Genomic DNA, 278,624 nt, shown 5'->3' on the forward strand with positions numbered 1-278,624 from the left:
CCTATTGGTAAAGAGGCCTGTTCCCACTGGTCCGAATTGAGGGACACATTTAAAAGACACTCAGCAGATTCTTTCAGCGCCAGGTCAAAGGAATCCATAAAAATATTTTATTTAAAGTACGTAATCAATCATCGAGGTTAAGAAACGGTATGCGCGGTCATACACATAATTGTATAAGTGAAATATTTGTAGATTTTTTAATTTTTTTACTAATTTGTACAGAAGGGAAAAATCTGAAAGCCTTATATTTTTATGTACGGAACCCGCACTTGTCCGGTTTTATTTATTTAATTATAGATTGTTGTACATGGAGCACCTGGTATAATTGACAAAGTATAACTTGCACCGATCTTTAAATCAACTTGTAGGTATGGCCGAAATCATTACAAATTAATTGTTAACCATGTTAATGTTAGGGTACCTATAATAATTTTTAAAAGTTAGGAGTTACATTGTGTAAAACGGACCTCAATAGAGTTTGACTCTACTTATCGACCGAATCGATTCCGCTCGCGTAAAATTGTGAAGGTATATTTACAAAAATCGGCCAAGAGCATATCGGGCCATGCTCAGAGTAGGGTTCCGTAGTTACTTTTCCGTCATAATAAGCTAAACTGGAGCTTAAAGTATAGGAAATTATTAACCAAGAGATGAACTGTGGATATTACGTCAAGTCAATATATTCTTTATTCAAATAGGCCTAGCAACAAGCACCTTTAAATCGTCAAATTTTACAAATATCATCTTAATCTAAATATCAGAGCAATTTATTGATGCAGTTATTATTATTCTAAAAAACAACATTGAATTATTATAGATATGGTAAACTTAATAATAAGAATTTCACAAAAGGATCGTCAAACACCAAAATTGTATAAAAATACTAGTCTAGAAACTTTCTAGAATAAAATCTAAATGTCAAAAAATACGGTCTGATATACGGTACGATATACGGTATGATAATGTGAGTACATTGAATTATCAATTTCATCATTATTAACATAACAATAAATAATTCATTATTTACAATCACACTTAATCCCGTCTTCTTACTATGAAGGGGAAACTTTTTTCGATAACTCATAAACAGCTAAACTGATCATGTCCGCTATTTTTTTTGCCACGATTTTTTTCATATTTTTTTGGCCTATGGTTCAAAAGTTATTTTTTTTTCTTTCGGAGCGATTATCTCCGAATATATTCTTTTTATCAAAAAATGTTTGTTGAAGACCCCTATTAGTTTTGAAAGACCTTTCACACGATATCCCACACTGTAGGGTTGAAGCAAAAAAAAATCACCCCCACTTTACGTGTAGGGGAGGTACCCTAAAAAAAATAAAAATATGACCCATATACCCTGATTATGATATACCATGTTAAAAAAGGATTGGTAAAAATTTTAATGTCACCCTACCACTCGCGTTTAAAAAATAAAATCGGGACTGTCGAATGATCCACAGAACATGGCGGATCGTGAATAGGCGGGTCCACACAGAGCGAGCATTAGCGCGAGGCAATCTCCTCGCGCACAAAACGGCCTGTGTGGACCCGCCTAATGGGTCGTAATCCAGACATTATTTTTTATGTTTTGTAGTCTGCTGTTGTAATATATCATTTTAATAGGATATTATGCAGTTAATAGTAAACATGACGGGTGTAATTAATAAACAATTCTTCTGGAAATGCGGATAACCGCTATTATGTTTTACTGCTGCTCCAGCTGTCCTCCAGTGCATCGTGAAGCCCTCTCATGCATTAATACTTTGTATCGTGAAGTGTTTTAACTGTAGTAAGTGTTTTAAGTGTTTTGTGCAAAGGCGCGGCAGGCTGCCACTTCATCCAATAAATAACATTAAAACGCCTTCATCACTTTTCAAGATTCTTGTGTAGATGAAAATCTTTTGTTGATGTTAGTAAGTTGGAACGTGTATTTTTATACTTTAGCTAAAAATAAAACTGCAAGCAAAAAGGAATATAATTCTAGCCCCTTTGATTGTGCACTATAGTGTATGATATCTATCAACCAAGTACCATTACGGTCTACCTAGCAAGTCAGTTTAATAATTATGATAATGTGAGTACCTACCTACAGTACCCACCTACTGCTACCTACCTACTTAATTACATACCTGCTACGGCTACTACTATAACACATAGTTTTATAATGCTGACCGGTGCTTCACGCCGCTACATATTTGTGGCCGCCTGCCTTATTCAACGTGACGATGCATAATTAATTAAAAGCCTTCCATTGAATTGCTAAGTCGTCGACTCCGTGACCTTGACGAATCAGTTAGCGAGTGTTATTCCTGAATGAACGTCCAAACGCGTCCGCGTGTCTTAATTCGCCAACACAATAGGACACGCTGTCCAACATGCTGATAGCTATATTCCTGCGCACCACAAATGGTCGCGAAATTGAATCATCCGGCTCATTACACTAATCAAGCAGTTGGTAGTTATGAGTCAAAATGTGATCGTCGTTCCAACTATATAGCCTCGTGTATCTATAATGTCATGTGCATATTATGAGAACAGGGCAGTCCTGTGGTGAGATCACCATCGTTCGCCTCCAACAATTCTGAACCTTTTGATCCTAATTAAGGACTGTATTACCGAGCAGTAAAAATAATAAGTTACCTACTGAAAAAAAAAAAAAAACAGGGTGCTTATCCAACATGCCAATCGTTAACGCACCGTAGCATAGCGTCGTCATCTATGTCGATCACTCTTCTATATTAGTGCGACAGTGACAGTTGCGTTTCGGCGCTACGGCACGATAGCTGCGCGCCCTGGATTGAATTAGGTACATTCTGGATTTAATCTTGATTTTAAGGCGTGATGTATAGTAAAATGCGCTATTTTGAAACCGGTACTACACACTTGTACAAGGATTTCATAGATTACTCGTATTTTCTAGTATATATAACTTCAGTCCATGAACTAGGTTTCTGCTTGTTAGAAACACGATGGTGCATCTTTGTTTTTTAGATTATTTTTTGATAATATGCTAATAATTGTGTTTGTTTTCATATTTTAGCAGTAAACAAATAAATCATACTATCATAGATGTATTGGGAAGGTACCTACGGTTAAAATAAGTTTTTGGCAAAAATTAATTTTTGATACAAGGTTTTATCGCTGACTGTATTTTTCTTTCCACAAGCAACTATTAATACTCTTCGAGACACTTCTAAAAACCCAAAACACAATTAGGTTGCGTTGTTTTATCACAGAGTTCCTAATAGAATAGTTACCTCCTATCTCCATCATCAGATCAGCTCTATGGTACCATAATATTGCATTGTCACCCGACTTACATATGTAAGTATGCAAATTTTCATCTTCATCGGTAACCGAGAAGTGGGTCAAATTTAACTTCCAAGATTTGACCCGTACATTGCAAGTTAAATAAAAGCTTGTAATAATACCGGGTGTTTCCTGTAACAGGAGCAATAAATTAAACTGCAGGCTGTACTCCTCAAACTGACCAACATTTGTTCAACAACTTTGAAAAATAACTTATATTTTGATTTTTATTACACATTGAAGTTAATTCTAAGACGCAATGTATTGCGAATTTTGTTATGTTTAAAGCGTGACAAGCAACGTCAAACACACTGATGACAGCGTACATTGAAAATAATATTACATTTGTATGAAAAAGTTAAAATCTAAAGATTTCATAATTTTTAAAAGTTGTTAATCAAAAGTTATATCGTTTTAGGAGTACAATATATGGTTTAATTATTTGCTCGTGTTACAGGAAACACCCGGTATAAATTCACGTTGCTACTAGATTAGTATTATGGTTGCGGAGTGATTGTTTTAAGTTTATAAAATGCATATAGGTATATATATCTGTAAGGTAATATGGCCTTGTTGTCTGATTTAAATATGAAATAAAAGAAATTAAATAACTCTGAAACGCATCACCTTTAACTCGCTTCATATAGATCGATCGGTCTAGCCTCGTGGGTGAAGTCGATGGTCCCGGGTTCGAATCCTAGTAAGGGCATTTATTCGTGTGATGAGCATGGATATTTGTTTCTGAGTCATGTTTTCTATGTATTTCAGTATTTATAAATGTTTATATATTATTAATTATTATATATCTTTGTCTAAGAGTGTCTAAGTACCCCCAACACAAGCCTTATTGAGCTTACTGTGGGACTAATTGGGTCAATTTATGTAATAATGTAATATTTAGTTATTTATATAGGTATAAATAAACAATGAGATACTTTAAGGCATGGCAAATAAATAATAAATATATGAAGCTTCATAGATAATTAAATGTATTGTTGTACAAATAGTATTTTCGAATTCCATTTGCGTTGTGATCTTAAAATAAATAATATCGCTCGAATATGCAAGAGTGATAAAAAGGCAGATGAATTTCGATTTTCGCGATAGGCCCTCTGGTTTTGGATTGGACATTATTACTGTCAGTCAATTTAGTATCCCGGACATCAATGGTTTATCGTTTACGGACAGAATTTACGTCGTTTGCACGTACCAGGGCAGTCATCCTTTAGCAACAAGGTAATAATAATAATTAGTTCATTACCAAAAATTTTATTATAGCAATCGGTTCTAGAGTCTGTGCGGAAAGAGAAGAGTTGTGGAATGTATGGAGCCCAACACATTCCACGACTCTTCTCTTTCCGAACAGACTGTACCCAAGACGCCCCCTAATTGTGTAGCGCCTATTTCTCTGCTCAAATAGTACACATAATTACGGTGACGATGAACATAGTGTAGTAAATCTAGCAAGTTGTTGTATGGAGACCCATGCAATAATTTCTCAGTCCATGAAATTCTGCTTGGTTATTGTATAGTATGAGCCGAAACTAACATATAAATATCCAAAAAAAAAAAAAAAACTAAGTTAGGTATTTATACGTAAAAATATAAATCTGTTTATATGTTTAACCGAGTAATTCCTCTGTCCAAAATTATTTTACCAAATAAGTTATTTGTATCAGTATGTAATACTAGAAAAAAATCTAAACATTTTGTCAAACATGAGATTTTTTTTTTAATGATAATTCCTTTTTTGACGCTCATTTTCATCGGAAAATTGCTCTGTCATTTTTTTCTTCTTATATGATCTTAGAATATAATTTGGCGTAGTGGGTAAGAATATCCAAAAAAAATACATAACCAAATGTATGTATTTTACAACTATTAAAAACTGAGAGTGGAAAATTTCTCAGCCTGTATTCTTTTAAATATATACTAAATATATACGTATACACTTAAATTCAAAATATCCAAAAGAAATATCATCCAGAACACCGAAATTTTTGAAGCGAAGATAAATCCATCCCGCGGTTACGCAATAATGTACCGTCTTCCTTTAGCAGTTAAGTGCAGATTAGTGTCCTTGTGCTACTTGTACGACCCGACCGCGTGACCCGCAGTCCACACTTAAGAAGGGAGTTGTCGTTGTCACTGATGTGTGAGTCTTTACACTACATTTAGTTATTTTTGCGTTTTCTTTGTACCGAATAATATATACTTACGCAGTTTTATATAACATTGACTAGATTTTGCTTGGTGCGCGGGGCCCGTGGGCCCCGCGGTGTGCATGGTGCTGTAGTTGGTATTGTTGTTTTTGTAGTTGGTGCTGTTGTTGATGTTGTTGTTGATGAGTTATTGTTGTAGGTGCCGTTGTTTGAGTGAAAAAGTTTGTTTTCCAAAGGGAAGAAGTGTTGCAGTTGTACTTTTGTTGCGCGTGCGAGCATGCACTCGGCCTTGCGTATGTTGTTATTAATATTGTTGTTTATGTGTTGTTGTTGTAGTGTTTGTTGTTGTTGCTGTTGTTTAGGTGTAAAAGTTTGTGTTTTCCAAAGGGAAAAGGTAAAGCAGTTGTACTTTTGCTTGCAAGGAATGGTCCGCGTGCGAGCACGCACTCCCGCAGCTCGGCCTTCGGCCTCGCGTGCTTGGGCGATCCAATGGGACGCTCCGGGCCTTCGGCCCTACGCGGAGCTCGGCCTTCGGCCTTCGCAATATAGTTACTTTGGGGGTTGAAGGGAAGTTGGAGCGTAAACACGACCCAATAGTAAAAGTGTCTTGACAAGCTCACGTCGGGCCTACGGCCTTCGGCCTCCGGCCCGCCGTTTCGCTTGTCTAAGACACTTTTACTATTGGGTCGTGTTTAAGCTCCAACTTCCCCGCTGGCGAACTTCGAAGGGGACGCTTCGGGCCTTCGGCCCTACGCGGAGCTCGGCCTTCGGCCTTCGCTAGCCTCGACGCTTCGCCGTCGGGCCTTCGGCCCGCCGGCTCCGCTTATTAAGACAGTTGACTTGTTGCCGGTTCGCTTTATAACTTTTCCCGTTATTTTTGTTGTTATTAATATAAAGAAGATTTGTTTTCCAAAGGGGAAAGTTAATGCGGTTGTACTTCCGCTTTGGGCCGCACTCTCGCAGCTCGGCCTTCGGCCTCGCGTGCTTGGGCGATCCAATGGGACGCTCCGTGCCTTCGGCCCTACGCGGAGCTCGGCCTTCGGCCTTCGCTGGGTTTCGAAGCTCAGCGTCGGGCCTTCGGCCCGCCGCTTCGCTTATTAAAACAGTTAACTTGTAACCGGTTCGCTCTATAAATGCATTTTTCCCGTTATTTTTAGTATAAAGAATATTTGTTTTCCAAAGGTGAAATGTAATGCGGTTGTACTTCCGCTTTGGGCCGCACTCTCGCAGCTCGGCCTTCGGCCTCGCGTGCTTGGCCGAACCAGTGGGACGCTCCGGGCCTTCGGCCCTACGCGGAGCTCGGCCTTCGGCCTTCGCTGGGTTTCGAAGCTCAGCGTCGGGCCATCGGCCCGCCGCTTCGCTTATTAAGACACTCGGGGAGGGTTGGTTTCGCTTCGGGATTAGTGCGGGAAGTTGGAGCTTAAACACGACCCAATAGTAAAAGTGTCTTGACAAGCTCACGTCGGGCCTACGGCCTTTGGCCTTCGGCCCGCCGTTTCGCTTGTCTAAGACACTTTTCCTATTGGGTCGTGTTTAAGCTCCAACTTCCCCCTCTCAGGTGACGCTTCGGGCCTTCGGCCCTACGCGGAGCTCGGCCTTCGGCCTTCGCTGGCCTCGACGCGTCGCCATCGGGCCTTCGGCCCGCCGGCTCCGCTTATCAAGACAGTCGACTTGGTAGAACGCTTGGGAGCACCGTACGCACGCAGCTCGGCCTTCGGCCTCGCTTTTAGTTACTGGGGGTTGCACGCTTGGGGGTCGGGGCGAAGGCTCCGGGCCTTCGGCCCTCCGCCGGGGTCGGCCTTTGGCCTCCCAGCCTGAAGCTCGCCCTTCGGGCTCGCTTAACCTACTTGGAAATTTTACTTTGCCCCTGTCCACCGCCATTTTGGATTTTTCCAAAAAACTTTTTTTCATATGGTAATCTTGGCCCCCCAGGCTCGCCGCATGCAAAATCTCAGCGCGCTCGGACCAAGATTAAAAAAAGAAAAAAAAAAGTCGGCCATTTTGAATTTTTTTTTGATACAGTTTTATTTGTCTCGGGGCCCTCTATGACATTTGGTCGAGCACCCCCCACCTATCACGCACCGTTTGAGAGTTGCCATACAAAAGTAAACTGGCCATTTTTCCGCCATCTTGGATTTTTTTCCAAAATTTTTTTTTTCCGTACGAGTCATTGGGGCTCCGAGATACCGCGACCAAAATTTCAGAGCGCTCGGACCTTTTTGAAGTTTTAGAAAAAAAAAAGTCGGCCATTTTGAATTTTTTTTTTCTTATTCAGATTCCACTCGGAGCCCTCTATGACATTTGGTCGAGCTCCCCCGACCTATCTCTCACCGTTTAGCATGTGGGGGATTCGAAAAAAAATCCCATACAAATTTTTTTTCGAGCTAAAAAAAAATAAAAAATTTTTTTCGAATGCGGGGTCCCATATGTACCCACATACCGGTTCTCGGCGCTCTCGGACCGTTTTGAAATTTCGGCGCCATTTTGAGTCGGCCATTTTGAATTTTTTTAAATGCCATTACATTCGTCTCGGGGCCCTCTATGACATTTGGTCGAGCACCCCCCACCTATCTGTCAACGTTTAAAAGTTGCCATACAAAATAAAAGTGGCCATGGTGTCCGCCATCTTGGATTTTTACCAAATTTTTTTTTTCCATACCGATCTAGAGGGCCCCGAGATTCCGTGACCGAAATTTGAGCGCGCCGGGACCGACTTGAAAATCGGCCGCCATTTTGAATCCGCCATTTTGAAAAAAAAATGGCGGCCTCCGAAACTGCCCAGGGTCCTCTGTGACATTTGGTCGAGCACCCCCCCACTATCTCCCACCGTTTGGCCGGGCCGTCAAACATTTTTCTGTCCCGATCCGGTAGACCGAATGTTGGATTTTTCCGGAGGTCACCGGACCGCCCTCTGTACGACCGTACCAAACTCGAATCCCCCCCGCGCCTCCTTCCGGGAGATCAATTCGCGTCAATTCACGTTCGGGCTGCAGCTTTATATAATATAGATTAGAATAATATCACGCTAAAGACGTTAATAACAACCGACGTCAAAAACAACTAGGTTCTAGAATTTTTGCCACGTAATAAAGATTACCTACTTATTGTATGCTTATCGTTAATAAATTGCGATATCTTAAAACTTAACCATCGAGATCTTTAAAACTACTGAACCAGTTTTGATGAAACTTGTACTATAAGCTGAAAGATACTTCATCATCATCATCGTCAGCCTGTTGCAGTCCACTGCTGGACATAGGTCTCCCCCAGATGCGCCACAAAGCACGTTTTCCCGTTTTCTGCATCCAGTCCCTGCCAGCTACCTTCTTTAGACGCCCACATAGACTGACTGAGTTTAAAGGTCCCTTTTTTCAGTTTTTCTTAAATAACTCGTAAACGGTGGCCCATAGCAAAAAATGTTCTTTAACGTAAATAATATATGTAAAATTGCCGAATCGAAAGATTCAGTGCACTTTTTCGCTAGGATCAACATTTAAGAAATATTAAAGCGGGAAAGTTAATTAAAATCAATTTTATGGTCCATTTTACTATATTTTCGTGAATAACCCGTAAATAGCAAAAACCTTGTTAAACGTAAATAATTTACACATTTTTTTTTCAAAAAAGATTCAGTAAACTTTTTGAGAGTATCAATATTTAAAAAGATATTAAAGGGGGAAAGTCAATTAAAATCAATTCTAAGGTTCCTTTTCTTTCGTTTTTCGTAAATAATTTGTAAAGTATGATCCATAGCAAAAAATCTCTCATACATAAATATTAACCATAATTTTTACTACAAGAAAGATATATAAAACTTTTCGCTAGGATCAACATTTAAAAAGATACTAAAGCGGGAATATTAATACTAATCAATTTTAAAGTCACTTCTTAATTTTTCGTAAATAACTCTTAAACGGCAGCTCATAACAAAACAGGTTCTTATACATAAATAATTAACATAATATTTCCTACAAAAAACATACAGACCACTTTTCTCCAGGATCAATATTTAAAACAATATTAAAGGGGGAAAGTAAATCACAAACAATTTACAAGTCCCTAATTTTTTTGTTTTTCGTAAATAACTCGTAAACAGTGGCCCAATGCAAAAAGTTCTTTATACATTAATAATAGAAATGTAATTTTGTACAACAAAAGTTCCGTAATTTTTTTCGCTAGGATCAATATTTAATGAGATTTTAAAATTCATTATAATCAGTTTCCAGGTCCTTTTTAGGGTTCCGTACCCAAAGGCTAAAACGGGACCCTATTAATAATACTCCGCTGTCCGTCCGTCCGTCTGTCACCAGGCTGTATCTCATGAACCGTGATATACAGTTGAAATTTTCAAAGATGATGTATTTCTATTGCCGCTATAACAACAAATACTAAAAAGTACGGAACCCTCGGTGGGCGAGTCTGACTCGCACTTGTTGGGTTTTTTTTAGTCAGAGGGGCAAAGTTACTTACAATGAATCCTCAGATCTCTTTTTTAGTTTTTCGTAAATAATTTGTAAAGTATTATGACCTATAGCAAAAAAATAATAATATAAATATATATATAAACAATTATAATAAAATTTTCTACAAAAGACATGTGGAACATTTTTCCCTAAGATCAATATTTTTATTAAGGTTTTAAAGCGAAAAACACAAATAATGTGCAGAATTGATTAAAATTAACTTTCGCGGTTTAATATCTCAATAATATTGATCCTAAAGAAAAATAATAGAAATCTTTTTTGTAGAAAATTTTATGTTAAGTATTTATGTTTGAACGTGTTTTGCTACGGGCTACCGTTTACGAGTTACTTACGAAAACTAAAAAGGGTTTTTAAAATTGATTATTATTAACATTCCCGCTTTAGTATCTTTTTAAATATTCATCCTAGCGAAAAGTATGCTACATATTTCTTATAGAAAATTTTATGTTACTTATTTATGTATGAGACATTTTTTTGCTATGGGTAATACTTTAGAAATTATTTACGAAAACTAAAGAAAAGGAACCTTAGAATTGGTTTTATTAACTTTCCCTCTTTAATATCTTTTTAAATATTGATCCTTTCACAAAGGGTACTGAATCTTTTTTGTAGAAAGTTTTATGTAGATCATTTACATTTTACAGCGTTTTTTTGCTAATTGCCACCGTTTACGAAAATATAGAAAAATGGACCATAAAATTGATTTTATTTAACTTTCCCGCCTAATCTTTAAATAACAAAGTGGACTAAATTTTTCTTATTCGAAATTTTATTTAGATGATTTGTGTGAAAGAACATTTTTTGATATGGGCTACCGTTTAAGAGTTATTTAAGATAAACTAAAAAAGGGCCATTTAGAGCTAGCAGCCGCGTCGATGCAATTGTCTCACGTGCGCTCCGAGCGATATCATTGGCGCTGGTTACGTTTAGAATTATAGTTTGGCATGCTATGACAGAAATATTTATATTTATATGTATTTCTGTTGCCGCTATAACAACAAATACTAAAAAGTACGGAACCCTCAGTGGGCGAGTCCGACTCGCACTTGTCCGGTTTTTTAGTCAAAGAGGAGCAAAGTTACTTACAATGAATCCTCAGGTCTCTTTTTTTAGTTTTTCGTAAATAATTTGTAAAGTATCATCTATAGCAAAAAATATTATAAAAGTGTATATAAACAATTATAATAATTTTTTTACAAAAGACATGCGGAACACTTTTCCCTAAGATCAATATTTATTAAGCTTTTAAAGCGAGAAACACAAATAATGTGCAGAATTGATTAAAATTAACTTTCGCCGTTTAATATCTCAATAATATTGATCCTAAAGAAAAAGTGTAATAAATATTTTTTCCAGAAAATTTTATGTTAAGTATTTATGTTTAACATTCTTATTGCACTGGAGCACCGTTTAAAAGTTATTTACGAACAACTAAAAAAAGTACCTATGAATTGATTTACCCCCTATAATATCTTCTTAAATATTGATCCTAGAGAAAAGTGATCGAATTATTTTTTGTAGGAAATATTATGTGCATTCTTTATGTATAAGAACGTGTTTTTCTACGGGCTACCGTTTACGAGTTACTTATGAAAACTAAAAAGGGTTTTTAAAATTGATTATTATTAACATTCCCGCTTTAGTATATTTTTAAATATTCATCCTAGCGAAAAGTGTGCTAGATATTTCTTATAGAAAATTTTATGTATAAGACATTTTTTTTTGCTATGGGTCATACTTTACAAATTATTTACGAAAATAAAGAAAATGAACCTTAGAATTGGTTTTATTAACTTTCCCTCTTTAATATCTTTTTAAATATTGATCCTTTCACAAAGGGTACTGAATCTTTTTTGTAGAAGTTTTGTGTAGATTATTTACATTTTACAGCGTTTTTTGCTAATTGCCACCGTTTACGAAAATATAGAAAAATGGACCAGAAAATTGATTTTAATTAATTTTCCCGCTTTAATATCTTTTTAAATATTGATCCTAGTAAAAAGTGTACTGAATTTTTCTTGTAGGAAATGTTACATAGATGATTTGCGTGATAGATCATTTTTTGATATGGGCCACCGTTCACGAGTTATTTAAGATAAACTAAAAAAGGGACATTTAAACCCTCCCTCCCCCGTACACAATAGCGCCACCCCCCTCTATCAGTACTTTCAGTATGTTATGTAAGGTACCTTTATCTACAACTATGCCAAAATTCGCTTATACACGAATTATTTCCCCGTTTTTTCCTTCGTTTGATGGCCTAATACGTACGACTCGAATTTAAGAATATAAATATTTAAATTAGACACATCGCATAACCTACCTACTTCATTTGTAGGTACGGTAGAGACTATACTTACGGTAGGTACTACACAGACAGGTAGGCATTAGGCAGGTCAAAAAAGAAACAAGTAGAAATATTTTTAACAACAGTAACCTATGCACCTTGGCGATACGCGAATGAATAGAGAAGTAGCAAGCTGCCACCGCCGGGCAGGCGCGGCGCGCGCGCTTGCGGCGGCCGGTACCGCTCCCGCACCCCGCTTGTACACCCCGCTCCCTACACACTGCTCCCGATATGTTAAGTTTTTAATACGCTCGTTATTTTTTTGGATGTTTTTATAGTTGGATGGAAATAAAACTGTGATCTTAATTCAATAAATAAAATGGATAGAGAAATTTTTCACAGCGAGTAAAAAGGCAATTTCTGAAAATAGTATAGTTATATGGATTTTTTTTTTAGATTTTCATTTTGTAGCTATAAAACGGCAATAAAATGGCATTCCAGTGAAAAAATTAGACGGAGTAATTTTCCGGTCCAAGACACGTCCAAAAATTATATTTTATTAATATTGGTATTTCTACTGGGATATTTTTTTGGATATTTCATATATTGTTGTAATACGTTACATGAATATGTCTGGTAAAGAAAGTTTGAACGGAGCATTTTTCCGTAAAAAGATATTAACGATTTAATACTTTAGGTATTTACTTAAATCCTATTATTATTATTCTTTTGAAATTAAGACAATACTTTTTATTTATTGATACTTTATCATACTGTAAAGTTTTTTCTGGCAGAGGAATTACTGCGGGGTCCACTACCTTTATTTCCTACACTAACATCGACACGCTCGTCACCGATTAACGCACACCGACGCAGTGTGAGTTGTCAATTACTTTAGCTGTCCTCCTACGTCTAATGCTTGAACCCGGCGCTTTGTGCTGGCTTTATTACACTGAGGCCCACGTAATATTCTAGCACGATACGAAATTTGATTTAGGTAATCATCGAATTTCTTTTTTTAAATGACAAAATACACTTTATTTCCATTTGGTAAATATACTAAAAACTAAACTACAAAACTTAAAACCTAGATCTAAAAATAAATATAAATAGACTTAAAATAAAATAAAACTATCCCCCTGTGGCATGGTGCCGTAGATGCTAGCAGCATTTCCTCGCTGTATCGCAAGACTAATTCTTTGAGCGAGAAAGCTGCCAGCTCTGCGGTCACCGGTGACCTCTCTAATGACAAAATATAATTCTTTTATTCTAATAAAGCTCTTAAACAATCTATATTGACTAACAAAACTAAAATATAATATTACAAAATTAAAACTAAAATTAAACCTAGAAATAAAATAAAATCATCTACTATAAAATATACTTACCTACAAAAAAAAGAACCAATTACAATGAGAATACCCCTTCTAACAGGTCGGTTTGCGGCATGGACCCCATGATACTGGCGGCATTACCTCTCTCTATGGCAAGGGTAATACGTTGAGAGAGGTACGCGCCAGCCCTGGGGTCCCCTGTGGTGTCGACCAGCCGCGCCGACAGTGCTGCCATGAATATTTTCATGTCGGCTGACCAGGGACCCAAAGTCTCAACCGCGAGCGCCGCAAACTCATAGTCGTCGAGCAACGTCGAGTATTTGCGGTGCTTGAGTACTTGGGCCAGGTCAGCGGCAGCGCCGGCTCGAATCCTTTATTTATTACTTCATAAACTAGAAAAAAGTAATAGATTAATGTAAAAAACAAAAAGTACATTTTAAATTTGCAGAAATCGGCTCCAAGTGCCAATTCCAACTTTAACCATTATTTTTTGTTATAATAAATCTATTTATTGACAATAACAATATACATAATGGATATATACAGATGAATACTATAACTAGCTTATATCTAAAAGAGGCCCTTGATAGATTAATTAAATTTACTATAGTATACATATACGTCATTTCTTCCCAGAATTACTGGTTTATCCTATTGCAATTGAACGTCCGTTTTGAGTGTTTTGACCAAAGCTTTCGAGCAAACACCGAAGTAAATTCTAACTTCGGTCTTTAACTGAAGTAATTTTAGCCAAACCTAGAAGTTCCCAATTATTCAGTCAAACTTCGAAGCGAAGGTAAAACAATCTGTTTCGGGCTTTGCCTAGGCGGTCGGGCAAACGTCGATCAGTACACTAGGGGTTCTGTACTCGGAAAATCTATCCGAGGGTAAAGTTCCAGTATAATGCTTTGACGGTAGTCACACTAAACCAATAGATAGGTAGGATAGGTTCTTTAGGTTGCTTCAGATGCCCTAAGGGCAAATAGCAGAAAAAGGAGATTCTAATGCCTAATTAAAGTTGGTCTGGTCAAACCTCGATTTCATGAAATTGAGCTTAGACCAAATTAGTCTCTCCAAGTTTTGACGAAAATTCTTTAGTCTGAAGGTTTGGGTTTTGGGGGTGATTCTCAGAAAGCAAAATTTTCTATCACGGTTCATGCCGTACACCTGGTAACAGAGGGATGGACGGACGGACGGACGGACAACGAATTCTTAGCAATAGGGTTTACCCTTTTGACCCTTTGGGTACGGAACCCTAAAAATTAAATAATAATGAAGTGTTGAATTTTTCAGAAGCTCAGCCACCATTGAAGGACTTCAATTGTTATTGTTTCTCCCAACCATTAATCGTAAATAGTGCAAAAGTAGGTAAGTACCTAACTCTCATTAGTGACTCCACAGCCTCCACTGGTACGCTATCGGGTAAGCAGGTAGCAATATTGCAAAACTTGGACTTGGTTTTCATATTTATAAATAGGTATGTGCGATATCGATACCGAGACTCCGCGACAGATAAACGTCCTTTGGAAGCAATCTTCAAACAGGTTTGCAGACTAATAAGTGATCTCGAGCCGTCATTATATATATATCCCCATTCATTCAACCCGTTTCGAATATTTTGCATAGTGTGTCGTTTTTGTGGACTTGAGACAAATCCTTTTTAAACACTTTTAAAACCTAGATGTACCGGTTATTGTCAAAATTACTTAGGTACCTACAGGTAAAGTGCGAATGCTTGTACTTAGTACGACGACCGACGAAGCGCTTTTTTCTTACAGAAATAAATAAGTTGTTTTGTTTTAGAATATATTTTATGCTATTAGTGCACTATGTAAATAATGTATATTATGATTGCTTGTATTTCTCTATGTAAGTGAACTGTAATATTCTTTTGGAGAAATAAATTATAATCTATAATTATAATTTTATCCAAACGTTAATTTCTCTCTAAATATTTTTTAAATCACTTTTAAGGCAGTTTACTGAAACACTAATCGACTTATAATTAAACTAATAATTAATGAAATTATAATTAATTGAACTTTTAATTAAAAGGGAAACAAATTCTCAGTAGTTACCACAAAACCGAGTTGGTAACAACTTGGTGGTAACTAGTGGGAATAACCCGTGAAAACGCTCTTAAAATGATAAATAGACTACGGGTAAGAATAAACGGAGAATCTTACCACACATCCTTAATATATTTTGATGCTTTTAACGGGTTTTCCTTTTACTGAGAACTTGCAGGTATACAAAGTGATTTTAAACACAGAATGCGCGCACAACTCGAGCTCACCAGAACAGGGTGCGTAGCCAACATGCCAATCGTTTACGCTCCGTAGCGGACGAACCGAAACGCTACTGTTACTGACCCACTAATATGGAAGAGTGATAGAGACAGTGCGCTAACTACTGGCACATTGGCTAAGCAACGAGCAGGTCACCATCGAAAACTAATGGACAATGTTCATTTCTCATTTACACTGAAAATAATAACTAGCCGAACTCAATGAGTCAGACAATAACTGAACTTAAGTAATAAATAAATAAATTGTGGTCAATATCCTAAAACCGATTTTGTTGTTAAAAACCGACGTGTTTTTTAGGTTTAACACATAGTGTGCAAGTTCCAAATTTTGTGTAAGTATTAACAAAATATTTTGTTGCTGTTATGCAAACATTTTTTTCGAGGTACAACTCTATGACTATCAAATCATAATTAACATTAACTAAGCATGACAAAGGGTTTGTGTATATAACTATACACAAACACACCCGCTTTGTCAGTAAAAAAAAGAGGTACCTTTGCGCCTACATTTTTAAAATTTGGCGGCTCTACCTACTGGCAAAGTGGTCTTGTATATAACTAAAGAGTGTATAAGATACTAACTGTTGCCCGCGACTTCGTACGCGTGGATTTGTATGTTGGTGGTTATAGACATGAGCAAGAACATTATGCAGCAAAAAGTAGCAGTAGGGAAGGTTAATCACTTGTTAATAATTATACAACGCATGAGATTTGTCTGACACAACCTACGAAGTTTCAAGCCCCTAAGTGAAAAAAATGGTTCTCGATATAATCCCTCTCAATCCCTTACGAAGATTTTCAAGTCCACTATTCTATTCGAATGCAAACTTTAAACCCTTTTTTCACCAATTTAGGGGATAAATACAAACTTTCAATGAACGCCATTTTAACTCCCTTGGGGAATTAATTTCTAAAAACGCTGAAATCATTTTTCTTGTATCCTATTATTGTGTATTTTTACGACATTTTAACCAGTTTACCAAGTTTCAAGTTCCTAGCTTAAAAGAAAACTCGTACCACATATAAACTTCTATCCCCTTTTTAACCCCCTTTTGAATAAGTATACAGGTAATGCCCGTTTACCAAGTTTTAAGTTACTAGCTTAAAAGAAAACTCGTACCACATATAAACTTCTATCCACTTTTTGAATTAATTGAATTATCAAGGACGTTAAAATAATTTTATAATCTTACATTATGTTTTTCTATGAAGTTTTAAAGCATTTGTAATGGATTTAAACTTTCAAACCCTATCCCTAATCCTTTTAGCAGAAATAATGTTGGTTGGAGGTTGAAATAATTTTTGTTTTATTCTAATAATATGCCCATATAGTAAGTTTTAAGTCCCGCACACAAAAAAATGTTTGACCTCCATACAAACTTTCAACCCCTTTTTCATTACCTTGGGGGGTGAATTTTCAAAAATGCTTTAAATTGTTTTCCTCTCTTTTAATGAAGTACCAATTTACGTGGTTTCAAGATCCTAGCTTAAGTTTAATTTTAAATCCTATACAAATTATCAACCCCTTTTTAACCCATTCCGGGGATGAATAATTAAAAACGCTGCAATAACTTTACTTGAATTCTACTAATATGCCATGATACAACGATTCAAGTCCCGCACTCACAAAAATGTTTGATCTCCATACAAACTTTCAACCCCTTTTTCACCACCTTGAAGAATGAAATATCAAAAACGCTGAAATTAGTTTTCTTTTTTTCAACCAAATATTTGTTTACGAAGTTTGAAGTTCCTAGGTTAAACTAAATTTTGAACCCATACAAACTGTCAACCACTATTTAACCCTTTTAGGAGATGATTTTTTAAAAAAGCTGAAATAAGTATTCTTTAATTCTATCAATATGCCCTTATACAAAGTTACAAGTCCCGCACTCAAAAAAATATTTGATCTCCATGCTATCTTACAACCCCTTTTGCACCGCTTTAGGGGATGAATTTTCAAAAACGCTGAAATCATTTTGTCCCTTTAACTAAAATACCTTTTTACAAAGTATCAAGTTCCTAGCTTAAAATAAAACTTGAACCCCATATTTTTTATTTTAATTTTTATCTTAATTTATATTGTATTTTAATGTATTAGCATATGGAATTTATTTTCTGAATTAAAATTATTGAATAGAATAGAATTGAATTGAATATAAATTTTCATCCCCTTTTTAACCCCCTTAGGGGTCGAGTTTTTCAAAATCGCTTCTTAGCTCTTCTACCGTTTATAAATGTAACCTAGTGTCTAAATTCTAACTTTCTAGCATTTGTAGTTTCGGCTCTGCGTTGATGAGTCAGTCAGGACACGTGCATTTATATATAGACTAGCTGTTGCCCGCGACTTCGTACGCGTGAATTTGTATTTTGGTGGTTATATACATGAGCATAGAACGTTATGCAGCAAAAAGTAGCAGTAGGGACGGTTAATCACTTATTAATAATTATACAATGCATGAGATTTGTCTGACACAACCTACGGAGTTTCAAGCCCCTAAGTGAAAAAAAATGTTCTTAATATAATCCCTCTCAATCCCTTAAAAAGATTTGCAAGTCCACTATTCCAATCGAATGCAAACTTTTTTTTCACCAATTTAGGGGATTAATACAAACTTTCAATGAACGCCACTTTATCTCCCCTGCGGAATTATTTTCTAAAAACGCTGAAATCACTTTTCTTGTATCCTATTATTGTGTATTTTTACAACATTTTAACCAGTTTACCAAGTTTCAAGTTCCTAGCTTAAAAGAAAACTCGTACCACATATAAACTTCTATCCCCTTTTAATCCCCTTAGGGGTTGAATTATCAAGAACGTTAAAATAACTTATTTTAATCTTACATTATGTTTTCCTATGAAGTCGTCCATAAAAACTTTCAACCCCTTTTTCACTACCTTGGGGGATGAATTTTCAAAAACTCTTAAAATTCTTTTCTTCTCTTTTAATGAAATAATATTTACGAAGTTTCAAGTTCCTAGCTTAAGTTAAATTTTAAACTTCATACAAATTATCAACCCCCTTTTAACCCATTTCGGGGATGAATTATTAAAAACGCTGAAATATTATTTTTGCATTCTAATAATATGCCGTGATACAACGATTCAAGTCCCACGCTCACAAATCTGTTCGACGCCATACAAATGTTCAACCCCTTTTTCACCATCTTGAAGGATAAATTTTCAAAAACGCTGAAATTAGGTTTGTTTTTTTTTAAATCAAATAATTGTTTACGAAGTTTCTAGTTCCTACGTTAAACTAATTTTTGAACCCAATATAAACTTTAAACCCCTTTTTCACTACCTTGAAGAATGAAATTTCAAAAACGCTGAAATTAGTTTTCTTTTTTTTTCAACCAAATATTTGTTAACGAACTTTGAAGTTCCAAGGTTAAACTAAATTTTGAACCCATACAAACTGTCAACCACTATTTAACCCTTTTAGGGGATGAATTTATAAAAACGCTGAAATTACTTTTCTTGAATTCTAATAATATGCCTTTATACCAAGTTTCAAGTCCCACACTCATAAAAATGTTTGATCTCTATACAAACTTTCAACCCCTTTTTCACCGCCTGGAGGCATGAATTTTCAAAAACGGTGTAATTATTTTTCTTCTATTTTAATAAAATACTTTTTTACAAAGTTTCAAGTTCCTAGCTCAAAATAAAACTTGAACCCCATACAAATCTTCATCCCCTTTTTACCCCCTTAAGGGTTGAATTTTCAAAAACGATGAAATAAATTTGATTTGTAATCGGCTATTATGCCTTTATAAGAAGTTTCAAAGCATTGGTAACGGATTCAAACTGTCAACTCCTTTTAACCCCTTTAGGGGATGAATTTTTAAAAACGCCGTAATCACTTTTTCTGGTCTTTTAATATGTAACACATTGCTTCTAGTTTTATTGTGAAGTAGATAACAATTTTTTCTCCGGCTTTAACAGACTTTTATTGTGCTCAGATTATTAAATACTTGCAAAACGCATTATCTCCCTTAATACCACCTATGTATCATATCCCAAAAGATCGTAAAAGGTGACATTACTGGAGTTAATTAAATGCGACGATCCTAAGTCATCATAAACCAAATTAGGTGTGGTCGGTTTGGGTGGACATTCAGAACTTGCCATTTGAAATAAACATAAGATATATCCGGAAATAATATTTTCAGGTAAGCATTATAAGCATCATTGCGCCCTATCATAGTTTTTAACGGAATTAGTTGTTATAAATAGGTTGTTGGAATATTCTACACAAACATTGTGCAGGAAAAAAAGCGAGCAAAGCGAAGTTCTTACATTCAACTTGGAACACGGCTGGTTAGGGGGCACGGCCGGCGTTTCGATGTTATTTGACTGAACTGAACTTTCAAAGGATAGTATTTTGTACTTTAGTAAATTGGTTCTAATTTACTGAAATTAGGTAAACGTGTTGTTGAGGGCATTAAGTATATATTTTTTAATTCTAACATGAGCAGGATCGATCAAGGGATTATGGAGTTAGAAGAGCGTAGAAAGCCCAAAAGCTATTTGTGAGGGGTCTTGCTATACTGGTCATGTCCTTTGCAAGAAAGTATGTGTGGTCATAGTGTATGTACATAGGTAGACTGTTGCCTGGTCAATTGTGGTGGGTAAGTACGCGGGAAACTGGGCGTTTTACAAGGCATAACATAATACCTACTGATAAGTAGGTATAACTGGTCTGTGTGAGTTGGAAATCGAGATCTGAGGGTATGCGAAAGGATCAGAAGTCTATAATGGACAAAGTTCGCTCTCTTTTATTTTATCCTTTTTAGGGTTCTGTACCAAAAAGGTACAAAATTATTATGAAATATTTACACAATATTATAAATAATAATCTACTATTAATTATACAGGAAAAATATAATTAGATCTCTATCTTGAAAATTTTATTTTTTTCATTAACAAAAAACTTTTTCGTTTTTAAAGCCCGACCAGAGCGCCTACCGCGAACCACGTTCGACGTGTTACCTCTCTGTCGCACTTGAAATTCGTACGTAAGTGTGACAGGGTGGCAACACGTCGAACGTGGTTCGCGGTAAGCCCTCAGAAATATATGATCAATGTCAAGAGGGCGCTGTTATTTGCATGTAAAGAGTGATGGTTCAGTTTAGTACGAAATTTATAGTTCCAATGAAATCCGCAATATTGCGCGTGATCATATATTATTACTGGTCAGGCTGTAGTTTGCAATTTAATAATACCCGTGGAACGGCACAATTTAAATGTGATTTCGTAGCGGATTGCAGAAATTGCAACACGTCGTCGTCTAGCCCACTCGCTACGCTTCACATTATTGTATTTATAGGGTTAACGGAAATCGAAGACCGAGTAGTAATGAAAAGGGACTTGCCGTGACTGCTAGGAAATGAGAAGGAAATGAAATTTCACAAGCCGAACTTAGCACGTTTACTCGTACAACGGCGTGACATTCTAAACTTACTCGCTAACCCTTTAAAGTGGCGTCGCGGATTTACGCAAAACTAGTCAAGTGGCCGGGCCCCGATGGGTGTTAAGCACGGGTATAGAGGATAAAATTGATGATTTAAGGCTGAAAGCGGTGTTATCCATACCATTATTATGATACATGTAGGTACGATTTTCCAAGCCCCCGTATCATGTAAAATTTGAAGGGTGTCCGTACACGTACCATAATTTTACACAGTCAATTTTGGACGTTTGTATGGGTATTATATTTTTTTCCCAGCATATTGAGTATCATATTTTTTTGCGAATTTGTATCATACATTTGATGTTGGCATCTAACATAACTGAGGATGACTCACGTTAGATCGGGCCGGGGGATCTCACATCATCATCATTATCATCATCAGCGTCATGACAGGTGATGTTTTCTATAAAAAAACCGGCCAAGAGCATGTCGGGCCATGCTCAGAGTAGGGTTCCGTAATAAGCTAAAATGGAGCTTAAAGTATAGTAGATTGTTAACCAAGGGATAAACTGTGGATGTACGTTTTGTCACTATGAAGGGTAAACTTTTTGTTATAACTCAAAAACAGCTAAACAGATCATGTCCGCTATAGTTTTCGTATAATGTCTTTCTTAAGCTCTACTTCCACGATATTTTTCATATTTTTTGGACCTATGGTTCAAAAGTTAGAGGGGGAGGACACATTTTTTTTTCTTTCGGAGCGATTATCTCCGAACATATTCATTTTATAAAAAAATATTTGTTGAAGACCCCTATTAGTTTTGAAAGACCTTTCCAACGATACCCCACACTGTAATGCTGAAGCAAAAAAAATTCACCCTCACTTTACGTAAAGGGGAGGTACCCTAAAAAAAATGTTTTTTTAGATTTTATTGTACGACTTAGTCGGCTTTATTGATGTATATATCCATGCCAAATTTCAGCTTTCTAGCACTAACGACCACTGAGCAATGCCTCGGACAGACAGACAGACAGAATTAAATTACAATAAAGTGGTCAGTTAACCTCTTACCTACTTATATTTTTAAGTTCAACTATACACCACATAGGGTAAAGGCACCAGAAGTCAGACTTTTTACAAAATTTCTATGTTCAAGATCGTCTCATTTGCTTACTAATTGACCAATAAGAATTATATATTTTTTTCTCTGCAATAATTTAATAAAGTATAATCTTTATAAAGAACAAAACGAAATTTAATTTAGCTTTTGGAAATATTTCATTAAATATAATGAAAGGGCCTTTTTGCCAGTAATCCCTGTGTACCAGTAGACAGCCTTTAAGTATCCAGTGTCCAGCCATCCCATTTTAACGGGTGACTATTGGGTTCTGAGTTCCGTGATCTTAGTATCCAGTGGTCAGCCATAGGTTGACTACTGGGTATATGATATATTTCAATCAAATAAAGTCATAATCATTTAAATATTTAAAGGTGCTTTATTCAACAACTAACATTGCATTTGAAAATTAAAAATATCTTGAAACCTAAGGTCAGCCTCCCTCGGCTGACTTCTGGGTTTATGACCTTTTTAAAATTACTGCCTCAAACCCAGTAGTCGCGGCCAGGGGAGGCTGACTATTACATTTTGTACAAAAAAGTAATTCCCAATAGGCAGCCCCCTTAAAAATGTTACTTTAATATGGATTTATATTCATTTATTACGTTTTCCAGATAGATTAAGTATTAATTATGTGAAGCAGTGCACATTCTTTTAACAAAATATCACAATTCAGCTGCTAAAGTCTGATCAAAATATCATGTGACGTTCCAAAAAAATGGCGCATGTCATATATCCCTTCATGTCAGAAGAGAAGATAGCACTTCTTTGAAGTAGTGTTGTGGCTCATGCTAGACAATTCTTTTAAAATTTAAGTTATTTTTCAATTCATAGTTTATCAGTCTATAATATCACCTACTTTTGACATGAAAATCTGAAAAACTTTGATAATTACAACCAAAAATATGCAAGAAAGGCTGACCACAGGTGCATGGCTGAGCACTGGTGCCTTTACCCTACATAGGGGTGTTCAGGGTGTTCTGTCCTGGGTAGGACAAATGTAGGCACAAGGCTTAACCTTTCCCAGTTATTGAGTTATCGCTGAAAATCTTCCCTTCTTATTTTATTTAAAGTTAAAGGCACAACTTATTCTGCCATTCAGTACCATTCAATATTCGTTCATTCAATATAATTGTGCAATATAAGCTGTATGTGCACGCAAAGAGCATATAATCACTACGTTCTAAGAGACGGAACTCCATAATTCATAGGTACAGGCATGAGATCCTTAAAAAAAGCGGCCAAGTGCGAGTCGGACTCGCGTTCCAACACACGATTCACACACACACACGATTCACACGATTTTTAAATAGTGGCTATGCAAACTTTAAACCTCACTATTATTTATTTACTATAGACTTATTTAATAACTAAAAACCGACGACATTAAAAAATCCGCGCCACATATCTATATTACGCGTCACCCCTATCATATTAGGTACCTACTACGAGGGCATCGGATCACGCGCTGTGCCCCCTGTAAGTAGCCCCGTTTATATGAGGACGCCTTTGGTGCCCAGGAATTTACGTCGGCCTTCGCCTGCGTCGCTTTTTTGAGTATGAGAACGCCGTAGGCGTGCGCCTCGTAGTCTCGTACGGCTTATCAGTCTGACGATCAAGGACTCTTCAACCATACTGAAGCGCGCGCACCACGTCAAATATACGTCAGATTTTTCCCGAATTTTTCGTGTAAGGGCGTCGAAAGCGTGCACTGTTTATTACAGTTAGCCCGACTCTTTTTGTACGAGTGCAACGAAGGAGCCTGATACCACAGAACCCGCAGCGCTGCCCCACGATATCAGTACGAGGGCGCCCCGGGAAAGGACTGGAGCGCTCGCAGCGGGCTTCGTTCATCTTCGTAACATGTTGACGCTGCACAGTAAGCCGAGAAGTAGCTGTATTCAGCTGTAGCCAGCGGTCCCGTGGTTGGAAGATAATACCTAGGTACCATAATTAAACATGCTACGTATAACTTATATAGCTGTAAACAAAAATCGTAAAACGTATGGTATAGGAATTCGAACGTGTTTCGGTTTGACACTGGGCTATAACCACGAAAATCGAAGTTCGTCATTGCGGACATTTTTCTCTGTCATTCTAAATACGTCTTAGTAAGAGTAAAAGAGAAAGATCCCCACAACATGCGATTTTCGGTTTTTACGGTAGGCCCCCCGTTGTCGGTTCTCAGTACAAAATTTAATAATCAAGTGGTAGCCATTTTGGTGGTGCGCAGTTAATTGAAGTTTCAATATCTGCACTAAAAATTAACATCATAAGCCCCCTCCAAACTATGCGCGTGAATCACGGCGCGACTTCGCGGAGCGAACATATCGCGACGTTGACCTAGACTCCACACTCGCACAACTTCACGGCGATTTCGCAGTTTGGTTTGCGGCAAGATGGCGCCGAAGCGTCAGCTGATCGGATTTAGTTTGCGGCAAGGCACTGATTCAAACTGGAAACTGTCAAATTGATTTTTGGTTGATCAAGTTCGCACCCAATATAACCAAGTAGCCGCCATAGAAGGTTATAACATTTCAGATTAACCAACTCGTGAGCGAATCGCGGCGCGAAGCGATCGTGAGATTCGTGAGTGTGGCGTCTTGCAAGTTCGCGCTTCGCGTCTCCTTTGACGCGGGCCGGGCGGGGAAATCGACGCGAGGGCCTTCCACACTCGCGTTCGCGGCGTTGCGCCTCGATTCGCGCACGAGTGTCGAGGGCTCTATAGAAATACTTATGGATAATGGATACTTTATGAATTTTATGATATATAATAACTCAATTATTACAGAAAACATATTTTATTAGTTAGTTAAAAACCCACACGCACGTATATACAGCTTGCCCACCACCTAAATGGCTACGGCTTGAGTATTAAATTTTGTACTGAAAATAGACAACGGGGGGCCTTGGTGTTACGTGAATATGTACCTATATTCTTACTTTACTCTTTGGTATGTACATAGTTATGTGTCAAACCGTAAACTGTGACTTCATACAATTTTTAAAGAGCGTTTTGGGCGCGAAAGCATGGGTCAAAATATATTATTATTGTTAATTTAACATATTTAAAGCCGTTTTTAGGGTAAAAGTTAAATTTTAGTGCAACTATTGGTTAATGTAGAACGTAAAACAAGCGTTTCAAAAAAATTGAATCAACCCTATTATCTTCCGTATACACACACACTGAATAATATATTTATGAAAAAACATTTGACAAAATTTGCACTTAATATAATTAAAATTAAAAAACAAAGTGTTTCATTCTTATTTGCCCATCCTACATATAGCGCTACTCTGGAGAGATTTGGAATTATTATTTATAGCTATTATAGCTGACAGCTGGGGGCTTACCGCGAAAACCGAAATTCGCAAATTGCGGGGATCTTTCTCTTTTACTCTTACTAAGAGGTAATTAGAGTGACAGAGAAAAATACCCGCAATTGACGAACTTCGATTTTCGGCCCTGGGCACTTTTGCAACAGTTCTGTCTAAGGAGTCTGTTCCTTGCCTCTACCTTCCATAATTCAGTTACTATAAGCGCCACAACGCCATCAGTAAGGGTTATCGACCCATAGAAAATTTGAAATTCACGCTTTTTTCTACTGACAAACTTGTTTAACCGAAGCATGTCGAAGCTTGGTTGGCAAGCGTGTAGTACAGGCTTTATGGGCCAATTATATCCACACTTCCCAATATCGAGCCCGACGTCAGAGGGCCTACCGCGAACCACGTTCGACGTGTTGCCTCTCTGTCGCACTTGTAAATTCGTACGTAAGCGTGACAGGGAGGCAACACGTCGAACGTGGTTCGCGGTAGGCCCTTCCGGGGGGCTACCGGGAAAATCGTAATTCGTCAATTGAAGGCATTTTTCTCTATCACTCTAATGACGTCTTAGTGAGAGTAAAAGAGAAAGATCCCCGCAATTTGAGAATTTCGGTTTTCGCGGTAGGCCCCCAGATTATGATGGATTGTGATAGTGGCGCCCCCTTCTTGCTCGGACTCGAAGTCGGGCTTGACGTCGGGCGATAGCGATTGTGAATGTAATTTGCACTTATCCATACTTGCTCCGTTTCAACAAAAAAAAGAATCGGAGTCTATGACATAAAGCTCTGACGAGTTGACGACTGTCGAACAGTGTTTTTACGCCTACTGTTTTTTGTAATTTTTTACGTATTTTAAATTAAATTCTGTAAGGTAATGAAATCATCCCACGAAAGTTAGGTGGTAAATTGATGTGAGTTTTTACGCTTTTAACAAGGTACTTGAAATCGTATTCCAGATAAAACACCCTATCTTATAAAGTTGAAGGCCTTCGTAGTTCAAACTTTGTCAACATGAAGAAAAAGGTACGTCTTAAAAATATTTTTTGCTTTTTTATTTTTACATACTAATTGTTCTAGTCCTGACTAATGACGATTTCTATATCTAAAAGGTACTGTTAATGGGCAAGAGTGGCTCAGGGAAGACAAGTATGAGGTCCATAATTTTCGCCAACTACATCGCAAGAGACACCAGACGGCTGGGCGCTACAAGTTAGTTACTAATGTTTTGTTTGAAGTCGTTCAAGGGTTTGTGTTGATGCTTAGAGTATGCCTGAATGTTTCAGTCGACGTGGAGCACTCTCACGTGCGCTTCCTGGGCAACCTGGTGCTCAACCTGTGGGACTGTGGCGGCCAAGAAGCTTTCATGGAAAATTATTTTGCTTCTCAAAGAGACAACATTTTCAGAAATGTTGAAGTACTTATATATGTGTTTGATGTGGAGAGTAGAGAAATGGAAAAGGATATGCATTACTATCAGTCCTGCTTAGAAGCTATTCTTCAGGTAACCATTCATATTTTATGATACTTTTTTTTAATTGCCATTACTGCAGAGCATTTTCATGTCACTAGGTAATACTAGATTTTAGTTCTTACTGTTCACTATCAATACCTGTTTGGACTTTGTAATCCACAATATATAACTTGTAAATATTCCAGAACTCACCCGAGGCTAGGATATTCTGTCTGGTGCACAAAATGGACTTGATACCAGAAGAATCGAGGGAGGAAATATTTAAGGAAAGAGAAGAGGATCTGAAGCGACTCTCCAAACCCTTAGAGTGCACTTGTTTTCGGACCAGTATATGGGATGAGACATTATATAAGTAATCTTTACAAATTACTGTTATGTGTTTTATGAAGTGCTTATTCTTATATATGTGATTTAAATATCTTCATGTTTGTTCCAGGGCGTGGTCAAGCATAGTATATAAACTTATACCTAATGTTAAAGCTTTAGAATCATCATTGAAACAATTTGCCTCAATTGTGGATGCTGATGAAGTAAGTTCATTTTAAAATATAACTAGCTGCAAAACCCGGCGTTGCTCGGGTTAAAATAAATCGCATGTTTAATGGTATAAAAAATATTTGAGGATGCATTTTTTAACGTAGATAATATAGATTTCTATCTTAGATATTGAAAGACTTAGTCGACCATTAAATATGCGGTGTATAGAAAGTATATTTAATTAATTAACTAATTAACTAATTGAAATAATCATAAGTTAGAATAAAAAACACCTTAGTAAATGGAAAATTTATGTTTTATTCACACAATTATTTACATATGATATTCTACATACTACATATATGATAAATACATTAACATATTACACGTTATATTATACATTTACATTTTGTTTAATTTTTCTATAATACTTGCTTATAGACTACATTTATTGTTTTATTGCCCGGGCTGTAGATGAACAAATTTCGAGGTGATCCTGCTCGTGAGCATGCAACGTATAATTGACCATGTGCAAAGCATGGTTCCTTTAAGTCAACGCCACAGTATTTGAATGTTTGGCCCTGTGCTTTGTTGATGGTCATACTGTAAGCCAACTTCACCGGGAATTGTAAACGTTTAAACGTAAAGGGCAATCCATTTGATATTAAAGGTATTCGTGGTATAAATACTATTTGTCCTTTTTCTTTACCAGTCATTATACTGACTTCGATGATGTTATTTTGTAGCTGTTTAATACAGAGTCTCGTACCATTACACAATTTTGGCGAGTTCAGATTTCGTAATAGAATAATTGGTGAACCAACTTTCAATTTAAGGCAGTGCAATGGCATTCCTGGAACATTTAGTGAATTCAAAAATTCAGAAGGAAAATTTACGCTTTCTTGTTCATCAGTCATTGTATCGATTGAGTTGTAGATTTTCTCTTCTCCCGGAATCATTTCCTGGATGATGTTGTTGATGCTATTGACAATGTCGTTTTTCGTGGCTAGAATAATGCGCTCCCGTAACCATTCTGAATTAGTATAATTTTCAGCAATACTTGGATACACTTCATTTATAAGTTGTTCCGGTGTTTCAACAGCATTACATAACTCATTAGTTAGTGTGATTTGGCCAGTATTTTCGTCTATTGGATAAGTGCCCTCTCCTATTTGTAAAAGTTTTTCAGCAAATTCTTGGGCCTTTTCATCTCCTGAAATCTGTGCTCTCATATTTGTTGTTAATTTAATTATTTTTACCTGTTCCCATATGAACGACTTCTTCAGGCAAGCGTTAATTTCATCTGCCGGCGTTGATTTCGGAATGACAGGTAGCGTTTGACGGAAATCGCCTGATAGTATTAACAATACACCTCCCATTATATTCGTGTTGTCGCGTAAATCTTGAAGTGTTCTGTTTAGTGCTTCTAGGGATTTTCTATGAGCCATTGTGCTTTCATCCCATATAATGGCTTTGCACTGTTTTAATATTTGTCCACGTGCCGATGATTTTGTGATGTCACATACCGGGAATTCGTAGTTAGCTACATCTAATGGTAATTTTAAACCAGAATGTGCCGTTCGTCCACCATCCATAAGTGTTGCCGCTATTCCAGATGATGCTAGGGCGAGAACGATTTCTTTATTTGCACGGATTTCAGCTAGAATTAAATTTATCAAAAATGTTTTCCCGGTGCCACCAGGTGCGTCTAAAAATATTATACCACTTCGCTGATTTTTATAATAATCCATTATTATGTCGTAAGCTTGTTTTTGACTCTCAATTAATAAGGGTTTGTTGTGTTGGATGTAAAGCCTCAATTCGTCGATATTATAATTTGTTTCTCTTAAAAATTCACTGTTCATAACATCCAAATGATTTCGTTTAGGAGATTGAACACCTAGTTGTATTAACGTTTGGTTAGAAATTGCTAAACATTTATCTTCTATCAATATCAAAGCTTTGTTAAAAATTTCTTCATTAAAATTAATTTCTAAGTCCGGATTTTGCTGTCGTAAATCAGCCAAGATGTCATCGCTCATATATTCTCGATATTTAAGCCATAGTCGATTTGGATTAGAAGGATTACATGTAGTTAATATGATTGCAAATAGCTCACGAATTTGACTTGCTGTTGCCGTTTGGGCTGCTTCATTCATAGCTAACTCCCAATGATTATCGTTTTCTAGTAGACCCAATCTTTGACATGCTTCACGATATGTCTCACAAATGTAACCATTGACAGTTTTTAGGTCTTCAAAACACGTTGGACCACGAATAGTGTGAAGTAATAAGCGTAGATAGAAACATTCAGCGTTTTTTGGATGCACTGTGTAGACTCGTCCTATTGTGTTACTCTTGAACACTCCATCATGTCCTTCTACTTGCATTCCACGTTTTCGAGGATTAAATTGTTTACTTGTTGTATCCCATGTATAATAGCTGGGTACTTCTGAGTAAAGTAAAGTCTTAGCAAATTGGTCTTTCTGGCATAATTCAAAAAATGCTGTTAAAGTTGTTCGAGTTGGTGGTTCCGTCGCAACTTTTTGTGCTGTTTCTGTTGTAAAAAACACACGTTGTCCATTTTCTAGGTGGACGGATAAATGTTGAACCGGTGGATCTCGATCGTGTATTGGAAAACTTAAAATTCGCCAAATTGCTTCGTTGGTATTAATGTAACGACCCATTTGATACTGTACTATTTCATCATGCTGGTTTTCATTGGTTAACGTAAAAACAGCCATATCACTGCCTTTGTTAATATATTTGCATACATATTTTATAGATTTAACAGAACTGCAGTATTCAACATTGATATGGGCATTGAACATTTTAGATAAAAGTGGATTATATGGTACTACCCATTGATTATTAACTTGAATTTCTGCATTACCTCGTATTTTAATTTTAGCTGTAAATCCGCCTTGTTCTGGTGATCGACGTCTATATTTAGGATATCCGTCTTCGCCTGTAACTGTTTCGTTCAAAAATGGCTTTGGATAACGTTTCGTACATTTTCCATCTTTCATACACGGAGAATTTCTATTTAGCTCACCACACGGGCCATGAACCATGTTTTTTACGATTATACTATAAAGATCAGAATCTTCTTCCGGGTTTGGAAATTCAGCTTTGATGATATCATCTATTTGATTCGGTTGAATTTTATTTTGGAGCCAAATTAAGTTGTGTGAATGTGGCAATCCTCGTTTCTGCCATTCAATTGAAAACATCCAGCAGATAACAACACCAAATATTTGATTTTTCACAATGGCGTCTATAAATTTAATTTGTTTTTGACGGAAAACTCGGGCAACAATATCATGTCGATCGCTGGCCGTCTGACCATATTGTAATTCTTCTTTGATTTCCATCCATGAAGAATTACATGTGAATGTTATAAATAAATCTGGTCTGCCGTGTTTCCTAACATAAGTTATTGCATCTTGAGCATATTCATGCATGTGACGTGGACTTCCAGTGAATGTCGATGGCAAGATGACCAATTTTCCCATGTTATCGACGTTTCCATCATTTATCATTGCATCTTTCAAATGGATGTATTCATCCGAACGCAACTTTCGTTGATTATGGCGAATAAAATCTAATCTTTCCGTTTCAATTTTAGCATACATGTCTACAATAAACTGCTGAAATAGCTGCCGACAGTTTAAAATATGGTTATATTCACCATTTCTAGTCATAATTCGATAAGCATAGAATTGCATAGCTGATACTTTTTTGTTAGTTTCGACACCTGTAGCTGGATTGATTTGTTGAATATTGAAATGATAACCATCCTCACCTTGCCAAAAAATTAGCGGATATTGTAGCGCATCATAACTACGATGTGTTTCAGCAATACGTTGCAATTTATTACTTCGACGTTGAATAATAATATCACGACGACTACATTCGTTATCAACAATGACTACGGCAACTTCGTTCGTTTGAGGTGCATTAAACCTTCGTTCGTGTTGACCGGCTGGTCTTTTATCTGCTCGAATGACGATCTTATAATTATCTGCAGCCATTTGGTCTAGAGAAGTCTTGAACACATTGATTAGTTGATTATGATTATGAAGTAGACGTTGTAATTTTTGAATAATATCTCGTTGCAGTCCCTGAAAGTTAGAGCAACGTTGGTCTGTTTCAAGTTCATCGTTACCAACAAAGTATATTTGAAGAAATTTTGGAGATTCATTAGACATCGGCAAAAGAGAGCCTAATCGGTGATAAATTTGGCCTTGAACCTTAAAAACCGGGCTGAAATTTTCTTCCTGACATATTAATGAAGCTCCAAATGAAGTCATTTGAAAACAACAGTTGTATCGACGTATATTTTGTAGAAAATGATTGGAATCTGGTGTTTCTCCAGTCATATATGCGAGTAATTGAGGTGGTGGTACATCTAGTGCTGGTAAATTGACTTTACCACTCGAGCAGCATATACCAGCAGTTTCGCCTTTAAATTTCCGGGCATGACAATACTCGCATATCGTATCCATTTTTCCGATGACAATATTTGGATGTTCACTGTATTGTTTTTTGCAATCATAATGGAAAGCCTGAAGTTCTAAACTTCCAACTTTACATGAAGCAGCTCGTCGTTGGCGTAAAGTAGCCATTCTTTCTTTTTTTTTGGTATTTTCCAGTTCACGTTGATCAGCAGATTGACGATTTCTGAGTGATCTTACTCGACATCTGGTTTCTTCATTAATACGTGCTCTTTCCTCTTCGGTTAAATTTTCTCTAATTCTTTTTACTCCTTTACGAATGTTTAAAACACGTTTTTCTTTTTGTTCTTCTGTTTCATTTTGACGTGCTATTTTTCTTCTTTTTGAAACCACTTTGGGTTTTGTAAATACTTTTTTTCGCCTTGGCATTGTAAATATAAAAAAAGTAATAAAATTAATCAAAACGAATATCTTGGTTGTTACAATGATAAAACTAACGAAAAGTTACTCACTTTCGGTTTATATACCGTTGAAAATCGAAATTTCTAGTATCAGAACACTCTAGAATAGTCAAATAGTTTTTACTTTTTCATTTGTTCAAATCACTTCAATTTATGTAATCACTGTTCACTCTTGGCTTCAATTGATCTTTTCGCGACTGTAAACACGGTTCAACTGACAAAAAGTCACTGATTTTCGGTTTATATACCGTTGGAAATCGAAATTTCTAGTATCAGAACACTCTAGAATAGTCAAATAGTTTTTACTTTTTCATTTGTTCAAATCACTTCAATTTATGTAATCACTGTTCACTCTTGGCTTCAATTGATCTTTTCGCGACTGTAAACACGGTTCAACTGACAAAAAGTCACTGATTTTCGGTTTATATACCGTTGGAAATCGAAATTTCTAGTATCAGAACACTCTAGAATAGTCAAATAGTTTTTACTTTTTCATTTGTTCAAATCACTTCAATTTATGTAATCACTGTTCACTCTTGGCTTCAATTGATCTTTTCGCGACTGTAAACACGGTTCAACTGACAAAAAAGTCACTGATTTTCGGTTTATATACCGTTGGAAATCGAAATTTCTAGTATGAGAAAACTCTAGAACATTCCGAGGTACTTAATTACGATCTGGATCGTCAGGATTAATTTCAATAGTTGCACACATTTCGGAACTTTCTAGAAGCTTCTAGATTATTCTAGTCATTTCTAGAACTATCTAGAGCATTCCATATCGATTTTTACACTTGCAAACAATTTTGAATCTTTCTAGATCTTTCCAAACATTTCTAGAACTTTCTAGATCATTCCAGAAATTTTTAGAACTTTCTGGAACATTCTAGATCGATTCTAGCAGTCACACACAATTTTGGAACTTTTTAGATCATTCCAGAAATTTTTAGAACTTTCTGGAACATTCTAGATCGATTTTAGCAGTCACACACAATTTTGGAACTTTTTAGATCATTCTAGAAATTTTTAGAACTTTCTGGAACATTCTAGATCGATTTTAGCAGTCACACATAATTTTGGAACTTTTAGATCATTCTAGAAATTTTTAGAACTTTTTGGAACATTCTAGATCGATTTTAGCAGTCACACACAATTTGGGAACTTTCTAGATCATTCTAGAAATTTTTAGAACTTTCTGGAACATTCTAGATCGATTTTAGCAGTCACACACAATTTTGGAACTTTTTAGATCATTCTAGAAATTTTTAGAACTTTCTGGAACATTCTAGATCGATTGTTACAGTCACACACAATTTGGGAACTTTCTAGATCATTCTAGAAATTTTTAGAACTTTCTGGAACATTCTAGGTCGATTTTAGCAGTCGCACACAATTTTGGAACTTTCTAGATCATTCCAGAAATTTCTAGAACTTTCTGGAACATTCTAGATCGATTGTTACAGTTGTACACATTCTGGAGTTTTCTAGATTATTCCAGAAATTCCAGAAATTTTTAGAACTTTCCAAAGGTTCCCATGAGTTAGAAAAGGACAGATATATATTTTTTCACATTTTAGCCACCCACAACCACCCACTTCCACCCACCGCGACCAAACTCCCTTACTCCCACCGGGAGACCAAGGGGTATTTACCACCCCAACAGGAAGTTGATTGGAAATAGTGGTGATAGAGAAAACCGTGTCTTTACTTACGCACATTAGCATTTTATATATATATTAAGATAACTACTACAGCTATTAAGATGTACAACAAGCAGAACTATATGTCTGCCACTTATCTTGGGGGGTTGGGATAGAAGTTTTATGGTTTATTCTAGTAGACATTGTTGAAATTAGGACAAACTTGGGATGTTTTCAAATCAACGTAATGGCTATTATATGCGTAAATTAATAATGGCTGCACCAAGCCTTGAAACAGTCTGCAACCATTGTAACTTTCTTAAGTCCTTACCAACAGTCTATACCAGGGATCACCAATTAGTTTCTTGAGGGCTCCGGTTCTTAAAATACAATTACTATGGAATGCTAATCTTCCCCCATCTAGGGGGTTACAGGGAGCTGGTCAGGGGTTTGTCCATACCCCACATGACGCTATTCACATAACAGACTTCGCATAATCGGTTTTCGACAAAATTTGCATAAACCTAATTTGTTATGATTAAAAAAATAGCGAATATTACTTTGGCCGAAAATAAGTTTGCATACTATTGTTCATATGTTCATATCAAATATCTTTATGAGTAAACTGAATTTGTATAATTTTATTTAGCATACATCTCAAAATTCGGACTTTTTAGGCATATATTGATGAAATGAAAAATGAAACTTGCTATACCCTACTCAGGGTCCATGTTGTGACAATTTAATTTAAGATAACATCTGTATGTACCATGGAATGCAATAAATAAATGGAAATTGATTATTTTGCAGTTTACGGTTCATTTTACATTGAACAGCACTTAGCGTAAGTATGTACAACCAAATTAACTTGAACCGCAAATTGCTAAAGAATCAATTTCCTCAACCGTTCATTTTATCCTCAGCATAATCGCTTTAAGACCAATGTCAGTAAAGCCAAAATCCAGCTGCCAAAAAAGCAGGTTAGGTAAGAACTTCAGCCTCAACACTTGCAAAATGCTGCCAGGAAAATCGGCTAGTTTAGAACTGCAACCTCAACAGATACCAAATTATGTCAGGAAAGTTGGTTAAGTTAGAACTGCTACCTCCACAGATACTAAATACTGTCCGAAAATTTGGTTAGGTTAGATTAGAACTGCGAGCTCAACAGATGCCAAATATATTAATACTATTATGCCTAAGTTAATGTTGAAATGCTAAAAATAAAATAAAACTATAGCCATCAACGGCGACGCGGGACCCCATAAATGATGTGGCCAATGGTGATGATTACAAAAATGTATATATACTTAAGTTTTTTTTAATTCTAATTTTATTGTTTATAATTTCGAATTTGAGTAGAAGTAATAATTTGTGATTAGGTAGGTAACAACTGTAAAATTAAAAAAAAATATTTTCTCAATAATTACCAAATCTCTATGAAACAAACAAAAACCCACGGTTGCTAAACTGGGAAATAAATGCGTAGGGTCCTGGCCAGACCACGACACGATAATAGATTTAATGATGGCACAAATTTATCATTTAGCTATTTGTGCCGCATATTTTTCGAGATATCGTGGTACCATTTCGGTAGGACGGGCGTATCGGCATTCTGGCCCCAACATACAGTCTAACAAAATCTGGATAACGCACAAATTCATTATTTTTAGGTGCTATTTAGAGCCACTAATACCAGGACTTGGTGCCGCATAGCAACCATGGTACCATTGTAATCGGGCGGGGGCACCGGAATTCTAACCCGACCACACCATGCTAACAAGTTTTGGTTAAGGCACAAATTCATCCTTTTTTGTGCTATTTAGTTTCACATACATCCCATGTATTAATGCCTTATACTTTTCAAGCTATCTCGTTACTATTGTAGATAACAAGGTCATGGCACAACCACACCACTTAACAAAATTTAGTTGATGATGGATTTGGCAAATTAAACCTTTTAAATACTTAATAACAATAATAACTTAAAAAATAAAAGTGCCTTATAGTTTTTAAGTTATTATTGTTATTAAGGTACCATTGTGCTCGGGCGGGATAGCAAATTTCATTAAGCGAATCGTCAAGTTCCATACCTACACATAAGGTATATAATTATATGATAAATGGTTATTGACCAGGTGCTGCTGTTCGAGCGCGCGACGTTTCTGGTGGTGTCGCACTGCCAGCGGCGCGCGCACCGCGACGCGCACCGATTCGAGAAGGTCTCCAACATCGTCAAGCAGTTCAAGCTCTCCTGCTCCAAACTCGCCGCGCAGTTCCAGAGCATGGAGGTATCCTCGCTTATTACTACTACAGGGGGCGTAACTTGACTATGACAAACGCAACTAAATGCTGATGTGAAATGATCATGTGACTTCGTTCATCTTTCCTTCCGATAGGTACAGTCGCCATCAAAATATATAACGAACAATATTTTTTTTACCTCACGATTGTTTGGTAAGCCCCATCTGGTTCAAATGCATAAAGGTTCATCCATATATGCCGTCTACACTTAGTAATTGTATCATTTCGTTTGTTTTTATTTTTTATAAAAAAATATGTTTGCGATCAGGTCCGCAACAGCGTATTCGCAGCGTTCATCGACGGGTTCACGAGCAACACGTACGTGATGGTGGAGATGTCGGACCCGCGCATCCCGTCCGAGGCCACGCTCATCAACATCCGCAACGCGCGCAAGCACTTCGAGAAACTGGAGAAGGTGTCGTCCAGCGCGCCCGGACACTACCAGTGAGCCCCGCCCGCCGCACGACACGCTTCGCACGAGGGGAGGGCAGGCATAGGCCTGTTGTAGGAACAATATTGTATTGTATTTAAAATGACAATTTGATACTATATGGAATCTTAATTTTATGTTTAGCTACAATATTTTGCCAAATTTGTTCAATGAGGTGTATTTTAAGTTAAATCAGAATCACTAATACCAGCACATTATACATCATCATCATCATCATTTAAGAGCATGGCTCTTGTCGGTGGAGTTTTCGCGGTCCTCGGCCAACTTCTTTAGGTCCCTGTAAAACACGACATTTGCTTTTCCTTTTAGCTGCTGCGTGTAACTTGCTCGTGGTTTTCCTCTTCCTCTTCCACCTTGGATCTTACCATCCAAAATAGTTTTAAAGAAAGTGTCGTGTCTTATCAAGTGACCTATCATTTTTTCTCGTCTATTCTCTATGGTCCTCAGTAGGTTTCTCTTCTCTCCAACAATTCGCAGCACTTCCTCGTTCGTTTTTTCTCAGTCCAACTTATTCTCTCCATTCTTCTCCACAATCACATCTCAAAAGCCTCAAAGCACATTATACACGTGTACATAAAGGTAACTAAACGGCATACAGTTGTGTGCAATATAATAGCAGTGCATAAGAAAATGTATATTAAGGGAAAACTATAACTTTAGATCAATAATATTGTATCTTTTTATATAATTATTCTGCATTACTTGATATTGTTTCAAAATTAACTGTAACCTTTACTTAAATGATATTGGAAGTAAAAAAAAAATATCATGAAAATCGGCTGTTTTTAAGAAGTTAAATTCCTACAAAATCGTAAAACCCTACGAAAAAATACAATTGTGTACTATAATTGTAATTTAGAATCTTTCCTATTATTTCCAATCAAAGCTTTACCTCTAAACCCAAGTCATCCAGAAAAAAATAAACTTTTCTATAAGACGATATTCGTCGCAGAGTGTACTGCTATTATATTGCACACAACTGTAGGTATTTTTTTTTATTTTTTTTTTCTTCATAATATGGGCATTATATTTAACTCAACCAAACAATTGAAAAGTATGACATAATTAGAATACCGGTGTCTTTGGGAGATTAAGTTAAGCTCAGGAATGGACCCCTAAAATTATCGGAGTTTAAAAAAACACGGTGTATACAATTTACAAGCGTCGATAATCGTAGTTATTGTTCACTTCGTTTTCTAAAATGGAAAGTGAAAATCTTCTCTACCTAATATCTAATAGAACGACAGGTGTAGTTGGTGAAATCCGGCCTAATTGACCATTTAAGGCCTGAATATATTAAGAACAGACTAGTGTCTGCTGTGCGCCGTGGGCCGGGTCCGGACGTCCTGGTGCACAACATGCAGAGCTACAGGCACGCCAGCCGCACCAGGACAATAGAATACAATTATTGAGAGTATAGCCCAACACCGGCCACAGGACTTAACTCCTCAGTGTCAATCCTCAACCACTCATCTCTGAGTATCAATGTATTGGAGCAAGATACGATATTTTTTTGTCAGTTTTAAAGCATCTGGTAATAGTTATCGCCGACGGAAATGGTCTGGCAATGTTGATTATCAATTTTTAACAATGTTTTCTAAAACATTCATAAAAATCAGCCATGAGAATATTGAGAAAGTTTGTAATATTTTTACCAACCTTTAGCACCTTGTACCGGACAAATGGCCGTCGGGCCAATATAGCAAGTATGCAGACATTAAAAGTACATACTAACACTATATTATCCCATACATTTTATTCATGAGAAAATAAGTAAGGTCTGGGGGCTCTGGAATTTTGGACTATATGTACGTACTTATTTACTGTTACCATTTAAGTACGCTTGTATTAGGTCTGTTTAAGATGACGTCATCATACACAAATTCAACACCAGCATTCGAGGGGTTAAAAGAAAGCGAACGAGCAAAGTCGGGCAATCAAACCTACCCTACAGATGCCATTGCCAAACTTAACTGCGATGCTCTCTCAAACCGTGTATACCCAATATACCCATATATCCTAATTAGATTTACATTTATTTGCTCTGTTTACTCATTATCAATAATTTATAAATATGTTCGTTGATCTATGTTAAGTGCCCTTCCGCTCTTTCGTCAGAAAATTCAGTGTCTAGTTTTTTGTAACTGTAGTGACTAGACAGTACGTAGTCTTGGAAACTCCGCTGTTTACCGATACTAGGATGCTTCCTCCACCTCGAGTATGGTGGTCGCACTGTCTTCGTTTGTCGCAGTAGGTACATAAGTCTTCGCGCTGACACGTCTATCTTAACTAAATGATATGTCAGGATAACAGATGTTTTATACAAAGTGGTAAAGCGCAATTTGGAATAAAAATGAAATAAAAACATGGACTTGGGCTTGTATTTATACTGACAAAAGCACGTAGGACTGAGTTTCTGCCATAAAACGACCATGTCTATCATGTAGCTATTTTGCCTTCAGCACGTTGGAAAAAGATATCCAACTCGATTCCTTAATGGTCTTCGCAAGCAAATATTTTTTTATCGATTCTTTCCTTATAATTATATCTATAATGATCATCCACATATATGAAGTTTAGTGAAACTTGTAGACATAATCACAAGTCACAACTGGGAACTGTGATTTTATTTATACATGTTATACAGCGAAATAGGGTTTGCATTCATAAGATCCAGCATTTTTTATCTCAAGTAAAAAGTAGTATAAAACATTGCTTAATTTCTGTTCTTCTAAAGAGTGAGCAATTGGGTCAGCCATTAATTACATCACACAAAAAAAATCCATTTTCAGACCTTGTCCTACCTTGTGGATTTGATTTTGTCAATTGAACTAATGTGTTTTTACCATATTTCTATTACTTCACCCTTAAGTCTGTAGCGGCGACATACTTGCCATCATACTTAAATGTTACATTTCTAAATAAATATTACGTGACAGCTGCTCCATATACAAATGACCTACCACGGGGATCATCATTCCAGATGTAGGTTATTGCACCATTGTAATTGTATAAACAAGACAAGCTTGAATGTAAGGCCAAGCGCCATAGATATCATAGATACTTAATGCAACGGGGCCATTTTATTCAAAAATACACTTTTTCAGATTTGGTAATTATGTTATATTTCTGCTTCGCTGCTCAGAATCACGAGCTGTTTCGATCCTAACAGGTGAAAAAATGTGTCTCAAAATGTTTATTTCCATTTAGTTGCTATTTTTATAGACTTTGTATGACGGTAACCATGAATGGAATTCAAAATAAAATGGCTCCGACGAGCCAGGTACAGTCCATCATTATCCGTACAACCGCCGTCGTAACCGGCAGCCGGGCCGGCGGCCGGGTGATTCTCAGAGGTACCTAAACCTTGTCGTTACAACTAAATTTCATTTATGATTGTTCCCTTATAGAATCGTACCGCTCCCGGCCATTGTTGGAGCGACCAATTCCGTACACGGCGGGAAGAAGTCAAAAATTGTAGAAAAGTATTGAAGTAATTGAAGAAATTTGAACCTTAAGTAATTCCATTTTAAGTTCATATTTGTTCAATTTTTTATCTCGAGTTATCAACTTCTTCCCGCCGTGTACTGAATTGTACTTCTCGTGTAAGTTATTATTTTATTACTGAAATAATATATGAAATGTTTAATAATACAGGCCTTTTTACTCTTACCAGCACCAGCTTCACCTACTCACCTACACTCCATTTCAGATAGGCTCAAACAGTAGGAAAAATCAGTCGAGGATTTCGGGCCATGCTGTGTAGGGTTCCGTAATGACCTGTCAGATATGCTAAACGGGGGGGGGGGGGGGGGCTATTATCATGTGAGTACATTGCAAGCGCTTTGCACGTCTTTTTTCCATTTTTTTTACTCGTAAAATAAGTAGGGGGGGGGGGGGGTGGCACATTTTCTTTCTTTCGGATCGATTATTTCCGGAAACTTACGTTATCAAAATATGGTTGTTGGACACCCTTATTCGTTTTGATAGATATTCGAGTACCTAGTTGGTTTCTAAATTCTGTTACTGCAATAATCTTTATCTTCATAAAATATACCTACGAACGAAAGTTGAATAAACTATATATATTAAAATGAAGTACACAAAATCAGGAATTACATATGACAATATCATTCAAAATGGCCTCCTCTGGCCTTGACACAGGCCCTCAAACAACGAGGCCAGTCATCAATAGCGGCACGCACGATTGTGTCTAATTCCGTCACTGTCTTAACTATGGCCCGCTTGAGGGAGTCAAGATTTGTGTAGGGTTTAGCACAGGCTTTCTCCTCAATAACCTGCCATATGGCATAATCCTGGGGGTTAAGGTCCGGGCTGGAGAACGGCCAGTCTTTGTGGGCAATAAAGTCAATTTTGTTCCTTCGAAACCAGGCTTGAGTTGTTTTGCCTATGTGCAGGAGCTGAGTCCTGTTGAAAGACCCATGGCTGGTTTTGAAATAGGGTGTGGCTTAAGGGCTTCGCTATTGGTTCGAGAATGGTTTCCTGGTAAACTTTGGCCCCAGTTTTCACACCTTTTTCACAGAAATGAACCTGTGTTAGCTCTGAGTATGACACACCCAGCCAAATCATCACCAAAGAGGGATGATGGCCTCGTTGCACTCTCGGAACAGCGGCAATCGCCTCTTGACTGCGGTAAGCGTGTAGTCCAAGGTCTTCATTGATAACTTTTTTTAGGGAGCTTCTCTTCACAGACATCTGTATTGCCAACAACTTTTGCGTCCGGACGGGGTTTCTTGCAATTCTCGCCTTCACTGCCTTTATTAGAGCTGGGGTCCGAAGCTCTTGCGGTCATCGAAGCTCTGAGTACTATTGTATCTATTAATTGTGCGATAAACAAATTGTTTGTTGATTTTTAGGTTTTCAAGCAACTTCAAAATAATGTTTGGCGGGTGCCCTCATTTGTGCAACGCAATTACTGCGATACGATTCTCTTTTAGGCCCCAATTCATTATAGATACGACGAGACAAGCGTTATTTGTGGTATATAATTATAGCTCACAAATCCACCACATGTCATTTTTAGGGTTCCGTACCCAAAGGGTCAAACGGGACCCTATTACTGAGACTCCGCTGTCCGTCCGTCTGTCACCAGGCTGTATCTCATGAACCGTGATAGTTAGCCAGTTGAAATTTCTACAGATTATCTATTTCTGTTGCCGCTATAACAACAAATACTAAAAACAGAATAAAATAAATATTTCTTTGCAATCTCGAGGTTCTCGTCCAATCACCGAAGTTAAGCAACGTCGGGCAGGGTCAGTACTTGGATGGGTGACCGTTTTTATAGATAATGGTACGGAACCCTTCCTGTGCGAGTCCGACTCGCACTTGGCCGGTTTTTATTTTTTCGGTAGCATTTGTTTTAACGGAAATAAAGAAGTTGCAAATCGAGTAACAGAACTCAGTAACCAACTAGGTAAATGTTGAACTATAGATAAGACCAATGTTGGGCTGAGACCATAGTGCAGTATGCCTGTGACACTGACGCGTTTCGTATAGGTAAGACGCGTTGAAGGGATTAGTTGATTCCAAAGAAAACCGCTTGGTTTGTTACAAAAACAATGTGAAATTTCGCTTTTTCTTTTTAACACGCAATAATTTGGCCATCGAGGGGCCATTTTTTGGAATTCGAACACTCGAAATCAAAGGCGAGTAGTCAAAAATAATCGCATACGACAACTTTCACTACTATTCTCGCATGAACTTTAAAAACCCAACATGGTTTTACTTCGTTCGAAATACCGCACTATCAGTAGAGAATACTTTCGCTTGATGCTGAGCAGGAGTAGTCCGTAATAACTATGACAACCACCATGATAAAATTGATAACCCCTATGGACTACCCCTTGACCCCACGACAACTTCATGACCATTGACCAACTCCATGACCATCCTTATGTGAAGTCATGACCATTCCCATGATCAGCCCATGACCACTGCCGTTAAAGCGAAAAAAAATCATTTTGGATAGGAGTTACCCTAAATAATTTTGTTTTGTAGTTTTTATTTTACCAATCTGTTGCCATGCATGATTTATGTATCCATGCCAAATTGCAGCTTTCTCAGCACTAACGATCACGGAGAAAAGCCGCGAACGGACAGACAGACGGACATGGCGAAACTAGATATAAGGGTTCCTAGTTGACTACGGAACCCTAAAAAGCGGTACTATTTTTCAAAAACTCGGCTCTCAGAACCTGCACCAATAAAGAATATATAACTCGGTGACCATAAAAACTCAATTTAGACCTTGCTCTGTAGGTAAACTATTTTTGTAGCTGATAGTTTATATCTAGCAAGTTGATTTCATAATATGCAAGCAAGTTATTCCGCACGGCGGCGCCGAGTGGAGAGCCGCGACATTACACCGCGGGTACATGACGGGGTTGGCTCGCGCGTGGCGTGTCGCACTTCACGATGGCATTACATCGGCCGGACTGCGTGCCGAGGCTTGGAAACTGTCAGGAACTCGGCTATCCCATTCCACCGCATAGCCGCGTCCCTGACGCTTATCAAGTCTCGGCACGCATGTAAATAAACCCGCGTAGCCAATGTTGGTACGCGGTTGTTGGAAGGATTGGCATGTGCCAATCGTTAATGCTCTGTAACGAACGAAACGCAACTGTCACTGTCGCACTAATCTGGAAGAATGACAGAGAGAGCGGAGCGTTACGGTTATGGAGTGTGGAATTAAGAGGAGTAGCATCTCTTATGGTAGAACTGTAGCAAAAGTGTCCAGCTGTCAGCTATAAATAATAGTTCCAAATCTCTCCAGAGTAGCTAAGAACCTAGGCGTTATTGACGGAGTGAATTGCGCTGTCTATGATTTGATTTTTCTGTTCAAGTACTCTAGGTATTGTAGCGCCACCTATTTAAAGTTTTTTGATGACACTTTTTGGTACATGGAGATTTCGTTCCTTATCTCCACCTTCCGTAGTTACGATTGCACAGGTGAAATAGAGCTACTCATGAAAATCAGAAAGGAACTCCACAACAAGTATTTTACGTCTTGTGGGTCTTAATTGTAATTGTTATGAGATCCATTATTGGTTGAAAATCATACAAAATTTAAAGTCGATTTTATCTATGAAAGATTCTTGTAAGTATACAGGGTGTTTATTAAGTCACTCACGCACACAGTATACGGGCTGAATATATAGGTCATATTGAGCAACTTTTATTACGGGGCTAATTCCGAAAGCATGAAAAAAAAATTGCTCTCCCATAGAAAATGTCAAGGTTAGGTTGGGTTGTATAAAACAGCCAATTTTTTTTTCCCGATTTCGGGATTGGTCCCAAAGTAAAAGTTGCTCAGTATTACCTATATATTCACCCGTAAATTATTGGAGGTGACTAAATAACCCTGATAAATAATTTTTGACAAAATCAGAGGTTGATGTATTTTCTATAAGTTGACGTACCCTGCGCAGTGGGTCTATTTTTTATTTAATATTCAAATACATGCCAGCCATACTTACCCATCAAGACGATTCTAACGAGCCCAAATGCAATATGGTTGCTTTAATATTTTATTACCAATGCTATCATTGCATCATATTCCGGTCTATAAATTTTGTGGTGTGGTCTAAACTTAAAAATTAATTAAATATCAGATTGGAAACCAGTAAAGGAGGAAAAATTTAACTTGCAAAATGAATAGTTAGGATTATATTATAAAATCACAAAAAACCGCTTAGGTTCATGGTTTATGTACAGACAACGGAACAGGTAAAACTAAATCAAAAGGGTAATAACATAGGTGTGTTGATTGGCGCTTACGTCGTCGTCGTATGGCATCTTAATGTATTGTACAAACAGACTGCTCAATGCTCAGCGGTAAGTGATCTAATCTTACGCAATTTCAACTATGTTGTTAAAAGAATATTAAGAGCATGTGTAGCATCATTTTGTACTCCTTCATGCATAACTTTACTCCTACTGCTGAGGACAGTTACATATAATATTATTATGCTTTCATACAAAAAAAGTACCTACTCCGAAATGCATACAATAAGCAATCAGTAAAGTATGGAAGGTTTACAGGAATTAAATGAAGGTCACATTTTGTAGCTCGGTGAATACCCACTCGCAGCTGGTAGCGGCAGTTTCCTCACGGCACCAGTCACATCATCGCATACGTCACCCGCTAATCGCGGTTCCCCGCCCCGCCCGCCGCCGCTTGCACACGCGGACCCTCTGTCGGGACTCCGCTCTCAGCCGTCAGTCTCAGTCGCGAGTCGCGTTTGTTAACTTACGGTACTTACTCGCTTGTCAATTGTTGAACATTACATACATAGTCTTCACTGTTATTATTAGGTAGTCTAAATACGTTAGGTAAGTTTCAATTTCGTATTCCTAATTCTGAAAAATCAACAGACTTTGATGAGGTAGTGTTTTGGTGCAATAAATATTTCACAACATTTCGTGTGAAAGCATTTTAATGTAAGTAGTGTTAATTTCCTTTCAGATTATTAAAATGGCCCAAGGTAACCCCGTGTTTGATTACCACGAAGAGTCTCAAAGCGAGAAATTAGCGCGTAAATCGAAGGAATCTCCGTTTATGATTATTGGTAAGTACTTCCTTACTACTGCTTACGTCTGCCTCACATAACCTTAACCTTAGTCAGCTGTGCCTATCGATCGACAATGAATAGCACATTAGGTACTGAACTTTTTTAAACTGTAATATCCTTCGGGCGTATAATGGACACCGTAATCGTTGTGGTAAAACAAACTTCATTTTATAAAACCGCGCGACTGAAAGAGACCGATAGGTACGTTATTATCACGTGGATTACCGCGACCATTACACGCCCTGATATTTTTAAATTCATCGCTAGTGACATTTATGTTTCATAAATCAGTAATACATTAGACAGAAATCCAAATATCTCAGTTGTTACCACCAAAATATTTTAGGTAACTTTGAATACTGACAAAAATACCCACATAAATATAGAGTGCCAGCCAATCCAGTTAACTGCTCTAAAACTGAACAAACGTTTTTTGATAGGTTTATCGGTAGAAGTATGAAATAATTCTTTACTTACAATATATGTATCCACGAACACCAAAACAATTAAGAGCTAGGTATTACACACGCATAGGTAGTCATCCATCCTAAAATATTTTGGTGGTAATAAGTGATAACAACTGATGGAAATAAAAATCCCACAAGTTACCACTAAATGCGTTGGTGGTAATTACTGGAATATTTTTTCTCAGTTGTTACCACCGGGAACAGGGTGTAAAAAGAATCCCAGTTGTTAGTGGAAACAACTTGGTGATAACTACTGAGAATAACCCGTTTTTGTGTACCTCGTACTTTAAAGTCCTAAGCTTAAGTTTCGTACTTTCGATACTAGAGTATTTCCTTTCTCGGGACTATGTATTTGTTATCTCTTCTAACTTTTTTAAGAGTTAATAGTAGGTAACAAATATCTGATAGGTGTCATAGATGTATCAACTGAAATGTCTCTCATTTTAATATATGAAACTGTTACCTATCTAATACGAGTTACACGAGTATTTTGTTGATGTATTTTGGTATTGGTGGGTCAAACACGAAACTGAGTTCGCGGCTTTCACGGTAGCCCTTAACTTTAGGTTATGTCTAGAGGAAAGACGGGAACACAGTTTTGTATTTGACCCTGGTACCTAATCTAAATTGTAACAAGAACAAGCATCCCTGTAAGTACCTACCTTCTTTATATTTATCCCAGACATTAAGACGAAAGTGGACAAACGCCCCGAAACCGCCTTTCCATACATAATACGGACTACATTCCTGTTTCCTCACTGGATATTAACATTATGGATAATATTTAGACACAATTTGAAGTATATCATCCACAGCTATAGCCCTTCGTTTGATTTTTTCGTTTTTTTTTATTATTATAAAAGTTAGGAGCATTTAAAAAAAATTGTGGTATGAAACTTGTTTTTCGGTCCTAACTCAATTCAATTCAAAATATACTTTATTCATGTAGGCCTAGCAACAAGCACTTATGAATAGTAAGACAGTATTACATATAATTATCTTAATCTAATTATCAGAGCAATTTATTGATGTTGTAAATATTATTCCATATATAATACTAATGAATATAATTCATAGATCAAATTTAATACTAAAAATTTCACAAAATATAGTCATACAAAAATAATGTATAAAAAATACTAGTCTAGATTGTTTCTAGAATAAATTCTAAATGTCAAACAAATATAATAAAAATATCCATTTCATCATCATTATTCAAATATAATAAATAATTAATCATTTCGAATCACAATTAATCCCACGTTGTTTTATCATTCATGTAGTCTTGTGTGGTATAATAAGCTTTAGAAATAAGTTTACGCTTTACATGATTCTTAAATTTATTAATTGATAACTCAGTAATATGGTTCGGAAGTTTATTATAAAATCTCACACAATTACCCATGAATGATTTTTTAATTCTCATACTTACCCAATACTAATAAAAATCCCATACGAAGAGCCATAGCTATGGTTAAATTACATCAAATTGCAGCCAAATATTCTCCATAATGTTAATATCCACGGAGGATAATGGGGACTACGTTTGTATGGAGAAGTATTCGTACTCTTTCCTCTTAAACTGCCAGATCGATTGGGAAGTGATTGTTATTAATATCTAACTGGGATACAAGGCGTTGCTTCTAAACGCCCTTTTGGCCTATGGTTGACTGGTAGTCCGCCATTTATACGGTTTTTATTTGTTGGGCAGGTCTGGGCGGACTGGCGGCGGCGGTGGGCGTGGGCGCGTATCAGTACAAGCGGCGCGGCGCCATGAGCACCAGCGTGTTCCTCATGCAGTTCCGCGTGATCGCGCAGGGCGCCGCCGTGGGCGCGCTCACCGCTGGCATGGCCTACACCCTCTTCAGGAATCACTTCTTCAAGCCCAACAAGGAGGACATCATCGGCGCCATCAAACCTAATGGACACTGATGCTCAAATATTGCAAATCTGCTTGGTGTCTTAGTTTAATCGATCCGCAACCATCTTCCTAGCACAATAGCGTGATTAGCGTCTAATCATCTCGCGGCACCCGCGATTGTCTATTTTACAAAACGAGTGATTTTATATGTCATATAAGTAAATATTGATGCTCGAGGAAGTGAGAGTAGTGAGCAAAGCAAGGATTGTGATATACCTACTTTATTAGTATAGGTTCTAAACTTTCAGTTACACACAGAGAAAACATACTTTTACGCTGACGACCAGCGCGTAACAAATAGTACTACGTAATTTACTTGTTTTATAAATTACCAACGTGTTAATACATTTGAGTAAATTTCACCCCTGTTGTACCGGTCCTTATTTTAATTGCGAAGTATTTGTATTGCCTTTCTGGCCTTTAATGATTAAATTATTCTTTAAAGTAAATCAGTTATCTTGTTCGTGTGTGTGTGTGTGTGTGTGTACGAGGAATATACCTCAGCTGTGTTTTATATGTATGTCACAGACTAATTGTAAGCTTCCGCCTTTTCCAAATGGCGTCGTCATTTTACAAACGTGAACCGTTGTGCAAATTGCAAGAAAATAGCAAACCATGGTCACCCTTAGACAACCATCACGCTTACTTTGACAATATTGAGGCAATTTGCATTACATTTCACGTTTGTAAACCGATTGTAAAAGCGGAATCTTACAATTTGACTGCGACATATATATCCCAAATCCGGAAATGTCATGTTGCACAGTACAACTGTCATTTCAGTACAAAATAGAAGACAGATAGCGTAGTAGATTTTAGTTGGATATAAAATCGATAATTTAGTGTACCTACAACATGTCTTTTTTATTTGAACCACATCTTTAAGATAAGCATTTGGAATTATTTAAAATCGGATAAACCAAAACATTATATTCACTAATAAGGCAGTGTTTATCCAAAGTGGGGGTTCGGACCACAGCAGGGTCGCGAAGGCTCCATAAGGGGAGCGGGGAGTTGCAAGAACAACACTGATTGTCATAAACTGTGGAGGACGGATGATTTCTTTTTGTGTCGTAGCGTGCGCTGTACATTTATTTAGTATATTATTTGTATTAGTTAGACCTAATGGATGACAGATGATGTGATGTGATGATTCGGATAGTTACGAGATACCTTCTGATTCCGAGTATGACGAAAGCAATTTTTGGACGCAGGCTAATCGAGCAGATCAAGTGCTCAGAAAAATAAAATATAAATTTATTTGCGACATTCGCGTATTTTATATTCGTCACATACCTACCTAATAACGAAATTCTAAAGTGAGTCTTCTTGTTACATGTATTACAGCATTAAATTATTATGAAAACATCTTTAGGTACTTTTATTTTGACCACACAATTAATTTTCATTTGCATGCTCTGAAAGTGGCAATTTTTTTATCTATGATGCAAGCTGAGAGTAATACGGTTCTGCCCTAGGGCGTTTGACATTTAAAGTACGTTTTTCTTTCATTTTCGATAAGCAATGAAAACTTGGTTCTATATAGAACTGAGTTTTCATTAACACATGTATGGGGCCCAATTCATTCCACGAATCTTCTCTTTCCGAACAGCCTCTACCTAAATGGATTTGTTGTATAATTTCCATTATAATACTTAAGAGAAGAGGAAAGGCGACGACCGCTTCTCCATACAGACGGAGTCCCCATTTTCCTCCTTGGATATCGACATGATGGAATTTATACATAAAGTGATGTTTTTTAACAATAGTTGTTAGGGACACAGCGTTTGACTTTATTCGATTTTTTTGATTATTGTAAAAATTAGGAGCGAAATACAGATTCAAAAAATTAAACGTAGGGGCATAGCTGTGGTCGATATACAACAAATTATTGCAAAATATTTCAATTATATAAATATCCAGAGAAAAACGAGGCCTACGTTTGTAGTTTGTATGAAAAGCCGATTTCGCGCGGGTCCTCCACTTTCTTCTGTCTTAACTCCTAACTCCATAAACAACGATCGGGTCGGTATCAAAACGACTGGATTCTCAAAACGACTTCTGGTCGTCCCACATAAAGACTTGATCGCAAAACGACCACATCTGCAAAAAGCCTTTATCTCGTAATGACTTTCTAGTCAAAACGACCACAAAGCATAAAGTCTGAATATCAGAACGGCTTACTATCAAAATTACTTGTTCGCAAAAAGACCACCTCGCAGAAGGTATAGATTTTAAAATGCCCTAATAGCAAAATAACTAGATCGCAAATGAACTTAATCTCAGAATGGCATGGTAGCAATAAGTCTTGTTAGTAAAATAGCATGAAATCATTCCATCGGCATCATACCATCGTAATAAATAGGTAAGTCTCGTGTTTCAACATTATAAAACATAAATTAAAAAAATCAAAAAACCCGACTGCGTAAAAATACTCTTATTATAAACTAAAAAGAATAAAACAAGTCTGGTTGATCTGAACTGAAGGAAAGCTGTGTAGAAAGTAATTGACCTAAACTATAACAAATAGTATATTTAAACATTTCGGAGATCAAGTTAAATTTAAAAATGTGTACTACACAGTACACATAATATAAGTCCAATAATATTTTACGTTCAGGAAGTACTACAATTTTATTTTAGTTAGTAAGTATGCATATTTCCCTGTTATATGCAATTTAATAAAGATGTGTAATGACGAGTTAACAGCGCCAATTACATTGCTAATTAAACAGTCTTTCCAGGAATGCTGTTTCCAGACAAACTAAAAATAGCAGCCATCAAACCAATTTAAAAAAAAAGGGCGATAAAACAACAAAACCTTTCCGACTATAGGCCCTCTTACCCTCAATCTCAAAAATATTTGAAAGATGTATGGCTGACCGGATTTATAAATTCCTAGAAAAGTATAACTTGCTCGAAGATAATCAATTCGCCTTCCGCCAAAAACGATCTACCACCCAAGCAGTCTACACATATATTCAAGGAATTCTGGAACACATCAAAACTAAAAACTATGCCATTGGTTTATTGCTGGACATGTCCAAAGCGTACGACAGAGTTTCCTATCCAATTCTGCTAACCAAACGTTATGAAATCGGAATTCGTGGCAATGCATACAGTTGGCTAAAATCATATCTCCATAATAGACAACAGTACGTACAAATAGAACACCACATTAAACACTCTAAAAAACTAATAAAACTTCAATCAAATTGGCAAACCATCAACAGTTCTATCCCTCAAGGCAGCGTAATAGGATGTTTACTATTCTTAATATGTATTAATGACCTCCCTAAAATAACCAATCATAAATGTATTATTTTTGCTGACGACATCTCCCTCCTCTTTAGACACGACAACAACTCCGACAACTATTCCCATATTAAGGAAACGTTCACCGATATCTCAAACTGGTTACAGGAACACAACCAATTAATAAATACAGCCAAAACAAAAATAATACAATTTAGACCCTATCAAAAAAGACCTACCGATTTGACACCACTTTAGCGTGATCTAAGCATACAAGAAGAGTCGGAATGCACCCTATTAGGAATCACTATAGACTGCCACCTTGACTGGAAAAAACATATATCCAAAATAAAATCCAAATTTTGCATTGTACCTTTTAAAGTCTAACACCAATACTGAGTGCGCCTTGTCTACATACCATTCCTACGCTCAAGCCTGGTTACGCTACGGCATTATCTTATGGGGCCATAGCACTGATACACACGATCTACTTATAGCTCAAAAAAAATGTGTCTGTATATTAACAAACATACAACATACAGACAGCTGCAAACCATATTTCACAAGCCTTAAAATCTTGACTCTACCCGGCCTATACATATTAGAAATCTCAATTTTTGTCAGGACAAAAACAGAACTATTTAAATACTGTAAAAGCGCACGCAGAAATAATAAACTCATCCCCCCGGAACCAATCTTAGAAATGTACAAAAAAAGGCCCGTATTTCAGGGCAATACAGGTGTACAACAAATTGCCCAACACAATAAGAAACATAGAACAATTAAACCCGTTCATATCAAAACTACAATTCTTTTTAATACTCGTAGAGGAAGCATATTACTCTACCAAAGAATTTATGGGAGATAATTTTACATAATAAGAAATATTAATTATAAGTAGTACTTAGTAGGTATATATAACATAAATATATTAACAAACTAACTTTGATCTCCTCCATAGGTTAAGTAAAATAATAATTATAATATATTATACTTATATGTATTTAAAAATAATGTCCATAAATGGGTACTACTATATTAAATAACTTTAGTCCTAGCTAGCTATAAGAATACTTGCAATACCCTCTTCTAGGGCTAAGATGGTCGGCTCTTTATCATTTGTCACCATGCCTGTCACGTTCTAACAAGTGTGTAAGCGCGAAAGTGACGGGCGTAGTGACAAGTAATAAATGATTTCTGATTTCATTGTTTAGTAATAGTAATGATTCGAAAGACCGAAGGGCGATATTCAGGATGGCTGAGCTCGGACACAAACAAAATATGGTATGTTTGGGGATCGCAAGAATGAGCTTCAAGGCCTTAGGTGGCCCAAGACAGCGCTCCACATCAGGTATAAAGCCCGAAATGTGCATCCAAGGCCAAATGCCGATTTAATGCACAGGCTGCACAGCCGTCATCTTATGGCTCAAATATGAAATTAAAAAAAAAAATGCATACGGTTGAAGGCCCAAAATATCCAAGCAAATCGCGCTTCCATGCGATGCCATAGGTTGAGGAGCAAGAGAATCGAGATCATATTGATTAATGTCCAGGATATGCTCTCCTGTAGCTTGGCCTTGCCCGGAAACGCTCCTCGATCGGACGATACTTCGGCACTTTGTCCGATCACAAGCTCTGATCTCTCGTAGCGCGATCCTTGGCCTCATGCGGAAGTCCTTCGGTTCTTCGTGGAGCTCGACCTTAGGTCTTGCGTTTTAACATACTTGGCCATTGGTTTTTGTCTGTAACTGAGCTTTTGACCACGCCTAAATGCGCTGCAGGAAAGTTATAGGTCTTCCTGAAACACTGAGCTTGGCTCTCGGTTTTGCTTACACTTGGCCACTTGTTCAATTCCAAGTTAAGTATGCTCTTCTGCAGCTCGGCTTCAGACTCGCAGGAAATTCGACACATTCGGGACTGCCGGCCTTATCTTTGCGGAGCTTAGCCGTTGGCCTCGCTCACTCTTCGAGTTCAATTCCAATCTCTGCTTTCCTGCAGCTCAGTCTTCAGCTTCGCACGGGAAGCCATCGAGTGTTGATGCCTCGGATCTTTTGTCCTAGGTGAAGCTTGGCTTTCTGCCTCGCTTCTCGCTTTAAGGATCCTTTGGACTGTGTTCAAGGCGTTTCCCTGATATGACCTACCAATTTTTTATTTAGTACTAAAAACAGGGGCCTCGCAAAGATTGTTCGCCCGGAGCCTCGCAGAGGCTAAAGCCGCCCCTGCTAGTACCTGCGCAAATGCATACGCCTGCACAGGCATTATCTATGAAGAATATTTACCCATTTTGCGTAGCAATGATTATGGTTTTGACAGAAGTTAAATTCCCATTCTTCCATAATTATTTAGTATCGTCACTCACTCAATTCTTGGCACGTTTGGTTTCAATGAAACCAGAAATCTATTTAAATGTGTGTGTATGTAGTTCGAGCCGCTGAGTCATATTCGTTTATATACCCTCTCCGATTAGTTGCGCATTGTGCAGCCAGGGAAGTCCGTCACGAGAACAGGAAAATGCAATCAGAGTAGACAGTTGCGCAACCCACTTGCAAAACTGCTAATATAGGTGTATATATATTGTAGTTTTGTAATATTGATTTTAGGACATGGCAAATATAACAAAAAAACGTAAGTATTTGTTTAAAGTAATATTAACAATTTACTTACCTACATTGTACCACTAGACTAGAGAGTTTTGTAAAGTATTCACATAGGTGTATATATTGAGGAGGTTTGAATACTAGAAAATTAGAAACCTGAGGGTAGTGAGACTAGTGATCCAGAGAACAGACAATTTTCATACTAACAAAGCTAAAATCAAAAGTCGCTCAAATAAATATCATCATAATCTTCCTCGCGTTGTCCCGCCATTTTGCCACGGCTCTTGGGAACCTGGGGTCCGCTTGGCAACTAATCCCGAGAACTGACGTAGGCACTAATTTTTACAAAAGCGACTGCCATCTGACCTTCCAACCCAGAGGCTAAACTAGGCCTTATTGAATTTAGTCCGGTATCCTCACGATGTTTTCCTTCACCGAAAAGCGACTGGTAAATATAAAGTAAAATTTCGTACATAATTTCCGAATAACTCATTGGTATGAGCCGGGGTTTGAACCCGCGACCTCCGGATTGCAAGTCGCACGCTCTTACCGCTAGGCCACCAGCGCTTCGCTCAAATACATATCATACCTACTAAAATAATCTATATATATGTCATGGACCAAGTGATTAATGTAGGCATTATATATAATGCCCGGGTATTATGGATAATGGCAAGCTATATCGGGCCAAGTGATAAATTATTATGTGTTGTATTATTTGTACTGTTTCTGTATTGAGGTGTGCAATAAAGTATATTTGTATTGTATCGTATCTGAACTTCATTATTTATCACATTGTCTGGTCATTATGAATATTGCTACGTGGTCGTTGAGCAATTTGATAATAAAGATACATTGAATGAGGTGCGAGGAGGAAAACAAACGCGTGACACGCATTGACCAATAGAACGGAACTCTTCAACGATGCATAGTTCACGTTTGGCAATTTGTTCTCTTTGCATGTTTTTCAAGCAGTCAGGTTTTCAAGGCACATTTTTATATTTCTATCCTATTTAGTCTATCTATCTATATTATCTGGTGCTTTATTTCATGCATGGTGTGAAATAATTTACCTTAAATACAGTCGAATACCCTATTGCGGGTATCTTACCAGTCAACCATAGGGCAAATCTGAAATGTGTCAAGGTAGGTGTAGTGACAAAAAAAAACATGTTACCTACCTCCCTACTCCTCCTCTCCTATTCTACATAATTAGACGTAGGACGCTGTCTTTTTAATTTCACTATATGGAATCCAAAATCAACAATAATCGTTCTTTCATCGGTGTCCCTCATTGTAGTCGGTTTTTTTTTTCTTAAAAATTAATAATTGCTGCATAATGTTCTATTCTCATGTCTATAACCACCAACATACAAATCCACGCGTACGAAGTCGCGGGCAACAGCTAGTTAGACATAGGCATGAGTCGGTACCCTTAAATAAGCCTCCTAAGTGGGCGGGTGTACTTCGCCTAAAGTGCACGAGGCGGTATACTTAAACTTAAATAGGAATATACGCAGGAGTTAGGCAACTAATATAAATTTACATTGTAAATATAAGTGACGAGCCAAAGGGCTTCACGACACGTTTGAGTCATATAACCAGCCCATACAACACTTTTACTTAGTCTCGGACCATAAATTTTAAACTGAGCCTTTATTGTAAAGTGTGAATGGCAACACAAAGCTGGTTTACTCGTATTTATCTCAGACGGTCAATAAACAAGTAACTGTGATTTTTAACCGACTTCAATGCCTAAATAATCTAAATATGTAAGTATTTCAAATAGCCGAGGTTCTCATTTTGCTTGTATGCTTTTTTTGTGCTTGTTAAAGTAGTCTCACTACAGTGGCGATTCGAACCGGCTTCGTCAGCTATCAGCGGCTAACGCGATGGACCTCTAGACCACCCCGTTCCGGCGGTACCCATCTCAGTTTCTCGACTGTATGTCATCCTCTAAGGGTGAGCAGTACGTCCTTATACCTCCTATACGAATCCTTTACAGGATTACGATATAAGCAAAATAGGTGGTTCTGCCATCTATACAACTGCCACTGGAGGGCTTAGTCACTTTTTCTTTAGTATATGACAATATCTACTTCAGATTATCTAGAAGAGTTTTGCGAGTAAAATTGGTTTATATATTAAAGTATATTGTTACTTAAGATCAATGTGAGGAAAACCGTAACAGCAGGAACTCTCGTATTTGTATGCGTACTTCGCGCAGACGCAGTCAAAAAGGGGGTTATTCCACTTATTCCCACTAGTTCCCACCAAGTCGTTACCAGTGGTAACAACTGGGATTTTTTCCCATCTTTTACCACTGGTAACTACAGGGGAAAAAATCCCACTAGTTACTGCAACATTTTGGTGGTAACTACTGGGTTTTTTTTTCAGTAGTTACCACCAATATGTTGTTAGAGTTCAATACTAATAAAACAATAGAAGTATTATAGTATAAATATAAATAACATAAGTCGATTAGTGTTTCAGTAAACTGCCTTAAAACTGATCAAAAATATTAAAACCGGTTCAAGTGAAAAAAAATACTAGAGAGAAATTAACGTTTGGATAAAAATATACTTGAAATTAGAATTTACATATTTCTCCAGCAGAATATTATAATTACATAGAGAAATACAAGCAAAGATATAATTTCCAACCTAAAAAAGCGTATGATTGATCAGTGGGGAAAGCATTGGTATTGTTGTACAGAAGTTGAAAATAAGGTTCATAGGTATATATTCTTTGTTAGATGTTCCTGTTAATAGTACCCCGTGGTTCTGCAAATTTAAAACGTTTGTACATAGAAAGTTTTACACTACAATTACTAGAATGCGCATTGGTCATTATTGCTTAAATTTCCACCTTCATCGTAAAAATATAGTTCCCTCTCCTTACTGTGATCGTTATCAAATGCAAGAAGCTCAGTCTTTGGATCACATCATCTTTGATTGTCCGTCCTTTGGCATACAGCGCCTTGTGCTAATGGATGAGCTGCTTAATATTTATGGAGCACATAATTTAATCCCGTCTACAGCAGCAGATTTGTTAAAGGAGACTACAACTTATATGTCTTTGTATACATTTGTACATAATACTGTAAATATGTTGTAAATACATGAATAGTACACTATTATTTCTAATTTAAGTTCTTAATGCAATAAATGCATTATTTAAACTAATATTAACATTGCTACGAGAATATTACAGGATTTGTCTATTTGGGAAAATAATTATGAAACTTAATGGATATGACTAAATACCTATAACTGGAAGAGACGCATTTTACTTAAAGTACTACGAAAATGAAAACTACTGAGGACATTGATTTTGGAACTGACCTATTATGAATAGTATTTACTGAAGATGTTTACTGGATTGAACTTACTGAAAAGAAAAAAAAATCCTACTTATGACAAGGCAGTATGGCTTAGAGCTTTAGCCTGACCAGATGGACGAAAAAAAAATACAAGCAATCATAATACACATTATTTACATAGTGCACTAATAGCATAAAATATATTCTAACACAAAACAACTTATTTATTTCTGTAAGAAAAAAGCTGGTACGTATGTACGTAATACGTACTGTGTGAATTGGCAACTCGTAAGCCAGTACAGTAAAGTGAAATTGTAATCGCGCGAGCGGACCGGGCAGTCGCACAGACCAGGGTAACGTGACCGATATATTAATAAAGAGAGCGCGCTAGAGATACGCATTTATACTAATTGGTCTGAGCGATCAAGCGATCATCACGTCCACCGAGCTCGCCCAGCAGTTGTCGATAACAGTCCTACAACATACATGGGGTTATGTTACGTGTTAATTTTTAATCGCTACGGCGTTCTATCCTACACCCCGATAGCAATCAATGTAGTTTGTTAAAATTTTATTTTTACGTATAATATATATTTTACTTTGTTTTATTTGGAATTGTTACATTATATTAATTATTATAGTATATGTTTTATTTTCCTTTTTGCCATCAACCTCGAGAGCATTTATCTTATTATTAATTGAATTAATTGTAACGTTATCTATGAAAACTGGATCTTTTGTCAAGGGCGCTTACGCCACATTGCGTAGCGCAGCATTGTATTTATGTAGGATCATCGTTGATAATGGCGTAAGCACCATCGACAACAAAGTCCCTTTCAATAAATAATGTCACAATTATACGAATGGACAAACAAATCAGTCAAAGACCGTTTTTTTTACCACTTTTAAGGCAGTTTACTGAAACAGTAATCGACTTATAATTAAACTAATAACGAATTAACTTATCAATAATTCGACTTTTCATTTATTATTGACTAAAGCACTCAATATTTATACTAAGTATTTTTATTAGTATTGAACGCTAACCAAATTTTGGTGGTAACTACTGGGAAAAATTATCCCACCTTTTACGAATGGTAACTACTGGGAAAAAAGCGGCCAAGTGCAAGTAGGACTCGCCCATGAAGGGTTCCGTACCATTTATGACGTATTAAAAAAAACTACTTACCAGATGTCGTTTAAACTATTTTTCGGTGGAAGTTTGCATGGTAATATACATTACATATTTTTTTTAGTTTTATCATTCTCTTATTTTAGAAGTTACAGGGGGCAGAGGGGGGTACACATTTTACTACTTTGGAAGTGTCTCTCGCGCAAACTATTAAGTTTAGAAAAAAATGATATTAGAAACCTCAATATTATTTTTGAAGACCTATCTATAGATACCCAACACGTATGGGTTTGATAAAACAAAAAAAAAATGAGTTTCAGTTCTAAGTATGGGGAACCCCCAAAATTTATGTTCTTTTTTCTGTGTGTGAAAATCTTAATGCGGTTCACACAATACATCTACTTACCAAGTTTCAACAGTATAGTTTCGGAAAAAAGTGGCTGTGACATAAACGGACAGACAGACGTACATGACGAATCCATAAGGGTTCCGTTTTTTGCCATTTGGCTACGGAATCCTAAAAAAATGTCTATGTAACCAGTATATATGTATTTGCGCCCCGTCCCCCTTTAACGCTATCCCTAGATCCCTACTACTAGTCCACTCGTCAACCCCAATGTCCCATATCAGTTCCGAATAATTATGGTAACCCTAATTATATATATACTTACCTTATTTTTACTCCACTCCCACTCCTAAAATTCCACTCGAAATTTTATCCAAACCAGGATTCAGCAAATCAATTTTGACGATATACCGATGGTAGCGCCACCTACCGGGTCCGTTCTTTTCAAACCATCCATGTATACTAAAACCTTCCGCAGAAAGTAACAAACACTTATGAAAAAAAAATCGGTTTAGCCAAACGCGAGATAATCGCGAACAAACATAAGAACAATACATACATACATCGTATGATCGTATCAGACCAAGCTAAGTTGGCAGGGAAGTGTTAAGTAAACATTATAATTTCATAGATGTTTGACGTTTAAAATAACACTTGCACTGTCTAGCAAAGAGAGAACCTGCTTTTTTTGAAGGCGGTTATAAAAAATCGCATCAATCAATTTCTTTACAGCAAATCAAATTTGGTGATATACCGGCAGCAGCGCCACCTACCGAGTCTAATGGTGTTTTCAAACCATCCAGAAACCCCTTGAAATATACACACAACAACAATATTTTTTTCATCCATATTGGTTTCAACAAAAATAAATTAGGCAATGTACCGACAGGATCGCCACCTATACGGGTCAAACTGACCTCCTTTTTTTGAAGGCGGTTAAAACAAGTTTTTTCAAAAGTTAATAATAACTAGCCACGAAAAATACATGCCACGATAAGTTTTATCTGGTAAACTAATATCTACGATTAATATTGCTGAGCTCGTAGGTAATTAACTGTACTTACATACCTATACGGCCTATACCTACCTATACAAGTATTAATGATGCCTTAGCACCTGCTCCATTATTATATCTGTGCCAATACCTATCAAACACCCAGCGCGTCACCCTGGCGCGTAATCAACGCATTCTGTAAACTGAATCACGGACTACATATTTTACTAACAGGAAAATCCTATGTAATAAACGCTTGTATTGTTGTGTGAGCGACGTGCGTTCGTTCAACCCGTGCAACTGTGCGCTGTGCGCAAACTGCTTATTGTCGTGCAATGATATTACACATTTATATGTATATATGTACCAACACAACGCACACACACATACCTATTTAATTTTCACATAATATTCATCTTTATTACACTCGTTGTTGAACATGTTTGCCTAGGCGCGGCTAAAGACCACGTACAGTCAGCAGCAAAAGTAGCGAATCAAATAACGCTTCATAAGTACGAGTATCTACCATTCTGTAACAGCTTGACAAAAAGTGATGTCTTTAAGAACAAATAAGACTGTGAAAGATATGCTTTTGAACGCGAATTTTAGAAATTAATCTATATTTGTAAAAGTTATACGGAATATCAGATACTTTTGGTGCGTTGTTTCATCCGCTACTTTTGATGCTGACTGTACAGTTGCTCTTCATTTTGGAATGCCTATAGCATATCTGGGTGCTTAGCCAACGTGCCAATCGTTAACGCTCCGTAGCGAACGAAATACTGTCAGTGTCGCACTAATATGGAAGAGTAATAGAGAAAGATGACTACGCTATGCTACGGAACGTTAACGATTGGCACGTTGGCTAAGCACCTTGGAGTTATAATAATGTCATTGTTGTACATAGTGACGACAACTTGTACGAGGATAGTGGGTTCATCCACCGCCTTATTTTCTTGAACATAATTTTGACGAATTGGCTTATTTTCATGGTACCTATTTATTGTCATGTTGAAGCAAGTGATTCGGTACATAGTTTTAATTAATAATACTAATAATACCTAATGAAACTTCGCGCATAACCACATACCCATAGTGCAAATTTAAAGCGTAGTAAATTATTTATGTTTATACCTAGTTCCTAACCTAATTTACAAGTTTATAATCCGATTACAGAATTATAATAAAACCGGCCAAGAGCAAGAGCAAAAGTTAGAGGGGGGAGGACACTTTTTTTTTCTTTCGGAGCGATTATCTCCGAATATATTCACTTTATCAAAAAATGTTTATTAAAGACCCCTATTAGTTTTGAAAGACCTTTCCAACGATACCCCACACTGTAGGGTTAAAGCAAAAAAAAAAACACCCTCAAAAATATTTAATTTTTAGATTTTATTGTATGACTTTGTCGGCTTTACTGATTCATATATCCATGCCGATTTCAGCTTTCTAGCACTAACGACCACGGAGCAAAGCCTCGGACAGACAGACAGACAGACGGACATGGCGAAACTATAAGGGTTCCTAGTTGACTACGGAACCCTAAAAATGGTGAGTCAGAATGGCGGGTGTACCTAAATAAAATTAAATGAAAACCATACCATATTTTTGTACCTAATTTGTACTATTTAGTACCTCGTTTAAAAAAAATTGTACCTCACGGTACGTAAAGTTATGATCAAAAAACAGGTCACCCGCCATCCTGACAGTCAGAATGGCGGGTGTACTTTATTACGCTATGTTCCCGTGGTTATTGATAAATTGTATAAAAGCCAAATTTTTGTACCTTTTTTGTACCTTAATATTCAATTATAATAAGAGTCATTTTATTTTTGGTTTCCAAGTTTTACTCATTTTATATTTTGCTTGCTATTACAATTTTGCAGGCGTTATAATTTTTCAAATTATCGATTTCATTTTTAAGAAAAAACGCTAAGGTACAATTATTTTTATTACGCCAGGATTTAGTACCTTTAATGTTTAATCTGTTGAGTTCAAATACACCCGCCATTCTGACTCTCACTAAAAATGATCAAAGAAAAATTATACCCCTCTTGACATACATAGATAATATAGATATAGTGCCTCGATTTAGTTTATAATTATAACTTTGTTCAAATAATTGCGTGAAATCTTTCTCGCAATTATTTTATTTTCATGTCTTCTTCTAGACACTTGGACAATTAAGACAAATCGATTGATGTTTAAGAGTAAGAAAAAGAAGGGCCGCAAAGGAACAATAGTGCTTTATACAATCGTGATATAATAGAGCTATTCAGTCGAGTACCGGGTTTAGGCAAGGAAGCTTGCTAAGTTGCCTAAGTAAGGTACGAGATTGAAAAGCTTCATTATATCACTACTTTTACACACGTACGTTTTACGTATACAATACTTTTTTTACGAGTCATAATAATACTTAAACCTAAATAATTAATGAATATTTTTAAATATCTCAGTAAACAAAAATCTAGTATATAATACCCAAACGCGCGTCTCCCGCCCCGCGCCCGTTTAGTCTCTTCCATGGGAGCGCGGCGGTACGTGATTGGTAATTTTTTTAAATAGTTGATTACAACGCATCGAAATAAATTTTACAATTGAGTTGGAAGCCCATACACGAAAAGTACGAAATTATAGTTTGGTATATGAAATCTTAATTCAACCATTACAGCCGACGAGTAGAAAAAAACTATATCCTACGTCCTTCCCCGGCCCTCAAACTATATTTTCATACCAACCGTGCGACAGAAGTCTATACTATAAACTATAGCATTTTCTCCCTGAGGTAGGTGCCAGTAATAATACTAATATAATAATCTTCGCATTGTAAGCAATAGCACGTTCTTATACAAATCGCCATGCAATGCGCTGCTTTACTGCGAAATAATAATAAAAAATATAGCAACCACGTAAGAGACCAATTACCGGAAAACGCAGACTAAATGCTCCCAACAGAATGGACCCACGACCTGATGAGTTTGCAAGGAACCGTCCAATAATTTAAGGTGCAGTAAGTTCGTGTTCTTCTTTAAAACCGGGCGTGAGCGCGGTGGAAGTGCGTGCCCGGGAGCGAGGATATCACGTTTTTTAATTAGATTTTTCTGTTTATAAATAAATAAAAGTTATCGCTGAGTTCCCTCAAGCATAATATTGCTAATTTTTAGAAATAATTCAAATTTTTAGCTTATGTTCACATTTTTGTTTTTTTTTTTTTTTCGTTTTAGACTTATGTATGCATTGACATATATCTAAAGACGGGCCCTACGGGCAATAAGAATGGGGCCAGTACGGCGGTGTCACGTACACGAATTCGAGCCAATTGTGCAGTCTAACGCCACAACGCGATTGGTTGATGAGTTCGCATTTTCGCGTTAAACTGCACGATTGGTTCGAACTCGTGAGTTGTCACTCACCGCTGAACTAGCCACTGACATACCACTAAAAAAAACAAATAAAACTACTAAGTAACTCACATTTGCCAATAAAATAAGCATATCATTTCAGACATATATTATTTATTAATATCACATTAAAATAAATTAACCAAAGTTACTCGACTAATCGATTTTTAATACACATTTTATTAAATAATAAATACACAGGTGTTAAGATACCTACGTCATAAAGTCAAAGGTAAAATAAGTTTTCTCAAACTTGCTATGAAATGATGACATGACTTACGTCAAATTAGGTCCGGAAATACTACATATCAGGTGCGATAAGTGAAGATGATATGTAAAGGAATTTCATACTGCCTTACACACCTAGGACTGTAAAGCAACCTTCTTTTGTTTTTTAACGTCAAATTGTCACACAACGTCTTGGCATTCAACCATCAACAAATATAGGTACGCTACCGTTGCTTAGCAATAACACAACATGCACAACAACAAATCACCGTTGTGCATATTCGTTGTTAAGCAACGGCGGTGGCGCATCGCGCAGGCGCGCGGACTTACACGCGCAGTGCACCTCTGGTAGAGTGGCGAGCCGAGTAGGTCGCCATAAAACAAATAGACTACATTTTTTGTTTTAATTGCAAGTTTGAGAAAAGCACTATACATATCTCGGCGAGAAACGGGGTTGCCGGCCGCGTATCTCTATCCGACTTCGCTACGCTCAGCCGTATATATCTACTTGGCCTGCAACCCTACGTTTCCCGGCCTCTATAGTAATGTACTATTACTAAATCTTATCGAAGTCAATAATGTCAAGATTATGATATTTAATCATTAATACGTACAATACGGTTGGTTATTATTGTGAGAGTCAGAATGGCGGATGTATCTAAATAAAATTAAATGAAAACCAACTTGAAAAATTATAACGCCTGCAAAATTGTAATAGCAAGCAAAATATAAAATGAGTAAAACTTGGAAACCACAAATAAAAAGACTCATATTATAATTGAATATGGAGGTAACATAAATTTAGCTTTTATAGAATTTATCAATAACCACGGGAACATAGCATAATAAGTACACCCGCCATTCTGACTGTCAGGATGGCGGGTGTACTGTTTTTTGATGATAACTTTATGTACGATAAATTTTTTTAACGGAGGTACTAAATAGTACAAATTTGGTACAAAAATATGGTATGCTTTTCATTTATTTTTATTTAGGTACACCCGCCATTCTGACTCTCACTTATTATTATATAGAGTATTTACTCTAATTAAATAAATTATAAATACAAAAAAAAGCTGGCTGAATAATTTTCCGCACAGAATACATATTGATTTTTAATACACATTTTAATTTCATTTCATTAAACAATAAATACACAGGTGTTAAGATACCTACGTCATAAAGTCAAAGGTAAAATTAATTAACTACATTTTATCGAAATCAATAATGTCAAGATTATGATATTTAATAATTAATACGTACAATACGGTTGGTTATTATTATATAGAGTACTTACTCTAATTACATAAATTATAAATACAAAAAAAAAAACTGGCTGAATTTTTTCCTGCACAGAATACATATTGCAGTTTATACTTTTAAAATCAATATTTATTGTTTACTGATGAAGGGGGAACCGACGTATGGGAAGCAGGGACCCGAACATGACATGCTGCACCACAGGGAACTTGCTGAGTACTTCTTTTTTGTACATCTTAATTAAACCTTGATTGATTTTTGCCCATGAGCCTACGGAGCTTATGCTCCACAGTTGGTTAGAATGCTCTGCAAATGGCCCTTTCTTCACTTCTTTTATGTACTTTATGCAAGAAAGGAACAAGTATTCATCAGCATATTTATCAATGATGTCATCCTCTAGAAACTTGACAGGAGGATATATCTTTGGCTGATCAATGAGCTGAGCGCTTCCCCAAATAAACGGCACAAATTGGTAGTCATCTAAGCTCCACACACCATGACTGCCTGCCGGCTCCATTCTGTATGTTTTCTGCAATCTTCTCACTATATTTAGGTACTTGTTAAATACCAAGAATACTGTTGCCACATTATCTTCTGGTTGAAGAAAACCTATTTTGTATAAACAACAGAGAAACATTACAAAAGCCATTTCATGACCTGTTCCATAGTCAATCCTGGTAGCATTTCCAAAACTCTCCTCAAGGTAAGCTTTGATTTCTAATATGGCGACATGGAGGGATTCAGGCACCATTTTCTGTAGCAATTTTGTTGTGTTGGATTTGACCTTATCAAGCCAATCCCTAAAAGCTGTGTTTCCAAATCTTTGTGGCTGCTCAACAGGAGGAAACTCATCTATCGTTTTATTAATCTCTTCCAGCACATGTAAAAGTTGCATGACATTGCTGTTCACTTTGCAGTCAACTGATAAAGGTTTGCTTTTGATAGATTCATTGATGGTCGCAATAAATCCAGTATATTCCATGTATGCCTCAGACTTCTCCCAAACAGCCATATCGGTGATAGTTTTAACAGCTTTCTCTGGCTCTTGAAAGCGATGGTTTGGGGGCACTGATGAAACTATGTGACTTTCCATTTTTTTTCCATCACCGATTACACACTCCGAATTCATCTGAAATGTATACATATGTATAGTGTACTTAATATACTTTAAAAGAACAGATGGTCAAGTGCAGCGTGCAGAGTTCCATACCTTCCAACAATACAAAAAAATCCACAAAAAAAAACAAACAGCCTTATTTTGGTGGCACACTCCTTTTATTAAAAAAAAAGAGTATCGTGACGTAAACAATAATTAAAACTGCTCAACACACAATATTGAAAATATTTTAATACATCTTTCGGATCCCTGGTTCAACCTCTCTATTTCAGATGTTTTATTTGTAAAAAATATTTCAAACCAAATCAAAAATTGTATTTTATATAATTAAGTAATTATAATTTATATTCTAAGATAATGTGAACATAAAACCATGTGATTCTGACACTAAGCTAATGATTACAATATTTTCTATCTACGGAATTATATCAGCGGTGAAACAATTGAATCACATGTCTATATTTTGTTAACATCCTTTAAAGATTGAAATTGAATTATTCGCTGTTCTTGGTTAACATGAAATTTTAGAAATAGATGTCAAATTGAGGCACCAACTGCTGAATATAAAATAATAATATAACATCGCTTCATGCTGTGTTTTTCCCAATATTTTTTTACCTAGTACTCACATTATATGCATATAGGGCTGCCATCCGTCCGGGTTTTCCCAGATTTGTCCTAGTTTGGAGGCCGTCCGGAGGGGTGTCAAGAACTGTCCGGGGAAAACCTGGACACTTTTCATGTAAGGAAGCACATAAAAACTACATGTAAAATTAAAGGTCTTGTTTTTTTTAAAATATTATTTTCGGACTCGTCCCGGGAAAAATGCGATTTACGCCAAATGTCTGGGTTTTTTTGAATCTTTGTCCAGGTTTGGCAAAATTCGAGATGGCAGCCCTATATACATACAGTACCGGCCAATAATATATCACCGTTGTGTGTTTTTTTAATAGACTAAAAAATATAGGTTAGTTTGTAGATTGCATATTTTACTAGTCATTTTATACAAATAAATGATGAATACTGCAGTGAAATACTGTGAATTACAATAGGAGACTCAGCATATTACTAATAAAACTCTAATAAAAAAAATTGTAGACTGTATTTAAAAAAAATAACCTATATAAAAAACCATTATATGAGACCAATTTTTCTCATCACTCACCCAAACTACTACTAGACTACCTAAAGTAGTTAGATAGAAATCACTTACAAATAAGTTAAGTAAAGTAAGTAAAGGGTATGAGTAACACCGCTTGCTGGTTTCGAGATAACCTACTGACCTTAAATAGTAAAGACTAAATTCTTGTGTTTTCATAAATCTGCACTGCGTATGTAGCCAAAAGGTTACTCTTCAACTGGTTGTTGTCACTTGATTATAGCGAAACTGAGACATTACTCCTAAGAATTGTTTAACATTAACTTTATTAATTATATAAAATGAACTAGACTAAAATATTAGTATAGAACCGAAGTTATAAATAATGAAACAATAGATAAATAGTTTAATACTGAAATTTACATGTTTCAACTTAGGTATTAACCTGAATGTCATATTTAAAATATATTTTAGTTTTTCATTGACTTGCATGACATTTATATGTACATCTGGTCTCCCGCGATACAAGCCTAGCCTAGTGCGGTGACTCCTGGAAACTCTGTTGTCAATCTAGTTATGCACCAACTCTTAAAAACAACCGCTGTATACTTTTTCTGTGTCCTTTCTTGTGCAATAAACATATTTTTTATCTTTATCTTATCTTTAAATATATTAAAAAAAGTTTTAATATAAAAATATTATTGGCTGCTACTGTATAAGTCTACCTGTGACTACTAACATAATGTCAAGTAAAAACATCAAGTCAAATAATAAAAGTAAGTGCACATGATTACCTTAGTCCCAGTTCAGTTTAAAAATAAAACTAAAGCCTTATCAAAGTTATCAAGTTTACTGTGGGACTAGGTTAATTTGTGCAGGATTGTCCCATAATATTTAAGGACAATGCGGCCGAATCCATCTGCAGAAAATTTTGTACACAAGCATATTTTTCTTTCTTTTCAACTGTAGGAAATAGAGCGGATCTGCTTTTGAGTGCTAAAACAAAAAGCAGTTGCTGCTTTGTTTCGCATTGACCTTATTTATTTACCTATAACAGAAAAGTAATCACAAGAACTACAATTCAATACTTCATACATCTGAACTGATACTTCACATGTCTGATATCAGTATCCTATTGCCATTATTTACCATGGAACTTAGTTTCTTTTAGGCTTTGGTCCAGCTTACTGTATGGCTCTGATGCAGTTTGTTTACTATAAGTACTGCTTGCTAACCGAACCTAATCTCAGTAACACTAGGCAGAATAAGCAAAAACAAAATCCTAGACAATATATTCATTACAAGGTATCTACAAAATTTTGACAGCGTAGCATAGAAGTACATGACAAAATACATACCTAGTTAATAGAAATATATGATGATCATAATACACTTGAGGTTATAAATGTTTGTTAACTAATAATTGATATAGACGTTTTCTCATGCGCTCTACTTAGACGTAGCCTACAGTAATGATTCGCCACCGCGGTCACTCGCTTAGCTCAGCTGCGATGCGATAAGCTCATTAGCGAAGGTCATCTATGTCAATCTGACCGGACTACAACCCGTCCACAACCAATTTTAATGACTTCCAAACGTAATTATATTAAAAGGAATTTAGTGTTAGTGTTAAAAGAAAAATAATCAAAATGGAAAGGATTCTTCGAGGTATCATGAGATATCGTGTGTTGGACCGATCGAGCATGGTGAAACAGTTTCAACAAGTCAAAGACAATCCAGTGGTAAGACTAACCTTGTAGTTTAAAATGTCACAGGTTCCACAGAAGTTTTTTCTGCAAGCTTTTGATTACCATCAAGCCTTTCTTAAATAACACTGGATATTCTGATAATTCTGAAATATAAATTGCTTTTATTATACATTGATGACATTGACAATACAATGTCAAGATGCATTAGCTTGACCAGCTTTACTGCATTATCATTGGTTGGTTACGAGGGAAAGTTTCATTTTATGTTTACCTGTGACTGTGACAATAGTACATTTCGATGCTAGTGCGAAAGTATGTAATTACTTCACGAGTACCGAGATATGTTGCCACGAGTTGTAAGCGAGTGGCAAAACTCGGGGCGAGTGAATAATGACATTCCGCACGTGTATCGAACGACGTTTTTTAATACTGTTGCGAAAAGATAAGAAAAACAACAAGTTTTTTTATCCATGTTCTATAAGACAGAAACAATTTTAAATATAAAATATTTACTCTTATTACCTAAGTATCGTTATTTACGATTATTTGTGTATCTTATATTTAAATTGTATAAAAACAATATCGAATGTTGCCTTTGGAAACCAACATGCTTGCAGTAAGAAAAAACGCGTCTGCTTTGACAGGCGTTTCGACAGCTATTCCGTTCCACTCAGTTATGGAGTGTGGAATTAAGAGGAGTGGCATTTCTTATGGTAGAACTGTTGCAAAGTGTCCAGCTGTCAGCTATAAATAATAGTTCCAAATCTCTTGGAGAGTTTGGCCTAGTGGGTAGTGACCCTGCCTACGAAGCTGATGGTCCCGGGTTCAAATCCTGGCAAGGGCATTTATTCGTGTGATGAGCATTGATATTTGTTCCTGAGTCATGGGTGTTTTCTATGTATTTAAGTATTTATACGTTCATATTTATATATTATATATATCGTTGTCTAAGTACCCTCAACTCAAGCCTTATTGAGCTTACTGTGGGACTTAGTCAATTTGTGTAATAATGTCCTATAATATTTATTTATTTATTTTAATATTTACAAAAATATGGTCATTACAGGTAAACGTAGTTTAACATGTTCTTATAATCAAAAATAATTTATTAGGTTAGGATACAATTCTGCCCTAAGATTTGTAGATGGAAACAACCATATTAGGCTCCCCATTGTCTATTCTCAGTGCAAAATTTAATATTCGAGCCGTAGCCATTTTGGTGGTGAGCAATTAATTGAAGCTTAGATATCTGCACTAAAAATTAACATCATAGAAATGCTAATGGATAATGAATATAATAACTCAATTATTACAGAAAACGTTTTTTTTTTAACAATTATGGCCTGTGTAATGTCAAAACGTGGTTTCTCTGGTTTATGAAAGGTGCTGGTGCTGCACTCTGGCGGCAGACCATTGCAGAATACTCCCTATTTCGACCGCCGATTATTACGTACCGATTAAAAATGGTGGTGCAGATACAAGAATGCCAATTTGTGTCGCTAGTATTCGTGTTTAGGGACATTTTTATAATTTAGACGCTAAAGTATCGTCATAAATCAAAAATTGGCGATTAAATTGGAAATTAACGCTAATCTGTTTTCTGATCGAATCTGAACTGGCCTTTAGAATGTAAATCCAAAGTACTCAAGCTCTAATTACATCCACCCTTCCCGATTTCGGGCCTGATAATCGTTTTCCGTTTCACGGAATATCAGCACATCGTTAGTACGTTTTACATTTCAAATATTGTAAACGATGTGCTGATATTTGGTGAAACGGAAAAATACTCTTTCTCGGGCCCGAAATCAGGTCTGATATCAAGCCTGATAAAGTGTGGATGTAATTTGCACTTCAGTCTAACCAGAACCAGACAACAATTTGAAATATGCGAACATTTTTGCGGAGTAAAAAGTTTGTAAAATAATTCCTTTTTTATACGTTTTTTGTAAAATGATAATTGGTGAAATAACAGGTAACCAGAAGGAACAATAGTGTGAGTGGGAGTGGGAACGGGGATAGGAACTGCAACAGGAATGGATGAAAATGAAAACGGTAGTGGGTATTGGAAAAAGAAAAGTGGAACATTTATGTAAAACCAATATTTTTCGGACCTCGTGCCTTTGAGTCAGCAATAGCGTCGACACTTACCCCCTTATTCATAAACGTGTACTAAAGTTACGATGCCGCTAATCATCGTTGTCCCTTTCCGACGTATTTGTATGATGGAAAGGGACAAACGATGATTAGTGGCATCGTAACTTTAGTACTCGTTTATGAATAAGGGGTACAGCCAGCTAAACTACTGTATTGAAAGGTCCCAAAGCTGAAATCTCCAGACTAGCCAAAAACATACAAAATAACCGGCCAAGAGCATGTCGGGCCACGCTCAGTGTAGGGTTCCGTAGTTACTTTTCCGTCACAATAAGCTAAACTGGAGCTTAAAGTATAGTAAATTGTTAACCAAGGGATGAAACGGTACCTTTCACCCGAGTTAAACAAATAGGCAAATTTGCATAATCAGTACCTAATTAAAGTAAGTCTTTTACTATGAAGGGAAAACTTTTTACGATAACTCAAAAACAGCTAAACTGATCATGTCCGCTATAGTTTTCATTTAATGTCTTTCTTAAGCTCTACTTCCACGATTTTTTTCATATTTTTTGGACCTAAGGTTCAAAAGTTAGAGGGGGGGGGGGGGGACACATTTTTTTCTTCTTTCGGAGCGATTATCTCCGAATATATTCACTTTAGCAAAAAATGTTTCTTGAAAACCCCTATTAGTTTTGAAAGACCTTTCCAACGATACCCCACACTCAAGGGTTGAAGCGAAAAAAAAATTTCACCCCCACTTTACGTGTAGGGGAGGTACCCTAAAAAAAATTAAATTTTTAGATTTTATTGTACGACTTTGTCGGCTTTATTGATTTATATACCCATGCCAAATTTCAGCTTTCTAGCACTAACGACCACGGAGCAAAGCCTCGGACAGACAGACAGACAGACAGACGGACATGGCGAAACTATAAGGGTTCCTAGTTGACTACGGAACCCTAAAAAAGCCAAAAATGCGGGTTAAAAGATTTAAATTATTTTGACAATAACTAGGTAACATTTTTATTAAGTTTAATAGTCGTTAGAGCTTGTTACAAATTATTGTATATCATGTATGTTTTAGCCTAAAGCTGTATTCTACACATGCATGGACAGTCGAATGATTCCTACTAGATTTACGGAAACCAGTGTAGGCGACATGTTTGTTGGTTTGTAAAAATATGACTTCATATTTCAAAATATCATTAAATATAGTACCGTAAAACTACCCAACTATAGTCCAATACTGCAACTATGGTCCACAAGTTCAAAAGGAAATTAAGTATCTATACCAATGTTCCTTTTGGTTTACTCCTAGTTTTACCTTCCATTTATAAACATACTTTGCCTTAGAACTACAAAAATATAGTAAAATACACACCTGAACGAGAAAAATTGACTTTATTTGTGGATCATAGTTGGGAGCTTTGGACTATAGTTGGGTGGTTTTACGGTATTACCATTTCAAAATATAAATAAATATCATATTATCATTTGGTGGTTTCAGAAATAATTTGTATTTTTGCAGTTAGAAACGCCGGAAATCTGATCCCTCACTCTCAACACTTTGTAGACGAGATGACAAGCTGTGAACCAGCTGCGTTGGAACTTGGCTGTATAATTAATGATATAAGGCACATTATTGTGTGCGGCCATAGTGACTGTAAAGCTATGAATCTCTTGTATAAATTAAAAAGCAAAGACGAGTCAAACACGGTTAGTTTCAAATATTGTTCTTTGCACTTCGCATTTACAAACTTAAAAACATTTAAAAAATATGTACATAATATGTTTCAATTAAGAGCCTATTGTCCTGTCTCTATTTGTACCCTTTCAGCAAAACTATAAAGACTTGGGTATGCTTCATTAGACTCTTAGCGGAGCGAATGCGGAAAAACATGGAGCGAATACGAACAGGCACGGCGGGCACAGCTAATAATAATATACATTATGTACATTGCAGGAACAAAGAAGAATGTCTCCCTTAAGATCTTGGTTGTGTAATCATGGGCAAACAAGCTTGGACAAATTCGTCGCAATGGACGGCGATTTTTCAAAACCGATGTTGTTTACAGCTGAAACACCACAAACTAAATTTGTAGCATACATTGATCCAGAAAACAAATTTAGTACAGAAGACAAATTATCTCAGGTAACAAACATGCACTTTTTTATTTTTAAAGTTTTGCTGGTCAAACCTGAATTGAGGTGAATTTTTCGGTTTGTACCTAACTTTAGAAGAGAGCCATTGTGTGTGGTTACTACCGAAAGCGTGCCACCTGTAGGGGGAAGCGGGGCAGATAGACACAAGGGTTTGTTATGTAAATAATTACGAACTGTTTTCATAATGGACCCCTGTCATTTTCTGCACAACACTTTTGTCGACATTTATGGCGTGTTGATTTCTTGTAGATCGCAATGAATACCCTGGACAATTTGACTAGTCTTATTTAAAAAAAAATGTATGATTGCCCAGTAGTTTTTGATAGATTGAAATTGGGGACAATTCGAAGAATTCATCTCGCGGGGCATGTAATTGGCCTGATTATTAGCATACCATGCCAAAACTTTTTTTGAGTAGTGGCAGCTGGCTAAATCTGGCCAACATTTCCCAGGACCGTTATGGGTTCTAATAAATAAAATAAAAGCCAATACTCATTTCACTAAGCACTCTATAATATAAAGGTCCGACTTCATTGTTGACTATGTTATAAAACTTTTCGTCTTACAGCCGCAATTATAAATTCCTTGCCATATCATAAATTTTTTTGCGAACTTGTCAAGTTTCACGAACTTATATTTTTCGGGTAAATTACCTCTATTATTGGCCATATAAAACTTCGAACCGAGTAGTTGATTAAAATCGAGTTTTACATACGTCTTGTCGTCCAACAACAAGCAACCTTCGAATTTTGTCAATAGTTAGTGTTTTAGCTTGTCGGATCTGGTCGCGTAGCCAACGTTACAATTTTACAACGTTAACGCTCCGTAGCGTATCGGAGCTATCTCTCTCTATCACTCTTCGATATTAGTGCGACTGTGACAGTTGCGTTTCGTTCGCCACGGAGCGTCAACGATAGGCACGTTGGCTACGCGGCCAGTCCGATTTGGCTGTTTTATTGCTCGATAGCTCTTATAGCCACCTCTCATCTTTATCTTTGAATTTTTGGGATAAATCGTAATTAGATAGTCCTGAATTTTGCTTGAGTGATCTTGGGACTTTTTTCCCAAAATCTTGTTATTTGTCCCAGACCTCCGATTAGTTTGTGTTTTCCTGTCGGCTGATAGAGTCTCCTTATTGTAACGTTTTATGACCCTACAAATACAAGCTTTTAGCATCTTAAGCGACTTAGCTGTCTTTGTCCGGGATCGATAAGAATTTTCGAAGTATTTGTGCACGATCAATCTCCTGTTCTCAATTTTCATGGTCGAAAACTTTAAAATGCATAAAGCTAGGAAAATAATATTTTCACCATTAATACTTTGAAGGTTGGTGATTGAACTGTAATTGTAAATTTTTGTCCCGCCATGGAATTATTATTTTTCAAACATTGCTAATTATGTGCCAATTCTATATGAACTACTCATGCTTTATTGAATGGAGCCACACGAAATCGAGCGCTCAAAAATCGGCCCCTTGTATGTATGTTGGTTTTTCAAGGATAATTCTTTATCATGTAAACCAATAAAAAAAATTGCTGTGACATACGAACGGACAGACAGACAGACATGACGAATCCATAAGGGTTCCGTTTTTTGCCATTTGGCTACGAAACCCTATAAAATGAATAAAAGAGGGTATTTTTGTGTTATCTCATAGAAATATCAAGTATAATAAACACCCGTAAAGGGAGTTAAATTGCAAATTAAATTTGGAAATCTTTTTTGAGTATGTATGATTATATTTTTCCTTTAATATTTATGATAATTTTAATGTTATGTAAAAATTTGTCAATTTTTACAGTGTAGGTGTAAGTTAATGGGGGAGTGGTATTTTATCTCCCTTTTTATTTCAAAAGGGCGCCTTGACTTAGTAACTAGAATAGTCTAGTTACTAAGTCAAGGCGCCCTTTTCGTATTGGACATTTTCCATAGTTAAAAAAAAAAAAAACACTTTGAATGTTTGTTTGGTTTAGCGTTTGTTCATATTTCATAAGTTTCATAACTGTTTCAAATTTTGAATCCATAGCTCAAGTAGTTCTCGAGGTTTATAGCAATGCGGACGGGCAGAGTCGCACCGCAATGGCTCCTTTTGTACCTTCTTGGTACAGAACCCTAAAAAAGATATAATTTGTATACCTCAGTAATTTGTCATCAACTAAGTATAAAATGCTGTATTTTGAGTTAATGTTGGGGCTTAAAATCTATTTCAAAAAATGGTGTACGATGGAAAATTCTTCCTAAGCGACTAGCATGTTCTTCTTCTTCATCCTAGTGTTTTCCCGGCCTTGCGTCAGGTTCCGCTTTCCTACTTAATCTTCTCCACTTTGCCCGGTCTTTGGCATCCTCAGGTGTGAGATTATTCTCTCCCATGTCTGCTGTCACGACGTCCAGCCAGCGCTTCTTAGGCCTACCGCGGCCGTGTGATCTAGGGCCTTGGACAGTAAGGTTGAGGCATCTATTTCCGACGTAGTCTGCGGCTTATATGGCCATACCATCTAAGGTGACTTCCCTGCAGCTTATCCGCTTCGTCACGGATTCCGAGGCTGCCACGGATGTGTTCGTTACGTATGCGATCTAATCGCATAACGCCCATAGATCTGAAAAAGTAAGGATAAGCCGATGCAAACAATTCCGACCGAAAAGTCTCGTTAAGCAAAACATAGCGCCATCTGTTGTATACTGCGTAAACTACGTGGCCGATGTTCAGAGCAAAGAATACAATCAAGTCTCTTTGGCCAGAGATATACGCAAAAGTAGACTGCACTCTCGCCTCCAAAAAACGTGTCTAGAATAATGGCTCAAGGGAGACCTTAAGTGCCAATTACATCCACACTTTATCAGGCCTGATAACAGACCCGATTTCGAGCCGGAGAAAGAATATTTTTCCGTTTCACCAGATATCAGCACATCGTTTACAATATTTGAAATGTAAAAAAATGGTTCGTATGCAAATATATCAAACATTGAACATTTTTCGCAATTGGAGACAAAGTATTGTTGTAAACATCGTTAACCGTTTCAAATATCGTTAACGATTTGCTGATATTCCGTAAAACAGTAAACGATTATCAGGTTCGAAATCGGAACTGATTTCGGGCTCGTTAACGGGAAGTGTGGATGTAATTGGCGCTTTAGTCCCTTTTCTTTAGCGTGACAATTGAAATAAATGTTATCATTGTTGCCACAGCTAAACAAACCATGCTACTATTTTTATTAATATAAATGTCATTGTTATAAATTTTGCCGTACTAGTTCATTACGACCTTCTGAGGGCGTTGGCGGAGCGCCTCGACTCTCCTCTCACTCGCTACTGGGTTGAAGTGATGATTGGCAGGGCCAAGTAGAGCAGATTGTTTGCCTTGCTTGCCCCTGTCAATTGATATCATATTATTATATCGTGTAATATATTTAGTTTTAATTTTCTCTAGTAGTTTTAACATAGGTAGTTATTAAGATACTCTGTAACTAACAAGCTATGGAGCAACTTGTTCTGAAATAATTTATTTATTTATTAACTTCACTTAAGAATATTAAGTAGGAATACATTATTTTTTAATTACATACAAAAAACTTCATAACCAAAGAAGCTTGATTTTTACTAAATGTCAACATTTACAAGGACTATTCTTAAGTGAGTCAATAAACTAGCCTAACCGCCCTAACCAATAAAAATGACATTTATTTTAATAAATATGGTAATAGCAGAGGTCTCCCTCAAACTATCTCGCTCGGCACGATTTTTGGAGGCGAGAGTGCAGTCTACTTTAATATGTGTCTGTGTACTGCCTCATCGCTTCTCGCGCCGTGCAAGTTCAATATGAAATAAAATTATCGTTTAAAATTTGTTTTAAGCAAGATATTAATGTAATTTGAAATGATTTACCGATGATATGAATGTCATAAGTGTAATCTCATAAGTGATTTTTCTGTAATAGTTTTTACACAATTTCACAACACAATAAGGCATTTTTAAAAATTGGCAATGGCATTACGTGACGCGTTTCCACTGCGCAATTCGCCAGACGATTGAGCGCAGCGGTGTAACTAAATGCGATTTTGACACCCATGTATTGGCTCCATTCGTAGTGCTCGTAAGGCCTGTATTTACGAAGTAATATGTAGGTCTATGGTCCACACATCCATCGCAACATCTTCATCTCGGTTACGTGAAGCTGCTGGACATGTCTTCCGAAGACAGACCAGGTCTCGCTACCATATAGTAGGACTGGGCGGATGATGCTCTTGTACACAAAGCCCTTTAGCTTCACCGGTATCCTAAGGTCGCAAATGACACCGGTTACTTCTCGCCATTTTACCCAAGCAGCACTTATTCGGTCTTGGACGTCGCACTGTGTGTCGCAATGTGTTATGATTTTTTTTTCCAAAACGAAATGTATGGTGCCGGAACAAAAAATCAAAATATCTCAAGAACCGCAACAAATACGGTAATATCCTTGCAGAAGGTAATTCTACGAATAATTTGTGATTGTTTGGCATACTAAATATATCCGTCACGGGTGCTTAAAAAAACAAAACCATAAATTGTTAATATAACTGTACTATTTTCAACTCAAATCGTCTGAAACTCATAACTTAGCATAAACATACTGGGCAAAACCCATTCCAATCGAAAAAATCTTAAAATGTTGACTTTGGTTTTTGTGTTTTTTCCATAAAAATAACTAATAGATTTAAAAAAAAACCGCACCCGTGTTTCTATGTCAATGAGAGCCGAATTTCAGCCCACAGTGCGTCGTGATCGATTTCACCAGATTCGTGCAGCACGGAACCAAGGTATTTGAATGTATTCGTTTTCACGACAAATTCATCTCCCTCCTCGGTCTTCGCAACATTTAGTTTCAGACCGCCATTCTCTAGCGCACCCTTCCATTGGTTCACTTTATGCTCCAGTTTCTGTTTATCCTCATCTGTCAGTGCAATGTCATCAGCGTACATTATAAGCCACGGAGATGGTTCATGGACTCACCGAAACAATATCTAGCACTACGCTGAACAGAAAAGGACTCAGGGCTGAGCCTTGGTGAACGCCAACTGTGATAGGGAAAGGGTGAGTATCGCCAAAAGCGGTCCTTACTATGAATTCCGAATTGTACTACCTGTCTCGGATAATATCAATATAGGTTTGTGCTACATTCTTCTCCTTCAAAGCCCACCAGATTACCTGGCGCGGTACTCAGTCGAAAGTCTTCTGCAGATCCAGAAAAGCCATATGCAAGGGCTTTTTCTTTTCTCTGTAGGCCTCGACTAGCATTCTTAGGGCAAAGATGGGATCTATAGTGCCACAGCCAGGACGAAACCCATACTGACACTCCGAGACCGTGCACTCTTGCCGGAGCCTTGAGTCGATTACGCGCTCGAAGAGTTTCATGGTGTGACACATGACCTTAATACCACGGTAGTTTCCACAGTTCTGTACACTACCTTTGCCTTTATAAAATTGCGTTATAATGCTCAGTCTCCATGAGTTGGGCATCTGCGGCTGGTGAGGATGCGGTTAAAAAGGTCCACGCTTCGATCGGTATATCGTCAGGACCCACGGCCTTCCGGTTTTTCATGTTGCGAAGAAAATTTTGTACCTCGTCTGGTGTAATAGGGGCAACAAGTCCAAGATTAGGGAGCAGTTCCGGAGGACACACTTTTGCGTGTTGCGTGTTCAACAACTCGTTAAACCAAAGTCGCAAACCAAAGTGCCGTTGGAGTCAGTAATACACAGAAATTTCGTTGTCTTGTGTTGACTTCTCCCGGGCTTTTGCCAAACGAAAGATGGTTTTTGCCCTCTTTGGTCTCCAATGCGTCATACAATGGTGACAATTGGTCTTGCCGAGCTTTGGCAACGGCTCGTTTTGCGGCACATTTGGCTGCTTTATACGATTCATTCGCGGTCTTCAGGAGATTCAGTCTCTTGCCACTTGTTAAAAAGTGTCTTCTTCTCCCGTACTGCCTCCTGCACTGAGTCATTCCACCACCACGTCTTCTTGTCGATGACGCGGCCTCCCTTGAAAGTGCCGAGCATCCGTTTACCCAGTGCGCTGGCTGCTGACTGAATACTAGAGCACTGACTATCGGCGGACTCTTCCTCACTTGGGCGTAAATCTAAAGTTAAAACGGCTTCTTAGAAGTTATCTCCGTTTGATCCATTCAGCAGCCAACACTTAGTTCTGGGCCTACATCGCTTGGGTACTTTCTTCTTCGGTATTACCAGCATTTCCATGACAAGGATGCGGTGTTGCGATGTGAGGCTTTCGCCAGGAATAACTTTGCAGTTAGACACTTTGCCGATTTAGCTCCTTCTTATGAGCAGGTATAGTCGATCTGGGTGGAGTGTGACCCACTCTTGTAAGTTATGAGGTGCTCAGGTTTCTTTTGGAAGAAAGTGTTCACGACTGCTAGATCTGATACAAGGCAGGTCCTAAGAATCGAATCTCCCTCTGCATTTGCACGATCATAGCCGTAGCCCCCGTGGACACGTTCAAACCCGAGTGAGTCCTCACCTATATGCCCGTTCAAGTCTCCATCCACGATTATGCTCTCTGAATTTGGAAAGCAGCGCAGAACGTCTTCGAACTTATCCCAGAAGGCCTCTTTCTCTGATTGCCGGCAACCAACTTGGGGAGTATAAGCACCTATAAGATGTGTAACAGCACCTTCTATCAGTAGCTTCACCCAAATGAGTCGATCGTTCAAGCTATCAACTTCAAGGAGACCTTGCTGGAACTCTTCAGACAGTACTACCGCTACGCCATTCTTCCCTGAAGGAGACCCGCTGTAAATCAGCTTGTATCCCTGACCGATCTCACGTGACTTGTTCCCTTTCCAACGAGTCTCTTGCAGGAATGCTGCATGCACCCTGCGTTTCAGCAGCACGTCTGCTAGTTCTCGGTAGCGGCCTGTTAGAGAACCTCCAGGTGGCAAAGCGGAGTTTCACTTTAGGTACTTGCGTTTTTAGTCGTGCCCGTACTTGACACGGTAGCCCTAGTCCACTTGTCGCAGGTGTAGAGCGATGTACCTGCGCGTCATTACACCCCAAGCGACTAGCATCTAATCTATCAAAATTATATAGGTAGCTATTTTGGAGAAAATACTTTTGTGTTGTATAGGACTGTGTAGGGGTGGTTGGGCGGCCTCTCAGCCACGTAGTTGTCTAGCTGTAATATAATTTTGAACCACGTACAAAAACGGTTGCTTTTTGCGCGGACTTATTTTTTCTCACTCAGAACTGAAGGCGTCCTTTCGGTAATCAACCGCACTGCATGAAGGGGAGAATGGCTTTGTTTAATAGGCTAGGGTCTGAGCTAAAAAAGTCACCTAAGTTTATTCTTTATACTTTAGTACTTACTATTCTCTCATTTATTATTATAACGGAAATCTGCACGCTCTAAAATTTCATGTAACCGAATACCACTTTTGGAATTCAGTAAGTGGTTAGGTATATGGTACAACCAAACGGGCGCCTGACCCCTACCTATATGTAATTATTCAAATACTTGTGTTTCGTTAATATTTTACATCTTTCTTTTTAGGTCAATACATTACAACAACTTCAAAATATTGCATCTTATGGTATGTTGAAATCAAGACTGCAAAAACATGACTTGCATATTCACGCACTCTGGTTTGATATCTTTACCGGGGACATATACTATTTCAGCAGACGAGCCAAAACGTTTGTGGTCATCGATGAGTCTACCTATGAAACAATATTAGCTGAAGTAAGAAGATATTATTCGTAAAACATATTTCTTGAATCGCAGCATACAAGATTCTTATGGCATATCGTCCGAGCCAGAAATATACGGACGGACCCGGGTACGTCCTTAAACTACGTCCAAAATGGGAGGTATGGGCATTGTGAATGTCATCTCGCTTTGTGTGGTAGGGCACAGCCAGTGGACGTTATTCCAGATCTAGAGCAGAGCCCAACTGGGGAAGTACCTCCACCATACAGAAAACAGCAGCCAAATAACACTACCTATCTAGACCCTACTCATAGTGTTGTGTTCCTGCCGGTGAGTAAGGTTGCCAGAGCTCAACGAGGGGGGCGGGGGGAGGGGGGGGGGGGGGTTTAGGGTCGGCAACGCGCATGTAATTCCTCTGGAGTACATAGGCTACGGAGACTGCTTACCATCAGGCGGGCCGTATACATGTTTGCCACCGACGTAATAGTATTAAAAAAATAATAGTGACGAAGGACCACGCTGACTGCTTTAACAGAAATCACTTACCTAATAATATTACCTAATAACAGTAATAACATTCCCTACTATGTAGCCTGTCTGTAGAGTCATTTCTGCAGTTTTGAATTTGGAACCTTCTTTGATCAATCAATCAATCAATCAATATCTTTATTGTCATGACTACGTTGTGTCGTTACGTCGTGGAAGCCAGAAAACAACTGCCAACGCTTAAGAGGAAAGGGGATGCTCACTTCTCCATATAAACGTAGTCCTATGGGATCTTGGAGAAATCGAGGGAACTCTTCAAATGTTATAGGTACATGTATGGCGCTTTTGGTAATTTCCGAAGTCGGTTATATTTTTTGTTAAAAAGTTTTTGCTAATACTAATAAACTCCAGTCGGCTAACTACTCCTGAAGGCAAATTTGTCACTCAGTTATCATTCTTGTTATAAGTACTTTGTTCCTATACGAGTATATATATGATATGTAAACATAATCAAATTTAGTTAATTTACTTTAGAAATCTAAGCGATTATTAGTTTTAATGGTTTTATAGTAAATATTCAAAGTTATTTATTACCTATATTATAAAAAAATATTTTGTTACTTTTTTACGTTTTATGTAACTTATTTAAGGTATAATTTAAAAAAAAAACAACTATTAACGGTCATAGCAATCAATCTTAAATGCCTTTCTACTAGTAGGAGTGGTTTGAGTCAGCTTACTCTACTAGTTTTGCGGTATAATTGCTAGTCCTGGACTTAAATTTTTTTTAGAGATAAGTACCTAACCTATTTTGAAGAACAATATTTATATTATTTATAAATCTAAGGCTTTACGATGCAATTGTTGGGACCACAATTATACATAAATTATGTAGTCTGGCAATAGCAAACCAATTTTTTCAGTAGAAGTCGTCAAATTTGAACAAAGTAGGCGCGAGGGTCCGATTTCCCGTACATAATTTGAATATTGCGCCTTTTTCTACCGACGTATTGGTTTGCTAAACCATATTTTTATATTTCTAATTGGTGTTCTAGCAGATAAGATTGAAACAAAAAACTGGAAAAAAATGATACATAGTTAACAGTCAGGACATGGGCGAGTGTACTAGCAAAAATAATAACGGCCTCCTAATTTAAGTATGGATGTCGTCGAAGAATACCAATTTCTACAAGCTTTGCTTATGTTTGGGTTTAGGTTGATCTGCGTAAGATAGTCTCTAAATATAAGACCGCCTGTTGTCACCTCTGTTTTCATGTATTATCTATGTCTCCCTGTAAATGTTATTTTGAGGTAGTGCAATAAAGAGGATTTGTATTGTTTTGTATTGTATAAAATATCAAAAATATAAATAGTTAACAGATCGTAAATTAAAATTACAAAACTGATAACTTGTGTGAAAAAATGTTGTTTAGTTATAAAGATGAACTGTTTGTATTTTCTTAAATAAATTATATATATATATATTTTTTTTTACGGTTTTGTAACAAAAGTATTTTGCAGTTTTGTTTCGGTAGTAAAGCCAACAAAGGTTTCCCCTAGACGTGTGCGCCGCGCCGGGGCGCCGCCGCCGCCGGGTTTTTTTGCCACGCCGCCGCCGCCGATAAATGATCGGCGTGACCTTGAGTGTTGTTAATTAGCTATTGCAAGTTGGTATTTGGATTACAATTTAGATTTTTTTTGTATTATATATGTTACAGTTGTTGAATACATCAATTATTAATTAAATGAAGCCAGTTGTACAAAGTATTTGACACACCAATAAAATTACTGATTAGAATCCTCAGTATTCAGCGTCAAGAAAGATGAGGGAGCGATATAGGAAGTAGGTTTTTTCTCTGTTAATTATGAATTCACATTTAACTATTCATTAGAATTTTTATGCCCTCACTTCACACATCAAGGTAGAATGTTTCGTCATGAAATGCTTACAATTAATTAAGCAACGAAAACACAGGGCTCATGTACCATGGGATCTCAAGATGCAACAGAAAAGCAAAACTAACTAGCGCGCGATTAATGACGTGACATTTTCTTTTCACACGGTGCTATCGTTACAGTCACCTGGGCCTTTCAATTAACCAAACATGCATTTTTGTGGTAGTTATAAGCCCTTTCCATAATGGGCCATCTAACATGAACGGTAATGTGACTCGGTACAAAAGTTCTTGTAGCAAACTGTGCTACTATTTTCACCCGGTTGATGGGAATAACAAAAAGAAATACATAGAAATGCTTTAAGATCAACCATGCTAAGAGTAAATGGTGCAATCCTCCTCAGCAATGTGTAAATGGTGCTTGTACGACAAGAAAACCAAGGGAAGCCTTAGCAGTTCACTATATTCAGTAAATTTCAAAGATATTTTAGATTATATTTTGTTAAACTACCTCAGTTTTAATACGATAAGGCATGGAAATCATGAGAAAACGGAGAGTTACAGTTAGGATCGAAGGTCATTGGGACCAGGTTGAGGTAAACCCTTAATACAAGCCAGTTACAAGGGAAATTAAGTTATTATACCTATCCTACATTCATTTACTAAGCCTATTTTACTCACAGCCTATTCAAAACCATACGTAGTTCACTTATATAGCGCCCTGGATTGATCAAATTTTCAATAAAAACAACAAATAGATGATCTTTCTTTAGAAACCTGTAAGTCAAGGTCACGCCGATTTCACGCCGAAAACACGCCGCCGTCGCCGATTTTTTGGGAAGCGCCGTCGCCGATCGTTTTTAAATCGGCGCACACGTCTAGTTTCCCCTATGTATCTCCAGTCAGTCAATCGTACCAAAAGTGCCAAATTGTTGGTGTTTCTTAAGAAATGTTACGGCCTGGATGCTAGCCCCAAATCGCATAGAAACAGGGGCAACCTGTGCTGGCTCCATCTATAACAACCTTTTGCCTTCCCCATTGAAATACTATTAATTTAACGAAGGCCGGCTTCCGCCATCTAGTTGTGTGGCACTTATCTAGATTCCATGTACAGTCAGCAATACTATTCGCTTAGCACCTTTAACTTCAAATTTCTATGCAGGGGGGGAGGAGGTACCTTTTCTCTGCAGCTGACTGTACGATAGGTGAGAGATACAGAAGGTGAGGTAGATTTAAAATATGGGGAAGCTTCTCTGCCTCCTGTTAGGAGCCATCTTATAGGGCCAATTAGATCCACACGTTGCAACAGGCCCTAGCTAGATTTTTTTTCCGTCTCACCGAAATATCAGGACTAAGGTAAGTAAGGTATACTAATAAATTATTACTTCTTTATGTCTCTGTTTCGATGTGTAATTAATAATTGAAATAATCTCAACAAGCACGCTCTGACTCAGTCATGCTGACTGTCAAGTCCGCATCTAATAATTAGATAGCAACGGCCAAATAGTAACACACTTTCTATTTCACACTGACTTTAAAATTTCCTTCAGAGCTTTAGTGCAGTAGACCACGGCGGATCCTTCACTCCAAAATTTTTAAATTGCCACTTTTTTTTTCTTCTAACAAAATTTCAATCTAGTGATATTGCGCCAATAAATTGGATGCCTGGGGGCCTACCGCGAAAACTGAAATTCGCAAATTGCGGGGATCTTTCTCTTTTACTCTTAGTAAGACGTAATCAGTGACAGAGAAAAATGCCCGTAATTGACGAATTTCGACTTTCCCGGTAGCCGCCCTGCAGCCCTGGGCTATAACCGCGAAAACCAAAGTTCGTCAATTGCGGGCAGTTTTCTCTGTCACTCTAATTGCGTCTTAGTGAGAGTAAAAGAGAAAGATCCCCGCAATTTGCGAATTTCGGTTTTCGCGGTAGGCCCCCTGAGGCTGCCACTTACTACCGTACTGCAGCCCGTCCGTCTACTAGATTCTATCCTACATGGAGAACAAAGAATACAATACTCACGGAGACGCGGCCAGCCAGACACATTGTCGCACTCACAAAATACGAGCGTATCTGACCGATTTAAATGATCATGACCTGTACCTAAATATATAACTTTTAATAAAAATGTATGCACATCCTAAGAACTTCGTATGTAAACGTACAATGTACATCTTCTGATTGTTTGGTTAGGTCCAAGTAAGGTCATTCATCATTAAGCCATTGCGTGAAAAATTAAATAAACATTTTCACTGAACGCATGCTTTATTTTTCCCACTGAACGCTTGCGTTCATTCCAATTAGTGTTGTGACATACAATTTTACCGAAGTGGTAGAACAGGGTGCAAAAATAGGTAGAAATGGGTGGTTTCAAAATGAAAAACAGGTAGATGTACCACTCAATAGCAAGTACATTTTTATGATTTAAAATGTGTATAAAAAATTTCAAATTATTTATTAGTCTTTAATATTGTATTTGTTAGTACACGTGTTTATTAAAGAAATCGAAACAAAAATGAGGATTTCCATTGTTTGTAGGTAATGAATCTGCTTGTAGTGCTGTTTCTTTGGCAAGTTTTCATTACATCGAATCTAAATTCGGTAGAAATTAAGTATTGTTCCATCACATGTATTGAGAATTACTTACAATTGTACCATTTTGAAAAATAGGTAGAGTCAGGCCGAGGGAGGTAGATAGGTAGAACGCAGTCAAAATAGGCAGATCTACCCAAAAGTTGATAGATATGACAACACTGATTCCAATGTCAAAAAATGACGTAACGTAACATACTGACTGGTCTAACCTTGACCATAGATAGATTTGTAGTGATGCAATGTAAAGATTTTTTTTAATATTATATAAATTACCTGCCAGTCCGCAAGTTCATAATTAGGTAAGTTTGTTTACACGCTGGAACTATCCAGTATTTAATTTGAAGTGAATATATTGTAATAGGAGCAAAAAAATGTTTTACGTTAACTCTTTTATTTATTACAGAATCATGGCAAACTCACGCCCTGTTTTCAATTATAATGATGAATCTCAGTCGGAGAAATTGGCCAGGAAGTCTAAGGATTCTCCCTTCATGATTATAGGTAAAGTTCTTCAAAAACACTCATGTTCATCTTAAAAATAAACTCAAGTCATTAACATTATTATTTTTAGAATTCCGTACCCAAAGGGTAAAAACGAGACCATATTACAAAGATTCCACTGTCCGTTTGTCTGTCTGTCTGTCACCAGGATGTATCTCATGAACCGTGATACTGACAGATGATGTATTTCTGTTGCCGCTGTAATAACAAATATTAAAAACAGAATAAAATAAATATTTAAGTGGGGCTCCCATACAGCAAATGTGATTCTTTTTCCATTTTTTGTCCAGTCCTTCGTAGGAACTTTGAATAACCAGATTATAATTATTCTGTCTTTCTAATAGGGTCATTGGGCTAGTTTTGTCCACTTTGAAAAATCATAATACTATCTTGCTGGACAAATTTGGACTTATTGCAATCCTTAATGTCTAAACAATAGATATATCTACATAAAAAAATATATTTCGCAAGTAGCAAATAAATTCCGCAACAAGCTTCGTCGAGTAGCAAATTAAAATAAAATATACCTATTAGTTGCTACTCCGTCAAGTGGACTAGAGCTGGACAGAAACTAGTACAATGACCCTATGTAGAAGGTTGGTAGCTTTGTTTAGGGCACTATCTAATTGAGGTATGTACTTTTTACTTGTAGAGCATAAAAACAATCCATTACAAATCTATATCCGCACAGTAGTCAACCTCAATAGGGGACCCGAACCACCTGAGCCAAGTGGTAGACCTGGGTCCTATTTTGCATAATAAAATTCAAGCTATAGGCTTTTATTATGCAATAGGCCACTGCTAATATTATTTTATCATTAGAAGGGTGTGTTTTCTCAAGTGAAGTATCAAACTTATCAATTTACAGGTATTTAGTAATAGTAGTAGTAATAAAGTAACCTTGAAAAAATATAAGTACCTCTAGTCTATTCAGGTACTTTTAGTAAAATTATAAATGAGATAGTAGAATTATGAAAACAAAAATAAGGTCAATGTGTCTAATTCTGTCATGTTTTTGAGGTAGTTCAAAACAGGTAGATGGAATTTCCCGTAAAAAAAATTATTCTGTCTTATAAGATTTTTCTGCAACATAAAGAAGTTTTTTTTAGTCTGCTAGATGAAACTAAACATGCATATTTCTATCACATATGTGCATTCAAACATTTAACATAATATTCTCAATATGAGCTATCAGCAGTAATGTATTTTGCTTTATCAACTGAGTCGGCAGCAGCTTACTGTGCTTAGATTCAACGCAGGTGCGTATATGACGGCATAGTCCGGTAGACGGAACTAGTCACATTAACCTTAGTACAATAACATGTAATCTATTCTAAATACCACTACATATATTATACACTGTAAAAAAAAATGCCTTGTCATTTATTTCTTTTGTGATTGTAATTTGAATTTTATTAGATTTTTTTTTTAACTTTGTACACTAATATCTTTGTGCGTACGTAATTTTTATGTAAAATGGATCATATGTTATCATTGTTATCTGCAATAAAACGAATTGAATTGAATATATAATACACTATAACCAAAGAGAATTGATTGTAATAGCGAGGTAAAGTCTATGAAAAAAACGTTACTGAATTGTCAAACAATGTAAAGAGAAGGAGCCCCAATTTCCTTACCTGCCAAATTCGAAATCGAATAGGAAAAACACGAAATTGTCTTTTATTTTACACATCTGATTCAGGCGCGGATACAAGATTTGGCTTAGGGGGGGGCCATTTTGAGAAAATCATATATTTTTGCACAGAAAATAAAATTTACTCAATTTAGTAATGTGAGAGCCAGGGTTTTAGGGGGGGGCCATTGCCCCTATGGCCCCCCCTTGTATCCGCGTCTGATCTGATTCAATCAATGTATCTTTGCTATAACTTAGATATAGAAAAAATAAGAAACATTAATATGTAATGAAAATACATCGGGGTTTTTGGTGCAGGAATGTTTTACACTAGCCAAAAAACAGGTATAAACTATAAAAACCAATATTATTTTAATATTTCTAAGCGCTTTTGAAGTTTACTGTCTATTTTTAATTCATAGTTTGGTAATTATTTTACAATAAACAAAGTTCCCCGATGTATGGTAATAAACAGACAGGAATCCGCGGGGCAAAATTGTTTGACAAGTAGGGAGTTCCTGTATCGATAAACTCAGCCGCATTCGAGGGGAGTCAGTATTGTCAAACTGGTCTAACTTGACAGACATTCAGACGTACTCTCAGAGTAAACAACAATTGAAGCGAATAACTATCGATGCTAGTTCTATATACTAGTGATCACTCAAGGGTTTGCTTGTAAAAATATGTTTTTATTAATAGTAAAATTAATGTACTCTTCTTCGGTTTTATTTTATTTTATTTAATCCATTACTGTTTTTAATATATGTGAATGATTTGCCACTAGTACGAGGGCTGCTATTTATATATCCGGAAACCGGGATTACAATCTTCTTAAATAGTATATGACCTCCATGGTAAAATTTGAACTTTTTTAAGTACTAGCCGGTATATTTTTTTTGTTTCTTATTAACGCTAGTGTTTTGTTTTTGACGGGTTTTAAATGTCATCTCGCTGCAAGAATGGAACTTACTCGTGAAAATATTCGTGCTATGATTTATTATGATTTTCGGCGTGGTTTAACGCAACAACAGTGCATAGATTAACTAACTTCAACTTTTGGTGATGAAGCTCCATCTAAAACTACTGTGTATCACTGGTTTAGTGAGTTCAATCGTGGACGTAGTATGCTTACGGACGAAGTTAAGGCAGGTCGCCCGAAATCGGTCGTTGTACCACAAAATATTGAGGCTGTGCGAAAACTTATAATGGACGACCGACATGTTACGTACCGCGAGATAGAGGCGACTCTGGGTATTTCTATGACTAGCATTAATAGCATATTACATGATCATTTAGCTGTAAAAAAAAATTGTTTGCGTTGGATACCGCACAACATAACTAAGGAGCAAAAAGATGCTCGCGTCGAAAGGTGCAATAAAATGTTAAAAAAATATAACCGTGGTGACTCAAAGGCCGTTTATAACATCTATACAGGTGACGAACCCTGGATCTATGCATACGATCCCGAAACGAAGCAACAATCAACGGTATGGGTGTTTTAAAATGAGCCGAACCCTACGAAAGTTACTCCTGCAAAAAGTACATTGAAACGAATGGTGGCCTGCTTCTTTGGTATTAATGGCCATGTAGCTTCAGTGCCACTAGAAAACCGTAAAACGGTTAATTCAGATTGGTACACGACCATTTGCTTACCGGAAGTATTTGAACAAATTCTAACTAACCAGCGACGAAGAATCATTCTTCATCATGACAATGCCAGCTGTCATACGTCACGCGAAGCAACTCTATTTTTGGAAGGTCAAAATGTGGAATTAACGGGTCATCCGCCGTACAGCCCTGACTTGGCACCCAATGATTTTTATTTATTTCCCAATATAAAAAATAAATTACGCGGTCAACGATTTTCGACCGCTGAAGATGCTGTCGACGCATTCAAACAACACGTTATGGAGGTACCTCAGGCGGAGTGGCAGAAGTGCTTCAAAAATTGGTTCACACAAATGCAAAAGTGCATAGATCATCAAGGGGAATACTTTGAAAAACAATAAAACCATTTTCAGCCGTGTACGTTTGTTTGTTTTTTTGTTTCCGGATATATAAGTAGCAACCCTCGTAACGCACCATCATTGCACCCTTTTTGCTTTAAAGTATTCGCAATAAAGTATTCATTCATTCATAATCGTTATTGCACATAAGAAAACACACTGTACAATAGGCGAACTTAATGCCGTAAGGCATTCTCTACCAGTCAACCTTTAGGCAAAGCAGATAAGTTGTAGGCGGTGTAAAAATATGAGTTATAGATGATACCATTAGGTAAATGTACGAACACAATACAATCATAAGAAATACACAAACATAAACATACATATATAATATTGATACAAATACATTCGGTATACATTCCAGTTCGGTGAGATGGTATAGACAGAGATAGATTGCCAGAAGAGCGAAGCTGGCGGACATGAGAGACACCATAGTAATGGAAGAAAGATTTTAAATATTCGGGGGACTGAGGGTCGTTAAGAACAGAAAAGAGGGTGCAGAGCATGCGAATATTGCGCCGAATACGAATAGGAAACCAGCCAAGTTTTGAGCGGAATGAGGAGACATGATCGTATTTGCGGAGACAAAAAACAAAACGAATACAAAATATTCATTATACAATCTAATTTGTCCAAGGGCTCCTCATTTAAGTCCGGATAACACACATCACCATAGTCGATTATTGATAAGATTAATGTTTGTACTAGTAATATTTTGGTTTTAATAGGTAAAACAGTGTTTAAGTCTGGTGAGAGCAAGAAGGGAACCAGTAACTTTGCGGCTTATTTCAGCTATCTGTGTCTTCCAGCTCAGGGTACTATCGAGATAGGCACCCAAGTCTTTTACACTTTGGCTGTAGGGAATAGGCGTGCCATTAAAGTATACAGGAGGTATAAATTCGAGTTTAAGGAGCTGTCGGGCGCCGTCTATGACAATGGCCTGACACTTGGAGGGGTTAACGAATAGACCGAACTTCTGAGACCAATGTTGGATGTGTATGAGATCCAGATTTAACTTATCAATGGTGGCAGTAAGGTCAGCAATGTTACACCGGTCATAGAGTTGCAGGTCGTCGGCGTAGAGATGGTACGAGCAGCGAAGGTCCAGAGTTATAAAATTGACAAAGATAGAAAACAATAGGGGTGAAAGAATACCTCCTGCTATCAGTGGCTAAGTCACACCATTCGGACAAAGTGCGGTCGACACGTACGGCTTGCTGACGTCCACAAAGATACGCCGAGAACCAAATTAAGCCACAAGGCGACACGTTGAGGTGCTCAAGTAGTGCAAGGAAAACGTCATGGTCGACAGTATTGAAAGCATTTGAGAAGTCAACGAGGATAAGTACTGTGACCATTTGGTTCTCCATGCCCCGCCTGATGTCCTCGGTCACTTTGAGCGGCGCGGTACAGGTGCTATGTGAGATGAGACAGACGTGAGAAGTGCATGACGGTCTTCTTAGATTTAAAAAAGGCCTTCGACACTGTCTCTCTCCCCATCCTTTTACATAAATTGGAAAAAGTTGGAGTAAGAGGAACCCCACTGGCTCTATTCGAAGACTACCTTAAAAACAGAAGTCAGCAAACTAAATTAGAAAATTATATAAGTGTAGCCAAAGAAGTGACCTATGGTGTTCCTCAAGGTAGCGTACTCGGTCCGACGCTTTTTCTCATTTATATTATATCAATGATTTGTGTAATATTCAATTAAAAAATGCTAAAATTTACTCTTATGCCGATGACACAGCTGTTACTTTTACTGGTAAAACATGGGATGATGTTAGAGCTAACGCTGAGGAGGGATTAAAAGGTAACGACCACCAAATATCTAGGTATATTTCTAGACCAGCGCCTCTCCTGGTATCCACACCTCGAACATGTTTCTGGACGACTACGTAAACTGACTTGGATTTTCAAAACATTAAGAGAGGTTGTGCCAAGAACGAACTCTGAATCAAAGATATCCAGTAGAGACCTTTTAAAAGAAAGGGTGTAGCAGGATAGCCTAGGAAAAATTGCCCCCAGCGATTTTGGGCCGAAACTGTAATCAAACGATGCCTTTTGGGGAGGTTATACTCTGCACAAAGTTTCATCCCTCTGTTACCCCCTGGGGGTGAAAAACACCCGATTAACCCCAAAACTGTTTTAATTATTTTTTCCTAAACTATGAAAGTGACGAATTTCAAATTTCGTACAAATATTAATAAGACTAAAAGCTATGTGCTAAAAAAATATTAACCCCCTAACCATTGAAATTCTTGTAAAAAAAACAAAAATAAAAAAAGAATCAACCTGTATATCAAGTTTGGCTCATGGTACCACACCATTTTTTTTTTTCAAAAATGAACCAGTTTATATTCTACATGATACAAAAGTTTCATGGACCTACTTCAGAAGGAACATTGCGAAATTAATATGTATTGGCTCTTTGGTGCGTACTATTCATTGAACTCCCACTAAGAGCCTTGCATTATTAATAAACAATGGCTTGCGATCGGACCGCTGGCGCTGCTCGTGCCCGATTTGAAAAAGGTGGGGATAAAGAAGTATGAATCAAACTCATTTGTATTTATAAAAACATTTTTAGGGTTCCGTAGTCAACTAGGAACCCTTATAGTTTCGCCATGTCCGCCTGCCTGTCTGTCTGTCTGTCTGTCCGAGGCTTTGCTCCGTGATCGCTAGTGCTAGAATGCTGAAATTTGGCATGGATATATAAACCAATAAAGCCGACAAAGTCGTACAATAAAATCTAAAAATTTAATTTTTTTGAGGGTACCTCCCCTACACGTAAAGTGGGGGTGTATTTTTGTATTTTGCTTGAATATATACGGAGATAATCGCTCCGAAAGAAAAAAAAATGTGCCCCCCCCCCCCTCCTCTAACTTTTGAACTATAGGTCCAAAAAAAATTAAAAAAATCGTGGAAGAAGAGCTTAAAAAAAAACATTAAATGAAAACTATAGCGGACATGATCAGTTTAGCTATTTTTGAGTTATCGCAAAAAGTTTCCCCTTCATAGTAAAAAGACATACTTTAATTAGGTACTGATTATGCAAATTTGCCTATTTGTTTAACTCACGTGAAAGGTACCGTTTCATCCCTTGGTTAACAATTTACTATACTTTAAGCTCCAGTTTAGCTTATTGTGACGGAAGAGTAACTACGGAACCCTACACTGAGCGTGGCCCGACATGCTCTTGGCCGGTTTTTTTAAATTATTTTGTTTTCGGGTCCGAGACGTCGCGTATGAAGCATGATACGAGTATAATGATTAGTAGCTACGAAATAGTACGTTTATTTTAATTTCGCAATGTTCCTTCTGGAGTAGGTCCATGAAACTTTTATATAATATAGAATATAAATTGGTACATTTTTGAAAAAAAAATGGTGTGTGTACCATGAGCCAAACTTGAGATCCATGTACAAATGAGTTTGATTCATACTTCTTTATCCCCGCCTTTTTCAAATCGGGCACGAGCAGCGGTCCGATCGCAAGCCATTGTTTATTAATAATGCAAGGCTCTTAGTGGGAGTTCAATGAATAGTACGCACCAAAGAGCCAATACATATTAATTTCGCAATGTTCCTTCTGGAATAGGTCCATGAAACTTTTGTATCATGTAGAATATAAACTGGTTCATTTTTGAAAAAAAAAATGGTGTGGTACCATGAGCCAAACTTGATATACAGGTTGATTCTTTTTTTATTTTGTTTTTTTTACAAGAATTTCAATGGTTAGGGGGTTAATATTTTTTTAGCACATAGCTTTTAGTCTTATTAATATTTGTACGAAATTTGAAATTCGTCACTTTCATAGTTTAGGAAAAAATAATTAAAACAGTTTTGGGGTTAATCGGGTTTTTTTCACCCCCAGGGGGTAACAGAGGGATGAAACTTTGTGCAGAGTATAACCTCCCCAAAAGGCATCGTTTGATTACAGTTTCGGCCCAAAATCGCTGGGGGCAATTTTTCCTAGGCTATCCTGCTACACCCTTTATATAACTTTGGTTCAACCAGTATTGAGATATTGCATACCGGTTTGGGGAGGGGCAGCAAAAACCAAATATATTCAGGTAGAACGATCACAGCGTGGCTTGATTAAAGTAATGTATTTTAAAAAACGAAGATTCTCCACAGAAAGACTGTACACCATATCTAACCTCCTAACTGTTAGGCAACTATATACAATAATGTCCACAGTTTTAAAAGTACATAGATCCTTGCCATATGATTCTAGTACAGAAAATAGAAGAAGGAAAGATGTTGTTGTGAATAATAAGACTAAAACCATATTTGCAAGAAGACAATTTTACAAATTATCAAATCACCTGTATAATGTAATAAATAGGTATCTCAACATATATGGAAAAAATTACCATCACTGTAAAACAGTTATTCCAAAATGGCTTCAGGCAAAAAATTATCATGAGACGGAGCAACTACTCCAACTGTAAAGAATGTATTCCCAAGCGCACGCACGCTTACACACACATACACACACACACACACACACACATGAACACACTCCTATCCTAAACATTAAAAATATATGTAATAAATATATATAAATACCTAAAAAAAAAAAGATTTTCTGTAATTTTGTAATATAATGTAACTACAAGTAATTACGGTTGTGGAAGAGCGGGACGTCTCAACACAGGCTTTGTAAGCCTAAAGAGAGGCCCCAGCAAATGCTTACTATATGTCTGTAAATAGATAATAAAGATATTTTTCATTTTTTCATTTTCGTTTTTCATTGTGTCCCGGTCGAAAACCAGACTGAAAGGGGCTTAGAAGTTTGTGTGAGAGAATAAACCTTGACAGCTGTTTATGAGCCGCCGCTTCAGCGATTTTCGACATAAAAGGGAGTATAGAAATAGGTCGGAAATGACTAACCAACGAGGGATTATTTGTTTTCGGCAGAGGTATGACAAACGCTTTGCGCCAAAGTGACGGAAATTCGCCGTTAGAGAGTGAGAAGTTAATAATATCAGTCAGTATAGGAAGCACGCAGTCAAGTTTTTAAGACTAGACAAGATAATTTTATAATTTTACTCCTTTAATTTTAGACGCTTAATACCCGAAAATACGGAACAAATTCTGGTCGTTTACTTTAACAATAGTAAATAGGACATTCACGAAAAACGAAAAAAATTGGGATGAGTAAAATTATAAAATTGTCTTGTCTCAAAAACGAAGAAGAGTACATTGAGTTATCATTTAATGATTATTTTTACTCTTAATAAAAACGTATTTTTACAAGCAAACTGTTGAGTGATCACTAGTATATAGAACTAGCATCGATTGTCGAGCTTATCAATGCAGGAACTCCCTACTTGTCAAAAAATTTTGCCCCACGGATTCCTATGTCTGGTACTGAACATTAACATTTTTGGGAATAGTTCAAATTTTTGCTGTCTTCTAAATATTTTTTCCATTTGTATATTCTCTCTCAATCAGTTTGTAATTTTAATTGATTTTGCATTCATTAACTTGTGTTTTTTTATGTTGCTAGGTATCTTAGGACTGATTGGCGTTTGTGGCGTGGGGGCTTATAAATTCAAAACTCGAGGTAAAATGAGTACAAGTGTATTCCTCATGCAGTTGCGAGTAGCCGCCCAGGGGACCGTGGTGTCTTGTCTGACCATAGGTGTGGCATACACATTAGCCAAGCAACATCTATTTAAGGATACTAAAAAAGATGAATAAATACAAACAAACATTGCTAAGCTTTCCTTGTTAGTTTAGACTGTGGACTTAACAACTAGATGGCTATTCATAAAATCAGTTTTGTAACAAGTAACTGTCTATTTGTTTTGTGACACACTTTTATTGCTGAATGTACTTCTTATTTGTATGTCTGATGGGTCGAGTACCGGTATTTCCTTCATACAATTAACCGGTTAATGATTTCGGTTAATCGTAAACCGTGACTTTTTTGTTCTTTAAATCATTCATTTTATAGATTGAGGCTAATAAACACACATATTAAAATAAAAATAGAAAGGTGTTAAGTATTTCAGAAAGATATTCCAAAAATGTTAAATACCGGTTACGACTCCTGCTTCTAATAAGCCTTAACTCGTTGTGTTTGTGTTTTTCATTGAGGAGTTCCTTTGGCTACCTTCCGACTGTATGTATAGTCTTCAGATCAACTCCATGGTAGCATATTATTGTATTGTAACCAGCATTATAATAGTACTCCAAATTTCAATTGAATGAGATACCGGGAACTGGTTCCATTTTTTGTTACAGGATTTGAAGCACAGATACACAGCTAAATAACAAATGCTAGGGATATATTATACACCCACTTTTTATAGGACAATAAATCTAAATGAATTTATTATTGACATACAAATCATCTATGGCACAAGAATGAGTTGTTACAATGGGGTTGGCCGGTCGAAGTATTAAACAGATGGCGCCATCATAGCTTGCCCTGTCAATCCCTAGAATTGTGTCAAATTCTTGTTTTTTTTGTGGAATTTTGTGACCTGGATTCCAGTACTTTAAGCCAAATCTCATAGAACAAAACTAGAGACAGGGGCAAGCTATGATGGCGCCATCTATGCAAACCTTTGACAGTTGCCAACCCCATTCAGTTGTTCCTTTAGTTTGTACCTAATCCTACAGTCTGTTGTACACCTGTTACTCGAGTTTTGTTGTAGATCTGAATGAAACAGTACTAGAATAATTAGCTAGTATTTAAGGCGTTATTGTTTTTGTTACATTATACTTACGTTATGTGGCATAATTAACTGTATAGAATGTCATTTGAAACAAAATGTAGATATACAAATGAGATGTTCCAAATTTCCTAGAAAATTTTCAAGCAATATTTTAGAATATTATTCAATGGTCATCATTCACATTACGCATTTGAAAATAATAATAACTTTTGGCAATTGAATGCACTTGACCAAGAATTTCAATAGTTTTGACCTATATCCAAAAACTAAAATGGCCGGTAGTTTGGAGTGTGACAGTGTGTATTGATATTATGAAGTTTTCTCTGAGCTGTAACTTAGGATGTACAAATACACATTGGACCAAGAAATTGGACAGGTGGAATACCACCCTAAGGGCATGCTCCTGATTCTATCAAATTCCGGATTTTCATATTAAATTCCCGTTCATCCAGTACCTGGAGCATACCGTAGCTGTAACATCATCTGACCATGATTACCATGTGGGAAGGAAGATTCTTTCCCATGACCAGGTTCCCTTGGCCTAGTCGAAAAATTAATTGCACAAACTTAATTTAAATATGTCAGATCATTTTACCCAGACAGGCAAGGAGAGGACTGTATCCAATATCTTTTTTTAATTGATTCCAGCAAAATTTCAAACTTTAATCATTTCAATTTTGAACCAAATTATATGGGGCTTTGACGTTTTGTAGCCTTAATTGCAATGTACCTATTTATTTTGGTGAACTCAAATACCTAACATAAACAATGTTGTTATTGTGTAGATTAACTGTGATGATCTAGATTAAAGTTACTTAATTAGTGATCTGTTTTTCGATTAAAATGGGTCTATGTGATTAAATACTAGTCCTTTAGATATAAGAAATCTCGATCACTGATCTCTTCTATGAATAAAGTGACCGTGAAATTTATTTGACCATTGTAAATCCACCTTTGAAAACACCTATTCGGTAGGTGGTTAAATTAAAACTTGAGCTCATGTAATGCTGCTAAACTCCTTTTTGAGGTTGTAACTTGTGTGTGTGAGGGCACATCAATACGCAGTTATGGCTGCAACCACGGTGGCGGTAGTCCTTAACCTTTTAACCGCCACATTCGGCTTTGGCCGTCATCGGAATGTCTTGCCAACGACGGCTACAGCAGACAGCTTCGCCAATGCAATAGGGACTTCCGCGGGACTTCATAAAGTTCAGTTTTCTTTGCCGTCTGGTGTTCAAAAGGTTAACCTCCGCGGTTTCGACCAAGAGTGTATGTCGTCTAAGGCACCTCCTTCTAACGCATCTTATCTTATTTATTTTGACCTCATAACTAAAATATTGGTCTAAAATAGTCAAATCAAGGCCATGCATACATTGCGCTCGACCAAATGTATGAACGGCCTTGATTTGCTGCTCGCCGCTTCGCCGTCACGTGCGTCCAGGCCGTGCCTAAGCGTAGACATAGTAACTCTCCTCCAAAAAACGTGCTGAGCGAAACTAAAGAAAGAAGTAGGTCCCCTGATTATGACAAGTTGACATCTGTAAAAAACAACTCATTTTGAACCTGTTACGGTTTACATGTTAATGTCACCCTTAATTTGTAAATGAACAAATATAGATTGGATGATTGAAACCAAATAATTGTGTATTAATTCTTAACTGCCTCATTCATTTAGATAGTGTATACCTAATGCTGATCCGGTAAAAAACAACCACTGAAGTATTTCATGCGTATTCTCTGCTGCTGCGTGTTGTCTAGCGTCTCTAGCAATCCCTCCCACAAACTTAATTTTATTTTATCATGATTTTATCCTGTATGAAGCTGAGGCCTAATATGTACCATCGTTACTTACCAACCCAGAAATGTACAGAAAATTGACAAGTTGGTGAAATTGAGTTGGAAATCGAGACCAGAGGGTGTGCAGAAGGACTTTACAAAAACCTGGGGTCAATAATGACCACCTTGAATTTCTTATTTTTTGAATTCATTGGTCTGATCATGACAATAATTGATAAATTGATGAATCTGTAATCAAAATTGGAACAAACGGCCGCCATTTTAAATTTCTTCATTTCTGCTCTAATCATGATGAAAATAAAAATCTGACAATTCGAAAGATACCTTATAATACTAATTTGTAGTTAAAAATTTTAAAAAATGGCCGCCATCGTGAGTTTCTTTACTTTTGGTATGATCATTTTAAAAATTGATATGTGAGGATTCGTGAGAGTCAGAATGGCGGGTGTACATAAATAAAATTAAATGAAAACCATACCATATTTTTGTACCTAATTTGTACTATTTAGTACCTCCTTTAAAAAAAATTGTACCTCACGGTACACAAAGTTATCAGCAAAAAATAGTACACCCGCCATCCTGACAGTCAGAATGGCGGGTGTACTTTATTACGCTATATTCCCGTGGTTATTGATAAATTCTATAAAAGCCAAATTTTTGTACCTTCATATTCAATTATAATATGAGCTATTTTATTTGTGGTTTCCAAGTTTTATTCATTTATATTTTGCTTGCTATTACAATTTCGCAGGCGTTATCATTTTTCAAGTTATCGATCTCATTTTTAAGAAAAAACGCTAAGGTACAATTGTTTTTATTAAGCCAGGATTTAGTACCTTTAATGTTTAATCTGTTAAGTTCAAATAACTCAGAAAATCATTTTACTAGGCAACCTACTTGCAAAGTGTCAATGCGAATATTATATTTCTTATCAGTTAGGTACGAAGGTAAATTGGTTTACATTATTCGCATTTTCTAATGAACTCCACTTTGAATAATATACGAAATTGAAGCCACCTACTTTAAAATTGCTAAACCACAGATTTTATAAAAAAAAAATTCAGCAATGTCCGCTTTTTAAATCGACTACGAACTGTACGGCTACCTACCACGTGTGTCCATTACACTGACATATTCGCTCGTACTGGCATATTAATGCGAGCGAGAAGATGTGTACAAAGTAGAAAGTTACGCAGACGTTAGTGCATATGTCAGTGTGAAACTAATCTTATACCTTTAAACGAGCAATTCTTGTATATATACACGATGATTTTTATTCCGTGAACAGGAGTGGAATAATATTAAAATTTAGCCCAAATTAAACTTATTCGGCGAGGTCTCGCGTTATTTCTTCACTGTTTAATTAATTAAAAGTGAAAACATAGTTAAAACAAGTAACCATTGAATACATGGTCATCCTACAGTATAATAAAGTTTAACTAGGATACGTCAAGTGCCATCAGTATGGCGGGAAATTTGATGGATCTTATGTCAATAAATACTTCTATGTAAGTACTTGTAATCTTATCAGTGCTGCACTGATAACAACGAAAATAATTGGTAGGTGAATAACAAAGTGCATTACCTAAACTTTTATTTGCAAGCTACTTAACAAGTTAAATTTTGAACAAGTAAAACGATTTGTTTTTAAACTGTACAATTTAATAAATAAATACAAAACAATAAAAGCTACTGCATACCAGACCAACTAAAACATAAAAAAGATTATTTTAAACATAATTTAACAGGTGTTCAAAATGACCACCGTGTTGTTCTTGACACAGCTCCGCTCGACGCCTGTGATTATTTTTAATTCTGCGAAGAGAATTGCTAGCCCTTATTTCGTCAAATGCGTTGCATATTCTTTGGCGGAGTTCTAGTACAGTATTGGACTCTTGTTCATAAACAATTCGTTTTACGTCACTCCAAAGGTAAAAATCCAATGGAGTGAGATCTGGACTGCGTGGAGGCCATGCGATAGGGCCGCCGCGGCCGATCCACCGCCCAGGGAATTCCGCGTTCAGGTAGTCGCGAACCCTATGTTCAAAATGTGCAGGGGCACCATCATGCTGGAAATGCAGGTTATTCAAATTCCGCAGTGGCACTTCATCCAACAGCTCTGTTACCATATGCCTTAGCAAATTTAGGTAGTTTCCTCCATTTAATCTCTCTTCTATGAATATGGGTCCAATTAATGTCTCATTAATTATCCCTGCCCACACATTTACCGAGAAACGCACTTGAAACGCGTTTCTTCGGGTGAGCCGAGGATTTTCGGCAGCCCAAAAGTGTTCATTATGGACATTAAATTGACCGATACGCGTGAAGGTCGATTCATCCGAGCACAAGATATTGGTTTCGATGTTTCTCTCGAACCACTGACAGAAAGCAACCCTTCCTGCAAAATCTGTTGGTAGAATATCTTGCACGGGTCGAAAATGAAAGGGATGTAAATCGGACAAGTTAAGCAACCGCCACACGAAGGATTGACTCACTCGAAATCTTCTCGCTGCTTGCCTAGTGCTAATTCGAGGATCCCGAGCAAAGAATCTTAAGATTCATCGATCCAGATCGTCAGGATGACGACTAGGTCGTCCGGGTGCATGAGCATGTTGCGGCACTGTAAACTGCCCGAAGTCACGTAGGTTTTGGTGCATGCGGTTTATCAAATTGTGTCTGGGAATCGGGACGTTTGGATGAAGTTCGTGAAATAACTGTTGGGTTCGTCTTGTGCTGTTCGTTTGTATCGACAAACGTACAATGTCGTAACGCTCGATATTTGAGGACGGATATGGTGGAGGCATGATTTTTGGAAAAATAGTTATAATTTTCTCATTCAATATTCACGACTCTGACTTTGTTTATGCGTATGACAAAAGTGATTGACAATGTCAAGGACAGGGTTTACTCATAAATTGTCAATTGCTAATAAGTTCGTAAAGAGGTTACAAACTCATTAAAACCGATAAGGTAGTAGAGTGACAAGGATTTTAGGATAAAATTTAACTCAAAATTAAAATTATGATTTAAAAAAAACAAGTTTGTTTCCACGTAATTACTACTTTAACGTAATCTCCATCAATTACTGAGTTAGAAAAGATGGTTCCTGTTCACGGATTAAGATTCATCGTGTATATATTTCTGTGATCTCGGAAACGGCTCTAACGATTTCGCTGAAATTTGGTATATGGGGGTTTTTGGGGGTATGCAATCTATCTAGATTAGTCTTATGTTTGGGAAAACGCGTGTTTTCGAGTTTTCATGCGTTTTTCTTTCGACGCAGAATATGGTCGCTAATTTCGTGTTGCCGGCCACTGTCCATCTGGTCCAGCGGGTTAAGACGCGGACTGCTAAACGAGTGTTACGGGTTCGAATTTCGCCCGGTGACTAACTTTTGTTTTTTTTTTATATGTTCAAGTTTATATATATATTTTTTAATTTTTATTGTTTTAGACAAGTTTAATTTAGTAAAAAAATGTATTACATTTATTACAATAAATATATATAACCGAGCAAAGCTCGGTCGCCCAGGTACTGGACACTGGTAGCCGTACTGTAACTAATTCGTTCATCGGTTGAGTGTGGTGAAACCAAATCGATTATGGGTGCTACGTGCAGTGTAAGTAAAAAAAAAAATGTTTTTAATACATTTATTTTTTCGTATTAAATGCAAATATAATTGGTACGTAGATCGCAATATGTATACAAAATTCAACCATTCTTTAAAAATATTTCTGTAAAAAAAACTGTATAACATTTCCACGGGTGTAAACGAAATGATTTAGCAGGAATCAGTTTTGCTACAATCTGATAAGGTTTTACGCATTTTTAAACTGCAATTAGGAATAGTTAGTTCATCCTTGTCAGACGCGGACTGGTGTCGAGCCGACGCCGAGGTAAGTTTGACTGAGGACAATTCGTCGGCGTTACTGAACAGCCCGTTAGACATATTGGAACTGGAGCTAGAATGATATGTCACCGATTTAAACAGCTTGACGGGCGTGGATGTTCGCGCTCTGTTGTTATTGCCACTCGGTACACTATTTCCAGAATTATCATCCAACATAGTCTGTGATGAATTTTTGAAGTCTTCTGGTAATTTCGTTTCGAACAAAGATACAAACTCCTGATTAGTATCGTTCCTATTAGACTTATCTGTAAAAGTTATTTTCTTAGCCAGTTCTTTAGTTAAAAATTCTTTAACTGTCATATTATTTGTAAATGAAGTCTGTTGTTCTGCATTTTTTGATGTATCTAACCGACGCTTCAAGGCAGGCTTTTTTGAAATGTTAGACACGGACCAAACTGCATCTGTGGCTGGTTCATGTAGTTTTCTTGAGTTTTTGAACTTGACCTGTGAAAAACTGGCACTGGATGTATTTGAAGAGGAAGATAAAGCCAATCGCTCTTTAGTTTTTTTTAAAGTTGAGGAAGCCCAACCCATTCCGAGCTTTTTAAAGGCATTTTCTAAATCAGGATTCGACGAAATGCTTAACGAGTCTGATGTCTCACCCACGTTTTCTTTGTTTGCGGTTAATCTCGATTTACTCTTATCTTTCCGGACTTTTGACAGCGCCAAGACGGATAATGTAGATTCGGAAGATAAGGTAGTAGAATTCATATTAGATGCAGTATCAAATCTAAAAGGTTCAGTAATAAGTTTTCTTTTAAGCAATTCAGCCACTACATCAGGCAAACTGCCGTCTGAATGAAGAGAGCTAATGTCGTCTGGTATTCCAACATCATTAGAGAAATTGTCACGTTTCGTATGCGTACTAATCTCATAATGATCCCGAGCATATTCTTGAAGACTAATAAATGGCTTTAACATGATTTCATTAAACTGATTTAGATCCATCATCTGCAACTTGGAGTCTTCAGGCGAGTCGCTGATCACTTTGTTTTTTTCATTACTCGATTTATTGACAATGTTTAGAACCAATTCTGGGTGTAACTGGCGTTCCACCGTACTTTCTTCGTCCTTATTTGGATCAGCAAGATTGTTAGTAGATTGGTTTGTGTTAATTGGTGATTGTTGTTTGAATTTCACGCTCAAAGGAGAATCAACTTCCATGACAGTGGAGAGTTCATGCGGCACAACGTGATCCTGAGGGCGCTTTAAGTTCATCCGCAGCAACGCGGGAGGTGGCCTGTTCCGGCATTTCGTATTGTTATTTTCACGATAATCTCCATTCGTAGAAACGGATGAGGCCGATTGGCTGATGCACTCAGAATTACTGGTTTCATATAAATCTGAATTTTTGTCTTGTGGGAATTCAATATTGCCAGAGTTTGGTACACCTGATATTAGAGATTCATAGTCAGTGGAATCAATGTTATATTGATTTTTACTATTTTTCGCAAAATCATCCCTAATATTTAAAGGAATTTTTAATTCAATATTTTCAGCAGAAACCATATTGTCCGACTTCTGGTCTGATTCCGATGTCGAATCTGCTGTTGAAACTTGGCTGTAGGCCAAAGATTTATTTTTTCTAACCTCTTCCAATACCTTAGCTAAGTTTGACAATCGTTTAGTGCACTTTTCCGTAAGATCTGCTATCTTTTCCATATTTTGAAGTTTACCTTCTGCTAACTTTATGAAATTAATTTCACTGTCAACGGTACAGCTCGTTTGCGTTGAAATATTGAGGGGCTTCGATGGGATTTCATCATTACTATTACTATTAGATGATGCTGCCTTCAGTTGTTCCGCAGAAAAAACATCTCGGCCATAATTATTTACTTTACGTTTACTGATCTCAGTACTAGTTGTGCGAGTTTCTAAAATATTCTTATTCCCACTTAAATTCCTGTAGTTCTCAATATGATCCGATGGAGGAGAATCCTGTTCTCCCGAAGCAACATTAGACAAAAGAGTTTTTGCACAGTTGTCTACTTTTGTTTTCGTAGATTCTTCGCTCGTCTTTACGATAATTTTCTTCGATATATTCAAAGACTTAATTTTGTGCACTCTTTTATTTTTCGCATTTCTTGGTGGCTTAATGTTATTTGCTTTTCTGTTTCTACCTTTAGTGCCGTTGTTTGGTCGAGTAAACATTGCATGTGTAGCATTATTATGAAGAAATACTCGCTGCCTCAGAACACTCCCAAATTCTTCCCAATCACGATTGTCCAGAACTAAATGACGTCGCTGGCAATTATTAGTACTAAAATTGGTAGGTACATTAATGATTGAACTAGCTGGAGTATTCACGGAGCTGCAATCCTGATTCATTATTTGAATGGCTTTAATACCCTCTCGATTCAAAGAAAGAAGTTTATGAATGTACTGTTTAATCATAGGGCTAAGATAAGATTTGCTAGACACTTTGCTCGCATATTTGCCTGTTCTATTTCTTTTGACAGCGTTTTTAGTGTTACACATAGATATAGTCTGTTTAGAGGCCGTTAAGTGATGTTTTATTTTACAAGTGTGGTGTTTGCAGCACAACTCGGATGCGCCTCTCGTATTGTGCTCAGAACATTTATTACTCTCATAACTAAACGGCGGATATTCATTTTTATTACTGTACATATCGGCACAAAAATGTAATCGATCAATTTTAGGTTTAGTTAACATTTTTTCGAATATTTTACAGCTAGAGTAGCTTTTGCAACGATGTTCATGACGCATAACATTTATTTTTTCTTGTTTTTTAATGTTTCCAGCAGTCCGGCGCGCTTTTCTACACGGCTTGTCACCTTGCTTAAAGAAATTAGGTAGCACCACTTCCGGAGGACTCATGTAGGCAGTAGATGTCGACGAGCTCATGTGAATATAAACCGGCCTCGGGTTGGACGGGCTAGGAGTAGTTTGGGTGCAGGTTGACGTCGCTGGTCTCGCAATTGGCTCACTTTTTGCTATAGATTCGGGGATCGATTCATTGAAAGACGTGGAAACGCTTTTGTCTAGCGTCCTCTTTATGGGTTGCACATCATCAGTCATAGCTTCACTCAGACACTGTTTTTCATTGTCTTCTGTCCCATTCACTCCGAAATCCTGTTCCGTGACAGGTGGATGTGGAGCAGTTGCTGCTAAATAATTCATATCATTACTCAGTTCTTTTTGCTGAACATCATCTTTGTGATACAAAGATGGAGCTCCAAAGGAGGAGGATACTTCTAATTTAGTAATATTTGTGTTTTCGTTCCTAGTACCTGCTGTTATAGGCTCAATTGGCACATCTTGCGTTTTCGCCACTTCTTTGGTTGTGTCGTTTTTCCTGAGTTGTATGATAACTTCGTAAGCATCGTTTTTAAGAAACCCTGTGGCTCCGATGTAAAAATTACCTTTCTTTTGTTCATCATCCATGAGCTTGACAAAGCGCGCTTCCTCCGCTGAGGCGGCGGTGGCGGCGGCACCGGGCGCCGCTGGGCCGCTCTGCGACGATTCTACCGTCGGTTGACTCTTCGGACTGTGACCTTTGCATTTAGCGGAGGAGCATTTTTTTCTGAAATAGAATTTTCCCAAATATATTTTCTTCCATAAGTTCCATACTATATTTTTTGGTCTGCATTGCAAAATTGAATAATATGGAAGTGAAATAAATAAATTGTAATACCTCGAATGATGAAGACCATCCCCTGCGTCAGTTCTGCGGGAACATGAAGCTGTGGAACCAACACAAATAAAATTTTACTCAATCATATACAAGTTGTCCACAAGGAACCCGAGAGATTATAAAAACGCATTTCTGATGGTTATTCCCACTAGTTACTACCAACTTGGTTTGGTTATTTTACGCATCTTAATCAATCTATGTTTGCCCCTAGCCTAGGACCACTGGGACGAAAAAATTCGCTCCAAATGCGAAGTGCGTATTATTTTCGTAATATAGTAGTACAATAATGAATACAAAGGCACTCCCTTCAATTTGGATTCAATATTGGATATAATTAAAGTCAGTATGTTTATGATCAGAAACATTAAATGAATCGCTCTGGCCATGTGGTTCTACTACCTTTGTCCCACCAATCCGACCACATGAACTTTTTTCCGCTTGGTCCGATTAATCGGATTACCAGGAATTGTAATTCCGCTTCGTCCTACCGATCGGACCAAATGAACTCATTTTTACCTGTAACCTAGCCGAGTAGTTGTAAATCAATATCGTTATTATTGTACAATAACATATGTCGGGCAAAGATTTTTGATTACAGTTCACTTAACACACTCCTATGTAACAGTCTGTCAAGCCATTTCCGTCGGTGGGGAGGGCGGCGGGTTTAGAAAATGGAGGCGCGAAAGCTAATAGAATATTTGAATTTCGCGCCTTTTTCTACTGGCAGAGTTGTTTTACCGGCTATACCTATGTACTTAAGTTTAAACTTAGGTTTAGGATAGGTAGGTTACCTACCATAATAAAATTGTACGCCCTAGCAGGCAACTGTTGAAACATATAATGTAAAAAATGACCACCGTTGTATGTACACAGTTATACAATAAAAATATATTCTATTACATTGCTCCTCGCTTCGCTCGTCGTCGCACCTATCTAGGCTCTGTCGAATGACACTTTCGTGATGTTAAAGAAATGAAAATATAGTGAGACATTCCGTTTAGCGGACGACTAGGCACTTCGGTTTTATATTATTGCCTAAGAAAGTTACCTACTACGCAGTATGCAGGTCGCGATACTCATGTCATGTCAGTCATGTCTAGAACGCGTGATCCAATTAGTGGGAACAGGCGGTCTAAGAAAATGATAGTTTCAATTCAATGGTCCGATTCATTAATCGGACCGATCGGAAAAAAGTTCATGTGGTCCGATCGGTATCATTCAATTGAATATAATAATAAATTTTGTGTAATACAACTTGTAAGAAGTTATTAAGAAATTGTCAGGTAAATCACATTTTAACTCTTGTCCTTATTCACCCTAGTTGACGGTACCTATAAATCAATATTATTAGTTTTATTCTCTTATTATACAATCTACTTCTTTCTTACGATCTAGAGTAATATACCTTTTTTACGTTTGTCGCATTTGTTGTCACTGCCAGATTGGTTATTGTCCAGCCCCGAGTAGTACATAGACTCTAGGTTGTCCCTGTAACAAATTACACTAGAAAATGAGGTTTTCTTTCTTGGTTTGATATTTATTTATTAGTGATAGTGTATTCTATACCATTGACGAATGGTATTTTTTATTGATAAGTGGTCTATCAATTTCGAGTGTAACGCATACGATATAAGGGCCATCCTACATTTCTGTGAGCCTTAAGACCCAGTAAGTTCGTGTTATTCTCTCATTCTCACTGAGCGTAAGCGTGAGCGAAATGGAAGTGCGTGCCCGGGAACGCAGATATCATGTTTTTTCTTCTCTTTACGTTTAAATAAAAAAAAGTAATCGATACGTTCCCTCACACATGATATTGCCGATTTTTAGAAGCAATTTTCATATTTTTTAGCTTCTGTGCATAATCTGTTACAAATGTTTAAAGGGCAGATTACACTTATGTTCGTGATTTTTTTCTATCCAGCAAAAGTCAAAAGCTCTAATCAATACTGTCCCTCGTAAAGTACCAATTTAAGATATGGCAACCGTATTGTTATTAAAAAAAAGCGCTGCCACTTTTAAAAAACTCCGTTTTCTGATCTTACTGCACCTTAAAGCACAATTTCATACATCGAAAAGTAGGAAGACCCACGAACAGTTTGGTAGCAGCAACACAGTTAACAGATAAAAGCCCAGCAACGGCAGAAACGTTCATCGTCAAAGGAATCACATAGCCATAGACCGTCTACTCTAGTATTCTGTCGGCCTAGCCAGCGCGCACGCGTTAATGCTCGATGCAACCGTTCGTCCCTTTCTCACTCACTTGCTAGCAAGGAGCACACTGTCTTACATAATATACTGAACTAACCAATCAGAAATTGAGGGACGTAACCAAATTATGGATAAAATATATAATAATTCATGTTTTGTAATTATTACCACCAATGATTACGATGGGATATTGATTTCCATGGCTCCACATTTGTACGGTAACAGTCCAATATGTTGCAAGATAACCTGGTAAACGAACATAATGACTAAGTATCCAAAACAATATTAACATCGATTACTTACTAAATTACATGATTGATGTTAAATACTTACTTATTTTTGCCAACCACTTCATAGACTCCTGAAACAAAAAAAAGTTGCTGATCACATATGTCTAATACAATGATTTATTTTAGGTATTTTATATAAGGACACTTTAGGAATGGTCACAAAACCAATTTATAATTAAATGGTTGAATCGGGATAGTTTTCAGGGTCCGTAGTCAACTAGGAACCCTTATACTTCAGCCATGTCTATCTGTTCGGCCGCGGCTTAGCCCAGTGACCCGTAGGCCGTAAGGCTTCATCACACTTGACGAGGCCTTAACCATTAAACGGTTAAGAATTTAAAAAATATGCAACAAGGCTCGCCTCCTTAAAGTCCCAAAAATGTTGCACACATACAAAAATATTGTGTTACAGGGTGGTCATTTTTGCCATATAAAATATCTAAGTGTGCCCTATTAAGTACGAAGTCTTAGCGGTCAGTGAGCTAAGCCGCGGACCACAGACTACACAGACCACAGACGTCGCATTGCAAGCGTTCACAAAGAACTCGCGACCACCACACATACGAGTAGGTGCAATTTTACTTGTAATACGAATCCAGAAACTCAACTGAGTTGTATTCTACACCACTTTATATTATAATAGCCCAGATTCTCTCGTAAAGCTTAAGTCGTAATTACAAGCGCAATTAAAATAGTACGGGAGCGTTTATGTGTGGTGGCGTCGATTGTTTTATGTGCTCCGTCTAGTGGTTGAGGTGATCTGTGGTCACACTGCAGCGCCGCGTTTGCTCGACGTTTGCTGGAAGCGGGCGCCAAGGCGCGCGCGGGCCGCTTGCATCGCCCTCGCGTCTCTTTCACGATACGCCGCACTGCACTGTACGTCAAGTCTCTTAGAGCGATTATTACCTATTATTTAATTATCGCCCTATTTCCTTACAAACAAGACCCATTATACTTCTATTTTTATAATCTTTTTTTGGCAAGGTAGTACGGTTACGTCTGAAAATATTCCACCATACGGACGACAAAGTGTCAAAAATATTTATACACCTTAATATATCGGCAATAAAGTCATGTATTCATATTTTTGGGACTTTGTTAGTATTGATGTTTTTAGACGTGACTGTACAAGATGCTGTTGCTTTTGAATAATTGTATCGTTATTTCTAAGTCTATTTTTGCATTTAAGAAAGGTTGGTAATTAACTGATCTCCAGATATAGAAAAATGTTAAAGCCTGACAACAGTTTATTTGACCCTCGCCATTTTGCGGATTTTCAATGGTACTAATTTCTTTTACTGGCAACAAGTACTCTTTGACAACGAACGTTGGATGTCATCCAATGTCACCAATGTAAATAAACAGAAAATATCTACGAATATATTCAAATATAAACGGTTTTATTACGAAAGTGCCAATAAAAATTTCCAAAGATGCGAAAAAAATTGTAGTGAATGCAATCAAAAACTTACAGCTTTAAAAAGACGAAGGATTACATAGCATTGAGACGGTCTTGACTTTGCCACCTGTACAAAACAAAGCCCCACACAAAAAGAGAATTCAAATAGACGACTTCGATAAATGTGCCATACCATAAGGCATAAAATTCATGATTTTTACGCCGTGCGAAAACAAGTACCGAGTATCACAACTCTGCTCACTGCTTTGAAAAAAAGCGGCCAAGTGCGAGTCGGACTCGCCCATGAAGGGTTCCGTACCATTTATGACGTATTAAAAAAACTACTTACTAGATCTGGTTCAAACCAATTTTCGGTGGAAGTTTGCATGGTAATGTATATCATATATTTTTTTTAGATTTTTCATTCTGTTATTTTAGAAGTTACACACATTTTTTCACTTTGGAAGTGTCTCTCGCGCAAACTATTCAGTTTAGAAAAAAATGATATTAGAAACCTAAATATCATTTTTGAAGACCTATCCCTAGATACCCCACACGTATGGGTTTGATGAAAAAAAATTTTTTTTTTAATTTTTATGACGTATAAAAAAAAAACTACTTACTAGATCTCGTTCAAACCAATTTTCGGTGGAAGTTTGCATGGCAATGTATATCATATATTTTTTTAGATTTTTCATTCTGTTATTTTAGAAGTTACGGGGGGGGGGGGGGACACTTTTTACCACTTTGGAAGTGTCTCTCGCGCAAACTATTCAGTTTAGAAAAAAATGATATTAGAAACCTCAATATCATTTTTAAAGACCTATCCATAGATACCCACGTATGGGTTTGATGAAAAAATATTTTTTGAGTTTCAGTTCTAAGTATGGGGAACCCCCAAAAATTTTTTTTTCTGTTTTTGTGTAAACATCTTAATGCGGTTCATAGAATACATCTACTTACCAAGTTTGAACAGTATAGCTCTTATAGTTTCGGAAAAAAGTGGCTGTGAGATAATCGGACAGACAGACGGACATGACGAATCTATAAGGGTTCCGTTTTTTGCCATTTGGCTACGGAACCCTAAAAAGACATTGGATTTACAGGCAGCAGAGAGTACTTACGAAAACTGATGCACAGTATGGAGCGTTCTGATATTGTGGTTTGGCGTGAAAGTTATTTGGATCAAATACAAGATGTAAGGGATAAAAATATGCCTATAGTTTATTTGGACGAGACCTACATTCATACTTCTCTGAACCACGCCAAATGTTGGCAGAGCGAAAATTAACCTGGAGCATGGAAAGCCGTTTCAACAGGGAAACGACATATTATTGTTCATGCCGGTGGACCATCCGGATTAGTTCCTAATGCACTTCTGGTATATAATGATAAATAAATAAAAAAACAGATTACCATGATTCGATGAATATTAATAATTTTAAGAAATGGTTTACGTAGAAATTAATTCCTAATCTTAGTGAACCCACATGTATAGTTATGAATAATGCCCGATACCATTCCTTTCGCATTAATAAACCACCAACATCTGGCGACAGAAATCATGTCATTGCAGAGTGGCTGCGTTCGAATTAAATTTCATTTCCACAAAAAGCATCCAAAGCTAGATTGGTGGAGATTTTGAGACGTTACAAACCTGAACCAATATTATGAAATAGACACGATTCTCTCCACATACGGACACAAAGTGATAAGATTACCGCCGTATCACTGTGATTTAAATCCTATTGAGATGATTTGGGGCATTGTAAAAGCTAAAGTGGCAACTAAAAAATAAAAAAAAATGTGTCTATCGATAATAAGCTTAAAGCTTGTTGAAGATAGTTTTCAGGTATAAAACTTATTTTAATGTTGAGAATTTAGTTATGTAAATTATTTTGAATTCAGTCTATATCATTAATGATTAAAATTTTTAATAAATTATTGTCGTATAGGAAGTAACTCAAGAAAATTGGAGCAATTGCTGTGACCATGTTAAAAAAATTGAAGGCGATTATTAAAGGTCCTATAATCGAATTGGAGACTGAACGTTCTATAATCGAGGTTGGTGGTCCTGAAAGCGACACAACATCTGACGAAAATTAGAATTCGTCAGAGTCAGAAAACGAAGAATATATAAATATTGAATATTTAGAATCAGATTTTGACGAATAGGTAAATTGAAAGAACCGAATTCTCTGTAAGCAATGTTTTGACATTATACGAGTATCAACATGAAGCCAATGCCCACTACCCCGACTAGACATGACGTACAGTGAGCATCAAAAGTAGCGGATCAAATAACGCTTCATAAGTATCTACCATTCTGCGACAGCTTAACAAAAAGTGATATATTTAATATAGAACAACTAAGACTGTAAAAGATATATTTTGGAACGCGATTTTTAGAAAATTATCTACATTTGGAAAAGTTATACGGAATATCAGATACTTTTGGCGCGTTGTTTCATCCGCTACTTTTGATGCTGACTGTACGCACATTATTGCCATACGTAAGCTGTTTGCAGCGACACTATCACAGGGTTAAATAAACTGTTGTCAGGCTTTACGTAAAAAAAAAAAAAACATTTTTACTGCCAAAAATAGTAAATGATCACCAAACTTACAACACCATTTTAATAAGAAATAATAACCAATTTGTTTACATCTTGCCATCCTATCAAAGCAAATAACTCCAAACTAATCATTGTTAACCCAAAAATAATCAATTACCAACAAAATTTTACCTGCATTCTAATTTAAAATTTCAAACAAATATTTAACATCTCGTTTTTCCCTAATTTATTTTCGCTTCAACCCTAAGGAGTGTCGTTGGATAGATCTTTAATAAAAAACAGGGGACTCGTGAACCATTTTTCGATAAAGCAAACATTAAAGGAACTTCTAACCTTTAGACCACGGAATAAAACCCTGAAAGTAAAGCTTCATAAAAAATTTCAAAGTAGAATATTACGAACATGATTGGTTAAGCTGTTTTATATTTTGGAATCCAAAGTGGTTCCTGGAGCGAAACTGAACGCACGAAGCGATCAACCATTCGTGTAGTTCTTTACCATTGATTATTATTAATAATGAATTAACTTACAACAATTCTCCTCCAAAATTACGTTTTTAACACGAGAATATTCTACAATTATATGGTTTACGATAGCAGAAAAATTACCTTCAGTAATATGGTCAGCGCCGAGTAGGTTTTTATCCTCTCTAACATGTTCATCACGTTCGACGTCTTCACATACCGCTGCTTCTTTACAAAATGGTTCTGTTATATCTTGAGTGTCTTTCGATTCTCCATTACCTCCAGCAACATCGTCAGAATTATTTACTTTAGTGGATTTATTCTTTTTTCTGTGCTTGCAGTCCAATATTTTGTAAATAATGATTCTTTCCGTATCTGTTAGCTCCCTCCTTTTCAGGCTGTCGTCAATGTTCACGTTACGTTTAGGATCCGGTTCTCGGCCTTCAGTGGAGCTATTGTCGGAGGCGACCGACTCGTCGGACAAGCTGTCGTCATCGTTCTGGAACATGACCGTCCGCACGGTGTTCCTGTCGGCGGTGGCGGGGACGCCAGCGGTGTCCTTGGTGGGCGGGGTGTGCTTGTGGCGCGAGCGGTACTCGTGGTAGCTATCCACGCCGAACTTGACGGAGTGCGGGTGGGTTGCGCGGCCCGCCCGCCCGTCGGCGGGGATGGTATGCACGGCAAGCTTGCTGTCGCTCTCCGGAACGGGCATCCAAGAGTATCGGAAATCTCTTTCATTTAAATTATTATCAACCTTCAAATCTGCCGGTGATTTGGATCGCTTGGAAGGACTCCTACTGGGTAATCTGGATTTAGATCTGCAGCCCTGGAAAGAAATGTAACATGTAAGAAACGCATCACAAGAACTTGTAACTTTTTTGTAAGGGTCTATAATATTTTTCACATGGCTTGGATACGGTGACCGCTGTCCGTTCTATACAATTTATGATCTTAAAGCGCAAAATTGTATTGCGATAACCGCTATCACCGTACCCAAACTCCCTATGTAAGAAATACTATCAGAAATATTGATTACTTATATATGAAAAAAGAACAACTATTTTACAAAAAGTGCCGCGGCAGATTACTTATTACAAAATTGTAGTAGATAAAACAAAAATATGCAATCCAAACTTATTTATTCTATGTACGTACTAATAAAAAGAATGAGCTGATTCAGGATACATTTTATAACTGTAGAAGTGTGTACGACCTCTTCCAACATATTCCGAATATTTTTCAAAACACTCCCACAAAATGCCCACTACAAATGCCGTTATGTAAAAACGCTCAACTCTAACAAGCCCTTGATAATCGTTTGTCCTTATTGAAGTCTATTATATAAGCTTGAATAGAATTATAGCAAAGTTTTATAACCGCATCAATGAGAAAAATCCACATGAAAACGGTGCTTATATGTAAAGGTACCTGTGAATCTTGCCTTCTGCTTTCTTTTTCTATATTTCTAAATTCTTGTTGCAATATTCTTTGACGATTGTCTCTCTGTTCTTGAAGCCGATGGTCATCTTTAAAAGCGTTGTTCTGGAAAACATATAATTATCGATAACAAAGAATATGAATACAAAATTACCATAAGTTATGGCAGTCTCTGGAGGCAACTCGATAAAGCCGTGATCTTCAAACTCCGGCCCGCGAGAAAGTGAAAAGGCGCCCACTAATTACCAGTTCCCCGGAAGATATCGGCCTGTCAATTATTCGCAAAAACTGACAATCGCGAATAACTGACAGGCCGATATCGTTGTTCAGTGGGCGCCTTAAAGGAAAACAAAAGGCCGTACAACCCGGCCAGCGAAAAGAAAGCGCCAGGGCCCAATGCCTGGTTGTGGCTTTCAGGTAAAAAGCTTGGAGACCCCTGCGTTAAGGAATTGGTATTTTGGGTATTCTAGGTATTACTGCAGCATCAGGTCAAGATTAATAGATAGATTAATGTTTTTTTTTTATTCAATCACTATCTACTATCCGCGACTTCGCCTGCTGATTATGTAGAATGATGATTTCCGTGACGAAAATTATCGCATATCCTACTCCTGGAATCAAACTATTTCCATAACAAATTTCAACTACACTCCGGTGGAAAGAAATCGGACCACCCCAACATTTTTATACTTTTTCCACCGTACACCTCTCGACACCCCTGAGCCGCTCACACCGGTGTTGCTCCTGGTCGTCTTCACGTCGGCATTTTCAGGGGCCCATCTAGTGGGCGGCGAGTCACCGCCTGCCTCGATAACTAGTGGAAACATTGTTATGGCAGGTGTCCGGACGTCTTTGCAATAACCCGGTCTCATTGTCCTCCCAAACTTCAATCCATAGACCGTTATACTGTTCACTTTTACTACAATAGTCCCAATGCCTGTTGCGACCGGTTCATGGGTGTCTATTGTTGCGCCTGTGAACGGGTTCCAGCAGGCGTTCTACATGACATTAAAGCTCTCCAAGAGGCCTCTACGTGTTGGATCTATATCCCCACGCAAGCCTATCAAAAGACCGGGATTTATAGGCCCGTGAAATCCAAGGAGATACAATAATAATAATATTAATCCTGCACTCGTCGGAAAAAGGTACGGGACTCCATTGCTGAAGCAAAATAATTCCATTTTTCATGTTCCCGAGCGAAGACGCGTCGTGCTCCACGGTGTATTGAGGTGAGTTTTGGACCATTTGCAGCTCTGTGTGCTGTCAAGCCTTCTCCTTCAGTCGTCTCCTAACTGTCCTTCGACTGATAGACACATTCCTGGTCTCTAGGAGCTCCTGTTGAAGGTGAACGGCATTCAGTCGGCGATTTCGTAGCGAAGTAACAACAATGAAACGGTTAATATCTCTTTCAGAAGTACTGCGAGTTCTGCCAGTTACGGGTCTTCTGGAGAGCGTCTGATCGTTGCGGAACCTTTGGAAGACACTTTGAACCGATGTTTTCGATAGGTTCAGTTGTCGAGCCACTGCACGTTGACTAAGCCCTCCCTGCAATAAGGCAACTGCTTGGTCAGCTTCAGTCCGGGTAGTATCCATTTTTCGTTAGTTTTTCCAGATTCAGTCGATGAGAGTAGTGTCAGGAAAACGTATCAATCACGAATGATCATAAACAATGATAATTAACGGTTTTATATCTAATGATATGACAGTTGGAGGGGGATGATTTTCAGGCCCATATTTTGCACAATATCCATCCCCACCCCTGAATATTGATGTCATTTGATAGGGCAGAAAATTATCTACCATATGGTATCTAAATTATCATGATCGAGCTTGAACTTTTTACAGAAATTAAAAAAAATGTTAATAATGCTGGGGTGGTCCGATTTCGTGTATACAGATATCTATATCTACAGTGATTGAATAAAAGATATTAATATATCGATTAACCTTGACCTGATGCTGCAGTAACACTTAGGGTACCCAAAATACCATAATACCATTTCATATCATAATATTTTTTTATTATGGCTTTATCTCATAATGCGACAATATGGTACCCTATAAAGAAATTGTACAAATTATATCAAAGTGGCACTCCTAGAATAGAAGTGCCACTTTGATCCCCCCTGGCAGGGCAGAAAAGTTACAATGGTTACATGATCCCTCCTGAAGAAAAAGCCATTTCCCGAGTAGGTGATGTGTGTTGTGAAAACAACTTAGTTATGAGTTAGGGTATAAAAAACACTAAATGCATTACTTACGATTGGTCTAGTGCTTTTATTTTTGGGGAGCCTATTTAAAAATGCTATTGTATCCTTATATTCTTTATCAACGTTTTGTCTCGTCATAGCAATTTTATTCACCGAATCTTGACTTTTCTTCTGTTTCTCATGGCTACACGCAGCCATGGCCTCGCTGAGCGCTTGCGAGTAGGCGTCCTGCTCGAGGCTGCGGTCCCGATAAACTATGCGCTCGTCAACGCGCGGAACGTCCCTAGTATCTCTTGTAGAGTGGTTGTATGTTGTAACAGACTTTTTTTTGGCTAACACATTCTCAGACTCCTTACTCCTCAGCAATCCATTGGCATGGCCTAAAACATATATTACACGCCATTAGTTCATTAAAGTCTCGTAAAAGTTTTTAACTAAATTACTGTTTACGGCAATATGTACAAGCATGTGAAACGAGCATATGATTTAACAACTAAGCACTCAGCTTTAATGAACAAAATCGTATAATGACGATCAGTGTCAGTGATTTGTATATAATTTTCAGACATGTAACGGAGTTCATTCGTTTGGCCCTGTATCAAAATAGTAAATATTTGTATAATCGCCCTTAAAAATCCTTTCTTTCCATACCACACTCAATGGGTTCAGATGATGTTTATTATCTATATGTTTATATTTAAACAAATCTCGACTTACTAAAATATAATTTCAACGCGTAAGTTTCATATCTAGTTTTAATTATCTTTCAATGCACTTTATTTTGATACCCCACTCGATAGGTTCCTACGATTTTTTTTCTAAAGGTCGCGCAATATTGTGTATTAAGTCCGCCATGTTGTTTTATTTGTGACGTCACATAGCCTATGTTACTCGGGTTAATGTAACGATTCTAACAATACCTCACTCGTTCAAATCGGTTAAGGGATTTGGAAGTTATGGTGGAATAAAGAAACTCACATACATACAAACATGAATCCTGAAAACAATACACTCGTTTTTTTGGGCAGTTGTGTAAAAATAGTAATGAGATGGGTGTCCCTAATTTAAAACGGCTCTGTAAGTTTCATATTCGTCAGTTGCTGTGTACGACATCTCTGCATCGCGAAATGCTATATTCCTGCAGCTGCCAGTACTGACAAAGTAATTGTTTGGTACGGTTGAGTTCACAACCATTTAACAAGCCAATGTTCCAAGGACATCCAAACCATAGATTAGAACACATAATCGAACACTGCCCTCAGCACTCATAGACTGGCGAAGAGAAGACCTGCTGCAACTCACACCAAATGCAGAAGCGTAGTGGCGGGGTAAGGCCAAAAATTTATGTGGGCAAGGTACATTTAGCGAGGCCCTCCGGTGGGGCAAGAAATAACGAACATTTCTACGTTGTGTCCGAGATATATAAAATTATTATTATATTTATTTGAGGCACGAGGCCTCTCGGACCGCGAGGCCCCTCGGGCCGCGTGATCGTAGGCGGTGGCCCACGTCGCCTACGCCTAACGCCGCCTATGCAGAAGCGTAGCTCAATTATTTTAATGTTGATCTACTTATAACTTTTTAGAATTGTATTATTTTGGACCCGTTTTATTGTTTCGCGATAATATTGTGACCAAGGCCGGACAAACGTCCCACTTTGTCGCTTGCCATAAGGACGAGATTTGCTTTTAACTTTATACGAATAACCTACCAAGACATCCTTATGGCAAGCGACAAAGTGAGACATTTTGCCGGCCGCGGTTAGAATTGTATCTATGTAATTGCCTGTTTTATGAAACATGCCATACGACTAAATAAATGAAGTGTTTTAGAGACGTGCAAATATATTTTTGGAATGTTGGCTTGTAAAGATGTTTGTGAACTCGACTGTACACTTCCTGCTTGATGACATCTGTAATCTGTCTTTTAGGGTGAAAACAAAGTTTTGCGAATTTTTACCTAGCTACAATATATTCATTCCTTTTCATGTATTTTATCGTATCACACAACATTATCCCCGCGTATCCGTTACATATCATAATAAAACATTTATATGATCAAAATATTCAGTGACAAACAGCTCTTCTACCCATGAATGTAACCAAAACATAATTGGTACAAGCAAAGCAATACAAATTTTACTTGAAAGTATGAAAGTGTAGGTATAACCATGGCGATGTAAGGTCTTTTAAAGAATGAAAAAAAAAGGTTATCAAGTGATTCATGGTTCAAATCCAATGGAGTTAGCCTAAGTTAATAATGGAAAGTATAATGGAAAGCTAAGCCTTGATTTCAGACATCGATTAGAACTTGTCACCTGCTAATTCATTATATTCGCAACACTTATGCGGTATCAAGGGTCTTGCCTTTCTCAAAACTGGACCAGGTACCCAGTTTGGTTTCACAGGAGCAATGGAACTAAAAATCTTATTAGAATTAGTTACATTAATTGCAAAGTGCTTTCTTTCCAATGGTTGTTTGCTATGTGTAATTCTAAGGGACTGACACTGACAACTGGTTTCGGGATGCCACATGGGCACTGGAAAAACTTGGCCTTCAACTACATGGCAAATGTTGCTAAAAGCACTACCTTCAGGCCTTAGAGGTCTGCTTCGAGTTATGGTCTGCCTTAAATTCTTTAGATCATCAGATTTTTGCTTGCTTGAGTTGTTTTCAAATTCTCTGAGTCGAAGCACACGATTTTGAATGTATTCAGAAACTAAAGTTGAAGAAAGCTTTGAAGGTCCAGTATCGCAAGGTTTAGCAGCTCCTCCGCGCAGGCTCAACGGCATCTCATCACTGACAGCAAACAAATCACTTTTCCTTTGTTTGTCCGTGCCATTGTCTTTGTCGGCAGCAGATTCTTTGATGTCATCATCATGTGGGAGAGCTAGTGCTGGGACGTTGGGCTCCCATTGAGGAGAAAGTAAATCAATATCCCACTGGGTGCCCATGTCTGCCCTTGACACTTCTTTTGGTAAGTCCTTGTTATTTAAGTTTACATCTCCATTAACATTTTCAGTGGTAGATTGGGTTTCTTCATTAACAATAATAATTTTACTGGAAAGTTTGGACAACTTATTTGCTGCACTGGCTGACTTTTCACGGCTCAATTCATTTGCAGCTTCCCTAAAAATTTACCACTTAATATTTAAGCTCTGTTTATGTATGCCAGACACTAAAATGAAAATTGAATTGTCTAATCTACTATTGAATTGTCACGTTTTTAATCATAACCACAGATCGGTTGGACAAATTAGGGCAATCAAACTGTCATTTTAGAGTCTGGGATATAAAAAGAAACCATTAAAGGATTTTTATTTAGCACTCCTTCATAGTCGGTCAGCAGACTTTAGATCTAAATCTAGTGTTAGTGTTTACATTAAACTTTGCCTGCTATTAAAATTGTAAATTAACTTCAATTCTTGTTTAGAAGGAGAATATCATATGATAACACACATTCAAATAAAAAATAAAAAAGTAAAGTAAGTATATCAATAACTGCAGTGCCACATAATACAGTAAAAAATTCTAAATAAAAAATCTTAACTATTGTAAACATTATAAGGAGACAGCACAGATTAATGTTACTATAAAAATACTCTAATTTTGAAATTTGATATATGTTGATAAATTTAAATAGTTTAACCCTTCATATGACCTTGTCAAAAACTTATAGCGGCTAGGGGTTAAATCAATAGCATAAGTAGTTCCTGAGATAATTAGCAAAGTGACAGATAGATGACAGAGTTGCAACACAAAGATTCCTTCATGCGCATTTGATAAAGAATTCTAAATAGAACTTTAATCAATAAAGGCTTATAAAGGAGCCTCAATTGCTATATTGAGCAATACAGTGCAGGGTTACTGCTGGGCATATATAATTAAGCAAGAAAATCCTATGCAGTAGAATGTAGAACCTCCTACTTAAATATTCAAATTAATAAATGGTGAAAAAAGTACATATTCAATGACAGAGGCCTCCCAAAGCACACATTAGTTTTTTGAACATGAAATTCAGGCTGCGTTTTGATGCACAACAGTAGTTAGAAATGCTGAGCTTGAAGGAAACCACAGGTGTCACAATGAAAAGGGAAGAGGTTGCATTCTGGTAATATTGTCCATGGCTGAACCGTGCAAAACACACTGGAGACTTCATTACCTTGCTTGCAGCTTTCTGTCCAAAGCCTTTTTCAACTCATCTAATTTCTGTTGCTTTTGTTTTTTTACTTCTGCTGCAGCCTCTCTCCCTCGTAGACGGGACAAGTCAACTTTTTCAACAAGATTCTCTGAAAATATCAACATGTATCTTTTTTTCTATTTAAAGCATACATACACACAGATTATTCGCAAACGAGTTATATATAGCAACAAAGTAATTTTGTGGATACAAACCAATAAGAATAAACAAAAATAATGAGATCAAAGTGCAGGCACTATTTGTATAAGGTTTAATATTAGGTTTAAAATAATATTATGTATTAGCCTCTAAGAAACTGCTGTGAAAAGATTACAAGCCACAGCAGCAGTAGTTGAGTGGATTCCATACTAACCTGATTGTGTCAGCCCTCGAGCCTGCTTGTGGCTGCTCCCTACATTGCTCAATCCTCTGGAATATAACTCTTCTAGTTTTTTAACGACTTTCTCTTGGTTCTGCTTGTAATCCTTTTCTTTCCTCTCGTCAAGTTCAACCACTTGACGTAGTTTCTCAACTTTCGCGCGTTGCCTTATTTTCTTCGCGATATCTTTAGACTGTTCTCTAACCTAAAATGAACAAAGCGGCTTCCTTTATGACTTAGCTTGCAACTAAATCGCACTAGACACAATTTTATGGATGGTATATATTTCTAAGAGTCAATGATTCAAACCTGCTGGAGTCGTAACTGACGACGACGGAGGAATTCACTTGTTTCCAGTGATTCACTCTTTGAAGTCATATTGACATATGACCGTAGTAAAAAGTTTGTTATTTTCTGAAATTATTGTCTTACTATTTATAAATTGTCAATTGAAGACACAATCACTGGACTGCAATGTGAACTCACAAATTTTTGAACACTTGGGACAGCTTACGTCAACGACTCAACGAACATGCAACAAATATTAGGGCTCCTCTACACGATGGCCCATCGTACGCCAGTCTAAGGGACGCAGCTATGCAGTGGAATGAGATAGCAATATCACTTGCTCCCTCTAACGCCTAAATGCAAAAAGTAATGCAATACAATAAAGAATAAAGAATAAAGCGTTCCTTGGACTGGCCTACGCTGGGCCATCGTGTAGAGGAGCCATTAAAGACTAAAGAGTAAAGTAAGTATATAGGAAAATAGAGCCCTCTTGAAGCATTTTAAGTAAAGTAATTTCGAAGCGCTATCTCTATTTTGTATCCGAAACTAGCTATGTATGTGTGCGTGCACATCTACATATGCATCCGTATGTGTGGGTACTTTCGTACTACATAATATTAGGTCTACGTAGGCGGTTTACAAGTTAATTTTATGTTTGATTTCTTGTAACTTTGATAGTATTTTGTTTACAAGATATCAAACAAAATATTAATCTGTAACCGGCCCAAGTAGACCTAATATTATGTAGAAAGATTTTAAAAGAATGGAATCCAAATAAAGACATACTTCATAGTAAAGCAAGTATATGTTTATTGCTTTTAATTTGCTATACAAGATGGTAATAGAACTAATAGACTAGGTGTTCTATAACTGACTTGCCTAGTTCTCAACTGAGCGTTTCTTCTTTGACCTTAACACACAACTGCATTTGAATTCAAGATATTCCGGAGGTAAAGTAAGGAGGGGTAAAGTGCACATTAGGAGAATTCCTGGTAATTTCGTCTCGCTCTCTAGCTCCGTCAACATGTCGGGTCATGCTCAGTGTAGGGTTCCGTAGTTACCCGTCCGTCAAGGTAGACTTTTTGCCAAAACTCAGAAACGGCTAAGTAGGCCTATCAGGTTCGCTATAGTTTTCCTTGAAATGTTTACTAAGTTTTACTTCCACGATTTTTTTTCATATTTTTTGGACCCATAGTTCAGAAGTTAGAGGTAATAGAGGGAGAAAATATTTTTTTTTCTTTCAGAGCGATTATTTCCGTAAATATAACGATTATCAAAAAATGATTCTTGAAGACCCGTATTAGTGTTAATAGACCTACCTAACGACATCCCACACTAAAGCGTTGAGCCAAAAATTTTATTTTCTAGTTTTTATTTTACGAGTTTGACGACGTAATTGATTTATATATTCATCGGAGCAAAGTTGCGGACGTACAGACAGACAGGGAGCCAGACGGACAGACAGTCAGACAGATGGACATGGCTAAAGTATAAAGATTCCGAAGAAAGAAGAAGGTGATAGTTGAAAAGATTTCCTTTGCCGCCTTTTTTTGATAAAAAATTGAAGTGTATTTTTCTACCGAAAATACGCTAGCCTCTCATTTTCTTGTTCTATTCTTTTCCTACATAGTTTTACCGGCTGCGACACAACCTCGGCAATTTATAGGATCGGAAAAGTGTCATTTGTTCAAGCTATTTGAAAAAATAGTACATTATTGCAGAGGCCGGGAAATGGCAATTCGTGAATGAGTTTCGACAAAGAAGACGAATCCACGAATTGCTGTTCCTGCCGAGGCATCAAGGAAATGCTTGAGTTGCTTAAGGATACAGTCAAATCACCATACACGTGCCATTAAAAAATGAGGAGTGTCCTCAATTCCTCATGGATCCCACCAGATCAAAACCAAATTAATATGGGACCACCTTGGAGGTAACTCCTTTTAACCAAGAAAAGAGGTGTCCGAGCATAGATGGTAGGATCAACTAGATGCAGCATGTGCTACACGCGTGCGTTCGTGAGGGAACATGGATAGAACATACGCAATACGCCAAATTAAATACACAGGTTAACATTCCTGACAACATACCAAAAACAACCTACGTAATTTGGTTGTGTTATTTGTTGCCCACCATAAGCCACACTAAAATGTACGGTGGGGAATAAAAAAAATGAGACTGTGACAATGACAAACAATCATAGGGCTTTCTCTGCTACTCCTACTGAAAGTTCCATAAGAGCATCGCGTTCGGTCATCTGCCGGCTCTACCATTTCATCTCTATACTTATTGTACCTCTATGTGTCCCAAAAGCCGCGTTTTCACTTAGTGTTCAGTACCCCTAAGCAGCCCCTAAGTATAAATAGGAAGAGCAAACATTTGCTCTAAACAAAACGCAGCTTAATTGGGAGCGTGCACGACTGTCACGCAACCTAGTGTCCGCAATTCTAGGGGAAAACGTCAATTCACTACATCTTATAAAACTACCCCAAAACTAAAAACTACTGAACGGATTTTCATACGACTTTCATCTATCAATAGAGTGATTCTTGAGGAAGGCTTAGTATATAACTTGTTAAGGTTTTGTGTAAATTGTTTGAAATATAACGATGTTGTCGGAAAAAATCACGCTGGCTAGGAGCTTTAATCGAAAACGCTGCCTAATCCGTTTGAGCTATAACAACACAATGTATGATGGGGTTGTTTCTCATTTATAGGTCTACAAAAAAGTCTGCGATGTGAAATGTCTATATTTTAAGGATAACTTACTATATCCATTCTTAGCTTCTAGAAAAAGATCACGTAATATGTGGCATTTGCAAAGCTATTTACATGGATACATTATTAACAATTATCAAAATAAATACATTAGTTACATTAAGCATTTCATACAGATTACAATGGTCCCTTACACCATACAATTTAAATGAATATTTCAGGAGTAATCGTAAATCAAAGTTTCATTTCGAGCCATATAATTGTACGAAATGTTAAAGACGCTATCCGCAGTTAGTTCAAATTTTTACCACCTTATGCGCTGGGATCGCTTTACTTACCCCCACCACGCACGTACATAAAGGGCCCTCCACACTCGTGCGCGAATCGAGGCGCCAAGCCGCGAACGCGAGTATGGATGACCCTCGCGTCGATTTCGCAGATTGTCCACGCCTTCGCGCCTTATTCCCCGTTTTTTTGCGCGAAGGGATTGCGAGTGTGGAGTCTTGCAAGTTCGCGCTTCGCGTCTCCTTTGACGCGGGCCAAATACCGACAAAAAACGGGGAATAAGGCGCGAAGGCGTGAACAATCTGCGAAATCGACGCGAGGGCCATCCACACTCGCGTTCGCGGCTTCGCGCCTCGATTAGCGCACGAGTGTGTGCCCTTTGATATGTTAAATGTCATAACCTTATATGGCGGCTACTTGGTTATTGGGTGCGAACTTGATCAACCAAAAATCAATTTGATAGTTCCCAGTTTGAATCAGTGACTTGCCGCAAACTAAATCCGATCAGCTGACGCTTCGGCGCCATCTTGCCGCGAACCAAACTGCGAAATCGCCGTGAAGTAGTGCAAGTGTAGAGTCTACGTCAACGTCGCGGTATGTTCGCTCTGCGAAGTCGCGCCGCGATTCACGCGCATAGTCTGGAGCGGGCTTCATAACCTTCTATGGCGGCTACTTGGTTATACTGGGTGCGAACTTGATCAACCAAAATCAATTTGACAGTTCCCAGTTTGAATCAGTGCCTTGCCACAAACTAAATCCGATCAGCTGACGCTTCGGCGCCATCTTGTCGCGAACCAAACTGGGAAATCGCCATGAAGTTGTGCGAGTCAACGTCGCGGTATGTTCTCTCCGCGAAGTCGCGCCGCGATTCACGCGCATAGTCTGGAGGGGGCTTAAGCCTTCCTCAAGAATCACTCTATCGATATATGAAAGTTGTATGAAAATCCGTTCAGTAGTTCTTAGTTTTGGAGTAGTTTATAAGATTTAGTGAATTGACGTTTTCCCCTAGACTTGTGGACGCTAGGTTGCGTGTCTGTCGTGCGCAAAAACAATACAGATATTGTTGTATTTGTAACTAACTCGCTCCCTATTGTTACACGGGGATAAGTAGGTGCAGTGAGTATGCACTTTTGTCTCAAGCGATGTAGACAGCGAACCAGGAACAGATTTCCATGACCAATCGCCTCCCGGGCGAAAACTCGTATAGTGGTTAACGGCTATGTATGATGAACCCTCGTGGTCGTCAGCTGCCGCTCCGTTGGTGGATTGAGGACTGGTAGCCACCGAAACAAGTAAAAAAATTTAGTCATCGCCTCCCGTTTGATACATTGTCAGATGATAGTTGAGATGTTATTTTTAATTAAAAAAGCCGGTTGTATTACGGTGGTAAGAACGTCAGCTGGTCGCATGAACCAGCCACCAAATAAATAAAATAAAAATTAATTTTTGACAATTTTTTTATGAATGGTTATTTAAATAGACTGCGAGCCAGATAAACATTTCCATGACCAATCGCCTCCAAAAACTCGTATAGTGGTTAACGGCTAGATGTGTATGATGAACCCTCGTGGACGTCAGCTGCCACTCCGTTGGTAGGTTGAGGAATGGCAGCCACCGAAACACGGAAAAAAATTGTGTCAGAGGACACGGACAGTTCAGATGCTATTTTTAATTTTAAAAAATCGTCAGCCGGTTGTATCGCGGTGGTAAAAACGTCAGCTGGTCGCATGAACATATAAAAAAAAGCGCTTTACCTTTTTATGATAATAAATCTTTGCATGTAGCATTCCTTCAGGCGTTTCAAATAAAAGGATTACGCAATTTACACATTACGCATACTTTGCGGACATAAAGTGGTAAGGCACGTTTTTTTCGGTCTTTCCACCGCGATACAACCGGCTACCGTTTTTTATTTAGATAATTATAAGATAAAGATAACGATATTTTATTATTCAAGTAGGCATATTACAATGCGCTTATGAACGTCAAATAAAGCTACACCGGCTCTAACCCTACACCTCTGACCCGAGAAGATTTAAATCCCCCCTGAATTGGAGGAGGGTATCCTAATATGGACCGGCAAGAAACTCGGCGGGACACATCTTATAATTAACATGCATTAAATATGAATAAAAACCGGCATGGTGCGAATCGGACTCGTGCACCGAGGGTTCCGTACAAACCTGTAGGTATATATTATTATATGATGTAACTAAAAATTTATAGGTTTCGCAATTTTTCCTTTATCTGTGCTGTAAAACGTTGCTTCGCACCAAATTTCAAGATTCTGAGTTCACGGGAAGTACCCTGTAGGTTTTGATTCCCTTGCGAGTGTCGAAAATTTGCTGCTTAAACGGCTGTATCTTTTGATTGCATTGGCTTAGAAGTTTGATTTTTTTACCTCTCCAAGGGACAGTAGACCTGAGTATTTGATATAAATTTCAGCTTGATACCTCCACGCGTTCCTGAGAGGGTCTTGACAAACAGACAGACGGGCGGACGGACAACAAAGTGATCCTATAAATAAGGGAACCGTTTTTTCCTTTCGAAAATTGAGAATATATATTCTATAATTCTGACTGATTGCTATACCTACATAAAATATTTGATGTGCTTTCTTACCTAAAGAGCTGGCAAGGGTAATCTTAAAGCATCATCAGGTAACTCGCTATAAAAATGAATGCATTGCCCAACCAATAACTTTTGTACTTTGCGGACACAAAACTGCATCTAAACTATCATCTGGCAAAGTATCAGCCGGAAGGCGATGACTGGCGATATATGCTCCTGGCTCGCGGTCTAAAAGGCGTGGTAATTAGGCTTATATATCGTTGGAATCAGCGTTAAATAGGCAATTTGGATTTGATGTAACAATTAAATATATTATTTAAAGAACATGGCATCCATTCATTTACCTACTTAAATCTCAACTGTTTTGTCGGCTAATTCGACAAAGCATATACTTATATTCTATTGAATTTAGCTTTCATTTTCAAAATTATGTATATTCTAGTGTGATTCTATACATTGTGTCAGTGAATTTATCAGAAAACAGCGGGGAAAATTATAACCTTCCAATTCCAATGCCCACATGATTTAACGTGTGGCCAATTAGGGCATGACCACGTTGATTAAGTAGGTATAATTAAAGCTAATAATGGACACTGGACCAAAACAGAGGCGGCAAGTAAATCCACGCTATACGGCGAACATCTTTTCTATTTTAACATTTGGGTAAGTCGGGTAATTCCGTATTTTCTAGCCAGAGAACCTTAAAAGTACCTACTTCAATGTAGCAATTTTTATAAGCAAAAAATCGCTGTCAATGAATATTTTTGGATCTAAGCTGGTACGTGCTTTTGCTGACTGTCCTTTCCTTTCTATGCTAACAGTGGTATTTCACGCAATTAATCTGACGCACTCGGTTCCTGCCTGCTCCGTACAGTCATTAAAGACATAGGGTGAAATCAACAAAAGATGACCAGTTAAGCGACTACCCCAACTTTAGATTGTCTTACATATGTTGTAACTTATTTTTAACAACTTTAATTTTTTGATATGATTCAGCATATAATCTAGATTCGAATTAATTATTCCAAATGCTCATATTGTAATTCAGTATTTTTATGAAAAATATTATATGATGAAATATGGCAAAATTACTAGAAGATGAACATTATTTATGAACGTTTTGACCCCAAAAGATGAACCAGTATAAAATCAAAATCAAGTACCCTAATATTGAACGACAAGATGCCAAATAGATGAACAAGTATAGATAGGGTATAACTTTGGCCCTTTTGTTAAATTCTGACCACTGAGCAATTATAATCGGTAGCGAAAAAAAAGGTGTATTAAAATCACAGTTTAAATTATTTGTGCCAGAGAGAAAAAAAATTCCCTAGGTGGAATTTTGCTCCAAGAAGAAAATATGATCCACGAATAAATTAAAACGACTTAATAAATTAACTTCTACTCTTTTTAAATTTGTGATTGTAAATAATATAAAAAAGTAATTTAGCTACATCGGTAGGTAGATATAAAATTCACTATTTTTACAATTAAACTTGTTCAGTGTCGAAAATGCTACCCAAAACATGAACGAACAAATTACTTGGTTCAAGTTTTGGACACGCACGGTATTGAAGAAATGAACTATCAAAATTAATGCGAAATTCATGTATTGGAATTGAGCCCAAAAGATGAACTAGTAAATTATCATAGTTCATCTTTTAGGGATAAGATTTTTAGTTGAACAGCCTATACTAAAATAAACCTTGAAATAATCGAAAAGTGATTATTTTCGTGGCGCACTAAAATTTTCTTTGATAATGTATATATATAATGTCAATAAACTTGCATTCCCAAACATCTTTCACGCATTAATATATAAAAGATCGGTACCACTGAAGGAATATCCGTATAACACTTAACAAAACGTTATAATTGTGATGGCGGCCGTTTGTTTATGTCACCTGCGTTCACTAATATTATACTATTAATTACCTGCCTTTAAGGCACAAGTGAAAAAGTATTTTGATATTAACTCCCTTTTATTCAGCCAAACGTTAACGTTGCTTTTATAACTCCTGTTACACCTTATAACTCCGTTAAATTGTTGCTACAATGCTGTTTAGCAGCTACGTAAACTTAAGGTCGCCAAATTTTGTGCCCATTTAAGAGTAATAAAAGCTGAAAACTCGCTGATAAAGTTCTTATGCAGCTTTTATACTCGGCTTCAAGTGTATTCGTATTCCATTATTTGGCTGTTATGCCGCTATCTGTGCTACTTGGGTGGGAGTTTAAATTTTAACTTCGGCAAAGTATTGCCGCGTTAGGAAAATATGCCCTCAGGTGCGCAAAATAATTCACGATTTAATTATATCGATTTTAAGGCCAAATGTTCATCTTTTGGGGGCCGGTCATTTTTAGTGCCACTACCCTATTGAGTGATCTATTGAGTGTGGAAGAGAAAATCACCGGGGCCATGCACTAGGGAGAGTAGGGAGATACAAAACTTGATTAACAAATCTAATTCCTCGGCCGTACAATTACATCCTTCATATTGTTTTTATTCGTTACAAATAAAATTATAAATACAATAAGGACCGACAAATATGTGTGATTAACAATATGTGTGTTTTATTAAGTATTATTATTCAGGTATAGGTATTCTCTGTTTTCTTCAGTTGGACATTGGAGACGTTCAAGTTAGGTTACACTCGTGATATCGGCAGCAACGATTTATATGCGCCTCTACCAGAACACCGGTCGGATGTCTTAGGTAGTACCTACCTTTCATACCTATATGTTTTTATTTTATTGATACCTATAAGGATACTTAATAGCGCTGGTGGCCTAGCGGTAAGAGCGGGCGACATTCAATCCGGAGGTCGCGGGTTCAAACCCCGGCTCGTGCTAATGAGTTTTTCGGAACTTATGTACGAAACATCATTTGATATTCGCTTTTCGGTGAAGGAAAACATCGTGAGGAAACCAGACTAATCCCAATAAGGCCTAGTTTATCCTCTGGGTTGGAAGGTCAGGTGGCAGTTACTTTCGTAAAAACTAGTGCCTACGCCAATTATGGGGATTAGTTGCCAAGCGGACTCCATGCTCCCATTAGCCGTAGCAAATGCCGGGACAACGCGAGGAAGAAGAAGAAGTATAAGGATACTTAATAGGTAGGTAATCATAATTAAATCTAATGTAATTTTTTACCACAGCAGCTCGTAAAGGTTCTCTTTTTTTTTGAAAACTGATTAGAAATTTGCATTTTATCCACAAGAGTGGCATAGTAAGTTTATGCATTATTTGAGTTGTTTCATAATGGTGGGATTTTGAATGATAAATATTTAATAGCGTTTTTGAATTTTAATGTTTTACAATTAGAAAGACACCTTCCTATGTGATATTTTAGGGCCCGATTTCCGCCTAGGCCTACAATGCCCTGGCCTAGGCGCCCTGACAACCTAAGTAAAGTAAAATACATGTGCTTAAAAAAAATATTCAATATAAACTTTTATAGTATTTCTTTCAATTAACAATTTAGGTAAAACTATGTTTATTTATGGATAATCCATCAGAGAAATATCCCCGATCAATCGTCGCTTCGTCTGGCTAACCATTAGTTGTCGTAGGTGATGCTCTACAGAGGGCCTGGGAACATGAAGTGCGCACAACCACCGCGGCAGACTCCAAGCCTAGCCTTTGGAGGGCGTTGATTAAAGTCTTCGGCGCAGAGTTCATGCTCTATGGACTGATCCTAGCAGCCATGGAGTTTATTATACGGTATGTTCCATGTATGTTCACGTAAAGATAAGGTGAGTAATTAAGGATGCTTAAATTTATGTCAAAACAAACATAGATATCACGGATACCTACTATATTTTCTATAGATGTGCCATACGTGTGCGCCCATGAGGGACAGAACATCCGCAAAGCGATGCGACAAAAGCTCGGGCCAGGAGCATATAGCGTCAGTCATCGCCTCCCGGCTGATACTTTGTCACATTTTTTAAATTAACAATAGCATATGAACTATCATCTGACAAAGTATCAAACGGGAGGCGATTTTTTTTTACGTGTCGGTGGCTGCCAATCCTCAGCCCACCAACGGAGCCGCAGCGGCGGTCCACGAGGGTTCATCATACATAGCCGTTAACCACTACACGAGTTTTCGCCCGGGAGGCGATTAGTCAAGAAAATTTGTTCCTGGCTCGCGGTCTATAACAAGACACAGACATAGAAAACATTTATTTAACATCGCAAACGGTGCGCCGTTTTTGAGCCGTATTTTGGGCTGTGATCTCTATCTAGCAGTTTATGTGCCCTAACTACCGAGTGTGGCGATATTTTTGCCAAAATCTTTTTTTTTTTTATAGTAATCTTTCCATTCGCAAATTTTACCAATGTTTTTTTTTCTGTAGCTTATTTCTCCGGTTTGCTTTTTTCCCCAGTAGTAACAATCCCATTCTCATAATTTCTCAATCTTTATGTATCCGAAATATCCGAATATAAAATTTCCCATTCTCCTTCGTTCATAAAAACACCGTTTCTATTCGCATTGTTTCCCAATGTTATATTTATTTTGGGTGCCTTCTTGCCAGTCCTGTTTATGATTATTTTAGCACCAGTACCCCTAGTGTAACTTTACAAAAATCCTATACAAAATGAGACTTAGGGGTACTGTACCCCTAGTGTAACTTTGATCGACATCATAACGTGACGAACGCGTTTGCGTTAAGTCTCATTTTGTATAGGATTTTGAGTTTCCAAAACGTCCCGCTTGGCGCGCTCTTTCGAAATCCAATACAAAATGAGACTAAACGCAAACGCGTACGTCACGTTTGGAAATCGAATTTAGTTACACTAGGGGTACTGGTGTATAAGTAAACTTGGGTTTATAGTTTCTAAAACTTAGGTCAGAATTATCTTATCGAAAATACGTCGTCAACAACCACTTCAGATTTGATTATACACAAATCTACGAGTAATGGAACTATTTAGTCACATTCAGGCCGTTTTTCCACAGTGACATTGACAGAGCTCTTTAGTCATTATAAAACTTCATTATAATTAAAAAGTAACGATATCAGAAATAAGACAACCCCCAAGTAACTATTGGAATTGCAACTGTGACAAAACATATAGATTCCATTATTAGGCACAGTATAGATTACCGGTTAAGTACTTATAAATTTCACCAAATTGATAAAAAACTGCTCTAAGGAAAAATAAAAAATAGAAAAAAAAAATATTCGGAAAAAAAGAGGAGCTAAGCTATTGTCAACAAAAAATATCTGTAAAAGAAAATAAACGTCGGCAAGACAAGCGAAAGGATACAAAACCATTGGTAAATTTTGCGAATGGAAAGATTACTATCAGAAAAAAAGATTTTGGCAAAAATATCGCCACACTCTAACTACCTACTTTGTTTCCGCACAGGCTGCAGCAACCGCTGTTCTTGGGTCTAGTGCTCCGTTACTACAATCCAATTCAAGATTCCCATAACAACACGTAAGCTACTTATGGTTTATAACAAACATTTTATTATCTCTCTCTCGCTCGTATCCAAATGTGGTCCAGTATCACATCCCTTAGAGCTTAGGCCCGCCCAGACGGGATGATCATTGGTCCTACTTCGCACAGTAATATGTACAGTACGATACAAGTGCGAAAAATACGAATCTATGTGCTAATCTAATATTTACAGTACGTATGGTGCTACTTATCTCACTAGTGCGGGAAGGAATGAGCCTTTTCCATGCCTTGCAAACCTAATGGTAAAAGGCGATATCGCCAATCGTTAACGCTCCGTAGCGTAGCGTAGTCATCGCTCTATATCACTCTTCCGTATTAGTGCGACAGTGACAGTTGTGTTTCGTTCGCTACGGAGCGTTATCGATTGGCATGTTGGCTACGCGAGCAGTCGAACGACCTCACAAATCAGGCTGTTTTCTGTGAACGACCTATACCCATAACTTGCCCATAACGCTATCTCTTATAAAGAAAGTTCGGACCATCCTATAACCTTTAGTCCGAAAACCCTCGTTCTGCTCCTAACCCGATCATTAAAACGTATGGAACGCCAAGGAGATTTGAAATCACGATCTACCCTGTTTTCCATTGAATTGAAGGTTAAGGAAAATTGGCAGTGGGTTATTTTTAGAAGACGAATTCAGACCTGGTTATCTAAACCTAGTGGCCTCCTAATTGGTCCGCAGGAAACGATATTTTTCCCGGCTGTTCCACTACTACGACGCAGCCGGCGGGGTGACCTGGGGTGAAGCGGTGTTCTTCTCGCTGGGCGTGGTGCTCACCAGCGTGGCCAACGTGCTAGTACAGCATCCTTTCATGATGGCCGCTATGCACATCGGAATGAAAATGAGAGTTGGTGTTTGCAGCTTGATTTATAGAAAGGTTATATTCGTATAAATCTTTGCTGTGGTCAAAACATTTATTTTTTTAATCTTAAGCGTCAATTTCATCCACACTCCCCGAAATCAGTCCCAATGTCGGCCCTGACACAAGGGGCTGTTTATAAATTACGTCATCTATTTTTGAAGATTTTTGAAAATAATCCTCGAAAATCCAACATACGTGCATTACATCTCGCAAATTAGTTAGACAATTTGCCGATAGATGGCGCTGTACACAATTATGCTTAGTATAGGTACTTCTGATCAAAAGTCTTTCGCCTTTATAGTTACACGAGATAATTCAAAGTTTGTACGGAACCCTCGGTGCGCGAGTAAAACCAACTCGCACTTGACCGGTTTTTTTAACTCATTGAAGCACTTTTTAAAGATGCGAGAGATGTCATCTTGGGAATGACATCGCCCAATTTGAAATGACGTTATTTATGAATAGCCTCAAATCGTTTTCCGTTTCACGGAAACTGATATTATTGATACATCGTTAACAATATCGCTCAGAAATGAGTAACTATAGACCAATTATCATCATTCCAGTATTAGCGAAGATTTTTGAAAAGGTTATGGCCACTAAATTAATATCATTTCTCACTAAATTCAAAGTTCTAAAAACAGAACAGTATGGTTTCCAAAAAGGAAAATCTACGTCGTTAGCGTGTTTTTCATTAGCTACGCTAATATCGGAATGTGTAGACAACAGAATTCCAGTTGTTGCTCTGTTTGTAGATATGTCAAAAGCATTTGACTTTGTGAATCACCGAATACTCATGATGAAACTGTACAACTACGGAATACGAGGAAAAGCTTATGACTGGTTTGCGAGCTATTTAAGTAATCGGCAACAATGTACTGAAACTTTAAAAAAAAAATGATGAAAGGAAGCTCGAGCGCTCGAACTTTCAAACCATCCAATCCGGAGTCCCACAGGGCGGTATTCTTGGTCCTGTCTTATTCCTTCTGTATAGTATAAATGATCCCCCTGACATAACTACTCATAAATGTGTATTATTCGCAGATGATACAACTATTATATTTAGATATAATGATCCTAATAATTTTGAAAGTGACATAAATAATACTTTAAATAATGTAATTAAATGGATGGACATAAATCAATTAAAAATTAATGTAAATAAAACGAAAGCAATCCAATTTAAAACGTATAAAAGTCAAAAATTAAACCTAAATATCAATTATAATGGTGCACAAATAGAATTATTAGACTCAACCACATTCTTGGGTGGAACACTAGATGAAAACTGTACTTGGAAATATCATATAGAACTAGGAACTAGTATGTAAGAATAAGAAGATAAACAGATTTGTATTCGCACTAAATAAAATTAAAAAAAAATTGCGTCCTTAGAGACAGTTCTTAAAGCGTACCATGGATATGTGTCATCTGTGCTACGATATGGAATAATTATATGGGGAAACTCGGTATCGATAGACAGAGCTTTTAAGGATCAAAAGAAATGTATACGAGCATTAGGCAACCTAAAAAGAAGACATTCATGCAAGCCAATATTTGAAAAGCATAACATTCTTCCTTTGCGCTCTATGTATCTTTCGGAAATGTGCATATTTGTCAAAAAAACACCCAGAACTATTTTAAACGGTGGCTGAGGGTAATCCATCTGCCCGAAGCAATAGATTACACAAATTAATTGGATGTAAAAGCCAAACTGCTTTTTATCGTAATAATGTAATGAGAATAGCAATCACACTGTATACCTAATAAGATACCGTCTTGTATAGCTGGTCTTCCAATAAATTAGTTCCAAAAAGCACTCCATAAATGGCTAGGCAAAAAATGTTTTTAATCAGTATCCGAATTTGTTACATGTGAAGCCAATGAATTTTAACTAGACATGGACAAAACAATGTGTACAGCAAATAAATACGAGTACCTATTAGTAGTACTAGGTAATGTTATAAACGTAAATAACAAGTATTGCGTTGGTATTGTAAATAGATAATGTATAATAATGTTATAATAGTTTAGTTTTATGTAAATATGTAATTAAACTTTTGCATGCCTAAATTAAGGTACAAACATTATTGATACTTAATAACTTTGTAATCCACCAACTACACATAATGTTTAGCAAAATAAATGATTTATAGGTAAAAAACTTAAGTAAGTCACCCGTTGTATGTAGTTGTGACGTGTTCGAATAGACATTTGTTTTGTTTGTGTGTGTCTTTTAAACATGTATTGTCTATTCGAACACGTCACAACTACATACAACAGCAGTGGCATCATGGTTCCATTTTTATCACCTGTCCCTATACCCGTCACTTTCCCGCTTACATACTTGTTAGAAAGTGACAAGCATGGTGACAAATGATAAAGAGCCGACCATGTTAGCCCTACTGGTGACTTACTTAAGTTTTTTACCTATACTTTACTTTACTTTACAATATTTGAAAAGTAAAAAGTACTTTGTCTCTAATTGCCAAAAATGTTCAATGTTTGATATATTTGCATATGAACCATTTTTTTACATTTCAAATATTGTCAACAAATTAGACCGCAAGCCAGGAATAATTTCCGTAACCAATCGCCTCCCAGCTGAAAACTCGTGTAGTGGTTAACGGCTAGGTATGATGAACCCTCGTGGACGTCAGCTTCCCCTCCGTTGGTGGGTTGAGGAATGGCAGCCACCGAAACACGTAAACCAAAAAAAATGTATCATTGCCTCCCGTTTAATACTTTGTCAAATGATAGTTCAGATGCTGTTGTTAATTAAAAAAATCGTCAGCGTAAGAACATCAGTTGGTCGCATGAACATGTCAAAAATAAGCGCTATACCTTTTATGATAGCAATAACAAATCATGAAACTTTGCATTTAGCATTTCATCAGGCGTAAATGCCTGAAAAGCCATAAACGGATTACGCAATTTACACATTACGCATACTTTGCCGCACATAAAGTGGCAAGCGCATATTTTTTACATGTTCACTTTACAGCTGACAGTCATTCCACCGCGATAGAACCGGCTAACGGTTTTTTTAGGGTTCCGTAGTCAACTAGGAACCCTTATAGTTTCGCAATGTCCGTCTGTCTGTCTGTTTGTCTGTCCAAGGCTTTGCCCCGTGGTCGTTAGTGCTAGAAAGCTGAAATTTGGCATGGATATATAAATCAATAAAAACGACAAAGTCGTACAATAAAATAAAAAAAAATATTTTTTTTTAGGGTAGCTCCCCTACACGTGGGGGGGAAATTATTTTTTCGGTTCAACCCTAGAGTGTGGGGTATCGTTGGAAAGGTCTTTCAAAACTAATAGGGGTTTTCAAAAAACATTTTTTGATAAAGTGAATATATTCGGAGATAATCGCTCCGAAAGAAAAAAAAATGTGTCCCCCCTCTAACTTTTGAACCATAGGTCCAAAAAATATGAAAAAAATCGTGGAAGTAGAGCTTAAGAAAGAAATTAAATGAAAACTATAGCGGACATGATCAGTTTAGCTGTTTATGAGTTATCGCAAAAAGTTTCCCCTTCATAGTAAAAAGACTTACTTTAATCAGGTACTGATTATGCAAATTTGCCTATTTGTTTAACTCGGGTGAAAGGTACCGTTTCATCCCTTGGTTAACAATTTACTATACTTTAAGCTCCAGTTTAGCTTATTGTGACGGAAGAGTAACTACGGAACCCTACACTGAGCGTGGCCCGACATGCTCTTGGCCGGTTATTATTTAGTTTAAAACAGTTTCTAAACTATCATCTGACAAAGTATCAGCCGGGAGGCGATGACTGACGAAATATGCTCCTGGCCCGCAGTTTATGTTGTTGGGTCCCGATAAAGTGTGGATGTAATTGGCAATTTAGGTAACTACTGATAGATCGGCTGTAGGTACATGTCCGATTAAGCGGACCCAAAATGGCATTAATAATTAATTAAGTAGGTACCCACTTTCAATTGAATTTCAGTTGGCAGCGATTTTGATAGCCCAGCCTGTGCAAGTGTTATCTTACCTTATCTTGTAGTTTTCGGGAGCCCTTGCAGATACACTTCAATCCATAGGGATCTTTTGTGTAATTAATACCCTCTTAGGAAAGATCCGTCAACTACTCAAGAGCTTATCCGACCATCTCCATATGCCGGATGATGGAGCTCATGGGTAGCATTTTGAATTCCTTTGGTTCCAGATAGCCTGCTCCAAAGTCTTTCATTCTTTGTCTGGCGAGGGTGTGACATTGACACGTCAAGTGTTTTACTGTTTCTTCCTCTTCGCCACACATTCGACAATTGGTGTTGTCAGTGTGTCCCATCTTGGCCAAAACTGCTTTGACCCCGTATTAATGGCCAGTAAACACCTCTGTTATAATATGGAGTTGTCTTTTGCTAAGTTTCCATCGCTTTTTGCTCCAGCCGGAATCTACTCCTTGCATAAAGAGCTGAGTGCTTTAGACCCGTCAGACTGTCCCATTATTTTTGATGTTTGGTCTTAGTGTGGTCTTTGATAGCCATTTGATAGCCGTTATAATGGTTCCCTGTGAGAGCCCCACGATTCATTCCGGACCTATAAAATTACTTACAGATACGGCTCTGGTAAGTTTTCATTGCCTATGAATCCTTCGTGTCCTCGGGTCCATACCAGTTGCATTTTGTTTTGCCTTCCAAGCTTGTTAAGAGCTTGGACACCATTATATATTACCAATCTAGAGTCCACTCTGGGCGCCTTGAGCGCTTTGAGTGCAGCCTGACTGTCGCTGAGTATATAGATAATCTTCTCTTGCGTCTGTCTAACTCTATTCTCATGCACACAGGCAATTATATGTGCAAGTGTTAAGTAAACGTAATTTATAGATGTCTGACGTTTAGAATAACACACTGTCTTAGCTATCAAAATCGCTGCCAACTTATTTTGGTTTGACTCTATCCAATTATATATGGGGATAAACAGTCTTTATAATTTACTCATCTTTATAAGATCTATCGAGCAATCGCTTTTAGCAAAATAATCTTATCTGTACCACTTTTTAACCGACTTCAAGATTTCAAAAGAGGAGGTTATCAATTTGGTTGTGTTTTTTTGTTTTTTTTTTTTTAATGTTTGTTACTCCGTAACTCCGTCATTTCTGAACCGATTTTGAAAATTATTTTTTTGTTTGAATTTATATATATATTGATTGGTCCCGTTTTTGTCAAAACTCAGTTCCGACGATGGGGTCCATGAGGAATCGAGTGAACTCTTCAAATATGAAAGGCATACATATAGTGATTTTTGTATTTTCTTTAACAAATCAAGCATTTACATTTTAAAAAGTGACATTTGATGAAGTGGAACTGCTGATGATGATCAGAATGGAACTCTTCAACGATGCATAGTTCACGTTTGGCAATTTGTTCTCTTTGCATGTTTTTCAAGCAGTCAGGTTTTCAAGGCACATTTTTATTTTTCTATCCTATTTAGTTTTTTTAATAATTATCTGGTGATTTATTTCATGCATGGTTTGAAATAATTTATCTTAAATACAGTCAAATACCCTATTGCGGGTAGGTATCTTACCAGTCAACCATAGGGCAAATCTGAAATGTGTCAAGGTGGGTGCAGTGGCAAAAAAAAAACATGTTACCTCCTTTTCTACATAATTAGGCGTAGGACGCTGTCTTTTTAATTTCATTGTATGAAATCTCAAATCAACAATAATCGTTCTTTCAGCGGTCTCACTCAATGAAGTCGATTTTTTTTTCTTAAAAATTATTCCAGTATGAAAATACAGTCCTGAGTGATGTTGGGTTTCGTTCCAGGCTTTAAGAGTAAGTCTACAGACGTTGGCTGACAACAACGGCGCGGGGCTGGTAGTAAACCTGATGGCGAACGATGTCAATAGATTCGACACGGGACCTTTATTCGCACACTACCTTTGGATCGGGCCCATTGAGACCTTGGTTAGTCAATAAGGTCAAGTGGAGTGAGAGGAAGTGTAAAAACTAAAACTAACACACTCTAAAAATGCTTATGATTGTGCAATATCATTACTATTTACTCTAAGAAGTCACAGAAAACGCGGTTGGTCTGTGCTCTAAGTAGATAAAATAAATAATGTCCCGCCTACTCCACCTGAGCTTAAACTTGAAACCTGTGTACATCTGCAACCTCATTCTTTCAAAGGTCAAGACCAAAGATATGTAGATGAAACTGATGATGTGTAATATTATTTCGATTGTTTTTTGTCAATATCCTACTACCTGTACCTAGAAGATATTATGCAACTATTAGGTACCTTATTTTATTCCATATTAGATTTTAGCAAAGGCTATTTCAGGTCATGACGATGTTCCTGTATCGAGAGCTGGGTTTGGCAGCCATATACGGAGTCCTTACAATTGTAGCAGTAATTCCATTTCAAAGTATGTTTATATGGGCCATTTTCTTCTACTAATTAGTTACTTGACTTTGAGGAACCTAAGAGACTGTTTAAATCTCCTTTGTTTAGTTTTTCTAGGAACACGAACGGCATACTACAGACTTAAGACGGCGTTGAAATCGGACGATCGAGTCCGACTGACGAAGGAGATCGTCATGGGAATAGAAGTGATCAAAATGTTCACGTGGGAGGAACCGTTTAGAAGGCTTATAGATGATGTCAGGAGGTGAGATCCCAATAACCTGTCCTTATACTTATGAATTATATTAACAGCACCAATTTAAACGAGCAATTCTTGTATTGTATATATATATATATATAGTACCTGGGCGACCGAGCTTTGCTCGGTTATAACTATTTATTGTAATATGGTGGTGTATAGGAGATAATCTACATAAACTTAAAAAGTAAAATGTGAACTGACAATTATTATTGTTTACAACCGATTTCTGTGTAGATCAGGTGTTTGATTTCAGTGATCCTAAAACTGATATGATGACATGAAGGCTTTCCTTATTTTTTTTTATGTCTCAATAAAATAAAAACTCGAAAGCATAAATCTTATTCACGTAATCAGTATAGGTAAATGTTAGTCATATTTATGAGAAATATATATTGTTATCTCAAACATTAACTACATTTTTTTACTAAATTAAACTTGTCTAAAACAATAAAAATTAAAAAATTATATATAAACTTGAACATATAAAAAAAAACAAAAGTTAGTCACCGGGCGAGATTCGAACCCGTAACACTCGTTTCTAGCCGTCCATCCGCGTCTTAAACCGCCGGACCAGACGGACAGTGGCCGGCAATACGAAATTAGCGACCATATTCTGCGTCGAAAGAAAAACGCATGAAAACTCGTAAATACGCGTTTTCCCAAACATAAGACTAATCTAGATCGATTGTATACCCCCAAAAACCCCCATATACCAAATTTCAGCGAAATCGTTAGAGCCGTTTCCGAGATCACAGAAAAATATATATATATATATATATATATATATATATATACAAGAATTGCTCGTTTAAAGGTATAAGATAAGATATATATATTGGATTAAAGGATGAATAGGACATTAAACTTTTAACGCATAAGGCGGTGGAAATTTTACAGATGTCGGTGAAATATCAAAAATACTCCAAATTTTCTCTTAAATGTCCCAGTACCTGGGCGACCGAGCTCGGTTATACCTAACTATTTATTTTAATAACATATATTTTTTTTTAATTCCATCCTTTAGGATTCATTATTATTAACAAATTAAAACTATATTTTTGCTCCAGTCATGGGATGTAAGGTGCCATTAATTTTCAAACAATAAAATCCTATATAGGTATCAATGAAAAATTAAACTTAGCGAAAAAAAAAACTGGTGGTAAATACTTACTTCACAGGATTTGTCTACAGGTACTATCTCATTACTGCAAGTGCCAGTCCAATCATATGTAGGAGTATTTACTATACAAAACGTTTATTCGTTTTACCAGTCCCAGTGAAATTTAACCTGAATATTCATTTTGCTGAAATTTACAAATTCACATTTATACGAGAGTGTACAAGCCGACATTATGCAATATTTATTAACCGAATTCAATTTCATAGAAGGAGGAGGTTCTGTATTCGGTTGTGGCTAATTTATTATTATTAAAAGCTTTTTTAAAAGCTTTTTTATTTTATTTTTAACTTGCAATGTATGTATGTTTGTTCGGGTGGAATCTTGCAACTCAATTTTGAAGCAGATATCTTCAGCCGATTCAGCTGAAATTTTGTATACACGTTTAGTTTGGATGACAATGCATGATAAATTATGTGACGTCATTCTAAATCGAACATGACGGACCATTCAAGATGGCGGAATAGTTATTTTTAATGCACTTCTACAATATGGGTATCAAATGAAAGGGATTGTTGACAGTAACTCGAAAAAATATGTGACGTAATTCTAAATCCAATATGGCGGAACATCCAAGATGGCGGAATAGTTATTTTAATGCACTTCTACAATATGGGTATCAAATGAAAGGGATTGTTGAGAGTAACTCAACATAACTAAAAAGTAAAAAATAAAATAAAAGTTTTTTTTAATAAAAGCTTTTATTTAAATTCTCTAAAAAGAAGAAAATAAAAGTTTTCTGTAAAATTTTAATCATCAACTTATAACCTCATTATACACAATTTATATGTTCATAAAAGCTTGTCGCGAGGTTTAAGTACCTATAAGTATTAAATTAAATTAAATTTTTTAAAAATTTAAACTTAGCAGATCAAGTTAATTAAAGAGGTACTAGTTTGTTTATACAATTAAATCGCGCGACAACCTTTTATGAACATATAAATTGTGTATAATGAGGTTATAAGTTGATGATTAAAATTTTAAAGGAAACGTTTATTTTCTTCTTTTTAGAGCATTTAAATAAAAGCTTTTATTTAAAAAAAAATACTTTTATTTTTATATTTATTTATGTTCACCGATTACTCCGACACCCGTGCTCCGATTTGAGTAATTCTTTTTTTTGTTTGAAAGGAGTTACCTCCAAGGTCGTCCCATAATATTTTTGGTTCTGATCTGATGATGGAATCCACGAGGAATTGAGGGAACATTCGGGATTTTTTTTAAAGGCACATGTATGGTAATTTGACTGTATTTTTAAACAACTCAAGCATTTCCTCTCGTAAACTACCAATTTGATGTAGTTACCACGAGTTTGTTTCTACATATTAACTGTCGTGTTCGTAACTTACTTTCTAGACATTTCGCTCGCACTAATAAGTTGTCAGTACGAGCGAGATGCATAGAAAGTAAGTTACGCTATATTACATATGTCAGTGTCAAACTCGTGGTAAGGCTACTTACTGATTATGAAGACCACGGGCGATATGTGAAACTTACCTGTAATAATTGGGTGTATTTTTTCATTGTTGTAATAATAGTGATTTAAATAAGTTTTTTTGGAATGACCTGTTATTATTTAAGTTGTATAGGATATCATAAATAAAAGTAATGGGTGTATTATGATTTTTGATGTAGGTAGTGTTGGAAATAAGAGGTAAGGGGTAGGGGTGAGAGGTATGTGAGATAGACGGTGGTGGTGAAGGTAGACGGGGGTCTGAGGTTGGGGTTGGAGGGGTTTGGGCTTGACTAGTCAGGCTTTGAGAGGTTAATATAAGGGGTCGAGGGGGTGGTGAATTGATGAGTCGGAGATTAAGGAGTTGGGAGTTGAGGAATCGGGAGGTAGGAGTTGAGTGGTCGGGGGTTGGGAGTTGAGGAATTGGGGATCAGGATTAGGAGTTAAAGGGTCTGGGGTTGAGGGGTCGAAGAATAGCGGTTGAAGGTTTGGTGTTGGTGGTTCAGGGACAAGGGTTTCAGTGATCAGGGGTTGATGTGCTGTGAGCTTGAGTGATCGGAAGGTTGAGGGATTGGGCCAGTGGCGGGGCGGAGGATAGATTTAGAGTAGTGACAGGAACGATTTCCCAGACGCACTCGAGGAAAATCCTGATTATTTATTAAAGTTAACGAATTTAGTGTTAAACATGATTGTGTTTTTCATTTATGCGTCAGGCGTTACTCGTAAGCTCTTAACAATGCCTATTAAAAATGGAAAAACAAAATCTTTTTACAAAAAAAAGTAAACTGACTTCAAAAACTTCTTTTTTAAGTATATGTGCTACCAACTGATATGTTTGAAGTCGGTGCCAAGCCAAAATGTAACAATACATGTCAAAAATAATCAGCTTTATGTCTACACACATTACAACTGTAGTAATAGGTATTATAAACGTGACATTAATTCTCTCTTGTCTCTTTGTTACCTTTTCACAGCTAAATATCTGAATCGATTTAGGTGAAATTTGGCATGAGTCGGTCCTGGAATTGTTTTATATTTTGAAATGAAGTTCTCTGGATAAGGGACTCGAAATAACTCTCAATTCCACACTTGCGTGCTATGGACAATTCTAAAATTAGTTAATATAGCTCTTTAAAAATTACGATGGTAATTAAATGCATTGGATTTATACTAATATACCGACAAATATGCTATGGACTGTGCTAAGAAGGTTCGACCGTGTGTTCTGTATGAGAAACCTACCGAAACCTACAGAAAGTATGTTCATTGCTGTCTTTTAAGTCGCCGTCTTATTGTATTTACATATTTATATAGCCGCATCCTTATCGAATCGCACCGAAATAATGGTATGCTTCAAATTTGGCTTGGCACCGACTTCAAACATATCAGTTGGTAACATATATACTTAAAAAAGGATAATATTTTACTTCATCCTTTTTGAAGTCGGTTCAATTTAATTGTAAAAAGATTTTATGATGATGGTGACTGGAGTACTGACAACTTATTTTTGACAACTTAAAATGAAAATTGTAGTATAAATAAGTTTTCGACAAAATTCTAAACACTCCCAACAACAATGGTTGCTTAATTTATTCACAGAGTTCGTTTGGCCAGATGGCCACCTCCTGGATCCATCATCAGATCGGCTCGTTGGTACCATAATATTGCATTGTCACCCGACTTATATGTTACATGTATGCAAAATTTTAGCTCAAGCGGAAACCGGGTAATCGGTCAAATTTAGCTTCGAAGATTTGACCCACACATACATACATACATAACAGCAGCGGTATCATGGTCGCATTTTTATCACCTGTCATGTCATGCATCACATTCCCACTTACATACTCAATAGAACGTGACAGGCAACCATCTTAGCCCAGCTAAATAGATTAGGTACATGATCTGAATCTTTCTTTTATCCTAATGAATGTTTTAATTATACGGAATTTTGTCTCTTAGAGACTCTACATCTCTAAGGATAATTTGATAAAAGTCATTTAGTTCTGACAAGAGATATTTACACCTGTAAATAATTTTAGAATTTATTTTTGTATCTTTTTGTTTCTATTAATATTATTATTATTTTAGTTATTTTTTTGTAATTCGACATTTAGAGACTTTATACATCTCTAAGTAATATTAATAATTCACTTACTTTTTCTTTAAACAATAATACTTTAAGTAGTTTGCATTAATATTTTCAATGAATTGTATTTTATAATTAATTGTTGATGTGCTTGTCTTTGCATGTATGTAAATTCCATGTTGACGTGTAAAAGTGCCCTTGTGGCCTATTTTCTGAATAAATGTTGAAGTTGAAGTGAAAAATGATCGCAGGCAAGAAATCCACTACATCAAGATGACTTCGTACATCCGCGGCGTGATAATGTCGTTCATAATGTTCACGTCCCGGTTCGGTATCTTCGTGACGGTGCTGGTGTTCGCGGGCGCGGCGCCGCGCGTCACCGTCGAGACCGTGTTCTTCCTCACCTGCTACTACAACATCATCAAGCAGACCATGACGCTATTCTTTCCCCAGGGCGTTGGACAGGTAACTACTACGACTCACACACGTTCCTAAACATACAACACGCAGCTCTCTTTATATTTAAAGTTATGATCTTGTCGATATGTCTAAAAAGTAGTTACAAACTAAGGGCTATTATAATAATACTATCCTTGTTGTGCCTCCTTACCCATTTTTTATTGAATGCTGTAGTTCAGAAAAACATACATACCTAAATTATTTATTCTTTTGATTATAAGATAGCGGAAATGAATGTAGCGGTACAAAGGATACGAGACTACTTGATAAGTGAAGAATGCCAGTTTCCCCCAAAAACGTTTGAGCCGAGTGCAGGACCTACCGAAACTATCAAAAAACGTGTGACAATCGTTGGTAAATATCATTTGATTATTTTATTAAGGTGAGGTGGAGTCAGGAAAAAAATCGGGGAAAAGGGTATAGCTTAAGGGTATAAGTTTATACTTAAACATGTTTGAATTTTCATACAGTTCCTCTTGGTCTGGAAAATAAGGCCGTACCGAAAAAAAACTGTAAAACGGCTGTTATTTTGTTTCTAAGCAAGATGGCTACGACTTTCTTACCGCGATAATAAGTTTAATTATTATATGATATATTCCAATTTAAATTATTCTGGTGTTACTCTAAGCAACGTTACAACGGTAAATAGAAGAGATCACTGAAAATTGGTCTTTTCTAAATATCAAGTAAATTTGTACCATCCATGCTTGATTTCGAAACACTCAAAATTACCTCGAAGTTTCGTGCATTTCATAATAAATACGTAACTAATTTAGGTATTGTATTGTCTTTTGAACAGAGGTCCTAAAACGGCAGACCTCTAGAAATAAGTGATCCTAGGCCCGTCAGAAAGATTGCTAATAGAATTTGCGAAAACGAAGCATGCCTGTCATATTTATCGTAAAAACAGGGGTAGGTATGCGGAAAGTGCAACGAACTAACGAACTACGACAAAACTCAGTTCAATTCTTCGTACAAAGGTTAGGATAGCTAAAGTAATCGAAAATTTGCGTTATATACTTTTAGGCCAAGTCGAAAATTATACAATTTCCTTCGTACAGTCAAGGTATTAAATATCGACACGGACAAAGTGCCAAAAATATGTATACACTACTTTAATGTATAGGCAATAAGGTCGTGTGTACATAGTTTTGGCATTTTGTACGTGTCGATATTTAAAACCTTGACTGTACATAAATTGCATTTGGTAATTAGAAAAGCAGAGCAAGATCACAAAACGTCCTGGAGTGCCGTTCTCTCGACTATTATTGGGCTTAAATCAAAAGTGTATTAAAAGAGAAGAATGAAACTTTGAATTATCTCGTGTAACTATAAAGGCGAAAGACTTTTAATCAGAAGTACCCAAAGAGTAAAGTATACTTATGAAGTACCTATACTAATTATAATTGTGTACAGCGCCATCTATCGGCAAATTGTCTAATTTGCGCGATGTAATCTATATACTTACTTTACTCTTTGGCACGCATGTTGGTTTATCGACGATAATTCTCTATCATGTAAACCGATTTCAGATATTGTTCCATTTTTTTAATTATTTGAAAAAAGGTGCTTTTAATGTAATCTCATAGACATTTCAAGTGTAATAAACACACATAAAGTTGAACTCCTTACCGCATGTGAAGCCTTATTTGGTCACCAAACTTTAATATTTTTTATAGATACTGATTTAATCAAAACTATATATATGAATATAATTTATCTAAAATCCTCTTTCCGTGAATCGGGGCGTATTCTTTTTATTTTTGAGGGTATGCGATTTCTTCCTAAAACGTTGAGGGTAAGAGAGACGATTTAGGTCGGCGCAGTGCAGTGTAAATAGTTAAACTTATACGCCAGAAAGCAACGAAAAGACACCACCAGTAACCAGGTTGGTAAGTGACACCATGCAAAAAAATAATAACACATAGCTTAGACTTTCATTTACATATATTGCGTATGAATTTTGAGATAAATTGTATTCATGCCATATTTGGCTTCCTATGTATTGAAGTCAAAAACAATGCATTAAGGAGTTTTTAACTTGTGTATTGTCAATGCTTGGTTGTTGTGGCGCCGAATCAATGAAGACCAATATGTAGTAGCATTGTTCGATTTCAAACTTGCTATTCCAGGGCATATGTTGAAAGTAGGTCAACCCTTGGCCAAAAAAGAGGCCGAGCAGCTAGCATTGCTGGAACACCAGCATCAAGTCGCCCAGGTACTCCCTGTAGCCTACCTGCGTCGCCCGTTTCGACCAAAAAATCTCGTAAGACCCCAACGAGGTCCCAATATGTACCTCTAAATGCTGTTCGTTGTGATAATGTTGATCATTTTCCCATTTTATTTTATTACTTCAAATTACAATTTTCACCTTACGACCACCTTGCGCCTTGCGATTTGGACGAAGAACATCCGTGTGCTATGAAAGCATTGTGGAAAATACTGTTTTTTCACCAAATGCTCGGTTTCAACGGTAAACGTCACTTTTTTACAAGCTTTCACAAAATGTAATAATCGCGACACAAAATGTAATAATAACCAATATTCGCGACGATGCATATGAAGCCAAATCAAATATGACTAAACATTATTTCACTGCAACACATACGAAGCCATATGTGGCGTTGCTTTGTAATTTCTTTATAATTAAATAATAAAAAAATCAAAAATCATGTAAAACCCCTTTATATAGCCAATAAAGTTGTATTTTGCAAATTACTCAATCTCTTCATAATTCATGCGGTAAGGGGTTAAATGCAAACTAAATACGGAAATGAGTTTTGTTAATAAAAAAGGTTAGCAAGATAGAGGTCTGATTATATTTTTCCTGTAAAATTTATAATAATGTTAATATTATGTAAAAAAATCATCATTTTTTCTTCGGTAAACTTCGGAGATAAGGAGGGGGGGGGGGGGGTGTCATCAGTTTTTTTTAAATTTGAAGCTTACAAATACTTAAGTACTTTTTTTATGATAGATGAGGCAAACGTGCAGACGGATCACCTGATGGTACTTGGTATTTAACTCTTACTATCATCATATCTGAGTCTCAATCTCATCCATCCCGTCCGGCACTGTGGTCCACTTGAGAGCGGCTCATAACACAATAGACACTACCATAGAGGAACAATTTGACAGAGGTCGAGCCACTGACGACCAGCAGTCATACTGCAATAGAGGACGGTTTCAATGTATGCGTGTCACGTATATCATACCTAGGCGGATTGAGTACTTACATTTTCTCTAGTTTGGTACGAACACCTTTCTAGCTCGGTGATAAGATTCAATATTAGTATGACAAAAGATGAGAGCACCCTCCACTTTAGGTACAACTTCATGGATTAATAAATATATAATAATGAATAATTATTTCGAACAGTATCATTTTTTCAACATTCGACCACGCATTGAATTTTTTTCTTCGAACTACGTCTCAATTAGACTGACGGTAGATTGGTGGATGAGGCCATAGAGATAACTGGCAATGTGTGTGTGTAAATACTAGGAAATTGGTGGATTATGGAATCCTAGTTGTGTTTTAGCGAAACTACGTCCTTAGTATTCTAGGTCCATGGGCACTACTTACACTTTTAACTGACCATTGCTAGACATTATGTCTTAGTAATCATGTTTACGAACTGTCATAAAATATACTGATAACTTAAAAATTGGTGTTATGCAGTGGACCCGAAAGTACCCCCTCGCGCGCCATCCAGCCCGGCTAGCATCTCAAACACTTCAAACATTCAAGCTAACGATAAAAATCAAGGTAAGTATAATTATGTGCTTTTTCATCATACGATAGACTGAGGCAAATCGAATCAAGATAAAAAATCCGTTGATATTTGAAATATTGAATAGATAAAAGCAGACCAAAAGCCGTAACAGCCTAAGTATAACGCGATTGTCAACATTGTCGCGGATGACCAACTTAATCAACTTACCATGTCAAACAACGATTTGCCTCGGCATTCGAAGATTATTTTTCTAAAATAGCTATTAATAATTACCACGAAATGTCTACATTCTACATTCATCTTCATCTCGAGCTCATTCCTTATTATTGCGCTAAGTAATGTTACGAAATGTAGTAGTGGAATTCAGCAAATATTGTTAAAACATTCAAATCACTCAATTTAAAGAAAACGGAAGACTTATGCGTCATGTTAATGACGCAATAGCGCCTTACTTAGCCGTAATTTATAATATTTCAATTTCACAAGGCGTCTTTCCAAATCTTATGAAATATAGTAAAATTATATAATAATAATTCAGCCTTTATACGTCCCACTGCTGGGCACAGGCCTCCTCTCATGTGCAAGAGGGCTCGGGCTATAGTCCCCACGCTAGCCCAATGCGGATTGGGGACTTCACATACACCTTTGAATTTCTTCGCAGATGTGTGCAGGTTTCCTCACGATGTTTTCCTTCACCGAAAAGCTAGTGGTAAATATCAAATGACATTTCGTACATAAGTTCCGAAAAACTCATTGGTACGAGCCAGGATTTGAACCCACGACCTCCGGATTGAGAGTCGAACGTCATATCCACTCGGCCACCACCGCTTCTAAAATTATACCTCTTTTTAAATCGGGTGATTCGAGTGATATGACTAATTTCTGTCCAATATCCATACCTACTCCCTGTATATTCCTAATTGAATAATAAACTATCTTTATATATCTTCGACGACCGGTTTGGCCTAGTGAGTAGTGACCCTGCCTACGAAGCTGATGGTCCCTGGTTCAAATCCTGGTAAGCGCATTTATTCGTGTGATGAGCATGGATATTTGTTCCTGAGTCATGGATGTTTTCTATGTATTTAAGTATTTATAAATATTTATATATTATATATATCGTTGTCTAAGTACCCTCAACACAAGCCTTATTGAGCGTACTGTGGGACTTAGCCAATTTGTGTAATAATGTCCTATAATATTTATTATTATTTATTTATATCTAGCAATATCGCGTGCTCCCTCTAACGCATAACTGCATCCCTGTCGCTTGGCTAGTCGCGGCACGCATGTCAATCAGGCTTTAAACACCAGCAGACTTAGGTTAATCCGGTTCGCCTCAGTCTAAGCCAACTAATTAATATAATGATCAACTGTTATGGTGTTTAGTAATTAATAACTAATTTAGGTAAAGACAAGGTGATGGTAAATTTCGAAGCTGCGTCTAGCAGCTGGATTAAGTCGAGCGACCAGTATGATGCCGAAGACATTCATCTTCAGGTACCTACAATTTTGCCAGTCGTGTACATATGTACTTAATATGGAAATTTCTAAACAACGTGACCCGTTTTTATTGTCCTTCAGTGTAGTTACATAATAGCATGTACATTATTAGTATTAAGCATTATATCGCCATCAGGTTATTAGAATAGAAGAACAATTAAACTAAGGTTTTTCTCTTTTTTAAGTGTTAGGGTAGGGGCTACTTAAGGTGGTTCGACTAGGTTACCCAAAGCTTAAACCTCACTAGATGGCGCCACAATTGCAAATTTTGAGTTTTAATTTTTTTGTGGAGTAGTCTTGGTATTTCTATACTGTAAATTATGTTTAGCGCACTCTTTTAATAAATATTGAACTATTAAAACAAACATTGAACACTTCACTGTACAAAAACTACCCCTTAATGTCGACAGAATGTTTCTTGACTCTATTTCTAAGTATCACTCACACATTCAAACAGTCGTACTGGGATCCTTGTAGTAGACAATTTGGCACAGCGTGAGTAGGCTTCAATAGCGTTGCGGTATGTACGTGGAAATACATGCAAGAGGATGTGGGTTCGAGACTCATTATTTTTTTTTGTTATCAGTATTATCAAGTACCTATTATTAATAAATTATTTTATGAGAAATATGAGCGTTTTTCCATAAAAATATTAAAAATCTGATTCTCACACATCATGATATTTTTGGGTTCTTCCAACTCAGAATCACTAGCATAATCAATCCTCGTGCTATAAAAACCCGAAAATTTGTATTGAAATTTTAGTTTTACACTGAAATTTCTTTCACACTAAAATGTGACGTAATGGTATGGATATTTTAGGATATCTTTTTTTAATGCTAGGGTGGAGAAGATTCTAAGTAGAATGAACCTAAGAAAGTCCAAATTTGTAAGTCAGATTTTCCGGTATTTTTTTCAAAAAAAAACGCCAGCCTTTAAAAAAGTAGGTACCTACTATTTTACAGTAGAATTAAAACATTTTTTTACGATACATTTAATTAAATTACAGTGAGTTACAAAATTGAATGGCGTTCTATTTATAACCATTATAAAAAGAAATGAGATATTTACCATTTTTGTTTATATTATTGATTTCCCGATATTTTGACACAACTAGAAGTTTCACACAATGCCTAGAGATAGAAAATTATTTATTTATTGTCAATTTCATTCTACGGATCACATCATATTTAATTTATGTGTTTATGTATTGCATTGTTTTCTACCTAGTTGGTTATTAAATTCTGTTACTGCAATAATCTTTATCTACATAAAATATACCAACGAAAGTTTAATATTGTATATATTAAAATGAAGTACACAAAATCAGGAATTACATATGACAATATCATTCAAAATCGCCCCCTCTGGCTTTGACACAGGCCCTCAAACGACAAGGCCAGTCATCAATAGCGGCACGCACGATTGTCATGTCTAATTCCGTCACTGTCTTAACTATGGCCCGCTTGAGGGAGTTAAGATTTGTGTGGGGTTTAGCACAGGCTTTCTCCTCAATAACCTGCTATATGGCATAATCCAGGGGGTTAAGGTCCGGGCTGGAGGACGGCCAGTCTTCGTGGGCAATAAAGTCAATTTTGTTCCTTCGAAACCAGGCTTGAGTTGTTTTTGCCTTATGTGCAGGAGCTGAGTCCTGTTCAAAGATCCATGGCTGGTTTTGAAATAGGGTGTGGCTTAAGGGCTTCACTATTGGTTCGAGAACGGTTTCCAGTTTCCGGTTTTCACACCTTTTTCACAGAAATGAATCTGTGTTAGCCCCGAGTATGATACACCCAAAATCATGTTTGGCGGGTGCCCACATTTGTGCAACGCAATAGGGTTGTTTCCATCTACAAATCTTAGGGCATAATTGTATCCCAATAAATTCTTTTGGATTATAAGAACATGTTTAAACTACTTTTAGGGGACCTGTAATGACCATATTTTTGTAAATATTGAATTTAAAATATCTTTTGGCACATGTCACGTGACCAAACTCGAAACGTCATTGAAGATTCTGATGACGTCACAACTCTCGGATTGACACTGTTGACAGTTAGGCGATTAACATCAAATGACAAATATCAGTTGACAGTTCGTATCTTCTACGTGTGTATGTAGTTATGTGTCAAACCACAAACTGTGACGTCACACAATTTTCAAAGAGCGTTTTGGGCGCGAAAGCATCTGTCAAAAAATATTTTGTTAATTTAACAAGCCGTTTTTAGTATAAAAGCTGAATTTTAAGGCAACTTTTAGTTAATATAGAAAGTAATACAAGCGTTTCAAAAAATTGGAATACGATTCTCTTTTAGGCCCCAATTCATTATAGATACGACGAGATAAGCGTTATGTGTGGTACTTATATAATTATAGCTCACAAATCCACCACATTATGTCATTTTTTATTTTATCGGTAGCATTTGTTTTAATGGAAATAAAGAGGTTGCAACTTCAGAACAGATATCATTTGATATTTACCAGTCGCTTTTCGGTGAAGGAAAACATCGTGAGGAAACTGGACTAATCCCAACAAGGCTTAGTTTTACCCTCTGGGTTGGAAGGTCAGATGTCAGTGGCTTTCGTAAATACGTAGTGCCTACGCCAAATCTTGGGATTGGTTGTCAAAGCGGAGCCCAGGCTCCATTGAGCCGTGGCAATGTACTGGGACAACGCTAGGAAGAAAGAAAGAAATCGAGTAACAGAACTTAGTAACCAACTAGGTATAATAGTTATGATGTAAATGTCCATATCATGTTGGAGTCATATATTAGCCAACTAATTATTCAAGATCAATACACTTAGCTCCCTTAGGTATTCGCCTAAGTACCTACAATCTCGGGCAAAATTGAGTTTTATAAAAGTGAACTAGTTTCTAGGTCATATTTTCTATGAATTGGTCATATTTGTAGACTCCAATTACCTACAGTTATACTTTTCCTGGTTTTTCGCGGACCAGAATATCGATGATTTTTGTAACTTGATTTAGACGTTGCTATAATTTTCAATCCAAAAACACATAAAATCACAATTCAGAACATGCGGCAGCGTTATTTTCTATCAAGTACCTCAAGCACCAGGGCGGCTACCGGGAAAATCGAAATTCGTTAATTTCGGGCATTTTTCTCTGTCACTCTTACGTCTTAGTGAGAGTAAAAGAGAAAGATCCCCGCAATTTGCGAATTTAGGTTTTCGCGGTAGGCCCCCAGGTCCTGTCAAGTTTCAGCAGTGTTGCCAGGTGAGCGGAAGAGAATTATCGTACTTGAGTGTCAATATTATTGTACCGTTGAAAAAAATATCGTACGCCAATCAAAAAGGCAGATCCTAAAAATGTCCAGCAAAATAAGCTTAAATTTCCAATTAATAATAAAATAAAGACAATTTTCGTCTAAATTGCGCAAAAAATCTGTTTATGTTTGTGTATTTTTGGGATAGACTCAAACGGTATACAGGAAATTGAGACATTTTAAACTTTAAACTTACACCAAGGAGCCGAACACCCAAAAGATACTAATTTTAGCCTATTTTTGAGAGAAAGTGTCATATTTTGCTTCAAATTACTAGACTTTTAAGGTGGCATCATCCAAGGGCTGAAATTATAGTACTTTAGCGTACGATAATGCTCTTTGGAACATTACGTCATACCGGGGCCCAAATTATCGTACATGTACGACAATTATCGTACGCCTGGTCACACTGAGTGTCAGTGTCGACAGAGTCAGCTAAAAACGCGTCAAACATCGCAACGTCGCGCCGATGGCCGTTCGAGGCATGGAGTGGCAACGCCGCAATGTATTTGTACACGACATTTGTCACACACACATGAGTAAAATTTATAAAAATATAACGTTGATTATTGCATGATTTCTGTATGAAACAAAGTTTTTTCTATTAATTTAGCGCAAATGAATATTCGAAAGTAGATAGATGCGCAACTATTTATGTAATAATATTGTGTAATTAATTAATAAATAGCGATTGTTTTTTGTATGAAAATCGAACCACCTTAAAATAATTACACCCCTTCCCCTCCCCCTCTCTTTATTCATAAAACAGCAACCTCTAACAAACCTCTGTTAAAATTTTTCTCTTTCTAACAAACAGACATGTCAATCAACGGATACGGGCAAACGATTATCAACGGATTAGGTAATAAGTCAGCCTATATACGTCCCACTGCTGGGCACAGGCCTCTTCTCATGCGCGAGAGGGCTCGGGCTGTAGTCCCTACGCTAGCCCAATGCGGATTGGGCTAGCGTGGGGACTATACCTTTGAATTCCTTCGCAGATTTATGCAGTTTTCCTCACGATGTTTTCCCATCAATGGATGATTTATGAATAAGACTATTACAGTTTATAAGTAGGTAGTAAATGTATGAACAGTGTTCAAATTATATATTAATTATATTTCAGATCTTTTCTTGTTCGTTGACGACAATAATCGGAGCGGTGGGGTCGGGCAAGTCCACGCTGCTGCACATGATTCTGGGAGAGCTCCCGTGCCGCACCGGCTCGCTGACCACCGCCGGCACCGTCAGCTACGCCAGCCAGGAGCCCTGGATGTTCGTCGGTGAGTACACAAACTCACCTGAATCACTTTTACTTCTTCGGTTTATTAAAGTGAGCTTTCGTCTTAGGATCCGTGCGTCAGAATATTTTGTTTGGCCAGCCGTTTGTAAAATCCCGTTACATGGAGGTGTGCAAAGTGTGCGCACTCGAGAGGGACATCTCGCTTTTTCCCCACGGAGACAAAACCATTGTGGGCGAGCGCGGCGTGTCTCTGAGCGGCGGGCAGCGCGCGCGGATCAACTTGGCCAGAGCCATTTATAAAGAAGTGAGCCTCAACATTTCTCCAATAGGTACAGTCACCTGCAATAATATATTATTCTTCGAAGGCTGCAAAAATATGCGACAAGCTCTAATGGCTCTACAAATAAAATCGTGTCAGATATTTTTGCCGTCTTCGTTGTGTAACATATTATTGCCCTTGACTGTACTTATTTGTTTGTATTTTTTTAAGTCAGCATATGTAACATTATTATCACAACTTTCAGGCCGATATATACTTACTGGATGATCCACTTTCAGCGGTGGATACTCAAGTTGCTAAGCATATATTTGAGAAATGTATAAAAAGGTATACATTATTCATATATCAATACTCCACCACTAAGTTATGGCTCACTAACTGACCTTAAATCACTAATTTTCAATACAAGCTTTTATTTAACTTGCCCGGTTATAGTACTTATAGTTCGTGTCATCCACGATGACGCGCAGATTTGTCAAATCTAACCTTTAATAACATGACATTACGAGTCAATTAAGGCACGCATCCGTTTCCCTATTGAGCTGAAAATTTGCATACATATGTAAGTCGGGTGACAATGATCTGATGATGGAGACAGGTGGCCATTTTTTATAATATTATTGGAGTTTGTGGGCCTTTGAGTGACACGTCGACCAGGCAGTGATCTATTGTGACAGCTCTTTAAAGTTCATTACTAATGCCCGTTGAATCCAGGAAATTCCAGATTCTTTGGGCCGTAATCTTCTGTATCTCATAGGGCTGCAATACGTGCCGCCCTAAGTGGGTACTTCTTTTTGACATAAGTGGTCCACAGGAACAAAGAATGTGCATTGCAGTCTCCTCTGACTCCTTGCAGAACCTGCATGTCGCATCTTGTTTCTTTCCAATTTGAAACATGTGTTTGTTCAACTTACAGTGTCCAGTCAATATTCTGGTCACCGCGCAAGTTTTGAGTCTTTTGAGCCCTAGAAGCTCCTTAGCAAATTTGCTGTTGAACCCTTTGATTAGAGCTTTGGAGTGTTCTTGTCCTTTGACGAACTTCCACCAATTGGAATCAATTGCTCTTGTTCTTTCCAAGTTGCTGAACAGAGAATATGCATCCCGTTTTGTGATTCCACAGAACGGTTCTGGGCCGACCAGAGGTGCGTCTGCGCCCTTTCTAGCAAGTTCGTCCGCTTCTTCGTTTCCGTTATTGTCGGAGTGCCCTGGTACCCATACCAGTACCCAAGTATGACTTTGTTGGAGTTAGCCAATGCATTTAGGTTTGTTTTACAGTTCTGGACTAGTTTTGAGTTTGACTCAAGGGATTCTAGTGCCAGCAGAGCAGCCTGGCTGTCTGAGTTGATGTAGATATGCTGGTGTGTTAGGTTTCTATCCAGGTTAATCTCCGCACATTTGTTGATGGCGTAGACTTCTTCTGCCTGGAAGATTGAGGCCTGTGGGCCCAAGCTGACGCTAGCTCTGAGCTTAGGTCTCTGACCATAAATCCTTCATCAATGCCTTTCTTGGAACCACCAGTGTACCAAATATGGCTTCCTTCTTCGACGTACATTTGGTCGTTGGTCCATTTGTCTCTAGGAGGAATTTCTACTGTGTAGACTGTAGAGTTTAGTAAACTGACATTCAGTGTGCGTGTCATCCGGGGGAATGCTAAGGGCTATTTGCAAAAAACCAGGCCTTTCGTTTGGTTAATGCTTGAGAGCGCCATTTTGGCCTGTTTACGCACGCAGACGCAGGTGGCCATAGGAACTCTGTGATCAAGCAACGCAACTTAATTTTGTTTGAGGATTTTAGAATTCTCTCAATGAGTATTATTTACTTAATGGTATAAAAGGTACAGTCAGCAATAAAAGCTTGTACCAAAAATGTTTTTTTTAAATATACAAGCTCAAAAATCCATTTTTGTTACAAGCTTTTATTGCTGACTACACTTTCCATACTATAAACAAATAATACCTACTCATTGAGAGAATGTCGGGTACGGTTTTTTGTATCAAAATTATTGTTAGTCTCTTAGATAGGCTTTTAGGCTTTCACTTATTAGATGCGCGCGCTTGCGTTGATTTATGAACTTATTTAATATTAAATATTAATATTGAGAGATGATTATACAAATAACTTCCTCATCGTTCCGGTCACATATTAAAGGAGCCGAACCTCGGGAGTTTGGCGACTTTATTCCAATAATTGGCGCGTGTACTGACACGTTTTGACGAAAACGACTACCATTCGAACTTCCCACCCAAAGGAAAAACTAGGCCTCATTGCGATTAGCAAGTTTTCCTAACGATAGTTCACTTCACTTTACAGGTACTTGGCAAACAAAACCGTCGTTTTAGTAACCCATCAAATTCAATTTATTAAGTCTGTGGACAAAATAGTTATCATGGACAAAAGCAAGATACTCGTCGAAGGAGCTCTCAAAAATTTGAACGTAACGTATCTTGACTCTGTAATCATTTTCCAAACGAATGATATATTACGTCACGTTTTACCATCACAATAAAGCTCGGGACCTAAAAGGTTCTTATGTAGTTTCTTTTAAAATACCGTGGATGTTAACTTCTTATCTCTCGTTGAGCTAATGTGTTGGATAGACTGTGTCGGCTAAGGAATGCAACCCGGGTACCCGAAGCCGAGGTCGGGTAGCGTAAAACCCGGGTTTTGAACTCAAGAACCGGGTTTTACCGGACTTGGAAAAATGTATATCAAATAAAAATGACCGGAAATGTCAAAAGGTTGTGTTGTCAATTAGTTACGTTGAAGTTAATTTGTAAAAGTCGAGAATTCGAGGATTCGAGAAGGCTTGGAATGGATGCTAAGCTGATGTTAAGTAGGTACTCCGGTAAAAATGGAAATGCATTAAAACGTTCTACACATATTTGATGCGTTTTGGAATTGGATTACGTAATAGTAACCTAAAGCTTTTGAAAATAGTTCTAACGTGTTCTTAAATGCTTGAGAACAAGCTATTGGCTGCATGCATGGTCGAAGAACTATTGCACCAATTTTCGTTTCCAATACAAAGATTCGCAGGTGAGTATTTTGTAGCATTTGGCAGAATTTAAGATTGGTCGTTTCAATATAACAAAAAATATAAAAAAGCGGCCAAGTGCGAGTTGGACTCGCCCGTGTAGGGTTCAGGATTCCGTACCATTTATGACATATTAAAAAAAAAACTACTTACTAGATCTCGTTCAAACCAATTTTCGGTGGAAGTTTGCATGGTATTGTATATCATATATTTAGTTTTATCATTCTGTTATTTTAGAAGTTAGAGGGGGGGGGACACATTTTACCACTTTGGAAGTGTCTCTCACGCAAACTATTCAGTTTAGAAAATAAAATATTAGAAACCTCAATATCATTTTTCAAGACCTATCCATACCTCACACGTATGGGTTTGATGAAAAAAAATGAATGAAGTTTCAGTTCTAAGTATGGGGGACCCCCAAAATTTAATGTTTTTTTTTTTCTTTTTTGTGTGAAAATCTTAATGCAGTTCATAGAATACATCTACCAAGTTTGAACAGTATAGTTCTTATAGTTTCGGAAAAAACCCCTGTTCCACCTGTCCCTACCGCCTTATCCCCCCTGACAGAAATATGTGGAATATTTTTCCTTGTTTCCCTACCGGTAGGGATATAATTCCATATATCCCAACTAAAATCCACTGCGGTAGGGATTCGTGGAATTATTTCCAGCCATCCGTACCAGCATGCCCCCTGGTAGGGACTCGTGGAATTATTTCCAACCATCCATACCAGCATGCCCCCTGGCAGCGACTAGTAGAATTATTTCCGTCCATCCGTACTAGATGGCTACCTGGTAGGGACTCGTGGAAACATTACCAACTATACGTACTACATGGCTACCTGGTAGGGACTCGTGGAAATATTTCCAATTACCCATACTAGATGGTTGCCTGATAGAGACTCATGGAAATATTTCCAACTGTCCGTACTAGATGGCTACCTGGTAGGGACTCGTGGAAATATTTCCAACCATCCATATGATGGCCCCCTGGGCTCGTGGAATTATTTCCAATCATCTGAACCGAATCCAAGCCGACCAGAACACTTTTAATAAAATAACAGAAATAAAACCGAAAACATTGTTTTTAATACTGTTTTGTTTTTAATATTGTTTTTACTGTGGGACTTAGTCAATTTGTGTAATAATGTCTTATAATATTTTTTTTATATGGAAAAAAAATCCATGTGACCCTACCAAAAAACTAGCTAGTCCATAAGTGAAATAAAATCCAATCATCCCTAAGGGGCATGGCAGTAGAAAAAGTTGGAAGAAATTCCATCTTTCCAACCAAGGGGGCTAGCTAGTAGACATCCGTGGAAGACAGGGGGGAAAAAAGTGGCTGTGACATAAACGGACAGACAGACGGACATGACGAATCCGTAAGGTTTTGCCATTTGGCTACGGAACCCTAATTATAATATAAAAGAACAAAACCAAAAAACTTAATTTCATCCTGTAAACTATGTAAAGTTTTTGATGTCGGTGCCAAACCGTCGTAATTACCGACGTAATTTTCTTATTATTAGGTATTAATTACTTTTTGGCAGAAAATTGCTTTACAACGGGATAGGGATATAGGGATTAGACAAGGATATGGATGCGGTATATAAAAAATATTTTGTGCTTTTCAGTGGGTAGATTTTTTGAAGGCGGTTCCCTTTTTAGGGTTCCGTAGCCAAATGGCATAAAACGGAACCCTTATAGTTTCGCCATGTCCGTCTGTCTGTCTGTCTGTCTGTCTGTCTGTCTGTCTGTCTGTCTGTCTGTCCGAGGCTTTGCTCCGTGGTTGTTAGTACTAGAAAGCTGAAATTTGGCATGGATATATAAATCAATAAAGCCGACAAAGTCGTACAATAAAATATAAAAATTTAATTTTTTTTAGGGTACCTCCCCTACACGTAAAGTGGGGTTGAATTTTTTTTTTCGCTTCAACCCTAGAGTGTGGGGTATCGTTGGAAAGGTCTTTCAAAACTAATAGGGGTTTTCAAGAAAAAATTTTTGATAAAGTGAATATATTCGGAGATAATCGCTCCGGAAGAAAAAAAAAATGTGTCCCCCCCCCCCTCTAACTTTTGAACCATAGGTCCAAAAAATATGAAAAAAATCGTGGAAGTAGAGCTTAAGAAAAACATTAAATGAAAACTATAGCGGACATGATCAGTTTAGCTGTTTTTGAGTTATCGCAAAAAGTTTTCCCTTCATAGTAAAAAGACTTACTTTAATTAGGTACTGATTATGCAAATGTGCCTATTTGTTTAACTCGGGTGAAAGGTACCGTTTCATCCCTTGGTTAACAATTTACTATACTTTAAGCTCCAGTTTAGCTTATTGTGACGGAAGAGTAACTACGGAACCCTACACTGAGCGTGGCCCGACATGCTCTTGGCCGGTTATTTATAAATAGATATGGGTTTTGTTTTTCTTTATAAATTTTTTATCATCTTTTTTTATTCAACTTTTTTACTTTTTAGTTGTAGTTACTTTAAAATATTAATATTAGGTTTTGAACTAAAATACTAATTTGTTTATAGTTAGATTCTGCTTTTAGTTTTGGGCTAGTACTAGTTTTGGCAATGGCCAACATCGATGATAAGAAAAAACCGGACAAGTGCGAGTCGGACTCACTCACTGACGTTCCGTACAAAATTAAGTTATTTTTTTCCTTATATTTTTTTTGTTTTACAAATTGATAGTTTTTCCCTGTACTTGTAGCGTAAGACAATAATGATTGCCAAATTTCATAGTTCTAGGCCAATGGGAAGTACCCTATAAATTTTGATTCCCTGTGACAATGTCGAAATATTCGTATTTTGCAGCATAAACGGCGGCGTGTATCGTTTTTAGAAGTAGTAGAAGTTTGATTTTTTTACAGCTTCAAGGGGCTGTAGACCTGGCCCCTGTTTCACCAACTGACAAGTGCGACATATGTCAAGAAAAATTGACATTGACATATTCTTTCTGTTTCACCAAAATCTACAACTGTCCCACGATGAATTTAGCCCGTAGGTTGAGAGGCAAAAACAAAATCAACTAGGAGTAGGCCAACTAGGAGCGCGATGCATCTGTCTCGCTCTAATTATATACAACAAGCGCATAATTATTGTTATTAGAGCGAAACACATGTAGTAGCTAATATGAATGGAACTAAATATTAAACGTTATACTGAGGGTAGCCCGACATGCTCTAGGCCGGTTTATTTTATCACATATTTAGTAGCTGTATTAGAGCGGTTTCTTGTAATCAAACAAAATTAATTTCTCACATTTTCTTCTTACTCTCTGTGGGTAGGGTTAGATTATCGTGAGGCCAACATACCTACATTTTGATGACAAAATGATATCATTTTGTTAACATGAGCCCGTGAGTCTCACATACGCCAATAGGTACATGTACAAACATGTATGGGCGAAATGCACGCGCGAATGGTAACAAAATGACATATTAGTGATAGCAAAACTTACAAGATCGAATTGGCTTCCGAGTCCCCGGAGGTTGATCCCCGCACAAATAACTGTCAATTTTTTTTACAGTATGATAAAATAAATAATAAATAAAATGTTTTATTGTATTCATGTCTTCAAAACTAGCTTCATTTAAATTAATTAAAGTTTAAATTAACATAAGTGTAAATATAGTTAGTTAAGTTTATCATCTATATTTGCAGTCGGAAATATGCTTAGATAAATATTATTTTAACTGAAATATTATTTAATTTATCAATAATGAACTAGGTATATACTTTCCTCCATGGCAAATAATATGTAATAGTTATCTCCGGTATATGGGCGGGCCATTGCTAATGTACGTGGATAGTATAGCTCTGTAAGCAATATGAGGCGACCGCCCATCGCTAAACACGATAATTGTCACGCAAGCCCGACAGTGCTCTTATCTCATGTCAAAAATTACCGACATTTCTACAAATATGTCAACTTAGAAAAATGACCTCTGTTTCACCAAACAATTGTCCGCGACATATGTCACAACTTTTCTATGAACTTGTCACCTGTAACTTGACATATGTCGAACTGTCGGCCGACATATGTCGCCGACACTTGTTAGTTTGGTGAAATAGGAGCCAGAGGTAAATGGTTTTGTTTTAATTTCAACTCAATACCTCCACGCGTTCCCGAGATAAAGGGTCTAGACAGACAGGCGGACGGACCACAAAGACTTCCCATAATTGTTCCGTTTTTAGGGTTCCGTACCAAAAAGGTACAAAAGGAACCTTTATAGTGCGCCTTTTTATGAAGGAAAATGTGGAAAAAATACCTTTCCTTCCCCTTATCTCCGAAGTTTACCGAAGAAAACTTATGAAATTTTTAAGTAATATTAACATTACTATAAATTTTACAAGCAAAATATATTGAGACCTCTAACCCAACTTTACTTGTGTTTATTACACTTGAAATTTCTATGAGATTACATTAAAGACACATTATTGAAATCGGTTTACAAGATAGAGAATTATCCTTGAAAATCCAACATACGTGCATTACATCGCGCAAAATAGTTAGACAATTTGCCGATAAACGGCGCTGTACACAATTATACTTAGTATAAGTAATTCTTATCAAAAGCCTTTCACCTGTATAAATATACTTACACGAGATAATTAAAAATTTGTACGGAACCCTCAGTGGGAGAGTAAAACGAACTCGCGTTTGGCCTTGTTTTTAAAGCGGGTAAATATATGGGTTAAAATTATATTCGTTGTCATGCTTTTGTCCCAAAAGTGTGTCCCACGGAGTGATAGCTTTTTGTATGAGATGATTTTTTTTTCTATGGAAGTTATCATTTATAGCTAGAAAGACATGCAATAGCACTCGACTTTTTATTTATTTATGTGATATAAGACACAAATACAAGTTTGACAGAGTGGTCAGAAACAGGGCAACGAAAAGAATTTTGACTCACATCCATACACTCTATTTATTATATCTGTTGTTATTCTAATAAGAGTGTGAGAAACTATGGCTTTTGATATGGACGTTAGGAATTAGCCTCATGCATGAAGTTTAAATTTTCTAGTTACCGTTCCATATCATATTACAAATGTATTACCGTTATTAAATTATCGTTTAAAAGCTTAAAATAATAAATAAAAACCGGCCAAGAGCATGTCGGGCCACGCTCAGTGTAGGGTTCCGTAGTTACTCTCCCGTCACAATAAGCTAAACTGGAGCTTAAAGTGTAGTAAATGGTACCTTTCACCCGAGTTAAACAAATAGGCAAATTTGCATAATCAGTACCTAATTAAAGTAAGTCTTTTTACTATGAAGGGAAAACTTTTTGCGATAACTCAAAAACAGCTAAACTGATCATGTCCGCTATAGTTTTCATTTAATGTCTTTCTTAAGCTCTACTTCCACGATTTTTTTCATATTTTTTGGACCTATGGTTCAAAAGTTAGAGGGGGGGGGACACATTTTTTTTTTCTTTCGGAGCGATTATCTCCGAATATATTCACTTTATCAAAAAATGTTTCTTGAAAACCCCTATTAGTTTTGAAAGACCTTTCCAACGATACCCCACACTCTAGGGTTAAAGCGAAAAAAAAAATTCACCCCCACTTTACGTGTAGGGGAGGTACCCAAAAAAAAATTAAATTTTTAGATTTTATTGTACGACTTTGTCGGCTTTATTGATTTATATATCCATGCCAAATTTCAGCTTTCTAGCACTAACGACCACGGAGCAAAGCCTCGGACAGACAGACAGACAGACAGACAGACAGACAGACAGACAGACAGACAGACAGACAGACGGACATGGCGAAACTATAAGGGTTCCGTTTTATGCCATTTGGCTACGGAACCCTAAAAAGTACAAAAAATGCGCGCGAAAAGCTAATGAGAATGAGCGAAATGCAACGCCATTGCTCAGAACATCACGTGACGTCACGCGTTAGACAGATTTGTTGTTGTTCTGCGTTGGGAGTGTTGGGATGGGATGCAATCTAATCGGTGGGCCGATTTCGAAAGAAAATTTACGTTGCGATTTTGCAGTTCAAACTGGTTATATCTCAAACATCGGTTATTGTCGACTAATTCTAGACAAACACTTGGTTGGGTTTCAAATTTCAATACACTTAAATTCAATTTGTACGTACTTACAACAGCAACACCTCAATCAAGTTTTATGGCCAGCTAGTTTGCAGTAGTAACACGATGTTACTGATGTTTTTGCATTATTGTTGGTTTGTAGATGTCCACGAATACTCAGTAAAGCTATAGTTCACTTATACTTAGTCATTACAATTCTCTTACTACAAGTCTCTTATGTTACAGAAGCAGGAACTAAGCCTGATCCGTGTGATGACGGACAAGGTGCGGGAGGTCCACGAGGAGGAGCCGAGCGCCGGCGCGGTGGCCTCGGTGGCGCAGCCCAGCACCGTCAGCGCCTTCCGCAAGCACTGGTCCATGCTGCTGGACGACAAGCACGCGGTACAGCGTAGAAGCCTCCTTCGTTATAGCTTGTTGAATCACGAAATACTTACACTAACTAAATAGGCACGAACTGAACTGCCAATTTTAAATAGAATAAAACATACGAAGTTTCCTCCGGATGCTACGGTGCTACTCGCCTATTTACTTTTAAAATATATTCACCTGATGCTGTCTACTTATTAAGTACATGTACCTCACACAGGATCTAAAACCAGAAGTGGAAATCCAATCTCAAGGGAGAGTGAAAAGTTCCGTGTACAAAGAGTACTTCTTGGCCGGCGCTGCGTGTCCGTACGCGGCTGGTGTTGCGTCTATGTTCTTGTTTGCGCAACTCTGCGCCAGCGCCAGCGACTTCTGGCTCAGCCGATGGTACGACCACTCTCCGATATTACCAACAACTGGGTACTGGGTACCATTACTTACAATTAGTTCAAACTTATAAAAATTGTGTTGTCCGCAGGAGCAACGCTGAAGACCGCTTGACTGGTGATGCAACTGTTGACAACATTATTTGGTCAGAGATTGGCTTGACCCGACAATTCTATGTGTCAATATTTGGGATTCTCACTTTGGCTACTGTGATTGTCGCTTTAGTAAGAGCGTGCATGTTTTTTTCGTTGTGCATGCTGTCGTCTATAAGGTGACAAAGTGAAATGTACCTATTTATAAGTACCTAGATTTGCTTTTCCTGTTTTTTCGCTTGCTTCGCTAAAAAATTAGAACTCCAGGGGGGGGGGGGGGGGGGTGACGCAGCCGCCTGTACCTGCCAACGTCCATAGCGTTGGGAAAAAAAGAGGAAATCGAAATACAAATTAACAATTGAAATTACAAAATGTAATTGTAATAACTAATTACAAAATGTAATTGTAATAACTAATTACAATTACATGTACAAAGTAATTGCACTATACAATTATAAATAACAATGACACAATGTAATTATTAATAGAACTACTAATTTATTTGAAATTTGTAATTATTTAATTTGTTCAGCCCTCTCGCGCATGAGAGGAGGCCTGTGCCCAGCAGTGGGACGTATATAGGCTGAATTATTATAATCTGTTCAATTACAATTACTTTTGTTTAATATTATATTTACGATCACCTTTATGTCGCATATCATCTTAAAAGTATGAATATCTGACTAATATCACAATAAAGTTGGTTGGTTGGCACATACCAATAGGTGGCATCTACCAATAGTTGGTACCTGCCAATAGTTGACACATAGCAATAGTTGGCACCTACCAATAGTCCGCACCTATTAATAGTTGGTACCTACCTATAGTCGACAACTACTAATAGTCGGCAGCTACCAATAGTCAGAACCGACCAATAGTTGGTATTTACTAATACTTAGTAACTACCAATAATCGACTAGTACTATTAGTCGGCAGCTACCAATAGTTAACACATACTAATTGTTGGTACCTACCAATAGTCGGCAGCTATTATTAGTTGGTACCTACCAATATAGTCGACAACTCCTAATAGTCGGCAGCCACCAATAGTCGACACATACGAATAGTTGGCTTTGGCACCTACCAAAAGTTGGTACTTACCAATAGTATAGTTGACATCTACAAATAGTCGACAACTACCAATAGTCGACACCTACAATTAGTCGACATCTACAAATAATCGACCACTACCTAACCTAACTATAGTTGGCTCCTACCAATAGTCAGCACTTCCAATAATTGTTATATAATCAATAGTTGAATATCAATAGCCGACACCCACCAGCAGTTGGCAGTTTGGCACCTATCGATAATCGACATCTACAAATTCTGAACGGATAACGACTGCTTGAATTTAACAAACAGCATGTTGATTGTTCTATAGAAAATTCTCAGTTTTGATTACGTGTGTATTTCGGCAAGAAAGTAATTGAGTAAGTTAATTAATAAATGTAATTTCAATTACAAATGATTAAAGTAGTTCAAATTGCAAGTAATTTAATTACATGTATTTCAATGACAAGTATTTCAATTACACTTAATTTAATTAATAATTAAACTACAGAAGTAATTAATTAAGCCCGACACTGTTTCATACGCTTTAGATCGTGTCATTCACGAAGACTCGTATTATCATGTTATTAAAGGATAGATATAGGTATATACGGGGTGGGGCCTACAACAAGCACAAATAATTAAACTGTAGGCTGTAATCCTCAAACTGATCAGCATTTTTTCATCATCATCATTATCGTAGCCTTTATCCCATATCCTATAGGTTTTGGGGTCGGCTCTCCGTATCATTTTGCGCCAATCTTCTCTATTTGGCGTCATGTCAAGTCTTACGCCTATCATCCATAAATCTTTCGACACTGTGCTCATTGCTCAACCATGTCGTAAGGGTGCGGCTTCCGCCACTTCTACTTTCGGGAATGTCAATTAGGGCTATCTTCTTGGTGATGTGGAGGTCGTGTTACTTTTAGTACAGGTGTGATATCGTGTTGATTTTTAATACACTTTAAAGTTAATTCTACAACGCAATGTATTGCGAATTTTGTTAAGTTTAAAGCCAATCAGGCAATCACCTGAAGATTTTGTATGAAAAAAAGAATGTCTAATGACTTTATAATTTTTAATTTGCTCGTGTTACATGTTCCCCTGGTATACATACATACATCTGGTATGTCATACTGATCTAAAAACTATGTGTTATGTACCTACCTATAATTTTGAAAGTAGGGGGCGTCCACAAATTACGTAACGCAAATTGGAGGGAGGGGGGGGTCAGGCCAAGCGTTACGGTCCTGTTACGTTGGGGAGGGGGGGGGGGGTCAAGGTGTGCGTTACGTCACGCACGATTTTATAATAATACATAAAAATTTTTTTTTTGTTTTCACATCCCTAATTTGCGGTAACTTATATTGCTTAAGTAACGGAATTGAAGGGGGGGGGGTCCCAGATAAGCGTGACGGTCCTGTTACATGAGGGGGGGGGGGTCAAAAAAATTTAGGAATTTTGCGTTACGTAATTTGTGGACACCCCCGTAGCAGTTTTGAATGATTCACGGTGTGGGGGTTTAAGTCCAATGTTTGAATTTATTCTGTTTTTCAGGCTACATGATAAAATGTTCGAATGTATTTCCCGGTCACCTATGAGTTTTTTTCATGCGAATCCGTCAGGAAGAATTCTTAACAGATTCAGCAAGGATTTGGGGGCTGTGGACGAATTACTACCACAAGCTATGATCGATTGCTTTCAGGTAAGGCGAACCGCTTCGGCGCCTCGGCGGAAGCTATCAGTGGCACCACGTTTAATTTGACTGATTTGGGTGTGAGTAACCCCCGAAAATTATTGGAAAGACCATATGTCAGTGAGTCACAATACTCACAATTAGCTGCCGATTATAGTTAAGCTAAATAAGTAGATATATCTATTATAAGCATTGTAGAAACCTGCTACTTATAGCACATTTGTTTCAGATAATCTTAAATCTGGTCGGTGTCATCGTCGTCATCCTCGCGACCGACATCACTCTCCTGATACCAATAACAGCCACAATCATTATATTCTACATATTGAGAGTAATTTACATCCGAACGAGCGGCGCAGTAAAGCGCCTTGAAGGGATTAGTATGTATTTTCTTATCCAAAGACTTTTTGCCCCTATTACTTAGTCATTACCTATAGGTACAGTCGAGTTCATAAATATGTTAACATTTTTTTCGCGTTATTGGAATGGATTAAGATGAAGACTCGGTTCAGTAAGAACTCGGTACCTAAGTAATAAAGCGAATCTAATTTATTATACTGCCCTGGTCAAACTTTTGAATCTGACTAAAACTTACGTATGCCGATGGGGTTGTGGTGTATGTAATGAAATATGTAACTATAGTTCTATGGATGAGAAGAACTGCTTGAAGCAACTTGCTGCAGAGGTACTCGTCGCAGTTGAAACTACAACACAATGTCCAATGTTTGAAACGATCCTTAAATGTTGTGTGATGTTGCGCAGCGCGCAGCCCGGTGTTCGGACACCTGACGGCGACGGTGCAGGGGCTGAGCACGGTGCGCGCGTTCGGTGCCGAGGCGCTGCTGGCCGCAGAGTTTGACCGCCACCAGGACCTGCACGGCGCCGCCTGGTACCTCTTCATCACCTGCAGCCGCGCCTTCGGGTACTTCCTCGACATAATTTGTCTGCTGTTCATCGTTTGCGTCACCTTCGGATGTATAATGAAAACCGGTAAGCTGCTGGCCAATTTTCAGTGACTGATGCAATGCTTTAAATATGTCTAATGACTTATGACGCTGTAGTAGAAAGATGTGGTCGTTAAGCTAATAATTTTGTATTTTTGGTGGTCTATTTAGACATAGATGCAAGTGCCGTGGGGCTAGCGATCACGCAGTCCATATCTCTGACCGGTATCTTCCAGTGGGGCATGCGCCAGTCCGCCGAGATGGAGAACCAGATGACCAGCGTGGAGAGAGTGCTGGAGTACACTAATCTCACACAAGAACCTGCTTTGAGAGCCGTATGTCGATATCCCTAAGCAGCATTTTGCATTATGTGGATTTGCGCCACAAAGATGGAGACTAAAATATCAGCGTTGAGCTAGTACACTTACGAGGGTTGATTGAAAAATTCGCGGCCTGGCCAAATAAAAAAAACTTTTTTATTTATTCTGCCGCCATTTTGAACTGTCATTATTCAACTGTCTTCCCGCGAAATTTCAATTGGCGTCTATATTTAAAAGCAATTTGACGGCATATTTAAAGTTACGTGTCGGTAGATATCGTGAAAATGGAGAAATTAGAGCAGCGTGCTGTGATTAAATACCTGCATATAAAAGGATTGACACCGAAGCAAATTTATGATGATATGCAAAGTACATTAGGGCAATCCTGTCCATCATATACGATGGTGAAAAAATGGGCAGCTGAATTCAAGCGTGGACGAGATAGTATCGCAGATGACCCTCGTCTCGGGAGGCCAACAACGGTGACTAACACGGACAATGTGGCAATTATATGCGATATGATAATGAAAGACCGGCGATTGAAGGTGCGGGAAATAGCTGACATCGTAGGCATCTCGCCGTACTAATTCACGTGAATGTCTAGACCTGTATGAAGCCGATACTCAAGACTTTTTGGACAGATTTGTAACTATGGACGAGACGTGGGTCCACCACTATACACCAGAGACCAAACAGCAATCGAAGCAGTGGGTTCGTCCTGGATCTCCGCCTCCCAAAAAAGCCAAAGCAATTTTGTCGGCCAATAAAGTCATGGCATCTGTTTTCTGGGATGCAAAGGAAATAATAATGGTTGACTATCTCCAGAGAGGTAAAACTATAAATTCCGACTATTATTGCGAGTTATTACGCAGATTACGCGAGGCTCTGAAGATAAAAAGACCTGGAATGTTGACAAAGAAAGTTATATTCCACCAGGACAATGCACGTGTTCACACGTCACTAAAATCGATGGCGGAGATTACCAAATGTGGGTTTGAATTATTGCCCCACCCACCCTATTCACCCGATTTCGCACCATCGGACTTTCATCTGTTCCCCAATTTAAAAAAACATATGGGTGGTATGAAATTTTTAAGCAACGCCGAGGTCCAAGCTGAGGTGAATGCCTATTTTAAAGGTCTCGAGGAAAGCTTCTTCAAAAGTGGTGTAATGGCTCTGGAATCCAGATGGAACAAGTGCATTCAACTCGACGGGGACTATGTAGAAAAATAAAATTAAATTAAAAAACCTCTGTTTTGTTTTTAATATTCAGGCCGCGAATTTTTCAATCCACCCTCGTATCTTACTCGAAAACCTGCTAAGATAGTATTTATTAAGTAGGTATTTGATAACTACAGATGTTACAAGAGTGACACGACTTTAAAATTGGTCAAAAAAGGTCAACTGCAAAAACTCTTTTTAATTACATTGTTAAGATGAAAGAATTTAAGTATGGAATCGAAATGTAGTCCTAAAGATAAACAAACAATAAAACAAACAAACAAAAACAAACAATAATTTATTCGCAGAAAAAGGGTAAAGATTACATGTGTTAGTGTAAAACAAAAATACGTTTCACCTTTTCCAACTGTTTTAAACAGTATGCAAATACAAATATATTAATTAACATTTAAATTCTCAGGATAACATACAACATAGAGTAACATAACATCAGTAAAAAAAGAGTCAGTAATATAGAGAGTAAGAGTCAGAATCAGAGTAGAATTAGAAAACACTAAGTACCTAGTTTAAGAAATTGTTGTAACAAAAACGGAGCGGGAAATGTATCTGCTCCTTTCATTTAAGAATTTCTTCGTATAGGTTTTTATCAAACACTTTGTACTCACAGGAACAAAAAGATAAACCACCCCCCAACTGGCCATCCGATGGCGCCATCAACTTCGACCAGTTGAGCCTGAAGTATGCGCCGGAGGGCCATTACGTATTGCATAAACTTCAATTTAACATACAGCCTCACGAAAAGGTACGTTTACCGAGCATAGGCAAGCATTTTACTCGGCATTAGGTTCATCTTTGAGTCCCAAGTGTAGGTACCTATCTTCTAGAAATCTGTCCGTGATTCGCCTATACACCGTGATTTTTATTGAATTCCATTAACTCCGGGGTATGAGTAAGTACGTTTAAGGAAACTAAATGGCATATATATTTTAAAAAAAAAAACATTTTTATAAAAAATGATTAAATGATGCATATAGCGTTGATGTAACACGGGCGTTACATTTAATTCAACCAAACAATTGAAATCTGTCACATATCAATGTCATTTCGAACATCAATCGTCCGAGATAGTACTGACGTTTAGTAGCAAATGTATAAACTTGTAGTAAACACTAATCAATATGTAAACAGACCCAAAGGCATTGGGTATACGCTCGTAAGGGCATTATAAGATAAAAATAAATTATTGATTATCTCCGAGATGCAGTTAATTAGAATACCGGTGTCTTTGAGAAAGTTACTTAATTTAAGCTCAGGAACGCACCCTGGAAATTAATGGAAATCCAATAAACACGGTGTGTAGAGGCCTTAGCCGCGAATCATACATTTCGCGATTCTTAGACCTTGATTAATAAGTATGTCTTTTACGCGATGGTAACAAGTGTGTAACAACAGTCTCTTCGTTGGTGTACCAATTTAACCAGATCTTATTCCATTAGATAGGAATCGTGGGCAGAACTGGCGCCGGCAAGTCATCCATCATTCAGGCCCTGTTCCGACTTGCTTATTTGGAAGGTGTAATCAGCATTGACGGTGTGAACATATCTTCTATCGGCCTACATGATTTGAGAGAAAAAATATCCATCATTCCGCAAGTAATTCCTATTATTTATTAGTCTTAAATCGGACTCTCACTAGCAAGATAGCCCGTAAAGACAGAGTAGACCTTTTGATTAAACTAGACATAGGTTTTAATGTTACAAAATGATTCTGAAAGATTTTACTACCATAGCATTATTAATTTCATTTTTTTTTTCGAGCTGCAATGGAATTCGTTCATTGTAGTCACTTGTGACAGTTGTGAAAGAGAATTGAGTATAGACGCGTATTGTAAATTTTGTATAGGTAAAAAACTAAAGTAGGTAAGTCACCTGTTGTATGTAGTTGTGACGTGTTCGAATAGACATTTGTTTTGTTTGTGTGTGTCTTTTAAACATGTATTGTCTATTCGAACACGCCACAACTACATATACAACAGGGACAACAGGTGACTTACTTAAGTTTTTTACCTATAGTCTACTAGATTTAATGCCATCTTTCGACACATAACTCTTACAATGAATTCACCAATCTTGCAGTAATATGTGTTAAATATCATCAAACGATGTCGCCATCTACTCTAGTATAGGCCAAAGCCAAAAGAAAAGGCATAACGCCAACTATTCGAACATATATTTTGCTTGATATTTTTGTACGTTTTTTTCTTAGACTTTATACAGCCTGGAATTTGACAACGAACCTTTCCGTAAATGGGAGATCGTTTAGCCTAGCGTTCTCCATAGAAACTATGTTAATATTGGCAACCGTTTCTAAATTATGGCCTTTTAAACATCCATGCAAAAAACTACTTTGTTCTAACAGGCGACAGCGTCAATGAACTTACTTGTAAACAATCGTTAGACAACAGGTATGTTCTTAGGTCTTCTGGCTACTCGGTAAGAATCGTCGCAGGATTGATGTCTTCGTGATCCATGTCAGGAATTATTATTTATTACTTAATTAATGATTCTAGCTATTACAAATCTACTCTATATCACTGAAACGATGCAATACTTCCAGGAAGGTCCTTAGTTTTCTTCCACCCTGTATATCTTATACGGAGTTATATATACAGGGCGTCCCAAGACTATGGGACATTAAGGGAAAGTACCTTAAATATCGTAGATAGGATATTTTGCTGAAAGACTTTACGTTATTTTTAAGTCAGTAATTCTGCACTTAAGGATTTTCTAAGAATTACTTGCTTCGTCTGGGAATCGAACCGACTTAATAATTTTCTTGAAATTTGACTCAAACATTTAACGTTGTTCCTTTCTTTTAAAATACTATGTACTTAAGAAGAATTATTATTTTTTGTCCATTCTTTCGATTGGCATCATAAAAATAGGGGTGATTTTTTTCACATTTAAGTCGGTTCGATTCCCAGGCGAAGCAAGTAATTCTTAGAAAACCTTTAAATGCAGAATTACTGAGTTTTAAAAATAACCTAAAGTCTACTTTCAACAAAATATCCTATCTACGATATTTAAGGTACTTTCCCTTGATGTCCCGTAGTCTTGGGACTCCCTGTATATTTGCAGTTGTAACGTGGCGTCATTAAATGCGACGTTTTGAGTTAAGACAAAGCAGTGATACATTGCTTTCTGAATTATTTTATACGGAAAAATAAAAATCGTTATTTTTTTATAAAACCTACGAAAGTGTATTCATTGGGGTCTTAACAAACTACCCTTAGATTATGCGGTCGTATGAAAAATACACGCTGTATACAAATTAATTTTATCAGCATTATCAGGAACGGAATCTGGGAACATTTGAATTGATTGATTTATACCTTTTTTTTATATTTGACTTTCTCAGGTGAACACTTTAAATTATGAATGTAGGGTATAGTAACCACGTTTCTTTTATTTCCATTATTAGGAGCCAGTCTTGTTCAGTGGTACCATGCGAAAAAATTTGGATCCGTTTGGCGAATACACTGACGATATCTTGTTAAGCGCGTTGAGTAAAGTGGAACTTATATCTGATGAAGACGACCCTGGTTAGTGCATTAGTTCTCCGTTTGATGTCTAAGTGTTACGTATGATCTTCTAGCTCTGGAGGAAACTAGTCGTTATTAGGGAGATTACTATTCAACATATGCTGTCTGCAGAGTCCGTTGTCATTTTACTCGCATACTGTTTATCATATAATCGGCGCTAAGATTGATGTGAGCAGACGCGATAAGCCCGGCCATAAACGCTACCCAAAACTATCACTGGATTCACCAGATGCGCTGACCAAGACCGTAGCGGAAGGTGGCTGCAACATGAGCGTGGGGTCGCGGCAGCTGGTGTGCCTGGCGCGCGCCATCGTGCGCGCTAACCGCGTGCTGCTGCTGGACGAGGCCACGGCCAACGTGGACCCGGCCACCGACGCGCTGGTGCAGGCCGCCATCCGCTCACACTTCCAACACTGCACCGTGCTCACTATTGCTCACCGGCTCAACACGGTCATCGACTCCGATAAGGTACTCGTGTGAAGGGCGCAATATTTCTCTCAAGTCTTTTGTGTGTCCTTGACATGAGCTTACTAAGGGCATAGGGCGCTTCGTGTGAGATTGTCGCAATATGGGTAATGTGTGTATTTATTTGTTTTTTCAACACACTTGCTCAAAACGACGTTTTTATTCCACCGATTTTTGGCTCATAATTTGCTTTTTCAGTATATAATACCACTTGTGCTTTTTCATTATATTATCCGACTGAGTTATGAAGGTAACTGATTGCTAATAATATGCATGGAAACGGAGCCTTCTTAAGTTGGCCGAGTAATACTTCTATTTACCAACTATTAGGTTTCAAATGTTAGTTCAAAGAGGTTTTATCACACAAAACATAATTTATAGATTAAATTATCTAGTAAATTACATTAATGAATAAACATAACATTTTATCGATTTTATCTCCATCCGTCGAATACAAATACGAAAATATTAGCTTTTTACTTTTTTTATTGGGGTTTTTGTCGATTTCGTTCGCGCCTTTGCCTTACGCGCGCATTGGAATCGTAAAAAAAAAATAACGCGCCATCCATTTTCTGTATTTCTCATAAAATTGGTATAGTTATGCATGTTTTTAGTTTATATATTGACGAAAATTACATTTTCAAGCATTGAAAATGAAGAACACATAAAATTGACGCTGCCAGTAATACTAATAGAGGCAAGAGCCGAGAATGATAGCCTTTTACCATCGAAATCTGGTGAAAAATAATTGGCGAAATATGAGACTTTTATTCAATGGAAAAGCTTACTTCAATGAACTGGCGAATAAGTGCCTACAAGCCCTGCACGCTTTGGTGCAATTATTCGATGTTAAAACTGTAAGCCACCATTTTGAAAATTGTACTTATACTGTTTTGACAAAAAAAAATCCGTCTTTGGACCCGGGATGTCCTTAAACTACGTCCAAAAGAGAGGTATGGGCAATGTGAATGTCATCTCGCCTTGTGTGGTAGGGCACAGCACAGCGGATGTCATTCCAGATCTAGAGCAGAGCCCAACTGGGGAAGTACCTCCACCTTACAGAAAACCGCAGCCAAATAACACTTGACCCTATACTCAGTGTTGTGTTCCTGCCGGTGAGTAAGGTTGCCAGAGCTCAACGAGGGGGGTGGGGTTAGGGTCGGCAACGCGCAAGTAATTCTTGTAGAGTTGCAGGCGTACATAGGCTACGGAGACTGCTTACCATCAGGCAGGCCGTATGCTTGTTTGCCACCGACGTAGTATAAAAAAAAATTATAAGTTTTGTTTTTTCTCGCAAGTGTGTTGAAAAACGTTGTACGATACATGTGCGAATAGGTAATTCGCAACTCGTGTCGATTTAAAACACACCCTTCAGTCGTGTTTTAATTTATCGCCACTCGTTTCGAATTTCCTATTTTTCACACTTGTATCGTAATGTACTATTACGAGCTAGGTACACGAACGTAAAATTTAGTTTTCACCACACCAACTGGTAAAGGCCCTCTTGATTGTTCAAAAACGAATGAGAAAGTTACATTTTATCCACATGTGGGGCAAAATATTCAGATGCAAATTTTGAGTTGTTTCCTTATGTTAGCTGACTTTTAAATTATGGTTTTAATTTTTTTTTTATTACGTTCATTTGGTTTGATTTGATTTGATGTTTTTGGTACAGTCAGCCAAGAACGTGGTTTACCACTTTTCGACTCTTATTTCTTGACAAATAGAGTACTTGTACTTCATAGTTAGTATTTTTTCTCGCGTTGATGTAGTGAAAATTTTTGTGTATCACTCGGAGGCAATGTTTGTTTAACCTTCGTGCCTTGAAACCCTCGCAACGCTCTAGATTCTACTTCTCGAACCACTCGCTACGCTCGTTGTTGAATATTGGGATCTTTCGCACACTCGGATATCAATATTAGCACAAGCGGTTAAACAACTTTGCGCCCTTGTAAAACAAATAACTAATTCGTGATCATATTGTTAAATGATGTATTTGGCCCTGACGGCAAATAGGCATGGCTACATTAGCATTAGAGAGACCGCGTTTATGCATGGAATAACTTTCGCCCCATTGTTGTATACCAATTTTACTACTCTTAGATGCTATCGAAATCTCGGACATGATAAAACTTAATTGTTTATGATTTTTATGAACATTTATTATCTACTAGTTGCCGACCGAAGTTTCGGTTTCGGTAGGTTTTGTCATGTTTCAGCCGTAGGTTTGGATTCGGTCAAAAAACACCCGAACCTTTCAGCATCCATACGTACTTTCGGATTGCATTCGGCTACTATCTTATTGATAAGTGAATTCTAATTAGTCTTTCTTATCAAAAAGACTTAACCGGTTTCAGCCGGACACTAAGTCTACATAATTTTAGCGCGTGCTTAGTGCACCTATACAAAACTGGATTCATCGACACTAGTCTACCTAATTCTAGCGCGTGCTTAGTGCACCTATACAAAACTGGATTCATCAACCGATGGCCGATGTCACAGACCGATGTTGAATTAACGAACGGGAATAAGCGATTGTATGTCGTCAGATATTAGTGCTGGACGCCGGACGCCTCGTGGAGTACGCGCCCCCGCACCTGCTGCTGCAAAACGCGAAGGGCGCCTTCAGACGGATGGTGGAGCAGACTGGCGCGGCCATGGCGGCGGAGTTGCGCAAGGTGGCCGAGGAGGTACTTCATAACCGACTTCAAAAAGTGGGAGCTTCTCGATTCGTTGATATCTATTTTTTGTTCCCCGATTTCTCGAAGACGGCTGGATGATAGCATCCTGGAGACATCGAGGAATCTTGAATATTATAGGCACACCTGTAGTGATAAGAATATTTTAGGGTTCCAGAGCTAAAATGCCTGCCCGTACGTCACAGTATTTTTTATAGTATCCCGTTAGACGTACGTGAAGACGGACGTAAGAAACGAAAAAATAATCCATGGCGAATGTAAAATTAAATGTACGGATGCTGAGACCTGAGGGCCTAGCCAAGATGACAACCTTTTGCAAAAAACGAAGCGAAACGCTAAGATAAACTTAATTAATGTATCCCAACAAAAACATAAATGTGAAATGAGAGCCAAGTTCAATGTTAAGAATATGTGTCGTTGTTGACTCGCTGACAAAAGAATTGAGATCTATATGGGTGCCAAGTTTTGTGCTGTGTAGAAAATCCATAAATTATAAAGGATTTGTGAAACTTGGCACCCATAAGCTAAACAAGAGACCCTCGCTAACACGCGGTCAATTGTCAAAAAATTAGTTTTAATTTTTTTTTTTCCTTTTTATACGCCTAATAGTCTACCTTGATGCCAACTATCACGTTTCTAGGTCATCTGAAAGTGGGTTAAGTTTTTGATCTATATTAATACATGATTTTTTCTTCTTCAATCTAATTTTCAATAACTTTCTGGTTTCAAATTTTTTCCCCTATGTACAACACCTAATAGGCTAGCTTGGTGCCAAATTTCAAGTTTCTCGTCTTCACGAGTCATCTGGAAGTGGTTAGATTTTTGATCTATAAGTCAGTCAGTCACAAAAATGGTGTAGAAACGTTAATTTATCAATAATTGTTAGAGGAACGCTTTTGAAATTTTGTATTTTAGACAAGCTATTTAAGGGACATGAATAAATGTGCCAAATTTCATGTATGTAGGTTAAACAGGTTTCAAGTTGTGAAGGGGTCAAAAGTAGCTCGAAATGGTTCGAGTAATATTACACACGGTTGCGCCGCCAGTTCTTTCTTCTTTGAACTTGGCTGGACATGCAATTGCGTGTTTAGATGGAAGTGATAGCGTTTCGTTTATTGCAAACGATTGTCATCTTGGCTAGGCTCCCTGAACTTAGCCTAATCCGTAATAAGGCGATGCGAATATGTGAAACCGACGTAGAAGTCCCAAACTTCATATCTTCCTTCCGCGAATTCGCTACAAAAACTGGTTTAATAGAAAACTGATAAGGTCACCGATTTCCCCCTTAATGGATAAGCTCATTTACTCAGTTTCTTGCTACATATACTTACATGTGTATTAACAAACTACTATTTAATTTTCAGACCTACAAGAAGACACAAGATTGAATGAAACTTCATCTACATTTAAAATATATATTAAATAAAAAAGCATCATTTGTTATAAAATAACATTATATCAGTTATAGTCTCAAATATTGGTTGATTATAATTAAATAATAATTATTATTGTATACGGGCGAATAATTGATGATGCTTATAAATATTAGAGTAACGATTTAAAGCTTGTCATGTATGTACATGTTGGTACATACTAGTAAATCGCGCGCGTGCCGTGCGCTACACCGTCTCCACGTTACAGCTCAGGCACGTCAGTTGCAGCTCCATCCTCTTCTTGAACTCTGCCACTAGTTTGTCTAAACGCCTGAAACAAATAATATGCCTGTGAATTTATTTACCGGGTATCTGTCTTTCGAGCTTGAAATGAATCTCAAGACGTGTAAAGTAGTGCAATACAATGTTGGCGCAGATTGTTCGTCTAAAATGTATATGGCACTTTATGGTTCAATACATTTGGATAATAGTTACTGGATATTTGGAAACAAATGATAATGAAACTTGATATGGGCCAAAACGGTCTTAAATACATTTGGAATTAAGCTATGAAAAAAGAACAGAGTTACTTACTGTTTATCTTCTTCAGACTCTAACGGCGGAATTCCTGCTAAAGCCTCCATCAGGTAATTCCTTTAAAATCAAAAATTAGAATTTTAATGGCACCGTCAAATTATATATGTATCCTAAATCTTGCAGATATATAAGTGACGGTCTTTAAAAAAAAATATTTATTTAAAGGAGTACCAACAGCTATAAAAACATTATGCAGATTTAGGTAACAATACAGGTACTCACAGATTCATTATAATAGATATATTATGTTATTAAACAATTAGCCAAATTACCAGAGTAGGATATTCAACTAAACAAGTAGATACATTTAGACCACGGACGTAAGGTATACCTAGTTACTTTTATGCCAATCAAAATTCAACCATATTACTGAGCAAGATAGGTGATTATACAAGACTAGAGAAAGTGCTCCGAATGAGAAGAGTTCGCTTACACCAGTTGGGAGTATATTGTTTTATTCTTATTATTACATATTGTCAAATAACGTCGTTACTCCCGTAAATAAGGGTTTGGCTTCTCTTTCGGACAGTTTTTTTATTTATTAAGTAACAAGCAGTCTTATAAAACAAACATGTAGGTACATAAGGTAATAGCTTTCTAGTTATAGACCTATAGTTTCTTATATGTAAACAATTTTTTTTTAAATACTACAAAATGACATGCATAAGTCCCAGAATATGTGACCAAGTCTTAATTTACCTACTTATACAGGTATTTTTATTATAATGAAGCAGTTTTCAGTCGTAGTCCAGACCAGAGCCCGTTACAAAACTATAGACTAGAATAAAAACTTATTGATAATCGATATTGGGAGCGTGCACGACTGTCACGCAACTAGGGCGTGCAGTCCCGGGACCGGTTCCTAGTTTTTCATTTCCGGGTCGGAGCCGGTACCGGGATTCCCGGTTCTCCCGGTTCTTTATGCTGAGCTGAATTATTTTTATATATTTTGTTTGACATCATTTAACTGTGAATCTTGCAACTAACTTTAATAATAATGAAAAGGAATCGTAGGAATAATTAAGAATTTTTTATAGAATAAGAAACAGTTTTAGGAATAATACACTTAAATCAGTCTTTATAGTTACTTTAATCAGTCTTAATTGATTAATCAGTTAACAGTGTCATTGATCATAATCGTAATGTTATGAATCATGTGTAGTAAGTAATACTTACAAACACCATAATATTTTAAACATTCTTATCATGTTCACAATATCATAATTATCATAATATGTATTGTAATTAAAAAAAAAAAAAAACAAATTGTGCAAAGTTATACAAATTTTAATATCTCAACCTGACTATTTATGTAAGATGTCGTCGAATTTACTTGACGTAACGCTAATCATTATTTTAATTTTAAATGTGAACTTAAATAATATAAATCAGTCTAATTATAATAGTTCAATATTTTTTCTATTTCAAATATGATTAACTTAAGATAATTGTAACATTGCAGTAATATAATAATCAACACACTTAAAACAAATACAGTTCTTTTTTTGTAACAAAAATATAATCACCTCACAAATAAATAATTTAACATAAAGAACTTATCAAATACCTAACCTAATCTAATCATTGGCTTAAGAACGGATGGAACTGGAGATCAATAACAATTAGACACAAGAATGTGATTTATAGTTTTATACATAAACATTGTAGTTTAAGTCTTGTGTATATAACATTTATTAAACTCTGAGTAAAAAGTAATCAATATTACGGAAACTTACACCTACAAGTTTAATATCAAAATCTGACTAGTTATGTAAATATGTATAAATCAGGCTAACTAAATCTAGGACTTAGTCCAATACTTTTATTTGCATCTCTTTTCTTGATAATATGTCCGAAGAAAAGTAATGGCGTCTATGGTACGGTCACCTAGAGATGTTCGCAATCGATTGCGTATAAATCCTGCGGATGAAAATATCCTTTCTGGTTCGACACTTGTCGGTGGAATAGCACTCAAATGCGACGCTGCCGGTGCGTTAATTTTACTGATAATATAAATGTTTATTTGATGTTATGGCGGGAACCGGGAGAACCGGGACTCGGTGCTCAGTACCGGTTCTTTGGATTCCAAATAAATCCCGGGATTTCCCGGGAAATCGAGAACCGGTATTTCCCGGGAGGACGCCCTACACGCAACCTAGTGTCCGCAAGTCTAGGGGAAAACGTGAATTCACTACATCTTATAAAACTACTCCAAAACTAAAAACTACTGAACGGATTTTCACACGACTTTCATCTATCAATAGAGTGATTCTTGAGGAAGGCTTAAGTATATAACTTGTTAAGGTTTTGTGTAAATTGTTTGAAATATAACGATGTTGTCAGAAAAAATCACGCTGGCTAGGAGCTTTCATCGAAAACGCTGCCTAATCCGTTTGAGCTATAACAACACAATGTATGGTGGGGTTGTTTCTCATTCATAGGTCTACAAAAAAGTCCGCGATGTTGAATCTCTATTTTTTAAGGATAACTTACTATACATATTCGTAACTTCTAGAAAAAGATCACGTAATATGTGGCATTTGCAAAGCTATTTACATGGATACATTATTAACAATTATCAAAATAAATACGTTAGTTATATTAAACATTTCATACAGCTTACAATGGTCCCTTACACCATACAATTTAAATGAATATTTCAGGAGTATTCGTAAATCAAAGTTTCATTTTGAGCCATATAATTGTATGAAATGTTAAAGACGCTATCCACAGTTAGTTCAAATTTTTACCACCTTATGCGCTAGGATCGCTTTACTTACCCCCACCATGCACTTCGCACGGTCCCAATACACACCCACCAAGGCGCGAAGAGTTTAGTCCCCATAGAAAATTTGAAATTCGCGCCTTTTTCTAGTGACAAGGTTTTTGCCTGAAAACGCCATTACATCAGGACTTACTCCGCTTTCCTTGTGAGGTAGTGGTGGCAGGCGATGCGCAGCAGCGTGTACTCGAGGCGCGCCTGGAAGGCCGCGGCGCGCGCAGCGGGCGCGGAGGCGGAGGCGGGAGCGAGCGCGCCGCACGCCGCCAGGCGGGCCAGCTCCTCGCACACCGTCTCGCATATGTCGCGCACGTAACGCGCGGACGCCGCGCCGCAAACACTGTCTACCTGCGAACGAACACAACTACTTTGTGTACGTCTCGCCATTTAGAGGACGTCTAGACAATAATTATGTGCACACAGGATTGACTTTTGCAGATTTTGGAAAAAAGTACAGTCAACGTTAATTCCTCAATTATGACTTTTAAAATCGCCTGGATACGCATCGCATGAGTGTAATTTGAACAAGAAAAAGTTGTTATTAAGTGAAATCGACAAGCGTCCACATTTGGCACAGTACATCTGTGCCGCCAAGGGGTGGTGATTTCATTCGAGGCGGGGTGGAGCCTCTCCATTCCGGATTAAATACTGTTATAGTAGTTTATGTGACTGCTACATAATAAAAGGCATTAAAACACACGAGTGTGGGTTTAAGAAATGAACGAAGTGAGTAATTATGTACAGTTACGTGCACTATTTTATCTACACACATATAAACTTTCTATGGCGGAACTCGCGGACATGTGGCGGCGTCTCCAAAATATTTATATCGCTCATTTAAGACGAAACTTTTGCTATAGTTACGATAAAACCAACAAAAAAAATCATTTTATACTTAAAACTAATTAAAAGATAAACTGTACCTACGTAAAATGGCGGTAAATGAAAACTATGGAAGGTAGAGGCAAGGAACAGAAACTCCTTAGGCAGAATTGTTGCAAAAATATCCAGCTGTCAGCTATAAATAATAGTTCCAAATCTCTCCAGAGTAGCGCTAGAGAGTAGCTAAGAACCTAGGCGTTATTGATTGAGTGAAGTGCGCTGTCTATGATTAGATTTTTTTCTCAAGTATCCTAGGTATTGTAGCGCCACCTATTTATGGTTTTTTGTCGGACACTTTTTAGTATATGGAGATTTTGTTCCTTGCCTCTACCTTCCATAATGAAAACTTTATTCACGCATGTCACGCATCCGTAGTTTTTTTTTTATTCAGAGACAAACTAGAGTCGGGGGCCTATTTCCGTATCATTCGATAAAAACAATTGACATTTTATTTCGAACAAAGAGGCATCTCGACTGACGTTACGAGTAGAATAGAGGTCAAATCGAATTACTTTTTTTTCAGAGACGTTCCAAATTTGAATGTCATAACCAAATCGATTTTGATGTAATTATGAAAATATGAAGCAATAACAACAGTGAACGGAAATAAAACATGGTATCCGCATTTGAGAACATTACCGTTCAAATTCTCGGGACAATTACTACACATTACGCCGACATTTAAATAAGACGATATGTTTACAGAACCTGTTTACCTGTTATCAAAACTGATAAACAAAATAATAGTCATCTCTATTACACGGATAAGCATAGTTATTGACATTATATGCATCTCACCTAACTACTACGCTAATAACCTTCTTGCTGTACGTACTGGCAGCTGCGAGTTCGCGGTTCATATTTTGATTAAAATATGACGTGGACAGGGATCGGTTTAAGCAATAAGAGTTTGAAGAACCAGTCAAATAATCCACGTATAATAATTTTAAAAGATAACTAGTTAAAATGTTGATATGAAATGAGAGACTAACCCAACATAAGTAAATATTCATTGTTGTGTTAACATATTTCGCTATAATAAGTATTTTTATGGCTAGATTAATTTATTAATCTCTATGGCAGAGCGTAGTCATGTTCAGGTACTTCAGGAACGCTTTAAAAAATTTAAAATTTACACACACGGCACACGAATCGGGTCAAAAATATGTGAAATTACTTGAGTGGCAATAAAATCCCCACTTTCAATTCCAACGAAAGTATTGTTTTTTTGGAAATAGTGACCTCTGCGTGTGTTGTCTAAATGCAAGACAGAGGAATTTTTTCTGGGCAACTGCAAGTTTCGACAAAAGTCTAAGACATACAGGGATATATATATATATGACAGTAGAGGGTGGATTCAAATGATCCACATTTTCAGATAATGTGTGTATTTATTAAACAAATTCATTCAAAGAGTGACAGAAAAAAAAATTAAATACCACATATAGGAGACCGAGTATGGTTATCCCACGGGTTGGTTGTCACACAGCGGTCGTAACAAACCATTGAACGAACAGCTGTTTTATTAAGCTGTGTGAACCCTTTTTTTGACAAGTTGAAATCTTCATCTTTGAAATCAATAAAACATATTCAAGATCTCTTGCCAGGCATCCAATTAATTTCATATCTCTCTAATTGGACAGCTTTTTTCCATAGTTCGCTGCGAATAGCATCTTGTGGGAATCGGACTGTACCTAAAGTATAACAAATAACTACGTAGTTTTTTATAGCTTCATCCCATGAAAGATAAAAGGAAAATACAAATCTGTAATAAGGAATTTATTATAATATAAAAAATATCTAAATCAAACATAAGTTAATAAAATAATCTACTTCATTTGGCATAACATCATCCCTATTATCCTCGTAATGTAAAAAGACGTATGTTGTTATGAAAGTCGTATGCAGTTACGTTTTAAATTAGCACCGTAATATTGATAAAATGTCGTCATATTTATTCAAAAATTGGCTACTTGACTGTTTTTTGTAAATAATGTCAAACGATCTTGATTTTCCTGAGGATCAAATGTCTATATAGGACTCATGGTATTTAAGCAACATAAAGATCAGAAATGAGAGTTAAAGTCTGACGCTCGCACTCGTCGATTGAAACGCCTCTAACAAAATGATAAGGTGATGTGACGTCACATCATATAAGTCTGTCCTAAATGTATGGAAGATCAAGGAAATTGCCATTTTGACCCTGAAATATTGCGTTTATGTGTATAGTTGTCATACAAATTATTTTTCAATAAAATGTATGGAATCGAATGGTACCATTTTCTTTTCTATTTTTGGAAGACAAAAAAAAAATTTTGTTTGAGGTTTCGGAGCCTTGTATTTTTTTATAATCTCATTATAATTTTTTAAATTCCACTTTTTTATAATGGATGGCTCTAACTAAATTTTGTTATAATATTCAACATGTGTCAAGCAGTGAACGAAAAAAACATAGAAGACTAATCTCAAACAAAATATCAGCGTAAAAGTGGCCCCACTATTAAAACACGCAGTACTCATAACGGACCAATTGCAACTCGTCGATGTTGACGTCTTGTTTTCTTCGACGAAACTGCGTTTGACCATGATTAGTCAATTTAAACCACCCAAACTACGATTGGTGTATTATAAAATAGGGCGCTGTGATTGGCTGTAGCATTGACACTTGAAAATACATGAAAATGGAAACCAACTCCACGTAGACGGTTTCATGCGATATAGAACGTTTTAAATGCTATATTTTGTATGATAATTTGTTATTTTATTTTAAAGAGTATGCAGAAATTCGTATTGAACACGTCGTCGTAGGAACAGTTTGTATGGGAATGGGAAAATATCATTATTGTTTTTACTATTTTCTTTGTGGGGCCTACTTCACATCAAAGTACGCAAACGTCGCAAACAAAACAGAGTCACAAAACCTTTTTCGCGTGGACCCACTCACGACAGCCGACAACATGGCGGCGCGCGGGCTGGCAACCGTTGCTAGACGGCCGGTAACGCGTGCGCCGCGCCGCCCGCGTCTGTCATCAGTGTTACCTACGTCACGGGATCGATCGCTCGCACATCGTCAACGCCAGTTAAATCCTATCCGCGTACTTGACTAGTAGCTTATCGTGATACTAACCTATGGATTCACGGACTAATATAAATGGTATGGTGCATGAACCTAACTAGTGTTTCGGTGAACTGTGTGTGCCTGTGCTAACCGCTTGTGTTTAATACTAACTTAAATTAATAATAACTTTTTAACTGTATTTCGAACATTACATATTGTTTATTAAGTGCGTGCATTATTATTTACGATCCACGTAGGTTTAACACCCACACTTGCATTCTTTCCATATTTTTTCACCGTTCAAACCGTCCCTGGACCTAGAAATATTGCAATACCAAAATTAGCCAAATCGGTCCAGCCTTCCGCAAATTTAACGAAAAGTTATAAATAGCAGCGAGATCTTTACTTTACTTTACTTAGTAAAAATGTACCTACACATAAAAAAGCGCCACCTACAACGACGATTCGTATTTACTATCACGAATTTAAATTGTCAAAATAACAACCTGAACAAATTTAAAATGAAAGTTTCTTAATATCAACGATTGTTTAAAATGCACAAATGCCCATATGAAACCTGTTTTGATCAAGAGAAATCAAAATAATATGATCCTAGCTAAACTATACGTGAAAAGTAATCCCATATTGTTTCCAGTGTTTGTTGGAACGACTAGCACATCATTTATCCGCACAATAAGGCATATTTCTTTTATTAAAGATATAATTTTAATACTTCTTACTACGACTGTGACAACGGGCCGCCATTTGCGAACTAAATAGCTCCGCGGCACAAAGTTGACGCCCCGCCCGCTTCGGCACAATATGTGTGGGGTCATTTTGCAGAGCTAGTTCGTCATCTATGTTTATTATCAATCGCTGGTGTCAAGTACCCAATTTACTGAAGTTATCTGTTTACTTACACGTGAAAAGTGATCCTACTGTCCTTGGAATGTTCACGATAACTTCTGCACCACTTCACGACACATGAAGATATTTTTAATTATAAAAACGTTGTTTTTATAAATCGATTTAGCCATCTATTTTGACGACCGGTTTGGCCTAGTGGGTTAAGACCCTGCCTACGAAGCTGATGGTCCCGAGTTCAAATCCTGGTAAGGGCATTTATTCCTGTGATGAGCATGAATATTTGATCCTGAGTCATGGGTGTTTTCTATGTATTTAAGTATTTATAAATATTTATATATTATATATGTTGTCTAAGTAGTCTTGTGTTGAGGGACAAGCCTTATTGAGCTTACTGTCACTTACTCAATTTGTGTAATATTTATTTATTTATTTATTTATCACTGACCGTCATATCGGTCGAATTGAAGTTGCCAATCGAGTAGTTTGTAACCCCCGCCCGCCTTAGGGTAGTTTACGTTGGGCTATAATTGAGTGTTCAGAATGCTGGAAGCTGTGTTTTATTTCCGTTCACTGAATAACAAGATTTTCACAGATAAGAAATTTGTTGTAACAAAACAGTTTATCGTAATGTTGGCCATTATTTACGGATTTTGAAGGCATCATAGGGAGCGTGCATGAACTGTAGGAGGCAGCACAGGAGCCGTCAGAGTTTTGGCGCGAGGCGTAAATGTAATGTTTAATGTAGCCCACAAGATGGCAGAACCTACTATGCACAAGAAAACACGTGACGTGTTAATGTACATGTTTATGGTTCCAATTCAGGCCACAAGATGGCAGACCCTCGAACGCGCACGGTCCCTATAGAGGGTGACGTGACGTGAATGTAGTGTGGTTACCTCAGCGTGCACTGCTATGAGGTTGTTAATGATCTCGTATACGTAAGGGCGCGCGTCGTCGCCCAGCGCGCCGCCCGTGCGGTGCCGGCCCAGGAACATGCTGGGCTCGATGGTGCCCACCAGTGGGTCGCCCTTGTGCTCCAGATATGTCTCCGCGATGTTGCTCTCGAGGGTGCTCAGAGCGTCCTTCGTGTCCTGGATGGCGTCTGTAGGCTCGGGCATCCCGTAACTGTAATGAGATAAAGGTTTCCAATTAATACACGCAACCCTCAATGGTTTCATTTAGGAACCACTACACTAAGAAAAGTATAGAGTAGCATAGAAACGGATCGTCAACGATTCTGTCAAAACGTCTCAGACCACAATCTTCATTAATCCCGTTTTTCAGATTAGAAATTTTATAACCACAAAAGTAGTGGTAGGTTTTTCCTCCAAAATTAAATCTGAGTAACTATGCATTGAATTGTAGTGTCGTTTACATTATTGTACCGCAATAATAGGTATCATAGGAACCTTAGCATTTCGGAAGAAAAAGTTAATTACCACTACTTTTGAGATTAAAAAAATTGTAATCCTCAAAAAATCGGAGAATAATAAATTAGTAACTCGAAATAAAAAAGATACAGAGAATTGATACATAGTTTTTTCACTCCAGTACATCAATTTGCTTAGCAGCTGTTGCCAGCTGGTGTTGTCCCACTGAACGTACCTCTGGAAGGCTTGCGCGATGTTGTCGAGGGTGATGCGGCGTGTATACTGCGCGTTGGCGCCGGCCATGAGCAGGCGCTGTTGCCAGCTGGGCGCGCCGCCGCGAGGTTCCGCCTCTAATCGCGCCTCTAGCGCCACTGACAAGCACGTATTGTTCAAGTCCTGGAGAAAAATCACAATACTATTATTTACTATAGATATTTAATACAAAAAAGCGGCCAAGTGCGAGTCGGACTCGCCCATGAAGGGTTCCGTACCATTTATGACGTATAAAAAAAACTACTTACTAGATCTCGTTCAAACCAATTTTCGGGGGAAGTTTGCATGGTAATGTACATCATATATTTTTTTTAGGTTTATCCTTCTCTTATTTTAAAAGTTACAGGGGGGGGGACACATTTTACCACTATGGAAGTGTCTCTCGCGCAAACTATTCAGTTTAGAAAAAAATGATATTCTATTTTAATGCGGTTCATAGAATACATCTACTTACCAAGTTTGAACAGTATAGCTCTAATAGTTTCGGAAAAAAGTGGCTGTGACATAAATGGACAGACAGACATGACGAATCCATAAGGGTTCCGTTTTTTGCCATTTGGCTACGGAACCCTAAAAATAGGGTCTCTGTGGTCAACCCCTATAGCTCTGCCATTTAGAAAATATTATTACAACTGAATCGAAAACAAAAATACGAAATGTATGATTATCACAAAATTCACGGGGATCGGTTGAGAAAAGCCACTTGTAAAGCATTTCTGCCCAAGCCGGTACTAACCACTCGCTCTTTACCAATGTCTTTTTTATGGTTTCGTCCCTTTATTAATGGATTGTATCTGTGAATTTTACCAGCTATGCAAATTTATTGATGGACTTTGCTACATCACTATTATTTTTTATTTCGTATCTGTGACGTCATGAGCGGTCTACTATTTCAGACATTGGCGAAGGCTTCATTGTATTTTCGTTGATAAGTTGACACTAGTAGGGAGAGGATTGATCACATTAGAAACGTATCGAATCTGAAAATTTCAACGTTGTTTGGCATAATAAATCATAAAATTTTACACAGTAACACAATTCTTTTGATAAATAAATATTGTAAACTCAATATTATTATAGTATTCAAAGTTTTAAAACTACTAAACAGTACCTTCTTATATATTTTGTTGACCTAACATAACTTTGAAATATCGAGTAATCTACACCACTAAAATTTTATCTTTGACGTCACATGCGGTCTCATTTTTAAGACGACGGCGTAGTCTGTATTGATTATTATTGCGGAATATAATAACTTAGTAGGGATTACCGATGAACCACGATAACAGAGTCTCGCCTTATTTATCGATTCAAATATCTATCATCGATGAAAAAAACCGACTTCACGAAACCCTGGAAGGTAGGCACTAGTACAATTCAAATATATTTATTTCTAAGTTCAACTTTGAAAACGTCCAAGGACTCAATATGTCCAAGTGTCAAAATGTCCAAGGGTCAAAACATCCATGGAATCAAAATGTCCAAAGAGTAAATGGTAAAGTGGAACTGCTTGGATCGGGATCACAATGACAAGGATTAGGTACTCGATCATTTACTGCGAGGCCATCATGGCATGTCGTGTTGCTAGAGTCAAGTTTCTGGATGCTGAACGTGCACCTAGAACTGCAGAAGGAGTCTCTGCATGGCAATTGCGTATGAAGCGAATGTATCAACACTTGGTGTGGCTACTTAAGTCATTGGGTAACTTGATTCAGTTAAGGACAGATTCTGGTTACGGCAGATTATTTTTATGACAGATTCAGTCATGGAAAAAGTGTCTACCAAATCTATCATTCATGGATCTATAAAATATTATATGTATAGACAATATAGTAGGTGACGTCAAACCGCATCAGACCGGTAGGTCAGGATTATTGGTAACAATCAACCAGGGTCGCGTTTTATAAAGCTACAAATTACAATTAATAAAAAAAATTCTAAAATTCTAATTAATTCTTCAGCGGACGACATTGTAGAATAATAGACAACTTACGTCATAATTTTATAAGAACATATCGAAGTGATAAAATAGGTTAGCTAAGTAAGGTCAGTCACATGCATAAATCTTACGTCGTAAATCTAAACATCGAATGAGAAAGTCGACGTAGATATTTCAATACCAATCATCGTCACATCACTGGTGTCTTTTAAATAAGACTTTGGCTACGAGACTTGGGGTAAAATCATACATAATCTAATGGTATAATTAAAGTTTATTTTCAACTAGAAAATATAATAAAATCAACAGATCAGTCTCACTGTTACTTAATTAACAATTACTGCGACTTACTTATGCAAAGAACCAAAGTAAACTTTATTAAAGTAAAGAATGTCTTGAGAAAAACATGAAAAAAATTGTCTTATTTATCAGACTGCGGCGACACGAGCTGGGTATTGATTGTCTGATATATCAGACTACGGCGGTCAAAAGGTTAAAGTTGTCAAGTTATCTTATAGTAAGCTTTGTCCAAGCACCATTTATAAAGTTTACGTCCGAATTCAGGTAGTTCAAGTATTTTAATTTCATTAGGCAAGTGGTTAAATGTGTGAATAGAATAGACATATAAAATACACTCTTTCTAAAGTTAGCTGTTCTGTGATCAATGGGATAGTGCGAGATGTGGCATACCTGGTCGGCGTGCTCCTTGGTCAGGTCGTGCAGCACCTGCACGAAGGCGAGCAGGATCTGGCGCGCCTGGCGGCGCAGCGCCGCCGCCGGCTCGCCGGCCAGCAGCTCGCTCTCGCGCCGCCCCGCCGCGGCCACGCACGTCGAGATCGAGTGCAGCGCCTCCTTCACGTAGCTCTCGAGTAGCGAGGGCTGGTGGCAGACACTTTGGTGTTAGCTACATGCGAGTATACTAGAGATAGCGTCAAACGGGGTGAATAGGGGCAAATTTGAGCTTTGAGTGAGATTTTAAAGAAATATTTCCGTGAGCGTCACAAGTGATAAGGTTTAAAAACTTGTGTCTTATGTTTGAGAATCAATTCGTGATAAAAAAAAAATCTTAATATTTCTGTTTTAATGTCTTTTTTTTTAAAAGCAGGCCATTCTAATTCAATGGTTTCGAGGTGAATAAGGATGAGTAAGGTACCAATAGGGACAAATGATCAGGGTTGTCAAAAATACAATAAGCTGATAGGTAAGTAAGTATGTACCTAGGTGGTGGTTCTTAATCTTATTATACTTAGCTATTCTAAAATGGTTAGCTAAATACATATTATTCCTAAGTCAAAATACAAATATAAAACTATAAATTAAAAATATTTTTGTAATCATAAAAATGTTAAATAATAATATACTATTTGAGTATTTATGTATATTCGGTAGGTATCTACAGACTTTTGAGTAGGTAGTAATAAGAAAAAAAAGGAATTTAGTACAAAAATCAGTATAATTATATACCAATTTAGGAATTCTGCTTATTTTAAGTTGTTGTTAGTAAGTGCTTTGTGCCTACTTATTTACTAAAACCACTAAACAAAGACCTACTTTTAAGAATATTTTGGCAGTCCTAGCCCGTTTCACCCTTTAGCGTCCTAATTCCCACTGATCGCGTCCCTAATACCCTAATATTCACTCCCCATGCGTCCCTATAAACCTCGTAATTTTTTTAAATTGTCATGCTCTCTCTAGTCTCACATCTTTACTAATAAAACAAAGATTATTTTTACTTAACATGCGATTAATAAATTCACAATTAAATTCCAAACCGACTTTTCACTATCGGAAGTGTGACACATAAGTAAAACCTTCCGCCTGACCGCCTGCTGTTGTTATCTGGTTCTATTTTCCTTTAAAATTTATTTGTAGTTTTACATGTATGTAAGATGTATAATTATTGGTGCAATAAAGAATATTTAGTTACTTTTCCAAAATGACATAAGGCATTTTATGGCATAAAATGGATACATACCGCTATTATGAGTGCCATAAGTTAGTTTAAAAATACCTATTTAAAAAAAATAAGAAGTCCCTACTCAAAAAATACTTTTTTTTTACCTGCCCTTATCCCACGTTATGTGGGGTCGGCACAACATGTTCTTCTCTTCCATTCTCCTCTATCTTTCGTCACCTCAACACTCACTCCTTTCTTTCTCATATCCTCTTTCACACAATCCATCCAACGTTTTTCTACTCAAAAATACTAATACCTAATAAAAAAAATCAGCTGTAGGAACGAGCGGCTACCGACACGACATACTCGTACGACCACAAGTAATTGAGTATAGTTACGAGGTTAGTGACGGCGCCGTAGTCGGAGAAGTGGTCGACGCGCCAGGTCTCGTGGCTGCCGAGCGCCTTCACGCGGCGCAGCGCGCGCTGCATGAACACGCCCATGCCGTGCGCGCGGTACTCGAATATCACCTTCTCAACTATGCTGAGCGGCTGGCGGGAAACAACCACATTATAGTACATTACGATACATGTGCGAAAAATAGGAAATTCGAAACGAGTGGCGATAAATTAAAACACGACCGAAGGGAGTGTTTTAAATCGACACGAGTTGCGAATTACCTATTCGCACATGTATCGTACAACGTTTTACAGTACATATGGCCCTTTAAATGTTCGACACAGTAACATAATATGCTACTTCTCGCACTAGTGCTATAAAGTAGCCCCATATGTACTGTAAATACATATTACGTTATAGTTATACAAAGGCTAAAAGGGCAATTGAATATGGTGGCGATAAAATCAGGCATTGACATTGTGTTTACAAGGCGAGGACTTGCTTCCTTTAGTCACATGCAGTCAAGCTCCCGCGCAGTTTGCTGCTTGTGCCGTAGTCAGCGGCGGAAATAAATGTGAGCGAGTTGTTCAAAATGGGTGTGATGCTGAACATGGGTGTGATGGGAAGATTTTGTCATTTCTTTTGCAATACTAAATCACAAATATAACTTTTTTGTACTTGTATTTAAAAAATACTCATTCGGTTTAAGCAAGGTGACATGGATAGGTCGGAGTCGTGCTGGGTAGATGCTATCTGGCACAAATTAACCACATTATTAGTATTTGGTATATTAAATTAACTACTTATATCATAAAATGAAGCGTGGTCGTGGCATGAATGAAGCATCTACCCGGCACGACCACTTAATTTTTTTGTGAATATGTACCGCAATAGTACATTACGATACAAGTGCGAAAAATAGGAAATTCGAAACAGGTGGGGATAAATTAAAACACGACCGAAGGGATTGTTTTAAATCGACACGAGTTGCGAATCACCTATTCGCACATGTATCGTACAACGTTTTACAGTACATATGGCCCTTTAAATGTTCGACACAGTAACGTAATATGCTAATTTTCGCACTAGTGCGGTAAAGTAGCACCATATGTACTGAAAATTAAATTATAATATCTTTCTAGGTAGTGCTGGTGACAAACAAAATAGTGCGGACACAACTTTTTTGTCAACCCTTCGACAGCTTCAGACTACTGAAGCGCAAGGTTACAGTCTAATATGAACCCTCGTCCATTCCGATAAGGTTTACGATGGCGCATTGTATAAAACGAGCCTGGCGTTAAAAGGGCTAAGACGATATGAGCATGAACACATTACTTTTGGATATCTGGAGGCAAAGTAACAATTGTTTATATTAAAAGCTTAAAGGAACTTAAACAATAAGCTAAATGGTCACGTCGTTAGCTTTGCGATCCTAGCGAAATAACGGTATTTTTTCAATAAAATTCCTTTTCGGGATACAATTCTTCCACTAATTAAATCTTAACAAATCACTTTGATTTTGATGTCGATCGAATGTATTCTAGGTTTATAGGTTTCGCTTTTTTTTATACCTTTTTTTTTGCAAATTTTGAAAAAAAGGAATACCTCGTTCAAGGAACGTTCGTTCATACAAAACGTGGTATACTTCCCTTTTAAATCATCCCGATAAATGTATCTTTTCCATTAGCGTTTATCTATATACGATTGTCATCGTAGTTGCGACCCTACCCCGTTAGCTGATGAATGTGTGTTGTACGGGGTGGGCAAATAAGATGTATAAGTTTTGTTTTAAATTTTAACTATATTAAATTCAATTTTTTTAAGTATAGTATTAAAAATATATTATTCAGGGTAGGCAAATACATTCGGAACATAATGTCTGACATATGTCCATCACTAACAGCAGACAAATGTGAGCCCTAATCATCGCAATTTTCAGCAATATTTTCACACAGGGGTTATGTTAGTAAATTTGTGTCGGATGGTCGGTTTTAACTGTTTAATTTTCATCACCTTGTTAGCATAGATAAGAATTTTAGATAGCCCCACAGAAATAAGTCAGGAGCTGCAAAGTTTGTGGAATTTGGGTGTCAATCACTGTCACTGTGTCTCGAAATTAATCGAGAAAACAACTTCTTTTAAACGACACAAACATTTGAGAAAAAATTGCTTGCTGCTAGAGGTAGAAATTTGGCAGAAATTATCTTCCATATAAAATTCTGAATAATATATTCATGATTTTTTTAATTATTTCTTCTCTAAATATAGTTAAAATTTAAAAACAAAGTGTATACCTCGTATTTGGCCAGCCTGTATTATATTACGCGCACCTGCGACGGCAGGTCCAGCTTGAGCAGCGAGTCGTAGGCGTCGCGCAGGCTGCGCAGGTTGGCCACGAGGCGCGCGCGCAGCGCGTCCACGGGCACGGCGCCGCCGCCGCCCGCCAGAAGGCACGAGCGCATGTGCACAGCGAACACCTCCACGCCCGCTATTATCATCTCCTGTGATAACAATCATTGAAGGCTCATTTCGAGGATGCGAGGACTCGCATAAAAGATTCGTTACAGGAAGATGATCGATCGATGAAATCGGCTGTACCTCATTTCATTAATCGGCAATATAACGAAACTTGTATGCGTCTATTTGGAAATTGTCTTAAGCACAAATAAAAAATTCTACACGCATAAGCAAGTACAAGTGTGAGGACGATGACTAAAAAATGCATTGTTATAGGTACGTAGTTTTGGGTGGATAATCGATCGATAGCATAGACCGGCGCCCACGCGTTGGCATAATTATTTGCATTTATTTACAGGTTAAAAAAGCGGCCAAGTGCGAGTCGGACTCGCCCATGAAGGGTTCCGTACCATTTATGACGTATTAAAAAAACTACTTACTAGATCTGGTCCAAACCAATTTTCGGTGGAAGTTTGCATGGTAATGTATATCATATATTTTTTTTAGAGTTTTCATTCTGTTATTTTAGAAGTTACGGGGGGGGGGCACATTTTTTCACTTTGGAAGTGTCTCTCGCGCAAACTATTCAGTTTAGAAAAAAATTATATTAGAAACCTAAATATCATTTTTGAAGACCTATCCCTAGATACCCCATACGTATGGGTCGGATGAATGAATTTTTTTTTTTTAATTTTTATGACGTATTAAAAAAAACTACTTACTAGATCTCGTTCAAACCAATTTTCGGTGGAAGTTTGCATGGGAATGTATATCATATATTTTTTTTAGATTTTTCATTCTGTTATTTTAGAAGTTACGGGGGGGGGGACACTTTTTACCACTTTGGAAGTGTCTCTCGCGCAAACTATTCAGTTTAGAAAAAAATGATATTAGAAACCTCAATATCATTTTTAAAGACCTATCCATAGATACCCCACACGTATGGGTTTGATGAAAAAAGATTTTTTGAGTTTCAGTTCTAAGTATGGGGAACCCCCAAAATTTATTGTTTTTTTTTCTATTTTTGTGTAAACATCATAATGCGGTTCATAGAATACATCTACTTACCAAGTTTGAACAGTATAGCTTTTATAGTTTCGGAAAAAAGTGGCTGTGACAGAATCGGACAGACAGGCGGACATGACGAATCTATAAGGGTTCCGTTTTTTGCCATTCGGCTACGGAACCCTAAAAAGTACGTGTAAGGTTTTTGTGCTTACTAGTATATACCTACGGTCATGCATTTTCTAGCACGTGCCATTTTTTGTCATACGAGCTACTTACTGCACCGTTTGACGGGCACGTGTAGGTAGTTTGACAGTGGTAAAGGCATCACCTTGAGATCGGCGTGCCGTTGCGGGTCGGCGGGCGAGCCGGCGAGCTCCCCCGCGAAATAGCGGCGCGCCAGAGGCCACAGCGCGTGCAGCTCGGCCGCCAGCGCGCCGCACGCCGCGCCGCACCACGCCGCGCGCGTCGCGCTCCACGCGCCCTCGCCCTCCGCCTCGCGCGCCTTGCGCTTGCCTACACACGGTCCAAATGATAGATTGTGCTGCATAATGGATACTACTCAACTTCATCATTTATGTAAAATTAAACTAGTATAATTATGCGCTATGTCACATTTTCAGTATAGGCATTCGGATTTATTTAGTAAATATAGGTCGAGAAGAATATATACGCCATAAACAGCCACATTGTAACACCTAAGGTTCCGAAGCACCAGTTGATATTATTGTATGTATGTATGTACGTATGTATATACTTTATTGTACATAGAAATATAAACTCGAAAAACACAGTTACAGAGTAAATTAAATACAACAAAGGCGAACTTATCCCTGTATGAGATCTCTTCCAGTTAACCTTTGAGGAAATGAGTAAAACAGAAGTAACGGTTATTGATAATGTAACGATAGAATTGAGTACTTATACTATAACTTACCAGCGTTTTCCTGGTCCTCGATTTGTCTGAAGTGATCCTTCACTTTGTTCAGAAGACTGAGCAGGTACTCCTTGCGGCTGGTGATGGCCACCCACGCCGCGTCGCCCTCCCAGTTGAGACTGATCAACAACCTGTACAAAACGAGTAAAAAAAACGTTAGTTTTAAATAAAATTTAGTACAAAACTTCTAATTCGCATGTTAGTGTAGGTATCACATTACGAACTCGATTTTGGGACCCATTTCCTTGAAATGTTATCAGAACACTCGGCAACAACATGCAGGTCCAAAACTTCAGTAACATAATAGTGTTGGATAATAGAGTCGTTCCCAAGTTGAAAATTCTACATTTCATCGGCTAAAATCGTAAACCTCGTAACTCCATTGCAAAGAGCAGCAGATCTTAATTGCTTTCGAAGGGGATAACAGGTTAACGACTTGAGCCGTCGACAACATCATGTTTAAAAATTATGGTCAGATATTTGTTACCTTATAATTTTATTTAATACGCTAAGCGTTAACAGTGTTAAGAAACATAAATAAATACTCACTTAATATACTTTGTTTGCTCTTGGACATTGACAGGCATAGTTTTCATTCTGTTATATAAATTTGCCTTTAGGTCTTCTATTTTCTTGTCTATTTCAGCGAGAATTTTCTGAAACAGCTACAACCAAAACGAAATTGAACAAGACCAAAGTAAGCGATATAATTATAGTAGCTGTTGCCCGCGACTTCGTACGCGTGGATTTTTATGTCGGTGGTTATATATTCTATACATGACCGTATTAGAACATACTATGCAGCAAAAGATAGCAGTAGGGACGGTTAATCAATTGTTAATTATTATACAACGCCTAAGATTTGTTTGTCCCAACCAACGAAGTTTCCAGCCCCTAACTGAAAAAAATGTTCTTGATATAATCCCTCTCAGCTCCCTTAGAAGACTTTCAAGCCCACTATTTAAAATAATGATCACTCCCGATGCAAACTTTCAACCCTTTTTCATCGAATTCGGAGATTAATCTAAACTTTCAATCCATTTTAACTCCCTTATGGAATACATTTCTAAAAACGCTGAAATCACTTTTCTTGTTTTCTATTATTTTGTCTTTTACGACATTTCAAGTTCACTGGTTACAAAAATTTTCGTTCCTGATGCAAACTTTCAACGCTTTTTTGACCAACTCACGGAATGAATTTTCAAAAACGGTAAAATTCATTATCGTCTATTTTACAATAATGCCCTTTTACCAAGTTTCAAGTAACTTATCCTTCGCCTTAGCTAACTTAAGTTCCTAGCTTATTTTAGTAATGTTATATTAAGTATGCCTTTCTAAAAAGGTTTAAAGCATTATTTGTACTGGATTGGAACTTTCGACCCCTTTTTAACACCTTTAGAAGATGATATTTTAAAAATGCTGAAATTACTTTTCTTATATTCTAATAATATGCCTTTAAACAAAGATTCAAGTCCCGCACTCACAAAAATGGTTGATCTCCATACAAATATTCAACCCCCTTTTCACCACCTTGGCGGATGAATGTTCAAAAAACGCTGAAATTAGTTTTCTTCTTTAAAAAAGTACCTTTTAACAGTTTTAACGAAGTTTCAAGTTCCTAGCTTAAAATAATAATATCTGGGAAACCGAGCTTTGCTCGTAATAGTATTTTATGCAACAGTTGTATAAGAAGGGTCAAAAAAGGCGAGTGGCGTGAGTTACAATGTGAGCCGGAGCCGAAGGCGTAGGCGAACATTGTAAAGGAATACGCCACGAGAATTTTTTGACCTACTTATACAACGTTGCATACAATATTTTTCCTACGAGTCAACAAAAATAAATCTTAATTTAGGTAAACAAATTACAGCAAAAGTATATAGCCAAGACGCGCGAGCATACCTTGTTACGCGCCCGGCCCGCCCCGGGCCGCGGCCGGCCGGTCGGTGACACCTTCTCGTAACTCATGAGGCCCTGGTACTTGCTACTTGCTAAATTAATTTTTTGGACAGTTTTTTCTCTATTTTGGCCACCGTAGCCTACGGAGACTAACAAGCAACGCTAAGCGGTCTTCGTAGTCTATGGGTGTTGCTATATTACGGGTGTCACATGCGTGTTTCTGACTTATGAAGTAATTATTTTTACTATGCAACCAAATGAATATTTTGTAAGTTGGCATCAATGCACTTAGTTTAAAACTGTATTCGTTTTGGTTTTGTTAGGTTGGTAGCCATTAATCGCAGTAACGTTATAGCGTATAAAAGCACAAGAGCTTTTATGAGGAATAGACAATATAGACTTTTCTTGAAATCTTTTATGGATGTTCTTATATTCGTGTTAATGAATGCATAAATGACAGATAACAGTAGAGGAGTAGGAAATAGTATTTTATGCAACAGTTGTATAAGAAGGGTCAAAAAAGGCGAGTGGCGTGAGTTACAATGTGAGCCGGAGCCGAAGGCGTAGGCGAACATTGTAAAGGAATACGCCACGAGAATTTTTTGACCTACTTATACAACGTTGCATACAATATTTTTCCTACGAGTCAACAAAAATAAATCTTAATTTAGGTAAACAAATTACAGCAAAAGTATATAGCCAGGACGCGCGAGCATACCTTGTTCCGCGCCCGGCCCGCGCCGGGCCGCGGCCGGCCGGTCCGCGACACCTCCTCGTAACTCATGAGGCCCTGGTACATTATGCTACTTGCTAAATTAATTTTTTTGACAATTTTTTCTCAATTTTGGCCACCGTAGCCTACGGAGACTAACAAGCAACGCTAAGCGGTCTTCGTAGTCTATGGGTGTTGCTATATTACGGGTGTCACATGCGTGTTTCTGACTTATGAAGTAATTATTTTTACTATGCAACCAAATGAATATTTTGTACGTTGGCAGCAATGCACTTAGTTTAAAACTGTATTCGTTTTGGTTTTGTTAGGTTGGTAGCCATTAATCGCAGTAACATTATAGCTTATAAAAGCACAAGAGCTTTTATGAGGAATAGACAATATAGACTTTTCTTGAAATCTTTTATGTATGTTCTTATATTCGTGTTAATGAATGCATAAATGACAGATAACAGTAGAGGAGTAGGAAAAACATATAAAAACTCAGAAATGCGCGTTTTCCCTGAGATAAGACCTAGCTAGATCGATTTTTCGGCCCCGAAAACCTCCATATAGAGCCGTTTCCGAGATCCCCAAAATATATATATAAATATACAAGAATTGCTCGTTTAAAGGTATAAGATTTGAACCCCATACAAACTTTTAACCCTTTTAGGGGATACATTTTTAAAAACTGAGAAATAGGGTTGTTTCCATCTACAAATCTTAGGGCAGAATAGTATCCCAATAAATTCTTATGGGTTATAAGAACATGTTAAACTACCTTTAGTGGACCTCTAATGAGCAAATTTTTGTAACTATTGAATTTAAAATATCTTTTAACACATGTCACGTGACCCAAGTCTTACCGCCGTAAAAAGTAATAGCTCATTGCGTACAGAAATCAAGTTATCACCTTGACATCGGTATTGCCGAACAAGTTGTTGACCCTGGTGTAGTCGTTGACGACGAGGTCGTACTCCTTCTTGCGGATGTTCTTGTCAATGGAGGCGGGCAGCTGGAACAGGAACTTGTGCCGCGTGAGCAGCAGCAGCGCCTCGCGCGTGCGGTCCGCGTTCTCCTTGCGCGCCAGGATCTCAGAGAACAGCGAGTCCGCCAACACTATCGACTCTGCACAGATCACACACTACTTAAACCAAGGGACCTTGCTTGCTTTTTCCGACAGATATATTAAATAACTCGTAATATCATGCGACTTGTACCGGCAGTATCTTCAAACGAAGTCTACTGACTTAGTTAATTCGATTCAGACTTTATGTATCTGGAGACACCACGTAACTGTTTTTAGCACTAGGTACTTCAGACAAAGCCGAGCGTTTTCTGATATATGAATAGATATCTATTATCGTGCCGCCCTCAAGAACATTATCAATTTACTATACCAAATATTCTCGAGCGAGAACCTTTCCCATCCAAAAGGGAGAACGTTCTCGCGAACGGCACAATTCTATGTATAGCCTTTGATATGTTTCTAAACTAAGGTATAGGCAAATTTTCTATTAAAATATAACAACTGGCATAGAAAGTATTTGCACATAAAAAAAATGCTTGTGTTTAGTGACGACAAGTCTTTGTAAACGCTTTACATTGAGGAGTCAAGTCAAACTTAATATAACATACCTTCAATAGCAGTCTGCAAACTAGGCAGAGGTTCTTTTCCACTCTTTCTTTGGTCCTCTTCGTACATGTTCTTTAGGAGCACCAAGCGATCCAATTGGTCCATAACTGCCCCCGTGTTTGCTTTTAGAAAGCTCAGCTGTCCTTCCTTTTGGCTCTCAACCTTATCACAAAATGTACAGCAAGCATTATAATATTTATAAAAATGTTTGTATCTTTTGTTAATGTGTTTGTTACTGTTTATTAAAAACGATTTTTTTTTACTTAACAATATAAATGCTCAAAAATATTTAGATGAACAAGACATATTATATTAATTACCTTCCTTTGTAAGAACACCATTCCAGCCCTCAGATCTTCAAAGGATGTGTTGCTATGGTGTTCCAGTAGATACCAACCCGGCTGAAAATTCTCATCGGAAAGTTTTCCGGAACTATATGTAACAGATATATAAAAATAGTATTTTACTTCGGTCGTATAGTTACAGAAAATATGATAAAAAGGCTTGTGATGGAATTTTAATCATGTGGAAAAGCGCAACCTATGCTTGGCTCTGCTGTATATATACAAGAAGGTTATAATACAAAGAAAAATTGACCAGTTACCCATCAGGGAACAATTCAAGCAGTTCTTCCTCAGGAAATTTGCAGTCATCTCCCTCGGTGGACAGCCCCAAGGGGTCGGGCGGCGTGTAGGCGGCAGGGGACATCGGCCGGCGGCCCCAGGGCAGAGACGGCGGCGTCGCCTCCTCTACCCACACGGCACTCTCCTTCACTGGCCCAATTGATTCGTGATAGCCTACACAATGAAATTTATTTAACTAGTCGTTCACCCCAATCGAACTGAGAACTCGCGGTTCACCAAAAATAATATAGTTCGGCTCCTTAGCTGGACTTAGTATGGAGGTATGGTCCCATCCGGCAGAAAGCACGAAACTTGACATGCATATAGCTTTTAGGTTTATAAGAATAAATGAAGTAGAAACGTGCCGAGAAGTTATAAAACCTTTTTTTTTCAGACAAACTTTCATAATCTCAAATATTAAAAGGCATAATTTGAAAACTATAAGTCCTACCAATATACTTACAAAAACAATATTGTAGAGAATTTCATGGAGAATATACTTCTCCAAGACATTTTTATTGCGGCTTTCAGTTTTCATGAAAATGTATACAAACTAAAATTGGAGATATAAAAGTGGGGGGGGAGTGAAACAATAACTTCTCGGCGTGTTTCTACTTCTATTCATTCTAATAAACCAAAAAGCATGCCAAGTTTTGTGCTTTCTGCCGGATGGCACCATAGTTGAGGCTAAGGAGTCGCACTATTATGTTTAATCGCGATTACGGTAATGGGTATATTTTTATATACATATATTTTTAAATAGTACTTATAAGGACATATTATATCACGGCTTTTGATATATTTTATGTGGCTTCCAATGCCAATGCCAAATATATCCCCACGCACGCCTTATAAATGACCGGGCTTAAAAACCCGAAATAATAAAACATATATGTATGTGCAGTTATGGTGCAGTTCTAACCTCATATGTAGTATGCCTGTTATTAATATGTTATACAAAATAACGATATATCTAACTGCACTATATGAATTTATAAAAAAAATGTAGTGCACACATGTGGCAGTATATTTTTATTTTTTAACTACTCAACTATGGCAAAGTGTAAAGGCTGGATTTTAAGTTTTGGAGTGCATGTATTTATAATATGTTGGGTGCCTGTCATATCTTGCATTCCGTACACAAACTACTGAGTCAGTACAATGATTAATAACTTTAATCTATTACCAATACTTAGTACACCACTTTATTTTAACCATGAACTAAATAGCATACAAAACCTCTGAATTGCACAGTAGAAGTCCCTTCCCCTCCAGATTTGGTAGTGACAATAATATCTCCGCGCCCTTTGCATGCTCCTGAACGCGCCACAATTTTGTTTTTACTCTTCCATTCCGCAGAAAGGAGACAATCACAACCACATATTATGAGACCTGGAAAATAAATTGGTAAGGTAACTGAATATACATTGTAATCAGAGAAGTACAAGTTACCCTAAAAAAAGTATCTAAAATACAAAAGACAAGAAACTAGGAAGTGAAGTTTCTAAGAATTCTAAGATATCAGATACAAGATACTTTCGGATATGGTATATGAAATACGTATCTTGTATCTAGACAAGATACGTATTTTCTCAATACTTTTTTAAGATAAAATACCTACGTTTTGAAACAAAACTCCGTTTTATTTATTTTAAATTGTATTACTATACAAAACGTTTTTCTTAGTTTAACACACTTCAAGTTCAACACACAACAATAATGCAACACACGCTTGTTGTCAAATTGTTCATAATCAGACACTAAAATTAAACCCACACATTAAATTATGAAGCACAAACACATAAACAATATTGTACAAACAGATAACATCATATTAATATTGATTAATACCAATCTTCATTGTAAAATACCATATATTTGCTGTTACAACTCCTCTGTGCGAAGGAAAGGAATATCGGATAAATAGAGTCAAATACTATAAACGCCCCTGGAATTACATATAGTAAGTTAAGGCTTTAGGACATATGCAAAGTGTCTACTTGCCTATTAAATCTGTCGCGTTAGTTCCTAGAAATTCGCCCCGAATCGTTACCCTGGTGCCAGGGGGACCTTCTTTTGGAGAAATCCCCGTGACGACGGGCGGAGGACCCATTGCTGTTCTTTTCTTCAAATTAAAATAATTTTAGTTGTTTAGTACAAACGCATAACTCCCAATCCAGAATATCAGTGCCACGTACTTTAAATAGTGCAAATTTAATAATTAAAGGAAAATCACAATACAACTTCAATCAATTTTTCGTGTTATGGCTTCATCAAGGTGTTGATGATTCTGCCAATGTTGAGGTTGGATAAGACACGGCTAGTATATGAAATACAACTTCAAAGCAGCTACAATAACTAGTGACATGTCATGCCAAACAAACGTCACATTTGTCACAATCACAACATTCACTTTTTTACATACAGACTTACTTCTAACACTACACGGAAGTTAATATTAACCTAAGAAATAGAATTTTTACAAAGTAAACCTTGGTTTATGTAATGGTGAAAATATATGAATCCATGACAACATAAATAAATTAAGTCTTATTTTAATACATCAATGCAGTTTATTTAATGTTTATTCAATAAATGTTAATGTAGTATTGGTATCTGAATGTTGGACAAGTTTATGGTATTTTAAGGGCAGTCCAACCGAGAATTTTTCGCCAATCTGATTAAATTGTCTGATCAAGTATGCCCGTGCGGACTATAACGTCAATCTGGTTCACCAATTTCACTTTATAGTGCCAATTACATACACACTTTATCAGGCCTGATATCAGACCCGACTTCGGGCCGAGAAATAATATTTTTCCGCTTCACCAAATATCAGCAATTCAGCACATCGTTTACAATATTTGAAATGTAAAAAAATGGCTTATATACAAAACTATCAAACTTGAACATTGCTGGCAATTATAGTTATATTTATAATTGTAAAGGGCCCTCTACACTCGTGCGCGAAGTGAGGTGCGAAGCGGCGAACGCGAGTGTGGATGGCCTTCGCGTCGATTTCGCAGATTGTTCACGCCTTCGCACCTTATTCCCCGTTTTTTGTCGGTATTTAGCCCGCGTCAATGGAGACGCGAAGCGCGAGTTGGTTAATCTGTAAACTGTCATAACCTTCTATGGCGGCTACTTGGTTATAGGGTGCGAACTTTATCAACCAAAAAATCAATTTGATAGTTCCCAGTTTGAATCAGTGCCTTGCCGCGAACTAAATCCGATCAGCTGACGCTTCGGCGCCATCTTGCCGCGAACCAAACTATGAAATCGCCGTGAAGTTGTGCGAGTGTGGAGTCTACGTCAACGTCACGGTATGTTCGCTCCGCGAAGTCGCGCCGCGATTCACGCGCATAGTCTGAAGAGGCCTTAAGATTAAAGCGCCAGTTACAATTACACTTCCCGATTTCAGGCCTGATAATTGTTTTCGTTTCACGGAATATCAGCAGCAGCACATCGTTTAAAATATTTGAAATGTAAAAAATACTTTGTCTCTAATTGCGAAAAATGTTTTACGTTTGATATTTTTTGCAAATGAAACATTTTTTTACATATCAAATATTATAAACCATGAGTTGATATTTGGTGAAGCGGAAAAATATTATTTCTAGGACCCGAAATCAGGTCTGATATCAGGCCTGATAAAGTGTGGATGTAATTGGCACTTAAAGCATGCACAATCATATGGCCACAAAATACTAATTCACTCTTTGTAATCGCCTACAATTTATTGCACGATCTGTAGGGGCCTATAATAAAAACTTTGACATTATTACCAGGAGGCCTATTGTGCGAATGTCATTATGGGTTATGTGTATGTGCAAATTAAAAAGAAGTTGTATGTAGAAATTTAGTTATTTTAGGGGCGTTTTATGAAATTTCAGTGAACGTTTTTTTTTTCGGTAGTGGTCAAAAATGATATAGGTGCACAAACATACACGGAAATGGCTGAGTCAAACTTAAGGTAATTAAGTAGTTGCTCGTAAAGGTTCATATTTACAACCCGCGTCGACCTACTGACTCACATACCTGTTTTATTTCAGTAAAGTCGATGAATATGGATTTGAGAGGCATGAAGATTTCGATTTCGAGAGCTATGAACAATTCATGTCAGTATACCTACGAGTCCTCGCAACGCGAGCTCAGAAATGGGCCTCACTCCTCGGCGAAGGAAAGTCTGTTAAACGCACTAATACCATCAAAAGATACGTTCGCAAAGGAATTCCAAGTAAATATTTATAGTTTTAGATACTCTATGAATTTGCTAATTTTATAATATATAGAAAATAGACGAGTTTTCAACACATCTAAATTACAATTAAAATCTGTTATTTATAGGTGAACATAGGCCTGCGGTATGGATGGCAATATCAGAAGCAGAAAAGATGAAAAATCAAAGCCCTGATCTTTATCACAAAATTTTAGACAGACCTTTTGAAAAAGAATTGGTAGATTTAGTGAAAACAGATTTACCTAGGACTTTCCCAGATAATATTTATTTCACAAAGGAAGCTAATCACCAGACACATCTGTTTCATATACTTATAGCATATGCACACAACAACCGTGTGGTTGGCTACTGCCAGGGACTAAACTATATTGCAGGTATTTCAAATATTGTTACTTATAGTTCAAGAAGCAAGTTTATTTTGCTCTTTTATTAAAGAAGAGTTAATGTCTGGTGAATTTTTCTGTTAAGGCTGGTAGAGGGCAAAAGTTCACCTTATATTATCTCTACTTGATAAGTACTGCATGTAAAGTCAGCATCAAATAGTGAGGGGAAAAGTGGCCAAATATATAGCAACACACCTTTGTTATCATAGGAATGTATTGTGGATGCTATAAATTATAATGTATATAAAATTATGTTTCAGGTTTATTGCTGCTTGCAACAAAAAGTGAAGAAGTATCATTTTGGTTGCTGAAAGTACTTGTAGAAAAAATTCTTCCCGACTATTACACCAAGACTATGGATGGGTTGATTGTAGATATAGAAGTTTTATCAGAGCTTGTCAAATCTAAAGTACCTGATGTTCATCAACATGTGATAAACTTGGGTGTGTTTCAACAGATTTTGCAATATTATCAGCTATTAGATAACTTGTACATGATAATCTTCATTTGTCAATACTTCAATATCATACAGCTAAAATAGATATCAAAAACATTAAGGATTTTACTCTATATGAAACTTACAGCGCCTAATATTAGTTTTTCAATATGTGATTCTTTATTTATAAGTCAATTAACTACCTATTATGGACACAACCAATAACATATGACAATAACAGAGGGTTTATCAAAACTACCAAAAAAGACATTGAATAAATTTAAATAAATAATATGAAATTTACTAAATAACTTCTGTTTTAATCAATTACTCTTGGTTTGAATTTCTAATATTTTTTTCATTTCAGGACTCCCCTGGGCTGTCATTACCACCAAATGGTTTGTTTGTCTGTTTGCTGAAGTTCTGCCCATAGAGACTGTGCTAAGGATATGGGATTGCCTATTTTATGAAGGCTCTAAAATTCTGTTTAGAGTCTGCCTGACACTAATAAAATCCAACCGGGCAGCAATAATGTCTTGTAATGACTTCACATCATTAGCAGAATGTTTTAAAGCAATTGTGAAAAATGCTAGTGCACTACACTGCCACGAATTCATGCAGGTTAGTGCAACTGGAGGCATGCTCTTTTTCTAATTAATGTTACATTTATATTAAATAAAATTTTAATACATTAACAATAAACATACACAATAATTAATAGTATCTGTGAGTTAAAATAACATGGATAAATCAGTTTGTACGCAGACGATACTTGTATTATATATTTTATTTCGGATCATCAGTTGACGATATTGAATAAAAGGCACAAGAAGGTCTTAATACCCTCCATACCTGGTTTCAAAATAATCTTCTTACTATAAACATACAAAAAACGTGAGAGTCAGAATGGCGGGTGTACCTAAATAAAATCAAATGAAAAGCATACCATATTTTTGTACCTAATTTGTACTATTTAGTACCTCGTTTAAAAAAATTTGTACCTCACGGTACGTAAAGTTATCATCAAAAAACAGGTCACCCGCCATCCTGACAGTCAGAATGGCGGGTGTACTTTATTACGCTATGTTCCCGTGGTTATTGATAAATTCTATAAAAGCCAAATTTTTGTACCTTTTTTGTACCTTCATATTCAATTATAATATGAGTCATTTTATTTGTGAGAGTCAGAATGGCGGGTGTACCTAAATAAAATCAAATGAAAAGCATACCATATTTTTGTACCTAATTTGTACTATTTAGTACCTCGTTTAAAAAAATTTGTACCTCACGGTGCGTAAAGTTATGATCAAAAAAACAGGTCACCCGCCATCCTGACAGTCAGAATGGCGGGTGTACTTTATTACGCTATGTTCCCGTGGTTATTGATAAATTCTATAAAAGCCAAATTTTTGTACCTTTTTTGTACCTTCATATTCAATTATAATACGAGTCATTTTATTTGTGCTTTCCAAGTTTTACTCATTTTATATTTTGCTTGCTATTACGATTTTGCAGGCGTTATAATTTTTCAAGTTATCGATTTAATTTTTAAGAAAAAACGCTAAGGTACAATTATTTTTATTACGCCAGGATTTAGTTCCTTGAATGTTTAATCTGTTAAGTTCAAATAACTCAGAAAAGCAAGAAATACAAAAATAAATGAGGACTTACAGCTCGTTATCGATAATACACCAATAAAGAAATCAATGGAAGAGAAATACCTAGGACTTGTTTTGGATAGTGGTTTCACATGGACACCCCATATAAGATAAAATCAAAACTTTCATCACTGCACGGTTGCCTATATAATATAATGAAATGCCTCTCTAAGCAAATTCGCCCTAACATATATAATTATTTGAACTACCTTATAGAAATATGGCGAAGTGCAAGTAAATCTGCTCTTAAACAATTGCAAATAACACAAAATAAACTAATCAAAACACTTTATAACTATGATCGCTTGACTTCTAGTTCCAAAATCTATTCGGAAACTAAGATAATCAATATTAATCAGCTTTACTATAATAATACGTGCATACTAATAAGGAAAATAATAGATAAAATATTCATTTTGAAATAACATTTAAAACTAAATCTGATCAAGGAAACAGGCCTTTACGTAATGCAAACGACCTCTGTATTAAATCAGCACGAACTAAAAGCGGTAAGTAAAACATAAGTTTCGAAGGGGCACAATTCTATAACAAACTGCCAAAATGTATAAAAGAATGCAAACGTTTTAGTTTTTTCAAACGTAAATTGCATTAATACGTAATTTCTAATATCTAAGTCCGGCATTGGGAGTTCGCGACTTGACAATAAAGAGTGTGCGATAACGATAAGCTCATTCAGTCAACTATATTTTTTATAATTGTAAATTTAAGCGCTTAGTTTATAAGGTTGAAAGTAACACACCATAGCATTTGCGTCAAAGTGATTAGCAACAGTGGTCATCTAAATATTCAAGTTAACTTTTGCGATTTGCTAAATACCTACTTAAACTTGTGTTGCTTACATGTAGCTATAATAATTGCCTTACTTAATAGTTATATGTACTTAATATTAGTTTTTTAGAGATAAAATGTACCTACTACTGTAAACTGCTCTTTTGATGCATTCAAGATAAATATACTCGTATTATATGTAATTTTCTCATTAAGTGAAATGTAAATTTCATTGAGAAATAAAGTTCTTTAAACTTAACCTTTTGGCCGCCGGACCCTGTCCGCCAAGACGCTCACTCACACTCCAGAGCAAATTTTAAGTAAACAACTAATAAAAAGTTTAGGGATTGCAAAGTGATATCGATATTTATAATTAATGGTGGAATTCTTCTCAATTTGGCTTATTTATTTCCAAAATTTGATTTCTCTCAAAAATTCTAAACTAAACAGATTTACTATACAAGCAAATGTTGAAAATAAAGGACTTTATCATGAAAAACAACCGCTAAACATTATCGATTCATGAAGTAATATCCCTGCACTAGTCTGTACGAGTAGTCTTTTATACATGCCAACGGCGCGCATGGCTCGTCTTTAGTTCAGACTGACAAATACTGTTTACGCGCGAGCTAAGTAATAATAGCGTCTGGGTCAACGGCATAAGCGCTTGTCGGTACGTAAACTTTATAAACGTAAGATTAGAGACGCGCATCGTGTGTCGATAAATTTACATACCGGAGCGTTTTCGGAAAAAAATAACAGGTGGATTGAATTCTTTCAAAGAATAAATAAGGAAGGAAAAGGGTGGGGATCGGAAATGTTCGGGATTTCAGGACTAATAGCCGACTTGTTTTTTTACTATAATTATCTTACCAGTGTTTTGTATTACACCCAAGATACATTTTGGCCAATTTTCATATATACACAATTACACATATATAATAATTATATACACCACGCTGGTTTTGGTTTCCATTAAATTCAACAGGACGTTAGGTTCGTTAACAGAAGCTAACTGGTAGATCGCTTTTTGAGCCCCACTACACTAATATATCAAAATAAACTAGTGGCTCTGGGAGCTGTAGACCTTCGCGACATGATGAGAAAACGCAAAAGTGAAAAATACTTAGTTCTTAAAATCATTATCACTGTCAAGTCACGATAGTCTTAAGCGCCATATACGCTATTTGCAATTAAGCCCTTTAGGGCAATTTCCGCATTTTACATAATTACCAAAAACTGGATCGACAAAAAAAAATGGTTCATCATAGAATCTGGTTACAAAATTTCACGAGAATCGGTTGAAAATTGCGACCTGTAGAGGAGAACATCCGGACATACAAAAAGCAAATCGAGTTAAAATGTAGACCTCCGCTGCCGCTGCGGTCAATAATTTATTCGGCAAATAAACCGAAATGGTCGATTTACTTGTCTGACTCATTTACTGAAGAAGCTGCCTAAACTTTATCTATAACTATGCCTCTCTTTCTCGACATATACCTAGTTACTACGAGTAGTTACCAACAATGACAATAATTGGCGATTAAATGTTTGAACGATTAAATAAAACCAGATTCGTGAAATCATATTTATTTAAAAAAATTGCACATCGATTCAACTTTCCCATCCCTAGCTGTCTTTTATACATGCCTACGGCGACAGTGACACCGAAAAACGTAGAAATTATAAGCATATTTTTTAAATCCTTTATTATGAAACAATGGATTCATATAGCTGCTTAAAAAGTAAATGTATGAAAAAACAAAGGGTCAACAAGTTGACATGAGTACAAAAGAGTTTCCAATTTGTATTATTTTACCATTTAGTAAGCGGTTGAAACTTTGTCTTTTATACAAGACGACGGCGCGAGTGAACCGTACTGTTGTTGTCTTGTATTGGGACCGTGCGAAGTGCGTGGTGGGGGTAAGTAAAGCGATCCCAGCGCATAAGGTGGTAAAAATTTGAACTAACTGCGGAGAGCGTCTTTAACATTTCGTACAATTATATGGCTCGAAATGAAACTTTGATTTACTATTACTCCTGAAATATTCATTTAAATTGTATGGTGTAAGGGACCATTGTAATCTGTATGAAATGCTTAATATAACTAATGTATTTATTTTGATAATTGTTAATAATGTATCCATGTAAATAGCTTTGCAAATGCAACATATTACGTGATCTTTTTCTAGAAGCTAAGAATGGATATAGTAAGTTATCCTTAAAATATAGACATTTAACATCGCGGACTTTTTTGTAGACCTATAAATGAGAAACAACCCCACCATACATTGTGTTGTTATAGCTCAAACGGATTAGGCAGCGTTTTCGATTAAAGCTCCTAGCCAGCGTGATTTTTTCCGACAACATCGTTATATTTCATGGCTCCTCTACATGATGGCCCAGCGTAGGCCAGTCCTAGGGACGCATTTATGCGTTAGAGGGAGCAAGTGATATTGCTATCTCATTTCACCGCATAGCTGCGTCCCTTGGACTGGCCTACGCTGGGCCATCGTGTAGAGGAGCCCTCAAACAATTTACACAAAACCTTAACAAGTTATATACTTAAGCCTTCCTCAAGAATCACTCTATTGATAGATGAAAGTCGTATGAAAATCCGTTCAGTAGTTTCTAGTTTTGGAGTAGTTTAATAAGATGTAGTGAATTGACGTTTTCCCCTAGACTTGCGGTCACTAGGTTGCGTGACAGTCGTGCACGCTCCCAATACCGGACAACGGCGGCCAAAGGGTTAATATATAGACAGGCAAATTAAGGTAGAGACAGATAATAAAATTAATAAACCTTATGCTGACTTTTAAAAATGGGAAGGGATTTAGCAACTCTTATTTCTACTGGCCAGGCATTTCATAACCAAACAGCCCGGAAGGTAAAGGAGTTGTTTTGTTATAAAATTTATAAGTAGTTTCGGTTTATTTTTCTTTCGGCCAAAATACCTGTTCTCTGCCGAAGTTGCTGAAGCAACCTAGATGGCTTTAGTTTAGAAAGATGCGACATCATCGTCGGGGACTACATTCCTCCCGAACATCAAAGTTAATATAATAATAAAACATATTTATTGATATGACGATTTACTCACTAATATCCTTTTTTGTTGCAGGCAATATTTAAAGTACCTGGTACTCTGTCAAACTCGACTATAGCGAAACTCAGAGCCCGATTTGCAAAACAACGACGTGAACAGCTGCAAAAAGAGCAGCGGTAAACTTATTGTAGAGTTTTCCCACAAATTTTGATCTCACCTTTTTTAAACTACTAATCAGACTAAGCTTCTACAACTGGTGTGTTGCTTAGAGTTAAGTATTGGGTGGCCAATAGACCATCACCTTATTGTTCTAGGTAGACTCAGTTAGTCTTAAGTAAAAATATTGTTAAATATAAGTATGAGTATCTAGTGGCATCGCTGGTCGTTGTCTTGTTACTTGTTGTGCGCTATATTGAGGCATTATTTATTCTCTATGTGAGCACTGTTCCTGTTCACGGCATTTGAGTACCAAAATGGAATTATTATAAAGTCTATTTATCCAAAGGAACCCATTTATGCAGCTTAAATCATATATACAAAATATTAATATGGGGCCGAGGTGAAAAAAATTGCATAGGACAAAAAACCTATCAAAGATCCATAGATACAAACGCAAGTGCTAAATATTTGCTACTATTTATAATGAGAAAAACATTTTAGTATGTTTTAAATGTATTTTTATTTTAACAATATACATTATAGAATGTTGCAAACTCTCTTTGTTATTATTGTTTTGTTACTCGTAAGCTAAGGTAGCCATTGTTTAGGAGTGGCATAATGATATTTTTGAATAGATTTCAAATAATGTGAGAGGAGCCGTGTAGTGTTCAGTAGGCCTAGCACATGATTGGCGCGACAGTATTTCGCGGCGAGATAGACTACCCGTCTTCTTCTAACTATGTTAATTAAAGAGGGACGGATAGTCTATCTCGCCGCGAGATATTGTCGCGTCCATCATGTGCTAGCTCGGCTGGTGACAACGACAAACCCATACTATTCCGCAACGCTCCTGAAATCATAACATTTTGACATGTCAGACTACCCTCCTTAAATCCCATGTGTTTTTTCTGAGACTACTGGAACCGGTTAGAAATCTTCGTTTGTGAAAGGGTACTCGAGATTATTAGAGGTCTTTCCAAATATAGACTTGGCTATAGAAATTGTGACCTCTGCGTGCGTTGTCTAAATGCAAGACGGAGGAAAGATTTCTGGGCAACTGCAAGTGAAAATGCACAAGGAAAGAAAGATTCGACAAAAAGTCTTAGCCATACAGGGATATATATATATATCCATATATCAAAATAAAAATTGGCTGTTTCATACATTTTGTCTGTCTAACCTTGATATTTTCTATGGAAGATTAATTTTTTTTTCGCGATTTCGGGGTTGGTCCTATAGTAAAAGTTGCTCAGTATGACCTATACATATATTCAGCCCGTAAATTATTTCAGGTGACTAAATAAACAACCTGTATGTGACAGTAGAGAGTGGATTCAAATGATCCACATTTCAGATAATGTCAGTGCGGCTTTTTCCGGCTCCGCTGGGTTCTGAGGGCCTACCGCGAACCACGTTCGACGTGTTACCTCTCTGTCGTACTTGTAAATTCGTACGTAAGTGTGACAGGGAGGCAACACGTCGAACGTGCTTTGCGGTAAGCCCTCTGAGGGCCTACCGCGAACCACATCGAATGCCACACGAATGGCAACTGCCTTAAATATTGTAAATAGCACATTCTGTGTAAAGGAGACCCTCCTTTATTTTTAAAATAATAAATTTTGCATTTATGGATGTATGAAAAATCGCTTACTTCAGTCGGGACTCGAACCGGTCAAATGTGCCAAAAATAACGTGCCGTATTTTTTGATGCAGATTGAAAGGGTTACTGATATAATGAACCTCATTTTTTTTTAAGTAACAAATACAATCAAGATAACGGAAGGCCAGGAAAACTAACAATTACCTTTTAATTTTGTTTTCATCCTACCTACGTGATCCTTCACGTACCTACGTGATGGTGGAACGGACCTAGTTACGGTGCATTTCACGTGAGATTAATAGAGAATGTTTCCAACAAAGAAAGGTATAAATTTCCAAAAGAGGCGAAATAAAAAAAATACGAACTTGGAATACTTAGTACCAAAAACGACAGGACAAATAAACTAACCATGAACATACCCAAAGACGATGTTGACGAATACCGAACTAAGCCGGAATAAGAAATAGCCAAATATCGAAAGTGACGAATGAAGAATGGGTGACGAATTTAAGAAAAGTCCTGAATAAACTACTTTTCATATACTAGCCATGTCTTATCCAACCTTGACATTGGCAGAATCATCAACACCTTGATGGAGCCATAACATGAAAAATTTATTGATTTAATAGGCTACTTGCCACTTATCCGATGAATAAAGTCATTGTTGATGTTTCACAATCTTTAAATAAGCTTAACTGGTAGATACAGTGCTAAGTTTTGTAGGAAGTGTTATCTGGCAGTTAATTTATTTGTTAATTAGCTATCCAATACTTTACTTGGACATTGTGAAACAGGCCTTAAGCGTTACATATTGGATAGGAATTTTGTGGGAATTGTGGGACACTGATAAAGTTGGGTTGAGAATGTGCCATTTGCAAGGCATTTCCAAGTGCTCTTGTGCATTTTGTAAATTTTGAGCATGAGTGTAGTTCGCAAATGGCTCAGATTTAAAATATTTGACTTTAATCTAATTTTACGTGTTAAAGGTGTATAGGCTCAAGATGCTTTAAGGTCATTGAGTCATGAAAAAGATGTGTCTTGATACCTAGAACCTTAAGTACTAAATCAGCTCTACTTCAGACCACTAGTTTCAAGGCATAAATAATGTTTAAGATATAAAATAAACTGCATTAAATGTTGAATTTGAATTTATTTTACAGAGGCCATTTCATAAGGTTACTAATAACACATCTGATAAAAAGGCAAACAGCATTAGCAATGGCATGGTCATCAAATAATAACAACACTAAATGATAAAGTATAAACTAAACTACATTAGGTACTCAACAAAGCACATGATTGTTGTCTACAGTAGCCACTGTAGCATTTATTAGAAGAGAAAGTATTTGTACCACATGTTTATTCTTACCAGATACATATACTTATCTAGATACTGAAAACATTTATAAGATGGTTACTATATGTTGATGGCAAATAACACTTTCATGCTACTGTTTCTGCTGAAATGAAACAACCCCAAGACATGTCTAACTAATACATCATTACTTTCTGCAAAGTCTATCAGTCAAAGATAATAATATTCAAAGTTATGATTTGCCACTCTCCAGAACATCTTTGGCTTCATTAATTTTGGCAGCAATGAGTGGTGATCCTCCTCGGTCTGGGTGGTTCAGTAACATAATTTTTCGATGAGCATCTCTTATCTACAATACAAAAGAAATAAAATTATGACTAATTTCGCTTTCAAATTATATTGAAAGATTTCAAATAATTAAATACTTCACCAGTGATTTTTTTAAATCTTTCAATATCCACACTAACCTTGGTTTTATTAGCTGTAGGACTTACACCTAAAATTAAAGCTGCTTCTCGTTTAGTCATCTTTTGTTCAAATCCACCTTTATAATATTTTGATGTTGCTAAAGATTCTGCATCAAATTTCGGAAAGTTTTTAACAGCCTCTGCAAATTTCACAGAGGCATTAGGCACTTGCTTCAAGACGTATCGACCAGCAAAACCGACTGCAGCCATCCCAAGACCAGCAAGGATAATTGAGCTCGCCTGCAAATACTACGTATTAAATATTGCGCTCAACATGACGCTATATTATGAAATAACTGAGGTTATATTACGCACCATAATTGACCCGTTCACTAACTTTGTAAACTGTGTTGGGTAATGTGAAATATTTATTAGTAAGAATCATAAACACATTGTAGGAATTTCATTACAAGTTTGTACTAAAGGAAAGGTTCACACTATAACCATACAGTTCGTTCACATTTGATTTGACATTTCAATACATGGACAAATGACATTTCAACATATAACCATAAGCAATAAGTTTTTTTTTTAAATCATTTATCCCTCAATGTCGCACAACACACTAGCGAATGAGAGCCGAATTAAGCATAAAGACCAATCCAGATGAGATGATCAAATCGACCGATTTGATCAGAAAAGAAATTGGTGTCAATCTCACCCGGCTTCCATACGTACCTACACAATTTAATCACCAATTTTAGACTTCTAGTGGCATAGGTCAGTGTCTAGTGGCATGAGAGGTCGACATAAAAATACCCCGAAACGCGCATACTAGCATCAAAAATTGGTATTCTTGCGACCGCACCTAATTTTTAGAGTTGTTTCCATTTGGTTTCCATCTACAAATCTTAGGGCAGAATCATAGAAATAGGATAGCGTTTGACATGTCTCTGGGCAGAATTATATCCAAAGAAGAAAGTAAGTATACATATAGGAAAAGAGAGCCCTCTTGAAGCATTTTAAGGAAACTAATTTCGAAGCACTATCTCTGATTTGCATCCGAAACCGAAACTAGCTATGTATGTGTGCGTGCACATCTACATATGCATCCGTATATGTAGGTACTTGCGTACTACATAATATTAAGCTCCCCTCCAGACTATGCGCGTGAATCGCAGAGCGAACCTACCGCGACGTTGACGTAGACTCCACACTCGCACAACTTCACGGCGATTTCGCAGTTTGGTTCGCGAGAAGATGGCGCCGAAGCGTCAGCTGATCGGATTTAGTTTGCGGCAAGGCACTGATTCAAACTGGGAACTGTCAAATTGATTTTTGGTTGATCAAGTTCGCACCCAATATAACCAAGTAGCCGCCATAGAAGGTTATAACAGTTCAGATTAACCGACTCCTGAGCGAATCGCGGCGTGACCGCGAGTGTGGAGTCTTGCAAGTTCGCGCTTCGCGTCTCCTTTGACGCGGGCCAGATACCGACAAAAAACGGGGAATGAGGCGCGAAGGCGTGAACAATCTGCGAAATCGACGCGAGGGTCCTCCACACTCGCGTTCGCGGCTTCGCGCCTCGATTCGCGCACGAGTGTGGAGGGCCCTTAATGTTTATATAAGGTATCGCGTCAGAGTCTGACCGAAGTTTTAGTTTTGGCATCGGCATAAAAATCATGTTTCGACCGAAGGGTCCGTTTCGCTCAGTAGTAGAGCAAAACCAAAATTTCTGTTTCGGCAAATAATCTAGTTTCGGTCGGACACTATTGGATAACAACAAGGACAAAGAGTAGAAACACTCTACTATTCCTTGAAAGCTATAAGACCATTTCCGTGGGCTATATTCTCCCTCTGAGAATTCCGCGCCTTTTTGCCAGATGTCGGACTACTTATTTACTTTTCAAGAGAACGCTTCAACAAAATGACATCTTTAGAGGTCCTTTCGAATACTCCGAAGGATAATGCGTGCTCCTAGTGAGTATTATGTTCTTTGGTGCTTATACTTGGCTTATACCGCAGAACTATTGGGACCATGCGAAGTGCGTGGTGGGGATAAGTAAAGCGATCCCAGCGCATAAGGTGGTAAAAATTTGAACTAACTGCGGATAGCGTCCTTAACATTTCGTACAATTATATGGCTCGAAATGAAACTTTGATTTACGATTACTCCTGAAATATTCATTTAAATTGTATGGTGTATGGGACCATTGTAATATGTATGAAATGCTTAATATAACTAACGTATTTATTTTGATAATTGTTAATAATGTATCCATGTAAATAGCTTTGCAAATGGCACATATTACGTGATCTTTTTCTAGAAGTTAAGAATGGATATAGTAAGTTATCCTTAAAAGATAGACATTTCACATCGCGGACTTTTTTGTAGACCTATGAATGAGAAACAACCCCACCATACATTGTGTTGTTATAGCTCAAACGGATTAGGCAGCGTTTTCGATTAAAGCTCCTAGCCAGCGTGATTTTTTCCGACAACATAGTTATATTTCAAACAATTTACACAAAACCTTAACAAGTTATATACTTAAGCCTTCCTCAAGAAACACTCTATTGATAGATGAAAGTCGTATGAAAATCCGTTCAGTAGTTTTTAGTTTTGGAGTAGTTTTAACTGTTTTATAAGATGTAGTGAATTGACGTTTTCCCCTAAAATTGCGGACACTAGGTTGCGTGACAGTCGTGCACGCTCCCATTATACCCAACTTATACCTACTTAATGTATCAATACTTTTAACTCTTTGGCGTGCTTTGAGTAAAAATACGACCAAAGAGATTACATATAAACTTTACGAATATTTCGATCAAAATGGTTGACAATATTTATAAAGGATTGTATTTTAAAATCTAAACAGTCATATGTATTGCCTGCGTTTAAAATTTTATGCATCTCATAAAGGGTATAATTTTCCTTTTTGCTTTGATTATATTTAATATTATACTGTCAATTTAGTTTCTTTTAATATGTTAAATACGTTAGATGACGCAAGTCAATTAGAAAATATACGTTTTATTTTATTAATGCTTCGTTTAACTATTATGGCAGTTTTAGTGGCGCTGCTAGTGTTGCATTTGCGGTCAGTGCGGGTATTTCGTTGGGAGCAATCTGTGTCTGGCGGTGTCTTAGTAACGTATTTCATCGTAGCTGCAGGATTAGCTCTTTGTGCTGGATCTGCTGAACGCAGAATCACGGGAATTATAGTTCAATGCTACTTGTGTTGCACAGGGGCACTTTTACTGATCCTTAATGCTATAACTCTGTGGACTCGCTGGCGCCAAGCTGGAGATCTGACTCAAGCTGTAGCAGACTTGCTTTCTGCCCTTGGCGTACCAATCAGAAAACAGGTTTAAAGAAAATATTCTTATTTGCATAGCACTTCTGTACTTAATTGTGACCTCTATAAATGTACTGAAGTGATCCATAATCCCTTCCTCTTGCATGCTTATGTCATATATATTATATATGTATGAATTGTAATAACGTAATAACATATAATATACTAATAATATTAATAGAATTAGTAATAACGTAGTATGTGCATCCTGCCGTCGGGACTAGAGATGGGTAGGGGTCCCGATAAATACCCTTTTAGTCATTTAGAAAAGTGAGATTTAAGAACTAAATTGTTTTTTATTGAAGAGTATTAACAATATTTACATCATAAAAAGCATATAGGACGCTTAATTAAGAAAAAATGAATCATCGGTGAGAGACAATTTGTGATAATGCATAGTTAACAATTTTGTTTTAAATAAGAAGGTATTTACTTTAAAAATATGAGACTCAAGATCTATTGATGTTCTAGATAACTGCATTTCGTGGAAAAGTGGGTGTTTACGACCGGCGACCTTTTATTAAGGATTTTTCAAAGAAAACTCAAAAATGGCTCAACCGATCATGTTTAAAGTATTTTTTTATTACTTTATTCTACGACTAAACTGCCAATATTTCTTAATAACTTTTTTGAACTTTGATTCGAAAGTTATAGAGGGATAAACATTATTTCGGCCTTTAGGTACACACAGACAGGACATTATAAAGGTTTTTTTTCCAAAGTATTCATCTTACCAAAAAGTTTTTAAAAACATTCAAGTTATTTTTGAAGACCTATTTAATGATATGCAACACATTTGTACCCTTAAAAATATATTTCTTACAATTGTGAGTACTTAATAAAAGTAGCGGCTTACAAACTACACCTATATTTCAAATGTATATGCCCCTCTCAGCACTCTTAAAGTTTTAACCCACCGATTTGGGTATAAACTAGTAAATACGGGTATATTGATTAAATACTGAATTCGGGTATTTACTCAGTATTTACCCTTGAGTATATTTACTCACTACCCATCTCTAGTCTGGCCTTAAGGGCTTTAGGGCCAATTACATCCAGACTTCCCGATATCGGGCCCGACTGTTTTCTGTTTCACGAATTATTAGCACATCGTTAACGATATTTCTTGATTTAAAAAAAATTTCAACTGTAAATATATCAAATATCAAACACGGGCATTGAAGTCGGAGGTAAGAAATTTTACAAACCTGCGCTTTGCTCTCTACATAGTCCTCTTCTCTCATACGTCATCACATCTGCAATAAATGCTGCAAGACCTCAGCACGGCGAGCTTTGAGATTGGACTTACAATGAATAGAGCGAAAACTCAGTTGATGACAATGATGACCAATCAAGCTATACGTAGCATAGTATAGATGGGCAGGATATACAATATGTTGACGACTACGTTTACTTGGGCCAGGTATCCTTCGGGAACAGGCAGTCGATTGAGATCGGTCGTATCGAGGGTATCGTCTTGGCTCGTCACAATCGTTTTTTGTCAAATTATTAAATTCATCCCGTTTTGCTTTCGTCGCCCATTCTTCATTCGTCACTTTCGTGGGTCGTTCATATCATAATTGGTAATCTTTGTCGTTGGTCTATTTCTTATTCCGGCATATTTCGTTATTCGTCAACATCTTCTTTGGGCATGTACGATGTTAGTGTACGTTGTTTTTAGACTCACTCGTTATTTGTCCTATCGTTTTTGGTATTATTCTATGTTGGTATTTTTCTTATTTTGCCTCTTTTGGAATTTATATATTTTTTTTGTTGGACACATTCTCTATTAACCTCATTCGAAATCATTAGGGCTGTTTCCATAAACATGTTCCGAAATGTATGTATCAGGAAATGAAGATATAAAGTTTCTTTTTTATAGCTCCCTACATTACTTCTTGCATTAGGCTAGGAAAAGACAAACAACAAATATGACCAAAGATGACAAAGACTACCAGTGAAAGTGACGAATGCAGAATGAGATGAATTAAGAACTTGACAAAAACCGAATAGGACCAACAACGAATTTACGAATAAGTAGTGAGTCTGAAAACAACATAGACTTACATCGAACATGCCCAAAGAAGATGTTGACGAATACCGAAATGAGCCGGAATAAGAAATAGACGACCCTCAAAAGTAACGAATGAAGAATGGGTGACGAAAGCAGAACGGGACGAATTTAAGAACTTGACAAAAAACGATTGAGACGAGCCAAGACGATACCGTATCGAGAACGCCTGGAAGAGCTTCTGTTCTAATGAAGGGCAACCTTCCTCTGTATCTGAAGCGCAAACTCCTCGGCATGTGCACCCGGCCCATCCTAACCTACGGAGTACACACTTGGTCATTAACTAAGGCTCTAACATTGAATCTCAATGTTTGCCAGCGAGCGATGGAGCGTAGTATATTAAGTGTTCGTAGAACTGATCGAATCAGAAACACGGCACTACGCTACAAAACTAGAGTTGTAGATGTAGGCGTCAAGGCCGCTAAGCATAAGTGGGACTGGGCTGGACATGTCTGCCGCAAGCGCCCGGAAAGGTGGGACAAAATGGTTACTGACAATGAGTGGGACCCACGGAATACCATAGACGGTGCAGGACGGGGCACAGGCAGACCGAAAAGGTGATGGCGGGACGGCTTGGACGCATTTTATCCAAAATGGTGGGAATATGCCCCTGACAGGGTCGAATGGAGAAAACGAGGGGAGGCTTTTGCGCAGCAGTGGGACAAGACAGTAGAATAACAAAAAAAAAACACTTGACAATTATATTACATCAAGAAATATTGTAAACGTAAAACCCTTGCAAGAGTCATCAGGCCCAACATCGGCACCGACGTCACTTCCAATCGTTAGCTCTCGTGTGCTAATTACATCCACACTTCTCGATATTGGGCCTGAAATCAGAGTCCCAATTTTGGGCCTGATAATCGTTTTCCGTTTCACGGAATATCAGCACACCATTAACAATATGTGAAATGTAAAAATACTTTGTCTAAAGTGCCAATTAAATCCACACTTCCAGATATCGGGCCTGAAATCAGTCCCATTGTTGGGCCTGATAATCGTTTTCCGTTTCACGGAATATCAGCACATTATTAACAATATCTGAAATGTGAAAAATATTTTGACTTCAATTGCCAAAAATGTTCATTGTTTGACAGTTTTGCATATGTACCATTTTTTACATTACAAATATAGTTAACGATGTGCTGATATTTGGTGAAACGGAAAAATAATCTTGCTCGGGTCTGATAAAGTGTGGATGTAATTGGTACTTATGGCCTTATATTATGGTTATCGGCAAAAAGTTAGCCATAGGGAATGAGCCATATAAGGGCCAATTACACCCTTATTCTAACGGACCCGATATTGGGCCCAACGTCAGGCCTGAGCATGAGTCGTTTTCCGTTTTGGCCTAGTGGGTAGTGACCCTGCCTACGAAGCTGAGGGTCCCGGGTTCAAATCCTGGTAAGGGCATTTATTCGTGTGATGAGCATGGATATTTGTTCCTGAGTCATGGGTGTTTTCTATGTATTTAAGTATTTATAAATATGTCTACTGTATATTATATATATCGTTGTCTAAGTACCCTCAACACAAGTCTTATTGAGCTTACTGTGGGACTTAGTCAATTTGTGTAATAATGTCCTATAATATTTATTTATTTATTTATAAGCACATCGTTAACACAAATTTAAATTTAAAAAAATTGTTCAAATGCAAAAATATCAAACATTGAACATTTTTGGCAATCAAAGTATTTTTACATGTCAAAAATTGTTAAAGATGTTCTGATGATTCGTAAAACTGAAACCGACTCTTGCTCAGGCCCAACGTCGGGCTCAACATCGGGCCCGTTAGCATGTGGATGGAATTGGCCCTATACTGATATTTAGCTTTCGTATGTTCTGGGAAAACAAATGGTAGTCGAGATTGTCACCGTTTTCTTGGGATTAGCTACTGTGTATAGAAGGGGGAGGCAAGGAATGGAATCTCCATGTACCAAAAGGTGTCATCAAAAAACCTTAAATAGGTGGTGCTACAATACCTAGAATACTTGAAAAAAAAAAAATTAAACCGAAAGTCCCCTCCAGACTATGCGCGTGAATCGCGGCGCGACTTCGCGGATTGAACATACCGCGACGTTGACGTAGACTCCACACTCGCACAACTTCACGGCGATTTCGCAGTTTGGGTCGCGGCAAGATGGCGCCGAAGCGTCAGGTGATCGGATTTAGTTTGCGGCAAGGCACTGATTCAAACTGGGAACTATCAAATTGATTTTTGGTCAATCAAGTTCGCACCCAATATAACCAAGTAGCCGCCATAGAAGGACAGATTAACCGACTCGTGAGCGAATCGCGGCGCGAAGCGATTGCGAGTGTCGAGTCTTGCAAGTTCGCGCTTCGCGTCTCCTTTGACGCGGGCCAAATACCGACAAAAAACGGGGAATAAGGCGCGAAGGCGTGAACAATCTGCGAAATCGACGCGAGGGCCATCCACACTCGCGTTCGCGGCTTCGCGCGTCGATTCGCGCACGAGTGTAGAGGGCCCTATAGACAGCGCACTTCACTCCATCAATAACGCTTAGGTTCTGTGAGCCTACCGCGAAAACCGCATTTCGCAAATTGCGGGGATCTTTCTCTTTTACTCTCACTAAGACGTAATTAGAGTGACACAGAAAAATGTCCGCAATTGACGAACTTCGATTTTCACTGTTGTAGCCCTGGTACTCTAGCGCTACTCTGGAGAGATTTGGAACTATTATTTATAGCTGACAACTGGACACTTGGACACTTGCATCACAGTTCTGCCTATGGAGATTGCATTCCTTAGCTCTACTTTCCATACTACTGTGATTCCGCGCTTCTTGAGCGCAGTATGATGTTGATGAGGACAATTCTATTATTATACCATGAAAGTTATTTATTGGTATATTATAGATTTACAAACGACTTAACAGAATATATGTATTTGCACAGATGCTGGCTAAAATTATTCTTAGTACTGCAGCGGCCTGTATCTTCATAGCTGACATGGTATTGGTAATAATGTACAAGGAACATGTTCAATTTGGCGGCTGATTATAATGGTTAGATTTGAATTATAATAAAAGATGCTTAGATCAATAAACTGGTAATAACAATTTTCGTTTTCAATTTCATTTTCGCTATTTGAGGGCCTAGATATTTATTGATACGCTAAAAGAATCTTATACCTTTAAACGAGCAATTCTTGTATATATATATATATATATATATATATTACAATAAATAGTTATAACCGAGCAAAGCTCGGTCGCCCAGGTACTTTCATGATAAAAGGCCAATTACATCCACACTTCCCGATGTTGGGCCTGATAATCGTTTTCCATTTCACGGAATATCAGTACATCGTTAACAATATTTGAAATGTAAAAAAATGGTTTATATAGGGACCGTGCGCGTTGGTGGGTCTGCCATCTTGTGGCCTGAATCGAAACCATAAACATGCACATGTACACGTCACGTGTTTTCTTGTGCATAGTAGGTTCTGCCATCTTGTGTGCTACATCGGACCAAAAAAACATCACATTTACGCCTCGCGCCAAAAATCTGACGGCTCCTGTGCTGCCTCCTACAGTTCATGAACGCTCCCTATACAAAAAGTATTTTTTACATGTCAAATATATTGTAAAAGATGTGCCGATATGGTGAAACGGAAAATACTCTTACTAGAGCCCGACATCGGACTTGATATCGGGTAATACCGAGTGTAGGGCCAATTACATGGACACTCCCCGATATCGGGCCTAAAATCAGTCCCGATGTCCCGACATAGACAATCCCCGTCTGACAATCGTCAATATTTAATATGCATATTATGCAAAAGTATCAAGCCCCCTCCAGACTATGCGCGTGAATCGCGGCGCGACTTCGCGGAGCGAACATACTGCGACGTTGACGTAGACTCCACACTCGCACAACTTCACGGCGATTTCGCAGTTTGGGTCGCGGCAAGATGGCGCCGAAGCGTCAGGTTATCGGATTTAGTTTGCGGCAAGGCACTGATTCAAACTGGGAACTGTCAAATTGATTTTTGCTTGATCAAATGATCAAGTTCGCACCTATTCGCACCCAATATAAATAAGTAGCCGCCATAGAAAGCCCCCTCCAGACTATGCGCGTGAATCGCGGCGCGACTTCGCGCAGCGAACATACCGCGACGTTGGCGTAGCCTCCACACTCGCACAACTTCACAGCGATTTCGCAGTTTGGTTCGCGGCAAGATGGCACCGAAACGTCAGCTGATCAGATTTAGTTTGCGGCAATGCACTGATTCAAACTGGGAACTGTCAAATTGATTTTTGGTTAATCAAGTTCGCACCCAATATAACCAAGTAGCCGCCATAGAAGGTTATGACACTTATGACAGTTTAACAGATTAACCAACTCGTGAGCGAATCGCGGCGCGAAGCGATTGCGAGTGTGGAGTCTTGCAAGTTCGCGCTTCGCGTCTCCTTTGACGCGGGCCAAATACCGACAAAAAACGGGGAATAACGCGCGAAAGTGGAACAATTTGCGAAATAGACGCGAAGGCCATCCACACTCGCGTTCGCGGCTTCGCGCCTCGATTCGCGCACGAGTGTGGAGGGCCCTGAAGGTTATGACAGTTTCAGATTATCCGACTCGTGAGTGAATCGCGGCGCGAAGCGTTTGCTAGTGTGGAGTCTTGCAAGTTCGCTCTTCGCGTCTCCTTTGAGGCGGGCCAAATACCGACAAAAAACGGGGAATAAGGTGCGAAGGCGTGAACAATCTGCGAAAGAGACGCAAGGGTCATCCACACTCGCGTTCGCGGCTTCGCGCACGAGTGTGGAAGGCCCTTCAAAAGAAGAACGTTTTTTGGCAATAAAGGGCCAATTACATCCACACTTTATCAGGCCTGATTTCCGGGGGCCTACGGCGAAAAACGAAATTCGCTAATTATGGGGATCTTTCTCTTTTACTCTCACTAACACGTAATTAGAGTGACAGAGAAAAATGCCCGCAATAGGGTTGTTTCCATCTATAAATCTTAGGGCAGAATTGTATCACAACAAATCCTTTTGGATTATAAGAACATGTTTAACTACTTTTAGGGGACCTGTAATTAGCATATTTTTGTAAATATTGAATTTAAAATATGTTTTGGCACACGTCACGTAACCAAACTCGAAACGTCTTTGAAGATTCTGATGACGTCACAACTCTCGGATTGACACTGTTGACAGTTAGGTGATAAACAACAAATGACAAATGTCGGTTGACAGTTCGTATCTTCTACGTGTGTATGAAGTTTTGTGTCAAACCGTTAACTGTGACGTCACACAATTTTCAAAGAGCGTTTTGGGCGCGAAAGTATCTGTCAAAATATATTTTGTTAATTTAACATATTTAAAGGCGTTTTTAGTATAAAAGTTGAATTTTAGGGCAACTTTTATTTAATATAGATCGTAATAAAAGCGTTTCAAAAAATTGGAAACAACCCTATTGACGTACTTCTATTTTCGCGGTTATAGCGATATTCCGTGAAACGTGTAAGTTAGAGCGAGAAAGATATATTTTGACCGCAAGGTCACTATCCATATCCATGCGGACCATGCGGTAGTCTATAAAAGCTCTTTGCATAGTTCGATGTGCTTCGAACCAAAGAGCATATAATCACTACGTTTTACTTCGAACCATGGGGCAAAAAATAATTTGTACAATTGACATTTGGGAACTTTATTTTAAAGCACTGGCAACACGTTCTAGTTATTGGCCACATATTTTTTAAAGAAAAAAGAACGGGCCTTTTCTTTTGAGGCGCAACATGGCTGGAGATCAAGCGCAATTTTACCAGTTATTAAATACATTACTATCTACAGATAATGACATTCGATCTCAAGCAGAGGTATGTTTCAACTTCAATTAATAGAAATATATGCATTCTCAGAGTGAACAAGGCTTCTATTATCTATATAATATATATTTGCTAGTCCCAGCCTCGTGTCAAAACGTGGTCATGGAGGATCTTTGCACGTTTTCGTAGTCTAACCAAACTTTATAACTTTAATTATTAGTTATATAGTGTAGCACTTTGTTCATGATGAAGATTTTCATTTCCCACTTGCTTATTATCCGATGATCTGTTTAATTGTTCCAACAGTACTTATCAAACGCGTGGCGTCAACTTCCACTAGTAAAGCCAGTTTTAGCTGGTGTCTGTAAGCGTTATGAAAAGTATTTGTCCACTAGAAATATTGGAACAATTATACCTATAAATATCTTGAAGTTATCTTCTTACACATTTATCTATAGTATGTACCTATTTACATACATTCCCTTCAAACTGTACGTGAAAAAAAATTAGTGTTTTCCCTTTTTTATCATAAGTAGCTACTTACTGCAAAAAATACGCCTTTATTACAATGAACATAAATTAGTTACTCAAATGGTATTCTCTTGTTACTAATTTTATTTGCCTGGGCTGCATGTCTTTTACCCCATTTTCAGCATTTTAAATGTATAATGTAAATTCAGACCTTGATATATATTAAAGATGATGTGTTGAAGTTATTAAAATTTTACTGACTTATTTTATAACTGACAAATATCATATAAGTTTCTATTATGGTTATATTTTGTTATATATTAATGATGACTGGGTATCTAAAAACAAAAACATAATCCCACTGTAAAATTAAAGAAATAATAAATATATATTATGGGCCAATCACAAATCAACCTGGTCCCACAGTATTAAGCTCAATAAGGCTTGTGTTGTGGGTACTAGACAAAGATATGTATAATAGATAAATGGCTGACATAGGGCTATGTCTGCGAAAATCGAAGTTTGACAATTGCTGCGGGCATTTTCCTCTGTCACTCTTATTATTAGAGGGGAGTCTTGACTGCTTGGACTTGATGGCAAAGGCGACTACCTTTTTTGCCCCCGACAACTACTTACATAGTCGTAACCATCGCCTCCGAGCGAATGGAACCTTTGACACGTTAGCACACCAGTATTCTCCAATCGTCCACTCCCGGACTCTCGTCAACAATTTTTTATTTTTTGCACCTGACTGTGACTTGTTTGCTGACAAAAATCAAACTTTTTAAAGATTTTTACGTTATTGTGAATCAGCTTTTTAATTATTGTCATATTTATCATATAATTTTATTACCTAGCTTATAGCTCTATTACTACTTAATTTTACAGTGCATTGGCGCCCCTTAGCTGTAATGCTGTAAAATTGTTTCAATAAATGAATAAATAAATTACGTCTTAGTGAGAGTAAAAGAGAAAATCCCCACAATTCACGAATATTTGTTTTTCTTGATAGGCCCCCAGCAGTGGTATCATGGTCGTGCTTTTGTCACTTGTCATACCATGCGTCACTTTCGCACTTACATATCTGTTACAGTGTGACAGGTATGGTGACAAATGATAAAAAGCCATCCATCTTAGCCCTGCAGGATTCAAACCAGAGACCTTCTGCTTCATAGGCAGCAGATAATGTGATTTGGGGATTAACAAGAAATCAATTATATTAAATTTATTATTATTGGGTCATTCTACTTTTTACTGCAGGTTTTTACGGTTTCATAGAAACTTGGAATTTTAATGTTCTTAATATGTTTAAACTTACACTAACTACTTAAAAAAGATATGCACATTATAGGCCTCGATATTTGACCCTTGGCTTTTTTATTTTTACTATTTATAGCCTGGAGTATGCAAAACAACTATGTTACTGTCCCTACACTTTTACTTATATTGACAATTTTGCTCCTGATAAAAATAGATACAATATAATATATTTTACTTTGGTTACAAGGTATCATTAGTGTGGCATCAAAATGTGCTTTATGTTGATATACAATAAAAAAAAATTACAGATATAAAAATCAAATACTTTCTTCTGGGGACAAAAATACCTGCATTAAAAACTCGAATGACCCTATTACATTCTATTTTTGTAGGTAAACTCATCATGTTGGGGTTAGTGTTAAAGCATTCAGCCCTTATTACCTTTGACATGTCCTAGTGAATATTTTGTATATGTTCAATTATATAATAGAAGTTTAGGATCTTTATCATAAAAGTGGAAAAAATATAAATAGCTACTCACCAAAATTGATTCTAAGAAATGAGGTCAAGTCGCTGATATTGGCCATAAGGGTCTATGAGAACAGTTAGGTGTTGCACACTATTCTGGATAAATTTCAGTGACGGGATATGAGATGAAATGGGATATTACTGTGTTAAATTTATATTAAGCCCAGTGTTTAGTGACTGCATAGTTATAGTATAATAAACACCATGTTTTTTTAAAAGTCTGTTAATTTCAAGGGTGCATTCCTGAGCTTAAATTAGCTTACTTTCAAAAAGAAACCGGTATATACATTTTTGAACATTAACTATGCCATTCAGTTTCCTTAAGTGTCAGCCATACCCTGAAGTTAACGGATTTTAAAAAACACTATGCGTAAATCATTGTCTTTCATTTATTTTAGCAATCTAAAACATTGTGTAAGTTTTCTTTTTGGGCTACACGAAGCTCTTGCAGTGTAGTCTTGAAAATCTTACAAAAAGTAATAAACAAGATAATTAGCTTCCTTATGATACATATTCATTTGGAAGTCAGTCCCTTGCTTACATTTATATAAGGGCTGATTTAGACGGCGCGCGAACTCGTATGCGATTTTAGTCACATTGGGGACTATTGGTTACGTCCAATTCAGCCAACCAATAGAATATCGAATTGTAATGAAACTCGCATGCGAGTTCTCGTACTGTCTAAATGAGCCTTTAAATGCGTCATAAAGTGTATACAAACATTAGTGGCACAGCAAACAAATTTAAACTATGAATAATATGGTTTTTGTATCAGCAATTTTAAGTATGTATGTATGGGATTTCTTGACTGTATTCTTGAGTGTTTCAATTTTGAAGTGCAGTGTATCATTTCATACGATATTTGTTTCCTAAGTAGTGATGTGATGAATTGATGATAATATTATTAATTACAGATATGTTACAGAATAATTGAAGTTAATTTTTATTTTGATCCATTGAACTAAACAAACATTTATTTGCTCTTTAGGAAGCATACAACAATATCGCGACTGAGACAAAAGTAGTGTATTTGGTGGGCGCTATACAAAATGCCGATGTCAGTGAGGAAGGCCGTCAAACCGCAGCCGTGTTGCTGCGGCGACTCTTCAGTGCTGACTTCTTTGACTTCTTCCCAAAGCTGCCATTTGAACAGCAAAAACTGCTCAGAGAACAACTCCTTCTCACTATACAAATGGATCTTAGCCAACATCTGCGCCGAAAAGTAAGTAACACCCAGATCTATCATGTTTACTTATGTTCTTGTTTCTTATTGAGATACCTCTAACACTCTAAAATTAAAATTTGATTTCTACATACCAAGTAATTAACCATTCAAATGTGATTCCATATTGATCCAAGTTAATGCATGGTAGGTAATAATGGTTTATAACACAGAAACAGAACTACATCGAGATAGAAGGAAAGAGTGTATGTCCCTCGCATGCAAAGTCACTGGACGGCTCCAATGCTTGCCGCAAATATCAGTCTTCTCCCGATCCCTTTCCCCGGAACATGTCAGGTTTTAACAACAAAATTACTCATTGCTCAATAAATAGCTGTTGAACCACCAACAAAGTTGGAACTGTTAATATGAGATAGTTTCTTTTGTCAGTGTTTTCTGTAAAAATATTTTAAATGGCTATTAAAGTACTTAAATTAAATATTTTTATATAAAAATAATAATAATAAATATATAAACTTTAGCATTTTAAAAGTAAAACTCATTTATACACCTACTTTGATTTTATGAATTAATGGAACAATTTAAGAAAAGCTGCAACTCCCTCGGGAGTAATAGCTTCTATTTTTCACAATCCATAACTCCCGCTGGAACAATACATACATGCCTTTGTCCTTGAGTATACCTGCATGAAATGAGATCTTTTTCGAGCAAGTGTGATGAAAATATTATAAATAAACATGTAATGGTTATTTTAATACTACAACTTCCATGAGACGTGAGACATATTATAGTATTTTATGCAACCGTTGTTTAAGAGAGGTCAAAAAAGGCGAGTGGCGTGAGTAACAATTTGAGGCGAAGCCGAAAATTGTTAATAAAGACGCCACGAGTATTTTTTGACTCTGTTAAACAACTTGCATATAATACTTTTTCTACGACCAAGCACTTACTTACTTTGAAATAAAATTGTAAATTTAACAAATATTTTTCATTTCATCTATCGCGATTTTGAAGGCAGAAAATTATTAGTGACTTCTTGGGCCATCACTGATATTTCTTCAGGCGTAGATACTAAGTTTTCGTCTTGATCCATTTTAACTCGAAAGACATACTGTTATTTAACACAAAAGTTAAGTTTTTATTCGACAACCACAATAACCTCATTCAAGAAGTAACAAAGAATAGAGTAGGGTACGGGCGGTAAAATGAAAAAATGAAATTAAAAAAAAAACTTCAATCAATTTTTCGTGTTATGGCTCCATCAAGGTGTTGATGATTCTGCCAATGTCGAGGTTGGATAAGACACGGCTAGTATATGAATCTTATTACGGTCATAGACAGTGTTCGGTGGAGTATCCGATCTGCAAAGAAATACAAATTACGACTAACTAATAGACTACATACAACTATTAAACAATATAAACACTACACTATGTACAGAACAAACTACAGTTAAGTATTAAATCTACGAACTAATTGTACAATAATATGATACATACTACAATTTAAGATTATTTTTAGCTAGGAATTTACTCAAAATACCACAAAACGGAGTAAAAACTAAAGTTAGTAAAAAGTTAATATTTACTGGACAAAAAAAAAAAAAAACTTGTCTGGTTCACTTACTTGTCACAGATGACATTTAAAATAAGGTTGGCAACATTGTATTTCATACAATATTCTTTAAGTGGTCATTACACGAAGTATCGAAAAGTACCAAAAAGATACTGCGTGTATGCAAAAATGCGTTTTTGGGGAATAGACTAAAGACTTGTCTTGACAACTATAAGGTAGGGTTTTAAAGATGTGTGCACGACCCTTTAAATGTACGGGAGTAGAAAAAATATATTAAACCGGGTTATTGACGTATTTTAAGTCTTATATTATTATTAAAATTGCTCGACATGTTCCTCTCCATACTGTGGAGATCATCGGGAGCACGCGTTGGAGGACGGACGCAGATTGCGGGCTGCAGCTTTCAGCGGGCGACGGCTGTGGCAGTGGAGGCGAGACGGTACCCTCGTTTTCAGCATTATTGTCAAATGATGGGTTCTTGTGGAACACTCAGATTCAGTCAAATATTTATAGATAAAATCTAGTATTCGCAAAATGTTACACGCTCGGTTCCCGTACAAATAGCTCAATAGTGGGACCGGATTTTTGCCCTATAAGTTTTGATAATTCTAAAGAGTGAAAAGTGATGTTTATCTGGTATGGGACATATTTTTAAGCATATTTGTAATATATGAAGAAAAGTTAGAACGAGCGTTAGATATAAATAAGGTATTTATGTATTTTTATTGATGAATATTGAATTAAAGTACAAAATTTAAGCATCGTCTTTTATAATATGTATGAGGCTTTATGCTATCAAATTTTTAGAAAAAAAATCAACGTGCTACTTTGTCAAACTCAAATTAGCTTATTATTTTGTCAATATTGAATTAAAGTTTGAAGTCAAAATTCGACGATTTATCAGAAAAAAGTTATCATAATCAATTCGTAGCGCTATTAAATAGTATTTTTAGGGTTCCATAACCATAATGGCAAAAATGGAACCCTTGTAGTTACGTCATGTCCTTATGTCTGTTGGTCTGTGCGTGTGTCACAGCCATTTTACTCAAAAACTATACGGTATATTTTATAACCAAAGTTGGAACGTAGGTGTAGATGTATTATGTAAGTCGCTTGTTAGTTTTGAAAACAAAAATTGTAAAATATATTTTCAAATATACACATTCAGGCCTTGTACATCTTTACAGATGATTTAAGCAGCATCTATGATCTAGCGACAGTATATACTCCGTATAAATGTAACAAAAAGTTTAAAAAAAATCATGTGGCTCATCATTAGATAGGTCTTTAAAAATACAAAAAGGTTGCTACAAACTTTTTTTTGATTAAGTAAATACTTTTGACAATAATCGCTTCAAAAAAAAAATTGTGTGATCCCCTCTAACTTTTGAACCTGGAGAGCAAAATCATTAAAAAAATTCTAAATAATAAAGCTTAATAAGCAAATAATTTTTCAGGAAAATTATTTTGAATATGGTCGGTTAAGCCATTTAAGAGTTATAAAAAAACTGATCTCTTATTAAAACAAAGAAAGTGCCACTAACATACGCTCTTTTGCTTGTACGGCTTTTTTGTATTGTATGAAGGTACGGAACCTTCCATTATGCGTGGTCCGACACGCACTTGGTCGGTTTTTTCAGTACGGATGTGCACAAAAAGAGGTAAAATAACAATAATCAAAATAAAGAGTTCTATATTGTAACCCAAAATATCCGCCACACGTGTCGTTTTGTACTTATCTACTGCTTTGCTTTTTTCCATTGACACAAATATATTTAGTATTAAAAATATTCAGTGTCATCTTCCACTCACAACAAGTTAATCTAAGTTACATCCCGATAACAATATACACTCATTTATTCATCAATAAGAACAACCACAAAACGAAAAAAACCAAATGAACAAGTGATTACTTGCAACCGCGCCTATCGATCCCAACACTTAGTATTTGATAAGTAATTGCCTTAAAATGTGGCTACGAAAAACGTCACACCAACCGGGCGATGCAACCAACGAGTGGCTTAGACCCCGGCTCTCGTGCGCTGAAAATTCAAATTTACCAATGATAACTCATTGCCTACTCTCGGCTCTCGGCCAAAATGGGCCGAGATTCTTGCCGAGACCGAGATCTCGGCTCGATTTTTGGCCGAAAATGCCGAGACCGAGACCGAGATCTCGGTCGGACCTTAATTATAAAATAAAAGTTATTATGACTTCAAAATGAGTGAAAAATGTTTGATATGTGTACTGTACTGACTTAGTAACAGAGAAAAAACGAGGAATTGAGCAGCTAATAACTGCGAGCAAATAATCTTTCTTGGTGATGGGAAAGTTAAATATTTCGAGGGCTTCAGGCCAAAGGGGCGTATACGCAAAAATGCCATTTTTCGTTTTTAACGGCATCGTATTCGTCTTGTAACAATACGTAAGCACAATTTTTTTCATAATTTTATCATAATAATTAGTTAATTAAATAATTAAAAAATCATTTGGCGTATAACTGACAGTCATCATTTTAATGTCGTTCCAAAAACCCGTACTGAAGGCGTATAAGTGATATTTTCATTCAGTCCCCAATATTCATCGGAGTATAAAGGCGTACGTACATACTTCTCTCACGTGACAGTGCGAACCACGAAATAGTGTCACGCTATATAGGCGTACATACATACGTCCATAAACTTTTACCAACTATCCTCAAAGTGCGTCGCGGCAAAGAGGCGTATGAACATACGATCGTACAAAAATTACGTTGGCCTTCAAATAATGCCGGGCCAAAGGGGCGCGGAGACAGCGTCCTTGATTGCCGCATATTGCTATCCCTTTCTGTCAAGCTGGTAAGCGCACTAGGGTCGCCTGTCTCAGTCAGTGTCTAGTGCGTTACAGTATGGTGTGCATCTCGTGTGAATAATAACAATGAAGTGGAGCGCTCTGATGCTGATGGCTCTGCCCTAGGCATTCAAGAATGACGTGGGCGGCTGTCTCCTCTGCCTCCATGTACGCTCTGCAGAGGGGGCTATCTGTAACATGTAGGGTTAGTAGGTGTTTGTTTATGGCCCCATTCAAAAGCCGGAGTTGTGGCCTCTTCAGCTGTCTCAGCCTCCTCGACAAACCGAGGTCGATTGTCGGGAGGGTTTCCTTCGCCTGCCTGCACATGCCTAGGTTAGACCAGTACTGTTGGTGTTTTACCTTGGTGTTGTGTCGCAGCATATTCCTGAGCCAGGCATAAGGCAGAGGTATAATTGGCTCCGGTCCTGCCACCCTCAGTTCCGAGCCTCCTCTCGCCAATATGTCGGCCGCATCGTTCCCTCGCGAGTTGCTGTGTCCCTTGATCAACTGCAGAGTTACGCTGGTGGTGGTGCTTACCTCTGACAGAGCTTTGTGGCATTCGTAGATTAGCCGTGAGGTCAAAGTATAACTTTGCCGAGCTTGTAGTGCTGACCGACTATCAGAGACTATGCGGATGGGGTAGTCCAATACTTTCCTTGAAGCGATTGCGTGTGCTGCCATTATGATGCCCATACATTCTGCCTGGAAGACTGTGTTGTGGGCACCTAGTGGTGTTGAGTTATGTATGTTTAGGTCCTATGAGAATACTCCAGCGCCAGTACCTGACCTTGTCTTTGATCCATCCGTGAAGATTCTCAGCTCTCTTGGGTTGAGTCCTTCACGAGGTTCTTCGTGTAACTGTATCTTGTATTTCTTGTCGAAGACGAATTTTCTGGGTATCCTGTCAGTCACCGCTTCTATTAGCGGTTCCTTACCTATCGCCTCGTAGAGGATCTCGGTGTGTGGTACCCTAGGCGGTCTCCAGATATTAAATTTTTTAAGACGTACCGCCGTAGTTCCTGTAGTTCCTGTTGTATAAAGAGGTGCAGTAAGGCTTCCAGGGCCGCGGTTGGTATTGTCCTCATGCAGCCCGTGGTCGCCATACAGACCAATCTCTGGAGTCGTTGTAGTTTAGCTTCAACTATGGATAGTTTGGTGCGTGGCCACCAAACTATCGGACCGTAGCTCATTATTGGTCGTATGACTGCCTGGTAAAGCCATAGAGTTATCTTTGGGGTTAGCCCCCAGGTTCTACCCACCATTCTACGACATTGCCAGAATACGACTGTGGCTTTGTCAATTTTGCCGTTTAGGTGATTGCTCCAATTCAATTTGCTGTCGAGTATTACCCCAAAATACTTTACCTCCGCAGATAGTTGGAGTTCAGTGTCGAACAGGTTGGGAGGGCGGAAGTTTCCCAAGTTGCGTTTGTTGGTGAACATTACCAGCTCAGTTTTGTTGAGATTGACTAAAAGTTCGTTGTTAAAACACCAGCGCTCCACGATGGCTAGTGCAGAGTGGGTAACATCGCATACCGTACCTGCATGATTGCCGCTCGTCAGTATCACTATGTCGTCAGCATAGCCGATTGTGTAATAGTGATTATTGTTTAGTGTGGTGATCAGGTCATTCACCACAAGGTTCCATAGTAGTGGCGATAGGACTCCTCGTTAGGGGCATCCTTTTGTCACTAATGCCTGCTGTGTTTCGCCCGTCCCGAGTTTGATGGTTCGTTGGCTCAACATGTTGTTTATCCATTCTATCATAACTGCATTCGCGCCATGTCTTACCAGTGCTGCTGTAATGCTGCTGAACCTTGTCCTGTCGAAAGCCCCTTCTATATCTATGAAGGTTCCTAAGCACATGGATCTGTTTTTGATCGCCACCTCAATTTTACTTACTACTGCATGAAGTGCCGATTCTGTAGATTTGTCAGGGCTGTAGGCATGTTGGTTTGGATGCAAGGGCACATGAATTAGCACCCTCTCTCTAAGGTACCTGTCACACAAGCTCTCTAATGTTTTCAACATGAAAGAGGTCAGGCTGATGGGCCTGAAGGATTTGGGGTCCGAGTAGTAGCTTTTACCTGGTTTCGTTATGAAGATAACCTTGACCTCCCTCCATTGCTTCGGCACGTACCTGTGAGCCAGACAGGCGCGCAGAACGATGGTCAGCTTCAGAGTGAGATGCTTCCCGCCCCATTTAAGAGGCGCAGAGAAGATCCCATCCATTCCTGGAGATTTGAAGGAGTCAAAGCTGTTTAAGGCCCACTGCGTGCGCTGCGGGCTAATTACCTCATATGTCTGTAGCCATTCGTCCTCCGTCAGAGTGGTTGTAATTCTTAAGTGTAACATTCCTCTGTTATAATTTGATGGAGACGTAAGTGGGTTAAGTTGTTAGCTAAACTACTTTTAGGTTTATTAGTGCAGAAGATTTAATATTGTTTCTTTTTATGAAATGATGATAAATGATGTCGTATTTATTTGTTTAGAAGTTTTGATTAATATTTTATTGTTTAAGATAGCTAACTCCCACCGAAGGGCTAAACGACTGCTAAATATTATAGGCAAAAAACAGAATAAGCGGCGTGATTGTCTTTTAAAACACTTCTTCTTATCGTGTAGGTTGTAAGATTGATGCACCTTAAAAACCCTGGTGTTACAGTTATTGAGCCGCCAAAGGCCTCTGACATGGCTCTCATGACGAGCACCACCGGATAGATAGCAGCCGGCGTTGGTCCCGGCTGCTATCTTTACACCGTGCCTTCCGAAGCACAGAATCATTTTACTTTTCGGACAATCAGGTGATTCAGCCTGCAATGTCCTAGCCAAACCGGGAATAGTCTCACAAAGTCACAAAGCGACTTTTGCTTGACAGTGTCACCACCGGGATTCGAACCCGGAACCTCCGAATCGAGAGACAACCGCTCTAACCACTAGACCACGGAGGCTATTGAAACACTGAAATGCTCAAAGTGGCAATTCAAAACAGTTACTTACCCAATCGGTAACCAGCTCGAGTCGACATTGCTTAATCTCGTGGATAGCTGTGACACTATCGAAACCATCAGGAATCATTTCAATGGTAAAATCTAGATGATCTTATGAATATTTACTCAAAATATAATTTGGCGTTAAGACGCGGACTGCTGCGAGTGTTACGGGTTCGAATCTCACCCGGTGACTAACTTTTGTTTTTTTTTTTATATGTTTAAGTTTATATATTTTTTTTTTTAATTTTTATTGGTTTACACTAGTTTAATTTAGTAAAAAAAAGTGGCGGTGACATAATCGGACAGACAGACGGACATGACGAATTCGGGTTCCGTTTTTTGCCATTTGGCTACGGAACCCTAAAAATGACCTATGTAATAAGAGAAATTGACAATGGATGGCGTTACTCTGTGACAAGTGCTGTAAGGTTAAAATTAGGGATTGCAATCCGGTCCGGCGGATCCGGTAATCCGGCCGGATCCGGCACTTTTCAGGAGCTACCGGATCCGGTAAAAATCACCGGATCCGGACCGGATCCGGTCAAATAAAAAAAACGCCTAAATACAGCACGCACTGTGCGGTTTAGATGAGGAAAAGGCGACGGATGAGAGGTATGAACTTAAACAGAGCATAAAACGAATGAAAACGTTTAAATTTAGTTCAATAAAAATATATGTATTATGACGATGACTGGGAACAGAAGTTGCCTTTCATGTTGGTGGCACGATACGACGATTACATAAATACTGTAATAGAAGGAAAAATTAAACGATGGAGATGCCATGGAAGGCATTTTTAATTTATGCTAAAGAGAAGAAAAGAGTGTCATAATGTTGTGATAGGAGATTAAAAGTAAACAAATGAGCAGGATTAAGTCGGCAGTACTCAACCGACTAGAGCTGGGCTAATCAATGTGTTACATGTGTGAATGAATATAAGATTGTAAGTTTGTATTGAAAATGAATGTATGAATGTATGAAATGAAATGATAACATTGATAATCTTTAGTTTACTTCGAGTTTATATATATATATATGATAAAATATTGTTTATTTTCTATTCAAATTTGAGAGAGACTCTTTTGTATTTACAATTTCATCCAATCTTATGCAATTTCCTTAATGGTACATGCTACTCTACGTCTAGCCAATTCTTTATTTGATCCATGTAACTTTTCTTAAGGAGTCCCTTTCCGCGATGGATTTCAATTCTACACTCTATTATTTTTCACATGAGATCGTCGTAGCGTGTAAGTCGTGTTCCATTCCCTAAAATTTGACCAATATACTTTTCTGTAAATAAAAAAAAGGTATTTTTTTTAAATCATACAGACTACTACTTTCTTGGGCAAAACATGAGGGAAAATTTAATATCATTTTGGTTAATAGTAAAATATCTTATTTTCTTACTAGAATGGATGTCAACGTTACAAAGAATTCAATCAAGGAACAGTTACGAAAACTTGTAATTTCAAAGAGTTCCAATTCCCACCCCACATCCCATTACCGGGCTTTGGAAACTAATCAAATTTATAATTGTAAACGAAAATTTGAGCACTTGTGAATGGTTATATATAATAAATGACCGATTTCATATTTGGGTTTTTAAGTGATATTGACAAGGTCACACTTTTTACTACTAAGGGTTATTTTATTGTTAAGAAGTTATTTATTAACTTCAAATTATAGATTTAGGAATACGTATTACGCAAAAAACTAGAAAAATATGTCATTTAATTAATTTTGATATCCCTATACCAAACCGGATCCGGTCCGGCCGGATCCGGCCGGATTATGGCCAAAAACCAGCCGGATCCGGCCGGATTGAAAATCAATCCGGTTTGCAATCCCTAGTTAAAATCGATTGTAAATAATAATAATTGTCAGTTCACATTTTACTTTTTAAGTTTATGTAGATTATCACCACCATATTACAATAAATAGTTATAACCGAGCAAAGCTCGGTCGCCCAGGTACTATATTACTAACTGTACTAGGTTGCCTTTTTAAAAAGTTGGTCCAGTCCATAGTTGCCTACATTTTATATAAAAATCGGTTAATCTAGGCGACCATTAACTGGACCAACTTTTTTAATACGGCAACTTTGAAATAAGCTTTCATTTGATATATCATACGATGAAATAACAAACAAAAAAAACTATCCGTACGCAATCTTACAAGGCAACCTACTTGAAATGTATCACTGTGAATTTTGTCTTACATTTATTTCTTATCAGAAATAAATAACATGAGGGTGCATATACCTTATAACGTATCTCTATATAACTATCGGTTATCAACATTAGCATTAGCGGTTAACAACAACATTCCCCTTAAAACAAAAACTATCGCGAGGAAAATACCAAGTCCAAACATCTGTTAGTTACAAACAGTCAAATAAAATAAAAAATCTGAAAAAAATCGGGAAAGAAAAGCTGCAACTGGCTTTCAAAATGGTACAAGGAAGGGTGGTCATCTGTATGAGAATGTGTTTTTTTTATGTCTCTATTTTACCCAATGGTTGACTGGTAGAGAATGCCTTTTGGCATTAAGTCCGCCATTTGTGTTTTTTTTTGTTTGTGCAATAAAGTTTAAATAAATAAATAATATTCATATAACGCGATAACGAATTCTACGTGAACGAAACCGCGGGTAATCCCTAGTATAGTAATAAATACGGGTAGGTAAGTTTCCATTAGTATACTAACAACAAAATAACTATTTTCTATTGCTATTAATTTAAAACACTCTTTAGGAATTTTTTTGATGGACCGTAGACGCAGTCAAGGGCACCCCGCTCCCCACTACCGTTGTCGCTGCATCTTGCCGCAAACTTGCCGCGCGTTTGAAACTTTACGTATTTATATAAGCAAGGAATGCATACATATCAGTAATGACTAATGAGTGTCGCCGTGATTTTATATTTCTAAATTTTTGTTTAGTAACTGAGATCATTGTTGATGATCGATTATTATTAACTCTACAAACTTTAATTCAATATTGGCTATACTGCTTAACCTGAAATCAATATCTAGACAAGCACATTGTATACATGTCTTAACTTTTTACTAGAATACTAAGTTGATCGATAATATCGCAATTTTGCAATATCAGCTACTCTAATTCTATATTTACAAAATAACTCGTGTTTTACGTCCACCAGAAAGCAGCTGTTCCAGATTTCTCAAAACTGAAAATTGTACATAAATTGAAGTGTTATTCGATATGATAAAGTTTTCTGTAACTTTTATTCTATATTTACTTAGTTATTAGCAAAAATTAAAATATTTAAATATAACCGAAAGCTCAACCTTAAAATTTCTAACTTTTATTATTTAACAAAGTATTATTTAACATACTCCCAATGACATATCAAAAAAGAAAAAACTTATTATCGAAACCCATTTTTGTTCAACCGCTGGTCTAAAATCGATGAACTCTTTTCCTTAATCTCAATATAGTTCTGTGGTTTATAAGTGTTGCTGATTCATACTTTGAGTATGTATGAATCACACTGGTCTACTAATATGTACTGTACAACAGTAATCTAATGAAGACTAATTTTAAGAACAGAACCTTATAAAGATTATTTTTCCACAGATATGTGATGTAGTGTCAGAATTGGCCAGAAGTCATCTGGATGATGATGGGGCAAACCAATGGCCTGAATTTCTACAGTTTATGTTCACATGTGCTAACGCACAAGACTCTAACATGAAAGAGGCGGGCATAAGAATGTTCACGTAAGTTGCTCGATGAAATATATATTTTATTTTTGTATTCCATATTATATCAATTTATTATATGTGTGACCCCCTGGAGGTCGGTAATCTTTCGTACGGGGGTCTCAGAAAGCCATGAAGGATCAGTGAAAAAGAGAAACAAAAACACATCAGGTTCCAAGTCTTAAGAACAGTCTCAATTGAGAATGACAGATCTTTATTTGGGAATCAAGAAATGTGCTCCAACTCCAATACTACATATTAAATGTGTTTTTAACAGACTTCAAGATTTCAAAAGAGGATTTTTTTTTTAATGTTTGTTACTCCATAACTCCGTCATTTCTGAACCTGAAAATTATTTTTTTGTTTGAATTTATATATATACAGATTGGTCCCGTTTTTGTCAAAACTCAGTTCAGATGATGGGATCCATGAGGAATCGATGGAACTCTTCAAATGTGAAAGGCATACATATAATGATTAGGGAATGCAAAAACCGGAGGTTTTTCAAAACCGGTTTTTTCTTTGGTTTTACCACAAAAAAAACCGAAACAGGTTAAAACCGGTTTCGGATTTTAGAATCAACAATTCTTAAATTCATCGCCATGGAATAAAGAAAAGATTGAATTTGCTTCAGGTGTAAAAACGAATGATAGTATAGTACGAGGGTTGCTACTTATATATCCGGAAACAAAAAAACAAACGTACACGGCTGAAAATGGTTTTATTGTTTTTCAAAGTATTTCCCTTGATGATCTATGCACTTTTGCATTCGTGTAAACCAATTTTTGAAGCACTTCTACCACTCCGCCTGAGGTACCTCCATAACGTGTTGTTTGAATGCGTCGACAGCATCTTCAGCGGTCGAAAATCGTTGACCGCATAATTTATTTTTTATATTGGGAAGTAAATAAAAATCATTGGGTGCCAAGTCAGGGCTGTACGGCGGATGACCCGTTAATTCCACATTTTGACCTTCCAAAAATAGAGTTGTTTCGCGTGACGTATGACAGCTGGCATTGTCATGATGAAGAATGATTCTTCGTCGCTGGTTAGTTTTACGAATTTGTTCAAATACTTCCGGTAAGCAAATGGTCGTGTACCAATCTGAATTAACCGTTTTACGGTTTTCTAGTGGCACTGTAACTACATGGCCATTAATACCGAAGAAGCAGGCCACCATTTGTTTCAATGTACTTTTTGCACGAGTAACTTTCGTAGGGTTCGGCTCATTTTGAAACACCCATACCGTTGATTGTTGCTTCGTTTCGGGATCGCATGCAGATCCAGGATTCGTCACCTGTATAGATGTTATAAACGGCCTTTGAGTCACCACGGTTATATTTTTTTAACATTTTATTGCACCATTCAACGCGAGCATCTTTTTGCTCCTTAGTTAAGTTGTGCGGTATCCAACGCGAACAAATTTTTTTTACAGCTAAATGATCATTTAATATGCTATTAATGCTAGTCATAGAAATACCCAGAGTCGACTCTATCTCGCGGTACGTAACATGTCGGTCGTCCATTATAAGTTTTCGCACAGCCTCAATATTTTGTGGTATAACGACCGATTTCGGGCGACCTGCCTTAACTTCGTCCGTAAGCATACTACGTCCACGATTGAAATCACTAAACCAGTGATACACAGTAGTTTTAGATGGAGCTTCATCACCAAAAGTTGAAGTTAGTTGATCTATGCACTGTTGTTGCGTTAAACCACGCCGAAAATCATAATAAATCATAGCACGAATATTTTCACGAGTGAGTTCCATTCTTGCAGCGAGATGACATTTAAAACCCGTCAAAAACAAAACACTAGCGTTAATAAGAAAGAAAAAATATACCGGCCAGTACTTAAACAAGTTCAAATTTTACCATGGAGGTCAAATATACTATTTAAGAAGATTATAATCCCGGTTTCCGGATATATAAATAGCAGCCCTCGTATATACACGATTTTATCACGAAATTAAAGACAGAATATCTGACTTTTATTGTATTATATGGAAATTGTCAAATGACTTAATGTTATTTGTAACTAGGAATAGGAACAAACCAATTATATAATATTATTTTTTTGGTTTGTTGATCAAACTAACACAACACCACATTATTTGATTTGATGTCGATTCAACCGGTTTAGGACCGATTTACACCCTTATAATGAATAAAACATGCAACTTAGTTAAATAAATAAAAAACCGAATAAAACCGAAACCGGTTTTTTCAAATTCTAAAAACCCGGTTTTGGGTTTTCGTCAAAAACCGGTTTTAACCGGTTTTTTCGGTTTCGGTTAAAACCGGTTTGCATTCCCTAATAATGATTTTTGTATTTTCTGTAACAAATCAAGCATTTACATTTAAAAAAGTGACATTTGATGAAGTGGAACTGCTGATGATCATCAGAATGGAACTCTTCAACGACGCATAGTACACATTTGGCGATTTCTCCTCTTCGCTGTGTTTGTTAAGTAAATTAAATTGTCAAAACAAATTTTTGACAAGTTCGAGTTCTGACGATGGGGTCCACGAGGAATCGAGGGAACTCTTCAAATATGAAAGGCATACATATAGTGATTTTAGTATTTTCTTTGACAAATCAAGCATTTACATTTAAAAAAGTGACATTTGATGAAGTGGAACTGCTGATGATGATCAGAATGGAACTCTTCAACGACGCATAGTACACGTTTAGCGATTACTCCTCTTCGCTGTTTGTTAAGTAAATTAGATTTTGAAAATAAACTTTTGTCAAGTTCGAGTTCTGACGATGAGGTCCATGAGGAATCGAGTGAACTCTTCAAATACGAAAGGCATGCATATAGTGATTTTTGTATTTTCTTTAACAAATCAAGCATTTACATTTAAAAAAGTGACATTTGATGAAGTGGAACTGCTGATGATGATCAGAATGGAACTCTTCAACGACGCATAGTACACGTTTAGCGATTACTCCTCTTCGCTGTTTGTTAAGTAAATTAGATTTTGAAAATAAACTTTTGTCAAGTTCGAGTTCTGACGATGAGGTCCATGAGGAATCGAGTGAACTCTTCAAATACGAAAGGCATGCATATAGTGATTTTTGTATTTTCTTTAACAAATCAAGCATTTACATTTTAAAAAGTGACATTTGATGAAGTGGAACTGCTGATAAGTGGATCTGAATGGTACTCTTCAACGACGCATAGTACACGTTTGGCGATTTGTCCTCTTCGCTGTGTTTGTTAAGCAAATTCGATTTTCAAGACAATTTTTTTTTTCTAGTTCGAGTTCTGACGATGGGGTCCATGAGGACTCGAGGGAACTCCTCAAATGTTAAAGGCATATATATAGTGATCTTAGTATTTTCATTAACAAATCAAGTATTTACATTTGTAGAAGTGACATTTGATGAAGTGGAACTGCTGATGATGAACAGAACGGAACTCTTCGATGATGCATAGTTCACGTTTGGCAATTTGTTCTCATTGCCAAACAGTTAGGTTTTCAAGGCACTTTTTTATATTTCTATCCTATTTAGTTTTTTTAATAATTATCTGGTGCTTTATTTCATGCATGGTGTGAAATAATTTATCTTAAATACAGTAGATACCCTATTGCGGGTATCTTATCAGTCAACCATAGGGCAAATCTGAATCCGGTGCAGTGGCAAAAAAAAAACATGTAAAGGAAGTACCTTTTCTACATAATTAGACGCTGTCTATTTAATTTCATTGTATGTAAATCTAAAATCAACAATAATCGTTCTTTCACCGGTATCCCTCATTGAAGTCAGTTTTTTTTTCTTAAAAATTATTCTCATTGCTGTCTCATCTCAGCTGGCACCTGAACACTATCAAACACATGTCTACTATGTTAGGGAAATATTAGTGTTTTTATTTTATTAATGATATTGTCCTTTCAGTTCAGTACCTGGAGTATTTGGAAATCTACAAAACCAAAATTTGGATGCCATCAAGAGGATGCTATTCACAGCATTGCAGCCAACTGAAAGAGAGGCTCTCAGGGTGCAGGCTGTGAAAGCTGTTGGTGCCTTTATCTTGTTGCATGACAAGGAACCTGCAATTCAAAAACATCTAAGTGATTTACTAGATCCAATGATGCAGGTATGAAATTGCTATGATAATTAATTGCCTTTCAATCTTATACCTTTAAACGAGCAATTCTTATTTAGTTAGGAGCACAAGTGTCAATGGCTCTCATATATTTATCGTGTAAAAATTAAAGGTATAAACAATCACCCTTAAATACTTTTATTTTTAGAAAATGTACACCATGAAGTTAATGCTAAGTGTAATCATCAAGTTTGAAATCAGCGTAATAAACTTTTAAACTAAAATTAATATTGAATTAGTAACATAAACATTGAATCAGTATTGCACCACATATTTATTATTAGAAAATTTTGACTATAAATATTTTGTCCACAATACTTTGGCTTTTTTTACTGCAGCCAAAATGCTTATTATATACGCAGTCGACATCTAGCATCGAGTAGCGGAACTCTCAGTACTGCTACTCTACAATAGATATGGCGGCAAACAAGATTTTCCGCTAATATTATAACCAGAGTAACCGGAACTCATCATTGATCATTAGACTTTTTGTTTGCCGCGATATCTATTGTCGAGTAGCAGTACTAAGAGTACCGCTACTTGATGCTAGATGTCGACTGCGAATATAATAATCATTTTGGTACCAAAACTGATGTATGGAGTGAGCACTCTATTACTTATCTCTCTATGCTCCAGTTTTTCCACTAACTGCCTCTTTCTTTAATATATCAAGATAGATCTCTTAGTTCATTATCCCATAAATTTTACGAATAGAACCAGGTCCAAAACAAGTCATACAGCCCCACATTTTGATGTTACCACCTCTATGTTTAACGGTTTGTATGAAATTTCGCACCGTCATCCCTTCTCCTTCTCTTCTCCAATTCCATTGATGGCCGTCCGTTGATCTGTTAATTTTAGTTTCATCTGAAAAAATTACCTTTGCCCAGTATTCCTCTGTCCACGTTTGGTACTTATTACTAATAAGCGGTATATTTTTTTTTCCACTGCTCGGAATTTTGCACCCTGAAGACTTCTCACTGTTCATTTACTTACGACCTTTCTTGTTTGTTTTCGTAAGAGTGAGGCGGCATTCGATGTGGATTTTGCTTCTTCAGTGACCATATAATGTATAATCCTACATGTTTCTTGAAGACTCAACTTTTTTGTTCACCCTCTGTTATTCTTCAAAGGTTTTGCACATTTTTGTCTCATTCTTTGCACAGCCGACTGGCTTATGGTTAATTTCTTGTCTATTTTCCTAGTCGACAGCCCTTTCTCCAACATTTTTTTAATCAAATTGTTAACAGGCTTTATAAGTGGTTTCATGGCTAATGTTTTATTTTCAAATAACGGTGAAGTCAATCATTTCAAGAGAAATCATGAATGATAACATGACAGATCATTAAAATAAATGCACATTGGAAATAAGTTTTGATTTCGTCCGATTAATCGAACGGCCTGCTACCGAAAGAGGTCGGTGCAAAATTGATTCAATACTAATGTCACTTTTATAGATATAATGCATTACTTCAATCTGTAATTACGTAATGGCAGACTATCTCTATAAAGTATACTAACAGAAAATAATGAAATATCAAAATAATTATTTACCGTTTTAATGTAAAGTAAAGGTACATGTCAAAGTAGTGAATATTGGTTCACTTACATATATAATAAAACTTCGTCTCCCAGATATTAGATATTTAAAACAACAATAATAATAAAAGCTTTTATTTCGGAAAAGTTATCCATATTACAGTCCATTTTTTTAGCGATAAAAAGAAGGGAAGCGATTTTGACGTGTCTTTTTATTGAAATACCCCTTTAAAAAACAAAAAAAATAACGCAAATATGTAACAATTATAGATAATTTACAATCATTGTCATCATGTAATAAATAATAGTTACCGATTTTTAAAAAGCAGTTTTCTATAAAAATACATGTCAAGATTGTTTACCTTTTTTCTAATGCAAAAAAAAAGTCCCCAATCCGTATTGGGCTAGCGTGGGGACTATAGCCCGAGCCCTCTCGCGGCCGAGCCCAGCAGTGGGACGTATATAGCTGAATTATTATCATTATTAAAAAAAAACTAAACTTAAATTACAAAACACAAACAATTCACATATATTAAACAATTACAATATTTACACATAAATTTATTAGATTATGATAATTGGTTAATTAAATTACACCAAACGAATATAAATGCTTTTTAAAAATACAATTATCACGTGTCATAGTGGGCATGTGGCGCGTGAGATTTCGCCCTGTGACCAAATATCGAGCTGTCATGGGCCCCTGCGACCGCGTACAAGAGCCTGTTGGTGCTGCCGCGCACACGGCGCATTGGCGACGCGACGCGTTTGCGCAGAATAGCATGAAGATCGTCCGTGTGTACCTCCGCGAACATACCCGACGCACTGTAATACCGCGGTAGCCCCATCAGCATCCTGAAAGCGTTATTGTAGAGGGTATCGTACACAGGCTGCCATTGCTCCACAGCCTGTGGCAGGCACAGCAATTTCAAAAGTTGGGCAATACGATCTGAACAAGGTTATTTTAATGTTTTTTGTTGTGCATTTTGCAAACCTGCAGATCAAAATTTTCGGTGATAGTTCCCTGCGCTCCCTCTCTACGTCAATGTCCATCATTTGGAGACAGAGTGACATTACTTAATCCTCCCAGTACTTAAACTGTGTTACTAATTTCAACTGAACACTCCCTAACATGACTGGTGGTACTATGCTGTAAAACATACAGCCGGTGCCGGCTTTGAAAATTAATAACTCAGTCTTATTAGAATTGTACCTGAGGCTATGTGCCGCCGCGTATCTTTCACATATGAGATGACCAGTAACTTAAGTGCGCAAACCGAAGGGCTAAGTAATACCATATCATCAGCATAGCTGATGTTATTGAAACACTGTCCTCCTACTGAACAGCCCGGTCGAATGCCGCTGAGCTCATCAATCAATTTGAGCACATATGTCACACTTGCATATTACCTTGTACTTGAACAAATACTATTCGTGGATTTACTTTAAATATTTATATATTACAGGTTGTCGTCCACTCAATGGAGAAGGCTGAAGATGATTCAGCATTGAAAGTGTTGATTGAACTGGCAGAGTCTGCACCGAAATTTTTACGACCACAACTCGATAACATTTCTCAAGTAGCCATAAAGGTTTGTAATGTACAACTTCATGGATTGCTTATTTTAATTATATAGTTCTGCATGGCATTGTTAAAATGTTCATGTTCATATAAGCTGATGCATTTCATACTGTTCATTTTTGATTAGTCTTATTACAAACAGCCAAAAATGCTAGAAAGATTTTGTTAATCCTAGTAAATCTTACTTTTCATCCCACATGTATAAATAGAATAACTATTACATTAAAAATGTATAAAAACCCCCTACACTTAATTAATATGCGAACAAAATTAATTTTATGCCAAAAATGCCTTACATAATTCTGGAAAAGAGTTGATACTCTTCAAAGTGCTGGAACGATTTCTATGAAACATAGCAAAGAACCACTGCAAGAAAACTCGCTTTCTCGTAAGAAAACGCAACGAAATCGGCCCATTCGTTGTAGGGTGCTAGGGCTACGATACCACTGACAGGACTGGCGTCAAACATATAACACCCCTCTTTGCGTCCCTTTGCCCTTTTGACCCTTTTTGCGTCAGAGGTTTGAAAGCAGAATTCAAAGAGAACTATGTATAAAGCTAGGCCTAGGCAGTAAGTAGTTGTATAAAACAGACAATATATTTCCTCTTGATAGATGGTTGGAGACAAAGATCAAGAAGATACGTGGAGGCAGCTCGCTTTAGAAGTGATGGTAACACTGTGCGAGACCGCGCCGGCGATGGTGCGCAAGCAGGTGCCCATGGCGGTGCGCATGCTCACGCCGCTCGTGCTGGAGATGATGTGCGAGATCGAGGACGAGCCCGAGTGGGCCATGGAGGATGAAGTCGCTGACGACGACAATGAGAAGTAACCCTCTTTTTTTAGCTTTGTGAAAACTTCAAGTGTAATGTAAGATTTCTTTATAGGCTGCATCACAAACTAAAAAACAAGATAATTAGCATTATTATGATTCATATTCATTTGGATGTCAGTCCCTTGCTAACATTTGTACTGGGCATATTTGTATCCACCAATCATGTACAGTACAAATATTGATGTCTTAACATAGCCCTTGATATTCCAGCAACAACGTAGTAGCCGAATCGGCACTAGATCGCATGTGTTGCGGTCTCGGCGGAAAGATAATGCTTGGGCTAATTGTGAGCGCGGTGCCCGTGATGCTGCAGTCCGAGGACTGGCGGCGGCGCCACGCGGCGCTCATGGCGGTCTCCTCCGCAGGCGAAGGCTGCCACAAGCAAATGGAACAGATGCTTGACCAAGTTGTATCTGCAGTACTCAACTACCTGGCTGATCCTGTAAGCTTCTTTGCGTTTATTCTGTGATTTTACGACATAATAACTATGCTGCTTGTGAAATGACCTAGATTTTTTGTTTGCAGCATCCCCGCGTGCGTTACGCTGCTTGTAATGCTGTGGGGCAGATGTCAACGGATTTTGCGCCAGTATTTGAGAAAAAATTCCATGACAAAGTTGTTCCGGGACTATTCCCGGTACTTGACGACAATGCAAACCCGCGTGTACAGGTATTGTTAATAATAATAAATCACTTGCAAAAGTCTACAATGTGTTAATAATGCAAGTGTTTAAAATAGTGATTTATTTCCTTCCTAACAGGCTCATGCTGCTGCTGCTTTGGTTAACTTCAGTGAAGATTGCCCAAAACCAATTTTAACTCTGTATTTGGATCCATTGATGAACAAGTTGGAAGCAATTTTAACTGCTAAGTTTAAAGAGGTAAGAATACTCATTATTGTAGCTGTCCCAGTGTTCGTTAGTGATACACTAATATTCTTAGGTGCATCACTTCCATAGCATTGGGAGATTAAATGTGACAGAAACCCTGAGTTTTCTCCTTAGACGACTCGCTATATCTGTTACAAACATTTAAATTTGTATGCATCTTAGTTGAACATTCCTAAATGCAAACTTAAATTGCTAATATAAATCATTTACCTGGAGATGTTTAAGATACAACCTAAATCACTTCCTACACATACATTCTCAAACATGCATTCATAATAATAGGTTACGAAACATAATACCGCGGGCGCTTTAGCAATGGATTAAAATTATTGACGAGCAAGGAAAATGAGCTTGTGTTCCGCCGCGACGTTCATAAAACTTATAGGTCACCGGTTTTTAGTCTGTATCTTATTTGAGAAAATCACTATTATGATATGCTTGTAATATATCAAATCTTCAGTGAAATAATTAGACATGCATACAAAGCTAAGAATTCTGTTTCAGTTGATTGAACATGGCAGAAAACTCGTGCTTGAACAAATTGTGACTACAATTGCTTCTATTGCTGACACAGTAGAGAAAGATTTTGTGCCGTATTACGACCGTTTCATGCCGTGCCTTAAATATATTATCGCTAATGCGACTACTGCAGAGCTGAAGTTGCTTCGAGGGAAAACCATTGAATGTGTTAGTCTTATTGGTAAGAGTCAATAAAATTATTGTTTCATATTTAGAGTCAGACCAAGATAAGTTGGCAGTAATTTTGATAGCCCAGACAGTGCAAGTGTTATTATAAACGTCAAACTTCTATGAAATTATGACGTTTACTCAACACTTGCACAGGCTGGGCTATCAAAATCGCTGCCAATTTATCTTTGTCTGACTCTAGTTATATTTTGTTAATCTGTGCAATGTCAGTTAGTGGATGTACTACAACGGAAAAAACTGCATACATATCTACATCGACGATTTTTGGTACACAGGTATTTTAGACCAAAACATGTAATTTTTCCACCAGTTCCTAAAACTACCCCCTTAGGGGGGGAGTAATGACGTCATAAAATTTTTGTATGGGACTTGAAATTTTTCATAACCTATCGTGTGAAAAAAACCAATCCCATACAAATATTGATGAAGTAATAACCCCCCCCCCCTCTCCCTCCTATGGGGGGGGGGGGTTTAGGAACCAGCGGAGAAATTAAAAGTTGTAAGTCTAAAGTACCTGTGTACCAAGTGTTTTGGAAAAAATCACCGAGCCACATCTCACCTGGGGAGCCCAAATTTGGCATGTTTCGAAAATGTTTTTTAGATTTTTGGAAAACAGGTGGCTCAAAGGTAAGAGTGTAGTATATTTCTATAATCGTCTCATAATGTTCTTTCATTTGATACCCACACGATAGGTTTTGAGAATCAAAATCCCATACAAAAAGTCGATGACGTTATTACTCCCCCCAAGGGGCGGATTTTTAGGAATTAGTGGAACAATTAAATGTTTTGGTCTAAAGTACCTGTGTACCAAAAATCGACGATGTAGATATGTATGCGGCAAAGTAGCTTTTTTTCCGTTGTAGCACATCCACTAAGTGTGACAATGGCTCTCATGTTAATGTACATGTCAGGACTCTCACACCCATTACTACATCATAGTCATAGTGAACCTAATTGGTAGCAAAAACAGTTGGTATTTTATTTATTTATTTGCAATGACTGGGTTTTGATTCATGCGCCTTTTGAAATCTAGATGTACCCATATTGACTTGAAAACATTCTTGCATCACAGGTTTGGCTGTAGGTGAAGAAAAATTCTTAGCGGATGCTTCTGATGTAATGGATCTCCTTCTGAAGACCCACTCTGAAGGCGAGCAGCTGCCTGCTGATGACCCGCAGACCTCATTCCTTATTTCAGCGTGGTCACGTATTTGCAGGATTATGGGTATGTGAAACTTCACGTATATTTTTATCACAATGTTTTTAATTAAAACAGAGCTAAACAGTAATATTGTTAATTTTAGGCAAGAACTTCGCCCAGTACCTCCCCATGGTAATGGAACCAGTGATGCGCACTGCGGCCATGAAGCCGGAGGTGGCGCTGCTCGACAACGACGACCTCGAGACCATCGAGGGTAACCTCGACTGGCACTTCATCTCCCTTGGGGAGCAGCAGAACTTTGGCATCAAAACTGCAGGTACTCTCGACACCTGTCTTCGTAAGGCGGGCATATTGTTACGTGCACACTTTAGTTTAGAGGTGTGTCACTGCCAAAATATGCAATATCAATTATTTACCATTAATTAAATACCATGAGTCCTATATAGACATTTGATCCTCAGGAAAATCAAGATCGTTTGACATTATATTCAAAAAACGGTCAAGTAGCCAATTAGAGGATTTCGCTAACACCAACCTTCATAGGACGGAAGTCAGATAGTAAACAGATAATAGCCCTCTATACATTTGAACACTAATTAAAATCCTATACAGGTGATTTACAACTATAATGTATTCAATTTTATCAAGTCACCTTGTACTGCTTTGTTTTTTCCTAGTTACATATTTTTTATAAGCATAATTAGTTATTAAATTCTTGTAGGCCTTGAAGATAAAGCCTCCGCGTGCGACATGCTCGTGTGCTACGCTCGCGAGCTGAAGGAAGCGTTTGCGGAGTACGCCGAGGACGTCGTCAAACTAATGGTGCCGATGTTGAAGTTCTACTTCCACGACGGAGTACGCACGGCGGCCGCCGAGTCTCTGCCCTACTTGCTGGAGTGCGCACGCATCAGGGGACATCAGTATATCGAGGGCATGTGGGCGTACATTCTGCCAGAACTGCTTAAAGCTATTGATTCTGAACCAGAGCAAGAAGTACAAGTCGAACTTCTTAACAGTTTGGCCAAGGTTGGTTTGTCAAAATACTTTGAAAAAGAAAAGACTTGAGGTGGATAAAGAGAATTGTAAATCATTGCATATTATGTTACAGTGCATAGAACTCTTGGGCACTGGTTGTCTGGGTGAAGAGACAATGGCAGAAGTGCTTCGCATCCTCAATAAGTTGCTAACCGAGCATTTTGAGCGCGCCACGGAACGTAGACAAAAGCGTGCGGACGAAGATTATGACGAGGTATTATTATAATACATCACAATTTTTGTTTCTGAGTTATGGATGTTTTGTATGGTATATAAGTATGTACACAGTGTATCACGACGCATTTCTGAGGCCAATAAAAGGAAAATTATTTACGAGTTTTAGGTCAATTTCGCCAAAAACATATTTAATTTTTTCGGTTTTTTTAACGTACATAAAAAATAAATGTTATTACTAAACCTGCCCTTAAAATGATTTTTTACTTTTTATTTGGAAAACCTAGTGTTATTTGTCACTTTTTAACACGCTTTTATTAGGTCGATCTGTATGTAACTATGTAATGGAATCCAAGGTAACTAATTTAATCATCTTCCAAGGACTACGATCGTCATGAAAATTGGCAGCTGTATGTAGTTCTGATGACAATACAATAAAATGGTACTGTCGAACTGATCTGATGATGGAGCCGGAAGATATGAATTGGAACTTCATGATGGAACATTGTATCAGCTATGTTTGGATTTGTTAGAAAAGTCTTGTAATGAACTTTGTCCACGATTAGGTTTCAAGGTCTCATGATGAAGCCGGAAGATAGGCACTGGCATTCCATGATGGAATATCGTATCATAAGCGTGTTTTTTAAACTATTAATTTATTATTTACATCTATGAATGAGAATATTAGTCTACATATTAGACTAACTCCCATAGTAGCAACATCGCCATCAAAAAGGCGTTTAGCATTAAGTAACAATAAAATAGTACATTACGATACAAGTGCGAAAAATAGGAAATTCGAAATGAGTGGCGATAAATTAAAACACGACCGAAGGGAGTGTTTTAAATCGACACGAGTTGCGAATTACCTATTCGCACATGTATCGTACAACGTTTTACAGTACATATGGCCCTTTAAATGTTCGACACAGTAACGTAATATGCTACTTCTCGCACTAGTGCTATAAAATAGCCCCATATGTACTGTAAATGTTTGATTTTTCTCTCTTGGCAATTGGCATTAACTCAGAAGCTAGCCGAATTCCTGCAAAGTTTATTATTTAAATATGATCAAGAAGACTATTGTGTTCCATGCATTTCCCTCTATACCTTCTTGATGTTTAGCCTATAAAGAAAGTTACTTAATTTACTCAGGAATGCACCCTTAAAATTAACGGACTTTAAAAAAACACCGTGTAGATGGCTCGCGTACCCAACCCTCCTACTAAAGGGTCTAGCCGCAATCCTATAGTGAAACTGCCCCTGGCTGAAATGTATACCTTTCTTAGAAGCGTCAATTGGTCTTATTATAAGATATCATTTTACAATATTTCAAGCCTGGAATCCCCTTGGTTTGGATAAAAAAATATAATTATATACATAAAATCTTTTTTAATTTTTCTAAGCTAAACTAATGGTTAGATTTCTTTGAAATTCGGATTATACATGGCACTAATAGCAATACATTTTCAAAAAAAAATCAAGTTTCTAACTTATTTACAAAGGCCTAAAAAAATTTTTTTTTTGTTTAATTTTTTTTTTTATTTACAAGAGGGCGACAACCTCAATTTTTAGGTATTTAATGCACACTACAATATTGTATGAAATATTTTTTTTTTATATAAAAATCCATTTGTGGCAACAAGGTAAAAATGTCATACTAATGCAGGCCATTCGACTTAAGGCGTCTGTAGGTTACACATTGGGCCAACGTATTTGGCTCATTGTGTACTTCCGCCTTTACAACCATTTAGTAGGTATCAACGAGCAGCAGCTAGTCGAGCAGAAAATTGTTTACACTAAGTAGGTATATATTTTTTAATGCAGTATTGCGTATTTCATAATAGGAATGTTTACGTAGTAGTTGTTTACGTACAGCAATAGTAGATTACATACCGAGGCCAATAAAATAAGAAATGTCTCAGAACACATGTAATTATCGGCCGAAGCGAAGCTGAGGTCTATTATGACATACGCAATACTGCCTTAAAAAAATATTACGTATCAAAAGAAACTAAAAAAGTAAAGCACATTTTATTAAAATCCTACAATTTACACCTAAACATAACACTTATAATTACTCATCCTCGTCACTGTCTGTATTAATACTAACATTTATACCTTCGGTCTTGAACAGTGCACAGAGTTTTTTTTTTTTTTTTTTTTTTTTATTTGGGAAACATACAGCACATAATAATACAATAAGGTACAAGATAAAGTTAGAACATAAGCCAAAACAGTTTCCACTTACAGCTAATACAAAATTCCTTTGCTCCGAAAAAAAGTACAATATTTGGGTATTTTTAATTTAAAGTTGAATTTAACAGTTACATTTAGTAAATAAGATAATACTCGAGCACGATTAACAATTATAACAAGCATACTTTAGAATATTGAAAATAACAAGCACAATTTTTATTTAGACTTTGAAATTTCTAATAATAGGTACAATTACAATAACAATACAAGACAAGCTAACAATTTTATTACGAGCTACGAAGTAGATAACGGAATTACCATTTTTTTGTTATGATTTGTTTTTTTTTTTTTTTTTTTTTGTTTGTTTGGTGACAGAAACAAATTTATTACACTTATGCTGGAACAAATCAATGTGTGAATATTTCTTGTTGTAAATATTGCATGATCTTGCTAAAAATTTGTTGTTTACATATTTTTTGCGAGTAAATGGAACGGATAGCAAAGCAGTGGACCGCGTACGAGACGTAGGACATCTAAATAACACCTTGCTGAGAAGATCTTCCGAATCAATTAAATTATTTAATAATTTGTACAAGAAAATTACATCCCGCTTTTCTCTTCTTACTTGTAAGGACTCAAATTTCTCAGGCTTAAAGGATTTGAATTTATACTTCATACGATTAAGAAATTTTTTTTGAATACTTTCTAATGAATTAATGTGTACCAAAAAGTGAGGACTCCAAACTGTAGATGCGTATTCCAAATATGACCTTACATATGCATTATATAAAAGAAGTAACGTTTTGGGGTTTTTGAAATCTTTACTTTGCCTAAATATGAAACCAAGCATTTTATAAGACTTAGATGTTATCTTATCTATATGTGAAACCAATTGAATTTCACTGTCTAAATATACTCCTAAATCTCTCACCTCAGTAACTCTAGTGAGTGGTTGGTTTCCAATGGTATAATTAAAGGTTATAGGGTTAAGCTTCCGCGTAAATGTAATAATTGAACATTTATTTATGTTTAAATATAGGTTATTACATAAACAGTAGTTGTTTAATCTATTAAGGTCATCCTGCAAATTGACGCAATCAGCCTCGGACTTCACAACGGTAAATATCTTAGTATCGTCAGCATACAGTAACACTTTAGAATTTAAGAAACAGTTAATCACATCATTGATATATATGTTAAATAGTAGTGGTCCTAAATGCGAGCCCTGCGGTACCCCTGACGTAATAGGCACAAAACTAGATGTGTACCCTTTAATAGTAACTGCTTGAGTTCTATCCCGTAAGTACGATGTGAGCCAACGCAACAAGTCACCATGAATACCGAACATTTCAAGTTTCTTTAGTAAAACCGAGTGTGAGATTTTATCAAAAGCCTTTGAGTAATCGGTATAGATAGCATCAACTTGATAATTCTTGTCCATTGCGCTCAGAACATAATCAAGTAGCTCACACAAATTAGACTCTGTTGACCGTTTATTAATGAAGCCATGCTGCTGTGTTATTAACATCGGTCTTATTGTTGGGTAGAGCGTGTCATAAATTATTTTTTCAAATAGTTTAGGAAGTACTGATAATTTGGAAATGCCACGGTAGTTCCTAATATTATGTTTATCACCGCTTTTAAAAATAGGCACAATTATGGATTTTTTCCAAATTTTTGGTAAGGTCCCAGACCTAAGTGAAATGTTGTAGAGTAAACATACCGGTAACGCAAGAGATTATGGCTAGGCCGCGGAATTCTGGATAAAAATCTGCCATACGACAAGTAATATATAATTGCCGCTACATGTGAACAACAACCTACTGTTCTTAACCCATTCGCACATTCACAACAATATTGATCGATTGCTTCTACTCCAGTCTTTTCGCCATCATACTTTATGAAGCATCTATATACCTTCTTAGACATATGCCAAGAATGTATCTGTATTTTACGGTTAATGGTCGTAAGACGAATGGCCTGCATTAGTAAGACATTTTTATCTTGTTGCCACAGATGGATTTTTATAAAAAAATATATTTTATACAATATTGTATTGTGCATTAAATACCTAAAAATTGAGGTTGTCTCCCTCTTGTAAATAATATAAAAAAGGGTCTAGCCGCAATCCTATAGTGAAACTGCCCCTGGCTGAAATGTATACCTTTCTTAGAAGCGTTAATTGGTTTTATTATAAGATATAATTTTACAATATTTCAAGCCTGGAATCCCCTTGGTTTGGATAAAAAAAATATATAAAATCTTTTTTAATATTTCTAAGCTAAACTAATGGTTAGATTTCTTTGAAATTCGGATTATACATGGCACTAATAGCAATACATTTTCAAAAAAAAATCAAGGTTCTAACTTATTTACAAAGGCCAAAAAAAATTTTTTTTTTGTTTAATTTTTTTTATATTTATGGATTTTTATAAAAAAAATATATTTCATACAATATTGTATTGTGCATTAAATACCTAAAAATTGAGGTTGTCGCCCTCTTGTAAATAATAATAGAAAAAAATTAAACAAAAAAAAATATTTTTTTAGGCTTTTGTAAATAAGTTAGAACCTTGATTTTTTTTTGAAAATGTATTGCTATTAGTGCCATGTATAATCCGAATTTCAAAGAAATCTAACCATTACTTTAGCTTAGAAAAATTAAAAAAGATTTTATGTATATATTTTTTTTTATCCAAACCAAGGGGATTCCAGGCTTGAAATATTGTAAAATGATATCTTATAATAAGACCAATTAACGCTTCTAAGAAAGGCATACATTTCAGCCAGGGGCAGTTTCACTATAGGATTGCGGCTAGACCCTTTCCGAGCGCATTTTGGGCACTTCAACACCACCACCTACATAATTGTAGGAAATAGAGGTTGGCGGCCGATCCTTAAGCTCATCTCATCCGGTCAAGTTCGCTGCGTTCAATTTCAAAAATAACGGGATAAGAAAGGTTAATCAAATCAGTATTCAACATCATTAGAACCTTTATTGTAAGTAAAGATGACAATTACATGACAAACAACATGACAGGTGGTAGAAGAGCAACTAGCTGACGAGGACAACGAGGATGTGTACGGGCTGTCACGAGTGGCCGACGTGCTGCACGCGCTGCTCTCCGCGTACCGCGAGAGCTTCTTCCCGCACCTAGACACACTCCTGCCGCATCTGGTGGGGCTCATGGCGCCCGGTCGCCCGTACTCTGACCGCCAATGGGCTATTTGTATATTCGATGACGTCATCGAGTTTGGAGGTATGCTTTATTCGATATATGATTACATACTCGTACCTATTATGTGATATTCCTTTGACGAGTAATTCCCTAATTTCTGTTTATGTTTGACATTGCTCTTGTCTCAGGTCCGGCATGTGTAAAGTACCAAGACATTTTCCTCGAGCCGATGCTAAATGGTCTCTGCTCTGCCGAGGCGGAGGTGCGGCAAGCGGCGGCGTACGGTTGCGGAGTGCTGGCGCAGTTTGGTGGCCCACAGTTCGCAGACGCGTGCGCGAGGGCAGTCCCGCAACTCGCAGCTATCGTCGCTGAGCCCGACGCCCGCTCCGTTGAAAAAGTTAACGCAACCGAAAATGCTATATCTGCGGTCACTAAAATAATCAAATACAATCATTCTAAAATCAACAGGGATGAAATTATTAGGCATTGGTAAGGGTTTTTTTTTTAAATTGTTATCATTTGCATCTGGACCCGGGTATGTCCTTAAACTACGTCCAAAAGAGAGGTATGGGCACAGTAATTGTCATCCCGCTTTGTGTGGTAGGGCACAGTTCAGCGGATGCCATTTCTATTCCAGAGCAGAGCCCAACTGGGGAAGTACCTCCTCCTTACAGAAAATCGCAGCCAAATAACACTAGACCCTACTCATAGTGTTGTGTTCCTGCCGGTGAGTAAGGTTGCCAGAGCTCAACGAGGATGTGGCGTGTTGACGACGGGGGACCTACGGAACTCCTAATACTGCAATTGGTATGTGTGGGCGCGGAGTACAGGCGCGGCTATCAGGGAGACCCGGTGAAACGGCTGTCCGCTGGCCGCCCGCAGGTCAGTAGGGTTCCCGAACCCAGGGACTACTTAATCTCCGCCCTGGGAGGCTGAACCACCAACCTCGCGCAAAATCCCTGTTGTAGTAGTCGTGCCGGAGAAGGAGACCGGAGTGGACCCGGCTGCTGTAACAGGGGGGGACCGGGGGCCCTTCCGTACGCCGCGCCTGTGGACCGCAATACCCTACATAACCTTTTGGCAGATTTGTTCCATTATCTTGTCCTCTAAGCCGTCAACACGCCGAATCCTCATTGTACACTTAAAAAAAAAATGGCAAATAAGAGTAAGAAAAGAAACGGTTTCTCGGCGGCATCCCCTTCCACGCAAGTGGACTTCTGTAATATCAGGGGACTGCATTCAAATTTAAGCGCAGTCCATTACCACCTAGAATCTGCGCAGCCGACCATTCTTTTTCTAACGGAGACACAGATATCCTGCCCGGCGGACATTTCATACCTGTTGTACCCCGGCTATACACTGGAACACAAGTTCATGAGACACGCCGGTGTGTGTATGTACGCCCGGCAGGATGTCTGCTGTCGCCGCCTTCATGCCTATGAAGACAGGGACCAGCGGCCACACTCGTGTCTACGCGTGCCTGTACAGGTCTCACAGCGGCAACACGGAGACGACTCGGCTCTTCGAGCACCTACAATTAACGGCTGACAGACTTCTCGAGCAGTACCCTTCCGCAGAGCTCGTGATTTTGGGGGACTTTAACGCCCACCACATTGAGTGGCTTGGTTCCCGGTCCACTGACCACGCGGGAAGGTCTGCTCACGAATTTTCTCTGGCCTATGGACTCTCGCAACTGGTACGTTCTCCCACGAGAATACCAGATATCGAGGACCATACAAGCTCTCTACTGGACCTCCTGCTGACCTCACGTCCGGACGGATATTCCGTTTCAGTGAACGCGCCTCTCGGTTCATCCGATCACTGTCTCGTCCAGACTCGGGTACCAGGCGCGCGGCCCGATCCACCACGGCCAACTAGCTCGCGACGCGTGTGGCAGTATAAGTCAGCAGATTGGGATGGATTGCGTGAATTCTACGCGTCGTACCCGTGGAGGCAGCTCTGTTTCACATCAGAAGATCCTGACTCCTGCGCAGCCAATGTCGCCGAGACAATACTGATGGGAATGGATTGTTTCATTCCCAACTCGGTAATAGCTGCGGGAGCGAAGAGACGTCCTTGGTTTAATCGGCCCTGTAAAGAAGCTACAGTTCGCAAGCAAGCCGCCTACAGGGCTTGGACCAAGGCCGTAGCTAATAAGGATCCGAACGTTTCTGATGTGAAACGCAAATTAAACGCTGCCTCGAGGTCCAGTAAGAGAGCCATTGCCAGGGCTAAATACGATTTCGTCGGCAGAATTGGTGAGAAACTAGCGGGCTACCCCACTGGGAGTCGCGCGTTCTGGTCGCTTGCCAAAGCTGCCGAGGGAAATTTTTGTCAGTCGTCCTTACCACCACTGCGGAAAGCTGATGGTGATCTGGCCCATAGTGCAAAGGAGAAAGCCGATCTTCTTGGTACTCTCTTTGCCTCAAACTCGACCCTGAGCGATGACGGTAGCGCCGTGCCGCCCACCATCCCGCGGTGCGTATACTCCATGCCAGAGATCTCATTCACGCAGAGGGATATTCGGCGGGAGTTGCTATCGCTGGACGTTCATAAGTCGAGCGGGCCAGACGGCATACCAGCGATTGTACTTAAGCAGTGTGCTCCTGAGTTATGTCCCGTGTTGGCGCGCCTTTTCACACTCTCCAGCAAGAAACGGCATGTTCCATCTTCGTGGAGGACGGCCCTTGTGCACCCTGTGCCTAAAAAGGGCGACAGATCGGACCCATCGAATTACAGGCCTATCGCTATTACCTCTCTTCTCTCAAAGGTCATGGAGCGTATAATTAACGCAAAGCTCCTGAGATACCTAGAAGAACACGACCTGATCAGTGACCGCCAGTATGGTTTCCGCCACGGTCGCTCGACTGGTGATCTTCTAGTGTATCTCACACACCGCTGGGCTTCGGCCATTGAGAGTCAAGGTGAGGCATTGGCAGTTAGCCTAGATATAGCGAAGGCGTTCGATGGGGTCTGGCATAGGGGTCTCCTATCGAAGTTACCATCTTATGGACTGCCGGAGGGACTATGCAAATGGATCGCTAGCTTTTTGTCCGGCAGACGCATACGAGCCGTAGTAGACGGAAGCTGCTCCGATAGCATGGACATTAACGCTGGCGTTCCGCAAGGTTCTGTGCTATCCCCAACGCTGTTTTTGCTGCACATCAATGACATGTTGTCTAACGACGACATTCATTGCTATGCGGACGACAGTACTGGGGATGCCTATTACACAGGCCGTGCCAATATCCCTCGTTCTGTGGTGCTGGAGAGTCGTGAAAAGCTTGTGTCGGACATTGAGAGTACTCTATCCAGAGTTTCGGTGTGGGGTCGGGACAATCTAGTCCGATTCAACCCCACCAAGACACAAGTTTGCGCGTTTACCGCTAAGAAAACCCCATTTACTGTGGTCCCACAGTTCCAAGGCTCAGTCCTTACCATATCAGGGAGTATTGGGATCCTCGGTGTCGACATTTCCAGTGACGTCCAATTCCGTAGCCACCTGGAAGGAAAGGCTGCGCTGGCATCCAAAAAACTGGGTGTGCTCAATAAAGCGAGGCGATACTTTACTCCGGGGCAAAGACTGCTGCTTTATAAATCGCAAGTCAGACCCCATATGGAGTATTGCTGTCACCTTTGGGCAGGAGCACCCGCATGCCAGCTTGGACCATTCGACTCAGTCCAAAGGCGCGCTGTACGAATCGTCGACGATCCCAAACTCACAAGCGGTATTGAACCTTTAAGTCTAAGGAGAGACTTTGCCTCCTTGTGTGTGTTCTACCGCTTGTACAATGGGCTGTGCTCTGAAGAATTGTTTGACATGATGCCAACGGCCGCTTTCTATCACCGCACCGCTCGCCGTCGGCAGGGTGTTCATCCTCACACCCTAGAACCTAAATGGTCGCGTACTGTGCGGTTTAAGAGGAATTTCCTCCCGCGAACGCTTCGGCTGTGGAATGAGCTTCCTGCCGAGGTTTTCCCGAGGGGCTACAGTATGGGGTTCTTCAAAAAAGGAGTGTACAGGTTTTTAAAGGGTCGGCAACGCGCATGTAATGCCTCTGGTGTTGCAGGCGTCCATAGGCTACGGTGACTGCTTACCATCAGGCGGGCCGTATGCTTGTTTGCCACCGTCGTGGTATAAAAAAAAAAAAAAAAAAAAAATTTATTTAAATATTAGAGCACTCGCTTTTATACTTCAATATATTAAAAAGTACATGTAAAATACTTGTGATCAAATACCAGAGGAAATGAATCGTAACAAAGCAAAATATAAATTGTAGGTTAACATGGCTGCCAGTGGTAGAGGACACGGAGGAAGCGCCGCACGTGTACTCGCTGCTGTGCGAGCTGGCCGCCAGTGGGCACCCGGCGCTGGAGGCGCCGGACGCGCCACAGCGGGTCATCGCTTTGCTGGCCGAGGCCTTCCTGCGGGATGCCGTGCCCGATGACAACCCCGTTTATGCGCAAATGGTTGCCCTACTCAGGCAAATTCAGGTCAGCAAAATCACCTTATTCTTTTTAGGGTTCCATACTAAAAAGGTACAAAAGGAACCCTTATGGTGCGACTCTGTCCGTCCGTCCGTCACGCCGTTAAATATCTCGAGAACCACTTAAGCTATTGGTTTGAAATTTGGAATAGTTATGAACAATGCTAACCATTGAAAGTATTATTTTGTTATTTTATTTATTTTCAATAACTATGGGATATGCCCAATATGAAGAGGGGGCAAAATTTCAAAGTCTAGAGACTAGGTCAAGTGGGGTATCATTTGAAAGAGCTCAAATTGCCCATTCCAAAACAATTTTTTACAGTACATATGGTGCTACTTTACCCCACTAGTGCGAAAATCAGCATATTACGTTACTGTGTCAAACATTTGAAGGGCCATATGTACTGTAAAACGTTGTACGATACATGTGCGAATAGGTAATTCGCAACTCGTGTTTTAATTTATCACCACTCGCTGCGAATTTCCTGTTTTTCGCACTTGTATCGTAATGTACTATTATTATTTTTTAGTAGTGGAAAAAATTAATTTATGCAGGAAAATGTGCAAAAAAAAACCATTTCCCCCTTATCTCTGAAGTTTACCGAAGAAAAATTAATATTGAGGTTTCTAATACCATTTTTAGGGTTCCGTAGTCAACTAAGAACCCTTATAGTTTCGCCATGTCTGTCTGTCCGAGGCTTTGCTCCGTGGTCGTTAGTGCTAGAAAGCTGAAATTCGGCATGGATATATAAATCAATAAAGCCGACAAAGTCGTACAATAAAATCTAAAAATTTTTTTTTTGAGGGTACCTCCCCTACACGTAAAGTGGGGGTGAATTTTTTTTTTTTGCTTCAACCCTACAGTGTGAGGTATCGTTGGAAAGGTCTTTCAAAACTAATAGGGGTCTTCAACAAACATTTTTTGATAAAGTGTATATATTCGGAAATAATCGCTCCGAAAAAAAAATGTGTCCCCCCCCCTCTAACTTTTGAACCATAGGTCCAAAAAATATGAAAAAAATCGTGAAAGTAAAGCTTAAGAAAGACATTAAATGAAAACTATAGCGGACATGATCAGTTTAGCTGTTTTTGAGTTATCGCAAAAAGTTTCCCCTTCATAGTAAAAAGACTTTAATTTGGTACTGATTATGCAAATTTGCCTATTTGTTTAACTCGCGTGAAAGGTACCGTTTCATCCCTTGGTTAACAATTTACTATACTTTAAGCTCCAGTTTAGCTTATTGTGACGGAAGAGTAACTACGGAACCCTACACTACGCGTGGCCCGACATGCTCTTGGCCGGTTTTTTTCTAAACTGAATAGTTTGCGCGAGAGACACTTCCAAAGTGGTAAACTGTGTCTAGTACCTCATTCTCTAAAATGAGGTGTTACAATGTCTTCAAATGAGGAGAGGTACTAGCAGTTTTGCAGCATCGACTATTCCATCAACTCCAACGGCAGCAAAACATATTTAATGTAAATGCATATTTAGGCATTGCTAAACTTCCTTTATAAATACACATAAATATTTAATTGGAGTGCAATTCTGGAGGTTAAAAACAGAACTTTAACAACCGAAGACATACATTTAAGAATCAAACTAAGGACATAAAGTAAATACATCCTACATTGCAACTTAATTTGATGCTTTTATGAAACTTGTTCTAATTTAGCAGTTTATTATTTTTATTGTTAGATTGTTCAGTATCAATCCTTGCTACTTGATATCATTTTAAGTTTAACATTCATATATTGAAATAAATACTAACCATAAACTACCAAACAAACAATTAACAAACTAAGGAGATCAAATCCAATATTTTTTACTAACTTACCATCTCATAATTTATCAGTAATAATATCATTGTAATATGATAACAAAGGAAAACCTCAATAAAGTTCGCGCGTTAATGCCACCGGCGTGTAATGTACACTTGATTTTTGTATGCAAAAGATAGAAAGACCCACAGGTATATTTTATCGCGAAACCAATGTTGATATATTGTTATTTTGGCATAATTATAAGAATGGTCACTGATCACGATTTATAAAATACAACTAAAGATTACGAACAACTTTTTCGAGTTTCTCGTACTATAAATATGTCAAAATCATAAATGATCGAAATACTATGCGAAGTACGTTAACAAAAAGTATTACTAATTCAAATCGTTAAAATGTACATGTTTATTTCACCTATACAAATTATATTTACTTTTTTATTAATAAACTAATGTAAAATATCATATTTTGTGTACGCCACTGTATTATATGTCAATAATTTAAATAATATTTTGGTCTCTTAAACGATAACTGTTTCTAAGCAAGCTTCGTAAATGCCCAGTGAGACTTGGTTGACATTTCATTTCAATCGCTTATTAAATAACCATTTCACTGTCTAGTCTAATTGATTCAGATTATACATGACACCAGCAATATGAGTCTTGAGGTCAGCTTATACTGGTTTGCGCGTTAGTACAATAATAGCTAACAAATATGGAGGCCTACCGCGAACCACGAAGTTTTGCTTCGCTGTCGCACTTACGTATGAATTTACAAGTGTAACAGAGAGAATAAACTTTTTTCGCTTCTCTGATGATTTTTCGCGCCATTTTGACAAGTAACTTATTAATGCTAGGATCAAAATGGCGTAATATGTATGAAAGCTTGCCGACGCTTACGCTTGTTTTCTTTCGTGTTTCATTTTTAACGGATTTTCGATGAGGTGTTATTGAAGCACGGTGCTTGTCTGTCTCACTCCCTCTGTCGGGAAATCTAATTCATTGTTTCATTTTGAAAGGATTTTTGAGGGGATGTTACAGTGAGGCGAGTGAATGGTACAAACACAACTCATTTCTCGGTGGACATTTTGTCCTTGCAATAAGGTTTGTAGTTGGGCAGTTGATAGTGTGGACGATGAGTACGATGACGTCGATGACTCATTTCTTCCTTTTAATGTCGGCGAGCACCGAGCGCCTCGCGACTCTCTTGCGAGTTGTGAGGAATGCGAGTGAGTTAGAAAGGCTGAGAGTATTTTTGAAATTTTGAAGTGTTTGAATTATTTGTCTGGTAAGAGCTGTGTGTGATGCGCGCGAGTAAATGAGTAAAATTAATAGAGGAGTGATGTATGACTATGGGGTGTGATGTTCTGCGACCATTTAACAAAATGAGTGGTACAAATGAGGTGCCTCACGAGTGAGCAACTCAACACTAATTTTGAGGTAGAAATGTTCGTTTTGAACTGGTAATACTTCAGGTGTAAACCACATTTGGTATTCCGTTTTAATACAATTAAATTCTCGTCTTAAGCTATATATATTATTCATGTATTACTATACTTTAAAAAGTAAATACGAAAACGATAATTACAGGATATTGTACTACGCCCTTATGGGATACCATGCTGGATTTATGGTGGCCATGACACTCGCTTGTCAATTTGTCACTTCATTCGGCATCTGACGTCTGTCACTTATAGTATTTTTCAAGCAGAAAGGGTGATCAGGAAAGAACAGATATCATAAAAATACAATTTTGCTAGATTTTAAGATTATATATTGTATGGAGATGACACCTATCACCGTACCCAACATGTTTTAAAAATACTCTAGTCCCCAGCTGAGCAAGGCTTGTACTGTATACATTATAAGTGCTTAAGGATGATACTTTTGAAAGTAATTTTGTACGTAAAGTGAATAAATAATTACAGACTCCATTTTCTATACCTTTAATTAAACGCTGCCAACTACACAAATGCAGGATTTTGTTAAATGTGTCGCCTATACTTCGATGTTAATATATATATATATATATATATTTGTCGGTTGCCATAAGGACGAGATTTGCTTGTATCTTCAAATAACCTGCCAAGGTGTCCTTATGGCAAGCAACAAAGTGGAACGTTTTGCCGGTTTCGGTCGCATATTTTGACGTAACTTCAGTATTCCATACAAAAACGGATTTATTATGTTTGTCACCTAAGTAAGATAATCATTTATATTTTTGATTATTACATAAAGGTTCACATCTTTCCCGTCATACCGACGCGTGACATTGACAGATGTCATTGTGACAGTGACATTTCTTGGTAGATTTGATGGAATTTTATTATGAATTAGGGTATAGGGAGCGTGCATGAACTGTAGGAGGCAGCACAGGAGCCGTCAGATTTTTGGCGAGAGGCGTAAATGTGATGTTTATTGTTCCGATGTAGCCCACAAGATGGCAGAACCTACTATGCACAAGAAAACACGTGACGTGTAAATTTGCATGTTTATGGTTCCGATTCAGACCACAAGATGGCAGACCCTCCAACGCGCACGGTCCCTATAGTCAATATGTATTCATATTCATATTCCTTTATTGATAAATTTACAAATTTTACATGTCAAAAGGGTAATACAAACATATAATTAGTCGATGTCAATAGAAGTACAATTAATATACTTAATCGTAATCAAATTAAATTACAGTAAAATAAAACAATATAAAAATAATCAAAACAATTCAAATATCCAATAAATTAAATTACATTACATCATTATTATAATATCATAGCCATAATGAACCATTTTACTACTTAAATAAGGTTGATTTTTGGTTAATTATTTTTTAATAATTACTTAGTGAGTTTTGCTTGTCACCTGGCGATATTATCATTTACATTATTTTGGTTACATTTACATAATAGTAATTTTATGAAAGCTTTTTTCAATAAAACATCGCATTTAACAGCTTATTGAAAACCTCGGCCAATGGTCATACTCACATCATACATATTGTATGACGTGACGTAACACACAAATCGCAAATCTAAAATCTTTTAATGCTCAGATACGGTAATTAATTATAAGAAAGTACTTTTAAGACGAAAGTGGAGGACCCGCGCGATATCGCCTTTTCATACAAACACAGTCCTCATTTCCCTCTCTGGATATTAACACTATCGATCGTATATCAATCAGAAGAGGAGGTTATCAATTCGGTTTATTTTTTTAAATGTTTTGTTACTCCACAACTCCGTCATTTCTGAACCGATTTTGAAACATATTTTTTTGTTCATATTTTATTGTTTTGTTGTTGTTTGTTTGTGGTCAGCCGCATTCGAGGGGAGCCAGTGCTGTCAAACTGGTCTAACTTGACAGACATTCAGACGTACTCTCAGAGTAAACAACAATTGAAGCGATATACAATGTTTGAATTTATATATATACAGATTGGTCCCGTTTTGTCAAAACTCAGTTCTGATGATGGGATCTATGAGGAATCGAGGGAACTCTTCAAATGTGAAAGGCATACATATAGTGATTTTTGTATTTTCTTTGACAAATCAAGCATTTACATTTAAAAAAGTGACATTTGATGAAGTGGAACTGCTGATGATGATCAGAATGGAACTCTTCAACGACGCATTGTACACGTTTGGCGATTCGTCCTCTTCGCTGTGTTTGTTAAGCGTATTAGATTTTCAAGACATATTTTTGTCAAGTTCAAGTTCTGACGATGGGGTCCATGAGGACTCGAGGGAACTCCTCAAATGTTCAAGGCATATATATAGTGATCTTAGTATTTTCATTAACAAACCAAGTATTTTCATTTGTAGAAGTGACATTTGATGAAGTGGAACTGCTGATGATGAACAGAACGGAACTCTTCAATGATGCATAGTTCACGTTTGGCAATTTGTTCTCTTTGCTAAGCAGTTAGGTTTTCAAGGCACATTTTTATATTTCTATCCTATTTAGTTTTTTTAATAATAATCTGGTGCTTTATTTCATGCATGGTTTGAAATAATTTATCTTAAATACAGTCGAATACCCTATTGCGGGTAGGTATCTTACCAGTCAACCATAGGGCAAATCTGAAATGTGTCAAGGTGGGTGCAGTGGCAAAAAAACAACATGTTACCTCCTTTTCTACATAATTAGGCGTAGGACGCTGTCTTTTTAATTTCGTTGTATGAAATCTCAAATCAACAATAATCGTTCTTTCACCGGTCTCCCTCAATGAAGTGTTTTTTTTTCTTAAAAATTATATAGGGTTCCATACTTAAGGGTAAAACGGGACTCCGCTGTCTGTCCGTCTGTCACTTGGCTATATCTCATGAACCGTTATACCTAGACAGTAGAAATTTTCACAGATAATATATTTCTGTTGCCGCTATAATAACAAATACTAAAAAGTACGGAACCTTCGGTGGGCGAGTCTAACATCCCCTATGTTTGATTAATATAATATACATCAATTTATGTAGAAATATTTATAAATATCCAGAGAGGAAAATGGGGACTATGTTTGTATAGAGAAACAGCCGTACCCTTTCCTCTTAATGTAAATTATTAGCGGGAAAATAATTATTACCATTAAATTGTTTCTGATTTATTTCAAATTGTTTACAGAGCAATGCTGAACTGTTTAACTCGTGCCTGGTGCAGCTGAGCAATGAGCACAAGGAGGCGTTGCAGATGGCGCTGTCACACGTCGCCTAGTACCCCTCGTTTCACTGTTTCTACACCTAGATTTGTTATGGCACGGACATGGGCTTGCTTGTCATCGATAAGTACCTTGACGTTTTAAATTAGAATAGCTGGGCCCTCAGCTCCGCCAGCTTGGGGTTTGGTCAGTGTCAAATCCGGATGGAGTTTCCCTCTGATCTGGGTGAATATACAAGAATAATGTAGCCTTAGACCACCCAAGGGCTTGATTTTGCTACGCGATACTATTCATGAAACATTTTTTTATATGACAATAATGTATAAATCGAAAACAATGTCCTTATTCGTGCCAGTCGTCTAGGTATGTACCTATTACTCATCACCGCTATCCTCTACCGCCCACTACTCGTATATGTTTTGTAGAGCACTCCGCCTTATTGTCATTTTCCGTAGCCTGTAACGCTGCCTTTATGTCCGCCTCTTATCCTTCATCATATAAACATGTTGAAAATATTGTTTTAGTAACTTCAAAGACGATAATACTTATCAAGAATATTATAGGAACGCAAAAGTTTATACCTATTTACCGCCAGGAAATTTTTATTCGATCACACGTTTAAAAAATGGGGTTGACAAATAAATTACTGTGATATACTTTTATATAAACGTTTAATTTCGACTTGCAGCCATTATTACTTGTCTAACACATCTGAAAATACATTCGACGTTGACTTCTTTTGTTAAGATACTTGCTTTTTATATTTTTCGTATGTAATGTATTTTATAAGGACATTTTTTGATGCAGAAAAGGCTCTTATTTTCATAAATATGCATACATTTGGCTACCATAAGGTAGCGGTTTCTGGCGATGGATTATTTGTTGTTTAATAACTTTGACATCAATATCTTGATTATAAAGAATTATCATAACCAATAAGTACAGTAGAAGATCGATAGCTTCTCATGCTGAGATAAATACCATTGATTGATGAATAAAACCGTTCATCAACCGATAAATGATATTTTTGTATTAGGTAGTATAAGAGGCTGTGATAATTTTTGCAATTATGATACCTATTTTCGTTATTGAGAGCTATTATTGTAAAGGGATACAATTTTTTGTATTATCTCAGCATAAAGCAAACTAAGAAATCCGTTAGTTGATTACATCATTGTATTTAGAGTTTACATTGTCCTAGCTATCGGCTTTCTACTGTGCCTGTTACAGGTGCGCTGGTTAGCTGATACGTGTCACCGAGTGGGCTGAGATGTACCTATGTAATAATTACAACCATTAATTTATTTTGTCTAGACGTGATACCGACCTCATTGCAGTACATTCTAAAGATCTATAATAAGAATAGTTACTGTAGTGATATGTCTTCCCGGCTCGCGTTGCTATTTCACGAAACGTATCGGTTAAGCAGTAATCCTGTGCATATATTATTACGCATTTGTTTGACTAAAATTAAAAGTAATTGACATTCTACAATTGTTTAATTTTTTCAGCAATTATAGGTTAGAGGAATTCCTAGTTGCGATTTTTCCATACAAACGCTCTCGACTGTTTCCTCCCTGGATTTTTAACCTAGAGCAATGATTTTTTCAAATAAGCTCAATATCATCAATATCTGTGCCGCTATGTTTTGCTTTTTGGATTATTTTATTTTGAAGAAACTTACAGCGCCTCGAAAATCGCAAAAACGGTTCAATTTAATTGGCTGTAAAAAAAAAAGCGGCCAAGTGCGAGTCGGACTCGCCCATGAAGGGTTCCGTACCATTTATGACGTATTAAAAAAAACTACTTACTAGATCTGGTTCAAACCAATTTTCGGTGGAAGTTTGCATGGTAATGTATATCATATATATTTTTTAGATTTTTCATTCTGTTATTTTGGAAGTTTCAGGGGGGGGGACACACATTTTTTCACTTTGGAAGTGTCTCTCACGCAAACTATTCAGTTTAGAAAAAAATGATATTAGAAACCTAAATATCATTTTTGAAGACCTATCCCTAAATACCCCACACGTATGGGTTTGATGAAAAAAAATTTTTTTTTTAATTTTTATGACGTATTAAAAAAAACTACTTACTAGATCTCGTTCAAACCAATTTTCGGTGGAAGTTTGCATGGGAATGTATATCATATATTTTTTTACATTTTTCATTCTGTTATTTTAGAAGTTACGGGGGGGGGGGGGGGGACACACACTTTTTACCACTTTTTGGAAGTGTCTCTCGCGCAAATTATTCAGTTTAAAAAAAAAATGATATTAGAAACCTCAATATCATTTTTAAAGACCTATCCATAGATACCCCACACGTATGGGTTTGATGAAAAAAGATTTTTTGAGTTTCAGTAAGTATGGGGAACCCCCAAAACTTATTGTTTTTTTTTTTTCTATTTTTGTGTAAACATCATAATGCGGTTCATAGAATACATCTACTTACCAAGTTTGAACAGTATAGCTTTTATAGTTTCGGAAAAAAGTGGCTGTGACAGAATCGGACAGACAGACGGACATGACAAATCTATAAGGGTTCCGTTTTTTGCCATTTCGCTACGGAACCCTAAAAAGGCACAGTATAAGTATCCAAAAAATCAAAACATAGCGGCATAGATTAAGGTAGAAGTACTAGTGCTCGACGCTGCACTAGTCACAGACATGGGCACTATTTCATGGTAATATAGGTTAAATTTGAACAACGAAGATTTTTCTGTATTCGAACTTAATCCTTGTCACTTTGACATAAAGTGTCCATGTCGAGTACTAGTGCAGCGTCGAGCACTAGTACTTCTACCTTTTTTCGTCCTCTTTCAATTTCCAAAATTTCATAATGATTGGTTGCATTTTGGAGGAGGAAACAGTCGAGAGCGAAACCTCGATTTTTGGGTTTTTTGCGAGTGAATTTTAGTCCGAGCTGCAGTTGTCCTTATCGCACGAATTGGTGGCGGAGGCATAACATCCTTATTAGGGATTGCAGAACCGGTACTGTTTTAACCTTTTCAACGCCAAAGACCACTAAAACGGTCATCATCTGTCGTGCCCGCGACGCCAATGACCATTAAAAAGGCTATGGCGGACGTTGTCAAAGCGACTTTCCTACTGTCAGTTAAGCTTCATATTCGCTCTTCACCAGTTAACTTTTTGGCGTCCATGGCTTTTCTTGACACGTGTGGAAAAGCGTTGAAAAGGTTAAAGAACCGGGATTTTCGGTACTGGTGGAAATAGGAACCGGGATTTTCCGGTACTTTCGGAACTGGTCTAATTATTCCATTATTTTAAATAAAACGACAGCATTTTGCGGTTTGACCACCTTTCGTACTTTTTTATTTATTTATTTTTTATTGTTATTTTAATTTATTGAGAAACAAACAAGTCTTAAAATAAACATATGAGCAACTTAGCTAATAGCTATACATTAATTTCGTTATAGACCTATAGTTTCCTAATTTTAAATTTCGATGTACAATTGAAAAAATAATAGTGTAAACTTAGAGTGTACATAACAAAAACGTAAATGTATATAAAAAATAAAAATATGTATATATATATATATATATGTAGAGAACAGAGAAAATACTTAAATCACAGGTACCTACTATCAGGTTGCTGCAACTATTAATCGTTATTTTAGAAAAATATACTGTTCCTTTAAAAATGCCTAATGAATTGCAAAACAAATCTGCGTCCATACCTTTTTCATTGTACTCCCTACATGCGCGCCCAATATATGAATGCTGTGCGTGTTTCGTTCGTATTATAATGTAATAATCACATTTTCTTTTACTACATATAATCACAATAAACAGGGCAATTTTTTTAGAAATATAGTATTTAAACCTTGTGTTTTTGCCCTATCTGAGACATGGCTCAAGCCTGGAGCTCTTCTAAGAGCTACTGGCTATTCATGCCTCAGAGAGGACCGTCCTGACGGGTGGGGTGGAGTAGCTTTACTCGTCAGGAATTCTGAATCATTTTCATCTCTTCATTTCCCATCTCATAGTGATGATTTTTCAATTATTGCTGCCATTGTAAATAACATCTGCATTCTCTCTGTATATATTCCTCATCAATCATCTTCTATTTTTAATGAATTAGAACAAATAATTTCCTCTCTACCTAGGCCCTTGTTGATTCTAGGAGATTTCAATTCACACCGTCAGTTTTGGGGCAGTTCAGTATCCAACTATAATGGACATCGTGTTTTAAAAATCTTAGATGATCACAATCTTTGTGTCCTAAATACTGGCTCCAACTCGCCGTACAGCGCCTACAGAATCACCCAGCGCTGTTGATCTATCCATTTGCTCTGCTGATCTGGCATCTTCTTTCACCTGGCAAACTCTAGATTCTACATTTGGTAGTGATCATTTTCCAATTATAGTCTCATTTTCTTCGTCTATGCGACCATCTCCGAAACCTAGCCCTAGGCTTAAATACAATCTATGTAATGCTGACTGGAAAAACTTTAAATGCTGTGTAGAGAAGAAATTATTGTTTTTGCCTAGTTTAAATGATACTGACGTAGTTTGTTGCTCGGTTGCTTTGGCCCGGATGATCACAGAAGCAGCTGATGATGTATTTCCTGTAAAAAATACTGTAAATAATAAAATCCCCTCTCCTCCTTGGTGGGATCAGGATTGTTCCCAAGCCATTAAAAAACGAAAGGAGGCTGAAAATCTTTATCGTCATTTTATGACTACTTGAGTCTTACATGCAGGTCGCACGTGATACTAAGAAATTGTTCCGTAGGAAGAAATATGAAGGTTGGAGACGATTCTGTGCGTCTCTCAATCCTAATGTAAAACCTTCCATAGTTTGGAACAACATCAAAAAATTCAGACATGCATTCAATGAACCCTCAAGGCGTACACTGCCTCCTAATCTTGCACAACAATTTATAGACAGACTAGCACCTTCATCTGTTCCTGAAGAGTTTGTGTTCCAACCTGCAACCTTTTTATATGATCCTTCCTTAGACTCCACTTTTAATTGCCCTTTTGAAATGGAGGAATTAAAAGGTGTATTAAGCAATTTAAAAGATAGTGCTCCTGGTGAAGATGGTGTGCCTTACTCATTTTTAGTAAATGCCAGTGATGGCATACTTACTTATTATCTGTAGGGCTAAGATGGTCGGTTCTTTATCATTTGTCACCATGCCTGTCACATTCTAACAAGTATGTAAGTGCGACAGTGACAGGCATAGTGACAAGCGATAAAAATGGAACCATGCTGCCACTGCTGTAGGGCTAATATGGTCGGTGTTTTATCATCTATCGTCATGCCTGTCACTTTCTAACAAGTATGTAAGTGCGAAAGTGACGCATAACATGACAAGTGATTAAAATGCGACCATGATACCGCCGCTGAGCATAATAAATTCGGTTATCCAGTCCGGTATAGTCCCAGATTCATGGAGATCCCAGATAGTTATTCCTATTTTAAAACCCAATAAACCAGCATCAAATGTTTCTTCCTATCGCCCTATTGCCCTTTCCTTAGTATTTGCAAAAGTAGCTGAACACTTAATTAAAAACAGGCTAGAATTTTTTGTTGAAAAGAACCATTTATTATCTCATAGTCAGTTTGGATTCCGAAAAGGTAGATCTACTTATGATAGTTTGTCAATTGGGGTTGGATTGGGGTTGGCAACTGTCAAAGGTTTGCATAGATGGCGCCATCATAGCTTGCCCCTGTCTCTAGTTTTGTTCTATGAGATTTGGCTTAAAGTACTGGAATCCAGGTCACAAAATTCCAAAAAATAAACAAGAATTTGACACAATTCTAGGGATTGACAGGGCAACCGGCCGGCCAACCCCAGATATACGACTGGCATTTTCTAAAAATGAGTCGGTAGTAGCTGCTTTTCTGGATTTAAGTGCTGCTTATGATAATGTATTAGTTTCAGTGTTGCAGGAAAAGCTTTTTAAGTTAGGCATACCACAAATGTTAAGTTATTTTGTAATAAACCTTTTATCTGAACGGTCCATCAGTCGTATAAATGACAACAATAGAATTTCTCGTTTAGTGTGGAGAAGACTACCACAAGGGTCTGTATTAAGTCCATTATTATACAATATCTATACATCTGATTTAGAGTCATCTCTAAATGGTACTGTTAGGGTCTTACAGTATGCCGATGATTTATTACTTTATTCATCAAATCTTTCTCCTGAACAGGCTAGTCTAGTAGATCAGTCACTTGTTTCTTGAAGTTATGGTTAGATTCTAATGGTTTAGATCTTTCTGTTCCTAAAAGTGTTGTAGTTTTATTTACTAGAAAACTATTTCCTCCTCCAATCAATGTGCAATTTGATAACTACTCCATTTCAGTAAAAGATAAAACTAAATTACTTGGTGTCATTTTAGATAGTAAATTAACAGGCCTCCCACATTGTGAGTACATAGTTTCTAAATGTGAAAAAAATAATAATATCCTTAGGTGTGTTTCTGGAGTTTGATGGGGTTCCCATCCTTTTTGTATGAAACTAATGTACAATGCCTTAATAAGAAGCATTTTAGATTATGGGACATTTTTGTTAGAGCCTGGATATGTAGTTCGCTTCCAAAAACTAGATCATATTCAATCTAAAGCCTTGAGAATAATTTGTGGTGCCATGAAATCAAGCCCTATCAATGCTATGCAAGTTGAGTGTTGTGAGCCTCCGCTCCATTTACGACGCCAATATCTTTGTGATAGTTTTTTTTTTCCGTCGCTCCCCATTCTCTAATCACAAACTCTGGATTATCTTGTCTAACCTTCTATTTCAAATAAGTACATCCAACTATTGGAAACACGAGAGCCCTCCTTGCTTAATCAAAAGTTTTCAAAAACTTAAATCTATTTCAGCTCCCACTGTTAGCTCTTCATCAGTTCCCATTTTTCAGCATGAATATGAGTCTCTTATACTAGTTCCACCAGTTCTCCTGTATATAGGTATATCAAAGAATGATATAGATCAAAACCAACAATTTCTGGGTTTTATTGGTACTGATTGTCAGGGTGCTAACCATATGTATACAGATGCCTCTAAGATGTCCACCAATGGTTGTGTCGGTATTGGTGTACTTCACATTAAATCTAATATTTACCAAAAGATAAAATTGCCTCCAGAATCCTGTGTATAGTGGTGAGTGCTTTGGAATCCTGAAAGCATTAGAGTTTATCATCATAATGCATCTTAAAAAAAGTCATTTTTTCAGACTCTTTAAGTTCTCTTCAATCAATATCTAAATTTCCTTTCAAATCTAAATCTAATAACCCAATTATTTATCAAATCTATAGTCTACTGCAAAAATGTCATCTTAAAGGGTATTCGGTTTCCAATGCCTGGATCCAGAGGGATTAAAGGCAATGAAAGGGTGGATGACTTAGCTCGAGATGCCATTAGTTCTGGAGACATGTTTCCATTTAAGAATGTTGCTGAAGACCTGTTGGCACTGCCTAAAATATACCTAAGAAAGGAATGGACAAAATTATGGGCATCTGGTGCGGGTGCCGCTGCGTTACATTATCGGAGCATACAAACATCAATTCCTGCCAAACCTTGATTTGCTAAAATCTCTTTGCCAAAGCCTGCAACCAGTATGTTAATTCGAATGAGATTGGGTCACGTGTGTACACCGGAACACCTGAAACTACAAAATCGCGTGGCCAGTTCCGCATGTATTTGTGGAGCTGATCCCGCTGATCTTAATCATATATTCTTTTCAGGTAGTAAATTGTAACCTGGATGATCGTTCTATATTATTAAGACAGCTGTCAGATTTAAAAGTTCCGTTTCCCACATCTATTACAACACTCCTGTATATTAATCAAATATTAATGAATGATTCTTCTCCATATATATTTAAATCATTATATTAATTCCTTTAACGTCATAATATAAAATTATAATTTATTATAATATAATTTTCGCTGATCCTTGTCCAAATTCCGACTTATCCGTTATAATGTAATCCTTTAATTCCGTTTCCCCGTTTTACTCGTTTGGCTGAATGCGCCAGGGTTGCGATACCATTAAAAAAAAAAAAAAAAATCCCATATTTTTTCCAGTGTTTGTTGTATGTACGGAAGGTGGAGGTAATCCACAGATCCACACTCCATAGTTTGTTGGAACGACTAGCACATCATTTTTTCTTTTTTTTGTTCTAACTTTTGTTACATTTGCCAATGTCAAGTTGTAATGGGATTAAAAGTTAGGGAACTCCGATCCTTTATAATACAATTTCAAAAACTAGTCACGAAAAACTCCTAGCACATCATTTATCCGCACAATAAGGCATATTTCTTTTGTTAAAGATATAATTTGCATACTTCTTACTACGACTGTGACAACGGGCCGCCATTTGCGAACTAAATAGCTCCGCGGCGCGGCACAACGTTGACGCCCCGCCCGCTTCGGCACAATGTGTGTGGGGTCATTTTGCAGAGCTAGTTCGTCATCTATGTTTATTATCAATCGCTGATACCTACACAGCGGCACATTAAGGAAGAGACAAGTAATGATTTTTCAGTAGGTAGGTAGGGTTTTTAAGCTTTCAAGATTTATTGCACAAAAAAACGACTTAGTTGACGACCTGTCTGGTCTAGTGGGTAAATATTCAGGGACCCTGCCTATGAAGCCGATGGTCCCGGGTTCAAATCCTAATAAGGACATTTATTCGTCTGATGAGCATGGAGCGTTCCGGAGTCATGTATAGGTATATTTATGTATCTCGTTGTCTAAGTACCCACAACACAAGCCTTATTGAGCTTTCCCTGGGACTTAGTCAATTTGTGTAATACTGTCCTATAATATTTGTTTATTTATTGCGATGGATAGATAACATCCACCATAATCTTCTACGTCATTTCTTTTTAATTACCTACTTTGTTATTGTGCAGATTAAGAAAATGTTGGTACGTGGCGTATAAATAAATTGCTGCAGCGGCTAATGCTTCCACGTCCATCTTGGAAAACGAATAGATCGCAACTAACTGTCGCCATCGTGTAGTGGTGTTTCAACCATCGCATGGCCATCTCGCTGGGCCATCGTGTAGAGGAGCCATTAAATGTTTGATGAGGGCTCTCTTTTCCTATATATT

General features: G+C 37.3%; 11 protein-coding genes and 3 long non-coding RNA genes across 27 annotated transcripts; 9 read left to right on the forward strand and 5 right to left on the reverse strand.

Moving 5' to 3' along the window:
• Positions 1 to 26,383: 26,383 nt before the first annotated feature.
• LOC133528355 (ras-related GTP-binding protein A) lies at positions 26,384 to 40,654 on the forward strand. Of its 2 annotated transcripts, XM_061865729.1 has the most exons (8): positions 26,384 to 26,616; positions 26,702 to 26,768; positions 26,855 to 26,954; positions 27,029 to 27,246; positions 27,402 to 27,568; positions 27,653 to 27,746; positions 36,386 to 36,538; positions 36,820 to 40,654. In XM_061865729.1, the coding sequence occupies exons 2-8, from the start codon at positions 26,757 to 26,759 to the stop codon at positions 36,997 to 36,999; spliced, it is 924 nt and encodes a 307-aa protein (XP_061721713.1). In that variant the 5' UTR covers positions 26,384 to 26,616; positions 26,702 to 26,756; the 3' UTR covers positions 37,000 to 40,654. The 2 variants fall into 2 exon arrangements, with proteins under 2 accessions (XP_061721713.1, XP_061721706.1); XM_061865722.1 differs by having other exon boundaries at positions 26,384 to 26,768.
• A 4,547-nt stretch (positions 40,655 to 45,201) lies between these two features.
• On the forward strand, positions 45,202 to 49,354 carry LOC133528440 (HIG1 domain family member 1A, mitochondrial-like). 3 transcript variants are annotated; one of them, XM_061865831.1, is made up of 3 exons: positions 45,202 to 45,357; positions 45,491 to 45,593; positions 47,775 to 49,354. In XM_061865831.1, exons 2-3 carry the CDS (start codon positions 45,500 to 45,502, stop codon positions 47,993 to 47,995), a joined length of 315 nt encoding a protein of 104 aa, XP_061721815.1. In that variant the 5' UTR covers positions 45,202 to 45,357; positions 45,491 to 45,499; the 3' UTR covers positions 47,996 to 49,354. The 3 variants fall into 3 exon arrangements, with proteins under 3 accessions (XP_061721815.1, XP_061721824.1, XP_061721830.1); XM_061865840.1 differs by having other exon boundaries at positions 45,206 to 45,357; positions 45,474 to 45,593; XM_061865846.1 differs by having other exon boundaries at positions 45,238 to 45,279.
• A 5,514-nt stretch (positions 49,355 to 54,868) lies between these two features.
• On the forward strand, positions 54,869 to 80,767 carry LOC133528370 (beta carbonic anhydrase 1). Of its 4 annotated transcripts, XM_061865749.1 has the most exons (6): positions 68,336 to 68,477; positions 71,620 to 71,704; positions 72,064 to 72,251; positions 72,499 to 72,687; positions 80,240 to 80,279; positions 80,368 to 80,767. In XM_061865749.1, exons 1-6 carry the CDS (start codon positions 68,385 to 68,387, stop codon positions 80,421 to 80,423), a joined length of 651 nt encoding a protein of 216 aa, XP_061721733.1. In that variant the 5' UTR covers positions 68,336 to 68,384; the 3' UTR covers positions 80,424 to 80,767. The 4 variants fall into 4 exon arrangements, with proteins under 4 accessions (XP_061721742.1, XP_061721733.1, XP_061721724.1 ...); XM_061865758.1 differs by lacking the exon at positions 68,336 to 68,477 and adding an exon at positions 54,869 to 55,608 and having other exon boundaries at positions 80,240 to 80,766; XM_061865740.1 differs by having other exon boundaries at positions 80,240 to 80,766.
• Positions 63,126 to 68,847, reverse strand: LOC133528325 (serine/threonine-protein phosphatase 2A activator-like). 3 transcript variants are annotated; one of them, XM_061865690.1, is made up of 3 exons: positions 68,716 to 68,847; positions 68,489 to 68,587; positions 63,126 to 65,648 (listed from the first exon to the last, which is right to left on the reverse strand). In XM_061865690.1, exon 3 carries the CDS (start codon positions 65,646 to 65,648, stop codon positions 64,659 to 64,661), a length of 990 nt encoding a protein of 329 aa, XP_061721674.1. In that variant the 5' UTR covers positions 68,489 to 68,587; positions 68,716 to 68,847; the 3' UTR covers positions 63,126 to 64,658. The 3 variants fall into 3 exon arrangements, with proteins under 3 accessions (XP_061721674.1, XP_061721665.1, XP_061721655.1); XM_061865681.1 differs by lacking the exons at positions 68,489 to 68,587; positions 68,716 to 68,847 and adding an exon at positions 68,094 to 68,234; XM_061865671.1 differs by lacking the exons at positions 68,489 to 68,587; positions 68,716 to 68,847 and adding an exon at positions 66,266 to 66,656.
• A 4,708-nt stretch (positions 80,768 to 85,475) lies between the features above and the next one.
• Positions 85,476 to 97,843, forward strand: LOC133528458 (HIG1 domain family member 1C-like). Its single transcript, XM_061865855.1, has 3 exons — positions 85,476 to 85,668; positions 85,773 to 85,870; positions 95,027 to 97,843. The coding sequence occupies exons 2-3, from the start codon at positions 85,777 to 85,779 to the stop codon at positions 95,218 to 95,220; spliced, it is 288 nt and encodes a 95-aa protein (XP_061721839.1). The 5' UTR covers positions 85,476 to 85,668; positions 85,773 to 85,776; the 3' UTR covers positions 95,221 to 97,843.
• Positions 97,844 to 98,354: 511 nt separating this feature from the next.
• LOC133528481 (uncharacterized) lies at positions 98,355 to 98,784 on the forward strand. Its single transcript, XR_009801002.1, has 2 exons — positions 98,355 to 98,391; positions 98,688 to 98,784. It is a non-coding gene; the product is annotated as an uncharacterized LOC133528481 (long non-coding RNA).
• A 2,852-nt stretch (positions 98,785 to 101,636) lies between these two features.
• On the reverse strand, positions 101,637 to 121,248 carry LOC133519379 (uncharacterized). Of its 3 annotated transcripts, none has more exons than XM_061853442.1 (12): positions 121,018 to 121,248; positions 120,703 to 120,913; positions 120,312 to 120,438; positions 118,740 to 119,278; positions 116,201 to 116,529; positions 113,931 to 114,044; positions 112,647 to 113,328; positions 108,107 to 108,134; positions 107,942 to 108,019; positions 106,971 to 107,053; positions 105,566 to 105,614; positions 101,637 to 105,454 (listed from the first exon to the last, which is right to left on the reverse strand). In XM_061853442.1, exons 1-12 carry the CDS (start codon positions 121,084 to 121,086, stop codon positions 101,782 to 101,784), a joined length of 5,982 nt encoding a protein of 1,993 aa, XP_061709426.1. In that variant the 5' UTR covers positions 121,087 to 121,248; the 3' UTR covers positions 101,637 to 101,781. The 3 variants fall into 3 exon arrangements, with proteins under 3 accessions (XP_061709426.1, XP_061709421.1, XP_061709425.1); XM_061853437.1 differs by having other exon boundaries at positions 118,467 to 119,278; XM_061853441.1 differs by lacking the exon at positions 107,942 to 108,019 and having other exon boundaries at positions 118,467 to 119,278.
• A 5,848-nt stretch (positions 121,249 to 127,096) lies between these two features.
• On the forward strand, positions 127,097 to 178,185 carry LOC133528225 (probable multidrug resistance-associated protein lethal(2)03659). Of its 3 annotated transcripts, none has more exons than XM_061865507.1 (29): positions 127,097 to 127,230; positions 129,186 to 129,280; positions 130,137 to 130,287; positions 131,944 to 132,015; positions 132,723 to 132,918; positions 138,698 to 138,838; positions 139,216 to 139,300; positions 139,387 to 139,543; positions 144,511 to 144,724; positions 144,940 to 145,072; positions 148,401 to 148,487; positions 149,864 to 149,955; positions 154,369 to 154,525; positions 154,593 to 154,789; positions 155,010 to 155,092; positions 157,076 to 157,199; positions 164,093 to 164,248; positions 164,454 to 164,620; positions 164,712 to 164,891; positions 167,323 to 167,470; positions 167,691 to 167,841; positions 168,224 to 168,451; positions 168,577 to 168,740; positions 170,575 to 170,709; positions 171,404 to 171,559; positions 173,388 to 173,508; positions 173,738 to 173,976; positions 176,523 to 176,663; positions 178,037 to 178,185. In XM_061865507.1, the coding sequence occupies exons 1-29, from the start codon at positions 127,154 to 127,156 to the stop codon at positions 178,058 to 178,060; spliced, it is 4,071 nt and encodes a 1,356-aa protein (XP_061721491.1). In that variant the 5' UTR covers positions 127,097 to 127,153; the 3' UTR covers positions 178,061 to 178,185. The 3 variants fall into 3 exon arrangements, with proteins under 3 accessions (XP_061721491.1, XP_061721500.1, XP_061721508.1); XM_061865516.1 differs by having other exon boundaries at positions 132,723 to 132,888; XM_061865524.1 differs by lacking the exons at positions 173,388 to 173,508; positions 176,523 to 176,663; positions 178,037 to 178,185 and having other exon boundaries at positions 127,101 to 127,230; positions 173,738 to 173,879.
• Positions 178,074 to 203,694, reverse strand: LOC133528285 (exocyst complex component 2). Its single transcript, XM_061865613.1, has 17 exons — positions 203,377 to 203,694; positions 202,612 to 202,764; positions 201,354 to 201,546; positions 201,070 to 201,181; positions 200,752 to 200,911; positions 200,027 to 200,241; positions 197,055 to 197,170; positions 196,506 to 196,636; positions 195,900 to 196,084; positions 194,437 to 194,607; positions 192,106 to 192,258; positions 190,501 to 190,689; positions 187,834 to 187,994; positions 187,125 to 187,353; positions 181,561 to 181,769; positions 178,640 to 178,699; positions 178,074 to 178,376 (listed from the first exon to the last, which is right to left on the reverse strand). Exons 1-17 carry the CDS (start codon positions 203,483 to 203,485, stop codon positions 178,292 to 178,294), a joined length of 2,631 nt encoding a protein of 876 aa, XP_061721597.1. The 5' UTR covers positions 203,486 to 203,694; the 3' UTR covers positions 178,074 to 178,291.
• A 1,266-nt stretch (positions 203,695 to 204,960) lies between these two features.
• LOC133519413 (growth hormone-regulated TBC protein 1-A) lies at positions 204,961 to 212,637 on the forward strand. Its single transcript, XM_061853443.1, has 6 exons — positions 204,961 to 205,345; positions 205,425 to 205,609; positions 205,720 to 205,986; positions 206,256 to 206,438; positions 206,799 to 207,052; positions 211,997 to 212,637. Exons 1-6 carry the CDS (start codon positions 205,326 to 205,328, stop codon positions 212,099 to 212,101), a joined length of 1,014 nt encoding a protein of 337 aa, XP_061709427.1. The 5' UTR covers positions 204,961 to 205,325; the 3' UTR covers positions 212,102 to 212,637.
• Positions 212,638 to 214,810: 2,173 nt separating this feature from the next.
• On the reverse strand, positions 214,811 to 215,943 carry LOC133519429 (mitochondrial import inner membrane translocase subunit TIM14). Of its 2 annotated transcripts, none has more exons than XM_061853448.1 (3): positions 215,778 to 215,943; positions 215,463 to 215,602; positions 214,811 to 215,344 (listed from the first exon to the last, which is right to left on the reverse strand). In XM_061853448.1, the coding sequence occupies exons 1-3, from the start codon at positions 215,845 to 215,847 to the stop codon at positions 215,228 to 215,230; spliced, it is 327 nt and encodes a 108-aa protein (XP_061709432.1). In that variant the 5' UTR covers positions 215,848 to 215,943; the 3' UTR covers positions 214,811 to 215,227. The 2 variants fall into 2 exon arrangements, with proteins under 2 accessions (XP_061709432.1, XP_061709428.1); XM_061853444.1 differs by having other exon boundaries at positions 215,463 to 215,702.
• Positions 215,944 to 218,175: 2,232 nt separating this feature from the next.
• Positions 218,176 to 223,761, forward strand: LOC133519449 (uncharacterized). Its single transcript, XR_009799631.1, has 3 exons — positions 218,176 to 218,326; positions 218,653 to 218,771; positions 223,751 to 223,761. It is a non-coding gene; the product is annotated as an uncharacterized LOC133519449 (long non-coding RNA).
• A 2,759-nt stretch (positions 223,762 to 226,520) lies between these two features.
• LOC133528493 (importin-5) lies at positions 226,521 to 271,022 on the forward strand. Its single transcript, XM_061865885.1, has 18 exons — positions 226,521 to 226,679; positions 229,876 to 230,109; positions 241,067 to 241,209; positions 245,096 to 245,297; positions 248,312 to 248,437; positions 249,042 to 249,253; positions 249,471 to 249,702; positions 249,786 to 249,929; positions 250,021 to 250,140; positions 250,654 to 250,849; positions 251,930 to 252,082; positions 252,162 to 252,335; positions 252,741 to 253,045; positions 253,128 to 253,268; positions 258,468 to 258,687; positions 258,795 to 259,095; positions 262,887 to 263,100; positions 269,495 to 271,022. The coding sequence occupies exons 1-18, from the start codon at positions 226,599 to 226,601 to the stop codon at positions 269,582 to 269,584; spliced, it is 3,288 nt and encodes a 1,095-aa protein (XP_061721869.1). The 5' UTR covers positions 226,521 to 226,598; the 3' UTR covers positions 269,585 to 271,022.
• Positions 271,023 to 273,712: 2,690 nt separating this feature from the next.
• LOC133528689 (uncharacterized) lies at positions 273,713 to 277,622 on the reverse strand. Its single transcript, XR_009801035.1, has 3 exons — positions 277,083 to 277,622; positions 276,629 to 276,683; positions 273,713 to 274,121 (listed from the first exon to the last, which is right to left on the reverse strand). It is a non-coding gene; the product is annotated as an uncharacterized LOC133528689 (long non-coding RNA).
• Between the last annotated feature and the right edge of the window lie 1,002 nt (positions 277,623 to 278,624).

The sequence above is a fragment of the Cydia pomonella genome, chromosome 1 (genome assembly GCF_033807575.1).
Source record: "Cydia pomonella isolate Wapato2018A chromosome 1, ilCydPomo1, whole genome shotgun sequence".
Lineage (NCBI taxonomy): Eukaryota > Metazoa > Arthropoda > Insecta > Lepidoptera > Tortricidae > Cydia > Cydia pomonella.

What these genes read in the sequence shown, in the direction of transcription:
- LOC133528355 (XM_061865722.1), top strand. An exon ending in TGGGATGAGACATTATATAA is followed by an intron (nt 27,569 to 27,652) that starts GTAATCTTTACA and finishes TGTTTGTTCCAG; the next exon opens with GGCGTGGTCAAGCATAGTAT. An exon ending in CGCAGTTCCAGAGCATGGAG is followed by an intron (nt 36,539 to 36,819) that starts GTATCCTCGCTT and finishes GTTTGCGATCAG; the next exon opens with GTCCGCAACAGCGTATTCGC.
- LOC133528440 (XM_061865831.1), top strand. Translation starts at nt 45,500, where the DNA reads ATGGCCCAAGGTAACCCCGTGTTTGATTACCACGAAGAGTCTCAAAGC. An exon ending in ATCTCCGTTTATGATTATTG is followed by an intron (nt 45,594 to 47,774) that starts GTAAGTACTTCC and finishes TTTGTTGGGCAG; the next exon opens with GTCTGGGCGGACTGGCGGCG.
- LOC133528325 (XM_061865671.1), bottom strand. Translation starts at nt 66,289, where the DNA reads ATGGCAGCCCTATATGCATATAAT. An exon ending in CAGCCCTATATGCATATAAT is followed by an intron (nt 65,649 to 66,265) that starts GTGAGTACTAGG and finishes TATACATTTCAG; the next exon opens with ATGAATTCGGAGTGTGTAAT.
- LOC133528370 (XM_061865740.1), top strand. Translation starts at nt 68,385, where the DNA reads ATGGAAAGGATTCTTCGAGGTATCATGAGATATCGTGTGTTGGACCGA. An exon ending in AAGTCAAAGACAATCCAGTG is followed by an intron (nt 68,478 to 71,619) that starts GTAAGACTAACC and finishes TGTATGTTTTAG; the next exon opens with CCTAAAGCTGTATTCTACAC. An exon ending in TGTAGGCGACATGTTTGTTG is followed by an intron (nt 71,705 to 72,063) that starts GTTTGTAAAAAT and finishes GTATTTTTGCAG; the next exon opens with TTAGAAACGCCGGAAATCTG.
- LOC133528458 (XM_061865855.1), top strand. Translation starts at nt 85,777, where the DNA reads ATGGCAAACTCACGCCCTGTTTTCAATTATAATGATGAATCTCAGTCG. An exon ending in TTCTCCCTTCATGATTATAG is followed by an intron (nt 85,871 to 95,026) that starts GTAAAGTTCTTC and finishes TTATGTTGCTAG; the next exon opens with GTATCTTAGGACTGATTGGC.
- LOC133519379 (XM_061853437.1), bottom strand. Translation starts at nt 121,086, where the DNA reads ATGACTTCAAAGAGTGAATCACTGGAAACAAGTGAATTCCTCCGTCGT. An exon ending in GAAGTGGTTGGCAAAAATAA is followed by an intron (nt 108,020 to 108,106) that starts GTAAGTATTTAA and finishes TTCGTTTACCAG; the next exon opens with GTTATCTTGCAACATATTGG. An exon ending in GATGGTCTTCATCATTCGAG is followed by an intron (nt 105,455 to 105,565) that starts GTATTACAATTT and finishes ATTCTATTTCAG; the next exon opens with AAAAAAATGCTCCTCCGCTA.
- LOC133528225 (XM_061865507.1), top strand. Translation starts at nt 127,154, where the DNA reads ATGGACACTGGACCAAAACAGAGGCGGCAAGTAAATCCACGCTATACG. An exon ending in AAAGCGCCTTGAAGGGATTA is followed by an intron (nt 167,842 to 168,223) that starts GTATGTATTTTC and finishes GATGTTGCGCAG; the next exon opens with CGCGCAGCCCGGTGTTCGGA. An exon ending in CGGTCATCGACTCCGATAAG is followed by an intron (nt 173,977 to 176,522) that starts GTACTCGTGTGA and finishes GTATGTCGTCAG; the next exon opens with ATATTAGTGCTGGACGCCGG.
- LOC133528285 (XM_061865613.1), bottom strand. Translation starts at nt 203,485, where the DNA reads ATGGGTCCTCCGCCCGTCGTCACGGGGATTTCTCCAAAAGAAGGTCCC. An exon ending in AACGGCACGCCGATCTCAAG is followed by an intron (nt 194,608 to 195,899) that starts GTGATGCCTTTA and finishes TTGTTATCACAG; the next exon opens with GAGATGATAATAGCGGGCGT. An exon ending in ACGGCGCCGTCACTAACCTC is followed by an intron (nt 190,690 to 192,105) that starts GTAACTATACTC and finishes GTCTGCCACCAG; the next exon opens with CCCTCGCTACTCGAGAGCTA.
- LOC133519413 (XM_061853443.1), top strand. Translation starts at nt 205,326, where the DNA reads ATGGCTGAGTCAAACTTAAG. An exon ending in ATGGCTGAGTCAAACTTAAG is followed by an intron (nt 205,346 to 205,424) that starts GTAATTAAGTAG and finishes GTTTTATTTCAG; the next exon opens with TAAAGTCGATGAATATGGAT. An exon ending in CGTTCGCAAAGGAATTCCAA is followed by an intron (nt 205,610 to 205,719) that starts GTAAATATTTAT and finishes TGTTATTTATAG; the next exon opens with GTGAACATAGGCCTGCGGTA.
- LOC133519429 (XM_061853444.1), bottom strand. An exon ending in CTACAGCTAATAAAACCAAG is followed by an intron (nt 215,345 to 215,462) that starts GTTAGTGTGGAT and finishes TTTGTATTGTAG; the next exon opens with ATAAGAGATGCTCATCGAAA.
- LOC133528493 (XM_061865885.1), top strand. Translation starts at nt 226,599, where the DNA reads ATGGCTGGAGATCAAGCGCAATTTTACCAGTTATTAAATACATTACTA. An exon ending in GCTGACGACGACAATGAGAA is followed by an intron (nt 249,254 to 249,470) that starts GTAACCCTCTTT and finishes TTGATATTCCAG; the next exon opens with CAACAACGTAGTAGCCGAAT. An exon ending in CTTTGGCATCAAAACTGCAG is followed by an intron (nt 252,336 to 252,740) that starts GTACTCTCGACA and finishes AAATTCTTGTAG; the next exon opens with GCCTTGAAGATAAAGCCTCC.